General features: G+C 38.3%; 6 protein-coding genes across 10 annotated transcripts; 3 read left to right on the top strand and 3 right to left on the bottom strand.

Annotated features, from left to right (window-relative positions):
- The first annotated feature begins 10,851 nt into the window (after positions 1-10,851).
- On the top strand, positions 10,852-18,974 carry LOC139717573 (uncharacterized). Its single transcript, XM_071629080.1, has 4 exons — positions 10,852-11,407; positions 16,393-16,452; positions 17,414-17,550; positions 18,863-18,974. Exons 1-4 carry the CDS (start codon positions 10,937-10,939, stop codon positions 18,972-18,974), a joined length of 780 nt encoding a protein of 259 aa, XP_071485181.1. The 5' UTR covers positions 10,852-10,936.
- A 17,301-nt stretch (positions 18,975-36,275) lies between these two features.
- On the bottom strand, positions 36,276-42,062 carry LOC139717572 (uncharacterized). The gene is made up of 2 exons (XM_071629079.1): positions 41,448-42,062; positions 36,276-40,952 (listed from the first exon to the last, which is right to left on the bottom strand). Exons 1-2 carry the CDS (start codon positions 42,060-42,062, stop codon positions 36,276-36,278), a joined length of 5,292 nt encoding a protein of 1,763 aa, XP_071485180.1.
- A 12,482-nt stretch (positions 42,063-54,544) lies between these two features.
- Positions 54,545-61,139, top strand: LOC139717571 (uncharacterized). Its single transcript, XM_071629078.1, has 3 exons — positions 54,545-54,833; positions 55,363-58,438; positions 60,040-61,139. The coding sequence occupies exons 1-3, from the start codon at positions 54,545-54,547 to the stop codon at positions 60,125-60,127; spliced, it is 3,453 nt and encodes a 1,150-aa protein (XP_071485179.1). The 3' UTR covers positions 60,128-61,139.
- A 57,161-nt stretch (positions 61,140-118,300) lies between these two features.
- LOC139717593 (kelch-like protein 38) lies at positions 118,301-195,845 on the bottom strand. Its single transcript, XM_071629103.1, has 6 exons — positions 195,486-195,845; positions 162,506-162,572; positions 124,918-126,030; positions 123,974-124,141; positions 121,149-122,156; positions 118,301-120,509 (listed from the first exon to the last, which is right to left on the bottom strand). The coding sequence occupies exons 3-6, from the start codon at positions 125,989-125,991 to the stop codon at positions 120,180-120,182; spliced, it is 2,580 nt and encodes an 859-aa protein (XP_071485204.1). The 5' UTR covers positions 125,992-126,030; positions 162,506-162,572; positions 195,486-195,845; the 3' UTR covers positions 118,301-120,179.
- Positions 195,846-212,192: 16,347 nt separating this feature from the next.
- LOC139717570 (cerebral cavernous malformations protein 2 homolog) lies at positions 212,193-232,740 on the bottom strand. Its single transcript, XM_071629076.1, has 5 exons — positions 232,635-232,740; positions 230,572-230,623; positions 229,096-229,204; positions 228,146-228,284; positions 212,193-213,250 (listed from the first exon to the last, which is right to left on the bottom strand). Exons 1-5 carry the CDS (start codon positions 232,738-232,740, stop codon positions 212,985-212,987), a joined length of 672 nt encoding a protein of 223 aa, XP_071485177.1. The 3' UTR covers positions 212,193-212,984.
- Positions 232,741-234,216: 1,476 nt separating this feature from the next.
- LOC139717585 (D-aspartate oxidase-like) lies at positions 234,217-253,019 on the top strand. Of its 5 annotated transcripts, none has more exons than XM_071629095.1 (6): positions 234,217-235,320; positions 245,116-245,195; positions 248,490-248,585; positions 250,933-251,050; positions 251,669-251,770; positions 252,888-253,019. In XM_071629095.1, the coding sequence occupies exons 3-6, from the start codon at positions 248,569-248,571 to the stop codon at positions 253,002-253,004; spliced, it is 354 nt and encodes a 117-aa protein (XP_071485196.1). In that variant the 5' UTR covers positions 234,217-235,320; positions 245,116-245,195; positions 248,490-248,568; the 3' UTR covers positions 253,005-253,019. The 5 variants fall into 5 exon arrangements, 4 of the variants coding, with proteins under 4 accessions (XP_071485196.1, XP_071485195.1, XP_071485193.1 ...); XM_071629094.1 differs by having other exon boundaries at positions 250,812-251,050; XM_071629092.1 differs by lacking the exons at positions 234,217-235,320; positions 245,116-245,195; positions 248,490-248,585 and adding an exon at positions 242,621-242,797.
- The last annotated feature ends 13,336 nt before the right edge of the window (positions 253,020-266,355 follow it).

Below are 266,355 nucleotides of genomic sequence, written 5' to 3'. Positions count from 1 at the left end.
ACACATTACTTTAACAACTTGTATGTATTGTTGGCAGTGCTGTATGAAGTGCTTTTTGTGTGAGGCATTTGCCTAGTGCAGCCACTATTTAACAAAGTAACTTTTTTGATGCCTGTAATGATACTGCAGAAGAGGAGTTACAATTTTGCACATTTCATGTATCCTTGCTAAGCAGTTGTTCCATTCTGAAGGGATAATTGTAAAATGATTCTGAGTTTGAAATAACGGTGTTGTCTATGTGATGTTGAAGCATAATTTTCCAAAAACACAGAAATGGATGTCACAGCAGGTACTTCATTGCTATGCTACTAGATGTGTATGTATGTCTGTCTGTCTGTGTGTGTGTGTGTGAATGTGAAAGAGAGAGAAAAAGAGAAAATGGCACAACTGGAGCAATGGTGTTTGAAATGTATACTGTAAAAATCTCACATTCGTATGATACAACACATTTTTTTCATTTGTTCTTTGCTATTTATCATCACATGTATGAAAATGTTCATGGATCTGAGATATATATATAAAAAAAGAAGCTACACACATACTCAAAAATTTGCAACTTCTATGTGTAAATTGAAGTCGTAACGTGATATTTCAGAGATATCTTCCACTGTCTGACTGAGAAGTGAGCTGCGTGAATCTCAGACAAAAAAAAGAAGAAGAAAAGAAGTCAGTGGGTGTAGTACCAGGAGATAGATTCTCTCTTTGAGAACTCTGTTGTCATTTCTGATATAGAAACCTAGAAATTGAAGTATTGTACAGTTCATCAAGAGAGCAGCTTAACTTGCCTATGAAGTTTTTTGTTGTTGAATTGAAAATCCAAGATGTTTGGCACTCGTGCCGTAATCAGTTTTACTGCCCCTGACCCCTAAAATCAAGCAAAGCAAAACAATTAAGTGTTGTTGGTACCCTGCCTCCAGATATGCCAAACCTCTTGGATTGTAACTGCAAGTTAGTTGGTGTCTTGTCACATGTCTTATCTCCTTTTGATACAGTGCCAGCATGTCAAAATATTATCTGAACTTATGTACAGTTTTCCATGATTTGGTTTCAAAAAGGATGTGAAAAAGGAAAAAAAAAAATCTTGACTGCTGAGAGTATTGACTAAATCTGTGGGTCGCATATCTGCATTCCTTTCACAAGCATGTAGTAGTGATGTTGAGCATGTAATGTGGAGTCACTTAAAACTGCAAGGAAAGATTGTGTCGGTGTTAAATGTTTATTATTTAGATGTGTTACGAATTTAAATTATCAGTACATGTCAAGTGAAACAACTTTATTTTTTTTTATAGGCTTTGCCAATCCATTTAACTCGTTAACTGTAGCATAGTTCCTTGTATAGCATGTCGTTAAATTCACCAAATGCATGTTAAAAATGCAGAAAAAAATATGATTCTTAACTTTGATACCATGTAACTAGTAAGCCAAATATTTAAGTCAGTGTCTATACACAGAACATGCAGTTGAGTGATAAATGTGGTCATCTGTTCTCTGGTGCACTGTATGATGAGCTAAACAATAATAGCGTGTGTGCAATTTTTAAAGGGTATATCTTCAAATGTTGACGAGAAATGAATGTGATAGAATGATTCAAAGGTTTACTCATATACTGGGAGTTAATCCATCACACTTTACAAGTATGTTGGGGTTAATAGCTTGTTTGTGAACTGTGCAGACCACTGAATTGTCTTCTTTGTACTTAGAAGTTGGGAACATTTTCATCAAATGTAGGTTCCACTGTGAACTTCCGTAGGCCAGGGAAAAACCAGTATACATAGTTTTCTGCTTTTCATAAATGTTCTTTTGTGTAAATCGTATCCCTGGTGCACGGAAGTTCCGTTTGAATCTCAAGGGAGGGTAAAGCTTTGTGAGGAGAAACAGATAATTCCGACAACTTTCGTGACAAATAAAACACTGAACAGTTAATGATAATGCATTCTTGTTCATTTTGCCTTTAATTCAACAGTGTTAATGTGTAGTGTGGAATGGGTGAAGAAATACAGAATTTGCAATTTGACTGCTGTACCAGTATGCCAAATATGTGCTGGTGGTGTATTTTTGCAGAGGAGCTTAAAGGGTGTGTACAGTTCTGGTCGAGGTGAGGATTTAGCTTTTAACATTTTGCGAGATATTCAGAAACCACTCTATGAGATGTCAAAGAGCATGTAATTCTAAAAGGTATCAAAAGTTTATTTGATGAAAATCGGTTTTGAAATGGCTGAGATATCCAAAAACAATGTGAAACAAAGAGATCCTAATAAAGTTGTGGCATGTCGCCTTTTATTATTATCACTTTTTTGGAAATCTCAGCCATGTCAAAACCAATTTTCATCAAATAAACGTTGAATCCTTCTTAAATTACATGCTCTTTCATATTTCTTTAGAGGTTTCTCATTATCTCACTTAGAAATGTTCAAAACATGAATCCCTTGCCTCAACCAGTACTGTACAGTTCCTTTAAAGGACAAGCTCACCGTAATATACATGTGGATTGAGAAAACACAGCAGTACAGTACTAGTGGAACACATCAGTGAAAGTTTGAGCAAAATGGGACAATCTGTTCGAAAGTATAAGTTTTGAATGTTTCAGTGCCGCCATGGCTAGATGAGAAGACCACTACAGCTTGTGATGTCACGTGCATAGTACTGTATGATATAAAGAAAATATTAAAAAATTCAACATACAGTATTTTCATTTTTCTCTCATGATAAAAGTGCACTTGACTTGCCTCTTTCAGAAGGCAGGGGGAATAATATTACCCTGAACATACATTATACTAACAAGCTGAGGGAATGTGTATTTTTTTTCTAAAAAAAAACCCAACTGATTTTATGGAATTTTTGTGGTATTGTTCCAAGCATGTGACATTTTTAACTGGAATAGTCTTCTCATCCAGCCGTGACTGTGCAGAAAATATAAAAATGCATAACTTTTGAACAGATTGTCCAATTTTCCTCAAACTTTCACTGATGTGTTATGTCATGGAGCATGCTTCTACTAACCCTGCTGCATTCACTCAATCCACATGTCTATAGGTGAACTCCTTATCCTTTAACTTTATTCATCCTGCTTGGTTCTTGCTTTGAAGTGGTTAAAACTCTTGTATTTACTCTAAAAACATGGAGCAAATGCTCGTTTTTTATATTGAAGCAAATGCAAGTTTTAACTGAATCACATGGTCAGAAACCATGCCAAAGTATTGTACATATGTACATTGTTCACAGACAGTTCCAACCAGTGATCTTCTTGTGCACTACTACAGTTCGATCTCAATTATCCGGCCATGTCGGGACCGGCACTCATGCGGATAAATGAATTGGCCAAATATGGGAGACACAATGTTAATGTATATAGCTGTCGTCCAAGCTGCCGTCCCAGTGCACTGGCAGCTAGGCAGGTAGCGTACCCCGCAATGGTGGTGTAATCTATGCCAGCCTGCGCAAAATTGTAGTCCCTTCTTCACAAAAATAAAGTATATCTTTATGTGAAAATCATACATGTTTTACCTCATTAGATTTTGAGAAACCTATCATGCACATCTTATGAAATTAGTGAAATAGATCCATGAAAAGATGTTAAAGTCACTGTTTTTGCTCAGTTTTTGGATGAAAAAAGAAAGTTCTTCACTGCGTGAACGCGTCCGGATAATAGAGATTTCCGGACAAAAGGAGGCCGGATAATCGAGGTCGAACTGTACTTATATACAATGTCTGTGGATGATTAGTGTGTGTGTTCGTGTGTGTGTGTGTGTGTGTGTGTGTGTGCGCGCGCGCGCGTGTGTGTGTTTGTTTTGTGAATGCAGATCAAAGATAATTTGAGATGGACCATTGTTTATGAAGAATATGAACCTGAAGATCTGAAAATACAAGTAGGCCTATAATCATGGAGCTACAATTAACTTAATTAGCTCCATGGTATAATTGCAAGAGGTCCATAAGCTTGCATGAATGCGTACCAGGTAGCTTTTGGGTGTATAATACCATTATACAAAACAGTGAAATCACATAGAGTTTGATTGGTCCAAATGAATCTCTATGTTTGCGTGCATTTGTGTATGTGGTCAAACTCGTCAGTACCGTAACCAGTGGATGTGGTACATATTTAGGCTATACATTGTGCTAATGACAGAAATTTTGTCACAGCATGCATTCATCTGGTGCACTGATCTCCAGATCAGCTGGTGCTGCACATACATAATGTCGCCCTCAGTGTTTGTAGATAGCCAGTGATAAGTACTGTATATGAAAGCACTAGTATGACACAAAGGCTGATTTTTGTTTTCTTCCTCATCAAGGTAAGACTTAGAGTGAAAATTGAGTGTAGCCTACCAGGTGGTAATGAGGTCGACTCCCTCTGCAGTGGTTTGCAGAGTTTGGCAAGTGAAAACTTTTGTTTGTCAGTAACCTTGGATGGTGATGGTGGGGGGGGGGGGGGGGGGGGGGGGTTAGATGTGGAGAATTAAAAAAACATCTCAAAATTAACTCTACTCTCAAAGATCAAAATGAGATGGAGTAATGGGTTGAGAATAATGGGTTATAATGCTCCTCTTTTTCCCCTTGTATTAAATCAATTCTATTCCTCCCTCCCGCCCCCCCCCCCCCCCCCAGCGGCTTAATATTGCTAGTAATTTCTGTGAATTTGGGCATACCCATTAATTTCCTGTAATTGCTATTCACATAATTTTCACTCCTTTGCTTGATCTATTCATAAAGAAAATGTCTGGTTTTTTGTCTTTTGAAAAAAAAAATAAAATGTGTTAAATTGAACAAAGATTTGCGAGGATTGTAATTGTATTTGCATAGACAAGGTCAACCTACAAGAAATAGGTACAGCTGTAATTTTACATTACCACAGCCAGGTATTGGATCATGCCTTTATTATGGCAAAAATAGACATATTGCTCGTTATCATTCAGTACCAGTAACTGTGCAGATTTGGTCATTGCAGTATGCCATACATGTATATGGTACTGGTACCGGGTATATCTACTTAATTGTATGTTTGGGATGGACATTGTATTTCTTATTTCCCCTAAATGTCTGTTTGTTTGTATGTTTGTTTTGTTTTCTTTTTCAACTGTGACATACATCCAGCATGGCAGGTTAGGGTTCTAGCAGAGATGTATACTCGTAAAAATATTGATTTATCACCTTCTTTACTTACTGCTTGCGTTTGAACACATAGCCAAGGAAGTCATTTTCCCTGGTCCTCCTGTGTACACAAGCCTTCAGCGCTGCACACAAGTACTGTCCGCACGTACTGCTGGAGCTGTTTCGCCGCCAGCCCAGCTGCGTTTTGTGTGCGGGCCGCGCCGTATGATGAAGCAGGGAGGTGGTTTCTTCCACCTCCGCTCCCTGGATGAAGTGAACAAAGCGCGAGTGAAGCGTCGGAGGAAGCGCGATTCCCTGAATTTCGACGACGAATTATACAAATCTCTCCTGAAATAATCATGGATAATGCCAATAGTGCATTGCGAAGAAGAGAATTGCGACGTCAGAAACTTTTGATGTCTTCTGAGGATCGCCTTAAAAAGATTGAACGACTGAAATTATCCTGTAAGTTCACAAGTTTAGAAAACCCGGAAAAAAATAAATTTACACGTAAAAGTTAAACTGCCAAGGCAATGCAATGGCCACTTTTCTGGCCCATTTAGTGTATTTTTGTTATTGTAAACATGTATTTCATTTAAATATACCTCATTCTATCGAACCAATGCAGGATAAAGAAGTTTCATAGTAAGAAAGTGGAACTTCACGGCTGCAAATGATATCAAAATGTGCGTTTGTGCACGAAGTGCCACAGGAAAGTCAGTATATGGGACTGAGACTAGTGAGAGGACATTCCAGACTTTCACGATGAATTAGTCTAAAACGCAAATATGTAAACAGGAGAAATGTATGCGTGCATGTCACATTCATGTTGGGATCAAAGTAAAATACTGGTGCTCTATGAAATCCCATTTTCTTTGCTCAATTTTTCACACAATTTATTTAAATTATACCAGTAACTTGGTTTATAGGTGTAAAACTATTAATAATATGATTAATTTCTAACCCTGGTCAGTTTCCCCTTGTTTTTTGTTCGCGTTTTAGTACTCAGATTCATGAATAGCACCAGACTCCCGAAATATGCGAAAATAAAAACTTTGGCTATTGAAAATTTATACGGCATAGAACATAGACCTACAGTAATACAGTATTAGACAGATGAATCTGTCCAGTGGAGTTCTTATAACATTTTTTGAATTCTAGTTTTATGGCCGTCCTCTGGAGGGGATTCTGTGTCGAAGCCAGACATTTTAAGTCTCTGCGGAACATGTCCCCGACGATATAGATAAAATACAGACTAACCTTTTGGTAAAATACAGTACCGTATGTAATATACCACCACTAAAATTGAAAAAAAAGAGAGAAAGAAATAGATTTGGAATCTAAAGTTACAGGGAAACTATAATAATGTTGCATGGACCACTGATCTTTACATTGTTAATAAACGGTACTGGTACCATAGTTATAGGTAATCTCGGCCTATCAGGTAAACTCGGCCACTTGTAATCTGAGGGCGCTACGGGTAATGGATGAGTTTACCCATTAGGCAGAGTTTCCCCATAAATATGGTACCTCATTACAGACGTCTTGTATTAAAAAAAAAGAGACCACCTAAGCTAAAAAATGGAAAAGTCACAGCCACTGAATTCACCATTTGAAAACAGGTAGCGGGGATTCACTGTAGGCTATGGACATTTACATGTATGTATATGTCACTATGTTTAAAATTGCGCTTCAGATGTATATCTTAGGGTTGGGTATTAATAAAGAGGGGTATAATCGAAAAAAGTTACCCAAATTTTGACAATATCAACTAGATTTCACATTTTATGTTCTTATTATGAACCAGTATAGATATTTTCTTGCAGCCAAATGATGGATGACACACTAGAAATTGATACAAATAAGAGACACAAAAGAAATTCAGCAGGGAAGTTTTCTGTTTTTAACTTGTTGAGGATGAGTCCCGCGTGGACAAGCGTCTATGGGAAATGCGTGTTGCAGCAAAATCAAACCTTCTCCAATGGGTTAAAGACAGAAAAATTCTCTTCAAAATCCATATTGCCTTGGGAGGCTGATTTGCCCTCCTTGTAGTTAGGAGGAACCATTATTGCCTTGGGAGGCTGGTTTGCCCTCCTTGTAGTTAGGAGGAACCATTTTGTTTTCAGTGGGAGTGATAAACAAGCGCATCATGCAGTTTTTAGATGTAGATAATGTAGATGGACTAAAAACTGGTTTCTGATTGCAGTGATCTGTTCCCCCCCCCCCCCCCAAAGATCAGAGTCTCCCATTCTGTGACAATATACAATTAATTTCCAATAGATTTAATCATAGAATGATTTGTTCCATGATCATAAGACATCCAAAATATAGGAGAGGTCTATCTTCTCTTTTTTTGTTTATTTGTTATCTGATTAAAGCTCAAGATGCAGATGAAGGACCAACCGGAGACAAAGAGCAGATGAGGCAGACAAGTGAGGACACACAGGATTCATCCACTACTCCAACTGCTGAGGTTACCCCTCTGCAGCAAGGCCAGGCCCAGCCTTCCTGCCTCTCCTCGGGTAAAGACATCAGCTTTCAAGCTTATATGCCTTCATACAGAGAGAGCACCTTGCCAGAGCTGAACTGGATTATGCATATTGTCAGTTGAAATGATACTTCATACGGTTGATGTAGTATGATTGGTTTCATTGTTCTGATGTAACACATAAACTGTAAAGATTATGTTGATTTCTGTTCTTGTGACAAGATGGTGCTTTAACTTCTTGTAGCACACAATATCATAATCAAGGTATACTTTTATATTTACCTGCCAACACAAATGGGATTACAGGAAAAGTCTGATGCATTCCACCTAGACATCAGATATTATCTTTGGGCGATGTTTTATGTGGTTTTGGAAAGTTGGTGGAAAAGAGCTTTTCCTTTTGTCATACACTTTGTGTATAATGTAGTTTTATGCAATTTTGGTGTAAATGTGTCATATGTTCAGTTCGATTCAGTTTCATTTCTCCCCTCCATTGTCAATACAAAAGCTCACAAAGTGCACAAAAATAAATATGCTACAGTAAACCTCGGATAAGTCGACGTCGAGTGAGTCGAAAATCACTTAACTCGAAGCAAAATAAAAAGTCCCGATTTTTCCCTATGTATTTTCTCTAAGAAATATTTGGATAAGCCGAAGTACGAGAGTCGAATTTCGGCTGTGTCGAAGTAAAACATTCAGTCCCTTTTGTACAAAATACACGTAGTTAACATCACTTGAGCCGAAGAAGATTTGTCTTGCATTCTCATTACATTTAGAGGAGAAAAAAAAAATTGGCATGTCGCAGAACCCCCGTCCCTGGCCTGCTGCAGGTAAGCATGCACACTCACGTACCGCTCTGCATGCATGTCGAATACATACACATGTATACATGTATACACACAGCACATCGATCCATATACTTTATCCATACACACAGCACATTCATACTTTATCCATGTCAAACCATAACTCCTTGGTCAACCAATGGCTGCTTTAAAGGACAAGTTCACCTTCATAAACATAAGGATTGAGAGAATGCAGCAATATTAGTAGAACACATCAGTGAAAGTTTGAGGAAAATTGGACAATCGATGCAAAAGTTATGAATTTTTAAAATTTTTGTGTTGGAACCGCTGGATGAGGAGACTACTACAGCTTGTGAGTCATATGCGTACAACCGTATAAAGAAAATGTAAAGAAAATTCAACATATTTTCACTTTTTTTGCATAATAAAAGAGCACTTGACTTGCCTCTTTCTAAAGGCAGGGGGAATGATATTACCCCTAACATATGTCGGTAACGAGTCAAGGGAACGTGCACTTTTTTCAAAAGATGAAATTTTGTGAAATTCTCTTTGTATTTTCCTTATATTGTTGTACGCATGTGACATCTAAGTTACTCATACAATGCAGTAGTCTTCTCATCCAGTGGTTACTGCATTAAAACTTCAAAAATTCATAACTTTTGAACGGATTGTCCGATTTTCCTCAAACTTTCAATGATGTGTTCTGCTAATATTGCTACATTCTCTCAATCCTTATGTTTATGAAGGTGAACTTGTCCTTTAATATTTTAGTGACAGGCCAAGTGGGTGGAGCTTGTTTGTGCGTGCCCGGCTGGCTGTATAGTTTTGTTCAATGGAGGTGGGATGGGCCTGGGAGAGAGTTTGTCTCAGGGTAGGTTGACAGAGATGGCTACCTATGTTGCACCATAGACATAGCACATGCACATGGCCACATTAGCGCAGACATTCTCAGAACTACGTTTAGCTACTAGTATTGATACAAATTCCATGTTCAATTTTGAACAAAATAAGAACATTATCTTCAAGAACAGACAAATTTGAATGCAAACACACACACACGCGCACACACACATACACACATGCATGCAAATGTACTATAATACATGTACATAACTGTGAGTCGAAAAAAAATCGACTCTCGCGAGAGTCGAATTTCACTTAAGTCGACGCATTTTTGTCAGTCCCGAGAGCTTTGACTCATGCGAGGTTTACTGTAGTACATTATCATGTAGTAGGTACATACATGAGAAAACGTTAAAATTATTGATATGAAGCAATGTAATGTTAAATGTACACTGAAAGGGGAAACGCTGTAGTATAGACTGATCTGACCTGCCTGCAAAATCTGCCATTACTGCAGTGTCCAATGCATAGGTGCATATGAGAATACATGATATATGTGGTGCCCAAGCTCATGCCCACCGCGATATATATCATGCATTTAGCATATGTGTGCTACACCGGGACACGGCAATGAATGGCGGGTGTTTTGTCAAGTTGGATCGGTCTATAATGCTCACAGAAAATGATTGGAATGCAGGGGACCATCTTCGTGAACATAGCTTGACTAGGAAGATGACCCTATGTATAATTTTGTGTAATGTGGCAAATTGGAGTAGTTGTCAATAATCAAAGTGGTTCTCCACCTGTACCTATTGCAGGGGCGGATCCAGGAATTCTGTAAAGGGGAGGTGCCTTTACAAAATCAAAGGAGGAGCGCGTGCGCCCCCATTTTTTCTTTTTATTTCTTTTGTTTTAACAAAATATAAAGAGGGGGCACACGCCTGGTGCGCCCCCCTCTGGATCTGCCACTGCTATTGTTGTGTACAAAAAAATATTAAACAGTTAAATGTTTTATCATCAAAGACTTCCACCATTATCGCTATTCATTTTTTTTATGCCTTCGCCACGAAGCGTCGCTGGAGGCATTATGTTTTCAGGTTGTCTGTCTGTCCATCCTTCTGTTCGTCCATGCATTCATCCTTCTGTCTGTCCGTCCCTCCTTGCGTCGTGCAGTGGCAAATAATGAAATAACAAAAAACAACTATAGTCACAGCCGTTATGGTTGTATTGATGTTGCTTAAGATGGTGATAATAAAGAATCACAGTGACATGGAGAAAAAAATGATAATGCTAAAATTATAACAGTGATAGGGATATATTGCTGATAGCAAAGTAAAGTAATACATGTAGATCATGTTTTCTTTCGCTGGCAATACCCTGACAGCATACTCCTGCAGTGGTTCCTGATATAGTTCAAAGCCTTTGTAACAATTTTGACCTGCATAGTAGAGAGCATGGCACATCATTGTAATCCAAGATGAAGAAGTCATTATTTTATATCTAAATTAGGTGTAATTATGTTGGTTACAAAAGATTTCTTAAAAACTGTGATTATGTGATGTGCATAATCCTGCTTTCATAAAAATTCTGTCGCACAGAACCGTAACTCAGAGAATAAGGGAAATATTCATTCGTTTGCATCAAAGATAAGACAGAGAACAGGATTCACACTTTGCATAAACTGTTATGTTGTTGATTTGTAGGTTGTGAGATGGCAAAAGAGACTGGTGCACGGAGCAATGCAGTATCTGAGGAGTCTGCCTGTAACCAATCCTCGCCCTCTAGACCTGTTGGCAGTGTGCCCGCCTCTTGCCATTCCTGTCCAGACCAGGCTCCACATCACACCCCAGGAGTGCTACGTAGTGACTTCCAGCAACGGGCTGCTCCCGCAATAGCATCATCTCCTTTGGTGGATGGAACCAAGCACCTAGGGACAGGATATGAGGCCTCACAAGCTCAAAATGCTCACAGTTCTGAATCAGACAGGAATTGTATGACCGGTAATAGGACAAGTGCTTCAAAACATTCACCTGTTCAGACACCTGATCCTGGTACAGAGATGCAAACCCAAAGACAAGACAGGGAGCTGAAGTTGCAGCACCTCATCTCAATGAAGACTGTTGTATTCATAATACTGGCCATCATCACCAGACTCTGGATTCTGATGTATTTTGAACAGCAGGTGAGTTGAAGGTGTCCCTTGTTTGACCTTTTCGTATAGGGGGTGGGGTTCTTTCAAACAAAACAGCCCAACGGCGCCTGAATACCTGTGAACACAATGGTTGTCTGCAATGCTCGTACCCGCTTCAAACCCATTGCCCAAAGCCCCGTCCAAGAATAACTTCTCTGTAACCAGCACCAAGCTATCACACAAAAGACTGTGACATCATCACATTGGTATTCAAAGTCCCCATATTCCTTCATTTTTATACTGTGTTTTGATTTCCAATTGAAAGGCGTGATATTAATGCTCTGGTAGAGTTTAAATTAGGTATGATAATTTCTGAAGAGCTTGATGCCATAAGCTATTCACTGCCATGGAAACTGATTCAAAACAACCCAACGCAGCCTGAGTACCTGTGAATGCAGTGGTTGCCAACAATGCTTGTACCCGCTTCCAACCTATTGCTCGAAGCCCCTTGCAAGAATATCTTCTTTGGAACCAGCACTAAGCTATGGCACTAAGCTATGGCTGATGTCACAAGACTGTGACGTTGTCACATCAGTACTCTATTTAAACTGTATTCTACATCAAAGGGGTATTATCCATGAGGAACAGATATTTGAAATTGATGACATTGTCTTATTGTGAGATGTATTTTAAACCAAGCATGCAAAGAGTACAATATCATTTGCACTGATGAACGAAATGGGCCATGAAATGGAGTACAATCTGTATATAGTAATTAGTATAGAAGAATGGTTAAAGAAATCCTACAATCTAATTGATTTCAGATCAGATGAATGCTGCATGTTGATTTTCATTGACCGCATCAATTTCATGTGCACTGTAGAAATTTGATATATCATGTACAGTAAGTCAGTTTTATACATCCAGAGAATTCGTAGTATGCATTAGAAAATTTCCCTCTCTTGAAGTTGTCAATACTTGTGTTTTTCTTTTTTATATGCCCATTCTATGGCACATAATTATGATGCTTGGGTATCAGTGCTATGTATGCACATGGTAATTTTGGATAATAATAAAGGGGATAGCCAAGTGTGTTAACACACACAAGTGTTTACACACTCAGCTATTTCTCATGTGTTTATACTATGTGTACATGTATTGTAAGTTACATTTTGCACACAGTTCCAACTGATGAACTCCAAACTCTGAATCATTTGTTTTCTTGACATTTTGTGTGTACATTTACACTGTGCTCATATCTGCATTGGATAACATAAGGGATGCACAAATGACGTTGAATGGCTTCATGTTATTGAATGTATGTGTTGATATGACATTCTTGACATAGAAATTAAGCCTGGCCATCAGCTCAGGTAACTGTTACTAGAAGGAAATATGATGAGACCTTAGACCTGAAGTAGATACCCTGTTGGCCCCTTGAGCAAGTCTGCCGCAGGGTAATGAAAGAACAAAAAAATATATATATAGGTGGGGACAATGGTGATGACCTCAGTAGTTTGCTTTATGTTTATTTTTGTCAGCAAAATTTTTTATATGAAAAATGTGAGGGGAATTCCAGAGGCTTTAAATTGTTTGAGTCTCTGTATTCTGTACAAATGTACATCTATGAAGATGAAAAATATATATTTGGGGAATTTTACAATACGAATGTAATTCTGTGAATTAAGTAGTGAGAAGGGCCAGCAATTGGAAATGATTTATGGCATCGACAATGAGCAGTTATTGCTGTTACAGTAGGTAGCATACAAATTAACCAGAATAGTGCATGGTTAAGCTTGAGCAAATGTTAAACCGACTCATAGAAACAAGTACCGGTAGTCCTTTCCCTTATTTGTTTGAGTGTGTGTGTGTGTTTTTTTTTAATGAAAAGTGATTTCCAAGAAAATTTCTATTATGAAACATAGCAAAGAAAGTTTGAATGGTATGGATAAATATCATTTGTGTGCATATATATATATATATATATATATATATATATATATACTGTATATAAAGAAGTCAGCAGATGATATAGAGAAAATCATTTTAGGCTGGAGAAGTCAAACATTATGACCACAGAAAGTGTTAAAACAAACTCAAAATTATGTTGCATTGGTAATTGATATAATGTAACTCAAGCCCATGATCTTATTCTAGCCTAATTAAAGGCATTGAGAGTCAACTTTCTTGTTTTGTTTTGTTTTGTTTTTTTTTTGGTTTGTTTATCTTTTCAAACATATTCAACAATTGTACATCATAAAAACTTCCAAAAGCCATTTCAATTCTTATATATTTTATTGTTTTTGGGAATTTCTTATGTATTTCTCTGATTTTTTTCTTTATTTTTCATTTGAAATTGTCACTAACCTTTTTTCTACCCATAATTAGTATAAAATTAATTAATCAAAGTAATCGATAGTAAAAATAATCAGGTTTTTATGAGTTCATAACAGAGCAACTGTTTTCCATAGGAAATGTACACAAACTCACAAAATTGTGCCCATTTTGGGGTGACATGCAGTTTACAAAAATGGGCTAGGCCTTGTAAAAGTACATGTGTTCTTTGCAAATTTGGTCTCAAAAGTTGCACAAGACTTACACAAAGAAGGTCATGAAGCCTTGTGACAAGGCCTTCTCGCGTTACAGAAATATAGTGCGAAACGTCAAGGGGAGCTGATTACACCCACCCCCCCCCCCCCTTGGCCCTTTCACGGTTCACAAACTTTGTAGAGATTATGTCTCTTCTGTATAGTACAGAGCTGCTTGTTTGGAGGAATTTTTTTCTTTTATTCTCAAGCTGATTTTATTCAAACCAGTGTGCAGTTGACTAATATTTGTGTAGAGATTACTGGGAATACCCAAGTACTCGGTACTTGCAAGGGGATCTCTAGGTCAAGGTCAGTGATAAAATACCCACTCTAGTGCCAGAGTGAGTGCATGAAATGTTTGTGCAATGTAGGAATGACAAAAGGGTGATTTTTGTAAAAAATATACATCTTCTAAAGTGTGAAATGCTTCTGAGAGTTATGATGATCATTTTGTTTTCTTTACAGTGGACTGTATTAAAGGGGCTGTGCAGTACTGGTTGAGGTGGGGATTTATGTTTTGTACATTCCTAAGTGAGATAATGAGAAACCTCTTATGAAATATGAAAGAGCATGTCATTTTAAGAAGGATTCAACGTTTATTTGATGAAATTTGGTTTTCAAATGGCTGAGATATCCAAAAAAGTGATAATGATAAAAGTCTACAGGCCACACCTTTTATTAGGATCTCTTTGCTTCACCTTGTTTTTGGATATCTTAGCCATTTCAAAATCGATTTTCATCAAATTAACTTTTGATACCCCTTAGAATTGCAAGCTCTTTGACATCTCATAGAGTGGTTTCTGAATATCTCGCAAAACGTTAAAAGCTAAATCCTCACCTCGACCAGAACTGTACACACATGTGCATTGCTGTTTTAGTATGTGCATCCAAGATGTACCAGTAGATTCTTCCTCATGTTGGTGATTAGGACTAATGTAGAATTACTAACATGATATTTTTATCTAGAATCTATGTTGTGTAGAATAGCATCAACACTCAAGTGATCTATGTCTTGGTATCTGAAATCAGGTCAAAAAGGCTTAGAAGAACTAGTGTATTGTATTTTCATGACAGATTTCATTTTTGTCCCCGCCGAACGAGTTCGAGCAGGGGACTATGAAACGGGCTCCGTACGTGTGTGTGTCCGTCTGTCAGTCTGTCCGTCTGTCCGTCCGTCCGTCCGTCCGTCTGTGCGTCCGTGTGTGATCAAAATGTTCAAAATGCTACTCCTTCGCCATTTCTAACCCGATTTTGATTCTGTTTGCTTTATATGATAGCACTACATGGGAGCTTTGAAACTTCTATACAGAATTTCAGTTGTGACCTTTGACCTTGACCTTTGACCTATATTGTACATTTTGCTTCAAAATGCTACTCCTTCGCCATTTCTAACCCGATTTTGATTCCGTTTGCTTTATATGATGGCACTAGGTGAGGGCTTCAAAACTTCTACACAGAATTTTGACCTTTGACTTCTTTGACCTTTGACCTTGATTTTTTACCTATATTGTACATTGGCTACAAAATGCTACTCCTTCGCCATTTCTAACCCGATTTCGATTCCGTTTGCTTTATGTGATGGCACTAGGTGAGGGCTTCAAAACTTCTACACAGAATTTTGACCTTTGACTTCTTTGACCTTTGACCTTGATTTTTTACCTATATTGTACATTGGCTACAAAATGCTACTCCTTCGCCATTTCTAACCCGATTTCGATTCCGTTTGCTTTATGTGATGGCACTAGGTGAGGGCTTCAAAACTTCTACATAGAATTTTGACCTTTGACTTCTTTGACCTTTGACCTTGATCTTTTTACCTATATTGTACATTTTGCTACTAAATGCTACTTCCGGCGGGGACATATATTACGCACCGCGTAATTTCTACTATTCCTTGTTATATTCTATTTGATTACTGTAAAACAAGGAATGTTCCTGTGCATTTTAATTTTTGTGCCAGGATTTGTGAAATTAAATTCATACAGAAGTTCTTGTCTACACTATGCATCGAATTCCAGTGACAATTCACACACACAAAAATAAATAAATGAATAAATAAATCATACCACAAAAATATCTTGCTTTACGATAGAACTCTAATTTGGGATGCACTATACCGGTATTAATGTGTTTACATTGTACAAACTCACTGAAAATGTGAAAAATGGGTTGCAATCTTGAGTAAGAAGTTTACATAATGGCTGATATGATAGGGCATTACTTGATAGATATCTCGGGGTGGGGGGGGGGGTGGCTGTGTTCCATTGATGCTTGCCCCAGCCCTAGGCCCAAAGCCCCTCCACTATTAACAATGTTCTGCTGCCCCTGCAATCATGTACAATATGTACAGTATGTCTGTTTTGCTTTAAATAAGAAATTTTTTGAAAAATTTGAATGTTGGTTCACTGGTATTTCTCTTTATTCTGGCTTCATCTTTTCTTTTGACAGTCCATCATTGTGGTATTCTGCATCACAGAAGGCCTTCTTTTCTACTTTCAAATAGATCAGGTGAGACCAGCGACAATCTTTAAAGGGATGGTGTAGTTTTGGTTGAGATGGGGATTCAGGTTTCCAACAGTTTTGTGTGAGATAATGAGAAACCTCTTACAAAATATGACAGAGTGTGTGCAGTATAAGTGGGATTCAAAGTTTATTTGATGAAAATTTGGTTTGAATTGGCTAGGACATCCAAAACAAAGGGATCCTAATGCGAGGTGGGACCCACTTTTTATTAGGATCACCTTGTTTTACTTTGTTTTTGGATATCTCAGCCATTTCAAAACCCATTTGCATCAAATGAACTTTGAATTCCTCTCAGAATTGTATGATCTGTAACATTTCCTAAGTGGTTTCTCAGTACTTCACAAAAACTTAAAAGCTCAATCCTCATCTCAACCAATACTATACCATCACTTAAATCCTATATGCATGCTCTTGTTACATGAGAAATGTCTGCATGTACATGATATAATCACTCAATTGTGTCTTGGCTTTATGTTCATTGTGTTTGCAACAATTCTGTCTGGATGTAATTTTCTGCTGTCCAGTGATTGATGTATAAGTGTCTTCTTTAACTACCAGCTCTACATGTACTATGATTCACTGCATTGCTTGGATGTTGGGAAATCTTACTGGGGAATTTTGTGCTGTTCTACATATTTCACAGTGCAGTCATAGATAACAATACCTTTCTGACTTTTGTCACATAATGTGCACTCATGCTGTACATCCAAATTTTGAAATAAAGTGAACTTGAATACTTTTTGCATGCGATTTCAAGTGTACGAAATTGTAACATATTCTGTTTACCTTGGATGCAGGTTACATCATTCTTTTGAATGTCTTAGCATTTATGTCTGATCAATCTCGCACCCTAATTATCAGCAATCTACCTGATCTGTTTGGCTATCCATCCACTGTCTACTTTGTGCCTCATTCCACAGCATGCATTGATTTTCTCTCCATCCAGGCACCCCTCCAGAGTTCAGCGCAGCGCGTTCTCTCGGCAATGCTGACCCTCAAAGGCGCTTCAGCAGAATCTATCGCTCGCTTTCAGGAGTGCGTGGGATTTGTGCAAGCAGCCATCCAAGACTTTGTGACCTTTCTGTTTGTCTTTGTGCTGCTTCATGCGTTCAGAGTTTATAGATCACCTGTGGACACTTCCGGCCTCCCACCTGAAGACACAATTCCACAATCATAAAATGTGAGGGTCCATTTGCGTATAATATGGATGTCATGGTAATATGGCAGATACATCATGACAGTGACCAAATTGTTATTGTTGGGAAAAAAACATATTAATGATAGCTCTGACTGGTGGTGTGCTTGTTTTGTCTGTTCTCTTATCTATACATGTACATCTATTTATTATTTGAACTCTTGTGAATACTGTAGGGATAAAAAAGATTATGTTATAGTGTAATGAAGAAAAAAAAATGCCTTGCATGTAATTTAAATGACAGTGTGCAAAGTACAACTGTATGTATGCCCTAATTCAAGCACAAAGTTAACAAGATTACAAGAAGTATTGCCAAGACATTATACTCTTAAAACTACTTGCACATCTATACAGATATAGGGACCACAAACTAAAAATAGAACTGTTTCCTGATCAGAGAAGCATGAAAATGTTATATCAGTACTTTAATCAGTTTAATTTGGATTTGCGATGATTTTTATGCTATCGTTAAATGCCATTGTATACTATTTTCTATGTGTTGGTGATGATATACCAGACATTGTATGAGTGTCAAAAGTCAACTCATTTAATTCAAGCTCTAGGTATACACAATAAATTCTTCCCCTGATTCTATTCATTCCATTAATGTTAATGTTAACACATGTAATATAATGTAATTGTACAAATGGACTTATTGTCACATGGCCATTGTCAAATCTCAGATTCATATTTTACAGTGCCCCATGTGTCATAAACTTAAACATGTCAACATAGAAAGTATAAGTACAAGGTATACCAGAATGAAAATTATTTGTGCTAGCCGGGACATCTTCCATTTTCTTTACATCTGGACCAAAGCATTGACAGTGCTGAAAGTATGATGTGTTAAAGTGAAAACATAGTTCTGGTAAGGATTTGAGAACCTGTCTTGCACCATTTCATATTTGCTTGCAATATTTCAAGAGTCTACCAAGAAACTTACCTGGCTGACGCGATTTGCCGCGGTGGTGAGTTGTTTGGGAGTATTTTTTGTTCAAGAGTGTAGAATACACTGACTGTTATTCCAGAAGGATCCAGACTAACTCTGTCTCAGGGACAACTCAGCCCTATTTCAGACAATTTTTACACAGTTCGTGATTGCCATATTTTATACATCTAGGCACATGTTTAATTTGTATGCACGCCAAAGATGTTCTGTGATTCGTGCGTTGTATCAACTCGGCCTGTAACTGTGACCAGCTTGCAGAACGTGAAGCGCTCCCATAGTACAACACTGTACAATCCAGAGCTGGACAATTCCGCCCCGCCGTCAAAGCGAGGCCGAGTTGTCCCCGAGTTCGAGTTAGCCTGACCCTGATCGCATAAGTTCTGAGATTGCGACTCCAGCAAACCTTTTGGGCATTTTCATAGTTACCCAACAAATATCTTTCATTACAGCGTTATTCCATGCAGTCCTTTGGCATACATGTATGTGTACATTTTGGAGAGAAATTTGACAGTTCTGCAGGCGTATCAGAACTATGTTTTACCTTTAATATCACATAGATGCATTGATGCATTGATGGACGTTACTTGTCAATTATCAGATATACTCTTTCAAAAGGTCCACTTCTTACGCAAGCAAAAATCGATGACTGAGAATCAAAGTAAAACACTAGATTTTCATTGCTTGTGCACTAATAGCTAAAAAATTCTGCTTTATCCAACTTCATTCTTAGAGTTTACTGGTCAAATCGAGATTTTAGTGAAGATCTCTTACAGTGTGGTATATGGTACACACCATAGAATTACAGAGACAATGTGTTATGCAGAAACACAACAGTTGACATTCATATGCTGTGCCCCAAATGATACTGAAAGCATTTTGTTTTTTAGTTATGTTGGACTTCTAAGGCTATGACCTCCCTTTTCTATTACATCGTACGACAAAAGAAGTTTTTGAATTATCTGTCCGTCTGTCCATCAGTCTGCCTGTCTGTGCTATATAGCATTATTGCTGGATGGATTTCTCCATATATTGCTCAGGTATGCTGCATTAGGTGAAGATCTGCTGATTTGCTTTTTGGCAAAATCCTTACAAATGTATGTTCAGAGGTCACTAAACTTTGGCTAAGAATTGTGTTTTTCTCATGTAAGTGCATTTAAAAATGTCTGAAGGTAATTGGTAGAAAGGTTTGAAATGAACCAAAGAAAAAAAGAAATATGTGAAAGTAATTCTGGTCAAAGTTCAGGGCATACATGTAGGTCAATATACTACTACAAAACATTGTCATTTCCAGCCATAACTCCAGCTAGGAATGTCTATTAGTGATGTAAGTTGATGGAGAGGAGAGAAATGAATTGACAATTGTTTGCGTGAACAGAATAGTGGTGAGGGTCAAGCTCAAAGTCACCGTGCTTTGGCAAAAAATATTTCCTGCTATAGCTTTAGCTATCAATGTCCATTGGTGACATAAGTTTGTAGACAGAGCTAGAAATAGAGTGACAATCATCTGTATGAGCATTATTGTGGTAAGAGGTCAAAGGTTTTTGTGCTTCAGTGAAAGATATCATTTTCAGCCATATCTTGAGCTTGGAATGTCCAGTTGTAATATCTGGTGAGAATAGTAAAGTGAATCAATTAGAAAGTAGTTGCCTAAGATGACAGGGGTGAAAGGTCAAGGCTATAAAGGCCAGCTGATAGATTAAATTGCCATTTTCTTATCATAGATTACATTAGGTAAATCAATTATGTTATTTTGTGTAATGCATATAAAGTAAATCAGAAAATATTTCCTTTGTGGAAAGAGGGTTGAAAATTCAATCCTTGGTCAGTGGTCAAGATCAGTGAATTCATCAAAAAAATAAATGAAGGGTCACATCTACATGTGGCATGTGTCATGATTACACACGAAGCAGAGAGCATCAACAGCATACCTGTCTACCTGCTCCAGTTTTACCCCCCCCCCCTTTCTTTTTTATTCTGATTTTATATCTGAATTTCTTTTTCATACATAAATGAAATACAGTCAATTGAACAAACAAATTGAGCCCAATATAAATTGAATCTGACAATTAAAACAAATAAATTATTCAAATATTCAGCTCCCCCCCCCCCCGACACAATTCAAAATGAAAATAAACAATTTTGTGCATACATTTATGCAAACATAAGTTACAGTATATCTCTTGCCCGAAGACAAATTGAGCAATTCTTGATGTACAGAAATTCAGGAGACCATCATCATAAGCAATCGCTTGACGAGAACAATGGCCTCAAAAATGATTGTCTAAACAATGCATTGTAAGAATATAATATATAAGTCACCACTCACTGAGTGGCGTTAAGGAGAAAGGGAAGAATGAGGGGGAAAAGTGAAGCGGTGCATTGTGCAAGATGTGAGGTGTTTGCGTGGAAATGAGTTGTGATTATGTGTTATAATGTTTTCTTTCTTTCTCTTGACCAACCTAATCTGGTAAGCATTTGTTTTGAAATCGTTATATCAAATCTTAATAATGTTTAATTTTCGTTTAAATGGTTTACATTCTGTTCGTCTGAACATCAGTATAACAAAGTGAAAGAGATATCTCTCATAAGATGTGCTGCCATTTTGTGAAGTGATGTAGTTCAGTACAGGCATGCTGTAATCTGTGTAGCCTTCCCAGTTGTGCATATTACACACATTATGCATGATGTGGAATAATAAAAATCAGAATTTAACCAAAGAGTACTCATGTAGTGTAAGGATTTTGTTCACCATGTAACGCCTTTATGAAACTGTATGCTGAGAATGATACCAGTGGCCTTTCAATACAGATTGCTTAATTGTTGAAATGCACTCTGTTTACTGACAAAGGTAATTTGGTCCATGTATATATATATATACAGTGTATATATATATATATATATATATATATATATATATATATATATATATATGTGTATATATATATATATATATATATATATATATATATATATATATAATGAAAACTTTGAGCAAAGAAAATGGGGTTTCCCTCTCTTTGTTTCAATATATATATATATATATATATATATATATATATATATATATATATATATATTATATCAGGTGTGTGTGTACATATATGTATATATAACCAAGAACATCATTCTCTATGGTTTGTGCCAATACTTGTTCTTATCAGTGTAACAAACATGACAGTGAATAACTATCCGTGATCATTACACCATTATAATGAAGAATATGTCTCGACATAACATGGGAGAAGAAAAAGTATTGTTTGCTACGACTGTGAGTCCATCTCTGTTTTATGTTCTGTTATGTGATTAGGGCTAATGACTGAGCTGTTTTTGGTTTGGTGACTGAGTCGTCACAAAGAACATTTTTAGTTTTAGTTCACATCATATCAAAACACTTTAAAATTTCTGTTCTAATTCTTCCCAAGGATGTTGTTCTGAACGTGTAATTCCAACGCAGAGAATGATGTTGTCTTCGTATACTGTCACAAGGAAATTACTGCGTAAGATAGGCCCTACAGTGTACACGTACTATCCTGCAGTGATTAGGATCGAAGAGAAAACAGGGGGGCGTTTCATCAACGAGTTCGTCGGAGGTTTTCACCGACGAATTTGCTATCAGCCAATCAGACGCAAGGATTTCAGTAGCTTTTAACAGTTGTCGGTGTAAATCACCGACAAAAAGTTTCATGAAACACCCCCTGATGAAACTGGACCGTTAGCAGTGTTTCAACGACGATTATTTTCGAGCATTATTTAAAGCCAAATACACTGTATAGGATTCATGAAAGGGTAAAAACTAATGAAATCGGAAAAGAATCCCAGCAGTCGTTTTCAGACTCATTTCTGCAGAATGCTATTGGGACATCATTGCGACATCTACAATTGCAGAATCGATATCCAACGATTGTCGATGTCCTCAAAGTTCCTTTCATCTGCATCATCTCGTGAGGCACTGAATTGCGCGACTCGCAACGGAGCAACGCAGCTCCTTTTGTCAGCTCACAAAGAAAGAACCAACCAATGGGACACAGACACGTAAACAAGCATAATACAGTACAGTCACAATCGCGGTACTGCGTGCTCACTTGGTAAGTCCATGTGTAAAAGACTGCAAGGATTGTATCGACGCAGTGAGTGTGAGGCAGACGAGGGACACTATTGGCTGACGCAATCCTTTGGGGGGAAACCCGTGACGACATCGGGGATTCCCGCTCGGGGATTTCCAGGTTACTGGTAACCCTTTGTTTCAAACGCGTGCTATAGGCTTTGAGTCCAGACTGCGCGTCAGACGTAATGAACATTATTGTTTTTGTTTGTTTTATTTTGTTTTTGTTCAAGTTAGTGAATGCTTGTGCAACATCTTATGACGGTGAATTCTCCTTTAACGAGATCTGCCTTCACATCGGTGCATAAACACTGGACTCTCCAACGAAAATGATCGTTGTTTTTTTTTTATTTGATGCGTCATCCAGTGTATACTATAGATGGATATATCCTACATAATTTTGTGCTTATGTGGAAAGCACAAGGAAATAATACGACAAAATACTCGATATATAGATGATTTTTGTTGATTTCTGCATAGCATGTAATCCCTAAAGATTGTGTCGTTGACGCTATCACTGTACGTTTACATTGTTCACAATATAAAATAGTGGTCGTGATTACAGTCCTCTGAGCAAATACAGTAGTTAAATTGAGTGCTTCTCTCAGACAAGACAGATCCAGCTATATCCATGCGTAAGTGCAATGCCTTACCAAATCCGTCCCATTGCACTTTAGTAAGACTCGGGTCTGCCACGATAGTGGATGGTGTTAAATAGCCATGGTTAACCAAGTTTCTTGATATATGTGTAACAAGAGTCTTGATTTATATTCAACATCATCAACAAATTAGACTAGGAAAGATACTAGTAATGGTTATCAGTATTTCAAATGTTATGGTAGAAGTGTCAAAGCTTTCCATTTTTCAGTGATACAGCCGTCGAGGTTCCGATCTTGCAAAAGGTGTAAAATTAATGTAAGCGCAAAATGTGTTGTGCAATTCCAAACCGTGTGTAGGCCTATTGATCAGAAACCATTGACCCTAAATGAATGTAGTTATAATAAGACTGACAAAATTATAGACCTTTGATTATCGGACATAAAAAAGTAATGGGATTTCAAAGTTTGTTACAACATGGTCGCAACCTACGATATGCCCTTTAATGCAAATGGCACTGATTTCTGCGCACAACCCTGGGCACTAGGATACAACATCAATAATGCTTTTGGACGAGGAAGTAGGAACTCCCCTCGCAAAGTCATGATTTCAAGGTCATTGCATCTCAACAAAAATGATGTGAAAGACGACATTTTCAATAACTTGATCACACAGTCATATCTTATCAGAAAGGAAATCTATAAGAAAAACTAACATTATGATGAGGTGATGTGCATTATACTCCAAGTATTAAAAGTAATATTTCGTGAGAATGTTATCTAAAACTTCAAAATCCTATGTTGTTGATGTTTTTTTTTTTTAGATTTTGGTCCAATTTTGATGAAGCCTCTAATCTTTTGGTATGAAAATGATTATGATCATTCATAGAATCCTATTTCATCATGACATTGAATTGCACCAAAGTCTGTTCTATTCTGAAAATATTCATCATCCACCTTGTGTATCGCTTGCGACTACAGTGGAAGGTCCACATAGTTTATTTAGGGAAACGTCGTTGCGTAAAGGCTAGGCCTGTAATGACGTATTCCTTAATCGCTAACGTTTTATTCAATACCTGGATGACTCTTCTGTTTATCTGCGAGAGGGAGTAAATAAATGCGTCGTAATTCAGGTTCGAGCGAACAACAAAGCATGGTGTTCATAAAGGGTGGTACAGACCTATGTATTCATGCACTCACATAATTTACAGGACGACCGCGACCTGAAATTAGACACTTGTGTACAGCGACAGGGCTTTGTATAGTTCGCTCGACATGAACATGCATGGCAACTGAAATCCTCGGCTGCAAGTAGGTAACTTTAAACGACAAGAACAACAATGCGCCGTTTTAGCTCACCGCACGAAACTGCTCAATGTACTTAGTAGGGTCGGGATCAGTTATCGAGTCGAGGTTTCTCTACTGCATGCGTCTGTAAACATGTAAATTACATCCGCAGGAACAGTTCGCAGTATAGTTCACCCGCCAACAATTTGAACTGGGGTCATATACCAAAGATGCGCTCTATCATATCTTTCGTCATACTCATAGGGAGTCGAAGCAGAATTTTCGGTCAGAGCTGGCACATCATCGTTAGATCACGGCTACATTATCATGTCAAGCCTCAGTCGTCGGGAAGCTAGAAGTGGAAGTTTCTCCGAGTATCCGCATCATCCCCGGTGAGTTAGAATTCTGTACCCAATTAATAATCATGATAAGGACCTATTTGTCTAATATGTATAAGGCCTTACAATTTACGTGTTTATCTTTATGGAGACCTGTGCAGTATATTGTACTTCCAGATTGTTGTCTTTAGAATGTGGTGAGACTGTATGTCTATATACGTACGGGTCATCAATGGGACATACTGGTGCGGATAGTAACACTGACTACGCTACGTGGGATACACAACAATCACAAGGCCGCGTCGCTTGTACCATGGAGGTATATCAAGATACCTCCATGCTCGTACGAGGGATTCTAGTTTTTTTTAATATAATGATGTCATATGCGGCTCTTGAATCAGACAAGTATATCGATATTCCTTGTCCTTGAAGCTATAAGACGTACAATTTCGTACAAGGGCCTTATTGGTACACTATAAGTTACAGTGTACGTAGTACGGGGTGTGTGTTCGGCAGTGTGTGTGTGTGTGTGTGTGTGTGTTGGGGGGGGGGGCATGGAGTTTAGAGGGTCCTACTCGTCGTAGGCCCTAATTAGTTTAATCACTCTTAAAGATGAAATTACGAATACACATGTAACAGGTACAATATTGTGTAAAGACCATTCTGCAAGTAGCAAATCACACTCCTTCCCATGTGATTTTATTTCCGAGTCCATAGACTACGTTATGTAGCTGACACGATCTATCACATTCAACAGGCCAAGGTTTCAATTTTCATAAAAATAATATGTGCGTGCAACATCACATGTATATTGATCAATGTTAAAACGCATAAAATGCATGTTGTCGATCTCCCTCGTATCACACGCTCATACATCATACCGTGATTGGTGATACAGTATAATAGCTCTCTGTATTCGCTTATATAGTAGGGACTGACAGGTGGTTTATGTACTTCTCTTTTTTTTTTCTTCCGAGGGCAGTGGCATAGCCCGCCCACACACATTCATGCGTATAGCCAGCATGATCATATAGCGGGATGTAGGTATTAGTGCAGTGCCACTTTGTTGGCCTATACATTTGTTTATATACAATCCATATTCAAACTAACTTTGATATAGATGAAATGAGAATGGCCAAAGATTCATAACCGAAAATATATCACGAAACTTAAGGAAGTTTAAAGGTTTACAATTTGAAAAAACAAACAAACAAACAAACAAAACAGTGATATATAAGGCACAAAGTTAAGAGACAGATTAGAATGAGCTATATGAGGACGGTTATCATACTATCACCTCACAAACTAGTCTCCCCTCGGTTTCTACACGAATACCAAAGTATATATACATGGTACTTTTTCGGTCGAAAATTTGCATTCAACAACTATTTCTCGTAAAAGTTATAATATTTGCTACGTTATAATATGGCAACAAGAGGATACAGGAATTCGGAGAATTAAGTTTGTGTTAATAAACTCATAACACATACAGCAGCGAAGAGTTTTTTTGTGTGTGTGCTGGTCAATGGGAGGATTATGAAAGAGACACCACCTCATTCAGTACCACTGTTTGAGTGGCTACCAGAAGCAAGTGAACGTCCTTCAGTCCGTTTGTAGGCCTAAGATTTTGGGCGATAAAGATACGTCATATCAAATACACCAGCAGTATACGTGAACATACGCGTCTCGTGTGCAAATCACATTTCCCCCCTTATGGTGCATGCATGTGGGTCGTGTAATGTTTCGTCAAGTTTCGCTTTTGATTTTTGTAGAAACTATTTTAATAATGTAGTGGGAGACTTTTGATGCCACTTCTGCTAGCTTACCAAAACCGGGGCACATGCGCTCAACTATTGGACAAAATTATTAAAGTATAGAAACTGCTAACATTTCTGAAGGTTTTGTTCTGCATGTTGGCATTATAATTATTGGAGCCACTCGAGCAGGTATAACGTTTCGTCGCCGCAGATCTCTTCTGTGGGGATTTTACTGTCGACACACTGAAAAGGCGTCTAGCATTGTTCGTATCGATGTCCCAAAAGGCCTTAAAAGCACACAGACACAGTCTTTATCACCAGTGCAGTAAACATTGTGTGCTTCATGGTCACGTGATTCACACAAGCATGATTATCGCTTGACGAATACTTGTCATCATTTTGACAATACAATGTACATGAATAATAAGTCAGTGGATGCCGAAATGATAATAGAAGCATACCATAATCTATGTGAAGTTTGAGGAATAGTGAGAAATCTGTTTAAATGTTGTTGTACAGTCACAATCCACACAATATTCCATACGTTATCATCGTTTGTTTGTTTCTTTATTTGGTTGTCGTTGTTGTTGTTGTTGTTGGTTTTTTTTTTTTTTTTGGGGGGGGGGGGGGGTGGGCGTAATGAAAAAACCGCTTGACTTGCCACCTCCAGATGGAAAGGATAGACCTAATGATATGTAGTCTGTCTCTTATTCCCGGTAATAAGACGAGAAAATGTGTACATTTCAGAAATGACGTTTGATAGAAATATCTTTCTATCTACATCGTACTAAAAATGTATGTGACCTTGATCACCTACCGCAGCCATATTAATTCCCATTCCGCGATGACAGCACGTGTACTTAGCCAAAGCTTAGTATGCCCATAGCCTAATTTAGCACCCGGTTCATGTCACTTTCTAAAACGTCTGTACAGAAATATAAAACCACCATGAACTTCTCATTCGAGAGAACGGCATAGTGGTAATCTTTAATTATATGTATACACGTATCTTGTTTCATTGTCCCAAGAAGTCCGTGAAACCTATTTTCCTCGTTGCCTTCATGCAGCATTTAACAGTTTAACGTGACTTCCTTCCAGTTATCTTCGTCGAGTGTTGATTGTTTTGTATTTATAGAGACTATAATGAAGAGCTCATCTCCTTCCTGTAGCCATTGGCTATAATCACGGAAATGAGACGCCTCGTGTAGACGGAAGTGTTACAGAGCGGAGATGGTCACACATTGTATCACTCGATTTGATATCAAGATGAGGAAGTCACACTGGTTGGCATTGCATGCTGTACGTAGGCAGTGAGAAAAGTAGGTTTTACGGAATTCTTGGAGAGTGAAAGAAGATGCGAAATGATGATTACCATTGCCCGTCTGTTAATGAGATGATTATGGGGGTCTATATTTCTGCACATGACTTTTTAGGGGAATTGCGCATTGTTAGATAACATCGAGCTGGAGTCGTTTCGGCACTCTCTTCCCTCCTTTCAGACTGAAATCATCATGACTGATAATTTTGATCCGTAGCTATTTATAGACGTCCAGTATATAGGCCGAAGGGTATATGATTTGCATGATAATTATGGATAAGTCGAGGGATTATGATGCAAAATTATATTATATGATGTCAGAATTTCTTTAAGATGCTGTGAATCCCAAGATTCGCTGTATTTGAAGCATGGATATTAATGTGTACATCTGGCACTGATCAATAAAATTTATGTCTATGGAAATCATGTGAAAATTGGTAGGTATGAGAAAGTGATTCAAACGCCACGTACTGTGACGAAAAAGTGAGAAAGAGAAAACATAAGATAGATATGAAATCAATTGACAAAACAGTCAAACAATCATAGACCATGATGATTATGTGAATGTTGGCAGCTTTGATATCCTTTTATAAAGGACCTTAATATACCACATTTAAACTGTGATTAAGTTCACTACGTATTTGACATATTCAATATCTGAGGCATAGATACAACTTTCCATGACACTACACAGCTTTTATGAAATGATCATTAACAGACATATCTTGTTCTATCATGGAATAGATAAAGTTTGGTCGTGAAAAAAAAATAGCACAACCGACTTTGGCCTTAAAAATAGACTAAGTTTCCAAACTATACAGTGACAATCTGGCAACCCTGTTTGCAGTTGATGATGAAATTATCAAGCGCTGAGTAGAGATTTCTCCGATTTTCTGGATGACTAAAACACATAAAAACCAGATACACATAAAAACGATATACACGCTCACAATCTTTGGTGGCTCAATCGGCCATCAAAATAATTATGTATACTAATTTCCTAAAAGGTGGTGACCTGACAACTATTTCTTGTTGCCCGGACCAGGATTGCCACCGCATAAAGAGCTAATCGCCCTATAGGTTTCCACATCATGGAGGGATACTCTGATTCCCATCACACGCCTTCATTAATTTTGTAAAAATCACTGCAATGAATAACCAAACACCCAAAATTAAAAACTGCTGATTGATTCGTATATTCAAATATTCCCAATACAAAACAAGATATCAACGGGTGTCAAGACAAGAGTGCGTAGAACTGTTTTATGTGTCGTAAGTGATCAGCGTCCAAGCCGGAGTTCGCGAGCATTGTGCAGTCATGCGTGATCTAGTTTCGATATAAATGTTTATTTTCCAGCTTCTTCAGATCTTATGGCATTCCTGACAAGTTACCAAACAATATACCAATTGCAGTAAGCAAGTGAGACATCACTTGACGTTTGCCTTGTTAAAGAATTTGAAAGGCTTTTTCATCCACAATGAAGCACGAACGGTTGGTATTCCCCACATCAATTCAAAAACTGCGGACAAAGTCAATGCATATATTTCTGACATCATAACCACTGATTATGAATGCAAAAAGTAACATACAGTGACACGTCAACATAAGTGACATCGCAGTGCATTCTACGCCAGGAAGAACTTCCGTTCTGAAAGATTGACAGTGTACACAATGAATGATGAACACGATTTAATTTCAATTTGATACGACATGATCACACTTTACGAGCGGGTCCAAAAAACACATACGGACTTTGCTGTCTTATGACATGTGAGTCATTAGACCCTTGCACGTGGCACTATCTTGTAAACAACGCAGACTTTATGTTCTGTGGACTTGCTGAGAATCCGGTTGGAGAGAGAAATAAAGCAATTTGGGTCTCCTTTCCAGAATGTTGTCAGAGGCCGTTGAGGATAAGCAGGCAGCAGCATTGGGGCATACATCACAGGTCGCATGTCGTGTGCTTTCGGTAAAGAATTTACTTTCCATTCTTCACTTTGATTGATGCGATGTCTGGATTAGTGTAAATTGAGTGTTAGAGGAGGTGAAATACGATATATACATTAAAACGAGATGGCGACAAAGTCCTCGTCATCAACCTTTGCTACTTTATTGTTTGCTTATGCATCGTATTGAATTTGTGCATAATTTTAGACGAACGGTTATCACCGTTCAAGCAGATCTTTTGACGTGTGTAAGTTTCTGAGGTTGGACTATTATGATGGTCAGCGTCCATGAAGACATGTCGGGAACTCGATACTGGATCTCGCCTCTGTTGATCGCTTGTTAGTACGTTGTTTGTGCTTTCGAAAGCTTGTTTGGAAAGACGGTCAGTTGACATTCTTAAGGTAGAGGTCATGACCCTCTCGATGTCGGTGAGTCATCCAGATTTTTTTTTTTCCTGCGGCGCTGAACCGTGCAATGAAATCTTCTTGGTCAGCTTGGGACACTTGTAATATTCACCCAGTCCGTCTCATTGCATTGTACACGGCGCCTGCAATTAATGTACTGTACAAAACACGTGCGGTTCATCAAAATTTTCATCGCAGCGGGAATATTACTGTTTGTGCATTTTCTTTGCCAATATGGATGGTCTGTAAGAACACTTAACCAAGGGTATGTTTTAGTCATCTGTTATAACAATCATTTAGATGTGATTAAACATGTTATATATATATATATATATATATGTATATACACTCAGCAAAAAAGAAAGTAAACACTTTTTCAAGATTATATTTCTCATATGATATTTGGCTAAAAGTTAATGTATTATACACCATATTAAAGATGATTTAATTGGCTTTCAACCCGGTAGGTCAACAAAAAGGAAAACTTTACGCTTGAGTGAACACCTTTGTTTTTCTCTTGCAGGGCACAAAAGTAAAAATTGCAAAACTGAGCAAGTTGTCATTCATGCGTATAGGCGCACTTCCACATAACAATGAGAACAAACAACAAATTTCACACAAAAAGCAACATGAATTAAGTTGCAAAAATAAACTATGATCTCTATGATATCTTTAAAGCCCCAAAGATCAATGAAGGCTAAAAATAATGGAGGAAAATGAAGAATCTTCTGTCAAATCTAAACTCAAATGAAATAAGAGAAGAAGCAATAAATTAACAAAAATGGCAGAAATTTTAGTGTTTTTTTTTTCAAATTAGAAAATTGTCAATAATGTTTGGTTCTTTAATTTGTCTTATGAATTCTTTAAAGAAATAAAAGAATGAAATAAAAAAAAAAATCTGTTCATTTAACCATGTTAATGCATATTACTCCCTATATCATTTTAAGGTTGAGTTGACAGAAAATTCTTCTTTTCCCCTTTAGTGCCCCACTTTGTTTTTGTTGGAGGTAATAAAGAGATAAAGAGAACAAAAACTTATTTCTGCTATTTCATTCATGTCTCCCATTGTGTTAAACTTGTCTTTTGTTGTCATTGTTATCGTGAAGGGCATTTGCAAATGAAAGGCAGCATGTCAATTTTTGAAATTTTTACTTTTGTGCTTTGGAGGACAAAAACGAATGTGTTCACTCATGCGCAAAATTTCCTTTGGTATTAACCTACTAGCTTGATAATCAATTAAATTACCTTTAATATGGTATATAATACATTGATTCTCATCAAAATCTTCTATGAAAAATATGAACTTGAAAAAGTGTTTACTTTCTTTTTTTGCTGAGTGTGTATATATATATATATATATGTGTGTGTGTGTGTGTATGTGTGTGTGTGTGTGTGTTTGTGGAATACATTCATGAATAAGGCACGTAATTATGTTGTATTTTGATATTAAATAGTCATTTAGGTCAAGAGTCTAGAAATGAAATTCCTTGCAGGGGCGGATCAAGGAACTCCGTAAGGGGAGGCGCCTTCACAAAATTAAAGGTGGGCGCACGCGCCCCCTCTATAAACTTCTTTTGTTTTAACAAAAAATAAAGAGGGGGTGCGCGCCCGGTACGCCCTCTGGATCCGCCACTGCCTTGTCTCCCCTAGAAACCAGGATTGCTATCAGGTAAAACAAGATGGAAAGAATACGAAGTATATTTCATTCCATATCGATGGGTCCAAGAAATAAATTTAGTGAAATTTATGTACTGTACTTAAGTCAGTTGACGCCTTGAACATGGTTTGGAATTTCCCTTTGATGCGTATAATTTATGTTATCTTCTCTTTTCTTGAAATGATGTATCGTTGAATAGGTGATTTTCATGGAAAAAAATCAAAAATAATAGTCAAATTGAAAGCGAAATTGAAACTAAGCGTCTATGCCGCTAATTGTCGAGACAGAGAAATGTCGGGATGGCCGGTCTGCGGGTAGGTAAAAGTTTGTTTCCGCCTCAGCGAAGGAAAAAAGAGACGGTTTGCAGGAGACCAATTTGGTTAAGCCAGTTCGGGGTTCCAGTTTGCGCATGAGCAGAAAAAAGTCATTAGTACTGAGAGACAGGCTGGTTTTTAAATTCCCTGACATCAAGCGTCTGCGATGCGATGATTGTTTATAGTAATCCTTATTAACGGCACTCTTAAAACATCCGAGTCAGAACTGACACGGAACTGGGTCCATTGGGATCACACACCGTTCCGGGTCAAAAATGACAAGGAATGGGGTCAGATATGACCCATTCAGAGTTATAAATAGGGTCAGGGTGACTCCGTTCGGGGTCTCCATGAGCAAATTCCAAGTCATTTTTTACCCGGAACGGTGTATGACCCCAACGGACCCAGTTCCGGGTCAGTTCTGACTCGGATGTTTTAAGAGTAGGTGCCTGCCAGTATATCCACCTGCCAGCAAGCCTGGTATTTGGCAATGTTAGTAGACAAAGAAAAAAAATTGTTGATGCATTCAATACAGCACAACGAAATTGATGCTTCCCAAAGTGTTGATTGACAAACCATTCTGGTCACTTCATCTATATACGCAGTTTCATTCTTTGTTTGAATTCGAGTTCCATGAATTACTATATGTTGGGCAAGCTGATGCATTATTTCGCTTTGGATCGAGTGAAGTGCCTTACCAACCGAGAAAAATGAAAGGTCATATGTACTCATGTGCACATGAGTAACATCTCCGATCTGGCTTACTGCCATTTCGAGAATAGGAAATCCCTTATTCCCGTTTCTTGCTCACCCATCAGATCTTAGTGTAAGTGTCTTGCAAAGAAATGGTTTGGCTTCTACGAGTTAACCATCACCACAACCATCTCCTTGACACTGTATTGTATATTTTATCTTGTTCTGTTTCATGTTTTATGTATGGTCTTATCGCAGGAGTGAATCAACCTCTGTCGAAGTCCACTGGATGGCTCAAACCTGAACTGGAATCACACGGTGTACTGAAGATCTGTGTGGATTCCTGTGAAAGTTCTTGGCAGAAAGATACGAAGACTGTTTCTCTGTTGAAGTCTTGGATAAAGCGTTCTATCACCCAGGCTGTGGGACATGTTTTCGTTCCCTCAGTCGGATTTCTGTAAGAGGAGGTAGGATGCTCCGTGCTATGGGTCCTTTCCAAACTATGAAACTACCTCGACGCATTGACGATAGAGGCAGAAACATCTTCCATCCATCTCCACAACAGTGAATCTCGCCTGCGGCTCTCAGTCAGAACTGAAGGAGAGACTCGCATTCGTCGCTGAACCGTTCCCTCATTGGTTTTCCATCGTAAGTCCAACTAACTGGATATAAAAAGGTATCTGTAATGCTATTGGAATTTACTTCACGGAGAAAGTTGTTCCATGCAAACGTGGCATGCATTGACAGCTGTAGATGAGCTAGATCAAGTACATATAAACTAGTTCTCTTGACAGATTGAATGGCATGTAAATAATTTACAATAACGTCATGATAGGCTGTGTGGGTTACGTGACCAATATCATCTTGAGATATAGACATATCTTTTGCAAAAAAAAAATGCGAAATAATATTTTATATGAGGGTACTGAATCAGAGAATAACTTCCTTTGCTTTGGGTTGTACTGTGTAAAAACAAACAAACAATACCATCAGAGAAGTTAGTCACCTTGAGCAGAGTTATTGAAAAGATAATGATGTGCTATAGTGTACACGAGTGATTAAGGAGGCCATTTCCTGACAATGCGTTATCAGCGTTTATGGTGCGCACTCATTCTTATTACTTGGAAGGGACGTGTATATACGCTATAAATATTTACTCAACGAAAAAGCAAATATAGAGTGGCTTAGGCATTTGAAAATTCATTTGTAGGTATACGATACAGACTTTGAACTTCCTCGTTGACACTACACTTAAATTAGTTATACATATACATATGTTATGAGTCTTGTGAAAAAAGAAAACAGTGTAGCAGTTGAATAACCTCGGCTACCATATGCACTTTAATATCTGTAGTTGTATCCCGTGTGAATGATTTTGAGCAACAAACAAGCAGAGCAAGCAAGACAGACGTTTCCCTGCGTATAGCAATATGCGTTCTTTAAACAGTGAATGATGACTGTAGCCTCGTCTGCAGGACCTTACTACATTTGTAGATTTCTAACGTTGCAAACGCACTGTTCATATACACGCACAGTCAGAATCTGAATCATAACACTTGTCATAGACGCAGTCCTTTGCTTTCCACTGGCTATTAAGTGACTTTATTCAGTTATCCGGCTCATGCAGCTCACAACAGCATAATGTCATCTGTGTGATGTGTGTATAGCGATGTCAAGTGACTTGTAGTCAAGTGAAGTGTAGTGTAGTGAAGTGAAGTGTAGTGGTTCACTGTGACAAAATACAGAGAAAACATTTAAATATTAATTACACTTGTATCAACTTCAATCAATGATTGTTATACACCAATTTAACATATTCTCAGCGCTCAAACTTAAATGTAACTTGCGCTCAACACCAATTATTCATTATTATTACTGTTTAGGTAATATTATTACAAACCTTTTAATTACTTAATGCAACATGCACTTTAAATATATAATGTAGTCTGAATATGACATATATCTTTCAGTATTCCAAACTGCTGTCAAACTTTCATAACTTATTTGTGGCGATTGTGTAGAAGCCTATATCCATTCAGGCTGAATAAAGAACAAATTAGATACACTGTTTATATTACCACTGCCAGTGCTAGTACAACTACGATGGGCACAAGCCCCTAAGCTTCACTGGGCAGTTCTTTTGTTTGTTTCAGTACTTAACTTCCTTATTGAACTACAGCTGTGCAGGGTTCTGGATTACATCCCTCTACCAAACTATCCTGTGCACCGCACAGCTAACTACACAGACCATCACTGTTCTGGAGTGGTCTCCATGGCAACTATCTCTACTTGGGGCTGCACTGCACCCACCACTCTCTCTCTCTCTCTCTCTCTCTCTCTATCCCCCAGCCATGCTCTGGGCCCTAAAACACACACAGGCATATATACACTATATACAGTGCACAAGTGCAAGTTACTACACTTTGAATATCCATGCTCCAAACAACTTCATCTACTTTATATGTCATTGTAAGTTAGTCTTCCAAACTGTCTAAGAACACTTAGCAATACAACACCTTTCCAACATATATTATACATTGAGTAATATACCAAAGTATTCTTCTCATACTCATGGAAAGTTAATTTCAATACATTCTACCCTGTGTGGGTTGAATATATATGTCTACACATCGACATGGAGCATGAAACAAAGAGATTTACTCTCGTTCAGATACTTATTAACAACTTAATTACTCTGTTCTCAATTAATGAGGAATATATGTGTATGCACAAATCAAAGAAGGATACATATCAATTATGAATTGGACTTACCAACTGTTACGTATCCTGGTCACAAATATAACTCTCCTCACTGCTCTTAGAAGACACTGCTTGTCCTCAAAGCTTCCAAACTCACTCTGCTATAAACAAAGAGTGTGCACTGCCTTGGGGTGAAGGCATGTGCTCTATGCAAATTAGCTTGGGTGTTCTACTATGCAAATTAGGGTACTGGACAGAGCATGCATTGTTTTGGGGTTTGGGGTTGCTCTACTATTTCGGGGGTGTTAATGTCTACCTGTTGAGGGATAGTGTTGTCAATATTAAACTTCTTATGCCGCTACATACCGGCCCCCAATGACCTGACTACAGGAAGGTCATTTCTTACTTCATATAAAGGCGGCATTCCTAACAGATGTACTTAAACTTTTGACAACATTTGAACGGTTGAACATCAAACATAAACGATACTTCACTTCTTGCTAAACTATCACGTATAGCTGTGAATATCAACATTGACAATGTTATCACTCTACTGGTCATCTGCAGCTTCCAGCATACAGAGTTTGGAGATCGGTCTCCTAAGAAATACAGATCCCACTTTGATTTCCGCCTGGCGGACTAGTCCGTCTTTACCCGGGTACACCCGGGACACCTTTCCAAGCGGCCACTGGCCTCTCGGTGCGCGTTCATCTGCCACAAGGACTAGATCATTCACAGCCAAGTTTCTACGCGGAATCAACCAGTTCTGTCGTTCTTGTAACAGAGGAAGGTATTCTGCTTGCCATCTCCGCCAGAAGATCGTCGCCAGATACTGTACTTGTCTCCACCGGCGCCTTCCGTAGCAGTCTCCCTTGTCAAACTTGCCGAGTGAAAGGCTGGGGTTCTGTTTCATCAACAGCAAGTGATTGGGGGTCAGGGGTTCGTTCTCCTGTGGATCCATACTCAACTGAGTAAGGGGGCGTGAGTTTAGAATACCTTCTACTTCTACCAGCACAGTAGACAATACTTCGTCAGACACTGTCTGTTGTCCGAGCAGGCTGCCTAGAATCTTTCGAATCGATCTCACCATTCTTTCCCACACCCCACCCATGTGACTCGCGGTTGGGTTATTGAAAGACCAGTGTATTCCTTGGTCTAGGAGGTAGTTGTTCACCTTGGACTGGTTGAGGGACTGTAAGCTCTCACGTAACTCTCGTTCTGCGCCCCTGAAATTTGTCCCATTGTCGCTCACTATCTTCTCTGGCTTGCCTCTCCTAGCAATGAATCGTCGCAAGGCATTGACGAATGAATCTGTATCGAGCGAGTGAGCGACTTCAACATGAACTGCTCTGCTGGTCATGCAGGTGAACAGACAGCCATATCTCTTTACTCTACTGCGGCCTTGTTTCACCAGAATCGGCCCGAAGTAGTCGACTCCTACGTATGTGAAGGGGGGCTTGTCTGGTGTGACTCTGTGCAGTGGAAGCTCAGCCATCATCTGTTCCATTCTCGGTGCGTTCCTCCTCTTGCACTTGAAACATTTTCCTACAACCTTCCTCACTGCAACTCCTCCTCTCATCACCCAATACCTGGTTCTCAGGGAGGACCACGTCATTCCTGCTCCAGAATGTCCTACCAGATGGTGATGGTGTAAAATGAGGAGCCTCGTAACGTGATGATCATGAGGCAAGATGACAGGATGTTTCTCATCGTAGTCAAGAGGAGCATTGCCGAGCCTGCCACCGATTCGGACGATACCGTCTACCACGATTGGATTCAGCTTTTTCACAGCACAGCTTTTCAGTTCCTTGCCGTCGAGATAATCACCAAACACACCTCTTTGCATGAATTTGATGATGTCTCTCTCCGCTTCTATCAGCTCTTCTGCTGACAATGAAGACTTCATGTCGCCGTTCCCTTCACCCTTTGCCTTTGCGAGAAGCCATTTCTTGTACCGGAGAAGCCACGCCATGGCTCGCTTCAACTTATTCCATGAAGAATATCTGCTGAAGAGGTCTTGCATGTTACCTCTTACAGAAGTCGCAAACACATGAACCTCTTTCTTCACTTCCGGGTCACTTCTTGGAACCTCAAGCACATCTGGAGGTGAAGGCCAGAACTTCTCTTCCTTTGCAAGGAAATCCGGTCCGATAATCCAGCGCTGATCTTTCAGAAGCTCGGATGCTTTCAGTCCACGAGATCCATCATCTGCTGGATTTGATTTTGTGTCGACATGTCTCCATTGCTCAGAAGCAGAGGACGCATGGATTCGTGCGACTCTGTTCGCAACGAACGTCTTGAATCGTCTGCTTTCACTTCGTATGTACTGTAGGACCGCAGTAGAGTCAGTCCAAAAGACAGTCTCATCGATCTTGATTTCGAGCTCTCCCTTGATGCATTGGTCCATGGTCACTGCAAGGACAGCAGCCATCAGTTCCAATCTTGGGATTGACACCACCTTCATTGGCGCTAATCTTGACTTCCCTAGGACAAATGCACAATGTACTGCGCCTGACTTGCTTGTCAGACGTAAGTAGGACACAGCCGCGTATCCAACTTCAGACGCATCACAGAAGTGATGGAGTTGAGTGGATTCAATTTCCTGGAATCCCTCCGGCTTCAGACACCTGCTTATTTGGATCTTCGTGAGCAAAGGCAAATCATTCAGCCACTCTTGCCATCGTCTTTCTTCTTCGGGTGATATCTTTGTATCCCAAGTCAAATCTCGTCTGCATAGGTTCTGCAGGAGTACCTTAGCTGGTAGCACGAATGGGGCGAGGAAGCCCAAAGGGTCATAGAGGGAGCTTGCAACAGACAAAATCCCGCGCCTTGTTGCTGGCTTCTCCTTTACCTGGACTTCAAACTTGAAGGAGTCCGTTTCCATGTCCCACAGGATTCCAAGTGTCCGTTGAACTGGCAAATCCTCGAGATCCAGATTCAGCGCGGACTCAGCCCTCTCTGACTCGGGAATTGAAGCAAGGACGTCTCGGTCATTGCAGAGCCATTTAGTCAATCTGAAACCGCCTTGGGCTAGAAGGCATCTCAGGTCTTCCACCAGACTCATTGCATCATCTCGGCACTTCACAGACTTTAAACAGTCATCCACGTAGAAGTTGTTCAGAACTGTATCGATGACTTCTTTGTTGAACTGTCCAAGAGCATCTTCTGCAGTCTTTCTTAGTGCGAACCCCGCACAACTTGGCGAAGATGTCGCACCGAAAAGATGTACTGTCATGCGATATTCTGTAGGCTCCTTGGACAGGTCACCATCCCTCCACCACAGGAATCTCATCGCATCTCGGTCTTTGACTGGAACCTTGACTTGGTGGAACATCCCCTGCACGTCGGCAACAAAGGCAACTCTTTCCTGCCTGAATCTTATGAGTACTCCGGCCAAGTTGTTGGTTAGATCAGGTCCTTGTAGTAGCTGATCGTTGAGAGCTGTGCCACGATAGCGAGCAGCGCAATCAAAGACTACTCTCACCTTCTCCGGTTTGTGAGGGTGCACGACTGCATGGTGTGGGAGGTACCACTTCAACTCCTGCGGTTCGTTTGATTTATTTTCTCCACCGTCTGAACTCTTGGATTGGTGATCAGACTCGTCTTTCACCTCTTCTGCGTAGCCATTGGAAATGTACTCGCCTATGGTGGTTGTGTACCTTTCATGGAGTGCTTCATCTTTCTCCAGCTTCTTTTTGAGGTACTTCAATCTGACTTCTGCCAGATAGCGATTCGATGGCATCTCAGGTGGCCAGTATCGCCATGGTAGGCCGACTTCATGATGGCTACCAACCTTCCTTGCTGTATCTTCCATCATCTTCAAAGCCCGCTGGTCCTCAATTGACATGCCCGTCTTCTCTTCCTGGAGATAGCCTCCAAAATCCAGCTCCCAAAACTGTTTGAGTTGGCTGTGCAGAGGGTCTTCTTCTTGTCTTACGAAGTTGACAGTAGCTGATGAGGATCTGCTCTTGGATGACGTCGGTCCCAACAGACTCCATCCCAAAGGTGTGCGCACAGCATATGGCTCCTTAGGATTGCCCCTACGTTGGTCTAACACCCAGAAGGCTTCCGGGGTGTCTCCTCCAATCAGGAGCTGTACTTCTTCCTCATCAATGTAGGGCAGTGTGATCCCCTTCAAGTGAGGCCATCCAGCCAAGTCTGCCTTTGTAGGAATACAAGTGCGTGAGATGTTCATCTCCTTGACAGTCCAAACCTTAGGAAGATTGATGGTCTTTCCGTCCGTGATGTTGCTCACTGTCAGCCCAACTTCCAAGCCCTTCTGCTTAGATAGACTGTTACCGACAGTAGTCAATTGGAAGTCCTTTGGAGCTCCTTGTATGCCTAACCGCTTCACCAGTCTGTCGCTGCAGAGAGACACATCACTTCCTTCGTCCAATAATGCCCAAGTTTGGATTACTTGGCCACTTCCTGTAACATTTACAGGAACGACGCGGAGGCAGACCTTTTTCCTCGATGAAGAGGTACTGAGACACTGACCTCCTTCTGTCTTTGATGCTGTTGGATCACTGGTTGCAGTCGCCATGCTGGTCCCAGTTGATGATGTAGGCGCGGATGAATCATTCCGTCTTTCTTCCCTTTTTCCGCTTTGTGGAGGATGAAGAAGAGTATGATGTTTCCTGTTGCAACCAGCTTTCTCACACTGTGGTTTTGCTGAACATCCAACAGCGAAATGAGAAGGCTGAAGACAGTTATCACATAGACGTAGTTGTCTGGTAAGTTTGATGCGATCAGAAAAGGGTCTTTCCTTGAATTTCTGACATTTCTTGAGTCCATGCTGCTGGCTACAACAGGGACATTTCACTCCTTGTGGGTATGCAGTAGAAGTTTCACTCCTCATACTTGCCTGAGTGGTGAAAGTCATGCGTTGAGGTCCCTTCTTTGGCCCACTTCCTACAGCCGGCTTTGATGACTTCTTTATGTTCTGTCCGAACATGTTGCTCGCAAGCTTTGCCGACTGCTCGATGAATTCAGTCATGCTCTCGAAGCTTGGACAGACCCTGTTGTTCATCATCCTGTGTGCCTGCTTGGCCCACTCAGATTGTAGGTGCATTGGTAGGAGGTCTTGAATCTTGAGAAGATTGTCAGAACTATTCATATCGGCTGAATATCCCATCTGAGAGAGGACCATTTGACACCTGCGCATGTCCCTTGCCAAGTCCCACAGTCTCGCTCCATCGTTCGGCTTCACCTGTGATCGATTCAAAACCTGCTGTATATGGGAATGAGAAACAATGTATGGTTGGCCGAACTGCTCAGCCAAAATCTCTCTGGCCTTACGATAACCTTCCTTCGCACCCAACAGAACACAATTCTCAATGCTTTGTCTAGCTTTACCAGTACAATATTGTATCAGGTATGTTAATCTCATACGATCATCACATGTCTTGTCTGCTACGACTACATCAAAATTGTTCATGAAACTCCAATACTCTATTGGATTACCACCAAATGTCACTAGTTCTGGTTTTGGCATATTTGTTGCCAAATTAAAGGCCTGAAACATGTGAGACATGTTATTTTCAAGAGTAGCAGCATCATTTTCACATTTGACTTCTCTACTTGTGAAAACTTGGGCATGTGGGTTAAGCTCTTTCTTTACTGCTGGAGAAGATTCAAGATTTGTACTCTCTACCTGAACATTGTGATTTTGCACATTAACTTCTTGAAGAGGTTCACCTGAATGAAGTTCTTCATTTACTACCTCTTCTTCCCACAACTTTTCTTCTACCTCTGCATTTGTTAACTCATCTTCGATCTCCATCCTTGCTAACTCCTGACCTAACTTAAACTGTTCCAGTTTCACCCTTTGTGATCTTTCAAACTGCACTTTCTTGAGTTTGGCCAGTTCCCTTTTCACTTTCGCCTCCCTCCGCCTTGTAGACGATGAACTCGCGCTGCTCCTTCGAGATGACCGGCTGCTAGTCGTTGTCGCAGACCTCACAGAAGCGTTGTCGTCATGTCGAACCGATTCAGCGCCACGCCTCTCACCAGCCTCCTTCCAGTCCCTCAGTCTGCCACGAAACTCCTCTATGTTCTGTTTGCTCTGTTCGAATTTCTCTAATGCAGTTTCCGCATCGGCACCAACTAGCTTGCTATGATATTCTCTGAATCTGCCTTCATACAGCTGGAACACACTTTCAAGCTGATTGTACTTCTTCAAAACTGCATCCTTGTTATCAAACGTCGCCATAAGAACCTCGAGTTCCTTGTACATTTTAGTAAGGCTACCCATGTAACCTTGACAGGACTGTCGCAATGTTTTAACCTCATCTTGAGCTGGTTGAGAGATTTCAGATTCATGTCCGGTGCTCTCCATCGTGAAACTATCCATATAGCTTCAAGAGAGCGACTTGAGTTGGAGTTATAAATTGAGCTGAAGAGTTGTGAACTTAAAAATGTAGCCTCGTCTGCAGGACCTTACTACATTTGTAGATTTCTAACGTTGCAAACGCACTGTTCATATACACGCACAGTCAGAATCTGAATCATAACACTTGTCATAGACGCAGTCCTTTGCTTTCCACTGGCTATTAAGTGACTTTATTCAGTTATCCGGCTCATGCAGCTCACAACAGCATAATGTCATCTGTGTGATGTGTGTATAGCGATGTCAAGTGACTTGTAGTCAAGTGAAGTGTAGTGTAGTGAAGTGAAGTGTAGTGGTTCACTGTGACAAAATACAGAGAAAACATTTAAATATTAATTACACTTGTATCAACTTCAATCAATGATTGTTATACACCAATTTAACATATTCTCAGCGCTCAAACTTAAATGTAACTTGCGCTCAACACCAATTATTCATTATTATTACTGTTTAGGTAATATTATTACAAACCTTTTAATTACTTAATGCAACATGCACTTTAAATATATAATGTAGTCTGAATATGACATATATCTTTCAGTATTCCAAACTGCTGTCAAACTTTCATAACTTATTTGTGGCGATTGTGTAGAAGCCTATATCCATTCAGGCTGAATAAAGAACAAATTAGATACACTGTTTATATTACCACTGCCAGTGCTAGTACAACTACGATGGGCACAAGCCCCTAAGCTTCACTGGGCAGTTCTTTTGTTTGTTTCAGTACTTAACTTCCTTATTGAACTACAGCTGTGCAGGGTTCTGGATTACATCCCTCTACCAAACTATCCTGTGCACCGCACAGCTAACTACACAGACCATCACTGTTCTGGAGTGGTCTCCATGGCAACTATCTCTACTTGGGGCTGCACTGCACCCACCACTCTCTCTCTCTCTCTCTCTCTCTCTCTATCCCCCAGCCATGCTCTGGGCCCTAAAACACACACAGGCATATATACACTATATACAGTGCACAAGTGCAAGTTACTACACTTTGAATATCCATGCTCCAAACAACTTCATCTACTTTATATGTCATTGTAAGTTAGTCTTCCAAACTGTCTAAGAACACTTAGCAATACAACACCTTTCCAACATATATTATACATTGAGTAATATACCAAAGTATTCTTCTCATACTCATGGAAAGTTAATTTCAATACATTCTACCCTGTGTGGGTTGAATATATATGTCTACACATCGACATGGAGCATGAAACAAAGAGATTTACTCTCGTTCAGATACTTATTAACAACTTAATTACTCTGTTCTCAATTAATGAGGAATATATGTGTATGCACAAATCAAAGAAGGATACATATCAATTATGAATTGGACTTACCAACTGTTACGTATCCTGGTCACAAATATAACTCTCCTCACTGCTCTTAGAAGACACTGCTTGTCCTCAAAGCTTCCAAACTCACTCTGCTATAAACAAAGAGTGTGCACTGCCTTGGGGTGAAGGCATGTGCTCTATGCAAATTAGCTTGGGTGTTCTACTATGCAAATTAGGGTACTGGACAGAGCATGCATTGTTTTGGGGTTTGGGGTTGCTCTACTATTTCGGGGGTGTTAATGTCTACCTGTTGAGGGATAGTGTTGTCAATATTAAACTTCTTATGCCGCTACAATGACCATGTTGACCCTCGTACCAACTTGGAAGGCGTCTATCGGAGGAATCTCAAAGTACGAAAGCAATTGTCGCGTCTCCTTTTCCGCGAAATTATTAGTCCAACTTCCTGTTTGCTTCAGTTGATAACTTCAAGTGAAACATAACAAATTCCAACATGTCCAATATTTGATATATGATTATAATTATTTCTTCTTGTTCACGCGTAAGGGTGACAAAACTGAAATGGAGACACGACAAGGCGTCTTCCGAAAACGAAGGCAGTAAAATAGGCAGAAACTACACTTAGGTCTGTTGAGAACAGGAGCAATGTCCAATACACCAGTGGACCACGAAAGCCATGTCTATATTCATAGTGAGTTTAGATATTCAAACGCTGTACTGCAACAAGGACTCCCTGCTATTACTGTACCCTTGTATTTCCTTTTTGGTTGTTATTTTCGGTGCCCACCGCCACTGTGGAAACACCATGCCCCAGTTAACCCTATAAAGCCCAAGCTATTTTGACCCTTTCCAGGCCCAAGGGGGGGGGGGGCACATTGTGCCCCCTATATACCTTCTTTATTATATGATGTATGACCGTCATATTTGGCACATGGGTAGAGCAACTCATACTCTACATGACCCGACATTTGAAATTTCTCAAGGTCATCCACTGAGGGCGCTATTTACCAAAATATAAAGAAATACATAGGATATTTGCTAAAATCATGTTTTTTCTTTTTATTTCTTTATCCCCACTATATATGTTTCTATTTTATATCAATCATTTTCATATTTACCATAAAGGAAAAGCAAGTCAACCTTCACTATTTGTAATGGTTGAAATTTCTCAAGGTCAACATGTGGGGGCACCGTTCAGTACAATATAAAGAAATATATGAAACCTATGATGTATTGCTTGGAATGGGTACATATATTGGTATCACATTTCATATTTCCAAAATATTGAAATTTTGAGTTTTGCAGATTGATAATATGATAAACAAAAGATATTACAGGCAAAGCTTGTGTGAAAATAACCCAAAATAAAAGGGTAGTCTTTGAAAAATGCTGTATTTTCGATTATTTCTATTATATATATTGTTTGATGCCTATGTCTTATGAAAATAAAGGAAATAATAAGAAGAGCATTTCAGGGTAATTCAAAACCATTATAACTTCACATTTTGGTCCTTCAGCAAATTACAGCTAAGAAAATCCCCATTTCATCCATTATTATACTGTTAACTGGAATTGGAACAGAAAAATCATGCAAAATATGACGAACATGGTTGCTAGTTTATGGTTGCCATGGCAACCAGCAATATCGGACATAGCTTAATTATATATCAAAATGTTCGCAATAAGATTCTAGGAAAAGTCACTAAATTTGGTTGAAATCGAGTAAAGGGTGTGGGAGTGGCAAACGAAAAATTGTGTGGCGCTCCGACAAAATGAGTCATAAGTCGCAGGGGGAGTTTTCCCGTAATGAGCCGAAAATGAAGGGGAAGCACTGCTTGGGTCGAAATTTTTTTTATGACGGATTTTGATTCCTTGAGGTTTTATCTGTTTGTACAGAAAATTTCAGCGTGTAAAAATGAGTACAAGTGTCCCAAATCACAGTTTTTCTGAGACAATTTTTTCGGTTACATTTTTTTCGAACGCTCGCCTTTGCGTTGCGTTTCGCACCTATTGTTCTTGCCCGATCGAGACTCCGCCTCCGTTGCCAGGGTGTATGCTAATGAGGCATTGCTCTTGACCCCATTAAAGACAAAACAAAGCATGGTGCGCGCGTCGGTGTCGGCGACCAAGCGGCGAGGGCTTTAGAATTACGCAATAATAGTGAGCTGACCAAGGCTATCGATTGCATGACCAGCGAGTTTCGTTTGATACATGCACTCCATTTCATGAAGTGGTGATTGAAGTGACGCACAAATCGCGCTGAAAACTTAATTTCAATGAACGATCACGCAAAATTTATGATACTTTATCTATGAGCTAATACAATTATCACATATCGAACTTGAAACCTCTTTATGCGTGTGTGTACTCTTTCAACGGTTATTAATTGGCCTCATTAATGAATTCATTCAAATAATCATAACTTTCGTTCCCTGGTATGTGACTTGCTGTTTTAAGTTCATCTCTGGAGATATAATAAGGCCTAAGTTGTCAATTATTCTCGTTTTTATAAAGTCGACAATGCGTGTGATAATTCGCCAAATGTATGTAATGCGTACTACTATTTCCCTGGTTAATAAAACTTACTGCCCTATTTCTTATATTGGTTTGGGTCGTGACGGCATGGAGAGAAATCGGAAGACAAACATTATTAATGCCCAAATAGCTCGTGTTCCCTTTGGAGGATATTCTCACCCTTGTCATCTGTGTATTTATTAGAAGTAGGACCTATTTGAGAAAGGGACAGAAAGCTGTGTCGCAACTCAAAAGTGTGCTTCTTCGTTTTGTTTTTTTTTAATCAGAATGTTTGTAATGATAGCTGTTTGTCGTGTATTGCGTGTAGCTGACATGTGAGAGGTCAAGTCTGCAAAGAATTTGGCTAACAGCTTTGCGAAGTAGCAGCACTAATTGCCCATTGAATTTCGTATTCTGAGGAATTTCGAATGAAAGAACTCGGACGACACTGTTCACGCTTTGCATCCGAGTAAACCCCGCATCAACGAAGCCTTAAACAATGAAAGGTAAACTTCCTGCTATCAAGGCGTGGATAATCACGCAACCAGTATTCTTTCTTCGCCATTGATAGCAGAATCAGTGACGGAATGGAGCAGCAGTGTTGGAGGATCGGCATTATGTCTGCTAATTTGTAAAAAAAAAAATTCAGTCCCCTTTTGTGTTCAGAACCACAGTCAGGGACGCTAACTTCCCTATCTCCTACAAGCTATCGTTACTATCTTAAAACATGAATTTTATGAAAGGTTAAAAGTGATCGCGGAATCAGTTCTTCTGCGTGACACATGCAGGCTTTTATAATAGGATACCAAGCGTACCTGTATAGAAAGGGCGGGGATACACACTTATCGCAATCATCCGGATTTGAGAGTGATACACTCTACTACTTTTCTTCATCTTTCCCCCGACAAAGACCATGGTAGTTCAAAACAAACAAACAAACAAACAAAGAAACAAGCAGTTGCATTATATCAGAACGTACAGAATTTTTGTTTCATGTATGTATAGGTCATCTCTTGATGTATAGTAGGCATTTGTTGTCGTTTTTACAGCGTTTCCTAATAAATGCCTATAGCGAAAACCCAACACAACTTTTATCAAGGAGGGAAGGGAACTTAGATTTAAATATAACATAGTTTACAGAAATCAGACATGTAAATAAGGCAACCATATACATCCGCACGGCCGAGTGTAATCTCTTACTTTGATTATCAAACATGATCGCCTGCATTTACGTGCTTTTTTCTAATTTCTTGAACTTTGCCTCATTTTCTCTTTTTTTTAAACAATTGCTCGAAACATTTAAAAATCGTAACACAGTCTGCTGTCCCACAACATAACATTCCGTTTGATTTGCCACTTATTGTTGGTCGGGTGACGCCAAAACATGGTGGAATCTCGAGCGATGATACACGGCATTTTGTTTGTTGGTTTTCGTCTCATCGCTCAAAAGAATTTTGACTACGATTACAGAGGTATCATCTACAAGACATAACTGATGTTTTACAGAAGAGATCATCAATTCAGTAAAAATTAGTCAAGTCATGAATTTACTTTACCCATCATGTCTAATCGACCTACGACATTGTTTGGGTAACCGCGCCTTTTCATTCTCATAGTTCAAACTAATTCTTGACATAATTAAAACAAATAATTCTTTATAAAATTTCTCAAAATACTCAAAAGATGGCCTAAGTCAAAACTTTCTACAAAGATTGCATGGATACGGCAATCTTTACTAGCCTAAACAAGTTTTCTAGAGCTATCAGTTCCCCCTATGACGATGACTTCGATTGCGTTTTGAACTTGTATCGAACTTTCAAAACAGCTGTTACCTTTATAGTTCGATTAATAAACCAGTCTTTTGAATTCATAACCAACATTCGTAATCGTAACCATATACAGTAACATAATACTGCATGTCAATAAAAGTTGAAAATGTAAATGCTATAATAGTAGCGCAAAATAAATGAGTAACGATTATCTTCATACATTCTTATTCCTAAGTGATGTTGCTACGAAAATGACACATGGTTTGACGACTGCTTCAAGCAAATTAAAAAAAATGGGAATGGGATATACTTCTAATGATAGTACCAAGCCGCACAATGCATTTCACTGTATTTGGTAACGTTTGGTTACGTTTCTGTGCGCTTTACGTACGGAAAATAAAAGGCAGATTGATGCTATTAACATGCTAACACACAACGCACTCAAAATGTTTTTTTGAAATACACCGTGTACTAATGTTTTAGTATACGGTTTGAAACTTTTAATTTGCGAGTCCTTTATAAAGTTATAGCAGGGTTATTACATTATCAAGCAAAAATTAAAGTATTTAGGGATTCGGATTAGCGCAGAAGACTAACAGTGCTATATATGGCGATCGTTCGCAACAGAGACAATCCTCTTCAATAGATATACAATGTAATTTTGTTTTCATGAATTGAAAGAGAAACGGAAAGAAGTCAACTTTTTAACTTCATTTAGCTTTCTCACCAATTGAACTTGATTTGATCTGCCACGCAGGATCGCTGTGTGTTCTATTAATTCTATTAAAATATTATTTAATCGGCGTGCTTGTTTTTTTATGCAGAATGTCACAGGTAAGTTCAATTCATTGAAGTTCATAATGTTTGTACATATGGCATATTCGTTGATTTGTATTTTTATTTTTATAATATATCATGTGTCCATTATCTGATTCTGACCACGAAAATATGGCGACTGTTTAAATGCGGAGCATGTACTGGAAAACTGTAATGTCTCCTGCCAGTATAGACAAACTAATTTCTAGTCTATCCCCGCTTGATATGGAAATGAAATTAAAAAAAAAAACGAAGTTCGACTTTCAGTAGATTTCAACCGTTTTGTATAGTGCCTGATTCATGTAATGAACACAATTCTTTAGCACATAAGCAATCACACAACTATCGGGAATAGATGTGTGTCTTAATGATTGTATCTCATGGAAGAAAACTCGTCATCTTGCCTGACTTTTAGCTTTTTCCTGTTCAAGCTTGCGTGAAAGAAATAGTTGAACATCAATCGCAATCATTGAGAGAGGCACACCCTTAAAAGTAAGCACAGGAGTACTGAGACACACTACGAAATAAAAACGGGCCTTTTATCACTATTGACAACGCATGACATTGAACTGTTTTTTTTTTCTTGGGGGGGGGGGGGGTAATACAATTAATTATTCTGAAGGTTCGTTAATCACACAATGAAATATGGTTCACTATTAGCTTAGGTTCTTTAACAAGAAAATTAAATGCGGTTCCTTTCCGGTCATTCCCGGTGGTTCCTTTACCCGAAGTAATCAAGCAATCATTTTTTCTAATAAGGTTTGTGAATACAAAACGAAATGAAGAAGGCCTAAGTATTAATTCCGAATATTTGTCAGTATTATTATCTATACTCCACTTCTCAAATGCAGAAAGATTGTAACTGCAAATGTGATGTAAAAAAATTCAGCTTAAGCTACAAGTTAATGGTTTTTTATATGCTATGGTATTACAAATGTGACCGAGAATAAGAAGTATATTTATGATACAATCATTGTAAACCCAACGTGAAGCTGTCAAGCCTACATCAACCTTTGCTTCTGATACGTATAATATGTGCAACATTGGCAAGCGTGATAAGCGATAATTACTGTGCACGCAACGCCTATAAAGGAAATGTGCCTAATATGGCGGGAATTCAGAATGTTACGGCTGTATACAGCTGCGGCAGAAGAGACGCGAAAGCAGTCTTTGATGCTCTGCAACATTACGACCATGTGCGTAATTTGAGGGTTTTTAGTACACGCAAAGAACACGATCTCAAAAGACGACTATCGTTAATTAACTTCATTGACTTTTTCTACCGATGTTGTCTTTTGAACCCCCGCCTACAATAGGTTCTCAGGTTCTATTTAGGTATTGGTACTTGCATACTAAAAGCATCCTCTTTAGTTTCCATTGACAACAACATCGGGGGAGAATGGAAGCGATGAACGCCCTCGCTACAAGACGCTCTCGTAAGACGCATTGTGTGCCCGCCTACAATAGGTTCTCAGGTTTAGGTATTGGTACTTGCTAAACGCATCCTCTTTAGTTTCCATTGACAACAACATGGGAGGAGAATGGAAGCGATCAACGCCCTCGCTAAAAGACGCTTCTCGTAAGACGCATTGCGTGCCTTTTTTTCTTTTTACTGTTTCCTATTGTTTGTGAGTTAAAAACTTGCGGCAAACAACAACGCAGCCGACACACAACGTGTACCGACTCATTCATGCGGCGGCAGCGGCACGGACACAAACGCGCCGAAGTTTACATTCGGGTTGCCGTATTGGTCAGAATCGTTATTGACAGACCTGTCCTGCGATTGGTTAATTATCTTACATACCCAAGCTATCGCCTTATACGGTAGTGCGTGCGATGGAGCGTAAACGCCGTCGCTAAGCAGGACTGCTGTATTGTTTCGTCCCGTGAAAGAAACAGGTTGTGAGCTTGAACGTAGCCTGAACTTTGAGAGCGATTTTCTCCGTTATTTAGAAAATGGACTGACATCATAAACGTAGTTTATATTCGTTTTTATGATCTATAGGGATATCGAAATGAGTTGTATTACATATCAGTGTAAAGCTTAGAGTCTGTAGAATTCACATATAGGCATAACTACGATTTCATTTTTTGCGACTTTTGACTCATTCCGACGGACGCATCACAAATATGGAAGGGGGCACAATGTGCCCCCCCCCCCCCTTGGGCTTTATAGGGTTAACATACCATGTTATAGCGTGTAGCGCTAAGGTATTGATACAGATGTTGCCCCTATAATAATCCCTTTTATTTGAAGAAACGATGGGTAATGATGGAAGTGGAATAGTATCATGGTTGACCTGATGAAGATTAAGTGCCCATTATCGAGTGGAACTGAATACACAAAATTAAAGAATGTACTGGCTAGGGCTCTCTAATACTGTTCTGTACTGTATATTTTCATGTGACGTATTATTATGTGTGGTTGATATCCCGGCGAATAGTCTTTGTGCTTTGCATTTGCCAAAGACCGAAAGTAAGCGGTCAAATGTCGTGTTTATTTAAAAAAAAGAATGATAACAGCGTGGACTTTAGACTGAGTGAACATTGTTAGGAAGAAAGAGATATTGATAGTGTATATTGGTATAGCTTAAATGTCCTTTTCTGTTGTGTCAATCAGACAGAATTATAACATGACCTGAGGGGCAATTCCACGGTATGTAGGACACAGATGCCGAAAATTCAAAATGATATTTGTTTCAAACACCATACATTTTCAGACAATACTTGAGTTGAAGTTTTAAGAATCAGTATTTTTTTCAATAAAAGCGGCCATTTTGATTTTCAAAATGGCTGCCAAAATATGCCTATAACTCAATGGTGAGAAAGAGTGTATTGTCACATAATTTACCCTCTGTATATCCACTTTACTAGTACTCTAAACAACAATCTTTTATATGTATGCAGTTACCAGACATGTCTTTTACCACATGATAGAAAGAAAAAGCTGGTTGCGTTAAAGAATTTCATAAAAACTTTTAATTAGTTTGACAATGATGGATGTAACGTCAGTTACCAAAAACAAGGAATTTTTAACTTTATTCATCAAAGAAAGTGAGCTGTATGATGTAACTTAGGATTTCTAATGTATGCCCGTATGCCTTCCTTTCAATACCAGAAAATAAGGATACTTGGCATACTGGAGAGTCAAATGAACACATCAAAATGTGTAACGTCAGTTACCGAAACGTCATATACCAGTATGTAACGTCAGTTACCATGACAGTAATTATAACTTAGGCAAATTTTTTGACTTTAGGCCATTCAATACACCTGGGAAGTCAAAGGTTATCAACAAAGAGCAGCAATCCCTTTGATAGGGAATGATGTCATCACCATGGTACACTGTATGTCCATGGATACATTTTTTGTGGTTCATTTTATCTTATTTATTTATTTATATTTTTTTTTGGTGGAGGGGGCTTGAGCTTTTGATTTTCGGTTCAGCACAAGTTTAAGGTTAAATCATCTGGAAGTTTAGGTTTACCACATGCAATATATAATGCACTCAAATTACTATACAGTACATTCACAGTCCTACGGGACGATAAAGCTACCAAATTTGTAGGCCTAATCAATTATGTGGTTGCATGGTAACCACCTTTTTCTATTAAAAAGCTTGTGTACAGCTGTATACCAACAGTTTCATAATCTTTACTAATGACTACTTTTGCTAGCATTTTTCTTTTTTTTTCTGGAAGCTTAGTGAAGTTTCTACCTCAATGCAAATGCAGGAAGAGATATATTTCTTGACTTGCACTTATATGTTTGGTTTAGTTGATATGGCACATCTTGAAATGGTACATAAGCAGGCCTGACATAAGGCATGTACTTTCATTACTGTTTGAAACTAACACTGACATTTAACAATAATGTTGCTCAAAGTGAGAGGTGATTCTAGAGTAAAATAAAAAAACTGTTCATATTTGTTGATTACTTTATTTCATTCATGCAGGGACATTTGTGTAATACATGATTATTATGAACAGGAAGACTCGTTTATATTGATCTTAAAATTCTTTCATTGCAAAGTCCTATTTCTTGGTATCTGGGATGTATTTGCAAGCCTTGATATACCAGTGAAAAGGAAAAGAAAAACAATTACATTCCTTCAAGCAAGGAATAAACAAATGCCCCTTTTGACCAAAAAAGCATGCTTCTTCTTTACAGAAAAAATATTAAAAGTGTAACACTAATCATATAAATCATTATTGATAATGGAGATCATTTTGTTATTTGTGGCCCTAACAATGCCTTGAGGGAGAAGGAGTAAAATAAAGAAAAGAAGAAAGAATATATAACAGTGGATTTCACTTAAATACTTTTATTTGTATGTGTTTTTCCCCATGACCTGAAAGATATGTTGTTGTTTTTCACACACAAAAATATCTGTGTTTTGTGTAGTACTGCAGGGCATTATGGGTGGGGTACTCTAGATAGAAACTTTCCTGTTCATACAAAAACCCAAAAAAAAACCCTTTAAAACTATGTCAATATTAGATACTTGGAACTGCTGAATCTAAATGGCTCTGTGTAATCATAACTGTTGAATAAAATTTCAATCTTAAGACAAATGTCAAGAAATATCCTCTGGTGCATTTACATTATTTTTGCTCAACTGTGCTATGGCATGGGGGGGGGGGGAGCTTGCCCCCTAAGGGCCCCACCCCATTTGTGCCTTTAGATTTTGTTTTAATTTGTTGCTAAGTAAATGCCTCGGATTGTTACTGGTATACTGCAGCAGTATAATAACCTGTTAAATAAGTTAGTTCTTTGTAAACCCCATAGCAAAAGTATGTGTAACGTCAGTTACGTAACGTCAGTTACTGACATGTTTCCCTTTAAGTTTTCATTAAACACAAAGAAAATGGACTAATGTTTCATTTCATTTGGGTATTTGTAATTGGTGAACCAAGCTATGATTCCATATCAAACAAATCACTCTGAAAGGTCAGAATTATAAACTATCACAAAACTATTCCTAATCATGATTTTCCATGTGTAAACCCTATGGCAAATGTAAGCGTAACGTCAGTTACGTAACGTCAGTTACCGTCATGCCTTCATTGAAATTGGCATGGTGCTAAAAGGAAATATCTAAAGCGCACATTATTTTGCACACCTGTTCCCAAGAACCTAGGTATATTGCCATATAAAGCACATAAAGTTTAGAAGTCAGGGACATGAGATATTTCCATTTAAATCTACTCCATAATTTCCCATATCCTTTTTCCGTAACGTCAGTTACCGACACATTTTCACTTGCTATGTGATAAGAAATGCAGTTTGAGAGAAAAACTTTCCACCCATTTCTTCATTCTCATGAACTCATTCATCAATGCTAATTACAAGCCCCAGGTGCTTTCATTCACAAAACTACAACATAAACAATTTCATGAAAATCCTTACGCGTAACGTCAGTTACCGTGGAATTGCCCTGTGGTTTGGAGCGGCACGCTTAACGTGTTTCTCTAAACTACAGCCAGAGTCGATGTCGAGGACTGAAACCATGCGTGCATGTTATACTCTGAATCTCCTTTTAATCTGTATTTCGTGCTGGGTTATGATTACAAGGCTATAGACTATAGCCTTGTAATCATAACCCAGCACGAAATACAGATAAAAAGGAGATTCAGAGTATATAGTAATGATCTTGGCTTATCGGAGAAAGAATATGCTGGAATAAGAAAACGTGACGTTGCATGTATATTGCTGTATGTAAATGGGACAACAAAGAACATTATTCAATAATTGCGATCTTGCAACGAAAAAAGAGCTAGTATAATTGTATCTTCAGAAGTTTACGTTATGAACGCTGAAATTACAATACTTGTTCAATCTGTGAAAACCATATAGCAGAAATGTGTTTCGTGTTGCATAATTATCTATGTATGTGCTTTGAGTGCATGTATATTGGTTGATATCAATATCGACAAGAGAAGAGTTAGAATTTGATGATAAGTTCTTTAGGTGCTTAATGCAGGGGGATATTAATCTTTTGCGATTTCTTCTCATTGCAGCTTTGAGAAAAATCATGGGTCATCACCGGGGCGACAACGGCATCGAAATGTTCCTTGGCGATGTGTCCAAAGAACTCGGCGCCAGCTGGAAGCAAGTCGGAAGGAGGCTCGGTATTCAAGAATCCGTCTTGGAAAACATCAAGCACGACTACAAGGAAGAAGGACAGGCTGAAATGGGGTTCCAGATGTTGCTACAATGGCGACAAAAGAATGGCATGGAACACCTAGCTTCGAAGCTGGATGACGGTTTACGACAGGCTGAGCGGATCGACATCGCAGAGATATTCGTACCGCGGCTAAAAGGTGAAATTATAGTGTGCGCCACGCAATTTGCAATAGGTTGCGCTAAATTGTATGCGACGAAGGACACATTTCAAAGCATACCCTTGTGTCGATATGTAACATGACCATGCAATCACGCTGAACTTCTGTAGAATGATTGTTGACAGGCTTCAAATCTTAGAAAACAAACAAACATAGAGTGGTAAAATTCTTTCCCAATTTAATGCCTTTGCGATGACTAGTGTGTAACCCTTGGCCCAAGCTTTACCTCTGTAGGTGAGAAGCAAACAGTGTGGTTCATTCTCACACCACTGGGTAACAGGACACTAAAATGTCTTGATCAGACTGTCTTATGTCAAAATTAGATCCATTTTTTAAGTACAATATATTGACTGCATGCACCCATAAGTTGAAAGAAATTTGTGTGTGTGCACATGTGTAAAATGCATGCAGCCTTTCATATAGCTATGTATGATGTTGTTGTAAATGACATTTTGATGAAATGTTTTTAAAATATAAATATTTTATCTGCTCCATTAATACATTTCAGAAAGTCTCAACGTCGAAAGAGGTAAAGTCGGAAGACCACCAGCCGAGATTGCCAAACAAGAAGAAGCCCTCATCCGATATTTGCGTAAATACTACAAGACGAGAAGTAAAGTTCCGGTGGTTCCTTGGGTTGGAAGAAGTGGCAAGGTTGTGACTGTGGAACTAGAAACGGTCTATACTAATCTTGAACTTCTCATTGATATTGATCATCCATATCTCCCTCTACGTATTCCTCTGAAACTGGAGAAGTTGTTTGATAAGGTAAGATTAGGCGACCTAACCGAAGAAGGAGATGAGATGACAACAAAATCAGATGAGGATGGGGACATGGACAGCCAAAGCGAATTTCAAATTTGTCGGGTTGTCGCAAGGGGTCGCACAGGGAGTGGAAAAACAACGCTTCTCTTGAAGATGTCCGACGACTGGGCAAATCGGAAGCGTGGACCTCTGAAAGATGCTAAAGCAGTGTTTCTTATCCCATTGAGAAAATTCGACCACATGAGTAATCTGGGAGAAGCCATTGTCAGCCATCTTTTGCCATCGACGCTGTTCACTCCGGAGTTTGTGGAGAAATTCATTGAAGAGAACCAGAATGAAGTGGTTGTGCTTTTAGATGGCTACGATGAATTCAAAGGAAAAGGCCTGAATCAGGAAGAGTGTGGGAACATTGTGAAATTGTTGCAGAATGAATACCTTCCAGATGTTCGTGTTTTTGTCACAACGCGCCCTGGAAGAGTTGGAGACTTTCTGACTCTTGAAAATGACATATCGGACGAATATCGACATTTGGAGATAACAGGTTTTTCATCTGCAGACATCGACACCTACATCCGGAAGATCTTCGTCGGTAATCGTGGCAAAGTACTCGCTAATAGGCTCCTAAGGTACCTAGAAGAAAACCACTTGAAAACGGAACTAGCGTCGCTTCCGCTGATGTGCTGTGCATTTTGCCAACTGACAAAATTAACGGATGGACAGGATTTCAAGGATATGAACACCATCAGCACTTTGTTTGATAAGCTAATTCAGTGCCTTGTGAGATATCACCCTCGGTCGGCTGAACAAACGCAGCCAACGAGACAAAACAGGAATGAATCAACAACACAAAACCCTAACAGTAGAACTTCCGGTGCTTGCAGAGGTATAACCACCGAAGAAAGCAACAGCCTGCTTACCGAGCTGGGCAAAGTTGCACTTGAAGGGTTTTTCAGACCGTTGGATGAATCTCAGACAGAAGAACTGATCTTCAGTAGGAGGGACTTCCAAAATTGTAAACCTAGCGCAGAAGATGTCATCAGAGGAGGTTGCAAAATAGGCATCCTCTATCGTGATGCCGAAGCAGAATACAGACCGACAAAATACGAAGAGCTGGAAATCAACAATGAAGACATCGACAATTCCGCGCGAACCTTGTACTTTGTCTTGAAGATATTTCAAGAAAAACTGTCCGGGAAGTGTCTCGCTCAACTTTCCAAAGACAATGACCAAGAATTCATGCGCCATGTCAAATCTATCCAGTCGATGCAGCGAGCTACTGATCTCTGTAATGTCCTGATGTTTGCATGTGGGTCGGATATTCGAGCTGCGCGTGTCATCTTGGAACATATCGCTGAACTCCTGTTGCCGGAAGCTGACAAAATTTCTGACTTCATGAAAGGAAAGCTGCACTACACCAATTGTGGCCAGGTGCAAAAGATCATTGAGTTCTGCTTCCAGCTCAACTTTGAGAGCCAGAGTGAAGGGAAGCTTAACGATGTCCTAGGACGTATTCTCAGCGGCTGCACCCGAATCAGACTTGTCGGCATTTCGAGCTATGTCATGAAGTCTCTGGGGTATGCGTTAGAATACAGCGATGGGCTTCCCATCAAGGCACTGGAGCTCATCAGACTTCATCTCGACTCCAGTTCTGAGTTTCGAGAGTTTCTGAATACATTTTCTGGTTTGGAAGAGGAGGTGTCAAGCTCAATGAATAAGAAACTGCGAAAGAAAAAGAAACGTGGTTTGGTGGCGCTCACTCAGGAGAAGCGCATAGAAATGCTTCAAAATGGCGACTCAAAAGAAAGGTGTCCGAAGTATCTGTTACAGCGCACTGACGACGTATTCGTCACTCTGCTTCCAGTGTGGCAGAACATCAGCAAGATGCAAAAGAGTGAGTGGAACTTTCGACCAGTCATTGAGGGCTTGAGACACTGCCCCCTGGAAGAATTGATCCTGAATGGAGTCAAAGCAGAGCCAAACGACTGGATGACACTGTTTTCCACGATAGGAAGTACGTCGTTTAATTCCCTGCAAAAACTGACACTTGGAATGACAGGCATCGAGGATGAGCATCTTGCAAGTCTTGCACCGGCTATCAGATCCCAGACTAACCTGCGGTATTTGAAACTGTCAGGGAACGAGGTTGGTATCGACTTTCTAGAAGCACTTGAGGGCGACCCGCTGACAACGTTAGAGACTCTGATTTTGGACAAAACAGAAATGGACACACAGGCGCTTGAATTGCTTGGAAAGCTTCTCTCCTGCTTTCCTGCGTTACGAAAACTTGACATCCGACGCAATGAAGGCTCTACTAACCTTGCAATAAAGAGTGTACTTGATAACGTGCACCACTGTGAAAACCTAGAGTGCTTCATGATCTCTCTGTATCAGGTTACAGGAAGTGTATTCGACACTCTTCACCAGAAGGTAGTATCCATGGAAAAGCTGAAAGAATTACACCTTGTTCACACACCATATCCCGAGATGGTCCTGCGGAAAGTTGCTGGTATGCTTCCTATGCTGTCAAGACTTCAAGACCTGAGAATATCGGGCAAACCTCCTAACAAGACTGAAACGGGCAAACCTCCTAACGAGACTGAAACGGGCAAACCTCCTAACGAGACTGAAAGTCAATCAAGTCACGGGGCGACAGACGGAGGAGTCAGCACTGCCATTGCACGGAGTTTCGCGGATTCCATTGTTGCTACCACTTCGCTCACGTTCGTCAGTCTCTTGTACTACACCATGGATGCAGCAGGGTTTCTCTATCTCCTGGAGAAATGTGACATGGCAACTGAAAATGGGCTGCAAACGCTTAGGTGAGTATACATACTTCAAGAGGAGTACCCTTTTCCATATATTAAAAGAATTGATTTCTAAAGACAACATCGAGACTTCCTATTATATGATTTTCTGTTGAACATTGGTGTACATACAAATTAATAAATCATTTGCAATGCTATTTCATTTCGCAAAGTGCCATTTAATGAACTTTTCCCCAAAAATTCTGTTTCTGACATCGATGTACAGATCAAACAATTTAACGTTCAAGATGACTTTTCTGAATAATAGTTCAAAGTATATGCAGCAAATAATAGTTATAATAATAATAATAATAATAGTTGCATTTATATGGCGCTTTGTACTGGTGTTAGCAGACTGGTGCTATACATACAAAAAGACTAGAAAACACAACAACATTAGGACAATGCAAAACCGAAATTACATCACAAAAGAAGAGGGAAAAAAGTCATGTGATACAGTCATACAACAATAATAACTGACTGTGCGTGCCTCCAGAAAAAAAAAATACAAGTGATTAGACAGACGAGTTTTGAGGAGGATTTTGAATGATTCAAGTGATGAGAAATTCTGAATATATATGAAGAGGGAGTTTATTCCAAAGGGTGCGGGTAATAGAGGAGAAGGCTCGGTCACCATAACGGGTTTTTGTATACGTGAGCCATGAAGTAATTGGAGCTAGGAAGATGGGATCTGGCAAAAGAGGAGGAGCGAAGAGAGACTAGGTTTTGAAGACATGGGTGCAAGATTACGTGTGATTTTGTACATCTGAAGTACGATCTTGAAGGTAATGCGGGTGTGGACCGGTAGTCAATGGAGTGAGCGTGTATAACGTGCAAAATAAAATCTAGAATATCGATATCGGGACATACGAGATAACTAAGTACAATGTAGTAATCTTAAAGTGTAACTTGTAAAAAAAAGAAACAGTTACTCTTGTGCAATGCTACCTGTCACTGATGAGCATGTAGGCGCATAGGTTAACCCTCGAACGAACATTTATATGTTTGGTTTTTTTTTCACTCATAAACGATTTATTCTTATCAAGTTATGTCATGTTGAAATGACGTATTGAAGGTTACGTCTGCACAGCTGCTACAGTCTAATGTATCAACGCAATCCCGATATTCATAACATCATTAAAGTTAAATGCAGAAGAGGAGAAAACGTTATTCAGTCCCTCGTTTCAAGATTATTGGAGAGTTGTATGATACATGTAACTTTGCAAGATACATGTACCCTTTCAAACACATTTGTGTCCCCTCACGATTGTCGCATATATTCTATTACATTTAACACTGATTTTCAAAGTATCTACTTTACCAAAACATTAGTTGTCAGATGGACAGGTGACTTCGCATCGAATGTTGTTGTTGGGGTTTTTTTTCGTTGCATTTCCCTTTCCTTTGGTAATTTCGTAGGGAAAGTAAGTTGACGAAGTAAGACAGTGTAAGATAACGAAGAATCATTAATTCAGTGATCTGATATCGAATGTCTTTTCCGCAACCCATTTTTTTTTTTTTTATGACAGAAAGTTTTCTTTGCTGAAAGAGCCACATGGTGATCTTATTTTCTCCCTTTGCCTTGTTTATTCCTTCTCGAATGGAATGACCTCAAGATTCTCAAAGGAGTACGTTCCAAAAGATGACCACGTTAGTCTACCAGTGAGGGAGGCAGAGAAGAAATTCCTCCGGATATGGGTCTGATGTGAGAGAGTCATCAACGAGGAGGCCAGCTAACTCGGAACATTTCGACACAACAGGGTCGTCCATCTTGCTCTATAGTAAGAAGGAGAAGATGTGTCTTTTTGTTATGTACAGTAAAGACAATCTGGAAATTACATTATATCTGACGTTATTATCTAAACGTGTATATATGTGTATTTTCTGCGTATTTCATCATTGCCTACATGATACTCATTACCCTCACCGCGCTTATTTATGTTTTACCGTGATTGGTAATTAATGTATCTTTGGATTCGTTACAGGGCTCAAACCGTACTCTGTAAGCGTTTGGGAGCTCAGTTGAGAAAGCGTCAGTACGTCATGGGTTAGAGGGGGTCACATTTTGTAGTAACAGGGTCGTTCACCTGGCGCGTTTGAACTACCTACAGATGTCAGAACAAAGAGAATGAACTCTTTTCAATATGACGTACATGTATATAATAATATGTGCATGTTACGCTCATTCTTGGCATGCTAACTTTTGGTATGCTTTTGGTACTCTTTTGAAGCACATTATAGGGAAGTGGTCCACTTTTGGCTCGGTTCGGTACATCAAACTTTAGGAGCGTTCGAGTGCACCTCTGGCGCAGGTTCGGTACAGTTCGGTTCGCTTTACGAGAGCGCTCGAATGCACCCTTTGTCTTTTTGTTAGCAACATTTTTGAAATTTTCTTGAACGAATGGGATGAAATTTTCTGGGCAAGTCAGACCCTGGGTAATGAAGGACATTATTCATTCGAAGCGATATGGATCACTGTCTAGATCCAGGAATGTCTTCACAATTCAAAGTCACATCAAATATACCGTTAAGTTTTTTAATAAGACTTCATGTTTCTCGTCATTTCAGAATTGTTATTTGGTCTCTGAAGTAGACTAAAAGAAGTCGGGGAAAATATTTTGTGTGTGCGTGTGTGTTTTCTTTTATGAAGCATTATTGGAATGCCTTTATAGCGCATTTGAGCCCATTTCTTCTTGTATTCATTGTTCAGCACCAAAATTAGGTGGTAGAGCCTATCATGTCATGTTACAGAAGAATATGTTACGTTATTTACATGTACAACGTGTGTATCTGTGTGTGTGTGTGTGTGTGTGTGTGTGTGTGTATCTTTTAACATGTAACAAGGTGTAACTTCGGCAGCACTTCGGCAGCACAAACTGGAATATTTATGAAGACAGAGAAGCGTTGTGTACATCCAATTTTTTTTTTTCAAATTAGTAATTCTGCCCACAATGTTATGTCTCTGCTGACATTTCCACAGGAAAAAAAAAAGGTTTATGCAATGTTCAAGATTACGTGCAATGCATACACTTGAAATAAAGCAACGCCACTGAAGCCGGAATTTCATTTTAATGTTTCTAAATCGTTTAATACATGAGTGAAACATGACATAAAATTTTAATGACAGAAATGATAGATATAAAATTCTGAACAACTTTGCACGTGAAAATGCATAATAGGTAAAAAGTGTTACACTACATACATAGCGGTCTGAACACCATGTTTCCATGCATGTGTATTTAGTAGGAAAAATTAACTTTTGCGTTACTTTTTTAAAGAGTGTATAAATATTTTTCATATCAAAAGCTGAAATGTTTATCCCTCCGACGTTCGAACCAAACTGAGTTATTTTGTGTATACTACTTACATGGGCTATATCAGATGCCATTTTTTCCCCACTGGACAAGCCGAATGTATAATATAGGCCTACATTCTCGTTCCATTGAAATGAAACACGGAAACCACACGAGACATTCGGTTATTGGCAACAACACTCCCTGAATTTTCACGACAAAAAGTGTTTAAAAAGAATATCTGCTTGTGAGGACGGTATACAGTGTATTGACAAGAGTCCGTATTAAAACAGCCAGCAGGGACGGTTTCATTATGGGCATCTATTGGTTCTTAAACACCGTATCATAAGAATTAATGGACATCCATAAGAAACCGTCCCCGCCTCTGCTCTGGCTGTGGCATACATTAAACCCAGAATGAACATTCTTGCTTGCAGTATTTGCCTATGAATCACCTTGTAATGGTATGACCGTTGAACTAAGTGTATTACAGTATTTCCTCCACAAAGGTATTGCTAAAGCGTTGACGCGTTTACGTTTTTATCTCACGAAAATTGATCTCCGTCAACTTATCTAGCACTTGTTACCTTGTAACTCCAGATCATATAGATTGAGAGTAGAACCGCGCGCAACGTTTTGCTCGTTCATACTGTCGCTAGGCTGTACATAATGTATATGGTGGTAATGTGGTTGAACTAGAATCGATCGATGCTGTTTGTTATTATTCATTCCAGTATTACATATATGACAAAATGTTACCTTTAATTGTAGTCCCCGAACAGAGTTCGGAGGATACTATGGATTTGGCCTCGTTGCGCCGCCGCGTCCGCGTCCGCCGCAGAGATTTTCTTGTGAGCGCTCCACTGGCTGCAGTTCTTCTTAGATCATCTTCATATTTGGCATGAAGGTGTATTATGGTAAAACGAAGACGCCTATTGTTTTTGGTGATGGCGCCCTTGCTTGTTCCGTCTTTATACACGAAAAGGTAAATTTAACAGGGTCTGCTTGTGTGTGCGACGCAGGCCTTGTTTCTTGACCGATTTTTGTCAAATTTGGTATGTAGATGTATCATAGTCAAATCTATACACCTATACCTATTGATACTGCTGCCCTCACTGTTCCACCTTTTACAGGGTCAAAGGTCACCTTGATCATGTCAAAATGTGCAAAAGTGCTTATTTATGCAATAACTTGATTGTTACTCAACGGATTTTATTCAGACTTGCTAAGGAGGTGTATGGGTGGTCGTTCTATATACATGAAGTACACAACAGTTTGTGGTGACGGCGGCGGCACCCTTAGTGTTCCGACTTGGATGACATTTCACATTTTTTGTGTGCACTCTATCAGCCACATTTCTTATCAAATATTCTTCAAATTTGGCAAAAAGGTGCATTATAATGAAATGAAGATGCCTATTGTTTTTGGTGGTGGCGCCCTCGCTTGTTCCATCTCTCTACATGAAAAGGTAAATTTAAAGGGTTTTCTTGCGTGTGCGACGCTGGCCTTGTTTCTTGACCGATTTTTTTTTTTTTTTTTTTCAAATTTGGTATTAAAATGTATCATTGTCAAATTTATACACCTATACCTATTCATAATGCTGCCCTCGCTGTTCTACCTTTTACAGGGTCAAAGGTCACCCTGATCATGTCAAAATTCGCAAAGATGCTTATTTAGGCAATAACTTCATTGTTACTGGATTTTACTCAGACTTGCTGAGGAGGTGTATGGGTGGTCATTCTGCGTGAAGGACACAACAGTTTGTGGTGACGGCGCCCTCAGTGTTCCGACTTGGAGGCCATGTCACATTTTTTGTATTATGCTCTATAAGCCACGTTTCTTGTCGGATTTTACTCAAACTTGCTATGGAGGTTTGTGAGGGGTTATTCTAGGTAACAAAAGTTTCCATTGACAGCGCCCTCATTGTTCCGACTTTTAAGGATGCCATGTCACATTTCTTGTATTATGCTCTATAAGCCACATTTCATGTCGGATTTTACTCAAACTTGCTATGGAGGTTTGTGGGGGGGTTATTCTAGGTAACAAAAGTTTCCATTGACAGCGCCCTCATTGTTCCGACTTTCAAGGATGCCATGTCACATTTCTTGTATTATGCTCTATAAGCCACATTTCATGTCGGATTTTACTCAAACTTGCTATGGAGGTTTGTGGGGGGGGGGGGGGGGGTTATTCTAGGTAACAAAAGTTTCCATTGATAGCGCCCTCATTGTTCCGACTTTTAAAGATGCCATATCTTATTTCTTCTATGTGCTGTACTACATGTAAACTCATTTCTCATAGGATTTTATTCAGACTTGCTAAGGATCGGTGAAAGCAGGGAGGTGGAAGAAAACCCTTCCACCTCCCTGGTGAAAGGATGGTCATTCTACATGTACATGTAGGACACGACAGTTTGTGGTGGTAGTGCCCTCAATGCTCCAACATGGATGCCAGTCACAGTTCTTGTACATGCTCTATCAGCCACATTTCTTGTCGGATTTTATTCGAACTTGCTATTGAGGTTTATGGGGAGTTACTCTATATAGGTAACAAAAGTTTTCATTGCCAGCGCTCTCATTGTTCAACCGTTTATAGGATGACATGTCATATTCCTTGTATGTGCTATATACTAGCCTCGTTTCTCGTCGGATTTTGTTATATCCTGCTACAGTTGCCATATTATACAACATTCTGGCCTAAAAATTAATCCAGATGGGGTATGGGAGACGGGTTCAGGGGATACCATGTGCTCGAACGGGTCTCCTGTGCGAGTGCTCTAGTTATGTACAGTGTGTTGACAATCTTCCGACTGGGGTGACTTGGGAACTATTGATCATGGTTATCTAGTAAATGTGTATGTATGGTTCTGTGTATGCTTTGAGGATTTTACCTCATAAAAATGAAATCAACTACATTGTACATTGTAATTTGTATTATCAATCGTGTAATACATATGTGGCGTTGAGACTTCAAGAGTGATGAAATTGTCGTTTCTGAAATAAATTTGTTCTTTGTTGAAAGTTAATCTTATGCTCCCTGATAGTTTCTTGATTGCGTCCGTCGGTCCCCGCATTATGATAATGCCCTAATCTTATGACGAACAGAATACGCGTAGTTATTTTGGAATGGACTGAGGGACTACAACGTAACAAAGTTTGTATAGCTTATATACATCTTTTCCCCTTCCACAAATACAGTGTACTTGCAGTGTAACTTTTACGATATGATAAGCGATATCCCTCTCACTCTACTACGTACAAGTATTTGTTGACCTGCACATCCTATAATCTCTTTATCCAACAGATAGGTTCCTTTCTCTATTAATCAATACATAAGCTACACAAAATTAGATGCAATGTAGGGGTTCATCATACTTCCATATTATAAAATGGTGAATACACTGTAATTTGCGTCGTTCTGGGTATACAGTACTTTCTATGTGTTTTCCATGATATTGATCCGAGTGTCACTTGATGATAATGACACGAATTACCAAGAAACGAACTTTCTTTGCATGGAATAATGACAGATACGTGTATTACCGTTTTGCTCTCTTGAATTTGAATCATGAATTTAATTCCTTCATGATCGAAGTTTAAAAATAACGGGTGCACATCACGAGCACGACATTCACGAGTTATACAACACGCGAGTCATACAGCCTACTAGGAAAAAAAAAAACAACGTTAAGTTAACAAGACCCACGAGCTCGACCTACGGACAAAAAAAAAAAAAAAAAAAAGACCCACGAGCTTCACATAACGTCGGCGTTTTCACGAACCGACGCTATTTCGTTTTTGAGCGAAAATGCAGTTCTGAGAAAATCGCGTTTAAAGATCTCACAAGTTTTAGACAACGTTTTCAATGACTTTTCCTGTCTTGTGTGTGAAAATTTTGACAGGGTGATGAGAGTGGAAGTTGTTCTTCCTATCCATAGTGTAATTTTAGTGTGAATTCAAAAAATTTACGATATTTCTGTCTTCAAACTCACTGCGTCGGTTCGTAAATCCATCGTTTCTTGCGCGCACCATAGGTTATGTACTTAAGCGCGGGTCTCACGAACCGACGTAAGTTGTATTACGCCGGTTCGTGAGACCCGCGCTGTAGGGCCTGTACAATAGGTAACGTGCAATACGCGTGTATTTACGAACCGTCGCTATTTCATTTTCGTATGTGTTTACATACAAATACTATTAGGGCTATACCTGCTTATCAACAATAACCTTATTAATTGAAATTAATTGTCATGTAATGATTGTTGTGATGATTACAATACATTTAGTGATAATTAAGATGATAATACAAGCCAGTTTCACTTAATTGTTCTAAAAAGAGCCTGTTGTCATTGTTTTCATCTTCATTTAGTACACGCATGTATTGTTATTATAGCTGTGGTTGATCGTTCCAAAGATTTCTTTGCCCCCCCTTTTTTTGTGGATATATTATTATTTAACACTTTTGCATTTGGACATCTATCATTTGGTAATACATGTATTCGGTATACTGTGTTTCATATTTTTTTACTTTTTACTGTTTTTTTTATACTTAATTAACTTACTTTTTCATTTTTTCACATTATTTCTAATTCAAATTCAGTTCACTTCTTTCATAATAATTATGAATGTTTGTTCTAAGATGAAGGATACCGCTAAATCTTGGGAAAAAGACGTGCCAGTCAGTAATAATTACTTGTATTTACTCATCTTTCATACTCATGCATGCACTCTGTTATTTCTTTCTCTGAAATAATATATTAATTTCTTTATTTCTTATTATTCCACACATTTGTGACATTTACTTTGTCACAATTTTTATCAGTGTCATTATTGTCATTTGGCTCGCATGCGAATTCACTCATAATTCCTCATTTTCCATCTTTCTCTTTCCTGCTCAACAGATTCTATGATAGCTGCACCTGATCATATAAAAACATAAACTCATCCTGCATGCACTCTTCGAAACTGATAAACTCCTAAAAATACATGAATATCAACACTATCAGAGTTTCAAGCTTCATTTTAAATATATAATAATGGTCATGTTTTATTATGCCTTTTGCAGCAATATATTGAAGAGGTACATTATGTAATCGAAAAAACATAGGTCCTCAATAAAATATCAAATTTGAATTATTCAGAGATGAGTACTGACAATGGGAAGGATAACAATTGTGGAAGAGCTCCATAAATCAATACATATCTAATGGCAAATGGAGATGGAATCAAGATTCAAGAATATGTGTAATTCAAGTTCATTATTATATCAGTTCTTGTGTGTTCACAAAAAGAGGAACACAGTTCGAACATGCACACCAAATCTTACATCGTACATTTACATCTATAGAGTGCGGACGGAACATATACAAGAGAAAGAATAACATTCTCAAATTAATATATCAAGCATAACTACATGTACGTATATGACCACACAAAGATGTTGCTGCATATGCATGAAGCTTGAGAGTGCTGCAACACCCATATGCTCAGATAAAAACTTGATGTGTATCATACAAAAGAGAAGAGGTACTGCATGTACATGTAGTTACACTATTCACAGGACAGTAGAGAAAAAGCACGAGAGAGGGAAATGGGTGTCTAAAATAGGTCGATGTAAGGAGTGCCAAGCCAATTAAGTCTCTAATAGAAGTCATACATATATAAGGAAATAAATTAATCACAACATAAATGATCATGCTCATGTTAACCTTAATTAGCATCTAAAAATGTGTGTAGAAAGCCCATAATATCAGCCTTTCGCCCCGAAGGCTTGTTACATATGAGAAAAGAGAAATTTTGGCCGACCCCCCCCCTCCCTGTGAATCCTTAATCCACCAGTACTATAAACACATTCTGAGAATGTGTTTTAGTACATGTACTAGCAAATTCACAAGAGGGGTGGGAAAATTCAGCCAAAATTGTGTGTGGCTAAAATAATTAAAAAGAAAGGTCATCAGCAAAACTACGGGGTGGATGCAGACGAATTTTCATGTGATGACTAAAAAAAATGCAGCTAAAGGAAAAAAAAAAGACGGCGGAGAGGGGCCAAGGCTAATTTGACTCCCCTCCCCCCCCCCCCCCACCAAAAAACAAACAAACAAACAAACACCACTGTTTTACAGTACCTTTAAAGGACTCTTAAATTTTTGTTTGTTAAAAACAAACGTCTCGAAGTAAAGAATTCCATATTGTAGGCGAAATGTAGACCGATACAGTGTATAAAGTGTACATCCCAAGCTATTAAAGAAAAAAAAAAAACAGATTATGAATATCATTTAAAGTAAGAATTTCAGTGTGTTTAATCATCTTTAGTTGAGTTGCAAATGACATGTACATATTTAATAAGAGCAGTAAACTTCGAAGCGCCCCCAAGCCCTTCTATACTTCATTATTCATGTGTAAAGGTAGCGCCAGGGCACTCCGGTGGTCTAGTGGTTATGACGCTGGTCTAGTAATCCAGAGGTCGTGGGTTCGAATCCTGCTTGGGCTGCCTGTGATTTTTTTTTTTTTTTTCACAGCAGCCTACAAACTGCACACTGCAGTTGCGTGCGGTACTACGGATGGAGACAAATGAATAATCTATTATTTTAATATACGATGTTTGACATCCTTATTGCAATCACTTTCTTTAATTGTAAATTTAGAGACATAATGAATTATTATTAAAAGAAATCAAATTTCTGTATTTTGTTGTGAGTTTGCATGGGAACATACACGTATCATAATTTACAATTTTAGTTAGATAAAGAACATCTTATAACAGAACTGTCTAGTGATGGTTGAATAATTATGTCAATTTGTTATAAGTCCTATCATTTACATGGAGTGCATGTTCCCATGTTTATAAGAATCATACGTGACACATTCAAAGTGGGTTGAAGACAACAAAATAATAAAAGAATAAAGGAGAATAGAACTTAATCTGATTACAGCATCATCTAAATATTGCCAATGTGCACTTAGAAATCTATCAAGATTTATCACAAGGTTATGATTACCACACAAAACCTTCAAGATTTATTATCATGAAATACATACCAATGAACACTTAAAAAAAATCTAACATTCCATATCCACATGAAGCTTTCCTTGATATAAATGTCTCTCTGTAGTGTTATTAAAGTGTAGCAAAATTGTAATTACGACATCACAGAATGGAATGCATTGTTTTCACCTTCAATCTTAGGATCTCCTTTCATGTTTCCACTTTACAATCACATTTCATATACCGTCCTTATGTTGTCGCCCTTCATCCCAATTTCTCCCTTCTATCCTATCTGTAGATTGTCTTCTTTCCTAAGCCATTGTATTCACATTCCTTGATGATCAGCACGATGCTGTACTTTTTTCTTCTTCTCTGAAACAGTCCAGCTCTTCGCTCCTGCATGGCATCAGTCATCTGAAAGAAAAGACAGAAATTAAGAACTTTCGATTAAAATCAAACATCATGATACAAGATACAACTTTCATTTTGAGAAAAAGAAATCAGCCAACTAAACTGTAGTTGAAATTATTTTGCTCTATTTATATTAAACATAAAACAAAACGGTATACAGGATCAAAGAATGTCAAAAAAATACTGCTGTTTTTGATGCATATTCAAATTGTCTCGCCTTTTACATATTTTAATGATGCAAGATCTTATGTCTAGCACTTAGTAAGTCTCATGTAGAATTTAAATTATTATTCACATGAATAAATCTGCATGTCCTTGTAAACAAGGCATTGCTTTGAAAAAGCTGAATATTACTAATTGCATTTGGGAAAGAGTCTACGACAATCAAACTTGTTTATTATCAGAGACTTTAACATCTTAATTAGACCTAGACTCTACATTACCATTGTATTCACATCCGTTGGTGATGTACACGACCCTGTACTTTTCCTTTTCTTTTCTGAGACAGTCCAGTTCTTCGCTACTACATGGCACCAGTCATCTGAAAGAAAAGAAAGAAATTAAGAACTTTTGATTAAAATCAAACATCATGGCACAAGATACAACTTTAATTTTGAGAAGAAAAAAAAAATCAGCCAACAAAACTGAAGTTGAAATTATTTTGCTCTATTTATATTAAACATAAAACAAAATGGTAGGCCTATGCAGGATCAAAGAATGTCAAAAAATGCTGCTGTTCGTATTTGATGCATATTCAAATTGTCTCTTCATTTACACATTTTACTGATGCAAGATATTATGTTTAGCACTTGGTATGTCTCATGTAGAAATTGAATTATCATTCACATGAATATAAATCTACATGTATTTGTAAACAAGGCATTGCATTGAAATAGCTGAATATTACTACATGTACCTGCATTTGGGAAACAGTCTATGACAATCAAACATGTTTCTTATCAGAGACTGTAACATCTTAATCAGACCTAGACTCTACATTATCATTCAGCTTTTAAAGGTATTAACCATTCACCTATAAAACACTGGCATTGTCATGTGCATCATATTTCTTTGATACTGCACATATTTTCATGAAGTCTGCACAAGAATGCAAATGAAACACGTCTGCTGTTTGGTATTTAGGAAAAAAAAATCACTAACCCAGAAGTCCTTGGCCTTAGGAATAACACGTGGCGAGTTAGTAGGAATTGACGTTAAAATAGAATAAGAATAGATCTACTAAATAGGCCTTTGCCTCATGAATGTCTGGTCTAATTATAGACTAAGTGAAGTCTAGACCTTTCACTTTTAAGTTACCAGTGGTTCACAAAATGTATATTATAGATCTAGACTACATCTAGATCTAGACATCTAACAGGAACGGCGCAGTGTTTTCAAAAGTGTGGGGGCCCACTTCCGGGTTTCATGAGCTAACAAAGTGATGACACCTTATGTATTCCTTTGTATGGTGCACAAAAAGTGTGGGGGCCCGAGCCCCCACGGCCCCCACGGCTGCGCCGGCCCTGTCTAATACTATTAGATCTTGGCAACTTTTGTCTTTGTGACACGAAATTAACACGTCACGGATGATATTGCGGCGATATCCAACAGGATGACAGTACCACTATTACTGACTCAGTAAGTTGACATAGATAACTAACATCAACTTGTTAACGTACATTAGAGATGGCACCATTTATACAATAACCGGTGACACTGACACTGACAGATCTAACGACTACGTTTAGACTAACGTTAAAGAGTTAGACTCGCCATCTCAGTAAGTCGGCCAAAGACAAAGTCAATACAGGGCTAAGTCAGTGTTACTGTTATGTTAGGCCTAACAAATGTTAACGGTTACTCGGTTAGGTTAGGTTTACCAGGACTCAAGAGTCCTGGTTAAATCAGTCGAGGGACATTTCTTAGAAGTCCTTCGATTCCAAGAATAAAAAGGGTGAAAGAACAAAGGGAAAAAAGGAAAGAAGAAAGGACAAAAGATTATGTATGGATGCTGTGGAAATCGACAGCGCTACTGTATCACTATCAATCACGCGTGAATATGTAAACGCCATTTGGTTGGGCCGCATTCACAAGTTTTAGGGAAAAAAAGCCCCACCGCTGTGCTTCAAAGGTACTCCACTCGAACTAACGTTAGACATAATGTCACATATCTACACACAGTACGGTACTAGGGCTGAATTCACAAGTATACTATAACACTGCACTGTACAGGAAAGCCACCTAACCTGTAGAGTACTACTCGTAGTGTTTATGTAGTATCACGAGACCACATACTGTCATAGATGACATCTACACCAACGCTGCATACTGGCACTGGTCCGACGGTCCCTGACCAGGAAAAATTACTGTTGGACACTGACCAGTAACTTTTTCAGGAATGGACCAGTAAAAATTGGGGTAAAAATGGGTGGACTCTACCTACTATTACCACTAGTCTAGATGTAGATCTAGAGCTAGACTATAGACTCTGTGTTAATTTGACTTGGTCTTAGACTTCAGCTGATCTTAGTTTTAGTAACTGGCATTACAAGTAAAGTCTAAACTTAGACTTAATAGTTAAACTTGAAAGTTAAAGTCTAACATGTCTAACTTTATTCTTTACTCTTCCTTTGAGTTTTACTTTTAGACTTTTTACTTGTTTTTTTTTTAGTTTAGTAGGCCTACTTTGTCAATCTCATGATTTCATTTTCAACTCAAGTCAAGGCATAGCCATGAGTTGACCGAAAGATCGGTCTGTATCTGTCCGTCGGGGAATGTTCCGCGGAGACTGCGTCTGGCTTCACGGATCCCCTCCGTACGGAGGACGGCGTTAATGGCAAAATACAAAAGAGTCCTCCGGACAGACGGATCTTTCTGTCTAAGCCATGAGTGTCTTCGAGACTTTGACATCTTGCATGTCTTGCACACAGACGTTACGACTACGTCTACAGTACTCAGTAGTCTCAGAAGTAACGACATAAGTTGAAAAGAAACTAGAGAAATAATATGATTTGGGATCTAATTTGAAATTGGATGGCGTTTACAGACTAGGCTTCATAAGCATCACGCGATTGAATACATGGGACTACACTCTACCGCAATTAATGGTTATGGTAGTCCAACTGAAACTGTTATTTTGAGCATGATTTTAATAGGATTATAGCTTACCATTCACTTCACTCGTGGACAGTGGGCTGGCTTAGGTCGTCATTCATCTTTCAGATGGTTTGGTTCTCACTCTGAGATCTGGATTAGGGCCAAAACCTAATTCTAGGCCAGTAAGTTGAACAAAGCTCAAAGTAATGCAACTGCGACGGTTCGTAAAACCCGCATTGCTCTTCACCCTAGCAATTCGGGTTTCACGAACCGGCGTATCTTTACTGCGTCGGTTCGTGAAACCCCTTTTTCTCAATTTCTCGATATTTCGAGTACCGTCGTTTTTTTCTTTCTTTGATAAAATTAAGAATAATTAATTTTGTGATCTAAAATTTTGGGATTTGGTAGAGTTTTGAAAGCACTTTCATTTGGTACCAATATCTCGATTTTGAAAATTTTGACCAAAATCGAAATAGCGTCGGTTCGTGAAAACGCCGACGAAATGAGAGTAGTGATAAATTCAGATCGTTGGGTAACTTTTCCGTAGTGTCGGTATTGTTGAATTGATGGTGAATGCTCACACCTCGACTTCTAGAATGATCGAAAGAATTTAATACTGACAACAGCACAAGAAAATCGGGGATATCTACGCCGGCTGCATTTGTGATAATAATAGTTTCCTTTCACTGGTTTGATTAACCCAAATAATTGTCGTTATAATCTATTAACGAGGCTTCTGCCTTGTGTATGCCTACGTTTATTTTTTTCTTCCAATTAATCAGTTATGACACAAGCAGTGGTTGGAAAGAAACTCATCTCATCCATGTATCGAAAGTATACATTGAAAAAGGAAAACGTTTTTCTGGAAGCGTGTTTGTTTTGTACCTATTTTAATGTAAGATCCCCTGACCCTTCAATTTTCAATGCAAATGAGATGTCATTTTCAATAGCAAGTTTTTGTTGACACAGTGTCAAGGATAAAAATAATGTCCATCCTAATCATTCAATTATAAGGGTGGCTATCAAGCAAAATTACTGTATTAAAGGTTACAGCGACTTTAAAAGAATGTTCGAATGTTCCTGTTGATTTATTTTTTTGTTTATTTTTTTGTCTTTTCTCTGTCGGCAGTGGATTCATGCACAAACAGTCCGTGTATGAATGACGGCACATGCACCACCATCACCGATGACGTCATCAATGGAGTAGCGAATTACAATTGCACTTGTGCCACGGGTTACATTGATAGACACTGTGGCAGGTGTAAGTTTGTGTTGTTTCAATGTTTTGGCCGGTGTTGGGCAGACGTCTGCCCCATAGTAGTCCAGATTCTGGACGTTTTTTTATCATTACACATCCACGCGCGCTCCACAGCTTATCGCGCTATCCCCTGTAACCGCTCGATATCGATGAGGGCGCCAACAAACCTGTCCGAAAAAAACGTCCAGAATGGTTTGACAGTGCGTAGGGTCAAAAGTTCATATTAGGTATGCTGACGTAATGCCCTATCTCTCTCAAGCTCATTGCGTATGCATGAAAAGTAAGGGATCGATCACAGAAAAAGTTCTGTGGGATCGATCGATCTGCAGCCAGCTGTGTGCATTGCACCGTGAATACAGTGCGATCTGCAACACATAGATGCCTGCATTTTTGCACAACACACATTATCACAATCAAAGAGCCAACTCTTTGATCACAATGCAATGCGAAACTCAGTACTTCAGTGATCCGTACCATGCATTGTTGCACAGCTGATTCGTGCAACGTTTTTGACTGGCTGAAAGTTATGGTTGCAGTCATCTAGGACCTACTTTCACGTTGTGTTTTGGACTTTGTTGTGCCCAGATTCGATGATGACTTGAATATTATTCTTGAGATTGGAAATGGCTAGCTACAAATCGCCAGCTCGCCGATGTATGATTTGTGATGTGCCACTTCTAACGTCCAAACACTACATAAGACTGCAAAGAACTCTGTGAAGGTCGTGAGATGTGGACCTCAAGAAAAGTTGGAAGATTTGTTTGGCGATGTTATTGTTGGTAATGGGGATCAATGTGTTTTTTGTTTGTTTGTTTTTTTTTGGGGGGGGTTGTGCCAATCATGTTCATTAAAGGAAATAATTTTGTCATTAATTATTCTTCATTAATAATATTGTATGATGAAATATTCAGAAATTAAAGAAATTCTTTAATTGACATAGGAACTTGTATTATCACCCGTTTTCAATATTATCCGGCCCACTAAGTAACAATGTAATTTTGGAATGTAAGCTCAGGGCTGTGAGATGTGGGTTCTATGAACCGTACTTAGCTATGGTATACAAGATATCAAGCATATATTCAGGGGTGGAGAAGGTGAAGGGGATACATTACACAATTTGTAGTGCAAAGTTTTGAAGTACATGTAAGGAACCAGAAAATGCCTTTTTTGTTTGTTCTTTTCCCCAAATGTTAGTAGAGAGCAGTCTAAATTTAAAGAATTGCGCTAAGTTTGTAAAACTTTTATCATTTTATTACCACTTCATGTAGGGCCTACTGGGCAGTTAGACCGAAACTATTTGCTTTGATAATTTCTGTAACAGAGACAATCAGACCAATATCCCTGTTGTAAGAATACCCCGTCACTCAGTCTTTTGTCTGTTAGTCTTCATGATAATAAAGCTAAATTTAGTAAACCAAGATGAAGACGCTTAAGGGCATTTTTGCTACAGAGATATTGGTAGATTGGTCTCTGCAATTACAGAAGTGAACAGTTTTGGTTGAACTGCCCTTCTGCATATGCATATATATATATATATATATATATATATATATATATATATGTATATATATATATATATATATATATATCCAATCATATCTTCCTTTTTTTTTTGCAAGCCATACCTGTATTTGCTCAAAATAGTAGCTCCATGTATATATACATTATTAGATAAGTAGGCCTATTCATATCAAAAGACTGTATGACAGAGCAACTTGTTTGTTTCTAATTCACAAACATTTAAGGGGGATATCAGCATGAAATTATGCTTGGGAAATGTGTGGGCCATGCACACAACACACACAAACGCATACACGCATGTGCACACACACACACACACAAACGCATACACGCATGTGCACACACACACACACACACTCACATGTTAGGAATTTGATTAAACTCCCTATTACAATTCACATCCAAATTAAAACATTGTACATATACTTTGTACATACTGCTGTAATTACAATGTAGTAGACTTTTTTTCCACGTTTATGGCGGCTGATTATTGGTAAATAAGTTAAGATTTTTTTTTTCGGTGTTGAGGTGTGGTCAGGAAATACGTCAATTTATCACTGTTGTACTTTGAAATGTACAATGTACAGTGTACATGTACATTGTACATGTGCAATATAATGTTCTGTTAAATACACTGTGTAGTCTTCATCATTTCATGTCCAGTAAGAGCAGACAGCAAAGTGAAAACAAATGGACTACAAGTAGTGTAATTTGAACATATAATTTGTGCATTTTTAAATCACATTACTTCTTAAGCCTTCATTATAAGAATTTGGCCATGATGGTAAAACTGTTAACGTTGTACCAACTACCAAGGAAGTTTCAAAGCTAGCATTCCACTCCCAACTGCCAATAATGAGTTCAAAAAGTTGTCACTCTGGGAAGGATGTTCAAAATAATTCCTCAGGTGTATAAGTGCCTTTAAAGTTGGATATTCTGTGCCACCAAGTACTCATAAGGAATTTCTCCATGCTCTTGAAATTCCTTCATTATACACCGTGTACAATTTCATTTGTATATGTACATGTACAAGTACTGTAATACACAATACATTTACTGTATATTCATGATAGTTCATGATCATTGTTCAATAACAGTGCATTATTTCAAACAATATACATTGTAAACTGTTTGACTCTGAATTTTGATGTCAGAGAAATAATATGATATGTCACATTTCAGTCTGATTACCATGTGTAGTAGACTCTCATTACACATCAAAAACACAGGATTAACACAAACTGGTTACAAGTTATGACAAAGAAATCTTCCTTGTCCCACTGTAGATTTTGTTTTTTTCATTTGTTCTGTTTTACAACAATTCTTGGTAAAAAAAAATTGCTTCGAAGTTCAAAAAAAGAAAATAAATTCATTGCTACACAGTTCAAACTACAGGTACAAATGTTCATGTGCATTAACAGAACTAGTTTTATTTTAATCAAAGAACATACTGTACTTCTCATGAATGATTTTATATGTAAAGAAAGTATATGTAAACAAGTTCTTGGTAGTTGTACAACTCAAAAACATACCGTACACATGTGTACACTTGTATGTACATGTATGCATAGATGAATATGCGATGTACAATTACATGTGCAGACAAACGGCATAACAGTTCAATTTTCAAACACCCACCCAAACACCCAAAACACACAGCCCATCCCCACTTGGCATGGTCTGTATGTACATACGTACATGTAATCCACTACATCACAAAAACACAACCTTGAACTAAAATATTTCAACTTTTCCATAATCTTATCACTTGTAATTACGATATGTACCCATCAACATGTCCAATGAAATGAAAATATTCATGCCTAAAAAACAAAGTACAGTATGAAAAGTAGGTGTGTACAAATGTACATTGCATTTGCTTCTATGAATAAGAGCAAGGTACAGTAATTGTAGTGATGAAAAGAAAATTATTGTATATGTAGCGTGGAATTGCAAAAATTTAGGTGCACCAGAAACCAATGTACCAACCAACTCACCATTACAAACCACCCACAGTGGATTCTTGTTTTAAAACAATCATATGAATTCTCTAAAAAACAATTTTCAAAGCCCAAAGGTACAAGCTACATGTACACGTGTATACGTAACATTTTTCAGTTTAAAAAACAAAAAAATCTTAGCTACGATGTACAACTGTACAGCTGTACATGATTCTTCATGTTACCAGTATATCTGATAAGGCCTGAAAATTGAGTGCTTTTAAAAAGTGGATATAATCGTCTAGATCACTTGGGCATCCACACAAAACCGTACTGTGTACGCTGCTTACGTCAACACCCAGGCCAGACGCAATGCTAGCTATCAGAACTCTGATTTCACCATCTGTTGCCAACATGCTGTCAACAATTTCCTTTTGGATATCAGTTTCCGTGTTCCAGTGGTACATATAAACTTATTAACACACCTGTGGCAACCTTCTGGAAGCAGTGCCATAAAGGTCGCATACACATTACTGCACAGTTTTCTTATCATCCTTTCACAACATGCACCATGGGTCTTCAAGTCATCTGCCAGCCACTTGAACATTGTATCTAAATCTCTTGCAGCAGACTTGACAACATGTTTTATATTTTGCTTGTCCGGCAACTGATTTACCCACACATAATTGCGAAGACCAAAGTTTTCGATGATACCGCTACACACATCTCTGGTTGCAGTGGCTGTCAGGGCAACAGCGGGACTGACTGACGACTTGAGTTTCGATCGTTATTCACCCAATTTTCCATACGCTGCTCGAAATGCTTTGGTGTCTCCAGATGCGGTCCCCCTATTTGAAAAATAAGAAGAAAAAAAACAGTAAGATTTAAAAAAAAAACGTTTTCTACATTGCACATAAGTGATTTTAATAATGCCTGCAGTCTCTACGATGCATATCACATAGCCATAAGACTGCATGATTTTATTCTATAGATGAACAAGAATGAGTACATTTGCATACTGAAGCATGTTCCCATTTGAGTTTTTTCTCAATGTACATGCACATGAAGAATTAGTCTGTGGGCCACAGCGTGTGTCTCGATTGCTCCTCTGTGTAGAGGAGCAAAGCCGACAAGGCACAGGCTGTAGCCCACAGACTAAAGCTATGAAAAGGCAGTAGGCCTATGTGTAATTGCATTTGTATGCGAGAAAGTTACAGTAGTTACTGTACAAAACAATTAAACCAGTGCAGTTACGGTGTTAACAATTTATCACAATTACACAGGATTTAACTCAGTACATCTAGTAGGAACACTCACAAGATATAGTACTGTAGTAGAAGCCTGCCATGTGTTTACCCCACCCGGCCCAGAGGCCAGACATAAATGGTTTTACAATCATTATTTGTTGTTCAACTAGGGGCCTACAGTTACAGTTTGTAATTCAAGACAAGAGACACGTAATGAAAGTTTCCTTGATGAATCATTTTTAGAAACTGGATAGATCTAAACTGATTAGCTTACCGCTAGGCCGCTTGAGTCTTTGACTTTGTCACGCAGGCCAAGCAAGATCCATAGCCCTGCTGATCTGGTCCGAAATTAAAGACTTCAAAGGCATGACAACAAGAGCCACGGCTTTCGGAGAGTCTGGTCCATCATGTAGATCTAGTTTGCGAAGAATATCAACGCATAACGGTGCAGCTTGGAAGTTGGAACACCACACTATTGCCGAAACCAGTCGGCAGGGAGATAAACAAATATAAAATCAAGACCACGCACGGAGAAACGAGTACGTGTAGTAGGGACTTCTGAGTTCTGGTTCTGCTGCTGCTCCCCATACAAAACCGTCAACGAATCCAAGCTTCTCAGTAGCACATTGCATTGAATGCTCTTCTCATTATCACTGTCCGAAAAGCGACGCGGAGACGCTGATGTTGACATCCATTGATCATGTAAACAAGATTTGGAGGAAATACTTGAAATGCTGCACAGATTTTGGTCGGAAAACGCAAGACCCGGAATCAATACGAAAAGCACATTGCACAAACTGTATGCTGTACACGCGACCCGGGGGATCCGGGGGATCCCCGATCGAGAAGTAAAAGCCACCTCGAAATTGACATGTACGATAGGTCACGATTCTCTAAATGGGCGAATATTTTTTCTATATGTATTTATCAATTTGTAATTTTTAATCGTTGAATTATATTTTTTTTTTGTCGAAAAATAGATCCAAAATGTTGATAATTGTGATATTTATAATTTAATTTATAACAGTTATGGGAACGAGTAGAAGTTAGTCTTAATCTTACGCACGGTTTATGTACGTTCTAATTTCATTCTCCTCTTATGATCTCTAAGATATACTATTTGAGCAATTTTTAATAAAAAGAAAAATAATTTTGAAATGCCAGTAATATATGTTGAGATTGATACCAATATTGGCGTAAAATACGTATGTTATATTGCTAAATGCAATGTACCTGTTTGCAATAAGACTACAAGATTAGAGATCGATCGACTTTTTTCGATCCCGCAAATTGCCTGCTGGACGCGATCTCATCGACCAATCAGGATGCTCGAAATGAATGAGCGGGTGGGGGTGGGGCCAATTTTTTCCGAAATATTTCGGGGAGACTTGGCAAACCAGACTGGACTGTTTTGGAGGTCGAGATGCGTGCGTGCGTGGCAAATACATAGAGATGTATACTATGGGCAAATAATACACGAGCGTACGGTGGGGCATACGCGTGCTGTAGCGGTGTGTGCGCGCGGTAAATGATCACACAAAACAGTCCAGGCAGTGGACTAGCCCCATAGCAGCAGCTGCAGCATAGGGTTGACGATCGGGGGGGGGGGGGGGGGGGGGGGGGGGGGGAGGCGAATGACGCCCTCTAGAGTTCCCCTACTCCCAGCTTGTTTGTGATTGCACCATGCATCGACAAATAATATGTTGCATTAATTGATATCATACGGGATATTTAATACAATTTTTTGTGAATGAGCTACGACTAAGGGGACAAGGGAGAGTGTAATTTGGGACAGTACAGACGATGATTCCTTCGAAATATTTTAGTGGACGATCTCTTCAGAAAATCATCCATGCTATGCTTGTATATCATAATATAATATATTATATTATGTATAATGTAATATAACATAATATGGTATATTATAATCATGATGTATATCACAATAATTACGATAATATAACATATCATAGTGTGATATAATAAATAGCTTTTTTATGACATTTATTTCGGCTTCCCCTATTAAAGAGATAGCAATAATCTCCGAATGTATTACAATGAAAAGGAATCTCAAAAATTAGTCAGAATTCATCAAAGGGTTGTTGGTATGCACATGCGCACAACATACCAATTTCAATACTTAGGCAAATTTCGCGCATTTCGGTACATTACACTTGTAGTCTAATTATTCATGGGTACATACTTCTTCCGACGATATATCTAAGCAATTTGCAGTCTCTTCGTCGGCTTTCTAGCTTCTGTGAATCTTTTCATAACAAAGTAATCGAAAACTGAGTATGATCGAGTTTGCATTTCTTACTTTTAGCTCGATGAACAAGCTCTTTTGGCTGTTGAGGAAAATATTTCCTCGACAAGTTGTGCATACATTTTGAATATACCACAAATCTACCACCCTTTCTTCAAAGGTCAGTTTATAATTGATTCTCTACCATTCACTGTGTATGAGTGTGTGCTGCATGTTATACACATTGCTGTGATAGACTTGTGTGTTTCACACTCACACTTTTCACAATCATGATCACGTAGGGGCAATCATCATTGCACAGTATTGCACGTCCATTATGTGATTGTGTGTATGTGTGTGTGTGTGTGTGTGTTTTAAATCACGCAAACAGCAGCTGTCTTCATGATCACTGCGTTTTTTCACTGTTGCCTACATTTACGATTCACTGCCTGAATGATTCCTCTCAACGCAAAGAAAATATGTCATTATCAACATTAATGCTGTCTCATATTTTGCCTTAGATGACGAATGTTTCGACGGTCCCTGTCAAAATGGCGGCACCTGCCTTCTTCTCCCACACGAAGGATACAACTGCGTGTGCGCGGAGGGATATTTAGGAGTGAACTGCACCACAGGTATGCAAACGTTCTCGTGATTCATAAACGAGGGCTTTTCAAGTGTGTAAGTAATACCGTTTTCAAGATGTATAGGCATATAATCCATGTTGGTATTTGAGCGATGAGTTTGCAAAAACACGCTGCGCTACCTTTGGGTGCCAGCTACATTGAGCTCGGTGGCATTCAAGCCTATTGCAATGCTATCTGACAAAATCAATTCTAGCAGTGACCAAGTTATCTAGATTAATTAAGCATTATTGTAAAGTGCAACGGCTTCGAATGACGTCTTGAGTGTTGTTGTTCTATCTTTTTTTTTTTTCTTTTTTGCCTTCCCCTCCACGCTGTTGGTGTAGTGAATCCATGTACAGACGGTCCCTGCGTGAATGGTGGCACGTGCACCATCATCCCCGATGACGTCATCAACGGAACAGCCAATTACAACTGCACGTGTGCAGCGGGTTACATTGATCATAACTGTGAAAGATGTGAGTGCCTGCATTTGTTTCATCTTTTCCTTTAACTGTTGTTATCATCCTCAATTTTTCCGTCGGCATCTGACTAGGGGGATATACCGACCCTTGAACAAATTCTGTAAGCGGCCGTAATCTGTAATCATATAGTAATGCCTTTATCTCTTCAATGAAAACATAAGTGGAATTTTACTGCATTGGTGCCTCATTAGAAACTGTCTCATATAGTAACACAAACGTTTCAGTGATTCATTTAACCGTTACCAGTTACTGATTCATGTTTGTCATAGAGAAAAGGGGCAGTTTGAGTAACAACAAGCATTTTTTTTTTCTTTGATAGTAAAAAATATAAACTCCGATGTTAAATTCTGTTACAGGAGAACCCTCGTAAATCCTAGAATCTAATGCTTCCGCTATAAACCTAAATGTTATTAATTGTAATGACGGGAAAAAGAGATGCATAATTATGTCAGTGAGGGATTATCATGATCTGTTGATAAACATCTAGGATTACTGTGAATCTTAGCTGGGGAACTGTTGCCAAACGACAACGCAAAATTTTCTTGAAGGCTGAAATCTTGTTCCATTGTTGTGACCCCCCCCCCCCCCCCCCTCCTTCATCTACAGATGACGAGTGTACGGAGCATCCGTGTCAAAATGGCGGCACCTGCAATTTACTACAAGATGTTGGCTTCAATTGCACGTGCCCAACACAGTATATCGGGCATAACTGTAGTGTGGGTAAGACACACAAAGTTATAATTATGGTCTTCGTTTTCTTCTAGAAGTCCGGCTTTCTTGATCCTTTGGCGGTTGCCTCTCAGCATCACGATAAAGGTGTGAAACCATGGCATGACTCTCGAAAAGCACACCGCATTCCCTTCTCATGTTTAGCTGATGCCCATCGCCTGCGTCACTTGTTATAAGACACTAAGCAAGAGCGTCGAGAAGTTCAAGGGATTTTGAATAAAGCTGCCTTCATTGTTTTGCCTAGATAGCAAGTAAAAAACTCCTAATGTGTTGTACATCATTTGTGTCTTCAATTCCAGTTTTCTCTATTCCAATTAGGTCCTACATCTTTCCTGTAATACTTTGGCATCCGCCCATGTTTTCTGGATGAGGAATTCGTAGTCTATCCAAAATTCACTATCAAGAAAACAACACAAATTTGTTTCATTCGTGAAACGTACATGCTCCGCTCAGCGCTGTGGGGGCGCTGTTTCCCTGTTCTGCTGATTTGTTGATTTAGAATTGAAGTGGTAAAAGGCCTGCTGTTCACAGACGATTAAAAGCAGACAACTAAACTATAAACAAATCAATTTCGTTACACGGAACGTCCAACCAATGTGTTTGACCAATGAGTTGTATCTTCACGTTGTATCTTGGTGTATATTCACGTACTCCGTGTATCTCGAGCATGTCGACTGATTCGCTACTCTATGACAATCGAGAGAAATTATGATGTTCGTGAGATATTAAAGATTCGATGTTCAGCTTCTCTATGCTCAATATTCCACCACTTGCAGAGGATCCATGCTTCTTCCAGCCATGTATGAATGGAGGGACATGCAACACTCTCAGCGATGATGTGGTCAATGGAACTGCTGGATTTGACTGTACATGCCCACCAGATTTTATGGGGGAGAGGTGTAAGCGATGTGAGTTGTTTTTTTTTTTTGCAATATTAAAAGGAAAAAGCATTGAAACAAGCAAAGCCCTTATTTATAGTGTTATTGACTAGGGTTTCGTTGTTATTGTTGTCTTGGAGGGGTTGGCCTCCTTTTTGTAAAGGTCAATTTAAAGATTTCTTTTTCAATTGATTCCGTGCAAACTCACGCCAACGTTGAATCTTTAGCAAATACTTGAGAGATTTAGGACACTTTCAAGGAGAAAAGTCAAATAGTTTTGCATTATGTTCCACTGGTAATGTGGCCACACCACATCATACAGCATGACAATGTCCCATCTTAACAATATATTGGTAAATAGCATAAAGCAATACTTATTTATCTAGCGCTTAACGAGGTTACCAGATGATGTTGTACTATATAGAATTCTTAACTGTATATAATGATATATAGATATATGCAATTAAATTTGATTAAATTATCATTCTTTTCCAAACAACAAAATAGTGACAAAAAGTGCAAAGCATATTTTAAAAACATAAACTGTATTATCCATTTGTAAGAAATACATAATGCAGTAGATCGTAAAGTACATAATAGATACAACTGTATGTGCATTAAAGTAAAATAACAAAGAACAACATGACGCACACTTTGCAAGGTTGACAGAAAAGTAAGTATAACGATTGAAAAAATTGTCCACCGAAAAGAAGGGCTTGTAAAATGTTGATAACTCAAAATGTAATATGTAAACCTATATAGACGAGCTGAAGAATGAAAAAGATAAAGAATTACTTACGTATAAAGAAAGGAGAAAGTACATGCAAAATGTATTTCTCATGATTTGATATTCACTACTCTTTATGTTCCAGATGACGAATGCTTCATCGAACCTTGCAAAAATGGAGGGACTTGTGACGTTTTGCCAGTAGCAGGCTATGTCTGTACCTGCCCTCAAGATTTCCTTGGAGAAAATTGTACCATAGGTAACCCCGCGTAATGGTGTTCAATGATATGATATTATGATATGATATGATAAGAATCATGATATGCGACAAAAATCTGGCCGTTTTTTCACAGTCCGCCTGGAGTAGAACAAACAAACGATTTTTGAAGTAGATATTGTGAGTTCAAGCAAATCTTAATGGGCAAATTGTCAGTCTTAACAATGATGATGATGATAACAATAATAATAATAGTGACAATGATAATAAAAACAGAATCATAATATCATTGTATTTTTATTTATCATTCTAATGATAATTGTAATATAATAATTATTATCATTTTATTATTGTTATCATCATCATCATTATTATCAACATTATTATTATTATTATTATCATCATCATCATCATTATCACTATTATTATTACTATTATTATTAACATTATAACTATTATTATTATTATTATCATTATTATTATTATTATCATCATCATCATAATCATCATCATCATCATCATCATTATCATAAACGCTTATAGTAATGATGACTACAAATCGAAGTCTTATAAACAGACACCACACTCTCAGCTTACGTATAAAAAAACTGAAGCGTTTGCATGTTGGCTTTCACTTTCATCGGGTGGTTCATTCGTCCTTATGTTTCTTTGTCTTTTTTTTTCTGTCTAGCGAACCCGTGTTTCTCAGGCCCGTGTATGAATGGGGGAATGTGCACCATTCTCTATCATGACGTCATCAATGGGACTGCGGGTTACAACTGTACATGTCTGGAGGGATACGTTGGGAAGCACTGCCAGCGAAGTATGCTTTATAAAGTTCTGTGTTTCAAATTCGGTGTTCAGGATGTATACGTCTTTGCTTTTTGCTCTAAACTTAAAGTAGTATCCTTGTGACAACATGAATGGCATCATGCAAAGATTGTTAACATTGTTTAAATTTTCAAAGGTAGCACTTAGACGCACACGTTCACGATACTGAAGTATAACCGAGCGGCATCCTAAGCTTGTACCAGAGACAGTTTTGTTATGTCGGCCTTACACATGTTAAAAGTTGGCGTTTGTTTGTTGTTGTTTTTATTTTACACAACCAGTATAAGAAGTTATTAAACTCTACAACAATCTGAGCTTAGGTAGTTGCGTTAAAGTCCTTCTGACGACAATTATTAATTTCTAAAGATGTTGGAGGGGTGCCTATAAAATGGACTTAATCATCAGATTACCGTTCTTGTCTATCGTCAACATTGTGCTATTTCATGTGCCCTAAACTGACCACAGTAAACGAGTGCTTTTCTGGGCCCTGCCAAAATGGTGGCGATTGTTCGCTCCTTCCGGAGTCCGGCTACAACTGCACGTGCGAGAGGAAGTACGTTGGAGAACACTGTGAAATCGGTAAAAAAAAAAACATCAATACTTGCGATAGATAAGTAAAATTATGATGTTGGGAGTTGATATCATTAAGGTTCGAAGATGGAATAATGTAAATACTTGTCTTTGATTTTGAAATGTATTTTTTCAAAGAACAGTGATAGACCTTCTGGAGGCAACCAGTAACCCAAAGGCGTCATCCCGGCAAAAGTCATGCAATGGCTTGTGCCAGGATTTTCACTAAATTTCATTCTTGACAAGAAATAGAATCCCCCCCCCCCAAAAAAAAAGGAAAATCCCCTCCTAAGCATCAAATTATCTTGGTGATGGGGTTTTCAGGTAGAGATTTATGTTTCAGTTGCTAAATCATCGGCCAGAAACATGGTTTTTGAAGCACATTTTGTTTTTATATGCAAATCAAGGGGACACTAATTCCAAGGTGATTTTATTGTCTTCACGTCGTCCTGTTTACATGTTTGGATGCAACCACGTAAAATTTTGCAATTCCATAGAATTCTTACTTTGTTAATAAAGGGTGTACCACTTCCTATCATGCATGATTTGACGCTGGTCCTTGAGGTGTGCATTCGATCATGAGATGGCATTGTATAAAAGACAGAAATTACTTTGATTTTAATTGTAATTATTGAAGAAAAGTATTGCCTATGCAGTCTAGTCGTAGGTTAAATACAGAATGATCAACAGAAACTGCAACAAAATATGGATAGAACTGGTATGTAGCATTGTTGGCAAATATGGTCCAACCTCGTCTACTGTATCGATTTCTCTGATTGTAAGAAGTTAAGTTTATTTAGTTTATTCATCTAACTGTTTATTCTGACTTGTTTATGAAGTTTGTTCATTCATTCATTTGTCTATTCGTGTGTACATTTACCCACGTACACTGACGTATGTATTTGTTTATACAGTGTACATCTGCAGGTGATCCATATTTATCAGTTTATATGCTCATTTTTCCACGTTTATTTATCTATCCATTTATTTATATTTCTATTTATCTATCTATGAATTTATTTGTTTTTGTTACTCTTTTCTATAAAAGAAAAATTCTCTTTTCATCTTTCCGGCTATAATGTAAGCACAATCCGTGGCTTGTATATGCTCAGGGTTTCGTTTAATACCAGAAACAGTTTATGACATGAACATTTTTCATTTTGTTTTCATTTCTATACATTATCATCATACAGTGGATTCATGCTTCAGTAGTCCGTGTATGCATGATGGAACGTGCACCACTTTCCTCAATGACGTCACAAACGACATAGCCAATCACAACTGCACCTGTAGCCCAGGATACATCGGAGATGCATGTGAAAGATGTAAGCATTTTGTTCTCTCGGGAGCACCTCCTAAAAATAAAATTCATAAATAGATAAATAAAGATGTTTTTGACATTGTTTAAAGACAAGTTAGAGACAAAAAGACAAAATAGTTCTTGAACAGTTGATAGAGTATGTATGGTGAGATAATCTATGATGGCATCATTGTTTGAGCAAGGAGGTCCAAGAGAATGGAGTCACAACCGTCTTATTTCCTTCGCTAGATGTTCGAAGCCGCCGCTCAAAAATATTTGAAGCATGTGCCAAACAGGATCTACCACGCAGATAGGAAGGCAATTGACTCGTGTCTCAGTGCATAATCATCAGCCACTTTCAAAGAAGATATGTCTTTGTGATGGTAATTACTTTTCGCTATCCCTTCTTATAAAAGGTAGGTGGTACAGACACGAGGATGTGCGAATAGAAATTGAGCAAAAAATGCTGAAATAAAGATAAAAATTACTCGACTGGGCATACCCGGGCACTAATCTGACACATCTATCAATAAAGAATTATACTTGAAGATTATTCCATATTAGTTTCATTTGTGGAAATTAAGCGGAAAAGTGATAAAACCAGCTTTCCAGGATGGTACAGTTTTAAACATTTTCACATGATACAGCTCTGATTTACACTTTTGCACAAATTTCTGGACGCAATTGACTTTTGTTTTACATGCTTTATCATTGTGAAATTTCATTTCATTTAATGAATAAATAAGCAAAATATGGCCAACATTATGATAACGTTCAAAATGGAATGGCTCAGCAAGACGGCGGCTTGGAACATCGATCATCAAAGGCACAAGTGCACCTGTGGAATTCTTTTGTACATCAATAGAAATCTGACAACTGTTTGAATGATTACAGCCAGTTGAAACTCCAGGTATAAAACCTCTTTGGTTTGAGTATAGATATTGATACAGCAAAGGCATGTTTTAAGATTGGACTGAAAACTGTATGCACTAATTCGTATTAACTGCATCGTCATTCCATCGTAAATATAGTATCGCTAAAATTGAAAAGGTCATTATTGGAAGCTTTAACCAGGGTTGCGGGCTGTGTTTAGCCAGATGAACAAGAAGAGTTAAACACTTGTACTAATGTTTTGTGTAAGTTCTGATGTCACCGCTGTTATCTGCATTTCGTTTTTGTTTCACTTACGTCGCAGATGACGACTGTTTTGGAGCGCCCTGCAAAAACGGAGCAACTTGCACACGTCTTCCCTCTACTGGCTACGAGTGCACGTGCACACAGCAATACTATGGAGAGAATTGTACCATCGGTAGGTACTGTGCTTAACCAATGCATATATTTGTGATATCATGTGATTTCCTCTGAGCTCTTTGATTGGTTGTCTCTGGCGTTTCGTCACTTGATGGATTATTCATTAAGAAATGTGGTGTTCTGGTACTGTCACATTCAAAAGAGGTCAAGTAGCGGTGAGGGAATGACTGAAGTAAAAAATGATTGTGTATTTTCTTTTATATTCTTTGGTCATATCATTTAAAGGAGTGTTGCATTCACAACCTTTCTAGCGATGGCATTGTTTTATAAAGATACATATACGGACTGACAGACTGAAGCTTAGCATATATTACTTTTTTTTTAATTCGGAAAATTGTAGAAACATAAATGAGATGATTTTACTGAAATCCTTGGCCAATTACATACTCCCTTTTTTACTTCCCTCCTCTCATTTTCGGATCTATAACTTTGTCCATACAACAGTCCTTTCAAATACGAAATCCACATTGTGTTACCGCAGACCATTTTTTCCTCATTTATACTGTGCATCTTCATGCAAACTTTCAGACAACAGAGAATGATATCAATATCATCAAATAAGTGTAGGTCTTAACGGAAGGTATATACTGTACTAGGATTTTATTCCCTTCTTTCTCTTGGGATCAAACGCCACCAAGATGTTGACACATAAACAGCATTCTCTCTTCTCCCTTTGTTGATTGTCTCCCGTACTTACAGTGGACCCCTGCTTCTACGAGCCCTGTTCGCCCGGAGGAACGTGCCACACCCTCAAAGATGACGTCATCAATGGGACGGCGAACTTCATCTGCTCCTGTTTGCCGCAGTACATTGGGGATTATTGTCAGAGATGTGAGTTGGATTCCTTAGGTTATCCCCTCTTTGCTTCCTCAGTTCAATTTTAAAGGACAAGGCGGAGAAAAGTTAGGGAAATATTGCATTCTTTTTTTGTAATTAGTCAGAGAACGCTTCATGTCAGTGAATTAACTTGATTCAATAAGATCATGGTTCTGTCACGAGAGAAGGTGATAATTATTGTCATTCTGGATATAATCGGAATGTGGTGCAGGAATGTTAAGGTTTGTATTTGTTACGTCATGAGCTTCGGTCAAGTGTGAACTAGAACTATCACTATTATGTTAATCTATATAAACAAATGTATAAAGAAAGCATATGGATAAAGAAGACACTTTAATAAAATGATAGCAAATATACATACCGGTACGTACTAAAAATCAGAAGCCGGTATTAAACAAAGAAATATTGGTGTTTGGGCTGGCAGAACATGTTCAGTCTAGTTTTCTGTATCTTACAAGTGACTTCTTTGAACAAGTGGAAACAAACAAGCAGAACAAAATCCCAATAACGGCGTCGAAGTTAATCCACCTCGTGTTAGGAGGAGTATGACAAGGAACGTCACATTCAGTCAGTAATGCAGTTAATATTGATTTTGATGATCGTAGTAGAGCTTTGAATAAAAATCTGTATCACAAACACAATTTTCCACACACCTGTCTCTTTGTGTGCATGTATCTTTCTGTGTAGAAGAAGTATGTTATTATTGATGTTCTTTTTTTTTTATTGTTATGAATCCTATCATTATCATTATCATTATCATTATGATTATTACTTTCACTACAAGACAGCGTTGGCATCACCACATACAATCACTATTGGTATCATTATCATCACTTGTTTTATCTATCAATATTGTAATCGTTTTAACAACTATTGTTGTTTTCTTTAGTCAATGAATGTTCGATCTACCCGTGCGAGAATGACGGACTCTGCTCTCTCGATTCAGCCCGGGGATATACGTGTGACTGCCCCGAGGACTTTGTCGGGAAAAATTGCTCTGTAGGTAAGCTCGACTTTTCCCTGGTAGATCTATATCACATGGACGTCATATTACTAAGTCAGGTATGCCTAGAATCTAGGTAGGAAGTGTGTATTACCTGCACAACAGTGTAATTCATAAAATATATATTCCACGGTGTTTCCAACAGTGTTTCTTTTTGTTATCCCGTCGCTCAGTTGGTGTGAGATATAATCATATAATGTTCCTTCAACTTATACATTGTAGCTTTTGTGAATCTGTTAGGAAATCCTTAGTTTGACATGATTTCAATTTATTAGTTGTTGGCAATATGAACCACCACTACTGTTTATGTATTTGCCAGAGAAGGTCTTCTGTCATAGATTTGTGCACACACTTAGTATGATCATATGTTGGAAAGTGGAATGATAAAGAAGACATAGTATTTGTTAATATCATATATATATGTATATATATATATATATATATATATATATATATATGAAGAGTTTGTTCGCAAAAAACCGATAAGTCCATTTTTGAAGATTCTGAAGTACGGTCTCTGTCATAAAGTACAAAATAATACCTTTCAAATAACATATTTGTCCCTACATAATCTAAAAAGGTACATTTTTGAAGTTATGGTCAAAAGAAGCAAATATTTTCTTATTATTCTCTTTATTTTTCCTGACCTTTAATCACAAATATCTCCATTTGGCAAATATGGACTTATCGGTTTTTGCGAACAAACTCTTCATATATATATATATATATATATATATATATATATATAATATTATATGTGTATATATATATATATATATATACAGTGTATATATATATATATCTTCTTAGTGTGTGCGTGTACGTGTCGTTAGCTTTTGATGCCATATCTATGAGAATGATTAAACGCAAAAATCTATTTTTGTCTTCAGTCTTTATCAATACTTCTTTTTTTCTCTTTTTTGTCTTCTTTTGTTTCCTCGTCTCGTTTCTTTCCTCATCTTGTTTATTCTTTTTCTTCTTCTTCTTCTTCTTCTTCTTCTTCTACTACTACTACTAATACTACTACTTCATGCCTTCTGTCTCTTCCTTCCAGAAAACCCTTGTCTTCAGGAGGAAGTATGTGAGAACGACGGACAATGCAGAGTGGATGGAGCTAGTTACCTGTGCATTTGCCCTCCTAGACTCGGTGGCAGACACTGTGAAAATTGTATGAATTAAGTTTTCCTTGTAGGCCTAATTACCCCTCACTTCAGAGCAAACAGAAGAACACAATAAGGAGACACAGAAAAAAAAATCAAAGATCATAATTTGTTCGGACATAATAAAAGTTTGAGATCATTAATTTTTCACTTCACTTGTCGCCTTCCAACTAGAAATGAAGAGTTTGTTTGCAAAAACCGGTAAGTTCATTTTTGAAGATTTTGAAGTAGGGTCTCTATCAAAAAAGTACAAAATAATACCTTTAAAATGATATATTGCTCACCACATATAAAGGTACATTTTTGAAGTTATGTTCAAAATAAGCAAAAAATTACTTACTATTCTCTTTATTTTTCTTGACCTTTAATCGCAAATATCTCCATTTGACAAATATGGACTTATCGGTTTTTGCAAACAAACTCTTCAAATGTACACACGCGCTGAATCATTATTTGGGGCGCTCTCATTATTTGAGGGACTTTTCGATTGTGTAGATGTGGCTGCCTTTCTTGTACACAGGGAGGAATATTCACCTCCCTGTTGTACAGGAGCGGTTCCAAATTGCTGCAGTCCTAGTCTGGTTTCCAGACCCTTTAGCCCTATGCTATTGTTCGTTCCAAGAAAATGCGCCCTCTGCGGCGACGAGCCGCCCGCGAAGATTAAGTCGTCGCGCGCATTACGGGCCTCACGCTCCTTTTCCGGGCTCCCATAGAAACCTGTGTTAAATGCAGCATATTCCATAAATCATAAAAAATCACTCGAATCATAGAATTTTTTAAAATTACAGCAGATGAAGGCAAATTTTCTCTGCTTTAAAGCAAACAACATATCTTGGGATGTTTTCCAGCTCTGAAAAAAGTTAAGAGCCTCCTTACGAGACTAGTCATCCAGTCACTCTCAAAAACAATAAAAATTGCAAATCACCTCATATATCAATAAAAATTCATTAAAAGTACCAAAACCCTGATTCATTCAACTTCTTCATAGCCTGCAGAAGCTCCTGTCCTCAAGCAATGTCAAACACTACCAAAGGTGGCAATTTTTCACTTTACTGATTTTTAATGATTTTTTTTTAAATAACATTACCTCATCTTTGTACTGCCTTCCCTGTAGGCAATGCGCGAGTTGAATTAGGAGCGTGAGGCCTACATTGCCAAAAACCCACCTTAAACTGCTCCAGTTTTCGACGTTGAGGGCGTCAATATTCTGTACAGCAAAATAATCAATAGTATAAGCAGAGGGTCTAGAAGCCAGACTACTGCAGTCCAGTTTTTGTAGCAGTAAACTAGTACATGCAGTAGGCAGCAGCAGCAGCTAGTGGTAAAATGTATAAGCATCAGAAAGGAATGTCAAAATCTGTTTCTATGCCAACTTCTACCAAACGAATTGCTCTGTCATTTTCTATCATCCACTACCACTGACTACAGATGTGGGAGTCTGCGATAGCAATCCGTGTCAACGCGGCGAGTGTGAATTTGTGGAAGTTGGCAACCAAGAAGGGTGGGAATGTGATTGTCCTCCGGGGTACCAAGGGCTCCAATGCGAAAGTGAGTATAGGGCTCACACCTGTAAATATAATGTAATGTCCCTGACCGCTTCACAAAATCGTACCAAAGATACCAAAATAAATGAAGAAAAAAATAATTAGAAATCAGAAATGCAGTTTGGGGAAATAAAACTGAATACCTCCAGATATTGAGTATGAATTGCTCTACAAACTGCATTTTGGTTGGAAGATGAAAGCTTTTCTCATGAAATCTGAAGGGACTATATTTGATTGTGTGCATGTACAGAAAATAGGTGATTTTTTTTTGAGTGAAAAGAACTCGTAGTCTGGCTTGGACAGAGTTTGAGCAGAAGAACCCCCCCCCCCCCCACCCCCTTGGAAATTTGATGGATGAAAGGGTATACATGTATCTCATTTTTTAAGGTTAGTGAAGATGAAACACCTCATTTTTCACTAATATTTTACAGATTTTTTTTTATTTTGAATTTTAACACATGTCTCTATGGGGAAATATTTACCCGTGTGAACCCTATAAGCAGGGAGAGACAACCTCTAACTGCATCGTGCTTGAGACTTTCGGATAGTGAGACCTCTGTAGGCAGAATTTGGCCATCCCGTCGCTGATGGTCTTGAATGCGTGATAATTAGTATGTCAAATTAATGCTCTTATTCAAATTTAATATACACTGTTACACGATATTTACGACTGTGTGAATACATCACTTTATACATGTGTGTGTATGTGTTTGGCAGTAATTTCCGTGGGTGAAATTCCTACTTCTGAGAAAATTACATTATCCGATACCGGGATGAAACAAAAAAGAAAAATTGCTTTAAAAAGAAATTAGCTGGAAATATAATTTCGAAACAACGGCATACGCATTTTATTTTCGTTAATTTTGTAATCGATGTGGGTATTATAATGTGTGACTATGTTTTAGGGCCATTTGCATTAAAGAGTTACATTAGGGATGAAGGCGGTATCGGCGTGGGTGTAGGTGTGTGATTGAGTCAGTGTGTGTGGGTGTGGGTGTGTGTGTGTGTGTGTGTGTGTGTGTGTGTGTGTATTATGCGGTTTGGGTTTTGCAGTCAGTGGGATGGTGGGACTGGAATAAAATTTGAAGTCAACCAGTCCTGTGGAAGATAGATACAAATTGTAGAAATCATTTGGTATGATTAATCATTGAGGACAATGATAGATGAAGATTTGTTTTGGTTGGTAGTGGTAGGGCTGAATGGGCAGTTGTACAGTGCATTTTTATATGAATATTAAAATGATTAAATGGAATATGGTTTACATGACCCAACTTATATATTGAAGGGTATCATGATTGCATATGTCAATATTATCTCGTTACTTAGTATTGACTCCTTGGATTGATTACAACTGTCATTATCGACGTTGAAAAGAGAAATCATTTTCAGTATATTCATTGAAATTAATTTGTATTTTATTTCGATTGTATTTGTGTTGCTTTTTTCATGTTATACCAAGAATGGGTTATTTCATAATATGATTTGAATAAAATCAATAAAAATCAAGGAAAAATAAACAAGGTAGACCTACAGTAACGGATCCAGAGGGGGCGCACCGGGCGCGCGCCCCCTCTTTATTTTCTGTTGAAACAAAAGAAATAAAAAGGAAAATGGGGCACATAGGCCCCCCTTTAATTTCGTAAAGGCGCCTCCCCTTTACGGAATTCCTGGATCCGCCCCTGGCCTATATGTAGGCCTATATCCCTGCTGGAAAGAACACAGTGTCCTACAGTGTGTGCACAATATTGTGTTCACTTAATCGTCTACATGTACTTAAGTGAAAACGCTCGAATTCAACAGTGTGACGGATGATTTCACACTGTGATATGGTTTTTCACACGGAGTGTTCACATAATAATGTTCTGTTTCACACTGTGAATTGATGATTTATAATGTGTTCATAATGTTAAAACGCTCGAATGTAACAATGTGAAGAGATCTCGCCCTGTGTTTACATTGTGTTTGACATTGTGTTTCACCACGAGGGACACGGTGGTTGTTGTTTTGTTGTTTTTTTTTCAGCAGGGCCCTACTCAGTTATTCTTTGGTTTCAACCTGAGGAGAGCTGATACGATATTGACACGTTGAGAGTGAGAGAGAGAGAGAGAGAGAGAGAGAGAGAGAGAGTGTGTGTGTGTGTGTGTGTGTGTGTGTGTGTGTGCGTGTGTGTGTGCGTCATTGAGAGGGATTATTAATTATGAATTTCAACAAACTGTAGGGCCCAATTACATCAAGTAACTTTGTAAGTGCACGTGATAGATTAATTGAGTTGAATTGTCTCGAATCAAAAATCAAAACTTAAGAGAGGAGCTATTTGTTTAGATTCCGTTCTGTTCTTCGATGAGTGGCTGAATTCAGAGGGGAGGTGATAGAATGCATAGTCTAACCTTGTTTAATGAACTGGAAATATTTGTTAACATCACAGAGGCCACTAACCTATGCGACCTTGGCACGTGTCAGAATGGCGCCATATGCGACTTTAACGACACCGACTACTACTGCCAGTGTCCACCGGAATACGCAGGGAAAAACTGCCAGTTGGGTACGTTGAGGGTGTCATTGGTGTCCGCTCTCCGTTTGTGACGTACAGTATCAAATTTATTCAGGATTTGTGAGACCACTTACCAAGATATCATGTAAAGGATAATCAACGATAAATGTCTTAAATCCCTATTGGTTGATGACATTCTTATGCAGTGAATATCATGTGCATGCCATGTGATTTCCAGCTCACAGGTTTCCGGTTACATTTTTAAGCACTTCATTGGCCTATACATAATGAGAAAACAAATAAATATGTGAAAGGTAGAAAACACTGTACGGTTATATTGATTTGAACATGGCTCAACACCAGATACATAGAATCTGTTGCAGTCACTTCGATATCTTAGTTACCTAAAGATGAATATAAAATTATGTCAACAGCAACTGAAGTTTAGACTCTAGGCGTATCATTTTTGTGTTTTTCAATAAATTCACCATAAAGGGATACCTGTATATACATACCTAATAGATTGCCAGATGAATCTTTGTTTGTGTATTTGTTTGTTTGTTTTTTCTGTCATCATTATTAACCCTGTTATCATTTTTCAGAAACTGCATGTAAGAATAACCCGTGTGAACATGGTCAAAATGAAGGCACTTGCGCGCCCCTGGGTCTTACTGACTTCCGGTGCACCTGTAGCGTAAAATTCACAGGCGTCACGTGTCAGGAAGGTAAGAAACAGTAAGTAATTGTACTTTATAAAAAAGTCCAAAAGAAAAGACAAAAGAAAAGGCAAAACGCGGTGTGTAGATGTCAATGCATACAGTGTATATGAGAAAATGAAAATAAAAATATGAAAATGATGTATCCATTCTGTACTCATTCAACAAGATTTGGTTTCGCCCTTGAGTAAAGGTCCATGGTAGTTATTGTCGTTTCAAATAGAATCGACATGATTATAAGGACAGCACAGAATTTTTTTAAAGGAAAATAGTGTCAAAATATGAAAAATGTTAAGCAGACAAAAATCAATTATTGTCCGGCTTTCTATGCAGTAGAACGAAGTCTAAGGGTAACAGGCCATGGGCAGAGCAACTTTTTTATCTTTTTGTTTCTGTTTTGTTTTGTTTGTTCATTTTTTATTTCTTTATTTTTTTGGATAATAATGAGATGACTGCGGACTGAGGGGGTGTCAAAGGTCAACAAGAATATGTAATATATTATACACAACCCTTTTTTCCTTTTCTACAATTCCGCGAAAAATACCCCTTTCCTGGAGATTTAGAGAAATCGCATGCGGTCCCAAATCGACTGAGGAACAGCAGGTGGCTTTCTATGAACGCCTCATTTTTTTGCTCTGTTCTGTACAGAGAGCGATTGCCACAGCGTTCCGTGCCAGAATGGAGGAACTTGTGCACTGACGGCCGAGGGATTCCAGTGTACCTGTCCAGACGGGTGGACTGGGGACATGTGCCAGGAAGGTACGTCCGGAGATGAGAAATTGATTAAGGCGGCAGGGGATAAGGTTATATTGTATTACTTCTGCATTTTCTGTATGGGACATTAAACGGATGGTACAATATTGGTGGAGATGGGGATTGGGCTATAAAAGTGTTAAATCTTTTGCGAGATACCAAGAAACCACTAATGAATTAATATTAAACATACCATTCTGCGAGGAAGTTTCTTAGATAAAGTTTCTTAGATCAAAATCGGTTTTGGAATGGCTGATGCATCCAAAAACATGGTGAAACAAAGTTATCCTAATAAACCAGTAAAGGTCCCACCTTGATTTTATTAGGATTGCTCTAACTTAGATATCTCAACCGTTTCAAAAGCATATTTCATTAAAGAAACGTTGAATCCTTCTTGGAATCACATGGTCTTTCATGTTTCATGAGAGCTTTCTCATTATCTCACCAAAGAAATGTTAGGTTTCAACCAAAAATAAGCGATCCTTATAATTGAAATAACTGATAAGCAACAGCAAGAAAGAATTAACTTAAAAACCACATATTTAAATAAACTTGGATTTATGCTTCTGTTATGGAAAGGTTACAGATATCGACATAATTATGAAACAATTAAAAATGGGGATACTTGTCATCTTCAGCTTGAAGGAGAGCTGAATAAATTTTCCTAGCTGCGTTAACATGGTCATGATTGTAGGTGATCTCACAATCAAGTTTGTGCATGCATGTCATCCTAAGCATGTCGAGGGTTGTTAGCTGGTTGGAGGTGAACGTATATGACACGCTGACGAACCTCATGCAATGTTCAAATAACTGCAAAAAGAATATAATCGGGTGCACGTCAGGGAGCTATACATCTACGAGTCATACAGCCCACGATTAACTGCCCGCGAGTCATAAATTCCCTGAGTTTGTAATTCAGCTTACAAGTCATACAGCCCACTAGTTAGACACTGTAATAAGCAAATAAGGCCCGCCAGTTCGACATCAAGTACAATAGACCAACGAATTAGACACTAACCAAACAACTCCGAAGTGTCTAGCTGCATGGCCTATACATGTATTTTTTTAAAGTGCACAGCTTATGGGCCTGTTTAACGTGATGCTTACCTCATGGGCTATATGACTCAAGGTCTATCAAGATGGCCCATGGACCCTTAGTCTGGTAGGAATGGGGGGTCCCCATGCACCCCCCGAACACATTTTTTTAACTTACTTTTTTGTAACCCTTAGGGTGTCTAGTTAATGAATTTTTTTGTTCCCAAGAAAAAATCGTGTCCCATGGGGGTCATTGGCGGCCATCTTGGCAGCCATCTTGGATTTTCAGGGAAAATCATTATCTTCCATAACTTTTGAACTACACAGCATATAATTATAAATAAAGCATTTCTGCAGGGTAAACATGACACGAGGAATCGATTGCAATGGTTATTTACATGATTAAAGCAAGTCTGAAACAAGAAAAGCCTAAAAAACATGCAAATTTCGGTGTCATTTTCACCGAAAACTACCCAATTAGTTTAACTTTTGAATTACACAACATACAGGGACAAATAAAACAGTAATTCAGAGTTAATACGGCATGAGGAATCGTTTGAGAGAGTTATTTACATGATTAAAGCAAGCTACATACAAGAAAAGTCCAAACATGCGAGGAAAACCAGTGTTGTTTACTCTAGAAATATTCCCAAGTAGTCTATATACATATATACATGTACATGACAATCTCATACCTCCTAAGAGTAAACTTACCTCTTTTTCTTAACAGTCTGGTAGGAAAGGGAGGGGGGGGGTCCCGTGCACCCTCATTTTTGTATCCCTTAGGGTGTCTATTTGATTTTTTTTTGTCTCCAAGTGAAAATCGTGTCACATGGGGGTCATTGGCAGCCATCTTGGATTTGCGAGGAAAATCATTAGTTTCTATAACTTTTGACGTTTCCAACATGCAAGGAAAAATAAAACATTTTTTTAGGGTATATGTGACATGAGAAATCGATTGAGATGGTTATTTACATGATTAAATAATGCTCGATACAAGAAAAGTCCCAAATATAATAAATTCTGTATCGGTTACACTGAAAAGTACCCAAATAGTTCAACTTTTGAACTATACACAACATACAGGGACAAATAAAACATTTCTTCAGACGAAACACAGCATGAGGAATCAATTGAGATTGTCATTTACATAATGAAAGCAAATTTGACACAAGAAATGTCCCAAAACTGAAAAATTAAGTGTTGTTACTCTGGAAATGGCCCAAATATTTCATGCTACATACATGACAAATTGCATACCTCACAAAATTGACTAATAACTCTGTCTTTAGATCATTGCCCAAATAGGCCTTTTTTGTTTTGTATCAAAAACATTAAATAGAATCTGAAGAGAAAATCAATTTCAAGCATTGTCACCCCTCACTTGGTGAAATAGAATAAGAATGTAAGCACTGTGGTAATTCATATGCAAATACCCTTAAAAAGAGGTGACACATGAGAATAATGTTGATCACAACACTTAAAAGTGACTAATTGACAAAGATAAAACTTGAACTGAAATTTAACACTCTCTGTGCACGTTCAATTTCGTGTCATTTTATATTTAAAACGAGTTTGAGTTGGGATATATTCAAGGAAACAATCACTGTGTCAAAATGTCGAGCCGATTAAAAAAATTTAGATGCCAAAATGGTTTCATTTATTCTCAAGTTAAAAAAGCAGTTCATTCAAATGTATTTGTTTAAAGTTTATTGTCCGAAAACAAAAAGAGAAACATTTCATTTGACAGCCGGAAATCTAGCCTGTGAATAGGGACTGTATATCAATGTGGATTGCTGCTACTTTAATTTAGAAATATTTGCATGTGAATCGCTTTTGTGCTTACATCCTGTATGCATTCAATTCAAGTTCACATTGATTGGAATTAAGTTTCCTTTCGAATTCTGTTAAAAGTTGTCTGATATAAGACGCAATATTCAAGCTATTATCAAAAGACATAATGATATTTTGAAAGGGTTAGTCACATACCGATTAGTGATTGGCTGAACACAGTCACGTGATGGAAGTACATTCGTTATGTTAGCCCATGGGCGAACATTCTTGTAATGTTTTCCATGGGAAAACATTTCCACGTGACAAATGACAGAATTAAGGCCTAGGACCGCAGCGCACTTATAATCTCCCTCAATAGCATTTCAAACCCTTCGGGTGGAACATTGGGTATGTTCCCTCCGCCGCCAGTCATCATCTACTAGTATATATTTCAACGTTTGTGACATGTGTATATGCTTTTCATGAAGTATGGAATTAACGTATATTGAAAAAATATAAAGTAACACAATATGACTTCACTTTTCTTAAAAAGTATTCTGAATGCTCACCCTGTGTAACTGTACAAACCACAGAAGCGGTTATGCAATATATCAGGTTTTCATTTCACACTTCTTTAATTTCTATACCGGTAGTCATCATCAAAACGATCATTGTAATCAATGTCTGGGTCCTCTTCTTCATCCTCCTTCATTTCCTCAGTAACTTTCTGAAGCAAGTAAATGAGGGAAGTCGGAAAGATAGGGCCACTTGACCACACTGGCTCCATCATAACAAAGGCTACCTTCTGCCATCCTTGTCCAGAATCAAAGGAGTCATATACAGAGCACCAGAAGATTGGTTGGTCAGCTCTCTTTAAGATGGCAAGGCGATGGGTCACACATTTAATGTGTGGGATAAGGTTGTCACTGCAAGGTGTATATGAGCATGAAGAAATCCACATTGGAGTTTGTAGTCATTTGTTCGCCCTCTCCCATCATCTGCTTTGGATGATGCTGCTGTAAATAGACTTCTCCACCTCTTGTGGTCATACATTAGGCATGTGAATGCTCCAATGTCTTCTGTCACCTCTTATTGGCTCTACAGACAACCCATCTCCAAGGTTTAAGTGGGGGACAAAAAACAGTGGCACATTTCAAAGTCATGTTGTAAGATTTCTGCAGTGTTCATTATAATGTAATATTGAACAATTTACCACATTTCAGTAAAATATTACAGAGATTATAATGTCATACTACTCTCTCCTGAATGCTGTATGGTACATGGGGTGGCTTTGTAGATTCTTTAGGGGTCCGACTTCGCCCCTACTCTTGAAGGCACTTGTTACATCTTCCCTTGTAAACACATGTCGTCCAAGTATTGTGGTACAGTAGCCCGCTCCCTTTGATTCAGTATGCCAGTTCAACGACATTCACAATCTGGCAATGCTCGACAGTCCATTTATCAAGGAGGATAGTGAGGGTGACGGAGTGAGCATGGTGCAAGAAGATCCAGAAAATGTCTGTGTCTGGTGTCCTTACCACAGCTGCTTTGTACCCAAGCTTAATAGTGGAATACTCGAGGTAGAGCGCTACCCTGGTGTCCTTCTCCTGGTTAGACGGCAGCTCATGGATAGAGCTTATTGTCTCCTGGGATGAATAATTAGGTGAACAAAAAGAATGTAACAGGAATCACTTAAGCTTCAGAGAATGTGATTTCCGTTACATTCCTTTTGTTTACACAATGATATGTTCCAAGAGACAATGGCGCGATATCCATGAGTGACTGTCTAACCAGTATAAGAAGACGGACACCAGGGTCGTGCTCTACCTCAAGTGCGCTGCTAAACTTAGGTACCAGGTAACTTTGGTGAGGGATCCAGACACACATTTCCTTGATCCCCTTGGTCCTTGCTTAATCCATTCTACAATGTAGTATCTTTCTTAATAAACGGACTGTCACGTATTTCCAGGTTGTCAATGTCAATTAACTTGCATTTATATAGAATCAACGGGAGCTCATATACTGTATACCAAAATACCTGGACTACCGGGGAAGATGTAACAATTAAAGTGCCTTAATGGGTTGGGAAAAGTTGGACCCCTAAAGAATCAACAAAAGCCACCCCATATACCACATAGCATTCAGGTGAGAGTTGTTTGATTTCGTGATTTCAGAAGTATTTTACTGAAATCTAATAAGTTGCTCAGTATTATATCATAATAAACACTACTAAAATATTAGAATATGACTTTACAATATGCCAAGTCGACAGATAACATTGAAGCATTCACATGCCTAAAATGTATAGCGAGGTCCGGGAGAAGTCTATCATAATGGCGTTCGCAGCATCATGCTGAAACAGATGGTGGGAGAGGGCGAGCAACTGATGACCAAATCCAAGGTGGATTTCTCCTTGCTCCCACCTGGCAGAGGCAACCTTATTTCACACTTTCAATGTGTGAACCATGGGTACCACCTTGCCATCTTCAAGCGATCTGACTAGCCAATCTTCTGGTGCGCTACCGCTTTAATCCTGGACAAAGGTGGCATAAGACAGCCTTCGGTATCATGGATCCGGTGTGGTCAAGAAATGGCCCTATCCTTCCCACTTCCCTCATTGACTTGCTTCAGAAAGTTACTCCGTAGACGGAGGAGGATGAAGAGGAGGAGCCAGACATTGATTACAATGATCGTTTTGATGATGACTGTAAATTACCAGAAGTGTAAAACCCAAAGCTAACATATTATCGCTTACCGAATCTGTGGTTTGTATAATTGCATAGGATGAGAATTAATTATGTTAGACAAATTAAAGTCATAGAGAGAGTGTGGATTTCTGACTGTCAAGTGATTTTCATATGTTTATTTTCAGACAGGAAGGCTTTAAACAAATACGTTTGAATGAACCATTTTTAACTTAATCTTAAATAAGTTTAATGATAACAATATGACACCTAAATTAGTGAAACCGACAGAGCATTTTGGTACAGTGATTTCCTTTATGAAAATACACTTACTCAAACTCTTCAAATACAAAATTATATGAAATAGAAGATGCACTAAAAAAGTGTTCAATTACATTTTAGGTTTGAATTTTGTCGATTAGTCACTTTCACATGTGGCCAAAATTTGTATGTTGACCTCTTTCGATCTGCTTTTTTAGGGGTATCTGCATATCAATTGCCATCGTGCTTACATTTTTCATTTGATTTCAACAAGTGAGGCGTCAAAATGCTTGGAGTTGCATGTTGCATATTTTTTATAAACAAAACACCATATTTGAGCTATGATCTAAAGACAAAGTGCCAAGTCACTTTTGTGAAGTAATTTGTCATGTATGTATACGGATTTTGGGTACTCTACGGTGTAAATGACACCAAATTTTTCGTATTTTGGACTTTTTGTATCAAACTTGCTTTAATCATAAAAATAACCATCTCAATCGATTCCTCATGACACAGTTACCCTGAAGTTACAGAATTTACTGATTTTCCTCTCAAATCAAAAATGGCCGCCAATGACTCCCCCCCCCCCCCCCCCACACGATTATTACTTGGAAAAAAAAATCATCATCTAATAGACACCTTGAAGGGATACAAAAATTTAGGGTGCATGAGGATCCCCCATTCCTAGACTTTAGTGGTTAGTCAATCATATGAGGTATATAATTGTCATGTATGTATATGGACTATTGGGCAGAGCAACAACACTGGTTTTTTTATTCGCATGTTTGGATTTTTCATGTATCATAATTGTTTTAATTATGTAAATAACAATGTCAATCGATTCCTCATGCCAAATTTACCCTGGAGAAATTATTTATTTGTCCTTGTATGTTGGAAACTTATAGAAAGTTATAGAAATTAATGATTTTCCTCGCAAATCCAAGATGGCTGCCAATGACCCCCCATGTGACACGATTTTCACTTGGAGACAAAAATAATCAAATAGACACCCTAAGGGATACAAAAAGGAGGGTGCATGGGACCCCCACCCCCATTCCTACCAGACTGTTAAGAAAAAGAGGTTAGTTCACTCTTAGGAGATATGAGATTGTATTCACTTGGGAATATTTCTAGGGTAAACGACACTGGTTTTCCTCACATGTTTGGACTTTTCTTGTATGTAACTTGCTTTAATCATGTAAATAACTCTCTCAAACGATTCCTCATGCCATATTAACTCTGAATTACTGTTTTATTTGTCCCTGTATGTTGTGTAATTGAAAAGATAAACTATTTAGGTATTTTTCGGTGAAAATGACACCGAAATTTGCATATTTTTAGGATTTTCTTGTTTCAGACTTGCTTTAATCACGTAAATAACCATTGCAATCGATTCCTCGTGTCACGTTTACCCTGCAGAAATGCTTTATTTATAATTTTATGCTGTGTAGTTCAAAAGTTATGGAAGATAATGATTTTCCCTGAAAATCCAAGATGGCTGCCAAGATGGCCGCCAATGACCCCCATGGGACACGATTTTTTCTTGGGAACAAGAAAAATCATTAACTAGACACCCTAAGGGTTACAAAAAAGTAAGTTAAAAAAATGTGTTCGGGGGGTGCATGGGGACCCCCCATTCCTACCAGACTACCTTCTGCTATGTCTAGCTTGTGGACTATGTATGACTCGTGGGTGTCGAGCTCGTGGGATGACCCCTTTATATTCTGGGCGTACATTGACAATTATTAGGACCTTCAAAACTGTTTCAAATCCTGACAAAAAAATAAAGATACAATGCAGACAACCATCCTTACTATATTTTCAGTGGAGAACAAAAACAACAACAACAACAAACCAGATGAATGATTCAATAAAAAATGAGCCCATGAGCTTGTACATTTCGAAACACGTTCATGGAAACATATTACAATGGCATACCGCCCACGTTGAGAATGGTATTTTCCAAGTAGCAGACTGCTGAATAGTTTTGTCCGCACTTTTGTCTCCACTTTATCTCTGCCCCGCTGATGACAGAGCTCTTTTGCCACTTGTCGCCCTGTCGTAATGGAGGCACGTGCAGTGAGGATCCTACCTCCGGCCTCGGGTTCCGCTGCGCCTGTCGTGAGGGCACGTACGGGGCTACGTGCGACGACGGTAACGGAGAGTCGGGATCTGCTTAACGGGCAAATTAATGGGCAACGTCTTTCGACAACTTTTTTAATTCAACTTTTGTCATATGTTTACATCAGAGTCATATTACCATTATTATTACTGATATTTCATTATTATCATTATTATCATCATCATTGCTATTATCATTATTATTATAATCATTATCATTATCATTAGTATTGTTATTATTATTGTTATTATCATTATTATTACTATTATTATTATTCTTATCATTTTTTGATTGTTATTATTATTATTATAATCATTATTACTATTATAATCATTATTATTATTATTCAGTATTATCACTGTTGCATATCTTTTACTTCTGTTATTCCTCGGGGATCAACAAAAATTTCCCTTAGCTTTTTATGGGCCCCTAATAACGCTGTATTAATTTATCAGCGCCACGAGACAGCCTAAACAAGCTTTCTATGCCAGGTTGTGCAGGTTGCTAGATATGTAACGGAATCAATTTGTAATCAAGTTGTTGTTATCTTGGTTATGTGTATTATCTTGACGATTGTCGTTAGAATCATCATTTCATCACGTTCATTGTCTTAATAGTATAATCCCTCACCCCGCTCGGGAAGTGGGTTTAAACAGGCTGACATGGTTCAATATTAGAGTTGGCCTGCTGTGTGGCTATACTGTGTAGTCGACTTCTTATGATTAAGTGGGATGGGGACTGCACTTTTTCACCAGTACTTAGCGTGATTACAATACAGTAATTATTTCCATGTACACTGTAGCTACATAACAGTAAAAATGATTCGCTAATGTGCACGAAGTATCACATCAGGGACTTCCCAGTTTTGTTTTATGAATTGTTTGCAAATCAGTGTTCTATTCTGCTTTGTAGAATTATAAGTGATGATATCCAGTGCTATTACGTAAATGTCAAAATCAGAATATTTCCTTTATAAGTTGAATTGTTTCAAATTACTATTACTACATACTTATACGCAATTTGTTTTAAGGGTTAAGTGATATTTTCTTGTCTTTCCTGCAGATGAGCCTCCACAAAATACAACAGAGTTGCCTTTTTCCTTTTCACTTCTAGAAACAATTGCTCATGCCACACAGTCCTTCTCAGTTCGTACACCAAGCTTATTTTCATCGCAGACACTTTCAGACCCATCTCAGTCATTATCATCATCGTCCTTATTGTCATCCTCCTTACACTCAGAAACAGTCGCAAAATCTCCGTCACATTCAGTGCACGCCACCGCGCCATCAGCGTCATTACCTTCAGCACAATCATTATCATCATCATCACCATCATCATTATCAACAACATCATCATCATCATCACAATCATCATCATCATCAACACCATCATCATCATCAACATCATCATCATCATCAACATCATCACCACCACCATCATCATCACCATCATCATCAACATCATCATCATCAACATCACCATCACCATCACCATCATCATCATCATCAACATCATCATCATCACCATCATCATTGCCATCATCATCATCATCAACATCATCATCACCATCATCATCATCATCATCATTATCAAAGATTTCTGCTTCATCGACATCAATGACATCTCGTGCTTTACGTCCATTTCAAACAGGAGAGCCTGTTATCCAGACGTCATCGTCATTACCCGTCACGCACCCATCTACACCGTCTTCATCAACGGGGTCATCCTCTACGTCATTCTCATCATCATCGTCATCTTCATTGTCATCATCATCTTTCTCATCAACCCATCAATCACTCACTTCTCATCGCGGCACTACAGAGATGCATGCAACATCACAATCCTCTGCGTCTTTGCTCGAACCTTCGGGGGATATTTCAACTTCTTCAAGTTCATTGCTTACACCGCCTCTCACTACTCATTCATCCTCCTCGTCTTCTACTGCTTCTACCACTAGTAGTAGTAGTACCATTACAACTATCATGTCTACTTCTACCTCTTCCTCTTCCTCTTCATCATCATCATCACCAACGTCTTCATCTGTCCGTCCAAGAATTCTTTCTACGCCATCCTTGCCTTCTTGCGGGGGCACTTTATACCTAGGACGTCATGATTCGTTCACCATAAGGTCGCCGAACTACCCGCGCTCCTACCCGCCAAATCAGCGTTGCTCCTGGATTATTCTCGTCGCGCAGGGCAGCACGATTAATGCCACTTTCCGTAGCATCGATCTGCGGGGCCCGGCCGACTACGTGAAGGTCTATGACGGGCCACCTACGAATGCGCAAGGAGATGCGTCACCCATCGTGCGGGCAAGCGGCTCCACAATCCCGCCATCCTTTCAGACTTCTAGCGACTTGATGACGGTAGTGTTTGTGTCTGGGTTTGAGACGACAGAGAGGACGGGGTTCGTCCTGGCTCTGAACGACATATCAGATCACTTACCCAGTAAGTCTACATCTCTACTCTTCGCACATACAGAGTTCGTTCGCAATATTTATTTGAAAAGATAGCAGTCTAGAGTAAATCCATCATCAGATAGAGCAAGATAATAAAAATCTTTCCAGTGATACCTGATCACTTGTTACATAACAAGGCATATTCTTGAAGTTATTACTAAAAAATATCCAATGTTTGCTATCATTGTCTTTGTTTTTTTACCAGCTTTAATCGCAATTATCTCAAATTCACAAATATAGGGTTAACTTGCTTTTTTTGCATTCAAACTCTTCATATGTTCTAGGAACAGTAACTGCGTATGTCACAAGTTTACCATCATTTTGAGACATATTATGTTCTGGTGGCCATTAAATCATCTGCAGCCCCTTCCAGTGATGACGTATCAGTTGACAGAAATATAATCAACAGGGTGCACACGTGTCTGTAGCTCATTCAACCTGGTAATAGCAAATTAATGTTTATGCTAATCCTGAATTCATAGTGCATATAAAGACACGTGAAATCTGTTGGCCATATCACTTAGTTTACCATACCAAAAAAAGAAAGAAATGAAGGAAAGAAAAACACATCAAATTCTGATTATAGTAGCATACCGACTAGTTTTCTTGATCGCGCCGAAATAAGCATGGTGTTTATTCCACAATGAAAAACAAAAATGGATACATTGAGCAGTTGTTATGTAAGATTGATCCGTTCATATCACTTTAGTCTGGCATGCATTTATTTGTTGTTCCAAATATCATCGCGTACTAGCCAGGATAAAAATGATAAGGTTTTCATAAGTTATGTGATTTGATTTAATCCAAAGTAATTTGATTTGAAATGCTTATTGATAACAACGTCGGCAGAAACAAAAAGACCGAATTATTGTGACAGTTTTACATCAAATGAATAGACACAGAATACATCAAATAGGTCAAAACATCAAAGTAGACATAAATATTCATGACGGAACAAATTATGATGTTTGAATTCTTATATAAAATATGAAAAAAAAACTATCATTTGTGCATTAAAGACCGACTAATAAAGATATGTTGTCATACCTCCCCTTTCTTCCTCTCTCGTTTTGCGATAAAACTTTTTATAAGTATTTTGATATATTACTGATGCAATGCATATTGAAACAATCCAGTGGGCGCGCCGACCTCAAACTCAACCCTGAATGTACCCCTGAGCAGCTGGGTGCTGGTCCTCATCAGTCTCGTGCTGGTCGTCCTCTTCATTCTCGCCGTCGTCCTGGCGTACGTCTACTGGCGGAGGTCATGCCGTGGTTCGATTGTGGCCGATTTTCAGGCGTGGCAGCTGCTCCGGATGAGATGTGCTCCTTCCCCCGTGCCAGCCCAGCGTGAAGCCTCCGTAGACTCTCTTCCCATCGGAGAGCCGGGCGACGGGAAGGTTACTGAGGGACGAGGAAACTGGGCCTTTTTTGCAGGTTAATCACGCATTTTCATGTTATAATTTTTTTTCCCTTTGAAATTTGATTTCTACTATCACGACAATAGAAATCAGGCCTGATTTATTCAAGCTTTTTTTTGTTCCCCTTCAACCTACTGTGAAAGATACGTGTCGTTAGCAAACTTCTTATATACTCTCTGTGTTTTGCTGAGAGAGTAAATTTCATAGTGACATGCCTTTGATAAGGATGCTTTATTAATTGCATGAACCGTTTGTTCTTTACACATTGAGGGCATCGAGATATCATTTACTCATTTTACATGATGTGATGCTTTGTCTCTTTCTTTCTTTCTTCCTCTCTTCCTTTCTTTCTTTCTTTGTATCAAAGCGCTTTCTGACAAACATTGCATTGCATCACCCCTTCTTTATATCAATTCCGGGTGTTCAAGAAAAAGAAGGAAGATAGCTCAGTGTTTTGTCGTCGTAAAAGAGAGCTATTTTCCTTATAAGCAAACTGACATTCGTACTAAGTGGCTCTGTTTACAATAATTTTACCCAATTGCGATACTTTCATGGTATACTATCTTAAAGCTCCTTTGTTGTTGTCGTCGTCGTCGTCGTCGTCGTCGTCGTCATTGTTGTGTTTTGGTGTTTGATGTTTGTTTGTTTTTTTGTTTGTTTGTGTGTTTTGTTCATCTCTCTTTGTAATTTGTAAGTATTCTTCTCTTCTCCGTCAAATTGTCCCCATGATCATTATTAGCTAGGTTTCTTTTACATGATTACCACCTTGTTGGATTGGCTTTCGGTGCGGCCTAGTTTACTACACAGACCTGTTAAAGGCGTTTTATCTTTACGTATAACCGACTCAGTAGGTCCTATATCCTATAAGCGGTCGCCTTGCACCCTCGCAAACTCGTACACTTTGCCTCGCGTTTATGATTTTCATTAGACTGATTATAGGCTTGCAAGGTGTCGATCAAATGAGATACCAGTTTGTTGAATGTCTCTATAGTTGTCGACCGCGATAGAGCCAATCTACATCTACATGTAGCAAAGGCGTGCCATGATCTCTTCAAACAGTTACCCCGAGAGAGTTAACGTTGCTTTCAAACCCTTTTAAAATCGTAATCACATAGTTTTACCATATTGTCGTGTCTGTGTGATATACCTTACGGCCTGCAATGTGTAGTGGCTCTTGATTTTTTTTCTCCCATCACAAGGACACTGGTTAAGTGTTTTGAACTCTTTTATGTATCTACTCTTTCCCCTTCACACAATAGATCAGCGTGAGGTTCCTCCACCCGTTCCTCCACCCGTACCATCGTCCGTCAATTCCTGCGGCGGTGGGAAGAGAGACCGAGCTGCAGACATCGACGGGAGTCCCTGCTTGCCGACCAGCCGGAAGATCCGCCACATCCACTGGCAGCTTCCCGACTCGCCCAATCGCTCGTACAGCCTGATCCACGCCCTGGTGGCACTGGGCGAGGATGATGACGATAGTTGCCATAGCAGCGGCTTCTCTTTTGACCTATCTGAAGGCAAGGAAAGCCGGGATGGAAGCATCACCAGCGTGGCGAGCAGCGCAGCAACTGTGGAAGCCGTATACGAAGGCAGCAGGAGTCAAATTACTGACGATATAAGTAGTCAACGTGGCAGCATACATATCGAACAAAATGGCGGTGTAGCTGTCAGCTGCAACACATCCAGTGACGACGACGAGCCGGTAGCTGCTGTCAGGAACACCAGTGTGGACGGTGAGGCAGAGAAAGAAGAAAATTTGTACCATCCCGATTTCAGTCTCGACTTAATTGACGACGACGACGATGATGATGACGGTGATGATGGGGGTGATGACGAGGAGGTCGAGGCGGCTTACGACTTCCAGCCCGGCGACGAACACGACAGTGAAGACGGTGACTCGAACCAAGATCTAGATGGCTGTACTGTGCAGTTAGTGAGTCGTAAGACAACCAATACGGACTGTGAGGAAGGATTGCCTGTCAGTGCAAGCCTGCCATACCCTTCTTGAAATGTTTTAAAGATGTTATCATTCATAACGTCTTCTTTTCCTAATTCTATGCAAAGCAGAAGTACCTGAAAGTGGCAGTTTCACGATAGTAGATCATTATTCCTTTTTAGAGCAGATTTTAACAGTTTATGTAGTCATATAAGAACACAGTGATTTACCTTTAATTGTTCCTGCGTAATGAGTTCATTTTCGCGAGAATGCGCAGCTTTTTCCTTATTTTTCCTATTTTTGCAAACTTTAAACATCACAGTGACTCTTAATAATTACGTTGTCACAATTCCATTCAACGTGCACGTCAAATTCGAAGGTCTCCATAAGATGTAGACCGTCATAATTATATAACATGGATTCTATCTAGTGATTATTGGCAATTACTATACGAGCACTATAAATTTCGACCAAAAAAAAGAATAATTCTCATTCATCAGACTACGGGAGTCTCCAAATCCTGCAGTAGCTGTTGTATAGATGTTGTAACTTGCAATAGTCATAGAAATCACTTTTTTGTGATTTTTCCCCCCTGCTTTTTTAGGTGTCATTTTTACCATTCATTGTTTGAACTTCATAAGGTAGACTATAGAAGAAAAAAAACTGAACAAATATTAATTGTCTTGCCTTTGAGCTCTGTTTTGTTTTGGGTTTTTTTTTTTCAGTTGGAATTGGTGTTCGTTTACAAATGTTGGATTAATTTCAAAAACCATCCAGCTGAATGTAAATGTAATTCTTAAATTGGTGACACAACTTAACGTTATCAAAATTTCTGTCCGTCTCAAATTGGTACAGTTTGTAAATTCCTTTTTTATACTGAGTAGTATTGTGCAGGCCTGTAACTGAATTTAAAGGGATGACATGGATTTGGTTGAGATGGGAATTTAGGTTCTATTTTTTTTTTGCAAGATAATCAAAAACCACTTATGGGAAATATTTAAGAGCATACAATTCTATAAAGAGGAATATACATTATATAAGATATGATTTAAAAATCCCCACGAATTGAATGGTTAAATAAACCGGGTCTACGATGTTGCAAGTACAGGTGTACTTGCCTGAAGTGTCAACTACAAAAACGGCGTTGCTATGCATTTAAAGAGATTAAGTTTTTATACACTGCATTTATAAAGTTCGTCCTTGATATGAATAAAGCGGGGAGTTTTCTTCCTAATTCTCTTGTGGGTGTCCATATTCCTAGAATGACGTCAGGTACGCAGCAGTAACCGTATCAAAAGCTTTATTCACGAAGACACACACACACACACACACACACACACACACACAGATAAATAATAGTCATTGAGTTTTATTTCTCCACTTGTATAAAAGAGAAGTAAGCATGACGTCATTAGAGTTTGATCGCAAAATGTGATAACTCCATTCTTGTCGATTTCAGGTATTTGTGATTAAACAAATTCATGAAATTCTTCCGTCGAGATGTTTTTTATTGCAATTGATTGACAAATTGCCGTGGTTTACGTCGATGTAGGGCAATTTGTCAATCAGTTGCAATTTGTGACTAAAGCTGCTTAAATAACAAAGGAACTAAGAAAATATGGGATATTTTGATTTGAAATTCAAATATATTCTTTGCTATATAAAATGTGAGGTATCAAACATTTCACTTTGGTCTCATCGTTTGCTGGACTTACTTTAGATTGTTCAAAAATGGTGCTTAACTCGTTTGTGATCAAACTCGTACAGTGGACTCCTCGGGACCGGCAATTTTCTTCGTTATATTGGAATTTCATTATAACCAAACAAACAATAAAACTATAATAGAGTGGATAATGTTGTGGCCTGAATATCTTACTTTGTGGGAACCGGAATTTTGTTATAACAGTGTTCATTAAAATGGTAGTACAATAGGTACTAATAAATATATATATATATATATATATATATATATATATATATATATATATATATATGAAGAGTTTGTTTGCAAAAACCGATTAGTCCATTTTTGAAGATTTTGAAGTACTGTCTCTGTCATAAAGCACAAAATAATACCTTTTAAATGATATATTGGTCACTACATATTTAAGGTACATTTTTGAAGTTTAATATGGTCAAAAGAAGCAAAATTTTCCTTATTATTCTCTGTTTTTCTTGACCTTTAATCGGAAATATCTCAATTTGGCAAATATGGACTTATCGGTTTTTGTGAACAAACTCTTCATATATATATATATATATATATATATATATATATATATATATATATATGTATACACATATCTATCATATACACGTATATACACATATCTATATGTGTATGTATTCATTGTTATACACAAGATACAGGACAGAAAGAAACCTTAGTATTTGCAATGCAGTTTCATCAATTTTATTAGTAATCATACATGCATACCACACAGCACATTCCATATGTAATATCACACTCAGTAAAGCATTTTTTTAATGATTCATCACGACTCCATCATTTGTACAATCTTACAAAATATCTCATTTACAAATATTCTAGTACTTAAATCTTTGTCATTGCCTCGTCTTTTAATATTCTTGATTATCAAATTCTTAATTTATAGGAAACAATGATAGTTTGTTGATTAGAATAAATAATTGTCATGATTTTATGTCATCTTTACACAATATCATTTACTCTCACTTTGATTTAAACTGTCACATCTATCCATAACAAACCATAACGACTCCTTCAAAAATTCTTAACCCACAATAAATCTTTACATACTTTGTTCTTAAAACAACGCTTAATTCACGATGCAAAATCTGCACTAACTCATCAAAATCAAGGCATTTTGCACCACAGAGTACTTGAACAAGAAAGAAGCATGAAGTTTCATCTTTCAGCCATTTTCAACTGATATTTCAAAGCCACACAACGATGCATTACAAAAATTCAGATTCATCTCGTACAATGAAGACGGAAACAGTTTGAAACGAGTGCACCAGCGTTCTAACATCTCCTTATACACAAACAAGAATGATAAAACGCGGTACTGAAGACATGACAAATACCATACATGGGTCTCCCTGTAGATGATTGTGCAATTTCTGGGCCTAATTTCACTCAAAGATTTGCCGAGATTGTTTCCACACAAATAATTGTCTATATCACCAGTAAAAACTTCACTGCTCACAGCTGACATAGGTCTGATTATTCAGTTTTGCAGTTTAGAACAACTGCATCATAAAACAACTGCTGTTTACAAGGAAGCAGACAGGCAAATGGCAACCGACCAGCTTTAACTACGATGTATTTCTGTCCTCACTATGGCAATTGCGATTATTGTTCCCTGATTTTCAATCATGTCCTTGATGCAAAACGCAGTTGGTGCAAATGGTAATGGTGTAAGGTCGTATACAGCTACTGATTAACCCATTGAAGATAGACTGATTTTGCTATAACATGCATTTCCCATAGACACCTGCCCAAGTATTCTCGGGACTCGTCTTCACAGGCTTAATCAAGACATCTGTCATAGATGACATATATATGACATGATTATAGAGGGCAGCAAACAACTCATTAGTACTGCCTTGCTGTGCAGGAAAGCACAATGACAGGAATGTACTCTGCACCAATTATTCCCTCAGAAAGGATTACAATAACTTAACTTGATAAATGTTCATTAGGAAGTTGAGAAACATGAAAACATACCTTCTTGCCCCAAGACATAAAAATGTTACTGTTAGATGTACAATGATGCACAGATGCCAGTTAGAATGAAAAAGAGGGCCTGAAATGCATCCACATGAAGCTCCTTTTTACAAGAAAAAAGCCTGAACTGCCAGGGCCTGAATTCAGGCTTTTGCCTAAAAACTGGCATCCCTAAATGATGGCTACCTTCCATAAACTTAATACAAGTGATGTTTTTACCTGCACACTAGCTATTGACATATTCCATTATTTAACAGCTTACAATACAGTACACACAATGCACCTGCACGTTGATAATAGTTTCATATTGTCCAAGCTTTTACTAACAGTGGTATATGTAACATCATATCTACTCAGATATGACCACTTTCCCTTTGAATCCAGAGAGCAGTTTGAGGAAGCAATTAACAGAGTTTAACCATTTTGTGGTTGTTGTTCTGAAGGTCACATAAAAAACAGGATATGTGTTAATAATGTCTAAGACAAGATGGCCAAATTTTTAGGATCAAACCTCTGACTAGTAATTGAAATTATCTCAGCATTCTGTAACACTCATACATAAGTGTCTCCTTGTGTGTCTTCTCCTGCAAGATCTGTACTTTTTTTTTAAGGGTCACTGAACAGGCATGCTAACCTGGAAACATTAAACTGCACATTACTGGAATATGAGACCATTTTGAAGCAAATAATTTTCACACAATGGATATATATAATGTACTCTTAAATGAATCCCACAAAGATTAGAACGATCATCCCCCTCCATTCCCACTGATTCCCACTGATCAGTTACTAGCCATCCCCTTTAATACTTGATCGTTGCTGCGGTGACAAGACCTTGTATCTCAAATTTTGGTGAAAATGACTTTATTGGATTAATGGTTAGATAATCAGTCAAGTGATGTCCTGTCCAATCCTAACTGTCTTACCCCCAAATGAAGCCACCATTGCATGTCACAGGAAAGGCTATCCCATTTGATATACTGCTTTGGCTGTCATGTTTTTTTGCTTTCCTGAACATTTGACATTTTGTACATACAAGGTCTTGTTGTCCAAGCAACATTATGTTACTTACACCAGGCGGAATAAAGGGAGATAATGATTCCTTGATAATTCAAAATAAAATCTTGATGGTACAAATGTATCTCTCTCGGCAAATATACATTTACTAAAACTGCACCAGAGCTTTGATATCCGTTTCAGTCTCGCATGAATATTTCAGTTTAAATTCAGCATTTAGCAAAGAGACAAGAAAGAGACGATTACTTTGCGCAGAAATTTTCCTGTTTTTTTTTTTTTTAAGATTCCTCTTGAAACATCATCATCATAGTATTTGATATTTGTGGACATTACGTGCAGCTACAACTGCACACAGAGGAGAATGCAACAACTGAGAATGATAACGCCAAAGTCATGATGGCTGGTCGCAAATTTCTAATTTGTGCTCATATAAAAATCACAAAATGTCCTACATGAATTTGGGCATAATACTTGCTACAAATGCATGCATGGTGTTCCAACTATAGTGGGCAATGGGAATAAATTTTTTTTCTCTAAAACATAGATGAGAAGCCCTGAACTCAAAAAATTCAAGTTAATTTCAAACTAAATTAATCAATTCAAACTAAAGCCCATGCTCCCCCCCCCCCCCATAAAAAATAAACAAATACATGAATAAATAAATAAATAAATAAATAAATAAATACATACATAAATACATGAATAAATAAATAAATAAATAAATAAATAAATAAATAAATAAATAAATAAATAAACTAACAAAGGGTCCAAAATACTTCGATGGCAATTAACTTTTATCCATCTTTCACAACCAAGGTGATAATCTTGGAGAATGTAAGTTTTATGGCTTGTGGCACAAAGGACACTACATAAATGTCAAATTATGAGGCAGCATAGCTCTAACGTCGGAGCCATAGTCCATCACTCATCTGAAGCAAATTAACCCCTTTCCATTCAGCTCTGCCTCCTCTTTGATTAAAAAAAAGTAGAAATCTCCCTTTAATATGACATTAATCTGCTGAAGCAACACCTCTCCAGCATGCCAGTTGGTGCGTTGATCAGCAAGTAGTCAAGTGCATGATGTCCCTGCACTTCTAGCAGAATGCTGTAGTGAATATCTAACACCTTCATGCGATTTTTGCACAGTGATATATGAAACACAGCACATACACGTACTTACGCCCACATGCCTTCATCAATGACTCTGAAGACACACAGGAATTATAATATTGTAGTACAATTACCAATGCATTACATAAATGACTGACTTGAAGGTTTGTATAATGAAAAATAAACTATGCATATGGTCTCTCAAGTTTTCTCGTATTAAAAAAAAAAGTTGAAAACCAAAGAAAATCAGTACCTCAAAGTTTCTGAAGCTGGGTGGTCAAATCCAAAACTTAACAGTCACTCATACTGTCACTGAAAGATACTTTACTGTCATTGTATCTCTTGCACACAGAAAAACAAACAAACAAACAAAACAGTGCAGTCCAGGATTTTCCACTTTCACGTGTATGGCACAAGTGGGTTGTACGGGCGAGTTTCAGAATAAGAGGAGAGAAAAAATGATCAAAACAAAACGGAAGCACTTCAGTATAACAAAGGCACAAGTGCACCAAATATGTCACAGAAGATACAGGTTTACAAGCTTAGGGCGTTTTATCTCAAGAAATTCAGAAACTTTTAATGTGCAAGTCTCGCACACGTGACGTCATAAGCAGTGGAAAAGCTAGCATTATGAGCTCCTACACAGTAAAGACAAATTCTACACCTGTAGTTCGCGTGAATCACCCAGTGAGAAGGAGGGACGTGAGACTGACTACTTGTAACTCTAATCTCAAACACACACAAAAATAAATACAATAAATATATCAATTTCATATAATAAGTCATGAAGCAGCTGGAAGAAAATGTTTAGATTCTTTTGTTTTTTCTCTTTCTTTTTTTTTTTTGCCCTGATGTTGACCTTTGGTTGGACAACATTTTGCCCTGATGTTGACCTTTGGTTGGACAAATCGATTATGTGATAGTTTTACAAGCTGAATGCAGTTAACGTTTGACATGGTTTTGTCTACAGCAAGTATGATAAAAGGGTCACAAACGTGTTCATCAGCACAGCAAAAGTTTATGTGATTGTTGACATCGCAGCTGACATCAGCCCACAAGGTGGATGACAATGCATTTCATAACAGGCCACCATAGCTGGACTCAATCTAACACATGGATATGCAAACAAAGAGTTTAAGAATGGGAACATATAAGCTACAGAGATAACATATATGGTTGTTACCTCCACACCAATTTTGCACAGTGATTGTCCATAAAAGATTTGTCCTCTATTGAATCTTTGCAAACATCATATTACGGTGTCCTGTGTCCAGTGTGTTGGAAGGTAATTGTATGTAGCGAAGTACATTTGTCTGACTACACGCCATTCTACAACCTCTGGAAGCATAAAACATAAAAGAATAAGCACAAGATGTTCAAGAAACAAATTATCTCTTATTATCACAGCTTTGCTGCACAGGCAACCATTTGATATTAGATTTATTTTCATTTTCAATTTCAATAGAATCTTTAATGGCTTAATACAAGAAATTGCACTTATTAATTATTGAAAGATAACTTTAGTTTGATGACAGCACAATGCAATAAATCATTTTGACTGCAACATGTATGCTATTTTTTTTTTTGGGGGGGGGGGGGCAAAACATTATCCATGTATGTAGTCTTTCTCTACTTTTCTCACCCTAAAGCAAGGAGAAATTTTGGAAATTAAAAAATTTTAAGTATGTAGGTTTCAAGGATTTCAATCAGTATTTCACAGGAGACTGGGTGATTTGCAGGCTCATACATAAATGAATTGCGGCCATAACTTTCAATGATGGCAAATATGCTAGCGACAGTCATTCACCTTTCTGGATTGTCTGCTGTTTCCACGGAAGTTGAAATTTGCATTTTATGAATATCATCTCCTACACATAAAAAGGCTGACACTTGCTTCTTATTATCATTATCATTGGCATTACCATCATCATCAGCATCATCAAAACCAACTTATGCTGAGAAACCTGCCTATATGCTGATTGAGTTGCTACAATTTTGAGGCATGTGCAAGCTTCTTGCAATGCAATTTCTTTCAGCCAGTGACCATGACATACCACAGCACCCATCCCATTTCTCCTCCCCACCCCTGCCCCACCCCCACTGAAAAAAAGCTCACTGAATTACTGACCCTCCCTCTCCAACCCCCAACCCCCAACCCCAATCCTAAATACACTGTACACATAAATAGATTTTTCATTTATTCTGCTCGTTTGTATGGTACACTTGGTCAACGTTCACTTGCTTTTCATAAATACGCAACTACTCATATACAATACAGGCTAACACTTTCATACAACCACTCTAGACTCTGTTTTAAGTACATGTCATTTGTAAGTATCACACTTCACTCTCGATATCCTCGCACCATTGAGCACACATTGAATGGTTTCATTCACACTGACCTGTTGAAAGTACTTTTCAATTATTTCTTTTTTCTATTAGCACTTCACAAATGTACACAAAACTCTGCTGAATACCACTTGCAGTAGCATCTTATACAAATTCCTCTTTTTTTCCCCAGTAGTCTGACAAAGGTTGCATCGAATCACCCGACGTCGATTTAAGTACTGTGGGACTGAACGAAGCTGGACAGATCTAGAATTGGCTTGCTTAGCACTCTGAGTGCTAATTGTACAATGTACATTCACTAACACAGAGGCACCCATGTCTTGGTTTAGACAGTTTACGTCCATACAAAGTGCAACATTTTGGGTTAATGCATTCGTAGAGTAATGTTCCACAGAGGTGAGTACAGACACCTCTTGAGAATCAGATAATGTCATTATCCATGCCAATGTTTGTTGATCTGCAACCTTCATTTCCACTTCTGTACAGGTACATGTATATATCACAGTAAAGTCCAGGTTATTGTACACTTGTTGGCAATATATGATTTTGTTTGTGAATCAAACAGAACTTACGAGTTCTGATTTGTCCAAATTCTGTCTCCAATTTCTATCAATACATGAGGCATAAATGTCCAACTTATGGCTGAAAAGTAATTTGTTCACTGTTCACTGATGATGCTGGATCTGTAAATATGATATGTTTAGAATTACTATCAATAAATAGCTCCTGCTTATACTGCATGGTGAAGAGTTCACAGCGAGAAGAAACAGCATTTGCGTTTCTTCTTATTTTTCACATGATGTTACAAAATAGAGAAGCTGATTAGTGCATGATTGTTGTATCATAATGCAGACATTTTCCTTAACTCGGCATCATAATCCCTTCTGGTAGATCAGAATGCTGTCATGTGACTACGCATTGACCTATTTAGGGTGTATTCATTGATGATGAGTCCTTGCTACTGACTTGGGTGTCTTAAAATACTGCCTACCAGCACAGAGTCGCAATGCCCTAAAGATGAGAAAACTGCTTGAATTTTGTTCGGCTCTTGTTTAAAGATACGCTTCTCGGCACCGCATTGGTGTGCGTGAAAGCAAGACTATGAAATATTCTTTGCTAGACTTCAGGAAGCCCCATTTCCTACATTTGTGACTAACAAAATGCTATCAAAATATAGATTTTTTTTTTCTCTCCTTCAACCGAGCTGATTTGCAAATGACAATAAAACCATGCAAATCTGCATCACATTGCTAGATGAACTTACTTTGTTGTATGAGCACAAGTTGATCATATGAGCTTGTGACTATCTGCCCAATCTATTCACTAAAGCAAGAGATGATTAAGTTCAATAGATGATCTAACGGAAAGCAGCTGGCAGTTTATCACATGTCCATGTTTGCTCAGTGAACAAGTTTTGCTGAAGACACATAAAAATGACAAAGACTCGCACCCAAACTCCCATGGACTATACTGATGCAGTAAAAGCAAAGCCGTAGTACAGAGCAAATAAACAGACAAGATTGATGCTACTGCTAGGCTCGTTTGGGATTTGATCTCCACGGATTTGAATACACTATGAATTCTCCTATCGAAATACACCTACAACACTTTGAGGATGCTCCAGTACACCTATCCGGGGTGTAGTCCATGCCTCTATGCAAATGAGTATTTAAAGCTCCCAGCAAAGCCCCACCCTGGGGTATTGATGAGCTGCTCATCTGCTGTGGTTGGACGCTGTCTTGGGCACCCAGCTGAGGAGGGCCTTGGGGAGGCCAATGTACTTCTTGATGGTGACACAGCCATGGTGGGTCAGGGCCCGGGGCATGGGGCCCAGCACTGTCCACTCGTTGGTCTGCGGGTCAAACTGCTCCACGCTGTTGGTGGAGATGGTGAGGGCATCGTCCTCGTCGCCCACGGTCCACTGGCCGCCGATGACGTCAATCTTCTTGTTGGTTACCGTCATGGAGTATAGCTCCCTCGCGTGGCCCTCAGCATGCTGCATCTCGGCGATGGTATTCACTTCTCCCTTGTGGGGACTGTACACCTGTATCAGAGAAAGATGTTGTCATGGTAACACAACTTACTGAAATACATGAGCATTCGAGTGATGAATAACCCTGGAATCACTTTTTCACCAACTGCACAGTCAGATGAGACTAAGAAACGTCAATGCACACAGAGCTTGAAAGAAAAAATAACGAGTAATACATTATTTAAATTTGCTGACAACTGAGAATACAGCACACAGGAAACTTAATTCCATTTCTTTTCATAAGAAGTGGAACATTTAACACTCAAGGTCACCCTGCCATAAGTGCTGGTAAACAAATTAACTAAAGAGTTAAGGTTCACTGTAGTAGATCATATTCCTTACCAACCAGGAGAATTACTAAATTGCAGATATTACATGACTTCAGTTTAACATGACAAATAAACAGATATCCAAATGTATGCCAAGAACTTCAAACGTCACAAAAATTGATCAATTATGTCTTTGCTATTGACAGGTACTTTCAAAACGACATAAAATATATAGAGCATTCATGATACCAATTTTGATATGCTGAAGAGGTACAACTTTTGTGAAAACTATGTAATATCGACAAACTATTTGTCAATGGAAATGGAAGTGTCATATCAGACTCCAGATGCAAAAAATACAAAACCAGAAGGAAATAAGCACCTGCACTCTATACTCTGTCCTGCCTCCAACCAGGTAGATTTTACTCTTGAGGGTTGCGCCCACTCTTGGCTCACACGGGAGGGAGACGTCCTTGATCACTGTCCAGCAGCTCTTGTCTAGGTGAAAGCACTGCACCAGAATGTCATTTGTGTCCTCTGTGTGTCCACCAATCACGTAGAGACGACGGCTGTGCGCCGTGACAACGGGATCCACCACCCCGTATGCGAGGGACTCCGTCTGCTTCCACTGGTTGGTGCGGCGGTTGTAGCGCTCCACTTCGTGCAGGGGCTCGTTGCTGGAGTCCAGTCTCCCTCCAACAGCGTAGATCCTGTCGTGGAGGACACCAAGGCCATGACACAGCCGCGGAATGACGAGTCCGCTGCATTGCGACCACTCGTCAAACAGAGAATTGTACTTCCACGTCTCGCCCGTGATGAGCCTACTCGACTCGTTGCGTCCACCCACCACGTATACGTCATTGTTCATGGCGACGACGCGATACTCCGTCGTGCTGCCCGGATACGGCGCCAGAGGGTACCACTTGCGCCGCGCACTGTCATAGTAGCAAGTGTCCTTGATCCACGTCTGCTGCTTGTTGCGACCGCCAACGACAAACGTGACGTCGGCAAACGCCCTCCGCGGCTTCATGCGAGGGTCGGTGGTGTTGCGCCCCTCCCTGATGATCTGCTGCATCTCCATGGCTTCCAGAATGAGGAACTGGCATCCCTCATTGTCCCTGATCAGAGGTGCGGTCTTGATCCGCTCCCGTAGGGTGTCCGGCCCAATGTAAGGCAGTCTAATGCACATGAGCATGTCCGCGAGGTAACCAACTCTTTCGTCCTCTTTGAACCTGACCCACTTCATCAGGGCTTCAAAGGCCTCCTCCTCGGATCGCAGGTTAAGGTTGTCATCTCCAAGGTAGTCCAGGACTTCTTCTGCACTCAAGTGGAGGTACTGATCTTGCTTGATCACTTCAGGGAAGCACTTCAGGGCATATTTAGTGGCAGCCTGGAAGAACGAGCAGAAGCATAACATGAGATTTTAGAGATAAATTTTTAAACCAACTTCATTTTCATGCATTACACACCTCGATACAATTCAATCTCGGTTGGCCAGAAGGAGGGTGGACATCATGTACTGTAAATGTGAAAAGTTTTGAGCATATTATGGAACAACCAAAAAACATGAAAATAGAGGAACACAAATATTTTTGCTTGCTATAAAAGATTATTCCATATTTCGATTCCATGAAATTAAAAGTGTGCAAAATGCATCTTACTCGACCAAGCGTGAAAAACCATTCATGCAGAAACATCCACTTTTACAGTGATGCTTTGACGGTTTCATGATTAAACCAACACAATGAACACATGAACATTCTAAGCAAGTTTTAACTTTACAGCACCGAAACAAAGTAGCACCATTTGACTATAAAAAAGCAGGGTCTATGCTCAGTTGTTGAGAGCTTTAGAATTCCCTGCATATTAAAAGGTCCAAGACTAATCAGTATGGCACACTTGACTGTCAAAGATATTGCTCCGTCTAATTGACTAGCTTTCACTTTCCATGCTATAAATACTTAGTAATCATTCTCGGGTACGGCTGGAGAAGATTCATATGTCATGACCACATCCTTGTGGTGAAGTCATTGCAAATATCAAAGATGTGCTATGATGAATAAATGATGAGCAATAAATTGAGATTGGAGAGATCAATTTAAAATGCAGAGGGGAAAAACCAGATTGCAGATTGCAGATTGGCAGGATAGATACATTCTAGGAAGAATAAATCTCGGCAATTTCTTCACTCTTCTTTAGACAATGATTGCTACATGGGCATCCAATGAGTGTTACAGACACCATTACAAGCAGGGATACTAACTAGAAATGAAACTCACAAAAGAAGAAACAAAGAAACAGTACACTGCCAATTTTTAGCAAAGCAGCCAACATTCACGCATCAAAGTCAGGGAGATTAAAAAAAACTGCCAGGAAGATAGTCAAGAATTACAAGGAACTAAAAATGGGCAATAACAGCTCCAAGATCATGAAGGTCTTTTCTATTTTTCTGTAAGGAATCAAACAAATAGTTGCAGGAGCCTCCCGCTGCTTCAAAACAGCTCTGGCAATTATCAATTCAATTCTGCAAAGTGTTTCATAAAGACTGATTGTAAGATTGATCATACGACAGATGCCATTCTAAAAATTTACACTCAATCTGCAATTAAATGTGCTTTAAAATCAAGTGTATCTTTATGAAACAGACTTACGGTCAGAATTGATCTTACGCTCGATTCTCTGTGTTACACTCAATAAATCGAATGTAAGATCAATCATAGCTCTTTACGAAACAGGCCCCTGATACGGTAAACCTGTCAAATCATTAATGACCTCACAGCATTCTTCTATCATTATATCAGGCCACCATTCTCCTGTCCACTAAAAGTGGATCATGCTTCTTCACACTGCTGGCCGATCCCCCTCACCTTCTTCACTATACAGAAACATTTCAATAGAACATTGATAATTTTTGGAGGTTTTGAAATAATTATCTTCACTGTTATCATGCTCCTCTCCTCTCTCTTTCTGTCTATCTATCTACAAATGTATCTTCCTATCAATCTATTTATTTATCTACCTATCCATCTAATGCTAGCCCATAGCTACAGAAGAGCAGCAATTAATATATGCACGAATTATACCAGCAAGCACAAATATGCGATAATACACTATCTAGTACATTATGTACGTGTAGAACTAGGTGGCAACCAGGTGATGTGTAATGAGATACAATTCTGTGGGATACAATATCTGATGTCACTTCACCTTGTGCAGCTGCTCACAGCTGGGGTCCATGGAGGCAGTGCGCTGGATCTCCAGGCAGTTGGCCGGGTCCAGCATCCCGCGCAGGAAGTCGCTGCACTTCCGGATGGCCGAGGAGTGCTTCATCATGGAGGCAAGGCGTAGTGCTTCTTTGGCATTCTCTTCAAAGATCTGAGTATGGTTGATATCAAGATGAGGCACTTAATACGTGTTACAAAAACTTGATTTTAAGACAAATATGGATCTTAATTATCATTGGAAGCAAATACATAAAGTTATAAAAAATATAGACATTCAATATTCACTTAAATTCAAACTATTGTACTCCCCCTACTACCAAATCTCTCAGTAAAATCGTAAGGTCTTCTTATCACTATCAAAAGCACAAAAAGCATGTATACAATAAAAGGCATACTTTATGCAGCCTGAAAATGTGCAACTACAAAGTGTACATTAGCTACTTCTTATGTGTTGTCTTTGTTTTTTGTATCTTCTTTTGCATTTACACAAATCAGAATGAGAAAAGCAAGCAGTATTTTGTCACTCTTAATATTTTCAGCAATCATCAAGATCAAAAAAGAAGAAAAAAGGAATGATTAGAATGATTGATGCAAAACCACACGCATGAACCTTGAGTTGACACCATGTTCATCATACAAATTTCTCCATCGACTCTAAGCTTCGTTTTGATTTTGAGCATGGATTCATAAGGTCAAGATTTCAAAATTCCCTGAAGTGTTCTTGCTTGATTTTGGTTGCTCACACTTTATCCACTATTAAAACTGTCTTGGGCACTGTGGAACGAGCGTTACATGGAAACCATAACCTCTTCAATACATTTTCATCCAGTCACTGCTAATACATAACTTAAAATCTTCAAAGACTTGAGATTGACTGATTGATAATAGCAGAGATGAAACACTCCTCCTGCCCCTTGTTACACTGACCTCAAGTCGAGATGTGTAAGTGTAGTTCACAATCATCCTCAGGACGGAAGGAGTCACATCCTCAATGGTAACCTTTCCTGAATCTACAGTGTGGACCATCCGCTTCTCCATCAAATCGTCAATGGTTGCTATGACAACACGGTGACACAGAAGCTCCTCCTTCTCCACGCACAACCTGACATCGACAAACTTTCTGTCGTGCCGCTGGTCGTTGAGTCCGAGGAGGATTTCGTTGACGTGGTACGGTTGCTCAAAGGTGTACTCTGCCGCGAGTTTTGTGAGATCACTGGCTGACTCTCTCTTCCTGTTGTCCTGCCGTTCCAGGAATTCCAAGCACGCTTGCTCGGCCGAGTGCATGTGGAACTGGCGTGACGCTGCGAGCAGTTTTGTTGCATTTTCGTTACTGATTGTCAACTTGGCAGAGTAGATGTAATCCAGTAATAGGCGCACAATGAAAGGTTCCACAGCATCAATGATCAGCTCATCCTTGACAATGCGATCACCCTCCTCCGTGACTTCGTCTGCTAGGCTGTGCGCAAAGAACCGACTTGTGGCGGCTAGCACTACCTTGTGGCATCTGAATCTTACACTACCAACAAAAACAGTGAAGTCTGTGAACTTATCCTCCAGGCGAAACTGGTTGAGTTTATGGAGTACGTTAGCCGCGTAGTTTGGGTCATCGACCTCCTTCTGCTCGTAGGTCGACGACGTGATCGTCCACGTACTGCCGTCGGTTTTAAGACTGTCTGCAACGCTGAACTGGCTGCCGTAGCGGCTGAGGCGATAGAAATTGCCGGCCATGGATAGTCTCTTGGACAGGGATAAGGTGGAGCCAGGCGTTCTCCTGATGACAAATGACAGGTTGTTGATCGGTGTCATGTCCTGGAGGTGCCCGTTGGGAGCTGGAGGAACCGGAGACGAGCGGATGCAGTCGTCGCATGATGACGGCTCTTCCTTGATCTCCGTGAAGGGGGTGTGTGCTTCTACCTCCGGTATGTCAGGATACATGAAGTTTCCCGGCTCGTTGACAGGTGGCCGGGCCTTCTTACGACGACAACTCTGACAGCAACCCATTTTGGCGTTGAAGGCTTTACATGCTAGTCACTGGGAAATCCGAAGAGGAAAAAAGACACAGAAATGAAATGAAAGGAGTTAGTTTTGTGTAATTGGAATATAATGTGCATTAGCCATGGAGCGATCGAGGGAGACCCCTAATTCACCACACAAAGAATGAAGCAAAAATAATGGAACTACATGAATGTTATCGTCTGGTAGCTGGCTTGTTCACAGAAAATGCTCTCCTCTATATTGTTCTTGAAGAGAGACAATTATGCAAAACATTTATGTAGAATGGTCAATGTACATGCTGATATTTTGCATACACTTAGTTGCATGAATGGAAGTTCATCAGACATTCTTGTGAATTTCAAACTGTTATCTTCTCATTATCATACAAGTAACTACCAAAAAACCCCACAAATATTCAGAAGGTGTGACTTCTCAAAATAAAATTGTTAAAACACCGCTTGAAATGAGATCAAATCTGTCAATGCAGGGATGCCAAGTTCAAAAATTTTCATGACTCGGCATCTCGACGAGCAAATGTGCGCGCGAGCGAGGGTGTGGGAGGGGTTTTTCCCCCTGTGGCCTCCCACGTAGGGAGCTTTTTCTATCTTTAGCTCTTAATGGTGTGATCAGGTGCATACTTAAGCGACTATTTTTTACTTATTTTGAAAGACAAAAGGAAAATATACCTTCAATTGCAACTATCACTTTAATCTTTTGAGCTATGCTCATTATCATAGGCCCAAGATGTAGACTTTGCCCGATGCGTGAGAAAAATGGGTGCCATGCGCGAGATCGTGAGACGGCCCCTAAATGCTCGAGTCTCACGCAGAATGCGTGAGACTTGGTAGCTCTGTCAATGTGCTAGCCTTGGACAATGCATGCAAGGCAATTTTGTTTTGTTGCTTTTCTTTTCAATGTTTTTGCACATTGTTCTTTTTGTCGAGAGCCCATTCATGATATTCATGAAAAGAGAACCACATAAAATTCACCACATACACCACCTAATTTTAAATAACATCAGAGGAAGTCACTGCAACTGGTCTGAATAATTGTGGACATGAATCTGTACAGATGATGTGTAGAAAAGAAGATATACTTCACCTCTTAAAAACAAAAAGAAACAAGTAATTTCTGCATTCCATCACTTCAGTAGTGTCCAAATCATTGTCCCAGGTGTGTTTTTTTCTCTGTTGTTACTGTAGATCCTATTCACATTTAATAGACCATGAGTGGGCCCCTAACAATTACATGTAGGTCACCTATTTGGGTTTCAATTTTAATAATAGTCATGAAATACAGATCAACACCAACAGACAACACAGATGTCTGATACTGATAGTTCTGATACTAGTGATCCTCAGGTCTGTGTGATGTCTCACTAACATTAGTATGTTGGATAGGCATCATAGATCTACTTGCAATTTTTTTCACAAGAGTCAACGTAACTGATTAAAAAAGAAAGAAAGAAAGAAAGAAAGCGATTTTCAATCAGGGACCGGTGGGGTGGGGTGGGGGGGGGGGGGAACGGGGATCGGCAATTCACAGGTCTAGCTGCTAAAGAGTGTCACATGATGCTTTGAAAACGATACAAAGTTGTCTTTGCTCATTTTGAGGTTGAACAATCCTTGTTAGGAATTAAAGAAGTTGTAACAGGAAATTCAAACTCTCGGCAATACCTCGTCAATAAGCTTGGCTAGTAGTAGTATGAGTAAGATCCATTTATCAATAATATGATTGCAGATTACGTTACGTAGACAATACAAATTGTACCTAGACAAGTGTCTATATCTACCAAAGATGATTTATAAAATGCCTGGCGGATAATGCATGAAATTTCTATGGCTATGTACCGTAGTAGACTATGCACAAATGGATCTCACTATGAGAAAGAAACAACGACGACAAAAGTATCTGCATCTTTTCCGGACGTCATGGTGTGATAGATGGGTAAATCTGAGTGCAATCACTCGCAATCTCTCATTAATCAACAGATAACAAAACCTGGCGAGCAACGTCGTGTGATCTTCAACAGATGTGGACACAGGCAGCTGGGCGATGTGGTAGCGTGCGATACGCAGACAATTTTAACGGCATTCATTCACACAATCGCCAATACAGTCGCCGTACTTACTGCGATTAGACTCTAGTTAGCGGTATTTTTACTTTGATCAAAAGTTCATTACGGCGTTAGATTACGTCAATGATATTCAGCAGGCGGTTTTAGTAACAACGATGGAATGAAAGCAATCACCTCACGATCGAAAGGCCACCCACCAAGGGCAGAGCCAGTCCCTCTAGCATCCATTATCTATCCATAATATCGTGCAGGGACCGTGTGCGATATGAAAGCCTACGATATACGATCACAGGAAAGTACAATGTACGGTGCAGTATTTAGTGGCAATGAGCAATCGATCGCACGAGTTGGTCGTGTGGTGCGATGGTGGCTTTGCTGGGCAAAAAATGAGAGAGAAAATTGGCGACACACGAGATGCTGCATACGCCACACAAAATACTAGCGCACATAATCATGAATATGCATATCTATATCCTCGTCACTTGACACTTCCATACAACAAACATAAATATGGTTCGACAGACAGGGTACCTGTGCAAGTCTCAGGTGTTAGATATTTCCATGACAAGATCAGACGACAGATAACAGAAGTACAGTGGCTGTGTTTCGTTCACCTATATCCATACGATTCAACAGAGGTCACACACATGTCAACGAAGACGAACAGCAAACCTCGCCTGAATATTATAAAAGACAATGCGGTAAATTGGCACAACACATTCCCGATCAGCTGACAGAGGGACTCCGGCTGCGACGTAAACAAAGCTAGTTACAGCAGAGGTTACAGTAAGACGATTCTTTGATTTTCAAAGAAGAACCACGGCCCGGCAACGCCGCGGCATGTAAATAGCATCAGACTGAGCTGAAAGCAAATTGAAATTTCTAAGCGGTAATTTTCGCATGCTAAAGCCATCGGCATTCCTCCGAAATGACTTCGAAATTTATCTGATCGGCCGCACAGAAGTTGCTCGGCTCCGAACAGGCAGGGAATCGGTGATGTTATTGGATAACCACGGCTCCTCTGATGGCTTTTGCAAATGCGTCCGCGCGCTGCAGTCGTGTTGCAGAATTCGTATCATTATTCAACTTTGGATATCGACGTCAGCGCGACCGTAATGATAAATGAGCTCCGAATCGTTCTGCATCCTCTCTCGCTGACGATGGCACGGGAATCCACACGGGCACCCCCCCCCCCCCACCCCCACAGTCATTCGTTTGCGTACTACCAAATGGCAAACTGCGATGTGGCATGTTTAATCATTTTGTCTGATTACTCAACACACAAGTGTAGTATTATATAGTTAGATATTGATAGACCTCATTAATTCACCAAACAATTCGAGTCGCGAACAATGATTCTCCACCTCAAACCTCTGCACATTTGAACCATCGACTTCCCAGTACACTGTATATGAATGATGGGAATACTCTTGTGACGTGGTAAAAAAAGTGTTCAAACGAACTATGTCATAAGACAACTTTTTTTTTTTGGGGGGGGGGGGGGGGGCAACATGATATCCAGCGGCGCTGACTACTCTCACAAAGCGTAGTGCCTTATTTCCCCAATACAAGGACTGAATGCGACCAAATCTATCGGACCACAAAGAAGTGTAGGGCCTATCATAATATCATTATTAACACAGGGTTATCATTTAAAATTGACACTGATGTCTATAGGCCATCAATGGTAATGACAAAATATTAAATTACTTAAAGGGAAGTATCATCGGTATCAACAATAATAACAACAGAGGCATAACACAACTTTAAACATCATCGATATCAGTCCATGTGCACAAGGCAGAAACCCAGGCCAGCTAATGCTAAAAATACAGCAAGGTGACAAAGGCAGTATCATCCCAGACTCGGTGAAAAACAGTGGACATTTATCTGGTTGCAGATACGTTTCCTATTGGTATCCAGTTCAATCAGCTAGACGGAAGGAACCCTGCTTCCGATTATCACAAAACTCTGGCTTATCTCTCGAATTCGGGAAACCGCCATCACGGTCGATGGATAAACATTGCCGTTTCCGACCGTTTCGGTGCCAAAATTGGCGCAATGCGAGGAGTGAAAATACTATGACTAAATTGCAAAAGCATTTTCCCAATGCGCCATCGGTGGAAGAGTTTGACTTTTAAACAGCTGATGAAACATGAATGGATGCATTGAACCCCACCATTAGGCTGCGTTCACATAGAAGTATACTATTCGGGTATTTGGGGGCACGCGAATAGCTTGAATCGAACGATAGGATTTCCTCACACCGGTTTACACAAGGGGGCACTATTCGAAAGAACCGAATAGCTGCGAATAGTATAGCAAAGTGGGAATCGAGCTTGTTTGATTTTCTTGCAGCGTATACCGTCTCTCGTTTATGAAATAATGACAATTTTGGTCTGGATTTGCCCTTTAGCAAAAAATAAGCATAAAGATTATAGACTGATATTCTGATGCAGTTTAGAAATTGTTAATAAGATTTGCTGGGATGTAGGAGGAAGAAATCCTCACTGCATGGGATGGTGAGTTGACGGTGTGGGTGATAGTGTATTCGGTGCTCGAATAGCGAGTAGCGAATGGCGAATACCGAATACTTCTATGTGAACGCAGCCTTACCACCACCACTACTAACACCACCACAAGCACATCGAACTATGTGAGTCTGTGTGCGCGATTACAGTATTTCACGTTTTGAGTCACAAAACGTTACGTGGAAAGACATTCCACAAATGACTTTGAAAGATTGAAATCTCATTGGACACAAAATGAGACACTGATTGGATGTTCACGTTTCACATGTTTTCAAAAGAGTGATATTGATGATGCTAAAACTATCATGCATGTAAATAATGAGGTAAAGACCTTATTTTTTCTCAAGTCTCCCAATAACCTCTTAAGAAGCCTTCACTAATTGTTTTCTCAAGATTTCAATGAATCCATATGAAATATATGTAACATCTTTCGTATCATAATAAGGTATTATTATTGTGAAGCTGTAAAAAACCTAGCACTAAAAGATTGCATCCGTGTGTGCAGAACTCGTTCCCTATAAAACGACAGCGGCATGCAGAGCGCAATAGGGCAAACACAATACATTGAAATCACATACAAAATTGTGCGTTCTCGTGTAAATTTGTAAATACTGATCTGTGCCGGCTATCAAAAGCTTTTTCCCCCTCATTGCCCCCTGTAATACCAACAACTTCAATTTGTCCACGACAGCACGGCAAGCTACATAAAATACCTGTCTGGGCCGAAATTGCCATAATTTCTGCTCATTATGAACATCGCTCTATCATTGTCTATGTACACAGATTTGCATGTCGCGTTCCTCTCATTACACCAACCCCGCCCTATCCTTCTGAATCTGATGCTTGATAATTTACTTTCGGTCTACTTCCCCGTGAATTCACCATCATTTTTCCCCTTTCCCTCTCTTGCCCTCTTCTTTTTCCTTCTTTTTTTTTCAGCTCCGGCAAAGTAATTGCGGGCGCGCGAATATTGCCTATATACCTCTTAGCTTCCACTATGTTCACCCAAGTGCAATACAATGACAAAAGTACGACAGAGTTCAAGTGTAGAGAGAGGCTTCAGCGTGACACATTCAGCGTGTTCCGCTTTAAAGGTAAGAGTCACGTTCCCCACATAGGGCAACAGATTGTGGGCCGAAAATATCAAGCGCAATGCATTGACCGTTTTGTGGATATAACGTAGACTCAATCACTTGCAAATGACATGGACAGCTTCATCATTTACTATGGGCACTATAAGAGCAAAAGTACCAAGTAAATCAAATCGTAAAGATAGTGTCCGCTACTCTGTACGGTTGTTTGTGTCTCCAGTATATTGTTTGTTTGGGGTTTTTTCTTGCTCTTTCAATGCGTAAATATTACTGAGGACATATAAATGGCATAACAACGCCAAATCGATCATTCGTGTTCATATGGTAAACAACCTTACCTTTTTGTTTGCGTCGTTTGCCATACGGAGAAATGTCTCTCAAAAATCAATATTTCTCACCAGCTGGTGAACGGCTGGTATGTGGACGATGCAAGTGCATTGAATAGTTTCATCGTTCATTCGGAACACAGCCAAAACATTTTAACGGCCATGCAATTGACAAGTAGAAGTGGCATGTGTTTGACATAATTATATTATACCAGCACATTTGCTTTGACGGCATTGTTGTTTAATACACTGTGAGAAAGCACTATCCGTGGTTATGCAAAGGCCGGTGACTTGCTTATGAGCGATGTTATACTGGGGCATAATATCAATTTGCAGCAACAGGTGTGGAAAGTTGCCATGACGACGAGAAGTTCCGCCCAACTCTGACGTCATGCGAAAGCAAACGCGTACTGCTTGATTAAGTTATGATTCTTGAAAATTATCAAGGAGACATTGTCGCCATTACTCGCTACACGACATAACCTGTGCACGCTCACGTGTTTTCATCCATTCGATCGCCACTCTTTATCGCTATTTAAGGAGAACGCAGGGGTTTTTCACTAAAATTGAGCGATCACTATGTTCAGCAGCGTCTTTATAGGGTATACACTGTAGCTATCACTCGTTTAGACTTCCGGGGCTGTTTTAATTGCAGGGTTTAGCCGATGAACTGGGATCAATCCGGAGCTTAGTCAGCCGTCAGTACGTCCAGGGACAAATTCATCTCGCGGTCATTCGCAGGAAGCTCAATATTTAGAATTCGTCAGCACCAGCAAAGACAAAAAAGAGACAACAACAACAACAACGAAATCTTAATGGCATGCCGTTTTCGCAGGTTCAAAGACGAGCGTTGGAGTTATGTTTTCCAGGTCAACGAGCATGATAATGGGTCAATTTAAAGGAGGCCCTTTTCTTCCATTTTGGCTTGTTATATTTCGCTTGTATATTTGCTTATTATGCGCATCATGCGCCGATGCGGGCGTCCACAGTCCTGAAGTTGTTGATGACCCCAGAGGAGCGGTCATGGTGCATTTTTGGAGTTCCACGGCCAGGGAATGAGGACATGACTTGAAGAACAGTCTCATTATTTCAATATATTCCGTAACCTATTACCTCGCTATAATTTCAAAGAAAAAAAAGAGTAAAAAAGAAAATCAATAACCATACGTACAAATAACAATAAACCATCAGCATTTACTGACTAGTAGACCTACTATACCAATAAGGGCCTACTGCGTAAAGAGAAGCATATTTAATTTATCAAAAATTCATCACATGCCTTTATACCTGAAGGAGGCGTCTCTGCTTGAATTTTTATCCCCTGCCCCTCGAAAACAACAAAATCACAGTCACACACAGACACACGCGCGCACACACCCTAAAGATCCTAGAACAACTAAAATAAAAAGAGGGTGCAAAAACAAGAATATACATGCAAGGGGCGTTTCGGCATTCAACAAGACACCATAACAACCACGAACGCTTGACTGCTGACGAAGGCGACGATACATAGAGGAGATAAAGTTTTCACACAAAACCATGTGCCCCCTGCGAAGGTCAATCAATGTAGTAGCTTACAAGAAAACAAAATGCCTTCCCCTGCAGAAGAATCCATATGCGTTGCGAGTCCTTGTTTAATATCACACAATGTCCTTGACGTCTCACATTATTTTCCACTACAGGCTCTGATCCTGAATGCGCAAATTTCATGGAGTCGAGAAAGCGTAAATTCAATAATTGATGACGTCTATCATGAGCAGCGAACAACAACAATCACACAAGCGGGGAGGCACTACTCTGAACAAACATAAAGAGTGCATTATCAGCCATAGAATAAATTATCGAGTAGGCCTATAACAAACACAGGAGGTAAGTAATCTTCGCACGAGCACTTTGGTCCAAAAGAAACAAAATATTTCTATGATAAATCAGTTGTCCTTCAAATTCAATGTCACCAAGTACGAGCATCCTGCCATTATCGTTTTCGTCAAAATCCTGTCATAGCAAGATGTTGAATAATCATCAACAGTGCATGATGAACAAGTCAGCACATGAAGCCGACGCCTGGGAAACTAGACTAATAGGCGCCACTTTCGGATAAGTGATGACGGGCGCCGTACTCGTGCCAGTGCTGTAAAGAAACGTTCGGGAATTCAATCCAGACTCTCTTCAGCACTTGCAAGCGTGAAGTTCATGTCGGCTCCTTAAACTAAAAGTCGTTCGTAAATGGCGATCTCTTTTAGCGCCACGGGGCCACGGTCAAGTTGCTGTGCTGACAACAACAAAAAAAATGATGAAATGCAATATTTAAACCACTTCTTCTCTCGCGGGGCACTCAGACAGAGAGAGATTGATACAAGGTTAAACACCTTTTCGTTCATCACTAATTTCTCCGAAGTTTCCTCTCAGAAATGTCACAGCCCACCAAATCAAGCTGGCCTGAGAAGAGGCATTCTGCTCCAGGTCAACATCCATTCATCATAGTACGGTGACACAAAATCAGACACACAGAAAAACACACAAGATACATAAATTTTATACAACACCATGTATATATACATACACGCACAGCACACACACAAACACACACACACACACACACACACACACACACACACACAATTACACATGTACTCACAAACAGAGACAGACAGACAGACAGATGAACAGAAATATCTCAAAATTTGCGACACTAAAAGCTGAAGGTATAGTAGGAGCAGGGAGGAGGAACGCTACAATTCCATGATGACGACCGAAATAAATACTAGTTACCCGATCGGCTCCCGAGTCAGAAATGCTACAAGTCATGATTATACCCTTCACTATATCTCGATATAAACGGGAGCGGCAAATATTTAAACTGCATTCTTGATGTCACTACCACTGCATACAACGACAATAGTATTTCACAGCAGTGTGATGAGGCAATAATAATTATATTCTCCTCTATGTTTCTCGGCTGGGTTATACAAATCCAGCTGCAAAGGTCCCCGTCCTATTCCAATCGAACCAAAGAACGTTTGCGGTACGCCCATACAGAAAATACATTTTACTGACGGGCATTAATAATGATGATAAAAAAAGAAAGACCTAGCTGTTGTATGTACGACAGTGAACAGATGGGACGGTGACATAAGCATGTATATGAAATATAATGAAGAGTGTGATCACAAAATGAGCGCGACTTTGTAACATCTCACAGCAAGTCCATCGTCGGAGCAAAATAAATTTCGGGTCGCGCCATGTCCATCATGAACAGCTTCGTCAACGACGAAGCTTTCTATTGCATTGATACCTCACTTGTAACATAAGACGGAATATTCTTGAAATTATAATCAAGAATATCCCTATTTCCTTGTTACTTCTTTGTTAGTTTGATCGTTTTTTGGCAGCTTTAATTGCAAATATCTCGAAAGAACAGGAATGGAGTTACTTCCTTTTGCGATCAAACTCTTCATGCATAATCGAGCTGATTGAGTTGACTTGCTCAGATTTAGCAACTACGCTTGTGATCTCTCGTACATGCGACTAATAGCATTGCATAAAATATGATGGATAATTTATCCTCGGACAAAGACCGGCTAACATTGTCAGATTGTGTTCATAACATTCCTTTAAATTGATCTTAGAAGGATCAAAGAAATTGAAAGTTCATGACCCCTTCACTTCTTACGTAGAAAGATTATTTGCGTGACATCGGTTTTAACAGCAACGTCAGTTGACTTATCTGGCGTCACAAGCATATCCACGGGATTCCACAGAGTATTTCAAGAAACGGATACCAACAATTTGCAATCTAATTTCACCGTCTTTCTCTGATGTTTTATCTTCATGCGACCTTCCCGTCAACATTCCCGAATTCATAGAAACAACATGCTGCAATGAAAATGATCTTATAAAGATAAACTTCATACATACGTTGATACAGGTTGGATGGCGAAGGATGCAGCTGCGTGTTAAGTTGACTTAATCCGCTCGTGGTTCCCACCACATGAAACATGCGAATGAGAAGAGTTCCCGCGATCATGCGAACTTGACATTTCCTATAAAATGAGGGGAAAAAAAGTCCACCACGTCAATTAACGAGTTTGTTCGACGAGCCTGCGACTTCACAACCCAGAAAACCTCTCTGGTGAGATCACTCCAACTCCACGGGGATCAAGGAAACCACACTATTAAAGTTCTCCGCTCCGAAAACGGAAACTGTGGAACAGTCAATGTAATGTCACGTTCTGCGTCACAGTTTTGCAGACGGTTTCGACAGACGCTTACAAAGAGAAGGTGGACGCAACTCCTTTCTCCAGTAATTGAACAAGAAGACGGTAAAAAACAGCCGTGCACATTGCGAAATTCATTGTTCCACGCCCAAGTTTGCCTTAACCACAGGTGTCTTTAAAGGGGTGCTACTGTCAACCTGCTGTTTTGATGTGTGGGTAAACGAAACGCATTGAAAACTTTGTGAACGGTCAACAAAAGTTGCAGTCCGCCCACTATGGGTGTAGGCGTCAAGTTTTCGTCACACCAAGTTTGAACGAGGGAAGACGATTAGACACACGCAGTATGGAGGCCGACACGTCTCTAGCGACGATAGAAGCAGGTCTAAATGCGACATGCTGTTTGCCAACAAAACCACTACGTGACCTTTGCAGCACTGATATAACGATGGATGGAAAACCACGTTTGAGAAATAAGGACGCCTCAAAAAACAATTCCGAAACGATAACACGTTGTTTGCTTGTCACTTTAGTTTGTCTGTGCGTCTACCACTGAAGTCAAGTTCGCTGAAGCTACAACAGGATAAAAAGGAGGATAACTGACAAAAAGAAATTAGAAAACAAACTGTACAATTAGGCGGCCATTTTTGTTCATTTTACAAACACGAAAGGAAGGATCCGAGGTGTGGTCTCTGTCAGAACATAGCGGCAAAGAAAGCGAACATCTTCACATTGAGAAACGCGTTGGTGTTCCCGATGGGCGGTCTTTAAACGAGTACGAAATATAAACATGGCATTGGGCTTAATAAAAAGTGTTGTGACTCCCTGTGAGGGGAGGGGGGCAATTTATGAAGTAAAATTTAGTCCCACCTACATAGCTGTGAGAAGACTATCCTGGCCGCACGTAACTTCCGCTTCTGACAAGAGTCTCGACACGGATACTGCAAGATTGAGGGTCCTTGGTCTTACCCACTGAGCCACAACCAGTGACAACAGCTCCGACATAGTGTCGAAAGTGATACTGCGCAGTCATGTCATTGTACATAACACACTCAGACCGACTGTCAGTTTGAAGATGGAAAGTTCGTTTAGCCCATGCACTTCAACCAAAGGAAACGTTTCGAATGCATCTCATTACGTCGCCTTTAAAGTGACAATAAGAAGCCCACTTAAAATCTACATGACGTCGTTACCAATATACCGTTCCGGGAAATCACGACACTCAATCGGCTGTGACAATCTTTATGTGGCAATCTTTGAAGAGGTGTCATACACGGAAATTGACAGGATATTGTCAATATTGTCACTGTTCAGTGCAGACGAGTAGATGGTAGTACACTTTTACATCCGCTGCAAAAGTTCAAAACAAGGTTAGAACAGCCCGATAAACCGAACAGGCAGCCAATAACAACCCTCTATATACTAATGATTAACTTGCGAGAACTTCAAGTCGATGCTGTCACGTGACTCATCGACCTGACGAGGACGAGTGATAACGAAAATACTGGCTGCAATCCGAACACTTGTCCCTTTCTTCACCTGCTCTAATCAGGCGATTGCCGAAGCGATATTGGCTGGTTGAAAGATGAGGCAACTTGCCCCTAAAAGTAGCGAGCGATATATGCTACTCACTCCGCTGCCCCCTCCTTCTCCTTCTCCTTCCTCTCTCCTGTGTCACCTAACTCAATTTCCGAAGTGGATTTCGGCCAGAATCCGATTGCTTCCGGTCTCGGCAAAAGGCGCTCATCGGGAATTCCTCGGCTCTATGTGCTATCGGAAGTTGTTCACAAAGTGAGGTGGCATGTTTACCAACATGACATGTTACGTCCCACTTGCTTCTCGGCCTCCTTACGAGACTATGTCGATCAACCGTCACTGGCCGAATGGTGTTCAATGAAATCGTCCACACAGTATCTTCAACTATATGGAACACCAAACAAAAGTTTAAAGGTTCTTTTTTTTTTACTCTATATATACTGAGACATCTGTGAACAGTTATCACCATGCTATCAATCCCCTTTGAAAAAAAAAAGTTTACCGCAGCACCCTTGGCAATGAGAAAATTGAGTATGGAAAATCTTGTTCCTAATGGACTGAAATCTTGACGTTCATATTATGGTATTGCATATTCATCCATATAGCTTCATCTTCAATCAATATGAGAGACAATGATGGAAGCGTAGGCCCATGTAATTTTGCTGGATTTGTTGTTCGTTTGTTGTTGTTTTTTAAAGATATTGTACAATAGTGCCTGTATGAAAGAAGTAAAATTGGCGTGCAAGAAATCGAACGTGTCGCCACGTGTCGATCAGACCAAGGAGGTACTAGGCCTAGTACCTCCTTGATCAGACGGAGACTGACGGGTAACCCTGTTCAAATCGTGCACCTCTGCACATATAGCAGGCACTTGATGAATTGACAACACCAACTCCACTGAAGAGGTACAAAAGTGTAAATACGGTAGTTTCCAACACATTACTCTTGTCCGAATACGTGCACTAATAACCACGCTCCCTTTTCATCCATCTTCGCTAGACTTCAAAACATAGTACGTTATTCTTACATGTAAAAAAATAATACTAAGAAATCGTCTTCAAGGGGCTTACTGAGGGCGCTGCAAGTTTTGGGTTTCGTTTCTTCTGCCGCATATATCTTTAGTCAATAGGAGGAAATCCCATTGTCGTATTACCCACTTTACATGAACGTGTCGAAGACGCTGTCACACTTTATTACGTCGCTGATTTTACTCGTTTAATCTGAACTGGATGCCATATATAGCTAAGGAACCTGTTCGCAGTCGTCTAAGAGCCCAGTAAGAGTGGAAGACGGTATACAATTAGAACAGAGTACTTCGTAACTGTCTCAAGTTTGAGATAACCCTTTCTTGAGAGTCTATTGTGACGCAGCACAGAAGGTTCGCTGGACACAGACAGACAGTTATACCTGTTCCGCACCTCCCGAAAATGGAATGCACAAAAACGTTCCCTTTAAAAGAAAACTGTCCCTTTAACGTTGAGCCTTTTTAGATTCTTTACCTCTGGAAAGTTCTGCTTATTTCAAATAAACAAAGCGACAGGGACCGCCAAGAGTAGAAAATCTCCAAGTTATGCGAAAAAAAAAAGAATGATAAGAGGATTCGCTTTCCACATCTATTTAACTTGCTGTTTACCTTGATGCAAACAATGAGCGGTAAATGCCGCCAAAATGCGCAGGTCAATGGATACCCGTTATAAAATGCATGTTGAGGAACTGCCAGATTTCACGTTCTCTTATCAAAGGCGTAATCCAGGAAAGACATGCCTGTGTAGCAAAGAGTTGCTTAATCCACACAGTTACTTGCGTAATAATGAAACTAGAGAACTTAAAGCAGCAGATCAACTTTAGCTCGACCAAATTTCACACAATATCGCTCTGCTTGAATTGCAGTCATTAAGAAAAAAAAAAATGTAACGTGATACAGATATGGCCTATAGACTTTATGAAATAGCAGACCCTGGAACAAGATGGTCCATGACATCCCTTTCATACCTATGAAGTTCAAGGGTAGCTGGTAATGCTATATAGAGTTATATACGACCTGACATCAAAAGCATTATACACGATGGAATGTAATCATATTTTCGTAGATCCGACTGCCATTAAAAGTAATCAGTCTATTAGTTTCTACACCGCAAAGTCAAGAAAGCCATTGTTGATCCAAAAGGTGATAACAGTAGAGCAGGGGGAACAATGATCTCCACTCCTTATTGGGAGAGCACAGTCTATTCTGTAATCTATAGATTGATTTCTCGATTCACTGGTTGATATTATTTGTAGATAGTTGATTGCTCCATCGGTTGTTCGATTTTTTGATAAACCTATATAGACCAATTATGGAATGTAATCATATTTTCGTAGATCCGACTGCCATTAAAAGTAATCAGTCTATTAGTTTCTACACCGCAAAGTCAAGAAAGCCATTGTTGATCCAAAAGGTGATAACAGTAGAGCAGGGGGAACAATGATCTCCACTCCTTATTGGGAGAGCACAGTCTATTCTGTAATCTATAGATTGATTTCTCGATTCACTGGTTGATATTATTTGTAGATAGTTGATTGCTCCATCGGTTGTTCGATTTTTTGATAAACCTATATAGACCAATTCAATGGTTCGACTGATTGAAAATCTGACAGCATAATAGATTCGCTTCCTCATTCACCAAATGACACGAGGAACTGGCATGATTTGCTCGTCATTCCTCATCCATCTGTATTACTATTATTCGACTCGCGTTATACCAAGTCACCGACAATTGTGTTTACACTCACTATGTGAATATCCTTATCTCACGTCAATCAGGTTGACATCATCAGAGAACATGATTTGCTGGCAACGTGCCCATCAATGCTAATCGAAATGATACGTTTCAACCGGAAGGCGTCATTGCACTGTTAGCACTTTCACCGCTATTATCACTCTCTCCTAACATTCTGATCATTAACTTGGATGGAGGGGGGGGGGGGGGGGGGGGGGTGGTTGGGAGTATATATAAGACCAGTCGCTTCCTTTTCCGGGACATTCCGTAAGCTCAGCATTTTTTACGCGTACTAATGCCATCCCTTCAATATGGAGGGGGAACAGTTTCACTCGTCACATGTTGTGCTAGTATACATTGCGGGAATTTCGTGTCTTGGTGTTAAAGGACAAGTTCACCTTCATAAACATAAGGATTGAGAGAATGCAACAATATTAGTTGAACACATCAGTGAAAGTTTGAGGAAATTTGGACAATCGATGCAAAAGTTATGAATTTTTAAAATTTCTGTTTTGGAACCGCTGGATGAGGAGACTATTACAGCTTGTGAGTCATATGCGTACAACAGTATAAAGAAAATATAAAGAAAATTCAACATATTTTCACTTTTTTTCGCATAATAAAAGAGCACTTGACTTGCCTCTTTCTAAAGGCAGGGGGAATAATATTACCCATAACATTTGTCGGTAACGAGTCGGGGGAATGTGTACTTTTTTCATAAGATGACATTTTGTGAAATTCTCTTTATATTTTCCTTATATTGTTGTACGCATGTGACATCTAAGTTTTTCACACACTGCAGTAGTCTTCTCATCCAGCGGTTACTGCACAAAAACTTCAAAAATTCATAACTTTTGAACGGATTGTCCGATTTTCCTCAAACTTTCAATGATGTGTTCTACTAATATTGCTACATTCTCTCAATCCTTATGTTTATGAAGGTGAACTTGTCCTTTAAGAGTCGCCATTCTACAGTTCTACACGTCTATAAATAGCGCAAACGTCACAAATACTTCGTCATCGCCCAGCTGAGACCGGGGAGGCGACTGCTTGCCATCCCTCAAGTATAAGGAGAGGAAGGACAACGTTTTCTACCATGGAATACAAGTGCATGGCTATTCGATATGCTAGAAGAGATTGTCCCTGCATGTGCTTTTGTCTATTTGTTTGTTTGTTTGTTTGGTCGTTCGTTGGTTTGTTGATTTTTTTTTTCCAGTCACAGGCTCCACGGGAAATCATTCAGGGTCTTGAACATAACTTGACTGAATGTGGTGTTACGGAAACACGGGGAACACCGAAATGTAGCATCCGTTGGATAAGGAATTGCTGATACGAGTTGTGTTTATTGGCTATCTTAACATTTTCGGCATTTGCTCACGAGCAAATTCCAGTCATGGGATTCGGTATGATTGTAGGACATAAATTCCTGTGATAGCTAAATCTTTTTCCTCGTAGCTCCTGCTAACATAAATCAATTTCTTCAGCTGTCATAATCGTGAAATCTGAATGAGAACCTACATCGAATACAAAGTGCTACGCAATATATAATGATCTAATACTTTGGCAAAAAACAAACAAAAACAAACAAACAAACATGAAATGGATTTGATTTGCACAAGAGATAAGCGTAACACCATATGCTCAAGTTCACTAAGATTTTTGAGTGCATTCAAACAAACAAGAAAAACATTAATTAAACAATATCATTAAACATAAAAGTTACGGAATATAATGTTTTCCGAAAACGGTGATACAGTTCACATACACATAGCAATTGGACGTGGTGATAAGCTTAAAGGACAAGTTCACCTTCATAAACATAAGGATTGAGAGAATGTAGCAATATTAGTAGAACACATCATTGAAAGTTTGAGGAAAATCAGACAATCCGTTCAAAAGTTATGAATTTTTGAAGTTTTTGTGCAGTACCCGCTGGATGAGAAGACTACTGCAGTGTATGAATAACTTAGATGTCACATGCGTACAACAATATAAGGAAAATATAAAGAGAATTTCACAAAATTCCATCTTTTGAAAAAAGTACACATTCCCCTGACTCGTTACCGATAAATGTTATGGGTAATATTATTCCCCCTGCCTTTAGAAAGAGGCAAGTCAATTGCTCTTTTATTATGCGAAAAAGGTGAAAATATGTTGAATTTTCTTTTATATTTTCTTTATACTGTTGTACGCATATGACTCACAAGCTGTAGTAGTCTCCTTCCTCATCCAGCGGTTCCAACACAAAAATTTTAAAAATTCATAACTTTTGCATCGATTGTCCAATTTTCCTCAAACTTTCACTGATGTGTTCTACTAATATTGTTGCATTTTCTCAATCCTTATGTTTATGAAGGTGAACTTGTCCTTTAAGGATATAACTTCTGTATATTTCTCCTGTTTTCTTTTAATAAATCAGAAAGAAAAATAAATGTTGTTCGCATGAGAATAACAGGGATCTAAATGACAACAGTTATTGAAAAAGATGCTTCATACGTTAATATGACTATTGTAATTGTACATTTACGACATTTCACTGTTATCTGATTTCATTCGTTTTTACGAGGCACGATTTGAGTGGGGATGTTCTCCTTTAAATAAATTCGATCGACGGGGGACTCTTCGTGATTGCTTCGGTCAAAGGCAAAGGCATTCAGGTCCTCCCCGGGCGTTTCACCTGGGTGACCACAGAGCTACGGCGTCGTCGCATAATGAATTCCTTCCCGCTGCCAACACAGACTCTGGGCCCTTAACCAGATTTCACGCCTCACATGTAGCGCCACATTCACTGAGCTATGCAGTGCCACGCAGAATCGGTGTAATACTAGTAAGGTAATGTGTAAGACCCAAGAAGTATCGGGAATTCGCATTGCGCAATGCCACTTGTCATGATATACTGGATAAGCTGCTGTTTTTCCTTAGTCATTTCCCCTTAATTAATGATATTGCATTTAGCAATTTCCCCAATCATGCTTATGGATGCACAATCCTGTAAAACACATCTCTGTTTCTTTATTTGTTAACGCATCTATATACTTCAGCTGACACATAGAAAATATGGCTCATATTTGTCTCAATAATACAATACATATAGTAGGCGAACGAGGGCTCGACACTAACTTTGTTTTTTCCTCAGATGGTCCGTTTGGGCCACTAAAATCTTTGAATTTGAAATTTTGGTGGCCCGAAATTAAAACTGATTTAAAAATTCATTCTGAATTTTAGCTGCAGATCGGGCAAACAAAAAAAACAAAAAAGCCTTTTTGAAAATTTGGAGGCCCGATAACAATATTTAGTGGCCTCGGGCCACCGGTAATGTTGGGTCCTACTTACAGATTACTATGCACCATGAGGTCGAAGCAAGAAACGGGTTGTCAGTATATGCATTACAATCAAACCTCACTAATAAAGCTAAACGGAGAGGAAGATACTAAAATGCAACAGAGGGAAGGGAAGAAAATGTTTCCCTTTCAGAACGAAAACGAGACGGAGTTGCATGTATTCATACCTCCATATGAATATTTTTTTTTTCTCAAACGCCAAACGCATTTTTTTTTAGGTTTCCAGTCGAGAACCCGCAGCACAAAAAGGGGGGGGGGGATTTTTTGTGTTTAGCCCCGAACGGCCTCTTAGACTGATGTCACCGATGTCAAAATGTCACATAAACAGCTGAAATACAGCATTCACAGGATATACCAGGTACCTCGAAGCACTATACATCAAACGATAAAGGTTTAATACGCTGAGATCTTTGGTCTGAGAACTTACATCTCGTACAGATTCGAAAAGGGGAAAAAATTCGAGTCTGCTTGCCCTTTCCGTACACGATATCATAGATACAACCTCCACCCAAACATAATTCGAAATCAGAACACTATTCACAAAGATTATAACGACGTAAGATGTCCTTATTAGTCCTCGTGAGATTTGACTGCACGTTCTACGGACATCGAGGAACCATTCACGAAGAAATAATCACACTTTTTTTAACACATGCAGACGAAGAGGGAACATGGAAGGAGTCGAAGCTAAGCTGAAGATGCCCAGGCCTCCCCGGAGAGATTTACGAAGGGGTAATGGAAATCGACATTGAGTACCGGTGCTGAGAGGCGATGAGTGCATGGCGGGAGATATTGGTGTCGTTCCCAATCACTCCTCGATGCCGACCATAGACATTGTCGGCGTGCCGATTTCTTGAGTCACAAGTAGTATTCCATCCAACGAAAGTTGGGCAATGGGTTTAGAGGGGCGGGCGGGCGGGGGAGGAGACATAGTTACTCTATAGGACAGAACTGATGGAGCATGGAATATGAAGAAACCGTTTAAGATGAAGGAAGTACTGGTTATCACCTTCAAATGGTGCTTTATAGCTGGGATCAGGACACTTATACAAACCATGTCATTCTTATTTTTATGTGACTTTGACCACACACACACACACACACACACACACACACACACAGGAATATAACAAGTGTAAACATTTGGAATTCAGTCCAAATGACGTGAACCATCAGGAACGCATTGACCGTGTCGATACGGTCAAAAGGTCAGAAACTTAGTTTACTGCTCCTACAAAACATTTATTATAGTCCGTCTTACCTGAATGACGACGTATGATACATGCACCTGGATACTACACGTCATGAAACGACACACGTCTGTTCTCGCCGGATGGAACTCAATATTAATTTGAATTATCTCCGCTTAGAAAGAAAAAAACAAAACGAAAACAAAACATAACAACGCGAGGGTTTGTGGTAAGACAAGCCCGGGCTGGCGGTAAAACATCTATTCGTGTTCCTACTCCGAAGGGAGTTGCGGCTCCGCCAAGGGAAGCGCCTTCTTTTTCCTTTTGCCCTCGAAACAAACAAGATGTGTGCCAATCAGTAACATTAGTCACCAAGAATCCCAAACGCTCGCGATATTTCACTCCGTGTCTCGGGGAAAGATACACTTGAAATATCAACCGCCGATTCGTCGCTGTTTAAAGGGCTCCACGAACTGGACGAACGCAACATGAATCGTAAGTGTGGAGGAAAGAAAGATACATCTTTAACCTAGAGATTGGTAGATAATACCGTATCATCCTCTCTGTCTCTCCCTCTCAGTCTGCATCTGTCACTCTATCTCTCTCTCTCTCTCTGTATAATATTATATATATATATCTTTCTCTTTCTCTGTAATATATATTTATATATTCTCTCTATGTAATACATTAATGTTTATTTCCTCATACTTCATACTTGTTAATTAATGTTTATCTCCTCATACTTACCGTTCGCTTCTGATCTTCCCCTTTTAATCATTTTATTATGTCGTCCGTATTTTCGTCCCCGATTTCCCTCTCTTCCTCTCTCTCTCTTTAATACTCTGCTTCTCTCCTCTTCAATCTCTTATCTTCGCATCGTTTTCCCCTCTTAATGGTGGTTAGGAAATCTCTCAAGGTCCGGCCAGCTTATTTCCATTTGCACAGTAATAGAGCGTTCTAGATTGAACGGATTAGTTAAGTCGTTATAGGGCCATGAAGTTTAATATTCTTCGAAGAAATTCGACGGATTACGCATAAAGAGACGTCAACCTACAAGACAGTGTCGTCATGTGGTTAATATCTATTACGTCCATAGCTTGTCATGTTTAAGTATAGGCTCTTCACGTACGGCAAAAATAAAATAAAAGATGAAAAAGCAATAGGGACAGGAAGCATGTATGATGACGCTGAAATGACTGCTAAGCTTTATACACAGCAGCCCGTTTACTCCACTCACCTATCACAAGACAATTACAAGAGTGATCATATTGGAATGACACGATCTAAAAAGATACTAACAAACATGACAAAAGGTGAATGTATTTCTGTGTTGCATCTGCGCCTATTTGTGTGTGTGTGTGTGTGTGTGTGTGTGTCTGCCTGTCTGTCTGTCTGTGTCTGTGTGCATGTGCTTTCGTGTTTGTGTGAGGAGGTTTAGGGGAAAGTTGTTGACGTCTTGTGTCAAACTCGTGAACGATTTTGAAGATGTAAATGTGTATCGCGTATTGTACAAGTGTGTTTGTTCACAGTAATTTCAAATTAAATGCAGTGCTCTTAACTTGCAATCAAGATGTCCTCATCTTGATAAAGTTTGGCGTGTTTTGTGGTGTTGTTATTGTCGCACTGTTTTATTGAGTTCTCAAGGCCTCCTGGAAGTTGAGAATAGGTTGCAAACACATGAGGCCATCATGCATATATACAGGGGTGAAGTCTCCATAGAACACGTCGCATAAGTGCACGATTTCAATGAGCTAATGTGTGCAGCTAAAAGTGTGAACTCCGTGGCGCCATGGACCAGACATACTGGCGCCACGCCGCTGGCTACTGAAGATGTGAAGTTAGTCTCGCTATACCTTTTTTTTCTTTCTTTTTGTTGTTCTTCTTCTCCTCCTCTGCCTTCTTCTTATTCTTCTTCATTCTTCTTTTTTCTTTTTCTTCTCTTTCTACTTCATCTGTACCTTTTCCTTAAAAATTCTATTTCCTGCAACCATTCGTCTTTTATTTTGCATAAATATTTACGCTACTTCACAGCATGCTACGAGCTATAATAGGCAGCGCTTCTGAGCAATAGTTCAAATCCTACGACGTTGTTTTCATGTTTACAAGTCAACTGGAAATTGCACCCATAACATCACTTAACCGCATCTCCCCAGCACCCTCTGATAACACATTTAATGAGGTCTACCGACATTATTCCGCTTCCATTTGACACAGTCAGTTTTGTCGGGTACTTACCTTGTTACGGCCCCGGCGCACGGAGTTACGATCAGAAGGAACATCCTTTTGCAGTTTGGAAGACATAAAATCAATTGCAAGGATGTGTGGTTTGGATAGGACTTTCACTCATTTCTATTACAGAATTCATAAAAATACAATCAGTGAAGGATCACAAAATAATGACGAGTGAATGATATGTGGGTTTACTTGAAATGACCTCAAGTTTAAACAAACATACTTGTGCAAGTTAACTTTACGAATAGACTGACACTCTACACTTTCGGATTGGACAAGACAGAAGCGTAGAGGAGGGAAAAAAGACGAGTTTCCTTTATGAAGACTAGTCGGTTTTACGTTACTTCAGTTTATTGTAGTCATTCTCGTTTTTGTTTTGGGGTTATTTCCTCATCCATTCGGATATCTTTTTCCTCCATCAAGACTTTACATCTGACTTCGATAAAGAATTCATCTGAAGATATATTAAGACGTCTAGATTAAGCATCAGTCGCGATGACTACCCGGAACGATGTAACCGTTTGTATTTTCCGTTTACAAGATAGACGTACGAGCTAAAGATTTTTTTTTTTTATTTCTGTTTTTATTCTTAAAGAAGAGACGCCAAGATTTCTAGGAAATCTGTCTTCGCTTGTCTACATACAGGGGTCAGACACAATGTCGTGGCTTAGGCAGTTAGGTCATTTGCATACAGCATGCGGAGATTTTCCCGACACCATGTCTCCGCCATGTTTTAACACCGATATCTCATCGCGAATCCTTGCGACAAGACTGAGCCCTGGGGTTAGCAAAATTCATGAAGATGAGGTACCCATAGAGTACACTGGAAAAAGAAGTGGCAACCTAAATTCAACTTTAAAACAAAGTTGGACTAAATAACCTTAAGCAGTTTCAACATATTGCTTTTTCTTTTTATACTCTGAAATCTCCTCGATCATACATGTAGGATTGAGTAAAGTTCAGACGAAAAGGAGAGGCAAACTTGCAAAAGTCCGGATGAGGAACCGTGCAGATATTATGCATAATTACTGAAGAGGAAGGCAAGACAAATCACTTTCATAAAACATGTAAAATAACGTTTTAAAATGTACGTGGACGTCTCTGGTTTCACACACAACTTCATTCTCCCTTTAAAGAATTGGGTAATTTCTGTTTTACAACGGGCTTTTATGGGTTCCCTCCCTCACGCACACACACAAACACACACACACACACACAAACACACACATCTTCCTACATTATAGAGTATTTCATAGATATACTTTTTATTTTAAAAAAAAAGTCTTTCCCTTCGATGTGCTTACTGTGACATGAAGTATACGCGTAGAAGATTCTTATCTTACAACGTCACCACTCACAAAAGGAAAACAATTTAAAGGTCTTGAGACATTCTTACCATGATTTTGATTTGGTATCACCGTATCGTATCTCTGTTATTGTGCTTGTGTGGTGAAAGTGGGATTTACTCCTGTGGCGGGACTCACCTTTACAAGGTATGATGGAACACTTATACATCAACTACTCTTCTCCTATCCCATGAATCTGCTGCATGATTTTATAGCACGTATAGATACTAGAGTATATCCTAGAAGTGTTTTATTTATCCCAGTGATCCATTGATCTATAGCTATGAGGATGTAGTACTGTATGGGTATATACCGCAGAGCTTGAAACAATTCCTATCGTCTGTGTGCACTCCTTTAACAAAGATAACCATAGATCCTCTGTGTTCTGACTGGAAGTACTCTCTTATCTGAATATCGCTGACCTCCAGAGGTGCCTCATGTTTGCAGACGAGCGATAGCCAGCTTTCACATCGAGGCGTGCCGACATGTAAGCACAGGGGGAAAAAATAGATATACCCCGGTAATTAATGGCGAAATGTCTTATGGAGACAATTATCTGAGATGATGGTAATGACTTCTCATGGCTAATCATCTTCCAAAGCCATACTGATAATTATAAACAAAACAAAATAATCATGATGTTGATAATGATAAGCCTGCTAGTCCTCCACCCCAATCACCCCCCGCCAAAAAAAATAAATAAAATAAAACTATAGTTACAGTGTATAAGATACATCATAACCACATACATGTGTATATCATATAATACATACAATGTATTTATACATTATTACTTAAACCCTAATCACCTCCGATGCGCTGAATACAAATGAACTCAGTGTAGTCTTTCTTCCTTTTTATGTCTTTCTCTTGTCTTTGTGCATGTTCAAGTTGGCGTCTGTGGGTGGGTGTGTGTGTGTGTGTGTGTGCGCGTGCGTGTGTATAGCATGTACCTGTCTGTCTGTCCGTCTGTTCCTGAAAATAACGCGTGGTCATTCACGGTCATACAGAGGAGCGTTACATCAACGTGCCGAACTGGAGTATGAGCGAGTTCTCTCTGCACTTCTCGAAAGAAACTTCGGCATAAAGTCGGGACAACTCGGAACCTCTCAATTTCAAAGGCAGACAATAATCATTCCAAGTCACATATCAACCTCTTCCCTCTCCTGTTTTTCTTTCTGTTGCTTTCATTTAAAGGTACTGGACAGTACTGGCTGAGGTGAGGATTCAGGTTGTAACATATTTTTTTTTGTGAGATAACGAGAAACCTCTCGTGAAATATGAAAGAGCACGTAATTTCAAGAAGGATTCAACGTTTATTTGATGAAAATTGGCCTTAAAATGGCTGAGATATCCACACAAAAAAGCGATCCCAATAAAAAAAAACCTTTTATTAAGATCTTTGTTTTTCCTTGTTTTTAGACATCTCAGACATTTCAAAAAACCGATTTTCATCAAGTAAACTTTTGATTACCCTTAGAATTGTATGCACTATAACATTTCATAGAGTGATTTCTATTAAAATATCTCGCAAAACGTTTCAAGCTGAATCCTCACCTCAACCAGTACTTTACAGTCCCTTTAAGCCTGCACTTCCAAGCAGCATAAGAGATAGAGAGCGAGAAAACACTTAATATCAGCAAACAAGGCAACTGACGATCTTTTTTTTAAACATTATTTCCTCGCCTAACTACTCTGCACAAACAATTCTGTTTGCGGAAATATGTTCATCACTAAAAGCTGGCATCACGCAGGAAAGGAAACAAAAAGATATATTATACCTGTATATAGTTTCAAATGCCTAGTTCGCTGAAATTATATTTATTCGCTCTCTCTATCTATCTATCTCTACATATATATTTTTCTTTCCTTCTCATCCTCCTTCTCTTTCTTCATCATCTTCTTTCTCTTCTCATGTTTCAAAAGGTGAGGTGAAGGAAATAAGCTGGAGTCAAGCTGGCTCCGCTTCAATCCAACAAAATTTTCATGTCTTCATCTCCACAAAAACAATTTCCATCTGTAGCACATGGTATTGTGAAATGATGATAAAATCAATCAGCCAGATTACTGGTATTGCTATTGCCTAGAGTACATGTATCAAATATATAGGACCTGAAAAATACCAACAATAAGGGCAATACCTTAGGCACACAAGCATATGGCACGATTGCCTTAAGGGGCACGTGTACACTGCAAAAGCGGAAATTTAACAAATCATACAAGAAATTACAGCTACATAAAAACAAACACACAAACAATGATTACAGAACTGCAGAAATTTAACAAATTACACAAGAAATTACAGCTACATAAAAACAAACGCACAAACACAGGTTACAGAACTTATAGATTAACACACCAATACAGATCGATTGTTTAATTTTTAAAACTATTCCTCACATAATAGAGACAGAAAGTTATAAATGAGGCAATAGATGGTTGATAAACAACGGATGATAATCATGGTTGCAAATCCTGATAATTTCCTTTCTTTCAATAAATTACAAAAAAAAAATTATTTCATATTTTATGACTTTCCTCGAACTTCACAGACATGCATGTAAAAAAAAAATAATAACTTCAAGGAGGAATGTCTTTAATATTGCCATGGAAACAAACAGCCATGTCAGCTGGCCTACATGCATAATCCAGATGTGACCTCTGCCCTTTATTCTTTGAGTGCAACCAGTACAGGGAGTACCAATGTCCTTTGGGAGTTAAGTACATGCCCAGATAGTTTAGAGGAGACCAAAATAATGATAATAATAAATAAATAGAAAATACAAAAAAAAAATGTAGCGTTCCATGAAAAGGTCGCTGAAGATCTCTCAATGGATTTTATGTCTCTCGGTCAGTTAACTACATGCCTAGAGATAGTTAGAAAAGACCAAGATAATAATAATAATAATAATACTAACAATAATAATGATAATAATAATAATAATAATAAACAATGATAAAAATAATGTAGCATTCCATGGAAAGGTCATTGATGACCTCACAATGGATTTCATGTCTCTCGATCAGTTGACTGGTCACTTAATGTTGTTGAGGATGACTGAACTGCCAGTGCTGTGATGGTTAAAGGGATGGTACAGTATTGGTGGAGATGAGAATTGGGCTTTTAACTTTTTGCAAGATACCAAGAGAACACTTATGATATAGTACAGAGCATACTTCTACCATTTTAAGAGGAATTCTAAGTTTATTTGATGAAAATCAGGTTTGGAATGACTGAAACATCCAAAAATAGAAGGTAAAACAAAGCGATCGTAATAAAGTGTGGGTCCCACACTTTATTAGAATCGCTCTTTTTTGGGTATCTCAGCCATTTCAAAACCAATTTTCATCAAATAAATATTAAATTCCTCACAGATTTACATGCTCTTTCATATTTCATAAGAGGTTTCTCATTATCTCACAAAAAAAAATGTTAGAAACCTGAAATAAGGTCTCAACCAAAACTATACGATCCCTTTAAGTTCTTGTCCCAACAATGCTACCAATAGATTGATCATTTAGTGACCCTTTAATAGCACAAATGACCAACCTGACCTATTTCCTGATTACTACACAGTGCTATGACGGTTCCATTCCCATAATGCTACAAACCAATACACAAAGTGAAATGCACGAGTTTCTCTATTTTTCTCTTTCGAATCCTACCATTTATAAATGGATTGAAAATCTGTGCTGTAATTTGCTTGTACTTTTGTTGTTGTTATTGTTGTTGGTATGTTTCAAGCCACAAAGAGACTCCTGTTTGATGAGGGGTGCATATTCATGATCACTATAAAAAGCACTTGGGGCAACCTATTTCAAATACACAAACTCCTAGGTGATGAAAATCGTGAGTTTAGATTCACGTAATTACAACAACAAAAAAATAATAATAATGAAATTGGAAACCTCTCTACAAATATTAGCAAATGTACAAGTTCAAACTAATTTGTGAAAAATTAACATGCATTCGAGGTTACTAAGGGCTTGCCAAAACAATTCATGAATAATCTGTCGACACGAAATTCATCTTTACATCCCCAAGAACTAGCTCGTTAGATTACGGAGGTACAAGGCAATCTTGCCTAGTATCTCCTTGGTTGGACAAGTTTTTTTGAATGCACCTGGTACAATGTAGATGAAAAGAAATGGATCAATGCACAAAATTAACTAATAATTTCACACAAGCTTGCAAGATCCATCAAAAAGCAAAGCCATTATGACAAAGCTATTAATCAAATCAGTCATTTCTTCCTGCCAATAAAACTTCCTGTCATTTTTCATGTTTTACAAATCTCACGTCTCTCACTACACTGTGATTACAAAAGAGAAGGAATCCGTACATTCAACTGTCTCCTCCTTTCTTCATTGTCAACCTCGTCTTGGCATTCATCCTCGGTATTCTGACAAGGAAGTCCTTATTTGGAAATCTCCATTTCCCCCAGCTACTGCCAGTGGATTGCCCCGTTTGTTTACCTCTGTCTGCACTGCAGAGGGGGAACATGCTGGATCCTGGCGGCAATAGCTCGTAAGCAGGTAGACAGAAAGGAGTCCCTTTGCAATTTTAATGACGGTGCTCACGCAGGAATTCATATCACTCTGCCATAAACCAGCAATTCACACGAAAACAGATCCGGAAGAATACACTGGTTTATTTTGACAACTACAAATGCTTGGATTTGTTGCGTTGTCATCCCCCTCAGAAGATGCAGTTGAGCACACCAAAGTAATTCATTTTCATTCACTGTTTTGTAGAATATTGGCCCTGTGTATGCATCAAAGTCAGTTTTTTTCCCCCTCTCGCTCTTTTTCTTCTTCATTTCAAAACTTTCAATGATACCAGATGACTATTACAGAGTGACTGCAAATTTTAGAAATGGTATTCCACATCAATTGACAAAATGTACCTCTCTATACATACAATCCCTGCCAGATTCTAGATTCTGCATTACAAGTTTTCACAGTATTGTATTGTACGGGGTTAAAGGTGTGAGATCTACGTTCCAACCCTTAAATTCCAGTGCAACCACATATAATTCTGCTTCTTCACAAGATTGAAACACACACACACACACACACACATATACAATAAATCAATAAATTAATGTTGCATCTGGTTTCATTTCTTTCTGTTTTGGAAGTGAATACAGTACTCTCCGCTTAATTGGGTAAAAAATGCTCTGCTGGACACTACTGAATTAAACGGAGAGTACTGTATTTTAGTTTGTTCGAAAACATGCCAGAAATTTGGGATACACAGGGATTCGGCAAATAATTAAAGTCAGCATCCCCCCCCCCCCCCACACACACACACAAACACACTTCCTTCACTAAGCATTCATTCCTTCATACATTTGTATCAAAACCCGTCCAAGAACTTTCAACAAGGTTCAAGCAAGTGACATACATTTGTAGTTTCCAGGCTGCACCTCTTATCTGACGCCAGATCCCTTCCACATTGGATTAGTCGTCGCGCTCAGATTTTGAAGAAGTTTCTAATTTGCAAGACATTTACCTCAAATGCAGGTTCACTATCCTTTTAAGCAGCAAAGCGTATCATGCTCTTCTTACATGCTTCTTCCTCCAAAGTATAATTGGATAACTTTGCACAACCGCAGCTTATTCTTTTGATGAAAGTTTGTTAAAAGGTAAAGTAGAGCCCCTTTTTTCCCCTCTTTTACATGCAATAGTGCAGAAAATACATGTATAATGTATGCTGAATTTAAACTCATGAGGGACACATTCTTCATGGGAGTTAAAAGACAGCTCTTTGCGACTTCTTTGAAATTGTATTTTCTGATATTTTTTTGAAATTCTTATGACATGCTGAAGTATTCTTGAACAACCAAATCACAGATAGATCTAACAGATCTCTTGGTGAAGTGATTGTCTTCACTTGGTCCTCAATCCTCCTTTCTTATCTGAACTCATTTAACCACCCATCATCCATCTTGGTACACCCTCCGCTCCTCACATCGTATCACAATGAACCATCCAACTACCAGGATGCTGGCCACACTTGGTGATAAATCATTTTATTTGCTGCTCCCAGACTGTGCAATCAACTACCTCAAACACTCCGCAAGCAACAATCTCTCATCATCCTCAAAAAACATCTAAAAACTCACTTCTTTCATTAATGATCAAATAGTAAAGTCCATTTGAACATGTTAGTATGGAAAATGTGTTGTATAGAAGTATTATTAATTCAATATTATCATCATTATGATTATTATTGCTAATAAGCATTATATGTGACTTATATACACTGCACAAACTCGCACTAATACTGGGGAAACTAAGCTGCTTGGGGTCACTGAAATTTACTCATTATATCCGAGAATCTCATTATATCAGGGATATAAGCAAAAGAATATCATATCGGAATGGGACCTGAAAAATTACCTTGTTATATCAGGTATAAACTTGCTTTAAATGTGACCCTTTTCTTATGAGGTACCAAAATGTATTCCAGTTCATCTTGTTGCATCTGAGCCTGAGACTCTTTGCAAATATACTGTAAGTCTCATACATGTATGTAATGAAAGCGAGGTAACATACCCTTTTGTATCTTCTTATTGTGATGATGTCACATAAGACAATATTCACAGCATACTTGTAACAATGTCCCAGATTTCATGTACATCTTGATGGCACAAACTGCTATGTAACCATCTACTTTAGACAAAAGACAGAACTCGTGCAGGCTAGAAAGAGGATGACATCATTGCCAAGAGAGACATATTGCTATTGCCGATGTCAAGAACCTCTTGCCAAAGACTTCCAAGCGGCGGTGTGCCACTGAAATGCCAATTTCTCGACTGGCATTTGATATCTCCAAGTCTTAAATGCCATGAGTCAGCGCAACACTACTTTATGAGATCAAATTCACACACCTCAGTGTTTCAAATCTTGTATGTTTCATGTTGTGAAGAATAAATTGACCAAATGTTGCCATTTTTTTTGTCCTGCATAATGTCTGTAAATACTGGCCAAAGATCTTATTTTACAAGTGAGATATTCAGTCCATTCTCTGCATCAATGTGACTTCAACAAGAGTATATAAATATATATATATATATACATACACTCAGCAAAAAAAGAAAGTAAACACTTTTTCGAGATCATATCTTTTATAGAAGATTTTGATGAAAATCAATGTATTATATACCATATTAAAGGTAATTCAATTGGCTATCAAGTTGGTAGGATGATACAAAAGGAAATTTTACGCACGAGTGAACACATTCATTTTTGCCCGCCAAGACACAAAAGTAAAAATTGCAAAATTTGACAAATTGTCTTTCATTTGGTAATGCCCTTCAAGATAACAATGACAACAAAAAGCCATTTTAAAACAATGAGAGACATAAATGAAAAAGCATAAACAAGTTTTTGTTCTCTTTATCTCTTTATAACCTCAAAGAGAAACAAAATGGGAAACTAAAGGAGGAAAATCAGAATTTCTTGTCAGCTTAAATTTCAAACAACATGGGGAGTAATGGCATAAGATGATTAAATAAACATAATTTCTTTATTTTACTCTTTTTAGTAAGTAAGTCAAAGATTCATGAGATACATTTTAGAACCAAATGTCATTTACAATTCTCCTAATTTGAAAACGAATTGAATTTATACCATTTTTATTAATATTTCTTTGTCTCTTATTTCATTTGAATGTTTGCTTGACCCAAGATTCTTCATTTTTCTTCCTTATTATTTCCTTCACTGATGTTTGGGCTTCAAAGATATTATAGAGATCAAAGGTTCATTTTTGCAACTAAATTCATGTGTCTCATTGTGTTTGTTCTTATTAATATATGGATGAGCACTTGCGCATGAATGACAACTCATTCAATTTTGCAATTTTTGCTTTTGTGTCTTGGAAGAGAAAAACAAAGGTGTTCACTCATGCGTAAAGTTTGCTATTTTATTGACCTACTAGGCTGATAGCCAATTAAATAACCTTCAATATTATATACAATACATTAACTTTTAGCCAAATATTCTATGAGAAATATAAACTTGAAAAAGTGTTTACTTTCTTTTTTTGCTGAGTGTATATGTATATATATATATATATATATATATATATGCTAACCATACAGATGCTCTGCATGGCCTAATGCAGGGCTGGGTTGCTTATTCTGAAAGATCTATGATTTCAAATGCACTAGCTAGAGTAAAATCAAGAGCCAATCGACTTTACTATTGTATTCTCATTTGCTTGCTGCAGTTGAAATCGAAGACGGAAACTGTATCCTATATGTGCCACAACCATTACGTGTCTCCCTATAGTCCCTACATGGGTGACATCAAAGGTCAAATGCACTGATTTGGGATGAAAATAATACGAGCAAGGCTGATATTTTGAGAATCATAAGTAAGGAACATATTCCTTGCACTGAAGTCAGGCTGCATTTCTTGGTGCTCAAACTGTCCCTTGCAAACACTGAAGACCCAGTTGAGTGGGAACACCATCTCGCACCTCCTTGGAAGAGCTTGGCATCATGGAATGTCGAGAGAGATGATTTGTTGAGGGCTACCTCTTGGACAGCTATAAATACTACATACCCAGCACAAGGTAGTAGTGATATACTGTACAGATGACACGTATGTAATTTATGATCAGTCATGGACCTCTGTGTGCAATCACCTAGGGGTAGGCAATAGCACACAGGGAGGCAGTCTCCCACACACCCCAACTTACCACTATATCTCTTGCATGGCATGCAGGTAGAGCATGCAGTGAAGTGATTTATCATAGTTCATTGTATGTGTGATACCATGTATTCAGTTTCACCAAATGTTAAACACAATACAGTGAAAGATAACCCTCTTTAACCCCCTGTACACCTGCACACAAGCAAAGAATCAGTATGAAAAGAGCAGGGTGAATCAAACTGGTGATGAGAGGAACAAGACTGTATCTTTTTAATAAAGTTATAAACTAAATTTTAAAAAAAAAACAGTTTATCAGACCCTCTCCCTGATTTCATTAAAAAGAAACCAGTTATCAGCAGATGCTGTAGCAATATATTTCTGTATTTAAGATTATGTCTCTGCATCTATAGTTGAAATGGAATGTTCCCTTCGCATGGAAAATGGAGTTCAATTTGGTACATGGACTTGATGCAATGCAGTACTAATGTGGATGTTGAGCTGTACGGTGTACAGCTATTAACATGTTATGCAAGTAATCTTCATCACTTACAATATTGTATTTCCTATGGAAATGCTCTCATCCATTTATAACCATTAAAATTGTAACAAGGAGAACCCCATTTTCAGTGAGAAAATACAGAATCTGAAGTGGCATGGACTTGATTTAAAGTTGCTTGAATCGTGGTAATACATCATGGTGGGTAGATTCAACATCATGCTCCTATAGTTGTGCAGAGCTGATGCAAGAGATGCAGTTACAGGACACTTGGATGGTGGAGAGGAGCACCTCCATTGATAGATCCAATGTGCCAGCAGATGGTATTGTATACACACTCAAGTGAATGGCCCAGGCGGAGATGAATTAGTTGACTTTGGCTCAAGACCCCATCAGGAATTTTTTCCTCATACTCATTTCTCACACAAGATCTTAGAAGAACACAGTCTGAGTCAACTGCATTTTAACCGCATGCAAACGGTAAGGCATTACTATGAGCTTTGTGTCTGCACATATGTATAGTGTGTGTGTGTGTGTGTGTACTTTGGTATACAAGGTTGTATCAGGTATGTATAAAGGCTTACAATTGAAACCATTGTGACAAAATACATGGTATCATAGCAAAGAGCACTTTCCATTCACGATCACGGTCACTTTCAGCTGGTACACTTCACCGCCAAGACCCTCAGATTTTCCCTCTAAAACTTGCTTCCTTCACATTACAATAAGTACTTTCTTCTTCATTTTTTTTTTAACACTGGTGTTTCCCTCACTATGGTCACTTCAGATTTGGAATTTCCAACAGTGACAGATGCAATTTTACAACCCAATTCAAGCAGGCAAAAATCACCAACTGCCTTCCACGTGTACAATACATGTATTGTGGCATGGAAAGAAAGTGTCTGGTTGCCTTGAACCAAAGCTAATGAATAATGGATTGTATGCAGGCACTGTATACTATACCTTGGGGCATTGGGTATGCCCTGCCTTCCATAGCCGTCCAGGAGTGAGGGCGATATACCCTGGGCATGCTTGTTATGTACGTATGTCAAGCCAATTAGTAGGATTAGAAGCCCTGCATGCAATATACTGGGTAATGAGTGATAACCTCCCGGCTCTATATCTATACTTTTATCTAACTATCTATCTATCTCTTTATCTATCTCTTTCTCTGCATTTCTCTCTCTAATCTATCTCTAGTCCAATTATATCTTGCTTTATTATACTAATGATGCACAGGATAGAGTGTGTTAGTGAAGGTGCGGCGCGCTCGAGAGTATTGACAATGGTGCGACATGCACGAGGCGCAGGCGAGTGCATGTTTGCAACCGTTGTCAATACTCGAGAGTGAGCCGCACCTTCACTAACGCCACGAAATAATCCTGTGCATCATTAGTTTTATAAAATGGGTCGAAAACTAACAGCATTATTCACGTACCTTTGTGGGTCAATAGCAGTCAGCTACATGTAGCACTCGCTCAAAAGTCAAGATGTCCGAAGATGTTCGTCCCAAACATTTACGCACGTCGCACTCGGAAATCCCGCACACTCACCTAGGTATATTGTACGTACGTATAAGAGTATACGTACGCCACGTACTGTTATGCACAAGAAAGGCCGCCGGCCGGCTGTTGTGGCAGCCCGCGGCCCGAACTAGAAGTTGTTTACAGGATTGACAGCGCGTATAGTAGCGCGTGACGCACTTGTAACAACTGATTGAGTGCGCATTGCTAGTGTAAAACATTGTGACGTACGTCAGGCCAGGGAGGTGGAAGAGAGACTCTTCTTAGTGCTTACCTGAAGAAAATAATGCACGCACACGTGACTCATTTCAGCGCTTCCAATTGGCTACATTCTTGAACCCATTTTATAAATCTCTCTAATTCCCTCTCTTTCCAGTGGTAAGTTTTACTATATCAAGCCAAGTGTCCCAAAGAAGATCATGATCATTTCAAATTACAATAATTCATAAGTTTAGCATACTTTTTTATGTAGCAATATTTCAAACACTCACAAATGATTCCTTGTTTTCAGGCTACTACCATAGAAAAATTCAAAATCGTCACTCACAATACTTGAAAACCCCTTCTTATACCAAAATGACAACTTTATGCAGACATCTACTAACAACTTTCCCAATTTCCATTCCTTCTTTATTGCCTTAGATTATCAATGTTTCCCTGCTTGCTGTGCACTTCATGATCTTTCCTCTAATTTCTTGAAGAGAATCCCCATCACTGTACATCCATTTCACCCTGAGACTGTTATAATTTCCATAAATAAGAAGTTGTCCTTCACATTTAATCAAAATGGAAACTAAGTATTTGACTGGCTTTCAGTGATTTTGGTACACATGCCTCCCACTGGGGCAGAATACACAATGTACAGGCAAGCAGTTGTGCCATACTCAGTTTTGCTATTAGATACTGCGATTACACCTTGATGATTTACAACAGGGCGCACAGATAGATGCAGTATCTGTCGATCCCTACACAACTTTTCAAACCTACCTCCGAGCTGAATAAACATTGCTACAGTTTCAATCCACTCCATTAAAAGTGCAGATCCTTTTAGCATTGGGATGGGGGGGGGGGGGGGGGGGTGTTCCATCCATGTCGGCAGCTATCAGCGTCATGTGATCTAATTTGGAAGATTATCCAACCATCCCTCATCACCACCCAATGCATCCTGGGATTGAATGTCCGCTCCCCACAAGTCAGGATGTATTATGTATCTAGGGCACCTTTAAGAACATAGCCATTTCTCTCTTCTTCTTCTTCTTCTTCTTCTTCTTCTTTTCTTGTCTTCTTTGTATCCTCAGGCAAGATAAAAAGCTTCCATTTTTAGAGCAAGGTATTGTAAACAATCATATTTAATGTTCCGTGTACTGAGTAGTTGCAGCTAGTACTTTGCTTCTTTGTAATATTGTTTTCAGGGCTCGACATGTACACATAAAGCAGAATCACTTTGATGGCTTTCAGAATCACCATCATTGGGTCCAATACTCATGATATGAATTGTTGCAATTCCTTCAAACCTCATCCTTTCATGGAGGGTGGATTCATATACACAGTATACACTGTATATCCTTATACAGATACACACAAACAAAACACACACACACACACTTAAATACAAACACACACATTGACAAGCAGGACTACATGTACGTACGTATGTAAAGATGGCAATCTTTTATACATGTTCTTCTTCCATTTTTTGTAGGTTGTATATTAAAGTGGAAATTTCCTGAGAGTAACTTTTTGCGGTCAGCCAAGTAGGATGAAGTTCGTGTGCTTTAAATTCCGCATTTAAATCATATAAATAACAATAAAAAGATGTGTGCTTTTATTTTTGCACTACCATCATGTCAACTGGTGCAAAAATTTCCACACCAAAAAATTCCACACTCACAGCACTGAGTACCGTAATGCACGTATACATGAATCCAACGATCAGATTTCATTTTGATAGCAAACAGCAAAAAGATTGCTTAGATATGGTCCACAAGCTAACAACATCCAGAATTGCTTAGAACATGTCCAATAGCCCAGGGCTCAAGAACATTTTTTGCTCCAGAATTGATTGCAAAGCTAAGGATGAGATGGCAAACTATGCCTGATGTCAGAATGAGTCATAATGCTGCAATAATACTGCAAATTTGAAAATCATGGTGTTTAGAGAAAAAAAAAATGGCTTTCTCGGTTGGAGTGCTTCGCTGATGTCACTGGCTCAACATGAACTAACATGACAGTTGACATAATTTTATCATTTTACAGAGACGAAGTGGATTTCTAATCTTTTAACAAGTGTAAACTTTTCAAAATGAAAGGAACAGTTTTCATCTGTAATAGTCCAGCAAGTTTTGGGAGGTGTGAAGTTCCCACTTTAAATATTTATTTTGGTGGGGTTTTTTGTTACTCTTTTTACCCCCATTTTTTGTTGTTCTTTTTTACATCTAAATGGGCCACTCTGACATGCATTATTACTATAAAGAGACAGGTACATTTTTGTCTAATGTTTAAAGGTTGCTGACCGAGATTTCAGTGTGCCAACACAAATCTCCCTCGGCTCCATGTCGTCAAACCTCTCTGAGCAGTTAGAGATAATCCGACGTCTATTTCTGCTTTTTGTTAGCTGCACGTCATCAAGTGCTACACGGGATTTGGTGGGTTTTTCCCGACCCTACTGAATTTTAGGTACTGGATCCACCACCTAATCCCAGTATTCTGGATCTAAGACAGGCCCCATAAGATTGGCTAATGGTAGAAACATTAAAGGGATGGTATAGTTTTGGTTGAGATGGGGATACAGGTTTTACACCATTATGAGATAATTAGAAACTGCTTATATGAAATATGAAAGAGTATACAATTCTATTAAAGAGGATTTATAAATTTGATGAAAATTGGTTTTGAAATGACTGAGATATCAAAAAACAAAGTAAAACACAGTGGCCCTAATAAAAGGTGGAAGCAACCTTTTATCATTACCTCTTTGTTTCGGGATATCTCAGCCATTTCAAAACCCATTTTCAGCAAATAAACTTTAAATTCCTCTAAAAATTGTATGCTATTTGAAATTTCATATAAGAAGTTTCCAAATACCTTGCAAAAAGTTATAACCTGAATTCCCATCTCAATCAAAGCTATATCATCCCTTTAACGGAAGATACAGAGAAGGCGAGGGAAGAATTTTGATTAGTCGGGGTACTTACAGAAGTAGGCTGCGTGGCGATTTAGAGCTGCAGAATAAATCTCTTCATCCTCACATCTTGGGGAGATCTGAAATCAACAAACGAGAAAAACAACCATTCATCAAAAATCTCCTCCATACCGCGGTTGATTTGGAAAAGTGCATTAACCAATTTTGAGAACTCATCATCTCGCAATTGCCACACCACGGAATATTAACCCTTTACTTGTCTCATTTCCACATGCTAGTCCCTAACCCAAGCGCCGGGATAAGTAGGGCCTACATGTATATTTGGAGTTTCAAACAACTGTAACATCCACCGGTAATATTGCTGCACATATTTCCAGTGGCATTTAAAAGAGAGGTTAATCCATACTGAACAAATGTCACAAAGTTCTATGAATATCTAGCCATTCTAAAAATCACATTTTTAAAATTCTTTATTCAGACATATTGAAGTGAAAATTCTAGCACATTAAACTGTCATCCTAGTTGCCAATCATAATAATATAATCAAAATAATAAAAATCTTTGCTGTCGCATGCCTAATACAAGCAATATGACAGTGCCTGAGCGAAGGATCAGCACTCCTTTTCTGATTGTGTGTAACCCTGCCCAAGTATGCACAAATATCATTGACACAATAAATACTGTTTGCACTTTTTGGTGAGTTTGCTTTGTTGCCATGGCAACCAGACCCTGTCAATCTCATGCGCCTGCATCTAAAATTCCTTGACCCAAACCTGTCTGGAATGTTTTCAGGGTAAACACAGCTTGGCACCTTCAAATAGTACTCTGCGTGCATCTCGCACCTATCGCTGTACAGGTGTTGAAATAATTCATTTCAATACAATCTTCCACTGAAGAATACTGGCCAGTAAAATCTACATGAAAAAAAAAAATCCCATCCCATATTACTTGATTATGAGTGGACAATACTTTCTCTCTTTTTTTCCTGAAATAAATACATCAAAAACAAGAGAACCAGTGGGTCTAGAACTCACACCCTAAAAGTAATGCAAATTTACTTTCCACACAATATTGCAGACTACATTGTATGAGTACTGTAAAAGTGGATATTTTCGCGCGACTAATTTTTCGCGCTTGGCCAGGTCGGAAGAGTTTCGCGTGTTTTTAATTCCGCGGAATCAAGACATCACGCACAGGCACATATGGCAAGCAAAAATATTCGCGTGCTTTTATTTTCGCGCTAGTTTCTGGTTGCGCGAAATGCGCGAAAATTTGAACACCGCGAAAATTTCCACTTTTACAGTATTACAATGTATACATGCACCTAGGAAAAACATCACAAACTTGGGGGGACTGGGGGGGGGGGGGGGGCTCACAAATGGGAATAGCATCCATGTGTATATACACTGTATTCTATACGCACTGGTGATAATACCGGCCAAGTTTGTAGAAAATCTGACCAAACATCATCAAACTTGTTCCTGGACCCAAGGGGGCCAACCCTAGATCTGCGACAAACAAACTCAAAAGTACACTCACCAATCAGTACTTTTAATACTTTGTAGAGCATTTATAGTTTTATAGAAAGAGATTTCTTTGTATGTTTGGGTTTTTTTACAGATTCTCTGGGACTTGTAAACAAAAGTCTACTGGAAACTTGGTCATTGAACACCTTCTAACAAATACCCCATGCTCTCCTTTAATGCATACAAGAACCTCTGCCCTTCTAAGGGCTGTAGGAAATACGCCCACAAGTTGTTGATGATTTTACACTTTACCTTTGAACGATCAACAGAAGATTCCAAGATAATATTTTTCCCTTGATATTCACAATCCTTCTTACATCTCTAGCAGAGTTGACATTTGAATTGTCAAGTTCAACATTTATGTAAGGATGTAAAGCATGTACACACACACACACACACACATACACACACACACACACACACACACACAAGAATTCAACCTCTGGGTGCTGATGCATATCATCAAAATACAATGTACAAGGTTGTACATCTTGTACAAAGGAATGCTTCTTGGGTAAACATTACAACTCAGATAATGCTCTTTGAATGGAAAGCTCATTTCTTTCTTTACTTTTTCCTTGTCTGAAGGAGGCTCAGGCTCAAATACCTGTGCCCCTCCGATGGCCTGGCCCCCTGAACATGTCTGCTCAACCTGGCATAAGATGTGGATAACAGCCCACTTCGGCAGGCTCTATTCTCCTCCCAAGCACATTACGTATGTGGCACGAACTGAAATAGCAAACAAGTCCATTAACATAGAATCACAGGGTGGGCGTGAAAATCGATAGCATCCCCAGTGCACAAGCCACACAATCCCTAAAGGTGAGTACTGGGGTGTTTTTTCCTCTTCTTCTTCTCCTTCTCAGAATATAGGGCTGCATGTTCTTTTGGTCAAACATCGAAGAGACCCACTTTCCGATGCACTCCCGTGTTCCATGTTCTGCCATCGTTTCCACGGCAACTTAACCAGAATGCTCGAGGCTTACTCATGCACCATGAAAACCAGATTGGCTCTGCAAAGAGAGAGTACAAGTTGCACACGGTATAGCTCTTTTTACTGGCCTCACCACATTTGTCATTGCACACTGTATGTAGATGGCCATCCTCCACTAGAAACCATTCAGGGAATCACATTCAGAATGAACAATAGAATTTTCCTACATGAGAAAGGAAACAAAACTGATACAAACACTGCATCCTCAACTTGAAACTATAATTCCATGTCACGTCCAAGTAGGCTTTCATAAACATACAATCAAAAATACATAACAGAATGAGATTTCTCTAAAATCAATATCAGTCACAACTAAAAAGTTATGTATATGGAATTTCAAAGTTTCTCATCAGTCATGTCTTCACTAAAAAATATAGTGTATGTAAAATGAGCCTTAAAATGGCATCCTGTGTTAATCAATATTGTCACAGAAGTGGTTTGACTGAGTAAAATGATACAAGTGCCAGGTTTTATAAGCAGTACAACAATTAAGTGTCACGGCTGAATGACATGCTACATCATATCTTTATTGGACAGAATAGAAGGGGTTTCTCCAAAGTTCCTAGTTTCCCACGTTTTCATGAAATTATGATTTCTAGGAGCAACCAACGGGGAACAGTGAAGAAGCAATGGAGCTATCACCTCCCAGCTCTTTTATTAGTTAGTACATGACAAGATCATTAAAAATATATACATATATTATGATAACAGTTTAATAATTGAGCAACTACACTGTACATGCTCTTTCCCTATAAAAGTAATCATTTCAAAATTATTACGAGACTACCATAATTCAATGTGATGTGAAGGATAGAACTGGTCCTCACCAATTTCACATTTAACCAAAAAAAAAAAAAAGAATTAACTATCTAGAGTAAAAAGCTGAGTTAAGGTTAGTAGAGAATACTTGTACCTCAGAGGTAATGTCATCGCCTTTTCTTGTTCACATAGTGGTGGCTCCTAACATCTTTCTTGTACAGTGTAAACAATAATACGGGAAATTTGAAAGTCATCATAATTCAGTTTGTTTGTTGGTTATTGCTGTTTTTTTTTTCTTTTTTTTTTGGGGGGGGGGAGGGGGGTCAGCCCATTTTGATGAGACTTCTACAGTTCTGTTCTGATCTTACTCAGATTCTCAAAAGCCAAATTGATTGTGGTGTGGAGTTGCGGTTTTAAAGATAATATAAAGTTTTGGTACCTCAAAAGTTTCCCTGAGTTTCCTTGTCTTAGTTTGTGTTTCAGGTTAAAGTACCTTTCATATAACTAACACTGTGAGACTTACTCGCCCCAAAGTGCTCTCATGTCTTAGTAATCATGCAATAATGGTTTCGTACCAGAGCAGAGCGGGCTCTGAAAAATTCGAACGAGCCGTTAGTTTGACTCGACGCGGTACCGCGACAATCAATATACACGTATTGTACGAAACCATTATTGCATGATTACTAAGACATGAGAGCACTTTGGGGCGAGTAAGTCTCACAGTGTTAGTTATATGAAAGGTACTTTAACCTGAAACACAAACTAAGACAAGGAAACTCAGGGAAACTTTTGAGGTACCAAAACTTTATATTATCTTTAACTATGTGCATTCAACTGAATGCTTTCAGACAGGCCCTCTTGCCTAAAATTTATGCCTCTTTTAGTGTCCTAACCATGTCTTCCAAATGTCCCTAAAAATTCTACCTTGGACATAGTATCAATCAATGATAAATATGAATCAATAAAGGAATAAACATATATACATCTACAGAGAGAGAGAGAGAGAGAGAGAGATAAATGATAAAACATAAATAAATGAATATATCTGATATAAAGATTAAAGTAGGGATAACTAAATGAAGAAATGAAATATCAATAAATGCAAGAATGACAGCTAAAAGTAGATAAATAAATAGCTAAAACTGTAAATAAAAACAAAGAAGATAATTGAATTTAAAAAATGAAGAAGTAAGAAAATAATCAGCTACAACTTGATAAACTTCAAGATAATTCCCATGCCAGGTTCATGCAGTAAAATATAACTTGTATACAATTATATGCTGCAGTACAAATAGTGCTGGTGAGAAGGTACTGGTAGTCAGGCTTTCTCAACAAAACCCTACCACATTGTATCATTTTACACTTTTAAAATGGCAACATTACTTTCCTGTGACTATCACAAGAATGTGGGTCTCTTTGCCAATTCCTATTAACTGGCTCACTCCGCTTGCCTTCCATACATGTAACAACCACTACAGTGGATGCAAACTGTGTTCTGCATAGCAAAACTCTCTGTGAGCCCCATGGCACTGTAACTGCTGTATACTTCATCAAGATTCAGATAAATCCAGAGCTACCAAGTCTCACACATTCTGAGTGAGACTCAAGCATTTAGGGGCCGTCTCACGATCTCACGCATGGCACCCATTTTTCTCACGCATCGGGCAAAGTTTGCAATTTGGGCCCATAATAAGGAGCATTGCTCAAATGATTAAAGTGATAGTTACAACTGAAGGTATATTTTCATTTTTTCTTTCAAAATTAGTTAAAAATAGTCAGTGAAGTAACCCGATCGCACCATTAAGAGCTAAAAATTGAAAAAGCTCCCAACCGTGGGAGGCCATTGGCGGGGGGGGGAACCCCTCCCACACCCTCACTTGCGCGCACATTCGCTCGCCGAGATGCCGAGTCATGAAAATCTCACTCATAAAAAATTGTTGAACTTGGCATCCCTGTAAATCCTCACAACTTTACTATTGAATTCATGTTAGCCAGCCCACTCAGGCATGACAATTATACAATGTACTTCAGTCCTAACAGGAAGGCCACAGTGACACAGTAGGGATTAGGTATTTGGCATTAAAAGTATCCAGATATTATCCATGCCTATCCCTAAACAAAGCAACTACATGGAAGGGTTACCTACAGACAGATGAAGGGCAAATAAAACACATAACTTCATCCTCAGGACAAAATATAGATCTAATATTTATGAGGACATTTTAAATATTGCAATTGCATCAATAAACTTTATTGTCTTGATTGACCAGCAAGTCTGCTGGCTGTAACGAATGGACCAATTCACCATGTCTCCCTTCATACAAACTGTACTTTAAATGATTTAAAAGTTATCTAATGCTGTTTAAATTTGATAATTCCCCTTCAGCATACAAACAAATAAACTACATTTTGTAGGTGACTGCTCCTGGTACCTTAATACCAATTTACTTGTAAAGACAATGTTATCTTCATAGTGCATTGTGGATCCCAAGGACTGTGAGTGACAGTAGAGACTACCCACATATATATTTTGATAGCGTGCCATCTCATAAATAATGTCACATGTGGAATATCATATTACAGTCATCAATAATAAAATAACATCACAAGAGTGCCCGCACAAGTCACCAGAATGGTCTACAGGTACAATGTACTCACGTTCAAATACAGCGCCATGCTACCAGCAAAATTGTAGAGAGAAAAATATAGCATACTGTATGGTAATATGAGCCTGACGATGGCACATGTTGACAAATATGTAGTCACAATGGTTTGAAAGAGTAAAACAATACAAGTGTCAGATTTGACAAGCAGAACAACAACTAGAGATTGTAATTTGTCATCACTGACAAATTAAGGTGATCCGATCTTTTTTTAATCAATGATTCGAGGTCTGATCGCAATAGGCATGACCATACAGGTTTCATCTGTGTTTAGAGACATTGGCCGTGTGATGTTTGGATTCTCATTTAAAAAAGGGAGTCATATCTGTCATCTTTGGTACCAAATTCTGTATACACTAGATAACGAAGATTCAGCAACAAATACATAATTTAGGCATGACCATACAGGTTTCATGTGTGTTTAGGGACATTCGCCGTGTGATATTTGGAATCTCATTTACAAAAGCGAGTCAGACCTGCCATCTTTGGTACCAAATTCCGTATACACTGTAACGAAGATACAGAATGAAGTATATTTGACCATTGACCCCACTTTGCACAGCCAGGATGGCATCTAAGCAAAAAGTGGTTATTTCGTAAAATGATTCTTGTAACATGGTCTTTGCGTGTGCAAAATATGGAAGAGATAGGACATGTATTCACTAAGATACAGAATGAAACATTTATGACCTTTGACCCTAATTTACATACCCAAGATGGTGTCTGACTAAGAAGTTGTTATTTTATGAAATAATGTACGTGACATGAACTAAACATGTGCAAACTTTGAGGGTGATAGACGCTGTTTTTCTTGAGTTATTGCAAAGAAAGTTGCAGAAAGAAAGACATATCTCAATACATTGAAGATATGCTTTAATTTCAACCAAGTTTGTTAACGTGATCCCGACATCGTATGAAAAAAACGAAGGGTAAAATACGATAGCCCAAAGTCTCAGCTACAACATATTAAGATCTGGGAGCAATTCACCGAAGCATAAGTGAGCTAGTGCTCGAAAAAGATAGTCATGTCAAATTTCATTTGCAGAAAAACTGCACTCCCATAGAGATAACACGTCATAATGAAGATACAGAAAGAAGAATATATGACCTTTGACCCCACTTTGCACAGACATGATGGCATCTGAGCAAAAAGTCGTTATTTTGTGAAATGATTCTTGTAACATGGTCTTTGCGTGTGCAAAATATGGGAGAGATAGGACATGTATTCACCAAGATACAGGATGGAACATTTATGACCTTTGACCCTAATTTACATACCCAAGATGGTGTCCGATCAAGTAATTGTTATTTTATGAAATAATATACGTGACATGAACAAAACATGTGCAAAATATGGGATTAATAGCCATTGTTATTTTTCATCTATTGCACAGAAAGTAGTAGAAAGAAAGAAAAATAAAGAAAAAATTATGTTATTTTTATAGAAATTTGAAGGAGAAGCATGAAAAAATCAGAAAAAGATAAAGTTAGGAAAGGAGATTCAGACTAACTAAAGAAAAAGAAGAAAAAAGTGTTTAAAAAAATTTAAAAAAAACTGGCAGGGGTAAGCATCGAACCAGGGACCTTAGGATTACGAGTCGGATGCGCTATGCAATGACCTATTTCATGCTCCATAGGCCCTGTGTATTAAGCAAAATGACGCTGCATCGAAGCCACATGCAATTTTTCAACCAAGTTTTTCGACGTGATGCCGACGTCGTATGAAAAAATGGAGGGCACATTTACGATAGCTCAAAGTCTCAGCTACAACATACTAAAATCTGGGAAAAATTCACCGAAGCATAAGTGAGCTAGTGCTCGAAACAGAGAGTCATGTCAATTTTCACTGCCAGAAAAACTGCTCTCCCATAGAGATAACACGTAAACTGGTCAAATTTTACAAGGATACTTTCAATCCATTTTTACGAGGTGATGAGGTTATCCAATCAAAATGTTGTTATTACATTGATGAAAGAACATTTCATAAGCTACAACATACTGAAATCTGGGTGAAAATTGGCGAAATTTAAGTGAGATACGCTCGAGTGAATTTGAAATTTGATGACGTCATTTGGAAAATTTACTTTGTTTACTTTATTAAGAAATTTGATATCTTTTAATCATTTTTCCAGTATTGCCAACCCATGAAATGACATGTACAACTCATCAGCTTTAAGAATATGTCAAGAAAATGGGGGGTCACCGTCCATCCTGACGAGTAAAATCCGATTTAAAATTGGCGGATTTTGGCATAGTTGCACAGTGTATCCCCATTGACGCACGCGCGGAATTTTGAATTTGACGGGCCCGTATGACGTCATATTGAGTCGGATCGACTTGAAACTTGATAGAAATATTCCTTGACATTGTGGACATCCGATCCGTGTGAAAAAACTGAAAATTTCTATTGCGTATGAGCTGTGCGTGCGTATATGCGCGCGCGCGTACGCGTCCGTCCGATTTTTTCAATTTTTCAAAAAATGCTCCAAATGGTCTGAAACGTGTGCAAAAAAAATTTGAGCTCGATTTGAGCATACAAATATTTCAACGCGCGCGTACGCGCACGTACCAAGAGAAAATGTGAATTTTGAGAATATGAGTAGAATGCGCATAACTTGAAATATATGTGACGCAAATTTCATTGAAAAACTTCATTCCATTAATGAGATATGATTGAGAATGTGTTTTCATATAATGACGTCATAGTGACGTCACGGTCGACTGATCACTTTGATTTTAGTTCGATTGCCGTCTTTGGGACACGATACATACATGGTATAAGTTTGAATTTGATAGGCATAGTACTTTCTGAGCTAACCTCTGCACAACTTTTGGGGAGAAATAAAGAAAGAAGAAGAACTAGAGATTGTAATTTGTCATCACTGACAAATTAAGGTGATCCGATCTTTTTTTTAATCAATGATTCGAGTCCTGATACTGCAAAGTCTCAGCTACAACATATTAAAATCTGAGAGAAATTCACTGAAGCATAAGTAAGATAGTGCTCGATAAAGAGAGTCATGTCAATTTTCACATCTAAAAAATTCCCTCCCATAGAGATAACACGTCATAGCAAAGATAGAAAAAGAAGTACATATGACCTTTGACCCCACTTTGCACAGACAAGATGGCATCTGAGCAAAAAGTGGTTATTTTATGAAATGATCCCTGTAACATTGTCTTTACGTGTGCAAAATATGGGAAAGATAAGACATGTATTCACCAAGATACAGGATGAAACATCTATGACCTTTGACCCTAATTTACATACCCAAGATGGCGTCTGATCAAGTAATTGTAATTTTATGAAATAATTTTCGTGACATGAACTAAACATGTGCAAAATATGAAGTTGATAGGGGCTGTTTTTCTTGAGTTATTGCAAAGAAAGTTGCAAAAAGAAAGAAATATTTCAATACATCGAAGAAAAACTTTAATTTCAACCAAGTTTTTTCACGTAATCCCGACAACGTATGAAAAAACGAAGGGCACACTTACGATAGCCCTACATCTCAGCTACAACATATTAAAATCTTAGAGAAATTCACCGAAGCATAAGTGAGCTAGTGCTCGATAAAGATAGTCATGTCAATTTTCATTTCCATAAAAATTGCACTCCCATAGAGATTACACGTAAACTGGTCAAATTTGACAAGGTTACCTTCAATCCATTTTTTCGAGGTGATGTCGTCATCAAATCAAAATTGTTTAATTACATTTATGAAAGAGCATTTCATAAGCTACAACATATTGAAATTTGGGTGAAAATTGGCAAAGGATTAGTGAGATACGCTCGAGTGAACTTGGAATTTGATGACGTCATTTTGAAAATTTACTTTTTTTACTTTATTAAGAAATTTGATATCTTTTAATCATTTTATCAGCATAGCCAGCCCATGAAATGACATGTACAACTCATCACCTTTCAGAATATGTAAAGAAAATGGGGGGTCACCGTCCATCCTGACGAGTAAAATCCGATTTAAAATTGGCGGTTTTTTGGCATAGTTGCACTGTGTATCCCCATTGACGCACGCGCGGAATTTTGAATTTGACGGGCCCGTATGACGTCATATTGAGTCGGATCGACTTGAAACTTGGTAGAAATATTCCTTGAAATTTCGGACATCCGATCCGTGTGAAAAAATTGAAAATTTCTATTTCATATTAGCTGTGCGTGCGTATATGTGCGCGCGCGTACGCGTCCGTCCAATTTTTTCAATTTTTCAAAAAATGCTCCAAATGGTCTGAAACGTGTGCAAAAAAAATTTGAGCTGGATTTGAGCATACAAATATTTCAACGCGCGCGTACGCGCGCGTTTTGAGATAAAAATGAATTTTGAGAATATGAGTAGAATGCGCTTGACTTGAAATATATGTGACGTAAATTTCATTGAAATATTCCATTCCATTAATGAGATATGCATGAAAATGTGTTTTCATACAATGACGTCATAGTGACGTCACGGTCGACTGATCACTATGATTTTACTTGCGCTGTCGTCTTTGCGACATGATACATATATGGTATAAGTCTGACATTGAAAGGCAATGCACTTTCTGAGCTAACCTCTGCACAACTTTTGAGGAGAAATAAAGAAGAAGAAGAAGAAAAACAAAGAATCCGTACAGATACAGAAGGTGATCCGAGAGGATACTCGGATCACCTAATTACTCTGTAAGTCCTAGAATCCAGGGCACCTCTCACACCAGGTGAGTGGCATGCTACTATAATAGTACCTTTATTTGTGCACGGCTGTCAACATGCATCATACCATTACCGTAGTAAAGGATATCAGTTATGGTGCTGAGTGCAAGCATTTTACTATCAAATTTTTGGGCCAATGCATGTATCTCCAGCATTTGTATCTTTAAGCACTTTAATGGGGTGGGGGTATCCTTGAAGTCAGCACTACACGAAAAAAAATTCTGGTCAATTCATCAAAATATTAATTGAAGCAAAACAGATGTACATACACTGTATGTACAACATGAAGTCATGGTTAAAGGACAAGTCCACCTTCATACATATGGATTGCGTGAATGCAGCAATATTAGTAGAACACATCAGTGAAAGTTTGGGGAAACTTGGACAATCCATTCAAAAGTTATGAATTGTTAAAGTATATGCGTAGTCACTGCTGGATGAGAAGACTACTACAGTATATGATGTCATATGCGTACAACCATATAAAGAAAATAAAAAGAGAATTTCACAAAACTTTACTTTTTGAATAAAGTGCACATTTCTTCGACTTGTTATTGACATCTTAATGTTAAGGGTAATATCATTTCCCCTGCCTTCTGAAAGAGAGAAGTCAAGTGTTCTTTTGTTATGCGAGAAAAGTGAAAATATGTTGAATTTTCTTTATTCTTTCTTTATATCGTTGTACTGTTGTGACATCACAAGCTATAGTAGTCTTCTCATCCAGCCTTGAGTGAGCAGAAACTTCAAAAATTCATAACTTTTGAACGGATTGTCCAATATTCCTCAAACTCTCAATGATGTGCTCTACTAATATTGCTGCATTCACTCAACCCACATGTCTATGAAGGTGAACTTGTCCTTTAAGTGACAGCATGTTATTATGCATTTAAAACAGTTGTAGTCATGTCATCAATAGTATAACATTTGTTGTCACAATCTATGTTCATTGACAATGTCAATGATAAAAACTACACAGCTTGACATTAACAACATCATTGCCATTGACAAGAGAAAAACAAAAGTGAAAAGCACCAATCTCTAAGACTCCTTACAATGATTACAACATAACATCTTATCACTTACCTCTATGTTTACATCAAGCTGATTGTGCAATCAAACTTCCTCCTTTAAACTGGTCATTTGTATTTATGTATCCGCAAACAAGCCTTGCATTTCATACGATACAGCCTCTCCTGCCTTCTCGCAGCCTTTCAATATCATTACTCTGGTGGAGGTGACCACAGCCCCATGAAAAGGCTGTTCATAGATTTTCACCTTCTACTAAAAGAATGAATGCATCCACACGTGTTCTTCCGCTACAATGCACATGAGAAGAGAAAGCTTGTCGAATGAAGCGTAAAATGACAAAAGAGCAGCACACATGTCAAACATGATGTTTTCATCGACACCTTCATGTCCATGGACTGCTTGCTGGCCAACGTGTAGGGAAAAACATGTCTCATCCTATGCGAATGCCGAGTCGCCGTGGAAACCCATCATCCATCCCCCATCACACATGCACACTGTGCATCTTTTCCCCGCATCCCAGGAGTGATGACTGCAGCCTACTACGTGTACACGACACACATACAATACAGGCAAGGGTGCAGCTCCGACGTGGAGCGCACAGCCAGACAAAGCGAGGTGAAATACCTAATCACCCACAAATTCAGACCCCGGCTGACTCATGCAATTACATCACGGATGCCTTGTGAACATGGGGAGAGGGGGAAAAAGGAGAAAGATGGTGATGGGGTGGGGGTTCCTTTTTTATCTATTATCAACAGACGAACAAAAAAAAGGGGGTCTTTCAGGACCATTCATTAACAAATTGAACAACATCACGGGAGCTTAGGCGGGGTCCAAGCTCTGGGAGGGTTTATGACCCATGTACAAAGGCATGCTCCCTGCTGTTGCCATAGCGATAGGTGCATGATGAAGAGGGCATCCTCAGCACAGAAGGATGTACACTGGCCACCATTAGTGGTGAGGAATGAGGACTAAAAAAGTGCATGGCGAGTTTAATCACCAAACCAGACAGACATGATGATGAACGGATCTGCAATGCCAGTAATGGAATGCATTATGCAGGAAGTTGGATCAAATGCAAAACTGTTCTGTCCACTGCATGTGTACACGTATCTATGGTTTACAACATGTAGTCAAGTGAATCGATACACATGTGTCAAATGATTTAATTGATTATCATGTTTTCAACACCAAAACATATTGAAAACTACCATTGATTGTGCAATCAGTTAGCGCTGATTGACAGCAGTTCTATCCATGAAATTAAATTCATTGTACTCAGCTACAATGCAGTGATGTGACAAGGATACACACGTATTCATAAAACAGCATCTATGGAGTTCATTGAGTTGAGTATGGTATTTTGTAATAGGTAGAAAAGGGGTAGGGTGTGTGAAATTTATATAATCCCCAATTACACACATGCATACTTCACAGAGACATAATAATGCTCAATTTGAATATTCATGCAGCCACATCACACCTGGATGAAATCTACATACATGTACTGTACATATTTGTAAATTTCTACAATGTACATTGTATGTTATAATCAACTCACAAATGTTGCACACAATGCCCTCACCTCTTTCAGTGGACTGTGGGATACAGGTACAATGTATACAACACAAAATGAACATCACTCTTCAGCAGCACAGTAGTGGCTCTTTGTTTACATTTGCAGATTGTGGCGTGATCTGGGTGAGATGTCGACACACACGTGTGTAACGATGAATCATTCGCTTTTGTCACCACTCACGCTGAGTGCAGCGCTATCCTCTGCATTTCCCAGCCACTCTTCCAATGCCATCCATTTGTTGATCTCTCATATTAAAACATTCCCAATGCTCTCTTTCTGTGCTAGACAGATGCAGTAAAGCTCCCTTGATTTTCAGACATTTTCACTGCATGACTCTCCTCCAAACATCTGGTCATTTTATAGGATTATGGCAGTTTGTAAACCTTCATCGTCCAGCCTGTAAAAGCAGTGAAATAGAGAATAAAGTCCGTCTGTTTCACGCGAGCTTTCTGAATGATGGACAGTGCTCACCGAGATATTGGATGTGAGTGAGTCACAGTCCACATAAACCTATCAATTCTGACATGAGAACTCGCAAACGAGCGGTGAATCAGGCCTTGCATAGCTGGACCTGTGACATCATCGACAAAGTTGTAATGTAAACCGGAGTGTGGATATATGATGATCACAGCCCATGCCCCCCCCCCCCCCTTCATTGCTCATGAAAATGCACTCCTACATATGTAGTTGTATGACATCATCAATTTCAGCATTTCTTCTGTATCATCACATTACCAGTAGGCATCGTGTAGTATACTTAACCTGTTCCATACTGAATTCTGAAATACCCATTGACGTAATACACAGGCCACCAGGTCCCATACAGAACAGGTTAATTCCCCTGGTGTCTTTGAGACTCAAGGTGATACTGCATAACATTTGATTGTAAACATTATTGTCCGTGGGCACGTGTTAATCTTCAATTCCTTTAATTTGTTTGAAATTAACACTTCCAATTTTGACAGATAGCCTGTAATCATTGTCACAACCTACATGTACAAATGTATGACTGCATGTTGTCAAACTTGACATACCACACATTCAATTTGAATTCACATTAAAGGGATTGACGTGGTTTTGGTTGAGATGGGGATTCAGGTTTTAACTCTTTGCAAGATAATTAGAAACCACCTATATGTATATGAAATACTTTATGAGCATACAATTCTAAGAGGAATTCAAAGATTATTTGATGAAAATTGTATTGAAATATCTGACATATCCAAAAGCAAAGTAAATCAAAGTATTCCTAATAAAAGGTGGGTACCACCTATTATTAAGACCACTTTGATTTTGGATGTCAGCCATTTCAAACCATTTTTTTCTCAAATAGTCTTTTAATTCCTCTCTGAATTGTACGCTCTTAAATATTTCATATAAGTGGTTTCTAATAATTTCACAAAAAGTTAAAACCTGAATCCCTGTCTCAACCAAAACTATACCATCCCTATAACAACGCTGCACACTGGCACTGGTCTGACGGTCCCTGACCGGTAAAAATCACTGTCGGACCAGTAACTTTTTCAGGAATGGACCAACAAAACATGGAAAAACTGGGTATCTGCTGGTCCGACCTGACCCGTCTGTCGGACCAGTAAAAAAAAAAAATAAGTTAGTGTGCAGCACTGTTTATAACATTCGTTAGTCCTTCTCATGATTGAGCCATTGCCTTAAAGATGTTTCTGAGATCTCTGAATACTGCAAATAACAGTCTCCTTCCTTCTGGTCAATGAGACCCCCAAGTTGAATCTCAAGCAAAGTTCACCTACGGACAAAGTCATATTCAAATGACCGCCCCCGCGCCATTGCCATCTACCCCCACCCCCTCTGTCAATATCTTGTGAGATGTACAAGTCACCTGTCAGGCATTCAAGTACATCTCCAGGCCACCACGCCCCGCATCACCATCAGAACCGGTATCACTTTCCTCCTGCTCTCCCCATCTTCACTGGCTGGTTTACAAAGACCTCCAAGGGTAAACTGATCACTTTCACTCTCCTCGTAGTAAAGTACATCCCTATCACGTTTATCTCCCTCTCATGCTCAGGTCATGAGGGGTCATAGTCCACAAAGTGCTTGAAGTGACATCACTTTATTAAACACAGAGCCTTATGTGGAGATTATATGTGAATGTCCTCTCCCAACACAACAGAGGAATTTGCTCTATGAAAGCAATGGAATCTTAAAGGAGCAATCTGGGCAAGTGAAATATTGGTATCAACATTGCAATTATTAATATTTCCATTGTTAATTAGTATTATCATGAGTGAGATTCAAATCATTCATCGATTAGTAAATAACAAGTGCATGTATTTTGTAAGGATAAAACATGTTCTTGTTTAATAAACATTTTTACAAACAAGTTCTTTGCCAATCTAAAAGAGCTCTCCGTCTACTTGCAAAAGAAAGAGAGGCTTGCTCTATTAGGTCTTGATAGTCTTCATGCAAAACTCTTTTTGCTGCACAACTCCACACATCTGAGAATATGCATTGTTGGTGGTGCATCAATTACATGTACTTCATGTACAAAAGTGCTGTTTTGTTGACTGTTGATACTGTGACTGAAAAGTTGACTCAAATTTCCCTTAAATCTGAATATTCTGACTTTTACTTTTTATTTCGTTGAACAATATCTACATGTATGCCATCTGAAAGGGTGTGTACAGTTCTGGTTGAGGTGAGGATTTAGCTTTTAATAACGTTTTGTGAGATATTCAGAAACCACTCTATGAGATGTCAAAGAGCATGCAATTCTAAGGGGTATCAAAAGTTTATTTGATGAAAATCGGTTTTGAAATGGCTGAGATATCCAAAAACAAGGTAAGACAAAGAGATTCTAATAAAAGGCGTGGCCCGTCGCCTTTTATTATTATCACTTTTTTGGATATCTCAGCCATTTGAAAACCAATTTTCATCAAATAAACGTTGAATCCTTCTTAAAATTACATGCTCTTTCATATTTCATAAGAGGTTTCTCATTATCTCACTTTCTAGGAATGTTCAAAACATGAATCCCCACCGCAACCAGTACTGTACAGTCCCTTTAAGAGGGTAAAAAAAATAAAGAAAGAAAATGGCAAGCATAAGGGTCACATGACTCCAGGAATGAAGTATACAATCTACTAAAAAGAACTGTGCATGACTCAAGACTGTGGGATGCCAAACATTCAGAACTCCTCCTCCTCCTCCTCCTCCTCCTTTTTATCCATGTTCCTCCTCTTCCTCCTCCTCTTTCTGTAAACCATTGTTTACATTATACTGCTGCTGCTGAAACCTAGCTGAAATGTGATACATTCTTTGAATACATCACTGTGCAATGGCTGTACAGGAGAGTTACGAGTGTTCACAACTATTCCCGGAATGCATATATTATATACATTTCAAAGTATAAATGCAAAACAAAAACAGAAGACAGGGGAAAAATTCTAGATGAAGTCCAGGGCATTCTCAAATTTCAATGTAGGCCTACAACAGAAACAAAAAAGAAATATTCTGATTAAATGGAAAAGAGATGCATAGTTTCCTCAGTTTATTCATCCTGATTTACTGTTCCTCAGAGTGACCATATTTGAGAGTGAATACAATATTAAGACAATAATTTGGAATCTTATGTCAGCCTACGACATCAATCATTTTTCATTTAAATCAGGCAGTGCTCTATCTGTGGGCCAATAAAGAAAAATATATTTGTATATATATTTCATGACATCAGGATACATTCCCTATTTATTACTATATCACACTCATTCCAGAATGAGTTTTGACTGCCAAAAGCAAGCAGGCATGTTCAATATGTTTTATTGCTATTACGTTTTCTTTGTTGTTTTTTTCTTATGTATAATTATGAATAAACAAACAAAAAATAACAATGCAAATTTAAATACCTGTGCTAACAAGAAAAAAACAGCAACTGCAAACTGATACAATGAAATAGATAAGTGTTGTGACTAGAGTGCCTTACATAGATCTGTAATTTATGAATTATCTACAGCGTAGATGACATTATCGTTGAATTTATATACACTTGTATGTTCAACTATTGCAATATTTCTGTCTTGAAGTACAATGAACAAGCTTCAATATTCATCAAAATATCAAGTGAATATTGTACAGCATATCTTTGCAATTAGCGTGGCATTTGCGGTGTTGTGTGAACGGCGATGCCGTACAGGGGTTTGGGTAGAATTAATTTGATTACATGTTCAACGATGCATCATATCCCATTCATCATTTAAAGAGACGCTCAAATCCTCCTCTTCTCAGAAATCGGCCCTGGCTCAATCCATCTCGCTGGTTCGCATGGGGGGGGGGGGGGGTGGGTGGGGAGGGGCAGGTACAGCACAAATCTGCCTGGATTTCTACTGCAGGACATCACATCAAAAGGACATTTAACATGCTACAAAAAAAAAATGGCAGCGTCTTCATATTCAAGTCTCTCGGAAAACACTCCTAATAAATGTCCAGAATGATAAATGGATGGTAACAAAAAATAAATAATAAAAAATTGCATTTGTTAATCTCTCACAAGGATACAAAGTATTAACCCTATAAAGCCCAAGGGGGGGCACATTGTGCCCCCCCTACCAGATTTTCGTTTGCCACTCCTTCGCCCTTTATTCGATTTCAACCAAATATGGTGACTTTTCCTAAAATCTTATTACGAACATTTTGATATATAATTTAGCTATATTTGATGTTGCTGGTTGCCATGGCAACCATAAACTGACAACCATGTCAGTCAGATTTTGCATCTTTTTTCTGTTCCCATTTCATTTAACAGCATTACAGTGTATGAAATGGGTGTTTCTTGGCTGAAATTTGTTGAAGGAGCAAAATTCGAAGTAATTATGGTCCTGGAAAGTTTTTCTTATTATTTCCTTTGTTTTTATTTGACAAAGGCATAAACAATAGATATAATAGAGATAATTGAAAACAATGATATTTTCTAAAGATTGCCCTTATATTTTGAGTTATTTTGATTCCTTCACCCAAGTTATGCCTCTGATATCATTAGTTTATCATATTATCAATTTGCAAATCTCAAAATTCCAGTATTATGCAAATATGAAATGTCATAACTATACATGTACTCATCGCATACATTTCATCTCAGGTCTCATAATGTATCACTATGTTGATATGAATAGCGCCCCCATGTGGTGACCTTGAGAAATTTCAACCATAACAAATAATGAAATTCCACTTGCTTATCATTTGTGGCAAATATGAAAATGATTGGTCTATAATAAGACATATATAATGGGGATAAAGAAATTATACAGAAAAATCATGTTTTTAGCATATTTCCTATGTATTTCTTTATATTTTGGTAAATAGCGCCCTCCATGGGTGACCTTGTGAAAATTCAAATGTACGGTCATGTAGAGTATGAGTTACTCTACCCACGTGCCAAATATGACGATGATACATCAAATAATAAAAAAGTTATATAGGGGGGGCACAATGTGCCCCCCCTTGGGCCTGCGAGGGGTCAAAATAGCTTGGGCTTAATAGGGTTAAAACCATCTCAAATGGGTACCCCACAGAGAAATGAAAACATACAAATAATCCCAGGCAAGCTCATCAATTCCTTCCTGATAAAAATAACCAGCCTTGGTACAGGTCAATGTCTCTAAATGAAAACATGCGGTTGATGATTTTATGGAAAAATATGATATCCTGATATCAAATGCATGCATACATACTAAAAAAAAAAAGTAAAGACAGGCATCTTACTGGGTTGCAAATAATCATTTAAAATCTACTAAAATCAAGAAAGCAAAAAGCTCACTTTTTCCAAAGCAGATCATATCATGTAGTGTCAGCCAGAGCATCTTTCATATACTGATGCATTAATAGGTTGTTGGTTTTTATCTTTTTAAATATCCATCTGAAGAAACAAGCAAACAAACAAATGTCCATTTACTTATTCAAGGGAAGGGGTGCCAAGAAACAATCTTACTCCCTCAAAAAAAAAATGCCATCAAGGTTCTAACATATCCAGAGACATTGTACATGACCCATCGGGCAATCAGAGTCAATGGGTTTTAGAAGGATGGTACAGTATTAGTTGAGATGAAAATTGGGCTTTTAAATATTTGTGACATACCTGGTACCAAGAAACTACTTATGAATAGTACAGAGCATACCATTCTATGAGGAATTCAAAGTTTATTTGATGAAATTCGGTTTTGGAATGGCTGAGACATCCAAAAGCAAAGTATGTGGGTCCCACATTTTATTCGGATCGCTCTGTTTTGGGGTATCTCAGCCATTTCAGAACCGATTTTCATCAAATAAACTTTGAATTCCTCTTGGAATTACAGGCTCTTTCATATTCCATAAGAGGTTTCTCATTATCTCACCAAAAATGTAAGAAAACTGAAGTTACATTGTAGGTCTCAACCAGAACTATATGATCCCTTAAACCAAACTGAAATACAGTTTGATCTGAAATCAGACACCCGGCTTTTTGATGAGTATTTATAGGATCAGGGTACATTCTGTGTTGAAGAATAAAGGGAAAATTTTCTTTCTTTCTTTCTTTACAACTTTCTTTTTTTAGGTGAACTCAAAACCACTTGAGATATGAAATATCTTAGCAACTAGGATCCAGTTTTCATTAAACTGGCAACTTTTATTTAATAAAAGTTTTCAGATTTCTATAATTCACAACAAAAAAAGAAATCAGATTGTTGTGGGGTGATATCAGCTGTTATAAGTTTTGCAATTTGTTCTTGACACTTCTGATCTGGCCTTTAAAAAAAAAGAGTTCTTGCTCATAGGATTTTAACAAAGTAGAAAAAGAAAATAATAAGCAATCTGCTTTCCTCGTCAAACCACTCGCAAATTGCTCAAGACACCTGCTGTGAAGGGAGTTATCGCTGGTATTGATTGCAGCTTGCGAGGGTTCTCATTAAGGCCAGACATGCTGGGAAAACACGCGGCACTGTCTCCTTGTCGAATCAATTAAACCATTTCACCCGCACAATATCGGTACCAGCCCATCCAGGGGTAGGTAGTACAGCTACCCACTACTACTTGTAGTGGCCTTGTATTAATTGTATCATTTCATTGCGGTCTAGCAGATACAATGCAATGCACACAATAGTTGATGTGAGTGTGGGCATTTAATGTACATGTCTGTGTATCTTCAATCCTTTCTTTCAACCTCGAAATAACATTGGCTCAGATCATTACATCCTGTTGATTTTAACACTGAAGACACATCTCCAGGTCTGTATACTCCATAATGTACATTGTACAACGGTGTATACTAATATCACTTTTTTTCTCATCACTAGCCATTAGGTCATGACATCGTCATTCAACATTGATGACATTTATGTTTTAAAAGAAATGTATCATACAGCTTGTAGAAACTGAATAGATTTGAAAATAATATCTGTTTGCAACAGTCACTATACAAAGACATGTCACTCACGAGTTGAAAGAGACTCTGAGGCATTCATCATATTCATCAAGCATCAATGCTTCGAAGATGAATATGTCAATGTCATGTCAATTGACATGACTCTTCTGGATATATTTGACCCTTCAGGTTCCAGTTAAATATCAAATGGTCACCTCTAAATTTCACTGCATAACTTACATTGGTGAACATATGTTCAATTGTTTCACTAAAGTTTGCCAATTTGACAAGTTACTTTTTTGGAAGTATGTTACAGTGTATCTATCTAAAAATCCATTAAAATTCAGCAATTTTGAGGCTTCAGAAAATTCTTCAACTGAAGCCAAAAAGTTATCAAACAAACAACAAAAGACTCACACAAAAAAAAATAATTAAAAAATCTGTTCAAATACAAACAATAAACTCAGGAAAAATAATCTTGAGAAAAAAAAAGTGGCTTATGGGACGTGATAATTTGAGTTTACTTGTTCCCTACAAGATTCTGAGTGAGTTACAGTGGGCAATGGATTGATTGTCCATCATCCAAAGTTGAGTGAAGTCCCTTCTTGAATATCAGGGTAGGTTATGTGTATTACCACTAAACCTTTAACCTTTAGATGGCCACATTCTCACGGGCAAATCCCACTGGGAAATGAAAAGATTGATGATAATCCTCACTAGAGCAAGTACGCTCGATCCGTCTTCACGGCCTGCTGGTTCTATTCAGCATCCACTGCATCGTCACCATGGCAACAACATCACCACTGACATGCAAGCATACAAAACATGCTCAAGGAGCGGTGGTCAGCTTTACGCCTGGGAATGACGCAAGGACGGTCACTAATTTTAACATTCTCAGCAGTAAACAGAATCTACGTACATACAAACTTTGAGAAAGATTTGCTCAACATTTCTTCAATCCTTGGAAGAACATAAGGGCCTACAAGTTCCAGGAAAGAACTTTGAGCTTATCATAAGTTTTGCTGTGACCTTTATCATAGTCCTCCTAAAATCTTTCCACTCAGTCAAGTGTGCTCTCATAGTAAATCTAACATTTTTTTTTTTATGATAGCTATCAATCAGTCACTTCCTCTATGCATGAAAAAAAAAAAACAAGCCCACATCTTTTGAACAATGCATCAATAGTTTGTTTTCCTTCTCATTGTGAAAGATTCATTCCATAAATCAAAACTTTTCAAAACACCATCTTCTCATTTGTCTCTCCTTTCTACCTACAATGTACTTCTCATTCCAAGGGAATACATAATCATTTTGTACTATTTATCAATCTTCATAATCTAAACATAAACTGGACACAGACCTGCAGTGGTAACAATATACATCTTTCTCTTCCTCTGTACTATAAATATTTAACACACATACACACGCACTATATAGCCATTCCTATCTACACTGCATTCTTTGTACAACATTGTACCGGTACATCTTCCTACTTTGAAGTACGTAGCACAATAATCGTAATCCACTATCTAAGAAAGATAATACAAGTACAATGTACCTGTGGGGCAAAGCTGAGAGTACAAAACATAGTGCAAAGTCCTAGCATGTACAATGTAATCCCTTGAATGTACTCTGTGGCTCAAGTATAACATGAAGAATATAATAATGCAATTTGCAAGTACCAAGTGCCTAATCCTCTTTAGTTTAGATCCCTGGATCAGGAATGAGACACAATGTCCCTACCCCAGACTTTTTTCCAGTAGACACTCCACACAAGAAGGTACCAAGTATTCCATCATCCCCTACCCCCTCCTCACGGCACACCCCCACCCCCCCCCCCCCCCCCCCCCCCTTCATTGGCTGAAGTCCAATCTTGTGTACAATGTACCCCAGCTGGATAAAAGGAGAGGGCTGGTAATGTGACTGCTTTCATGTGCACCATGCCATGACTAGATTCAGCAGTATTGATTGTGGGCTTCCAGACAGGGACTACCAGTACTACTGTAAGGTAATATGTACAACGTAGGGTTGCAACAAAAAGACACAAACACCACACAGGCAAACAATGTAGTGGTACACGTTGTACATGCATCTCACATGATGGAGATGGAGCAATACTGTAGATACCTATAATGGAGTTTGTATTGATACATGTAAACCATAACTTGCTAGAAGCCTACAGGGTGTTTTGGGAAAGCAATTTGAGATATCAAATACAGTATTTGAAAATATGGCAAATATAGATAATACACTTGTAACATTATAAAATATTTTCTACTTTCCTTTGTGAAAACAAGAAAATGCTTTCAACAGTTTTCACAGTTTAAACACATTTATAAAATAACTATATTATATTATCAAGAAACTCTTTTACAGCTGTACTTCTATCAACAGTATTGCCATTGGTGTTTTAATGGAGTACATCATAGCCATTCAATGATTATTTTTACATTCTAGCATTTGTGTGTGTGTGTTTGTCTGTGTGTGTGAGTGTGTAACTGCTTTTTGTATTCGACCAGTTTATACAAATGTACATTATCAAGAATTTATAAAGAATAATCACACTTGAACATTAGTGAATTCAAGTGCAGCAAAGAATGTTCAGCAATCCCACTGTCTCAAAATACATGTATGCCTCCACCACCATCAAAACTACAATGTATTAGTGACCAATTGAGAAATGTTGTGGGTCATTACACATTCCACCACCAGATGCATAACGAGGAGAAATAGGGTAATGTAGACATGTTTCTTGTAAAAGAATTATCTGTTGCCTGATTCATTGAAACATTAAAGACACTCTTCAATTAGAATCACTTTGAGTATATATCTGCTATATAAAGTTTAAAATCACATCAAATATACTGTAATACACAGTGTACTTGAAAATTAAAAAGGTGATTTTTAAAAACAGAGTTTCTGTAAGCATCAGAGTGCACTGCTTTTAAAACCATTATAATCCAAAAGTGTCTCAACAGAATATGCCTTTGATCAAAGCAAGTCACCTTAACTTCATCTTCATCCACTTTCCTGTCCTAAAGTTTACCGCAGAAACCACATATCAACCATGAACTATGATATCAAACTATAAACATCCACATTATTGGAAAACAATGCCTCAACTTTGTGGCTTGGGGTGTGTTCATTCATCAGATACAATGTAGGTCATATCCTTCCACACACGCTTTGAATTGTATGCAAGTAATTGTTTGAAAGCAGATCACAATATCAAGTCCATGCATCAGTTTGTTCACTGTTAGACAAAGAGGCCCTGCACAATGATCTACTTTTCCCTCCCCAATTGACAGAAGGGCCAGTTTTCTTTTTTATATCATTTCTTTCCAATAACAAAGAAGCTATATTTCATTTTTTCCCCCGAGTTATTCTTGTCACATATTTGTGCAAGATTTCAAGTGTTTGTCCACTTCATGGAATTAAAGTCAAACAAAACCAAACTAAAATTAGGACAAATATTACAAGTGAAATCAACCAGATGAATAATATCTTGACACAGTCACACCTGAAGTAGTTCACCTCATGATGTGATGAACAACAGATTTGTGATTGAAGTCTTGATTCATTGGCAGTCACCATGGTTGAACAGTCCACACAGGAACGGCTTCTACTCGTAAAGTTGAGCTACAATGTACATAAATTCTGTTTCTATCACATAAACCTGAAAAATATGGGTGGTGGTGCAGTACACATCGGCATCTCCTGTAGGAGGTTTTTTTGTCTTCTCTGATCTGAAAAGCAATTCATTTCTAGTCGCTTGGTTGAACTGCTTTGTGCCACCCACGCACGTCACTCCATTCTGCTGGGGTCACCTGGGGGGCCGTCTTTGATGTATCGCGATTGTTGACAAATAAAAGGCACGTAAACACAACAGGAAAATAATAACTATACTGCAACAACATCTCTGACAATGAAGCTGGGTCGAGAGGATACATACACTGTACTGTGATAGGAACCTGAGCACTCTGAACAGCAAAGGCAATACTATCAAACTTATGAGTACTGTAAGCAGAATTAGTACCTATAGATGGTTTTTACACTTTTCTCCTGTTCTGATTTTGCAGAAGTATTTTGCATTGTGATAACTGAGGCATGCTCTTGGCAGAGTGCTTTGCAAATAAAACATTCGCCTCGTTTAACAATGCTGTTTTGGTACCTTGCTCGCATACAATCCCTTATATGCGGTACAATTTACACCGTTACGAGTATGTCAATCTACAAGGTGCAATTATTGATTTCACTGATCGATTCTGATAGATATCACAATTGTTGGCAAGTTTTGTTGATCTGTTGTATTAAAAACTGAGTTTGTTTTGATATTTTCATCACTTTATCATTATGACAATGTTGATACTGTCATCTACAAGTGTAATCTCCATTGAAACGTTGAGCAGTCTTTATCCATTATAAGACCAGCAAGGGACTGCAAGTGACAAGGGCAAAAAGAGCGTCTATAGCCTCATTGCTCTTCAGAAGGTGGTACAACAAATTTCCCATAGTGTTATCAAAATATCAACAAAAATTGGTTTGTTGGTTGGTTGGTTGGTTGGGTTTTGAAGATAATATCAACAACACAATGATACAAAATTGTAAGACTGGGTTTCGTGTCAAGTACAACATACTCCAATTTGCAATGCACTCAATTGTTACGTTGGGCCTCAAGGAATTTACATTCCATGAGTGCAGGCACAAAATGTATGTACCACTACCCGTACAGGGTCTCAGTATTTTGATGGTTCAAAAGCATCAAGCCAGGGCCGAATGAACTCCCTTCATTCCTGTGTCTGTAACATGTTAATTCATCATTCCGTGCTAGCTTTACATGCAAGAGGGCATGATAAGATCTTTCCTTCAAGCAATGTTGCGGTGACTATGCACACTATTTTCTCATCTTTCCCTACCTCTGTGCTTCAGTCGTACAATCTCCATTGAGCCATAGGTCATAACAATGTCCATATTAGGGCAGGGCAAATACACTTGGGAAATCACACACTTTTTTCGTTCTGATGGGGCAGCCAGGCAGAGAGACAACGACAAAGGGCCCCTGGGGTGGGGCGGGCCTGAGATTTGCACAAGGAATCCATGCAGGAGATGCTGTTTGCTGACAGCTCACATGAACATGAAAGACCAGGAGAATGGGAGGAAATGGAGGTCGGGAAAAAGAAATTCCGCTCGTGCAAGATGGAACAGGTTCTGTGCATTATTGGATGCAATTTAATACAACCTGGTACAAACATTCGATAATATGGCAACAGTAAATAATGCCTCCGGCACCCTTCGTGCGGAGGCATAAAAATTATTGCAGGTGAGCCATCACAATTTTACCCTAAGGAAAGTAACGTTCACACAACAGAAGTCCTCCTCCCCTCCCCCCCCCCCCCCAAAAAAAAATGAAAATTTAATGACTTTCATATAGGCCTACAGATACAAAAAAAAATCTACAAAATAGTTTAATAAATCCACAGATTCATAAACAAAGGTACAGGTAGCTCTTGTCAAAATTTCAGTCAGACAGATAAGATCTTTCTTTTCTGTTTTTCTCATGTGGCAATTTCTTTTTCATGCCTGTATAAATGGTGTAATGAGCCCTAGAAACCTGCTTTAAATGTCTAAATTGTAAATCCTTTTGTTACTATTTTGTGGGCTTTTTGGGGGGCGGGAGAGGGGGGGGGGGGGTGGGGAGGGGAGGGTTCAAACTGGGGTTTTGCCTAAAAGTAATTTACGCATTTTCCTACCGTTTCTATGATAGGTTTGAGGAAATAAACCGGAACAAATCAATCTACGGACTGCTCAAAGTCTGATGATCTGAATCAATAGCTTTCAATAACAAAATGAGAAGATTGAAGTTTGGTATTAACATGATTGAATAGGCCTACATGTTCATATTTTACTGACAGGCCACAAACTACAAACACTGTAATTTCATACATTGTACATCTATGCTGGAATGCTAGACAAGTGATAATGGTAGGGTGGGGTATGGGTAAAGAAGCCTACAGCGTGGTGGACACGTCAAAGCTCCCTCCCCCTTCCCTGCCTCCCATCCCCCATCATTATTTATGATGGCCACTTCACTCCATCCACCCTGACTGCCACAGACGTGGCCTGGGGAGTAGGGAGGGGGGGCGGGTCGTTCAGTCAGTCGTACCTCATTACCTACCCAGACATACTGACTGATTGAGGATTCCCCACCCTCCTCATCTCTCCCCCTCTATCTCTATCTCTCCGCTTTTGCTATTCACGTACTTGGTCTGATCTGTAATGAGATGGATTTCACTGTGGGTTCATTACGGCTACGCCTAAAAGATAGAAATTTACGCATATCATCAGTGGAATCTCATTATACACATAATCCAATGCACATTGTTTGAAAACACAAGAAGTGCATGCGGGGGAAAATCTTCCTGTCCCTCCATCTAAGCCATGCATTATGTACACAGTAGAGCACATAGTGCATACAATGTACACATATTCAAAAGCAGAATGGGCAATGACTCAGAAAGAGAATTTGTTTTAATACATTTCATAGACTGCAATGTACAGTACTTACTCTGTAGTTGTCCCATAACACCAGTGGTTATAGGTTTCAAATAGGCAATGGCCTATCTGTCTTTTTCGTGTTCCTAACGAATCCACAGTGCATGAATATCAAGTTCAGCTCCAACAAGGAGTAAAACTACTACATTACGCAGTGCAATCTACGTACACTGTAGTAATACATTTCATACTCATAACAAAAATGTACTTGGTTCAATCAGTTGGTTCAGTAGTTTCGATACTGACCTCACGATAGAGAAATACATGTAAGGCCAAGTAAAAAAAGAAACCAGTTTCTCGTCCTCGCGCGCATCGATTTTGGCCGCCGCGTCGATTTTTTTACTATTTACTATTTTCAAAATGGCGCTGAAAATACCAAGAAATTCATAATTCTCGTCCCAGCCCGCTCCCCGCTCGCATCGATTTTCAGTTGCCGCATCGACTTTTTTGATATTTTACTATTTTTTCGGCCGCCGAAAAAAAAATCGACAATTCACCTACCAATCGTGATGTCTCATTTCTAATTACGCCTTGCGTCCTCTACTTTATAGCTGTAGTACAGCTGTAGCTTCTGTAGTGCGTATGTAATAACGCATGCATTTCACACTGCCAGCTCGGCAAGAAGGAATGACCCACAAAGCAGTTGAACTGTAATTGGATGGGCGCGGGCGGGCGCGGCCTGGGCTGTGATGTACAGCGCACTCGGTACGTCGTGGTGTAGACAGGACGTTGAGCACCTTCTGTACATTTTTCTCGTGCTGTTGCCCGCTTCATGTGCTGCTAGATTGATTGCGCGATGTAACCACATACTAGTCATAGAGGAGACCAGCCAGCCAGCATAGCATGCGCGCGTTCTGGAGCTGGAAAAAAAATCGTGGAGTGCAGTGATGGAGAGAACCGATCTCAAGCGCACGTGTGCACAGCGAACGGCTTTAATACCAGGGCCCCGTTTTATCAAAAGATATAAATCAATTTTAATTTTCCTTACTACACAGTCTGCCATAGACTTACAGTTGAAATCGACTTCATAATCAATTCTAACTCTTCATAAAACGGGGCCCAGAGCTGCCAACCTTTGGAAGCACAAATTAGTACTCAGCAGCTCCAAAATTCATATTTTTCCACCAGAATTCGTATTTTTTCAATCTCCCTCTTTTTGCTATTTTGAATTAAACTCGTCGACTTATGAGGCCTACAGGCTCTAAACATAACGTTATGACACATGCCGAAGCATCGAGCTGGTCACCAGCACGATAAAGATGCCAAACTACGCAATGTTCAGCGTTGATTGATTGCTTTCTCGCAGTGAACGTGTACAAGTGCAAGTATGTACCTGAAAAAACTTGCTGGGATGATTATGGAAGCTTACACTATCTAGCAGGGGACGTGGAATGCTTTCATCTTCTCAAGAGAGCTTCTTTGTGAGCGGATGCGATACCGGTACTCTGTTCCGTGTTTCCAATTATCGTTTACTATGAAAACATAATCACGCGTTGTTTTCAGGCTTTTTTCATTTCATTAGATTTTAAACATCAGTCTTTTCCGAAGTATTCCAATTCCTTTTCCCCTGACTGGAATCGGAAAGTCTGCTATAACGATGATCGCAAAATGCCGCGCTGTGTGTGGAAGCGCCGATGTACAAACACGTGGCTTCACTTTCAAGTTTAAAGGAATGCGCCATGTGCTCCTGCCTATAAGAGGTTACTGCAAGTTCGATGAATCGAATGCGCCGTAGCTGAGCTGAGCTGAATGGCTTATTTACGGTAAACATGCAGTTTACGTTCGATACGAAGAAATCATTACGTCTTTCACGAGGGAAAAACACACAAAACAAACAAATAAAATACACCCACAAACGAATGTTAATAGCCAAAACTTTGAAAAGTAATAAGCATTTTTGATGAGCGTGAACTGAAATTGTCATTACACGTTGTATTTTGCTGTTTATATCACTGCTGCTTCTTGGTATCACTGTAATGATGGCCATGGAAGAAATGAAGGGAGAATGTGACTTACCTGCACAGGTACATGTTTTACTACATTTATGTAGTTTTGGTATACAATAATTCATCATCCAAATGATGAGTGATTATCAAATGTCTTTTTAGAACATGAAGAAACATCTTTAAATGTTTAATGCTATAATGCCACATCAGTATCATTTTGACATCCATCTGCAATTGTACAAGCTAGTTTCCAGTTGAATGTGCTACAATTGTACTGTGAAGAACTATACATACCAGCTGTGTGGACTCAAAAAGTCATAAACACAAATGATAAATAAAGCAGTGTTTTGAATATCATGGAATTAATTTCAGTCGTACATTTGTTGAAAGACATGTTTTATACCTGTTTCAATTAATAGCACAATACATCAGAATTGCAAGTACACTGGTATCAGAAATACCAGTATTAAGATGGTCATTTTCCCTTGACATCTGTAGTGGAAAGAAAAAGCAAATGTATTTCTGCATGCATGAAGTTTCGTTTCAAGTATGGTACATAATATATCTATTTGTTTGAAAATGCACAGAGTGCAGGCAAGACATACACTTGGGACCTGGTCTCTCATAACACAGCTACCAGAGTGATATTTCATTTCATAAATTGGATATAGAAAATAGTAAACCCCTCTCTCGTTACCTTTCTCAGAATTACCGGACGAGAAACACATATTACTTTCATTTTGACAATCCTCGAAAAAATAGTAAGATATCAAATAGTAAGGACCTCCCTCATCGCCTTGCTCAAAAGACCCGGACGAGAAACTGCTTTCTTTTTTTACTTGGCCTAACCATTGACCACTAGCAAATAACTGAAAACTTCACTCAAAAAAGAAAAAATAACACCTAAACCTTTACAATACAAAAAAAAATATATATTGCCTTATCGTGCCTTATTGCACCAAGTTGTATATCCAAATCAATTCTCAAATTCATAGTAAATTTTCTACCATTTTCTAGACAAAGCAGTATTTGTTATATTACCGTGTATGGTCTTTGAGACAAATACATTATTTCATCCTAGACCCATCCAGCGGCAGCCAGTCAAATTCTGAAACTGTATTCCTTAACTTGACATCACTGCTCACCACACGACTATTTCACACCTGGCTGCATTTAAATAGTCATGTGATTACACTATAATAAACAAATAACAAACCAGCATGCACTCATATACAGAGTACTCAAAGATACTACTACAAAGACAAAGTGTCTCCTCATCAGATCAATTCTGCCATCATTGCCGTACGGCAGAATGTTGATATCTTGTCATCAAAATATTCAGTGGGAGATATGATCAAGAGCAGAAGGCTATTGTACAAATGTACAAGGTGTCCTTTGTACACAAAAATAATTTTAGACGCACTTTTCTACCTGGCTAGTACCTAAAAATTGTACAGCACACACATTGTATCCATAGCACATGTAATACATGGTGTACAACTGTAAGTTTACATCACACATTGTTTATAATATTTTCTACACACAACATACTATGTACCTGTAGATCTTTTGGCTACACTACAAGTATGTAAGCTTTATTAATATCATTTGTGCTATGTAGTGCTGAGTGTGCTCTTGTCATGCGATCTCAAAAACATTTAGGGATAATCCCTTACACCTGAAATCAGCTGGTGTTAGCAGGTGTAGAATGCTTGGCCTACAAGTGTTTAATGTCATCTGCTGAACCACGCTCTGCTACAGTAGATTCATGTTGGTGATTTACACTTTGTACATGTACACATGCTTTCACGCATTGGCTAAAACAAGGCCCTGGAGATCAAATTTGTCAATTCAAGTTCAGTGTTGCCACAGTTGAATACGTGTGTAACTAGTAACTAGTCACCTCCATGGATGTCTCCACTCACATAAAGTTTGTACAATAAGTATAAATTGATGTACAAATATGTAGTATAAATAGCCAATTTGACACTTACAATGTAAGCAAAAGTCATCTGTGGAACATACACTTGTACACTTTGTACACAAACACTCTGGACAGACACAGACTCAATGTGCTTGCAAGCACATCAGAATGTATTCTGGAGTTTTACATGGACCACATCAAGAAATTTGAGGTATTTTGCTTTTGCACATCGCACACATACTGTGAATATTTTACTACAAGCATACAAATGTAAATGATCACAAATTCACACACATCACAACCTTTCTAGCACTCTAGGACTTTATACAATTGTATATTAGTCTCCAATACAAAATTGATCGAATCCACTATACAAGTAGATTAAAAAATTCATCAATCAATATGACGGTGTAAGAGCGTGGAATTGATCCAAAGATATATTTGTATTCAATTCAATTTTTCTTTTAGCTTTCCATAGAGTTTATGAATGAGTGTTACAATGGCATCATTTGCTATTGACTGAAATGAAAACATTCCCCATGAGAGAAAAATTCCCATCTCTAAGTTCTGCCACAGCAGAAAATAACAAATGATTCACAATCACATGATCCTGCTTCACCCAATAACTTAATATCTGACTAACATGGCTAATAATACAGTTTAAATGCCACACATTCTTATTCTTTATTATTATTCGATATTAAACTAGTGCTTCAGTGGTGCCAGATAGTCCTGCTGCACAATGAAATCATCAACTTTGATATATCATGGGACCTTGATCCCTACACTAATTAAAAGATTTAGTCTTGTGTCAGACAGCGAGAATCTCATACAGTTTTCATTTTCAATTTGCTAGAGTTTGATAATAGATCTAGTGAGTCAGAGCTCTGGTAAAATGTGATTTATAGAGAAGCTGTCGTGGCTATTAAAGCAGAAAGACCACAAAATATCAATCAGACCCTCCTGGTTTGAGTCCCCTGGCTGCAGTGGTTGTGCCCCTACCTTGGTTAGGCAAGGCACTTTGTCTTTATCCTCAATGCCTACTGTAGGACTCCTTTGAAGGGGCCTTATACAAGCCATTGGTCCCACATGGTTGCTGTGCTGTTGCTGAACAAGAAATGCTTCCTTCCTTGGGCTTTAGTGTAGTCGCAATGTAAAACAATCATTCAAGCAAATCATGGCATACTCACATCATATAGGCTCCAGAAGTTCTGTGATATTTTACTTGAAACTCATTCTCCACTTGTACGTGTAACACACACTCACTAAACATGGACCGTCTGTGGTGCCTATCATTCTCGCACACTCGTAGGCCTGTCAATAGTAGGCCTACCTACATTGGGGTCTACATTTGTACTATTTACTCAAATTAGAAATGAATAGAAATAGAATTTACATCTAATATCACGCATAGATTCCAATCACTACAAAGACTTTCAACTAATCTAGCATTATTGCCTTGTACCGAGTACTGTCTTGACCTTAAGCAACCCACCGTATGTGGTGGCATGGTATGGAGTATCTTGAATTAGAATCTTGTCTACTTAATATTTAGAAATCTACCTTGAATTTAACCTTGAAGTGCCACACCTCCATCTTCACATAGATAGGGCCTAACGTTAGATTACAAGTGTGGCAGGGTTTAGGGAGCTTTGTAATGAAACCCATTAGTAACTCAATTTTGATAATTTCTTTTTGAATGTGAGGAGTGTCTTCCAGTCAAACCAAATTGTCTAACATTACTCTAAATGATTCTCTTGCACAACCAGTCCCATACATAGCCATTTACCTTTTGAGCCTTGGCGTGGCTGGGTAGAAGACCAAGCAGTTTGCAGTCTGTAGCAATCTCCATCAATCTAACCGAAAAAGCTGCATTATTTATGTATATCATAGAATCTACCATCATCAGTCAAAGACTTATAACCAACAGAGGAGGTTTTTGTAATATGTGCGTAGACCCGCTGCACGCGAGATGCTCACCGTTCTTTGTGCGGCGACCCAACCACTCCGTACAGTAGCTACACATGTACAGGGCGTCCGGTTGATCCCGATCCCGGAGTTCTTGGGTAAGCCCCCTCAGAGATGTCTGGTTACTGTTCGTCGAGTTGGTTATCCAGATTCCCACAAATTCTTGTCCCCTTTTCGCCAGTCTTTAGGTCGAGAGAGTCCCCAAATTTGGATGCGTCAGGACATCACGTGAGTTCCCAATCGACAGAAACTATTGTGCCCTTTACTATTTTCAGTGTCGATGTATCTCTTTCTTCTTCAGAAGGGATGCAGATTTTGTTTCCCGAAAAAGGCTACTGAATTGCGCAGTTCAACTAATCCACTTGTCTGTAATGTACGGGATGATGTGCAGAACCGGACCGATATGATGTGCAACCGGATCCGGTGTGTGCTGCTGCTTATCCGGCACGGATTGGCACTGTTGGACGGGCGGGCGGCGTCTGCGCGCGATCCACGTAGGACTTTCACATAGAGATTATTAGTATACTAGTACATCTCTATGGCGCTGACGCATCAGAGATTCGGATACCAATAGATATTTTGATGCGTGTGAATGAATACTTGTAAACCACTAAACATCTCGAAACAACGGTTACCGAATCACTTTCTGTGTATTCATACTGTGTGCAAATCGAAACTTGGCAGTTGTGGCTAGAAACGAATACCAGTACGCAATAATTTTGGAAGCAGAGGACTCTCCTGGTAAAACCACCAAACAGTGGGGTAAAGAAAAAAGGGGAAAAAGGTAAACTAAAATCATCCAGCTAAAGGCAATACCGCCCTCCCCGGCAAAAGGTTGCACAGCTGCTGAAACTGGCCTGTGCGTTTTTAGGCAATTTTTGTACTAGTATTTCAAGGAAAAGATTACTAAGTGTAGCCTCTATTCTCTTTGTAAGTTCCATTCATTCAGTGCTCTGTTGGAATCATGTAGTGAAATCAAGAATTGTATACAAACCATATTGGATCATCTATGATCAATGCATTGCAAATGGTAGGCTTGACCGAAAGATCGGTCTGTATCTGTTCGTCGGGGAATGTTCCGCGGAGACTGCGTCTGGCTTCACGGATCCCCTCCGTGTCTACGGAGGACAGCGTTAATGGCAAAATATAAAAGAGTCCTCCGGACAGACGGATCTGTCTGTCTAGTGGTAGGCCTACGCCTTCCATTTACAGGTATTTTAAAATCGACTTTGGTGGAGTGTCAAAGGAGTCATTATGATGAGTTAGGCAAGAAGAAAATTAGAGGCCAAGAGGTCATCTTTACAGAGGTAAGTTGCCGACAAGAAGTAATAAAGATCGGCCAGAGGGATCTGATAAGAATTTCAGGGTTTGTGTACGCAAAGAAAAATAATATACCGCGATATACAAAAAAAAAAGCCATAGTGATAGGCTTGCAGCTCACCCAACCATGACCAGAACAAAGCACATAAAACAAAAACAAAAAACAATAAAGAGTCACTCGATCCATCAACAAAGCTTTCTTTTTCTTTTAACCCGCTCTTTTTTTTTTTAAAGCACAGGCATTGTCATGTGGCCGTTCACACGATATTACATTTTATACAACGTTACTTTGGAGACAATAGTGTCGAGATCAACATTCTGAAATCTAATCTTCTGTGCAGTCAAAATGCCAGCATGCCCGTGGGATTCTAATTCGAGCAACTTCAGTTTGATGGTCATAACAAATTTTCTCAATTTTGTCGCCTCTTCTTGTCAGTAGCATGTCTTGTCCCACACAAACATCTTATCAACAAAGGCCTGATGACACAACATTATAATTACGATCTAAACTAAATGGATGGATAACATAGATATGCAGAAACAGATTCAACATGCAGACGAACATAATTTGCGTCTCAAAATAAATGACATACGGAACATTCTGAACGAAATCCTTAAAAAAGAAATTGCTTAGGGGAAAAAAAAATTCTTTCAAAGAAAGACAATTCTCAGGCCTTCGTTATTGCGAGTCATTGGTGGCTTGTGGTTTGGTTGACTGAATTTGTTAATATGCCCTAAACTCTTTGGCCCGTACTCTGCTAAAGACTTAAACCGAGTTTAAACCAATGTCTGGTCTAAAGTGGGTCTAAAGTGAGTCTAAAAAGAAAATGGGTTTAAACCTTGGTCTACAGTAGAATACGGGGCTCTGAGTCTGGTGCAAATTCTTCCACGCAGATCTTCCTGTGTACTGTTTCCAGATGTTTGGACCTCATATATGCATCCGGGCCTGTATAGTGATTATGACAGAAGACGAAATATCCTTTTTGTCCGACCCGAGGAGGCAAGCCCACTTACAGTTTAATTAAGCTAGTACTTAGTTATTATACCTTAGTGGCAGGTGCAAGCCAACAATATCTTGAGACTCTTGAAAGTGCACGAATGAGGGTACTCAAATGGATACCCTCAGCTGGTGATCCGTCTCCTTTTTTCTTTTTTCTTTTTTGTATATACCTTATGTATATTGGGCAGACTGTTATTAGTGTAACCAAACTATTAAAAAAAATCAGAACAGAAGTGCAACTGGCAGACTTGAGGCTGATTTGAGGATGAAATTAATTCACGTTGCCACTGAAGCAGCAGTTTGGTACTCGGAACCACCACGAAGGAAGAAAAATAAAGAAAGAAAAAAATGTGATATAAAGTAACTGTCTTGTCTGACAGTGTTTGCTGTTACCGGCGGATGACAGCTAAAGGGATTGATTTTACAACTAAAAGTTCATGACCCTATACCTATTAAAAGGCTACAGTTCGTAATTCTGTTATTTCGAAGGTTCGTTACGCCGAAGGTTCGTTAATCCGAAAATAGAATAAGGTTCGCTATATATTTCGGAGGTTCGTTATTCAGTATAGGTTCATTAATCCGAAAATGAAATAAGGCTTCTTAATGCGACATAAAATAAGGTTCGTTATTCCGAGAGTTTCATAATCTCAAACTAAGTGAAAGGTTCGTTATTTCGAAAGTTAGTTAATCCGAAAACGAAATAAGGTTCATAATTCCAAATTTTCGTAAGGAGGCCTAGTCACCTTTTTTTCTTTTTCAGATGAATGAACCTTATTTTATTTTTCAATTGACGAACCTTCGGAATAACGCCGCATAATATGTTCGGATTGACGACCCTTATTTCATTTCCGCATTATACGAACATTTGCAATGGGCATGGAGAATTTGTGAGTTTCGGAAGAACTAACCTTCAGAATACCGAACGTCACCCCAAAGTGCAACATTGGCGATAAATTTTGGTCTACATGTGATATAATGATAACTGTGTTAAAATACTTCACATGCTTTGTGAACTTATAACAGATATATTTTTTATTCAAAGCGTTTTTATACAAAAAAAACAGACAGAATTGGTCAAGAATTGAAAATTGTAAATCGAAATCATGTCAGTGTTGGCCTTGGTAATGTTCACAATGAGACCGTGGATTATAAGCATATTATCTCTGTAACCATGGTAACTGAAAATGTGTAGGCCTGATTGTGCATTCTCTAGCTTGTATAAGTAAGCTTTACAGTAAATGTCTCCTCCAACGAACGGTGAGTATTATTTGCTATGGGCAAAACAAAACAACACCGACTGTCAGCTGCAAAGCAAGCCATAATTATTACTGCAGCAATTCTTGACGCAAAATACACGACATTTGCTTTGCGACAAATTTCCCGGTCTGCTATTTTCTCTAATTGGACTTATCGGGTTAGAGTTAGAGTTGTGATAGGGTTTTAGGTTTCGTAGTATGAGGGTTATGTTTGTGGTTAGAATCTAAGTTCGGCTTAGCGTGCAGATATTTCATGGGAGCAATTCATGTCGCAGGAGCTAACGTCATGGAACCCCCGGTAGATAGGGGGACCCCAGTGTTAAAGCCCAACTCTGCTGTTTGTTTCGTCAGTGTAGTCGGTGTATAGTCGGACAGTGTGGTGGGGGCGCTGTAGTGGATAAGACTCTTGGCTGTCAATTAGAGATCCCGAGTTCAAATAATGTCAAGTGCCTATGTCCTTAATTAAGTTGGACAAATTGTTGGACACGATGTTCTCACCCACCATGTCCCTGTCAACCCAGGTTTGTAAATGGGTAAATGGCAACTCTAGGGTAATAAAAATGGTGGAGCCCTCTGGAGGTCAGAGCAGGGGCAACGCTGAAGAGGCTTGATAAAGAACTGCAGCACATGAAATGCACAAACCGATATATCTATTTTTATCAACTTGAGATACTTGAATTAAAGCTGCTGAAGAACAAAGAAAATTATTGAAATGTAAGTGATAATTTAAGAAGTCTTCAGAGGTATTTCTTGTTATGTGGGTTCCATTCGAGCACACACACACACACACATACACACAAGTGAATTTGAATATTATATGTATGTATTATCTATTCATTTGTATAACAATATGTGTAAGTATACTTTAATTATCAAATGAATATATATGTATACTATATATATATATATATATATGTTGATAAGGTAGTCCACGTGTTGGCAAGATAAAAAGATAAGTAACAAAGCTGCAACAAAGTTCATGCTGTATTCACCAACGGTTTATTTCTTCACACAAATTTTCGGGCGTCTCGCCGCCCTTTCTCAAGTGTTGATACTGAGAGAACAATAACAAAATTAAGCCATAACAATATATTGCAACCGTGTTACTAAGGATGCGCGCTTTAACGCATCCATGCTAGGCATCCTAACACCCAGCGCGCATCCTGGCAACAGTACAATGTTACGTCATAATGAAATTACAATGAGTATAAAGCATACATGAAAAAACTTGGCACGACTGATACAGAAGTAATTCCTCTGAATACGCAGCTGCGGTGGTAATGTAAAAGCAGTGCATTATTTCTTTCAAAATTCAACATACACATAAATTAACTTTAATTCTAGTGTATAGATAATCTTTACATAATCTGAAATTATCATGATCAATATAAACATTCGATTTTTTTAAATCAAACTGAATCGTCACACTGATGGTTATGCAAAATATGTGCAAGCAGTTTACCATTCCTTTCAAACTTCAGCATACACATACATTAACTTCCAAATTCTGGTGAGTAGATAGTCTTTAAATAATCTGAGACTATAGCATGAATATGAAATACGTGAAAAATCATATTTTTCTTCTTTTGATTAAATAGATACGTCACAATACGTCTCGGAGTGGAAAAAAGACTGGTTCCAAGAAATGGTTAAAAGGAGCGTCAGCATTATATCACTCAAGCAATATAATGATAAGATCTATTGCAGCGGGGTAAACGGGAGAACATACAACAATAAGTGACCCTACGAGCTTGTTCACGAAGGAAGCTGAGACTCTTTGTAATAACCTGAAACACATCGATAAGAGAGAAGCGAAACAACTTGTACCAAGTAAGCCGGTAACTAGTAGATTTTACACATTACCTAAGATCCATAAACTTCCGACGATGGTAGCAAATGCCACTGACAAAAATGCTGAAGATTTGGAAACTTCCGAAATTACTGAGTTATCGAGAGAACATAAGATCATTCCGCCTGGACGGCCAATTGTTTCCAGTGTAGGTTCACTTACTGAACCGATGTCAGCTTTCATTGACAAGTATCTACAAGGGGTCTTACATAACGTCGAGAGCTATGTAAAAGATACCAATGATTTTCTTAATAGACTCGACAACATTCAGCTTCCTCCAAATTGCACTCTAGTCACTTTGGATGTCGTCAGTCTGTACACGAACATTCCTCACTCCGATGGGGTTAATGCATTGCGTAGATTTTTGACCAAACACGACCCTTCTTCTGACATGCCCATAGAAGACATTTGTCGTCTTGCCCAGTTCATCTTGAAACATAATTACTTCACATTTGATGATGAATGCTTTCTACAAACTCAAGGTACTGCCATGGGTACTAAATTTGCGCCAGCGTATGCCAGTATTTTTATGGCCGTACTCGAGGAAGAATTCCTCTCGAAAGAAACTCTAAAACCTAGCATGTTCGTCCGCTACATTGACGACATTTTTCTCATTTGGCCCCATTCTGACGAACAGCTGTCGGAGTTCCACTCCAAGCTCAACATGGTTCATCCCGACATCAAATTTACTATGGACAGCTCTAGGTCAGAAGTACACTTTCTTGATGTGACTATCCGCAAAGAAGGAGGGAAGCTGAACACGTCTGTTTACCACAAACCTACAGACAGACAGACGTATCTTAAGTACAACAGCTTCCATCCTAATCATATTAAGAGGTCAATTGTGTACAGTCAAATGCTCCGCTACAGACGAATCATTTCTGATCACAAGGAATTTCTGGATGCGTCTTTGAAGCTGGGGCAAAAATTCGTTGCAGCGGGGTACCCGTTAGACATTGTGCAAGCAGGTAGGGACCGCGCGATAGCAAAAAGACGCTCATCCTTACTACATCATGATAATCTGAAACCCAAAGACTCACACACACGCAAAGTCTTTGTAACAACATATCATCCCACATCACAACAGTTCATGAAGGAAGTGAGGAAAGAATGGCCTACTCTCAAACAAGTCCAATCGGTAGCTCCCGAGTTAACAGCACGTCCCTTACATGCACAACGACAGCCACGCAACCTGAAGAGTTTGCTTACACGATCTCGAGTCAACAGAACAATCAATCCTACTGGAAATCATAAATGTGGAAACAAACGATGTCAAATATGCGCTCACCTAATCACAGATACAGATATCACACTTGGCTCCGGCCACACCCTCCATCCGACGTCAGGGGACTGCAACAGCAAGAATGTAGTATACAGCCTTACATGCAAGCAATGTCCCCTGGCTGTCTACATCGGAGAAACAACAAATTTTAGACAACGTTTCAACAATCACAAAAGCACAATCATTAGAAGTCAAACACAACATCCAGTCGCACAACACTTCAACAAACCAAATCACACACTAACAGATCTGCAATGTTGCATTTTATACAAGGACATGGAAGCATTTGAAGAAAGACACGTGAAAGAACTAAAAACAATCATCCGCACACGAAGCTTCCAGGGACAGGGCATGAACATAGATCTATCATGGCTCACGAACTACACTTTTTACAAGTAGGTGCGCCGCTTATTGTTGTATGTTCTCCCGTTTACCCCGCTGCAATAGATCTTATCATTATATTGCTTGAGTGATATAATGCTGACGCTCCTTTTAACCATTTCTTGGAACCAGTCTTTTTTCCACTCCGAGACGTATTGTGACGTATCTATTTAATCAAAAGAAGAAAAATATGATTTTTCACGTATTTCATACTCATGCTATAGTCTCAGATTATTTAAAGACTATCTACTCACCAGAATTTGGAAGTTAATGTATGTGTATGCTGAAGTTTGAAAGGAATGGTAAACTGCTTGCACATATTTTGCATAACCATCAGTGTGACGATTCAGTTTGATTTAAAAAAATCGAATGTTTATATTGATCATGATAATTTCAGATTATGTAAAGATTATCTATACACTAGAATTAAAGTTAATTTATGTGTATGTTGAATTTTGAAAGAAATAATGCACTGCTTTTACATTACCACCGCAGCTGCGTATTCAGAGGAATTACTTCTGTATCAGTCGTGCCAAGTTTTTTCATGTATGCTTTATACTCATTGTAATTTCATTATGACGTAACATTGTACTGTTGCCAGGATGCGCGCTGGGTGTTAGGATGCCTAGCATGGATGCGTTAAAGCGCGCATCCTTAGTAACACGGTTGCAATATATTGTTATGGCTTAATTTTGTTATTGTTCTCTCAGTATCAACACTTGAGAAAGGGCGGCGAGACGCCCGAAAATTTGTGTGAAGAAATAAACCGTTGGTGAATACAGCATGAACTTTGTTGCAGCTTTGTTACTTATATATATATATATATATATATATATATATATTGCTTTCCACATATTGGCATTTACGCATTGATGGTTAAGAGAAAATAAGGTTCACGCATTTTAGCCAACTAGTTCGGCCGTAATCTGGCAGAACTCCCTAAGTCGATTTTGGTCGATTTTCAGGTTTTGAGTGTTTTGTGTGTTTTTTCTCATGCTCTTTCAAGTGGGCCAAAAAATAAGTTGTGAATCGGTACAGAAAGTTATTTTTAGAAAGTGATTTTGGCAAAATTCCTGAGGAGAGAGGGCGATTAATCTGGCAGAACTGCGTAAGTCGAGATTCGAAATGAATTTTCCGATGTTAATCAGGCAGAACTGCGTAAGTCGACTTACGACAACGCTTGGACCAAGGTGTTCCTGCATCCCGCACGGACATGGTATATCTTAACACGCGCGTGCGTGACCTTGGTAGTGACGAACGCGCTGCGCGTTCAGGCTAGCAGTGCCTGCCTGCGCCTAAACTAGCTAGCTAGACACGTCGTACGGCTACGTAGCTACGTGTATTGTACACGACGACAGTCACGCTAAAGCAATAACCCTCGTTACTCTTGGGGGAAATTGCCACTTTCTTTCCCTTCATAGACTGGCAGGCTTCAAAACAGGTCAATATGCGGTATGCCTTACTATTAAGTTTTGCTACAATCTAGTGTTTTTTAAGCCTAGAGCATTTCTAGATCTAACAAACGTTATAGTTTGCATCTTGTCTGACATCACGCTCCAGTCAATTTTAGGCCTACTTAGTACTGCTGCAGCACTTGTCCATTGTTAGTGTACGTGAAATCAATGTACTGTGCGGTAGCGTAGGTCACGCGAACAATAATATCTGTAATCCATTGACCATAGCTTTTTATTTTATTTTTCATTGTAATAAGCGGTTAGTGGGCTTGGATCTATGGGATTGATCTCGAGAAGTTTAATGAATATCTAGGATACCGTCCATAACGATGGCATTTTCGATCCAATCCTACAGACGTCAGAAATTGACCAATACTAACACTTAAATTACAGTTTACTTTTTAATACCGGTACCGTACCGGTACTCCCAGTAGAGTTGTGCAGTAGGGGCCTACTACTAGTAGCATGTTAGACTACTGGGGCCTACCGTTACTTAACTTAGGCTGAATCGCCGGTTATTCTGTCTTTACTCAGTTTTCTATTTTTCCAGATTTGATTCGGCCAGACATTCTTGAAGTCTGTAATATGAAGAATCTAGAATCTACAGGTTAAACGCTAAATTATAAACATTTAGCCCTAGAAATAGATCTGAAACTTAGATTTAGATCTGTGTTCTATTAAACAGTTATACATTACTACTAGTCTAGTACTACTACTAGACATTATAGGTTATAGACTTTATACACTTACCGTTAGTCATTATAGATAGGCAGGTTAGGCTTTACGTTGTTCTTAGATCTACTGTAACATTAGTACCTTCTAGGCCTAGATCCCCAATAAACAGTCTAGCTGTAACGCTAGATTTAGCCCCTACCTGGATATAGAGTCTAGCGTTAGATCTAGAGTCTAGACTAGAAAATCTAGAAACTAATTTTCATTGATCTACTAGTCTGTTATAATGACGCCCCAAAATAGACGTCTGGATGTTACATAGACCTAGACAATCGAGTAGACAGAGTTCGAGAGTTCTCGTACGTTTTTAATAGTAGGGTGTCTGATCGCGCACTGCTAACCCTCGACCAAAACGCGCCCCTATCTCATAACACGCAAGTCCCATAGAATGCAATGGAGCCGCGCGCCTACGCCGTTTTGACCCAGCATTTTTGAGCAAAATTTCGCCTTTATTGCCAAATCCCCAGACCATGCCATTAACGAATCCTAACAAATTTGGTATCATATGAAAGAGGAAGTTTTTCTCCATATCCTATCAGAACGGCGGTACATGAATCCGACGATAAATTGATGTAAAAATCGATAGAAGCACATCTATCCCCATATCTCAGCGTCTGCTTCGGTATTTGTATTGCCGTGAGACATACTAGTAGTTGAGGACATGCTGAATCCGATGGTGCCGCTAGTTTTTCGCTAGCTCCACGCCTAGGTGTGGGGATATCGCCTTGAAGATACCCCTTGCAATAATTTTTTGGTCACAGCGAACGTTTTAGGCGGGGCTTCGTATGCAAGAATCCATAGTAACTTCGCGCGAAGGGGCTAATGCATATGTAAATTTGATTACGCATCGCCGTCTAAAACCACATGGCCTCTACGGTTGTGTGGGGATGGATCGCGTTTGCATGCGGCGCGCGCCAGATGCTGCCAGCAGAGCTAGAGAGCTACCACTGTGTGTGTGTCACTACGTTTGTGTGTGTATGTGTTGTGTATGATGTGCATATCACGAGGCAGGAAACTGGGCTGTCGCTTGCGATAGCTCCTACAACACGCATCACATAGCATGCACTCTGTACTGTACATATCGAATACAGTCACGCTCACAAATCACGTACGTCTTGCAAAACAACCAGACTCTACTAAATTTCTGTCTACTACTATTAGTTTACTTGTGGATTGGTTATGATCTTATCGTTGTTCATTTATATTTCGAAAGTGCACTCGCAATGCTCGAGTCACTGGCACTAAGCCGAGAAATCGGTTGTAAATACAATCATGTCCGCTTAGCCAAGTGCGAACGAAGTAGGCCTTAGCTAACGTTACTGTGGTGGTAGCGGCAGCGGTGTATTACGAACACCCGATCGACAAAAAGGGCGTGGAAAAGATTTCGGAAGACTCTTATTTGGCCATTTTTGCATGTACGAATAGTGGTAATGTGGCATCAATTCCAAGCCTGTGGCTGTAGAGGTTGTAGCTTGTGCATTTCACGCGAGCTGCGTGCACCTGCTCTCGACAATCGACTGCATATTTCTTCGAACCATGCTCGCCATGCCGGCTCCCCTGGCCTACAATCGCGATGCTCTCCGCTCGGCTCCATTCCCCGAACTTTACCGGCGGGGCTGCGCCAGCTGCCTAGCTGCTGCTAGATAGCTGCGCCTGCATACATACGCGGGGTTCGTACGTGTTGTAGGGCGCTCAATACGGTACATGTGAATCGAATGTAAACTGAATAAAGAGCACGTACGTGCGCACGCAGCGCACACAGGGTCTGACAAGACATAGGGGGAGTGGCTTCTGCGCTTGTTACGCGTATTTTCTAACCGCTGTACGCTCATTATCTGATCGCTGGATTTGGGTCACATTTTCATGCGTGCTCGTAAAAAAAGGGGGTGATATTGCTGTGATTTCAAAGTTAAATTTCTCAAGATAGAAACATCATTTCGCCATGAAATTTGAAATATGTCTTAATGATGTAAGTCTCTTTCATATGAAATATTTCACAATTCGTTTCTCACAGAATTTCAAAAGTTACAAAAATGCTCCCGACACCCTATTAATAGGCCTGCGTAGATAGTAACGGTTAGAACACTACTACCCTAACGTTAGTACTGTAGCGACAATAAGGCCTACAGTAGGAGTCGACACAAACGAGAACTAGGGTCTATTTTTTTATTTTCTAATAAAACTGTAAATAAACTTTTAGTCAGGCCTAGCTCCTAGTATTCTTTAGTTTAAATAGAGTTTAGGCCTTCAGCCAAAAGGGTCTAGGCTTACTCTTACTTTGGGCATAGAGTAGGAATACTAGGATAATGATGAGATCAGTAGGCCTATCGTATGCAGATTCCTACGTACCGCTCTACTACTCTCTAGACGTCTAGTGTATCGTTAGGCCTGAAAAGACTACGGTCTAGACGGTCTACAGTGTAGTTCCTGTAGTCTTGATGAACAATATAGCTTAACATCTAGAATCTAGTCTAATATTATTCTTAATCCAAATGCAATGCTTCACGAGATCGACAATAACCCAAGCAGCAGCCAGGCTTTTGATGTAGCAGTACTTGTGCCGCTAAATAATACTGAAACATGAACACAGACTGACAACATTTGGGGAAAGCAAGTTATTTTCCTCATACAAATGAATGGATAAAATGAAATTAAATGTGAATCAATGATGATGACTTTATACAATACAAATATTTCAAAAAAAAAATTGTACTCAATCTAAAATATTCATTGTTTTGACACTGCATCCGCTGAATAGTAAGAGGGTGGATGGTAAAATACGATAGATAACCCGCAGAAAATAGACCGAGATACGTAGTTCTGGTTGATAAACCACGTGTTTATCAGCCAGAACTGCGTATCTCTAGGAGATACGCAGTTCTGGCTGATAAGCACGTGGTTGACGACGAAAAGAGATACGTAGTTCTGCCTGATGAAACACGTGCTTATCAGGCAGAACTGCGTATCTCCTAGAGATACGCAGTTCTGCCTGAAAAACCCCCCGCATGGCCAAAAACTTACGCAGTTCTGGCTGATCAACCCGGGCACGTGACCAGAGATACGCAGTTCTGCCAGATTACGATCGCAAAAATTTGGCGACGATTAATCTGGCAGAACTGCGTAAGTTTTTTAAATTGGTAATTTTTGCTACTTAAAAAGGTCAAATTGTCATTTTTTTGCTGGAAATAAATTCTTTAGACCAATTATGACCGAGAAAAGAGGACAAATGCAACTCATCGTATCTCAGTTTAGAAAGGTGTAACATTGAATCTTTAAACCCGATTTCTGGCGTAATGTGTTAAAGGAGATACGCAGTTCTGCCAGATTACGGCCGAGTTATTCTTATTGATTAAATAATAAATAGCATAAAATTAACTTGTTGGATAAAATGCATTAGCAATTTTTCTCTTGACTATCAATATATGTATATATATATATACAGCTGTATATACATATATATCATATGGAGTGCACATATTCACAGGCTGATAAAAGGGAGTTCTGATATGTTTGCTGAAATCTGACAAAAACCCTAAACAAAATAAAACAAAAATACCAAATGTACGAAACAGGAAACATTCATAAATCAACAAAAACTCGGTGTTGAGGTCATAAATTTATTTGATGTTACTCATCCAGTATTGGCAACATACAAAATATAGATACAATGCTCCCGTGTTGGATTCACACTGGACTGCTTCATATATATACAAATACATCAGATGCACGGAGAAGAAATGGGGGGGGGGGGGATCAATGGATTGGAGATCGACAAATTCACATTGTTGATCAACTGACGAAAGGTCAACTGATGAAAGGTCAGCTGACAAAAGGGCAATAGGACATTGGGGGGGGGGGATCCGAGGATCATTTCATGAAGCGCTTTGTCCGACAACTTTATCAGACAAATTTGCTTTCAGCCAATCTGACGCAAGGATTTTAGTAGCATATAACAGTTTGTCAGAAAAAAGAAATATCTGACAAAATGCTTCATGAGTCCCCTAGACTGCATTCAGTCATTTTGAAAAATGCATTGAAGCTACTGACACAGGCAAACTCCCCCATACAGAGGTCACTGACCCCAAAAGACTCATGCTCACAGTGACAATATTTCAAAATAAAATGGCCTTTTCAAATGTGTTTCTCTGTTTGACTGCCTATAACACAAAATTGCCCCTTTTATGGCAAATTTGTTATATCAGTACTCGCTATGGAGTTACATGTTGAAAGTGTCTAACTGCCCTCTATTCATCGTTGAACAAATGAGCTGATCTTATTTGATGTGATGTATTTCATACATCCTGAATCCTGAATCCTGTACATATATAGCACAATGACAAAATGAACTTTCTCTCTCAACGAGTTTGTGGACAGATATGGGAAGGTAAACACAAGAGGACCAATAGCAACAAAGTGGTCAACCACACAAATGTCACGGACATAACATTCAAATGCTGTATATTTTTTGATATATTATTGCATTCAAAAGGCCAGTAAAGATTTGCATACAATCATTTAAGTTATTAAGACAAAAGTTAGCCACACAAGCTGCTGGTATCCAGGCAGGCTGACTAATGTTGTTGGATATTACGGACATCTAGCACACTTTCTCTCTTTCTGGGTACATAACAAAGTCAGAATTTGAGGGGCTTTAATCCAGCATTTCATTCCTGTTAAATAAATGCAAAGTACTATTTTTTTTACACCATTCATTACAGAAATACAAAAAAAAAAAAATAATAATTTCTTCCTTTGCACTTCCTCATTGCTGAGCAAATAAATAAAGAGATGTTTGCATACATATTTTCACTTGGAAAAGCTAGAACTTAGTGTCTGTCACTACTGCAGCTCTCTAGGAAAAGATTACAATTACACAAACAAACAAACAAACAAAAACAAGAAAGCATTCAGAGAAATTTATGTAAAGACAACATCACATTGAATAAAAGAAACCTCAAGCACAATCTTGCTTCTGCAAACTAATCAAAAGGAAAATATAAGCGGGGGTTTAAATTTGACACAAGCAGCAAGCATACGGCATGCATTTCAACAAACTCCACCCAGCACTTTCAACCTCCTTCTGATCTTTGTCTTTTAACTCATCTATTTCAAACAGACAAACAATACAAAAGCTTTCAAGTATGATTATCTATAACTAAAGACATAAAACTCATTGAAAAAAAAAAAAAAAGGAAGAACGGAGGTGTTCAACAATGAACAGAAAGAGTATATAAATATCTGTACTTCTAGACAGAACCTCGGGGAAAAACAGGAGGCAGTCATAAATAAATACAGTATGTACAGGAAAAATACAAAATTATAATGCAGAATATACAGACAATGCTTAAGTGTGGCCAATTTTACACACATTACACTAAATTACATTACAGAAATAATGTTCAGGTTGCTCTTTGCCTGCTGTGAGTGAAATGGATCCATGATTTCACACATTTCATACCCCAGTTTCATGACCAAATGTAGCATGCAAAGCAAATATAATCAGTTAGATTGAAAGAATCAAATCATGGATGTAATTCGGGTGTTACTGTTTGCTTCACAACCAAAAAGAAAAAAAATACTAATCAAATGTTGTCAAACGTTTTCACTGCTAAGAGACTTTCAGGGTGTCAAAAATACAGATATGCATATCATCGTTGCAGATTACAAAGGCAAAAGCTTTATATCCAACTTAGTCTAGATGCAATTTGGAGTGCATAAACAGATTCTGTCAGAGTCTGACAACCATAGAACCAGTTTGAAATTCAACATTAAGTGGCATGCTATCTCTCTCTCTCTCTCTTTTCTCCAACATATAGTAATCTGTCCACTAAGACTGAAAATTGGGTAGAAAGACACTTATGTCTACTTCTAAGGGCACATTCTGTTTTCATTGTAGACATGTGTATAATTTCATGCACATCCGAGACAGACTAATAATCATGCCTGCATACTAATACCGGTAATCAAAGAGTGCACCAAAAATATTACAAATTCCCTCAATTCTCAGCTAAAGCGATTTGATGAAACCACACTGCAGAAATAACTGGATTGATTTTGTATTTTCTTTTTCATGTCTATGTGTCTGAATCTATACTTAATCAAGTACTTATTCAAACGCTTACCTATTTACTTAGTATCTATTTGCATAATTATTCATGTAGGTACCAGGTAGTGATTCTATAATTCATTAATTCTTAATTTCACATAACAAGTTTTACTCATAATGGCAAAGACATTGTTCTACAATTGTCCAATATTGGAGATTTTGTGGCTGCATTAAAGGATCTTGGGCAAAAAATTGCAGTTTCTAAAACATACCAATTTAGAATGATATGTTATGATTACCCACTGATTATCTAATTTCTTTTTGTCCACTCTATCTTGAATGTCATGATTACATGGGCACAGCTTCAAAAGGATAAAGACTTTGGAATAAGAATTAAAGGCGCACTGATGAATACTTTTTAGAGGTGATGAAATTTTCACACATGTATCGATCTTGTTTTGTATCAGACACTTCAGTTTACAAGCCTAACCCATCGCCTCTAAGCGATTGAAATCTTCCATAGAGTGAACACGAGGTTCATCCAGTTCACATATCCAAAGGGTTACATTTTTCAGTCACACTACGTCTTCCTAATCATGCACAAACATTCTTGAGATGGAGCAAATTTTGACAATTGGATAAGTCTAGAGAAGGATTTCATTACCGTATTTTAAAAGAAAACTTGCATTAGAAAAAAAATATATATAATCACTCATGTATATATAAAACAAATTGAAAAAAAAACCCTGATTTTTAAATAATTTTCTTCCTTTCTAGCAGCTGGTATTTTGTATATCATCCTCTTTACTTTAGTCTGTGGATAAATTGAAATTTACAATTTTTCACTCAAAACAACTGCTCACTATGTGATGATAAAAAAAGAACAACAACACTGCAGCAAGCCAAGATATTACTATCAGCTTTCAAGGAGAAGTACCTAGCTACAGTAAATTGATGTACAATACTAATGAATAAAAAAATTTGGATACAGTAGGGAGGTTTTCATAACTTGGCAAACAGTCCTGGCCTGGTCTTTAAACAGACTGGACTAGCATCCGAGGTTTACACCACAGAAATCTTGATGAGTTTCAAGCAAAGTTGGCCTCAACAGGCTTGGGAAGACTCTACAAGTTGAACTTTATAGACTCAACAACTTGGAGGAGGGGGAAGGGATTTCACCTGTGTAATGTAAAGTTAATATCAATCATAACAAAACATGTAAAATCTGGTACATGTATAAATAGTGAATCTTAGTGAACCTTTACATATCAACAGTGGCGGATCCAGGCGGGGGCACACTGGGTACGCACCTTTCATTTTTGTTAAAACAAAATAGATAAAAAGAAAAAATGGGGGGGGGTATGCCCCCCCCCCCCTTTAATTTTGTACAAGGCTTTACGGAATTCCTGGATTTGCCCCTGTTTAAAGTCCTATTCATTGCTACTGAAACTGAAGTCACTCCTACCTTTGACACATAAGACAGAGTGGGATTGCATGTACTACAATGTACATACTTTATGTCTATATCACATTGATTATGGCACATAACATCAATAAGCATTATTGGCATACTGTTTCTTTGAGGCAAGCACATTTCTGGCATTAATGAGTTGACACAATGAGGAGCACTTCATGTTGCTCTGAAGATGGGTAAAAGCACTGCATTACAAGGGTTTAGGAGGAAATCTTGTCCTTCTTATGAGTTGACGAGTAGTTATGATATTATTTCATAACTGATTGCTACAGAACAATGAGAATGAGATTGAAAGCAAGCAGGGAAAATAAAACCAAAAGAAAACAAATGAAAAACAAAATATGCTGCACAGTTTTGCTCTGGTCGAGGAGAAAGCTTCATGTCTGCTACTTGACGATGACACCGCTGGATTATCTGACAAAATTTGTGTGAGATTATTCCACGTCACTGTGAACCATTCAGAGTTTAGTTTGTGGTGACTATAATAGGGAGCTCTATCTTTGCAGGCTGTGTACGGAATAGTCGGAAATCTACACCACAGACTTCTCCAATCCTTGGAATGGCAACGTATGCCGCGAGTGGCGTGCGCGCACACACACACTTATCTTGAATCTCTCTTGAAATCCGTACCCCGTGATGGTCAAACAGTCACAAGGTCGATGGCCGCTGCCGGCAAGAGTTTTCGTTGGGGCTCTCAATCCCAACAGAGCTTGAGCATCACGAGTCAATGCTGGCATCCAATCTATCCACCTGCTCACACACATCCATGAGAGCGCGATCGAGATCGTCCATGTCCGAGGGGATGGACTGGCTGTACACGCCGTTGTCCACCCCGCCTATCGTGGAGGTCGACGAGGCATCGCTAGCAGTTCGCCCCGACCTGCGACCTCCGGGGTAATAATTAAAATTGTCCTGCAGGTTGTGTTTCTCAAGAAAGCGCTCAAAGTAATCAATGTCCTTCTCAGGAATGTATGGCCTCATGTCTGCAGGTAAGGAAAAAAAAACCAGAGAGAAATTAACATACATGTAAAAATAACCAAGTTCATGAAATTACAGGATGACATTGCCATATGGACAAATAAGTGCTTCTACCTATTCTCATTTTCTTTTCTTTTTTTCATTCATGCTGCATTAGGGCTACCAGTTATGCTGAAGGGATCATTTGCTTGTTCTCAATTCTCTGTGTTTGCTTAATTCTTCTTTTTTTTCATGAGACATATATTATCCGTATTTCAGGATTGGAGTTCAAGCAGAATTCACAGTGCATAACTATGTTCTCACTGTTCAGAAACATACTTGCACAGTTCAGGTGGATACTTGCAGTTTTATAAAAGAAATCCCCCTTTCTTATTCTCATTGTTTGTTTTGGAACTGCAAGATTAAAGATTCATCTGTAATACTTTTTCACTGAATAGCCACCGACTAAAATTCAAGAAAACCACCCCAAAATAAGATAAAAATGTCATTTGATATCACCATGACTGCTAAGACCAGTGTCTTTCATTTCAGATTTGTATGTGTGTGTCATACGAATAAAGATAACAACTGCAAACTCAAGAAAATGAATTAAACTTAAAAAACAAACTAATATTACTACAAAATCAAGACAGCTACTGTACATACATTTCAGCTTTATGATTTCCTAAATAGAATACAAAAACAAATGCTATCTTTATTTCTCATGAACACAATCACACCTGCAAATTTTTCTTTTGGTCATTGTGGATCATAGATGAATATAATGGGCACTATTATTAAAGTCTACACTCTCTCTCTCTCACACACACACACACACACACACACACACACACACACAAATGAACCTCTGCCAGTTTCACATTCTATGACACGCCATGCAACACTCTTTTCAACACCATTGTTTTGAAAACCTACGTAAAGTCAACAAATGTGCCTCTTATGATAACCATAGTCAGGCATAGAAAATGAAATAAACTTTAAGCAATACGCACTCTTCTCTACACTCTGAATTATCTTCTGGTCATATCGCATTTCAATGCCGTATTGCAACACTAACCGCACATCACATACTGCACTAAGACACATGAGAATAATGCTCTATGGTATCAATGTAAATACTGGATAGTACAGTGACCTTTGAACAACCAAGCAATGGCAAATTGGATATGAATATCAGCATGTTTATCGGGAGTGTAATCTAAATGCCCAAACACACAGTGTATATGTCTCTGCAATTAGCTGGGCAATTTTAGGAATTTTTTAGAAATTTCAAAAAAACAATGAAGAGTTTGGGCAGTTAATCATTAATCTTTTTTTTTTTCTTCCAAAAAAAAAATTGTGTATCTGTCCCTCAAATCCATTTTTATTGGTATTTTCACTACAGTTTCAAGGCAATGTCACAGCTGGCCAACAACTTATATGTTCCTACATGTACGTTTGATTTTATAACTGTATTCCTGTTCACATGGAGAAAATAAGTCTCTTCTTAACAGACACATATAACTAGCCTAATTGATAATAGGAATCTCTTCTTAACAGACATATGTGTAACTAGCCAAATTGATAAGTTAGAACTTCAAGAAACTGATACGTCCCATCAAAAACAAAACAATAAAAACAACATATTTGTCCTCATACAATGTCAGATTGAAATTAGAGGAAATTAAAAAAAAAAAAAAGTGAGGAACTACTGTTCCACAGTGTGAAATGCCTGGATGACTCCTCACAGCAGTTAAATTGTATTTGCATACCCCATCGGAGGGCGATTGAGTTTTAATAAACCTGAAAACTAAACTATATACGTGTAGTTCAGTTTGATATGCATCAGTAATGTACTACTGAATGCCACAGTCAAACACTGTTACACTACACTCGCTCATCTTTTTAGCTCTTTTTAATTCTGAGCACTCTGAAAAATTGGACCACAATATCACATCAGACACGCCCATACAAATTGCAAGCATATTATACACACAATCCTCCTCTGAGAAATTATCCATCTGCATGCTGTTAAAATGTCACACTCGGTATGACGCACCCATTCACATTAGTTTGTTATTTTGAATGTCCCAATGTAAAGCCAATTTTGAATGCTAGAAGAGTATCAGTGGGGGAAAGAATATTTAATGTATTTTGTGTTACTACAAAGTATCAGTTATGTTTTTGAGAAATATGAAAATAAGCTGAACTGAAACTGAAATTGAAACTGTATCCCAAGATGCTTTTGAAGGAGCTGGCTTACAGTACATTCTTATTGATCATCTTACCTACCACACAAGCAAAAATTACTCAGAAAGGAACTCAACGCTATCCTGTACAAAATAGGTCTTTTAATACAGGGACTACAGAATGCACATGTTCACAGTAAACGTTAAAGACTCGGGAGTTCTAAGCATTTACAAGACTAGGACCCATAAACAGCTACCGGGACTACAATCTCCATGACTTCACATCTGAGGAATCAATAGCTTTTTATAGTTATACAATTGGAATGCTGCGAGTATTATTCTATCGAAAATTTACTATTCTCAATTATATTTTAGTACTGTACATTATATAGTTCGGATGCTTTCTTCCCCTAGAAAACAATAAAACAAAGAGATATGGGATACAACAAGCAATAATTTTTAGAAAAACTGCTCAGCTGAGTACCAAATCAATGACTAAAAAGAATCATGGAAAAAAAGTGCAAACATAATTCCGCTGGAAAGTGTAAGAGATAAAGTAACAATGCAATACTGTAAAAGTGGATATTTTCGCGCGACTAATTTTTCGCGCTTGGCCGGGTCAGAAGAGTTTCGCGTGTTTATAATTCCGCGGAATCAAGACATCACGCACAGGAATGTATGGCAAGCAAAAATATTCGCGTGCTTTTATTTTCGCGCTAGTTTCTGGTTGCGCGAAGCGCGAAATGCACGAAAATTTCAACACCGCGAAAATTTCTACTTTTACAGTAGTCCAACCAGAAATATATAGCTTTTCTAACAATCTACAAGGATAAAGAGACAGAACAGGGCAAAAATAAAAATGAATTTACATTACATACATAAACATGAACCAACTAATGGTCATGATTGAAACTTTAATATCGTACCTAATATTTACAAATTTAGATTGATTTCACTTTCAAGATAACAATTTTGCACTTTCTCTTGGCAATTGTACTATATTCTTTCCCAGCAGATGTAAGGACACATTAATAAATCTGCAATTACTGTCATCAACATTAACTGGCACACATTAAATGCACTGCAAAACCAGCAAAACCTCCCACGACCAGATTATAAATGAGGATGAACCTCCCCCCCCCCCAAAAAAAAAAAAAAAATAGATGAAATGGAAATGAAACTTCAAAGCCTCTTTTCTCAGCAAATACTTTTCCAAGGGATGTACTTTCTTTCAATCATTTTGATGAGTGAGGAGAGTCCATTTGTATTGAGTTACACATCATTTTAAAGCTTAGAGTCTGCTCTTTTAGAATCTGCCCTTAACTAGCAGTCCATATCTGGCAACTTTTTGGTGGTTTTGAAATGCAGGGTTACAAATGGAAAACTAAAAAAAAAAAGAACAAAAAAAAAGATGGACTGGATTCAAATGAGCTAAAAATCCAGTCACATCTGATCATTTCTTAGATATGGCATGACATACTGGAATCTGTTCTTTTTTTTTTAGGAGGGGGGGGGGGGAGATGGGATAAATTGGTGAAAAGTTACCACAGCAAGTGAATAGAAACAAAACAAAAAATACTTCAGCCATGACAAGGATGTCATATTAAACAACATTTAAACTTTGATATTTTACAAGAGTGTAAGATGGGAACAATACATGTAGGAGTCAGTTTTTGAGTTATCATTTGCTATGAAATGGTGATAGATCCCAATCAAGTGATTGGGAAAGAGCTATTATGTGACCAGTCATATGTTTGGCATAATGGCTCATCACTTCATGTGTTTCTGACTGTTCCATAATTACTACCAAGTGGATGATATCTACTAATGCTCTGTGTAATGTGCATTTAGTGCATTTCTGCATGTACAAATTGTATTTGAACCATATGTGGTCTATTAAACTTTCCAGTGTATGTAAACCACGTTTTACTTATATTTAAATGATGTTCCATACCTATCTGAATGAGCTAACCCAGAGAGGCCTGCATATTGGCATGGTTGTATACAGTAGCTTTTAAACACTTGAAGGGATGGTAGAGTTTTGGTTGAGACCTAATTTTAGGTTTCTAAAATTTTTTGGTGAGATAATGAGAAACCTCTTATGAAATATGAAAGAGCATGTAATTTCATGAGGAATTCAAAATTTATTTGATGAAAATTGGTTCTGAAATGGCTGAGATATCAAAAACAGAGCGATTCTAAGAAGCGTGGGACCCACAATTTATTACGATCGCTTTGTTTTACTTTGTTTTTGGATGTTTCAGTCATTCCAAACCCGATTTTCTTGAAATAAACTTTGAATTCGTCTTAAATTGGTATGCTCTGTTCTATTTCATAAGTGTTTTCTTGATATCTCGCAAAAAGTTAAAAGCCCAATTCTCATCTCCACCAATACTGTACCATCCCTTTAAATACAACAACATCACATCAACCAAAGTATCTTACTTGAAAAAAGAAAAAGAAAAAGAAAAAAAAAGAAGACTGCACTATCAATAATCGTCATGAGATTGTTCAAACTAAATTGCTTTCCAGTTATTTTCACTATATCTCAACGTAAATCTCGTGAAATGTAAAAATTGACATTTAATGGCGTTCCATCTGCTATTGCTACTATAATCACATAGGCACATTCTGTGCAATGTGAAATTCCTATAAATGCATAAAATAAAAACATAAAACATAATGTACAATAAGTCATTTGAATGATATAACGCATGATTTTTTTTTTCTATATCAATTCTTCTTGTATCTGTTGCAATATGAACAGATTTTGATTGTTCAGAAAGTTACATAATTATGGATGTCATGCACAGCTGGGTTGTGTGGAGTACAATGCATGGAAAACTCTTGATCTGACAGGGAACTAGAAATATTTGAGTCAGTGAACGTTAGCCACAGCAGCTTCTGGATCCCCGGGTCAAAGTTCATGCGAAGAGAAGGCCGGTGTCTCTCCTCTCCCTGTGTCTCTCACTATGTACACACTACAGCTGCATACTGTAACCTGGAATGTATGAATAATTCATGAGCACCATGAATGATTCATGAGCACGCCATGAATGGATTATGACATGTTAATGAGGATGCAGGCATTCTTTTTAAAATAATAATCACGGCGAGACTGAGAAGGGATCGATGGTGCCCATGGCAGAGAGCAGCGAGCGGGTGAAGGGACCAGAGTTGCCGCTGATGGTGGAGTCGGCGTCATCGCTGAGGTTGCTGATGGAGGCACGACTACGGCTGCCGTACGGGTCCTCGATGTCGTTGTCGAGCATGTAGGTGTCGAAGAAATTTCGGTGCTGCTCGCTAATCAGACACATGCGCATTCCTGTTGGGAGGGAAGGGAGGGAGTGGGTAGGAATCGTCAAGAGCTGTGGTAGACTTGCCAGTCTAATCATTTATGCAAATTTATGCATATTTCTTCCCCACACAGCATGTGGAGGGGAAATCCCCTTGAATACTTCTGGACCTTTGCGAACATGTCTGGAGATCCACTACCTTCTCAAAACCTTTCCAGAACATATGTATGTGTATAAATTTCACAAGGCAATGGCTCAAACAACAAAGATAAAAACATAACTATGGATAGCAGGACTGAAAGCCCCATTTCAACTGGCAAATTTAAGGTCTTGATTCCAGCGGTAGGGCGGGGCAATCAACCTCTCCCCTTAATATCTCAGAGACTAAATAGTCCACTGGCTTGTAATTTTATATGGAGTTACAGAGACTTACTGGCAATGTATTCATGAAATGAAGTTCTATATTCAGCATTTGATATTGCTGATGGATCTTAATTAGAAAGCATTAATGTTTTGGGACGCTCCATATAAGTTTAAGAAAAATATGGTAAATAAACATGCACTTCAGTGATGAGGCAGGAGACAGTAATTTGCTATCATGAAGGGGAAAATATGTTCCATGGATTTTTATAAATTATTTGTCCATTTTCCACATTTCTTTTGTGTAATATCATATTTCTTAATATTTCAACTTGCAACTTTTCTCTGTTAAACAGTGTTCAAGAAAAACCCCATAACAAACTTAGATCATACACGTGGATTGAAGATTTCATATCAAAAGCTCCACCCCATTTACTTCCAACAGAATAGAAAAAGAACTTCTCAAAATGACAATATCCTGCCAGTAGACTTTATTGGAGTCACAGCAAAACTCATAATAGAGGAGTGGGTTTTGAGCTGTTAAATGAATACCAATCCAGCTGAAACAGGGTAATTTCTTTCCTTTTTCTTTTTTTTTGGGGGGGGGGAGGAGGTGGGGGAAGATCTCTCTGTATCAATTTAGATCATGCCTTGAAAGATACTTCAATAATCTTGTATGGTATAACCCTTTCAATCATAATGGAAATGGAAAAACAGTGATCTGTTTAATGCATGGATACATGGCACATGCATGCAACTAAATCAAGTATGGCAGTTGTTTGCTGGGATTTGAATGAATTGGGGGACAAAAGTGGGGATGAAACTAGCAACTCGCAAAGAGTTGAACAAAGAATACAGGCAGTCATACATGTACATGTTTACAGGCTGCACAACATTTTGTTATATCTACCGGTTGCATATATGAAATTGATGGATCTTCCCATTTACCGTTATAACACCAGAACATATTACTGGGACTAAAAGCAGTTTGATAGCTACGAGCAATGTAAGGTGCAATGTACAGTACATAGCCTTGAAAGCTTTCTAGCATTGTCTATCAAAAGCCAGCAAAAGTAAGACTTGCTGTGCGTGATTACTGGTGCAACCTGAAATGATGTATGAGTAAAAGTAAGTTGGATGATTATAATATACTATGAAGGCCTACATGTACTAGTTAGTATTATCATGCGTATGATTAAAAAAGCAGTTTGTTAATTCTGTCCGATTTTGGCACCATTTGCTTAAATGCAAGCCTCTTGAATAATACTTATCAAAGTCAAGGAGAGTAATTATGCAAAAGTCAACTCTTCTGTGTATGATTTATATGAATGTGTATAGTAATTTTTAGTATCTCTGGATTCCAAAATATGAATTGTGCAATACAAACAAAGGAACAAGTTAGGGCAGACATGATTCAAGCGACAAGCAATAAAACAAATATTGATAGTCAAAATATGTGAATCATATAGCATGGCATTGTGTGGAAAGAACATAGACTCTAAAGTGAAGAACTTGTGAAACATGGGACACACATGGAGTTTATACTTGTTGCGGTGCCTGTGCGAGTGCAGTGGGTTGTAATGCGTAAAAGCAAATGATTAAAAAAAGAAATGAATTGTAAAGTAAACTTTGAGAGTGTACAATTGGCGGCAGGCAGATTTGAAGATGCAATGAAAAACATTCATGGCAGTACTGTGACATGCAAGCAAGACGTTACATTACATATCGCTGAGTTTTCTCTTTTTTTATCACCAATCAATTTTCTCAGACTTTTTTTTGGGGGGGATGGAATACAGGAGCAAATCATCTGAATGTCTACTTTGTTAGCATGTCATGTTGTCCACTGCATGTATATGTACATGTATGTATACCACAGAAAATTAAATGGCATGGAAATCTTTACAAATTTTATGTTCCAACTGAATTTATGAAATAACATCGGAGCATTTTCTTGGTTGGGTTCTATTTTTGAGATATCAAAATTAATGTTTGGAAATCACCACTGCGAAGTTATAATTTTCATGTGATGCTCACCGAAATTGACCAACAATGAAAATTAGCCGTGCTTCTGTTTTAACAGTACCGGTGGCACCTGATTCACAAATCATATCTGCACTGCAGAATTAAACTTTATATTGAGGTCTATGAAAAAGATCACATGGTCTCCTAAGGTATTTGAAACTCCTACAGTATTTGAAAATAACATTCTTCCTACAGGCTATGGAATAGAAATTTACAAACAGCATTCTTTGGCACTAAATATCATGACAACAGCTACCTGTAAATGAGCTATGCTAGAAAAATAGTACAAGGCTGTACATGTATATCACACTGTAGCACAAGTAATATAATGGATTTTTGTTGGTTTTGTTTAATGGGCTTTACATTTTGAAGAGCAAGAGCAACTGAATACAGAATGAAGCCAATAGTCTTACTGTAGGTGGATTAAACGGAGCCATGGATCAAAGGAATTATGGATAGGCAATGAATAGACGAAAAAAACCCACCCAAAAAACAATACATTTAGTCTACTCTAAAACTTTATTAAAGGCAGGGCAAGGGAACCATGAGATACAATGTTTATACATGTATACAGTGTAAGTTTTAAAGCAGAAAGGTATGTAGTGGAAATCAGCAAATTCTAATGAAAGATATGACTTTAAAAGAAAGATGCGCATTCTACTATAAAGTTCATCCCATTTCCAAAAATATCCCGCATCAATTCTGGCAAAGTCTACCACAGCCCCACTAATAATTCCCCTTCATTCGTTGATGGGGAGAAGAGTGAGACATGAAGAAAAATTGTAAATCTCTGCCGGGACACGGTGACAAAAAACCCATCCACCTGCTAGAACTGCTAGGAATGAAAACACATTCTAAGAGAGAGAGAGAGAAATATATCAAAGAGAAATAAAATGTTCTCGTTATTAATCACAGGAAGAGAGATAACTTGGTTTTCATGGTTAGTAAAATGAAAAGAAAGAAAGACGATGAAGTACCTAGGTTTCCAGCAAGATACGGGTGAAAAAGAAAATATGAAAACGGAAAAGCTTGGACACAGGAATTCATAGAAGACAGCTCCGATTGTACTATCTGCCAATCACGATGTACTTGCCTCACAAGAAACAGCAGTTTAGAAAATATAATAAAAATGCCCTACAGCTTTCAGATGAATTTGTTCTACCCTTCGAAAATATGGAAAGTTGATTTCCAATGTACAGTTGGAAGATGAACTGTTACTCTGTGATTGAGTACCACTTGACATCAAACTATCAAACAACGACGTGAAAAGCAACCAAGTTTCCATCTGGGGGGCGTTTCATCAACGAGTTCGTCGGAGTTTTCACCGACGAATTTGCTATCAGCCAATCAGACGCAAGGATTTATACTGACAACTGTCAAAAGCTAATGAAATCCTTGGTCAGGGGGGTGTTTCATTAACGAGTTCGTCGGAGTTTTCACCGACAAATTTGCTATCAGCCAATCAGACCAAGGATTTCATTAGCTTTTAACAGTTGTCAGTGTAAATCCTTGCGTCTGATTGGCTGATAGCAAATTTGTCGGTGAAAACTCCGACGAACTCGTTGATGAAACGCCCCCCTGATTGGCTGATAGCAAATTTGTCGGTGAAAACTCCGACGAACTCGTTGATGAAACGCCCCCCTGATCCAAACTAAGCCGACATAATTCTTAATCGGTCGGCGACATGATCTCTCTGTAATATTGTCTTAGTTTGGTATCCATTGTCTTAGTTTGGTATCCATTGTCTTAGTTTGGTATCCATAGTCTTACATGTAGTTTGGTATCCATTGCATTACTTGGGTTTGTTTTATCTCTTTCTGCCTTTTATTTTTTGGTTATCTTGGCAATCAAATCTATAAAACATGTACCAATGTACCTGGTCTTCAAGGACTTTGAGTAGTCCACAATGTCATCCCACAATTTAAAGGGATGGTATAGTTTTGGTTGAGATGGGAATTCAGGTTTTAACTTTTTACGAGATGATTAGAAAACTTCTTATATGAAATTTTAAAAAGCATACATTTCCAGAGGAATTAAAAGTTTAACTGACAAAAATTGGTTCTGAAATAGCTGAGATATCCAGAAACAAAGAGGTCCTAATAAAACGTGGGTCCCACCTTTTATTAGGACCACTTTGTTTTACTTTGTTTTTTTGATATCTCAGCCATTTCAAAACCGATTTTCATCAAATAAACTTTGAATTCCTCTTAGATTCTATGCTCTCTTGTATTTCATATAAATGGTTTCTAATCATCTCGTAATAAGTTAAAACCTCAATTCCCATCTCAACCAACACTATACCATCCTTTTAAGATACCCACTAGCTAGAGAGCTGGAGGCGATTTTGAGCCCTGATTTCTTTATCAACCACATTCAAGGTGTGGTTTCAGCTCCCCTTTTTTTTATCTTAAAAAAAAAATGCAAATATGCATATCACAAGGATGACAGATTTGAAAGAGTACAGATAAAGCCAAGCTGTCAATTATGAATTACTGTGCCCGTTGCTCCGACATGTCATGGTTTATACAGAGTCCCATTTCGTCAATGTGCAGAAGAAACGTTGAACAAATCAGCAAAGATATTGAAGATAATCTACAAGAAGAGCATTCAGTTTGCTATATCATACATATATAAATGAATTGAATAATGAGAGAAAAGAAATTGTTAATTCAAATGATGCACCCCTGTCTACAATTCCAATGAAAAGGATTAAAGGCTCTGTTTGGAAAAAAAGAAAGAGAGAGAGAGAGCGCGCGCCTGAATTAGAAGAGAAACCTGCACCATTAGCGTGTTATGAAGACCAGAGATGTACACATGATGCTACGTAGAAATATAATCCAAGAAAGAGGAAAATCTTCATTAGTGAAAGAAACGAAGTTTTGACATATTAGATATAAATATTAGATATCAACACAGTATCTCTCTTTGTATCAAAACCTGTGATGGGATTGACAACTCCAAATCAGACTTGATATAAAACTGTAGATTATTTGTAAACTATTTATCCTGGAAGTATGCATTGGCTAGAATAAAAAAAAAATCAAAAAAAAAAATCACTGCAATTATTTATTGATAGTGACTGGCGCCAGAGGTGCATACACTGTCTGTCCACCTCCAAATTAAACTGTCAATCAAAACGCCTTTCATTCACACTTACACCAAGATGACAAAGTTAGTTTGTAAGATGTGTGATTATCACCCAATTATTGAATCAATTCACAATCAAGAAATTGTTGTAGATATCCCTCCTAAAAAAAGTAATACCACAATCTGCCTATTACTACACATAAACGTGTCAGAGGCATCACAATTGCACTAGTAAGAAACTCTAATTCTTCGAATAGTTGCCACTGGCAAAAATATAAACTGTATTGCACTTTACATGAAAAGATGTGTGGATATGTATATATGCCGTAACAGTGTACCTTTATGATGAATAATATCTAGCATCTGCTACAAGCCAATCACATACACACACCACATCTAACTTTGGATCTGGCTTCATGGAACACACAGAACAGTCTTGTGTGTAGAAGCGTTCATTTCAAAGTCAGACATTAGAATCTTGCGACAGAAGAAAATGAAGATACACCTGTAGAGATCTTATAAATGATCATTATAATACAGTGATTGGACTATGAAAGAGCTCAACATTCTAACTTCTACTATCAAAGCGACAGTCACTCACACGATAGATTACTGTACAGAAACACACAAAAGAAAATGTTATCATGAAAAAAAAAAAGCGACATCAGAGTACATACTTCTATGCACAAATTGGTTAGCCAAGGTTCTGACAGAGAGTAATTGGATCTACTTCCACAAGAGAGTATGAAACATTACTTTCAGACACTCAGAAGAAACTGTAGTAAATATACAGTGCAACAATTGCTGAAGACTAAAAAACAAACCAAAAAACAAAAAACAAAAAACAACAGATGTGTGTCGATGAATTGATTCATATTATAAATTTGATAATATATGCAGCACACAGTTATGATAGCATACACATACAAGAGAGATATAAGAAAATATCTAATCCTACATAGTAAATGCTCAAATGGCACTGTATAAGGAAAAGTAAAGATAATGTACATGTATTTGAATGCAGGTTGAACCATAGGCTTTTTAACAGTATACAGTGTACTTGCATATCTGAGGTGAACTACAATGTGGTACACGTATATTGTACATGTTTAATAGTAACCCTCACTATCAGAGCAATCCCAGCACTTTTTGGCCCTTCTTGTGATTTTCTTTTCTTTACAATACATCATTTTACTAGCAAGACGTCCATTTACCAGTGCTTTACTTTCATAGACAGTATCCTACACTAACTTGTATACACTATTATGATCATGAAAAGAGCAATATCTTTTATAGAATTTTACCAAAACTTTGATTCATATTCGAGAGTTCTCCCTCCCCCCTCCCTTCTTTACGATGTAAGAAAACTGTACATTCATACAAACAAACACATAGACAAACAAGTAAAGTCAGGCACACACAAACACAATGGCAAACGTATTTGCATGGAGCTGAAAAAGCCTTAATTGTCCATAGCATTGGTTTAACTGTGGAGTGGGCATGTCAATACAATATGTACACTGTAAATTGCGCCTTGTACATCATTTTCATCATAAATCTGTAGTGCTTCGCTGAATAATTTGCACTTTTCTCTCCCCATGCAACCACACAGGATGTTATCTGTGGGTTAACCTGTTGAGAATGGACTGATTTTGCTTCAGTATGAATTTCCCATAGACACCTGCCTGAGTATTCTCGAGACCCATCTTTCACGTGTTAACAGAAGAGCTCTGCTGAAATATTGCATCTGAATGCACTAATACCAATACATTGTATCAATGCTTATATATTTAGTGCAACATAAAATTTATTTACAGCCCAAATGCTGGGGTCTGGGAGGCCAATAGAGAACATGTAACACAATACACACACTTTGACACCCTAGAGGATAACTCAAATGTTTTATAATTAGCAATGACCAGACACTAGACACTACACTTTCTATGCTTCCTCATTTTTGCTCAGTTTGACATTGCAAGATAAACCTAACACTCAGCATAGCACATTGTTTGTTCACAGAATGTTAATCCTGATTTATTCACCCTAACACAAGAAGAGTGAAAATAAAGGATATTAAAAGAACACACTGAAATTAATGCATTTTCCTTCAGTGAAATATCTGAATATTTAGATTAAAACTGAACAGTAGACAGTTGTGAAAGTGTACTGCATTTTGTCAGCACAAAAGATAAGGTCATGATTGAAAGAAGCGTCACACTTTTTTTCCTACAGAGAAATGGCTGCCCGTAGTAGAAAGTGTGTTAGTATTGTGGTACTAGCCTTCTGTACTTTTGAATAGTAAGAAGTACACAGACAAAACACGCAACAGAAAATGTACACATACGCACAACATACACAGACACGCGTATGAAACACACACAGACATGTGTATACAGCATACACAGACGTTTCTACACACATAAAGCAAGAGACAAACTTTGTCCAACACAATTGATATCATTCACTAATAAACCTTTACTATCACCCCCAGAATATGACCAATGAGATATGTTCTAAAACAGCAAGCATTTAAATAATCAAGACAGAAAAAGAGCTTCACTGATCACATAACAGAAACCGAAGAAAATGACTATTGATTCTTCATGATACTTGAACTATATCGACTGCAACAATACATCTAAAAAAAAATAAAAAATTGACGTGTTGACACCTGTGATGACGAGTTGTATAAAGCGCATACAACAATTACACCTAGAGAAACCTGCGAGGGGGTTTTAGTTTCCACGAGAATGCCTTCCACTGTTAACACTTAACACTGTGCATATGTGTGTTTGTGTGCAAGCATCATAAGTGTAGTTACAAGTGTGAATCTGTGTTTACTATTTAAACACACTTAGTTGATCATTTCACTCAATTTTTGATAATGCGACGATGACAAACATGGAGCAGTGTGCTGCACCATACACACACTGTCATTCATTTCTTCTTCTTCTTTTAAAATTTATGGATGGTGTGGACACAGACTTCACGGCTCAAGCAGCATGGTTAATGGGGAACTGTGCAAGGGGACTTTACACCAGTGATTAAATTCAGAGTAGACAGTGGTTATTCACAAGAGAGTACACTTGGAGTGCTGGCAAATACAGTGGTAAATTGTGATTGCTTGACTACCTCAAGCAGGTTTCATGTTATTATTAACAGTCCAGGATGCTGTCATATTTTTGTATCCTACAATTTTGAAAAATTGCAGGATCAACTTGAAGGGTCTTGATGCAAATTTGGAAACTTAAAGCCATGAGTGACTCTGTAGTCTTCAGCTGAAGAACACATACAGTTTAATACAAAGAAGGTGAAAACACCTCATTATTTCTACCAATAGGGGAATGATCTGGACAAACTTGAATTTACATCAAATTAACTTTTTTTTCTTCAAACTTTGCTTGAAATGAAACCACTTATAGCCCATTAATCTGACTTTCAATTCAATATGTAATGTAACTTTGCACTAACTTTTGTTAGTTCTGTATATGAATCCCTATGGAATGTTTTACTGGTTGCCTATTTTATGCTATTCAAAACACTAAAGTACAACTGTCTTTTCTCAAAAATGGTATTCCGATTCCTATAAATTGAGCACTGTGAGTCATTCCCGTTGTCACAGCTGGTTCACACACATAGGGCATTTCAAGAAAGGCTGGATTATATTGTAAAAAGCATCATGTTTCTGAGAGAAAGATAATTTCTGAGAGAAAAGATAATTTGCTCTACGCAAATGGTCAGTAGAGGGCGCTACCCAGGAAATATGAGAGCTGGTCCAAAGCTGCTAGGGATCGAAGCACTTTATGCATGAAGCAGTCTTGTTTACACGGTTACCACGGCTACCACTCCATCAAAGCAATCTTTAAAGCTCTGCAGAACAAACCTCCACCACAAGTGCTATTACTCCTTAAACCCAACACCTGCTGGACAAGCTTCGACCTCTGACCTTTGACCCCTTGACACTTACCTGGGAATAGTGACTTCCTGTCGGGGCCGTAGAGCATCTGGAGGCTGGAGCAGAAGCTCTCGATGGACCCCATCTGGCGGTACTCCTTGAGGATCGCTGCGAAGCGCTGGAGCTCTTCGCCGTTCAGCTTGCTTCTCAGCTGAGGGAGGGAATAATTTTACGTAGAAACAGTTCAGATTACATATTGTATGTGTTCTGCCATCTTTTTGAAATAGAAAGTACCATAGTGTATCAGGGCAATTACCTCCCGAGGACAATTACCCCCCCCCCCCCCCCCCCCCCCCCGGCTAAATACTGGTTAGTGATAAGATTAGAGTAAAGATTAGGGTTAGGGTTAGGGTTAGGGCTAGAGTTTGGGTTAGGGTTTGGATTGGGTTTAGGATTAGAATTAGGGTTAGGGGCAGGGGAAGGGTCTGGTGTAATTATCCAGGGGATAATTGCCCAAGACCCATACCATAGATGAGTCTTAATCCTGTTCAGGGTAATCTGGTTGGCAGGCCTATTGGGGCCGATGCTGCAGTACAAAACTCTGTCACGCTCTGGCTTGAAGCTCAAAGAATCGAGTTCCATAAAATTCATACCTCTTGAATGTTTGAACTACAGACTTCACAGGTAGATAAATCCCAACATTTCTGCAGTATAAACTCCCTCATGAATACTTGAGACTCAACTTTGCATGAAGTTATAATTTCTCATGAATTTTATCCTTGCATATACACTGTATTCCATGTTTCCACAGCACCATCAAGAACTTAATAATCAGTCAAAATATGTAAAATTTCAAATGCAATAGGACCTTATCATTTCAGAATCATGGCATTATTCTTCTTGTGATGAAACTCAGTAGAACTTAAACAGGTTGATTATAAATGAAGGATAACGTTGAGGATGATGATGATGATGATGATAAAATGCCCACTGCGCCTGTCATTATCACACGAACAAGTTACCTCCTCAATGTACTCTTGTAATAAGACTTTGGCCGTCACACTGATGATTTCAGCACTGTTTGAGCTCGCTCCGACTGCACTGTAGTCACCGGCAATGGCATCGTTGTCCCTGGAATAATCATAAAACGAACAGGAAAGATCAATCATCGGCTAGCAAAATTCTCTGAGATGGAAGTGAAATTACTCATACTGTACATTCTTTTTGTTTGTTTTTGTTTGCTCTATCAGACAATAAGTCTCATTATTGTGAGGATGAGTTACAGGAAGGCTACAGAAATGGCCCCGCCCGAGGAGTTGTCTTTACGACATGATAACGATGACACAACAATACTACCAATGAGAATGCTAATGATCATATTATTAAAAATGGCAACTTGAAAAGCACTCGGAGAGCGCAGATCTCCACCAAGCAAGCAACTCACTTCCACCCATAGTACACGCACGCAATTTTATTTCCAAATATAGAAGCCTTGTGCTTACGTCATCAGCTTCTAGCTGCGCGGCACCTTGCCTGAACATAGCATGCGCTTTAGTGCGTGTATGTAAACCTCCAGTATGCATAGCTTGAACTCCTGCATGTTCATGGACCTCATATAGCAAAAGATGAAAAAATCCTTCAAAAACCCATAAAATTCCCAAAATCACTACCAAAATTTCATCATCTGTTGCATGTGTCATTGTCGACCTTTCCTGCCAGGTTCATTCAAATCTGCTCACAGCTTTTAGAGATATTTTGCAAACAGACAAACCAATGCTGATGATTACTTAACCTACTTCCTTGGCAGAGGTGACAAGGATGATAATGATAATGACAAGAAGAAGAAGAAGAGGAGGAGGAGGAAGAAGAATAGGAGTAATAACAATAGAAAGATAGATGAACAGATAAATAGATTCACATGACAACTATAAAACATTGCCCCTCATGGCAGCAGCGAGTGATAGTCATGATCTAGTTTGTATTCCTCTATCTACATCTCATCAGAGCCATCACACTTCATCCTATATCATCGTTTCCGACATCTGATGGGCATGTATCACCATACGACTGCCTGGAGAATTGCCAAGAAATGAAAGATCCAAGACAAACAGTGTTCAGACCACACCCATCCAGACCCTTAACTCACATGGAGTCAATAAAAAGAGAAAAATAACAAGACTCGGCTTCCTTAGAGACCCTTTAGGGTGGAGATATCAAGGATGTAGAAAAGCTGGCCCAGCTCTGATATATTTGAGGATTCCCATTACAAATTGCGCACAGCTTTATCACTGATATTTGTGTATAGTGCACACACAGCCTAAGAATCTCGACGATGAGCATTCGCTCTGATGCACGTATTCCCCGACTGGTGCTACATTGTATTTGCGTTTTTTTATTGTGCTCTAGAGGGACTGTGAATAAACTCAGGCCACCCACGAATCGCCACACTAGCGGGGGCTTTCATATGTGCTTGATGAATGTCATTTATGGCATCTTACCCCGGCGGTTGATACATGTCAGGCAGCGGTGGTCTTTGGTGATTTGTCGAGTCTGTTGTGAGAGAGAGAGAGAGAGAAGATATAAAAGTAAAAGTGAATTCACACTATGGTGACTCTGGTAGAATGACTTCTTCTTGAGTTAGGTTAAGCCATCGCAAAAGTTTGGGGAACACAATTTCAATTTTGAGAAAAGGGTTCATTTTAGCAAACCAAAAATGAATGAATGAATGAATGAATGAATGAATGAATGAATGAATGAATGAATGAATGAATGAATGAATGAATGAATGAATGAATGAATGAATGAATGAATGAATGAATGAATGAATGAATGAATGAATGAATGAATGAATGAATGAATGAATGAATGAATGAATGAATGAATGAATGAATGAATGAATGAATGAATGAATGAATGAATGAATGAATGAATGAATGAATGAATGAATGAACAAATAAATAAATAACTTAATAAATAAACAAATAAATAAATAAATAACTGTAGATGCAAATTACAAGTGTATGTACTTTTGATAGTGTGTGTTCACTAATCAAACAAATTCCAAACTTGTTTAAGGTCAAGCATATATTCAAGTATACAAAGATACATTTGTATATTTATGCAAAACTACATTCGTGAAAAAAAAAGATTATCTGTCACTGAATGGATTATCTGGGGATTTTTTTCTCTCCAACTGAAATACTGCTATTACATTTTCATACAAACTCTTATACAGTTAATTCTTTCTTTCAAACTACTATGAAGAAATGTAAGGATTGTTTGCTTGTTTGTTTGTTTTTTTCCAAATTATGCTTAGAATTTTGGTGAACACTGCAACAGAGTGTTTAGTCCAATATAGTGACAAAGCCTGCAAATGATTCATGGGAAATACATGTGTGCCATCTTGTTATTTGTACATCAATACAGACTAAATTTTGATTATTTACTGTATCATTATCACAGCTCAAAGCCACCTACAAGTCTGAGATTGAAATTACACAAATGTCAAACAATGACGGTTACTCCAAAAAGATTTTGTGAACAGGACCCGGCTGGCCACCATCACAGCATATCAAACCATGGGACCGGATAATGGTACAAACAGAAATACATTGTAGCATCATGACCACAGTGTGAGAGTAACTTTCCTGCAAAGGAATTTCCTATTCATTGGTAGAATTAAAGGACAAGTTCACCTTCATAAACATAAGGATTGAGAGAATGTAGCAATATTAGTAGAACACATCATTGAAAGTTTGAGGAAAATCGGACAATCCGTTCAAAAGTTATGAATTTTTGAAGTTTTAATGCAGTAACCACTGGATGAGAAGACTACTGCATTGTATGAATAACTTAGATGTCACATGCGTACAACAATATAAGGAAAATACAAAGAGAATTTCACAAAATTTCATCTTTTGAAAAAAGTACACATTCCCTTGACTCGTTACCGACATAATATGTTAGGGGTAATATCATTCCCCCTGCCTTTAGAAAGAGGCAAGTCAAGTGCTCTTTTATTATGCGAAAAAAAGTGAAAATATGTTGAATTTTCTTTACATTTTCTTTATACTGTTGTACGCATATGACTCACAAGCTGTAGTAGTCTCCTCATCCAGCGGTTCCAACACAAAAATTTTAAAAATTCATAACTTTTGCATCGATTGTCCAATTTTCCTCAAACTTTCACTGATGTGTTCTACTAATATTGCTGCATTCTCTCAGTCCTTATGTTTATGAAGGTGAACTTGTCCTTTAAGAATGCTGGAATCAGTGAAGACTCAAAGACTCTCCCAAACATAGCTCCTTGCTTTCAGTTCACGACAAAAGCTAGTATTGGACATCAAACTTATTGTACGTCCTCTCATTCCTAACTATAACTGACACACTCTCTCTTTCAATTATCGGATGCATTGTGTCAACAACATTGGGGCTGGGTTGTCCTAAAAAAAAAAATTGTTGCCCTCGTGGACCGGCCCAGCTGACAACATGGAAGCCATTAACAATGCTCCTCAGCAATTATTTGTTGTCGGAAAATAAGCATGTCAGCCACCCTTCCCACGTCCCTCGGTCGGAGCGACAGGTCTCCGCTGCGAGCACGCCTCCGGGGAGTACCCCCCTAATCTGATGTCTTCCTTCATGGGTGAGTGAATCAACCGCCGCGGCATGATGCGGCGACATCAGCGTCAAGCACTCGCTCATAATCATTGTTTGCACGCTGACTTTTCTCGTTTTGATCATCGTTGCTTTGTTTTACTCATTCTTCTTTTTTCCCCCTCTTTCCCCAATGGTATCCTGTCTTAAGAAGTGCACACCCTCATCTAGATTTAGTCACTCTTATTTGTGAAGCTTTTAGTGCACTGACTTTGTTAGCACAGAATAACAAAGGAAGAGGAAAAAAGACTCAAGAGTTAAAGAGAAATTCCATCCTGATAATACATGTACACATATATTCTTTGTATAAAAACAAACAAAAATCAGAGAAGTATCAGTAAAATTTGGCAAAGGAAAATCCAGATACATAAAGAAAATTACGACCCTTTTAACTTTACAGAGTTAGGCAAATTGGCAACTCTGTGTGACATAGTAATTGAGCAGCTCTCCATTTGGTTTGTACACAGAAATTCATCAATTTTCTCTTTTGTCCCTAGAAAATTTTTTCTTCAGACCTGCTCTTGGTACATGATAAGAGAAATATGTCTTTGCCTGTCCTCATGAATGGATAAGTATTGGCTTTGCTCAAATATTTGAGAAAAAAGAAATTATACCATGTCAAGCCCTGTATGTATGTACAGTACATATATATCTGTAATATGAATTTGAGGGTCAAAATCTCTACCGAAGATGAAACTTTGTCCCCTGATATTTCAGGTATGTACGACTTGCAGCTATTAAAACAACATCAATATTGTTCGTACACCTGGTAATGGAACACACCACGTTGATATTTTGTTCTGATATTTTCTTTAAACAACAGACTGAAAACTCTGGCAATATTTTATCTTGGAGTTTTCTTTAAAAAAAAATAATAATAATAATTGATGGACTTAAAGTAATAGTGACCGTCATCTTTGTTTCCCCCCTTCCTTCTGCAAACCTGGATCCTATCTTTCTCTCTCACTTACAAAAAATTTTCTTTTTTTTTGTGTTCATCTGTAGTAATAAAAATCATAATAAAACGAACAACTACACGCAAGGGAAAAATAGATGTTAAAAAATGTAAAATACCAAATTACTCACAGTAAAAAGCATGCTTTGGAATTACATGTATGTTCACACAGTACCCTGTCATTAATGATAACTACCATTGTTGGTGATAATTCTTTGAAGTTCTGGTCACTGTGCACCACTACATTGTAGATAAGGATGGAAGTTGTAACTCGAGTCTGAGGCTTGCAATGACCCCAGTTTCATAGATAGTGTGCATTTGAGGTGAAACTTTGATTCGTTTTCAGAATAAAAGAGAAAGTGCAGCTCCTGCTACAAACAAGACCAAAGCCAGTAAAACACTTGTTTCTGCTGTAAGAAAACACATGTTGAGTTAGAATGTGCGGAAAGCCTTGAAGGCTGCTTGTGGTGTGGACTGGTAAAGGCACTAACATGCTGTGTGGGTGATCTGGTATCATGATGGACTTTGTACAGGACATATGCATAGTGTGGATGTAGACAGACTGTACGGTTTTCCAATTGCAGACTGCTATACGTATGTGTATAGGAAAATTACCCTTGCACAAAATTTATCATGAATATTATATCAGAACAATTTTTTTTTAAATAGTTTACGAGGAAAGCGTATCATTGGTGGGGTGATGACAAGACCTTGTATAAACTGTACAGGTATCAAATGTTCAGGAGAGCAAAAATACATGGCAGCCAAAGCACAGTATCCAATGGGATAGACGTCCCTTTGACATGCCATGGTGGCCTCATTTTTGAGGTACGTACACGTGTACGTAGGACAAGAATCTTAATACCATTAATAAAAAAAAGCCATTTTCACCAAAAATCAGTGACGGTGTTAAAGTTCTTCCTGGACACTGCCTTTGAATTCTTCTACAATTACAGAGAAGATGCAGTGAACATTTTTTATTTTATTTTTTTAAATCATGTAATCCACATGACATTGCCCCAGCACGTGTAATTGTACTTTAGCCCTGGCTACAGTTGACTACAGTGCTTGTACATGTACAAATGTACGTACAAAATGCAGATGAAAGTACAGACTCATACTGTATAGGCCTATAGTTTCATGTGTGAATATTACTTTCATCCTGATATTCGACAGGTTACAAGTGTTTGTGTCTGCATATTTTTATTCAAGTTGTTTAAGTGCCATGCAAATGCCAAAGTGCCTACATTCAAAATTAACTGTATAGAGTTGGCATCCTTTCATAAATTTTTCTTTAAATTATAAGCTGCTAAACCCTTCAATTTAAATGTGTTTTGTTCTCTCTACATTCCAATCATACCCCAAGGCCCCGTAAGGTGAATTGCTTTCAATTGGTACATTTTGCTATTCGACTGTGTTTTCATGACATTGAACAATGTGTGCGGAGTTTGGCCCAGTGAGCGAGACACCCTCTTTCTATATATCAAATGTGATCTTATGTCCTGTTTTTCACTCTGCTATTGTACATTGTATCCTCTCAAACACACCCCCTCCTTGGGCTGAAGCTTAGAGCACCCTACCTGCAGCATAGCCTTGTATTCTGCTACGGCGATGACAGGGAAAGTTATCTCTTTCCGTGGTAAGTGACCTGAAGCATGTGGAGAGGTTTATCATAGTTTCTATCATCTCCAGCCTGTTTCCGACCAATCACAACGCAACAAAACAAATCAAAACAAACAAAAACAGCATAAAGTGGGAGGAAATGATACTCAGTACTTGAAACATTTGTACTTGTCGTCTTGTACTGTATTCAGTGAGTGCCTGATATTCTGGCAAACTCATATAACAGAGGTTGTGTCGCTCCCTATAAATACACCTGTTCAAAGCTGTTAAGCATTAATAAAAAATGTGCACATTCACCCCTTCACACATGCACACACTATACTATCATACATCCAGTATTTATTTGTGTAGTGTCCACACCTGTGTGTCAACCATATTAACAAAGAACGTAGGAAACAAAAAGAGAACAAGGTCCCTGTACAAGATAACACAGTGTACACATTCATATATTTTCAGAAGGCTTTACCTCTTTGTATTTTGCATCCATTTTGATATCTCGATACTTCTACCATACAATGTAGGTCATGATTTAGGCATTAAAACAATATGCTTTGTTTGCCCACTTGCCTTTTGATTGCTTTTGATTTTTGTTTTTGTTTTTGCTTTTGCCAGATTTGCAAAGAAATCAGCACACTATAGACTACTAATAGATGGAGATTACCCACTCCCTTGAGAGGCCCTTTTGTGTCACCAAAGCCTTCCTGCGGTGGCATGGTGCTACCCTGTACATAACTTCTGCCCAGTCAGGCAAGCAGATTTTCAAATTGATGCAGAACACTTGTCTAAACATGAACTTTACCCCCCCTCCCCCCACCTGTTCAAAAGTAGTCAAGCGTGTGTGTGTAACCCCCTTTCTGCGGGGGAACTACTGTGCCATTGAACAATGGAAGTATCTATTGGGTGCGAGGTATGAATAGAACATGCACTGACAGGCTGGCAGACTCTTTTGTGCTACACAAAACCAGGCACCTGACTTGGATGACTGGGGACATTGAACACAGAACACAGCTTGATCGCTGTGTACACGTTCATACGAGTTTTATAGCAAAACAAGCGCAAACGAAAATCAGAAAAGAGTAAATAATACTGTGAAAAATGCATTTTCCAACAGAAAGAGAATAGATTCTGATGGAATAAACTCTTATCTTTTTATCAAACCCATTTTTCCAGGCATTATAACACAAAGAAACATGAATTTAGGCCACGAAAGCAGGCACTGTTGGGAACCTGGTATATACCAGGTTCCTGAAAAGGGCTTTTTACACTTGTAAATTTTTGCTTAGCCCCGGACCAACGGTGGGGCTAAGGGGGGGGGGGGGGGGGGCCTTAGCCCCACCGTTGGTACGGGACTATCCTTAGCCCACTTTCTGTTTACACTCGTTTTTGCCAAAGTGCGCTAGCCCCACCGATAGTACGGTACTATCTGGCCCTGCAAAATAGCAGGGGTTAGCACCGCAATTGCGGTGCCAAGCAAGTGAGTGTAAACAGAACGAAAAAATATCCTGGGCTAAGCGACGGAGACGAAGTCCAACCCTCACTGACCAATCAGAAACGAGGTAATCAAGTGCTGCCGGTGCGTGCGTGTACGTGTACAGTACACAGCGTAATTATGAATATTCATGTGGTTAGGAAAGTCCGGGGCTAAGAAATACGAGTGTAAAAAGGTCAGTTTTCTCCTTAGCCCCGGACAAGAGATAGTACGGGACTAATTGGCGAGTGTAAAAAGCTGAAAAAAATTGGTACGGGACTAACGATAGTCCTGGGTCAGAGATAGTCCGGGGTTAAGAAACACAAGTGTAAAAAGCCCTTATCAGTTGCTCCCACGGGAACCTGGTATACCAGGTTCCTGTATGGAATGGGTTAAAAACATGCTGGAGTTACAGTACATGTGGTAAAGCAAACTTGGTTCGAGCTAGTGTTGGTGTGGCATTGCATGTCGGCTTCTTCATAATGGTGTTGGACAGTTGGTGAAATGAAATTTGAATAGTGCATTGCATCTCAGTTTTAAGGGGGAGGGGAAAAGAGTGAAAACAATAAGTGGCTTCAAAAACTGTTTGCTTCCCATATGATGCAGCAAGCATTATCTCTCATTGTTCCAAAAAACTTGCCAGACTTTGGTTTTTACTTGCCCCGGGCAGTCAGACAAGCGCTTACAGATGTAACACCTTGCTAGTGGGCTGACACACATTATTACCCCCGAGTAGGCTTGCTTACTTCTTGGAGCTGCGAGAGGGATTACAGTATCAAGTATCAAGTACGAATTTTAGGTCTACAGTCAAGTTTGGATTATGTGGCAGAATGTTGATAGAAAAGAACAGCTAGTTACAACTACATGCAAGTACAAGGGCTCATAATGGGGCAGATCACACTTTAATACTCATAGTGAAGACCTATCAAAGTCTTTATAGCCTGTACCCATCCACAGCATACACACAACATCAGACAGAATTTTAAAAATAAAAAATAAGAATAAAAAGACAGGGCTATACCACAGAATGTTGATAGAAAAAGATAAGTAGTTACAACTATGTGTTATAGTTAATAGAGCTGTAGTGTAGCCAAACTGCAATCTATGCTAACTAGAGTAGTGCATAGAATGGAGACGTACATTGTATAAAATTTTAGCTGTGGGCGTTTAGAGCAGATCTTCAAATTGACCTGAATCTTGTAGTAGAAATTACATTACTCAAAATCAAGTGCGAGCAAGAGAGGGAGAAAAATGATAGGGCCTACTCAGAGCGGGTTGATAGAGAGAGTTGCAACACTGGGGTACAAAGGTCACGTCAAATAGTTCCCCCGGTCGTCGATGTCAAGGAATTATTTCTACAGGGTTTTCACATAGGCGCTGAGGACCCAGCGGCAGTGTGAGATACCAGTTGCTTGTGACGGGAGTGTGACTTGTTGAGAAAATAACCCTGTTTTTACAACAATCATGTAAACTTAATGAAGTAGAGGAAAGAGGATTTACCGTCGAAGTCAAGGAAACGGATGCAAACAACCAGTAAGGATGAAATATTTTCAGTGGTTTTGACGCTCCTGGATGATGTTGATGGGCGAACGTCAGAATGTAAGGACGAAAATATGATGTAGTCCCACTCCTTTACATTTGTTGTTGTACCGGTACCTGGTAATTCAAAATCCTGGGCTATGGGTCTTCATTGTTGTTATGACTACTAGTTGCGTAAAACCCATGCGCGGAGCGCGTAACTCTACTTTGGGTGAGCCACGGAGCAAAATATAATAAGTGTGCGTCATAATGGGGTACGCGGTTTTCCAAGGTCTTATCGATATCAACGATCGGGGGGGGGGGGGGGGGGGGGGGGGGAGCTATTTTGAGGGATTGACCGATCAGTGCGAACTTCCGGTGTCGCAACTCTCTCTATCAACCCGCTCTGGGCCTACTAGGCCTGAGGCAGGTTCTACACATGTACGCTGTATACAATACTAGTATGCATCAACTGTTAAACATATCTGACTGTAGATGCCTTTTACTTTATCCATGTTTCATATTGTTAGAGGACTGCGAATCCTGACTGTGAACACTGACTGCTACAGTGTGTGTGTGTGTGTGTGTGTGTGTGTGTGTGTGTTTACAGTTGTATGTTTGTGTGTGTAGGTATGTACATGTATGTGTGCAGTGTGTATGGTCATTACACTACTAGTATACAGCTGTTGTTTAAAAAGAGAACATTTTCTACAGTTGTATGTACGGCTGTATACTATTTTTCCATTTGGGTCCAAAGTTACACATATTGAGCAATGAAACTGTACGTTGTATTCCAAAGGCTGTATAGGGTGCAAGAATTTGATGATTCTCCCTGGCGTCACCCCTTATAACAGAAGTACTGTTCATTAAAGGCATTATTTAGTACCATTTGCATATGAAACAAACCAAAGCAAAACAGCTTTAGTACTTCAATTAATGTTGTTGCTGTGCACACTGTGTGTCTCGCGGTGGCGAGCACAAGACCAACTGAAAATTGTCTCCTTTGAATCACCTTGTACATGTGTACACATTCATAGTGATCAACTCACTAATTACAAAAATCCTTTAATGTTTCAGAAATGCCTACTATTTTTAGCACAGCATTCAGTATCATGACAATCATTGCAAAACTGCGCGCCTCTTGTAAATATACATCGTAGATGTACATTGATACGCATACGGTGTCTTTATTTTCTATTTGATTTTTTGTTTTTGTTTTTAATAGTGCACACTCTTTATAACCTTTACAGTTCATCCACACTGTACGCCAAATTTGTATCTCTGGATATGATAGTTTTTGCATGTTTAGTGACTAGCTGCTATCATGTCATCTTCTTAAAGCATGTTGTAGTCAGTTTTGTATGATCTGTTGGTATGCATTTTCTTTACATTCCACTCCCATTCTATTGAGTACTCGGGGAAAGACTCACTGCTGCATCTGACATGTTATTATTACTTTGTTTGTTTTTTGGTGTTTTTTGCTTTTAATAGTAGTTGTTAATTTGTTTTTTGATAACCCAGTTCTTCCAGGAATCACGTATACATGGTCCCTGTAGCGCCAGCTCTTAGCTATTAAAGGGAATACACCCAGTTCTCAATTTGTAAAATTGCACAAGAGGCTACATGCATTCGTGCTCTTTCTTCAAGTTAGGTAAATTACGGTATTAAGGTACATACATGTAAACGACTTTTTCTAGTGAAAGATAACAGAGTTTCTGCTACCAATATCTGTTAATTTTCCATCCCAGAATTCGTTTGTTGTTGATGTTTCATGCAATGTAGGGTGAAAAAAAACTACATTGTTTTTTTTTGTGTGTGTGAACCCTATTTTGGTCATATACCATAGTTTGTATAGATCTGCTGTAGAATTGTTGTCCAAAAACTGTATTAAGATTGCTGGATCTGTAGCTTATCCTACATAAAAATTTGGCAGCATATTTCAGAAGGTCATGTATTTGTCTCAGAGGGACAAATGTTTCCCGTCAGCAGTTATGGAGTTTGTAAATATAATTAAAAAGTTTTTTTCAAATCCTTTTTTTTTTTCATGATGTGTGCAGTGAATGCATAGTTGCCAATTTAACTGATGACGAGATGATAAAGTGCCTGCAGCATTATTCATCCACAACTTGGTTGGTTTATCACACTTATGTTTTGTAAATGTAGCCACTGTATGGCAAACTGTGATGAGGAGAAATATCTACCACAGCAACCTCCCTCAGTGAAGCTACATTTGTATACATTGCACCTCATCCTCCCTATTGAGCTGGCTAGACACATGCAGTGATTATTTAATGTGTCGCTTTGTCCATAGTTCTGGTAGTGTACAGTGTGGAGCAGGTGCAATAGGATTCATACAGTACTTGTAGTGTGATGGCAAATCAAACGTACACTGCACAGTATGTACCATCCGTTCAAAATAGAATGTTTTCTTATTGTCGCTGGGGTGACAAGACCTCGTATCTACAAAATGTCAAATGTTCAGGAGACGGAGAGAAAAACAAAAACAAAACATGGCCGCCAAAGCTCAGCATCAAAAGGGATTGCCTTTCCTCTGACATGCCATGGTAGTTTATTTTTGGGGTATTCAGACAGCTACGTTTTGGACAGGACATCACTTTAACTGATTATCTGATCATTAATCCAAAAAGCCATTTTTCACCAAAATTTTAGATACATTGTACAAGGTCTTGTCACCCCAGCAACAATATGGTGATGTTGATATACATCGTAAACCTGAGGGATCTACATGTACACGGCGTATGTCCCCGAGGTCACATTTTCTTCGAACTTATATATTTCCCCAGGAAAATACTGTAGGTCAGGTTTGTGTGAGAAATTTCCACCTGTTGAACTGAATATGCCACCCCAGTTGTCTGCAGTGGACAGTTTAACATCATTGGAACTGTTTGTTCAGCCTACATACAATGTATAAGTATGCATGAATGTCCGTTACTTTCTACACTGTATGCAGAATACTCAGTATTAAGTGGTACCTGAAACTGCTGTACCACGTACAATTGTAGATCTGAACATTGTAGTGTTTCTTTTGAGTGCTGCTTGCAATCTCTCTGCAATATCTATGGAGACTTTTAGTTTTATAATCATACAGATGTGTAAAATTGGTTAACTCTTTATGTGCCATATACCCATAGCACAAACCCCCTGTGTGCCACATTATTCTGAGACACCATCATAGTCATACCTTGGGAAAACATTCTGTTTTTGAAGTCTACGGTATGTAACTTTCCTGTTTACCCTGGACATGTAGTGAGCAAACTTGTAGAGAAAATGCAAAGCTTTGCTTTTATAGTGTAAATTGTATGACAAATTACTTGTGTGACTATTTTTCTTTCAAATGACCAGTATAGCTACAATGTACATTATGTATATAGACACATGGCTTTGCGCTCAAAACAATGAGAAAATCTTAGACTTTACTTCCAAATCCCGGCAGGAACACCGCTTGATAGTCAATCACCACATAAAACTGAAGCTCAATGAGACAGGAATGGAATCTCGAGAAACGCTTTCATTGTACTGTGGCTGTTGGCGTTTTATCGATCGATTTGGGCGGGTTTGTGCGTTTGAGTAGAATACAGACTGTATGATAAACTTGGCACGCCGTCGACTGAATTGGACGTGCGAACATGGCACATAAAAAGTTATAAGCCAGTATTTGCTAGCACCAGCCATGTTGCCGTTTTCTTATCAGTCCATTATTAGGACAATGCCCAGTGGGCGATAGGCTGCAAGAAGGATCTTCCTTCGAGATGTATGTGGGCAAAGAATAATTAGCCCTTGGAAGTCCTGAGTTTCAGGCTCTAGTTAGTACTATTTACCATTAGCAGATAAAATAAAAACCCAACTTTAGTACTTCAAAATAGTTCTTAAATGAGAGTTAGGGACAGAATGCTGGCCAGTGTAAAAATGTTACTCACTGTAATCAATGTTTAATAGTTAAATGTACAAAATGTGAACAATTGTTATAATAGAATTGTTTTTAGAATAAACTGTCCATAGTTTACTATGGTTTGTTGAGAAATAGTGATATCTCTTTTCAAATATTTTTAAATAGGCTTATTGCATGGTCAGATTTTGTTGATAGAACTGACCTGCACATGAGTAAAGTCAATTTAAAAAAAAAAAAAAAAATCACTGCTCATTATGGTAAAGAATACCTCTGAAATAGAATTTACCAGTGCATCGACATCAATGTGATAACTTTGGCATACAACATCTTGTGGAAAGGCAGAAACTTTAAGGGCGAGTATGATACATGTTTACAATGCTTGTGTAACAACTGTTCGTTAAGATGGATGTGAAGATAGCAACATGGCTGGTCCTGACTGACAATCTACAATGTAAATGCCTGATGACCTCATTACCTGTTTTCTGTAAACTACACAATTTGTATTTGCATGTTTCTTGCCCAGTTGTCCAAACAATCCACAAATGACTTTGTAGGTGATTTTTCAACGAAAGAGGAAGTATTTTACTATATCCCAAGGTGAGTTGTTCGACTTGTTGAATGAACTCAAAAGAAACTGTCCCTCTCCTGTGTGCATGAATGTTACCATGGTGATTTTTTTTTGTCCCTTGTGTCTCTTCCTCATAGTCACAACACTCCCATGATTGAAAATTTCATGTCACATGTATAGGTAGATTTTCTTGAACTGACATCTTCACTCTGTCCACTTTACTCTATTCACCCATTGAGGACGAGTCCTGAGTATACTCTGGCAGGTGTCTATGGGAAATGCGTGTTGTAGCAAAATCAAACCATCCTCAACGGGTTAATGCAATCTTTAATTAAAAATTCACATATTAGGTGAGCATTGGTAGACCAGCCAAATCCTACAATTTTGTTTGAGATGGGGCTTCAGGTTTCAAAGGTGAATGTTCTTTAACGATGATTTTTTTTTCTTAGATTATTAGAAACCTCTTGAATGAAAAATATTCTTTTAAAATTGTATGGCATATATATGTGAAACTATACATTGCTTTCAAACATTAAAGCAGGCTTCAGATAGAGCTTGATCTGCATGATATTCTTCTAATTCCATGCTTCAGTATCACTAGTTAATAGGTGTATGTTCAGATGGTTGTAGTAGTAGTAGTAGTAGTAGTCAAACCTTCAAGGATAGCTATCTTGGAGGATAAGCTAAGGCCCCCTAACTATGACACCTGTTCACACAACGTCCTCGAGGAAAGACCCCTTGCCCCCGATAACTACACTTTTATACGTACCTACAATCTCCTATTAACAAATCCTATCTAAATGATGCTTAACTATGAGTGGGAACCCCCCTCAGTTCGTTAATAGAGTGCTAATCCTGAGATATCTCATGGACAGCTATCTTCGAGTTACATGTAACTTCAAGTTACAAGTTAGCTATCAACGAGTTCGTCTACATGGTGTTTAACTACAATCTTGTATCCTCAAATGATAGCTATCCTCGAGGTTAGAGATCACCGTCTGAACGTAACTTCTGTATTGTGAAAGTCTTTGCAGTGGAGAAGATAGGATGTCTGAGGATGTCTTTAAAACAAGTAGAAAATCAATTGCAAGAATAACCAAAAAAAAAAAAAGAAAAAGAAAAGAGAGACAAGAGATAGAAAGGAGAAAAGGATGGAAGTAAATGAGTAGGAGGGTGAAGAAAAAAAAATGAGTGAAAGAGGGAGAGATTGGAAGCTCACTTTCCTAAACCATAAATTTACAGATTTTTTCTTTGTTTGATGTGAAATGTTGAGCCATCTGCTGCATATTAAAAGAGCTGTACTATTACTAATCACAGTAATCAGTGGTGTGAAACAGTGCTCTCTTAACAATGATTAATATTGGTATAAAACCGTATGATTCTGTAACTACTGTTGTATTCAATAACATGATTCCCCCCTATACAATATGACTAGGCTAACTTGTTCATGACTTCTCAAAGGATTTGACTGAGGTTTTAGACTGGTTGGGTTTTGGTCTGATAGGAGCACAATGTGTACTACAACCTTATGTATGACATCAGAAAAAAAAAAATCAAAATCGAATCAGATTAGAAATGAATTCAGTAAAATTGCAATACTTTTGATTGGTTGCCTATGTATATCAAGGTATTGTGACTTCCACAAAAGTAAACACAGATGCAAACAAGGAATAGACACACAGCAAAACAGACAAAATTGATCATAAGGCAGTGTGTGTTCGACTTGATCTAGCCAATGACCTATTAAGCCATTAGGACCTACACAAAAACACTCTATTATCCATTTGTGTGAACACACAAGCTACATGGGCGCACCCAAACACTTAAGTACAGCCTGTACACATACAAAAATGTACATGTTTATTAGCCCAATGAGCATACGTACAATCTTTAATACATCCTCTCAAATTTTTCTTCCAGCCTCTATTACAAGTGTATGTTTGAAATGTGCAAGGGCTCTCTGACTTTACAATAGGGAACTTTAGCTACACGACGGGAAGACCTAGAGTACGTGGAAGCAATCAGCTGACAGTCCCCGCACTCGGACTCCCGTCCCCATTTCTAGGTAGTTCGCATTTCTGTGTGGACACCTACAATGTATGTAGCAATTTTGGGTGATGTATGAAACGTAAACTATCGCGTGGTGTATAACCGTTCTCATTTCACCCCAGGATCTTGGAAAGGAGATTTTTTGGATTTGAGCATGCGCAGAAGCAAATTTTCGCATGACACGCTCAACGAGTGGCCTTGTCGTGCTTGCAAAAGTTCCCCTATAAGTATACAAGGACACAGTTATCCTTTGAATACCATTTCTGTGGACTTAATAACTATTCAATTCCTTCATCAGCTTTCCAATGAATGTGGAGAATACAAGTTTATCGTCAAAATCAATCCTTCGGGTACCTCAGATTTTCACTCTTTCTTGCGGTGAGTAAACAAGTCTGTGTTGCAGAATGCATACCTATGGAATGTGGCCGCATCAATTCCACAAGATTTTTTTTTTGTTTTTTGTTTTTTTTTAGTTTATTTTTAATTATCTTTTTACTTTTTCTTTATGCATCTCACTTGAGCCAAGGGCTCAGTGGCTGTTGGAATCGATTTTTTTTTTTTGTGCGGCGTGCATCATTCAGTGTGCGTCGTGTGTAAACTTTTAGATTTTCACTGTCTTGAAAATGCCATGATATTTTTTTTTTTATCACCAAACTTGGTAGAAAGAATCTCTGAGATAGAGTGATAGGAGCTTCATTTATTCAAATGAGCACCATTTCCTTGATTTACTGCATGCATGTTGTTCCTGGTATTCATACTCTTCCATACTTGGAAGGTTTACTTGAGATACACGTGTACTTTGGCGAGCACCATACACCTGGATCTCTTGTCTTTTAAATTTAGAATGCTAACACACAAGAACAAAAGACGCTTAACCCTCAATAAACAGCAGTCTCATTGAAAAAAAAAAAAGTAAACTAGAGTATTTTAAAAAATCAAAGCATCAAAAAAACAACTCACAATTGCCTTTTGTACCGTTTCACTATGTACACTATGTGACTGTGTATTAAGACACTTTGTGCAAATATCTTGCTGCATTGCTCCATCAACAACAGCCCCCTTTTCAAATGCATCAAGGACAAAATAAGGAAAATTATTTCTGGGGTGGTATCTTCAGTAACTCATCAAATCCACGTTCAATAAATATCGCTGTGCATTGCAGGGTAATACACAAACTTGAAAAATGAAATCAGTATTAAACAAGTTAAAAAGAAATGATACTGTCAATGTCTAGAAGGAAGGAGTATTTTCTGCCATTTTGTTGTTGGTTATTTTGACTAGAGTGACATGAATCTCATCATTAAAAACTTTAATCAGAGTCAATATTACCTGGTATCTAAAACTACAAATCAGAAACTATTTTCTTGGCCACTGTATTATGTTTTGCAGCAATTGGTTTCATTCATATTAAATTATCATTTTGATAATTTATTGCCGTTTGAAAAAAAACAACAACAAACAAATCTCCTCTAAAAAGATTCAAGTGAAAATATTTACTCTTAAAGGAGTGAATACAAAAAGAGTGAATTTAGAGTGAAATTGGAGTGAATTTTGAGTGAAAATATTCATTTTCACTCAGAATATTTTCACTCATTTTGGAGTGACCTCAGGAATCACTCGAAGATTTGGGAGTGATCCCTGAGGTCACTCTAAAACGAGTGAAAGTGAACATTTTCACTCGAAACTCACTCCAGTTTTACTCTAAATTCACTCTTTTTTGTATGCACTCCTTTAAGAGTGAATATTTTCACTCAATATTTTTAGAGAGTCAGCAACAACAGGTTACAAAAATACAAATGTCTAAAGAAATACAGAAGAGAATGTAATAAAGAAGTCACAGCCATTTATCTCTTTGAACATGTGGTAGTGATTGTCAAACACACTGTAGCAACTGTTCAAACGGTGTCATCCCACTAGACCGACACCCACGAGTTCGACATTGAAAACAGGTCCATGAGTCATACAGCTCACGAGTCCTACAGCCCACGAGTTCGACACTAGGCAAATAAAGCCCATGAGACCGACACTATTAAAAGTAAAAATGGCCCATGAGTTCGACAGATACAACACGGCATTTAATGTGTTGGTCTCGTGGGCCTCGTTAGAATAGTGTCGAACTCATGGGCTGTATGACTTGTGGGCTGTATGACTCTTGGTCTGTATTACTCATGGGTGTTGGTCTCGTGACGTGCACCCGTTCAAACAAGTTCCAGCATACAGCTGGCTGTGCATGAATGTAAACTGAATTCTACAAGTACAATGTACCTATTAAAACCCCAACCCATGAAAATATGTGTTCTCTGCAATAGACCATACCATTTTAATTAATGTTCACTTTATTATTATTCACGAACAGAGTACTGACAAAGAGGGTGAAGTTTTTATCAGTATTAAAGGGACGCAGTCCTCACGAAATTTAAAAAAATATGTTGTTGTTGTTACCTCCAATGAACTACTTTCATCAAAAACAAACTTTCAAATCACCAAATAAGCTCGTACATTTTGGTTAAAAAAGTGTAACTCTGCAAATGAGCAAGTCTTGGCGGAGAGTCATACGTCATCGATGCACAACTCTTTCCAGCGGTGTTCTACTCTTCATCCCTAGTTATTTATAAATACATGTTTACTATTTATTTTTATATTAATTGTATATATAATAAGCTTGAAATATTTTGTTTGAAATAATAATACCACATATTCTCACATTTTACGAAAAAATCAGATATGATCATTTTGAACTCTTAAATTAGTTTTCTGAGGCACGGCTGTCAACTTGAGAGTAGGGCATCAATGACATTGCACCTTTTGGCAGGCTCTTACACGATTGCTGGCAGGAATTATTTTTTAAAAATCGCGTACGGAGACAATTTTTGATGTCCACGCATATAAATTGGTGAAAGGTTATATTTTTTACTCTTCTTAATTATCAGTATAGTGAAAATCTCAGGACTGCTTCCCTTTAAAGCATTAAAACAAGACAGCCTAGTGTGTCATTACATTTCTCATATTCACAGAAAAAAAAATCAAACAATGAAAACACAAATTGGAGCAGACATTGATATAATTATTAAACTAGAGATGATGTCATTTTATCACATTACAGCTGTATATCAATATCAAAGAATGTGTCATCCTTTAATTATTATGCATCATTTTTGTTCGGTTTTTATTTTAATAGTAAACACCTACAGTAGCAGTTACCAATGACTTTCAGGATTATGTTGTTTTAGTTGAAACTTTAAAGTGATCAAATAGTTTCGGTTCAGACCCGACTTCAGGTTTTCTAACATTTTTTTTTTGAGAGAGAGAGAGAGAATGAAAAACCTCTTATGAAATATAAAGGGACATAATATAATTTTAAGAGGAATTCAGCATTTCTTTGATGAAAATTGTTTTTTGAAATGCCTGAGACATCCCAAACAGAGTGAACCTCATAAAAGGTGGGACCCACCTTTTATTACAATTGCTTTGTTTTACTTTTATTTTTGGATGTTTCAGCAATTCTACAACCGATTTTTCATCAAATAACATTTGAATTCCTCATAGAATGGTATCCTTTGTACTTATTTCATTGGGTGGTTTCTTGGTATCTCGCAAAAAGTTAAAAGCCCAATCCTTATCTCCACCAATACTGGACTAATCCTTTAAGATTCTTCAACTTTCTTTGTCTAGATCACATTTCCATGGAACATCTGTACCATTGCATCCATCTCCATCCAACTCTGCTTGGAAAAGTCAAATTGAACATGGCATGGAATTGCAATTGAAGTGGGGTCTGATTCTACTACCTTGTAGCCTTGTTTTTGTACAGTGTAATTTCTGAAACAAACACAAAACATGCTACTCTCTGTACAGTGTGCACTGTATACTATGCTGTTCATGGTGGCAGCATTTCATGACCAGAATATTACATTCATCTGCAGTTGTTATAGTCGCTTGCTATAAAATACAATTTGGTTTACTTTTTTTTTATCAAGGATATAAAAAAAAAAACACATGAAATCTTCTTTGTCAGTGTGCAACATAGATTTTTTACACGTCATGCAAATAATGATACATTACACAGGTCTAGAAAGTGCTCAGTTTAATTTTGCTTTTTTTTTTTTGGTTGCTTTGTTCACTCATTCAACAGTGCTTAAATATGGAACTGCAGTACAGTATTTAAATCAATTCTGCTACATTAATCATGTATAGCACTTGCTCAATGTAAATATTTATTGGCTTCTAAATATTTACTCATCATTTTCACTATCTTCGTGCCAGTTTAAAACTCAATGTACAATTATATCAATGCGGTTTGCAGTCTATTAATGCTGTTGTACATATTCCCTTGTAGTTTAGGATTGAAACAATCTGTACAGGATCTTCTATGTTGTAGTTGTACACACTTTGCTTCTCTGATCTCTTATACTGAGGCCTGAATAGTAATCTGCACTATTTTACTATCCCTTGCATTTGTGCTTGCTTTCTGTCTGTCTGTCTGGCTGTTTGTCTCTGTCTCTCTGTCTTTCTTTCTCTTTTATAATCAAAGTGCAAATTGTACCAATATATAAATGTATTATGGGGTTTGGCGGTGTATTAAATAATTGAAAGTAATATGTTTGATTTATGTTATAATAAGGATTACTAGTACTAATAATGCGGGGATACATTGTACATGTTCAAAGTGCTCTCTTTCTCTATACATAATATATGCTACGACAATTGTTTTTTATTCATGAAGTTGATACTTGCTAAGTATTTGTGTTGTAACTGTCAGAACTGCTAATATGTACTCCTATTTTTGATCAATATTGGCATATTATTAATTTTCACCGAGCAACTTTATGTATTTATTGTCACTCATTTTCTCATCTCTGACATCTTGGTTTTATTTCTGGCAGCTGGCATTCCATACATTTCACGCATAGAGCCAACTTTTGTTTTTATTAAAGCATAATCATATTAAAATCATGAAAGGAGTCACATGCAATCTTCAAATTATCTAATTTCATCATTTTCCTCAAATGTGAGTGCAAGTGTTTGGGGAGTCTTGACCTTTTCAGAGGTCCGATCATTTTAACCTGTTCAGCTTGCCTTTCATGGAGGTACATGTCCTATCTACATTATTGTAGCATCTTGATAATGATACACCAAATTCTTCATGCCTTTAATATCACAAAACATTGTGCTGCAAGTCATACATTTATACAGTTGTGCCAGTGGTCAAATTGGGGGTACAGCCAAACAAGAATGAATTGCAGTTATTTTCCATAATAATACATACTGCTATAAAGTGTTTTCAGCACATATTGTATATATGGCAGCATTTTTATGTATTTACATGAACCTTTAAAGTTTGGCATCTGTTGCTTCAGGAATATAATACATTGCCCACCATTGCATTGCACTAATAAAGTCAAAGACACTGGAATGGAAAAAGCTGCAAATTATATTGGTCTGGCTGAACACTAATGATTTTCACATAAGTTTCACATAATTGTTAATGCGCACAAAAAGTGTTGAGAATTATTTGCATTCTGCAATTCTTGTTGAATGTTTCTCACGTACATACCTAATTGGATTTTTCATTTCTTGTATATATGATAGAGCATTTTTTATCCAGCATGCTTATACTTTGGTGCCCTAAAATTTATCCAGTGGTTAATCTACACATTTGGCAGTATCTGCTTGTATCTCGAGATAGTTTTTCAAAAATTGGTCTGGTGGCAGGTGTACGTACTAATCCTTATAAATGGTACATTCCACAAGTTGTACACAGTATTCAAAAGGTAAGAGTTTTGAGATTTTCAGAATTAGATAAACATAAAGGGTATAGACATTAATTATTTTATGCTAGCCAGCTTTGGTGAGTATGGTTCATACAAGGTGTAAGTAAGGAGTCTTCCCAAAGACTTTCAGAGAAGAGGAAAATAGTGACAAAATATTTTAATAGCATTCAATCTCTTAATTTTTATTCCGTAGTTAAAATGTTTGTAATCATTTATATTTAAGATGCACTTGCAGGATTTATACTTCAAGAGATTGAATGACAGTGCGATAACCAGTTACGCTTTATACAACCTGTCTCTCTGCTGACGCCATCTGTTGGTACAATGTTATTATCCTGTGCAAGGCAAGACGATGTGACCCTCGGTGGGACGGCCCAGGTTGACCGATGGGACACAGAAGTTGACCCGAAGGACTCCAAAGAGATTTGGGAGAGAGCTGTCGGCATCCTACCAAGTTTGAAGGTTTCACTCTCACCTGCTCTCACATTCCATATCCCGCATCAAGCTACATGTAGATTGTACAGGATTTCCCTTTTAGTTGGTGCAAAGCCCTGGCAGAGTCCACAAAAGCAGCAATGCAACCTAACGATAGAACTTTACTGAATATTATAACTGCTGAATGAATCAAATGCCAGTGATCTATACATGTATTTGATAGATAAAGATACAATATAATTTTCTCCTCTTTGGATTGATCATTAACTTGCCATGTTTCATTTTTTTCTCTTTTTTTTGCTAATAAAGCATAGTTGCTTCGAATGTGCTACCATAAAGAGATGACTGTTCTGTGAACATGTGTGCATTGGCCGTTATGCAATGCATACAATGTACATTAAACCAATTTTGGTTCAGGTGCGAGTTTCTTCACTTTGTCTCCCTCTACAAATTAAATTTGTTAAGATCGCAACTGCTGATCTGTAAATTAACACACATGTCAGAAAAAAGGAACCAGTGGGACTCGAACCTGTCATCTACTTTCATTTGACCATTTGAATATAGTTATGTTCAATAAAAAGTTTGTGTGTGTGTGTGTGTGTGTGTGTTCCTTTTTATATAGTATCTGTATTTCATCCTTACCAGGAAGCCAAGATCCTAAAACAGTGGGTTGGACTGAGACCCCAGCGCAGTAAAGGCATACGAGTTGAGGCAGAGACCATGAACTTTGGAACAACAAAAGTCAGGGTATTAAAGAATTTACCACAACCTGTAGTGTGTTACTGTGTGTGTCTCCCTTGATTTTTTTTTTCCTAGGTGTGGGATAGGAATTCATTATTTGCCGCTTCTACATTAACTTGAAATTAGATTGCATGAATGTGCTCAAATTTGTTCAGTGTTTGATGCACCGTCTATGCATGTAGTGAACTTTTAGGGAGGAAAATGTTGGCTTCACCTCCCCCTTAAAGGCATAATTTACCCTCTGCAGATGAAACGAAAACCCAGCATTAGTGCTTCAAACTAGTTCTAAAATGTGAGTCAGGGATAGAAACAACCAATGTAAAAGTTTGAACCGGTCTAATCAGTGTTAATTATTGTTAATTATACAAAATGTAAACAATAGTTGTAATAAAAATGTTTCCAGACTAAACCATCTACAGTTATGGTTTAATGAGAAAAATAGTGTTATCTCCGTATATTTTAGGCTTTTACTGCGAAAATGTTATACACTATGGTAGGATGTTTTGCGATACAACTGACCTGCACGTACAGTGTATGCATCAAAAGTGATATCTTGAACATTTTTTTAAATCACTGCTCCCAAAGCCAAAAAGGTAAACAGGACCTTTAAGAAACAAAAACAAATGTGTTTATAGTTTTAAATATCTCATTGGCACAAGCATTCCAGAGTTGGCACCAATCAGCAAACATAGGACTGTGAGTGTTAAAGAGTATGCAATTTTTTCATGAAAATTACATATTCTATCAAATTGATATGTACATATGTTAAGGGTAGCAATTATTCTCCCAGCTTTCTGAAAGCAGTTAGTCAAGTTCTCTTTCATTATGCTAAAAAAGTGAAGTTTTGTGGTATTCTCTTTATATTTTCTTTATATTGTTGTCCGCACTTGACATCATAACCTCTAGTAGTGTCCTCATCCAGCGGTTCCAACATCAAAACTTAAAAAATTCATAACTTTCGCATCGACTGTCTGGTTTTCCTCAAACCTTCACTAAATATGTTTCTAGTAATGTTGCTCTTTTCACTTAATCCACATTTCTCTTTGGGTTTTGGGTTTCCTTTAATGTCAAAATTCTGCTCTACAAATTTCTCCGAGGTCTGTTTGTCTCTGTTTTTGGGCAGGTGGTGCACAACTACGGTCATGGTGGAGCTGGGATCACCCTCCACTGGGGCTGTGCTGAGGATGCAGCAAAGCTGGTGCAGAAAGAACTCTCCACCCCACCACAAGCAAGACTGTGATCCAATAGGAGAATTAATATATTCAATCTCTCTCTATCTCTATCTCTCCATCTGTCATCCTATTGTCCCTTTCTCCCCCCCCCCCCCCCCCCCTTTCCTCCATCCTGCTCATTCCCTGGCATTTTATCATCCTTGCGCTACTTCCTTTCCTTTCTCTCTCTCTCTTTCTTCCTGTCTCTCACTTACAATCTCTCAGTATATTCCTTATCTGATAGCATATTATAATACATACTACATTTTTGTTTTGGGCATTACTTTAATAATAAACAATGTGTACACCATGTTCACATCCTGTTTTGCCCATGATGGCCTGAAATGTGACTGCCCTGTCCACCGTGAACAAAACAGGAAGGATGGACATCATAAGGCCTGATTGCTGTGAATGCCGTGTCAGATTATTAGGCTTGATTACACTATGGTCCTGGCGGCAATGGCAATCGTGCTTCAGGCCACCTGCAAACAAAGTGGGATGGATGTGAGATGGGGGGATAATGTGACGGGCTGTGATTGCTGTGGATGCCATTTCAGATTTTTAAACCGTCCAAAAAAATTTCATAGCAATTACACTGGTGATGAGAAACCTAGTAGGCTGTTTTAGTGAAATGGGATGAACGCCACAAAACATGTCAGCACATGATATGCTGTAAACAAAACTTGGCATCGGTCTGTAGTGGAACGTGATGGAAAATATGTGCAGTCTGTCCTGACCAGACGCAGTTGATGACATGTGATAGACATACTGTGGACTCCCGTTATAACGAAGTCCTCGGGACCGGTAGTATTTTTTTCCGTTATAACGAAATTTCGTTACAACCGAACAAATAAATGATAAAAAAGCACAGAGTGGATAACATTGCTGCCCAGATTTTTATTTCGTCGTAACCGGAATTTCATTCTAGCCATGTTTGTTATAACAGGAGTACACTGTATTTTGTAGATGTTCACTGGAGCGAGGCTACCATGGTAACAAAACTGGAATATAGGGACCAAAAAGCAAGGAAAAATATCCTACCTGCCCATAGTGCACAACTTTTCAGGCAAAAGGGGTTGCTGTGGCTGTTGGAAGATCATAGTGTATTAAAAGTAGTGTTATGGTGATGAGTAGCTTTACAGGTAACAAATGAATCACTGCCATTCATTACCGAGGAATAATTGTTTATAAACAATGAATATTGCAATCTTGCTCCGCACTTAACATTTTATTCTTTTTCTTGAAACTCTCTCTTTAATGTGAAGTGATAGAAATATATTTTTTTGATCGCACAAATAATTATCAGGGCTAAAATGCTATGATTAACACCGTGTTCATCAATGACAGGGCAGATATTTTGCATCATTAATGGAAGTAGTTTTAAACATAAGATGTATATGGAAAATGTGCTTCATGACTGTATTCCAAAACCAAAGTACATACCTGCCAGCTTGTCCCATTTGATATGAATGTAAGCTCTGTTCTACCTTACACTCCTATTCTTAAGAAGAACGCAACAACACATGACAGCACATGATATGCTGTAAACAAAACTTGGCATTGGTCTGTAGTGGAACGTGATGGAAAATATGTGCAGTCTCTCTTGACCAGACGGAGTTGACGACATGTGATAGACATACCGTGGACTCCTCTTACAACGAAGTCCTCGGGACCGGTAGTTTTCTTTCGTTAGATCGATATTTTCTTTATAACCCAACAAATAAACAATAAAAAGCACAGAGTGGATAACGTTGTAGCCCAAATTTTTACTTTGTTGTATAAACCAGAATTCCATTATAACCATGTTTTGTTATAACGGGAGTAAACTGAATTTTGTAGGTGTTCACTGGAGCGAGGCTACCATGGTAACAAAACTGGAATATAGGGACCAAAAAGCAAGGAAAATATCCTACCTGCCCATAGTGCACAACTTTTCAGGCAAAAGGGGTTGCTGTGGCTGCTGGAAGATCATAGTGTATTAAAAGTAGTGTTATGGTGATGAGTATCTTTACAGGTAACAAATGAATCACTGCCATTCATTACCGAGGAATAATTGTTTATAAACAATGAATTGTGAAATCTTGCTCCGCACTTTACATTTCTTCTTCTTCTTGAAACTCTCTCTTTAATAGGAAGTGATAGAAATATATTTTTGTGATTGCACAAATAGGTATCAGAGCTTAATAAATGCTATGATTATCATCTTGTTCATCAATAACAGGGCAGATATTTTGAATAATTGGTGGACACGCAAGTAATTTAAGCATTAGGAAGTTGTAGATGTATATACTGTATTGAAAATGAGCTTCAAGTATTACAAAACATAAGTACCTACCTGCCAGCTATTCCCATATGATATGAGTGTATTCAAAAGCTCTGTTCAAACTTAAACTTGTATTCTTGTTAACACCTACTACTTGTAATGAAAGGAAGATGGGTAAAAAGTCATAAAACTGCATAGTTTTTCTACTTAATTCATATCTATTGAATTTCGTAGCTGGTAGGTACAATTAAATACACTGTATAAGATTTCAATAGCAGCAGGGAAAGAAAAACAAATTGTGTGTGTTGATTTTTGTAGAAGGAACGTTGAATACACTTGTATGGCAAGAAAAAAAAAAAAAGATTAAATGAATTCACATCACTAATTACGTGCCTCTAGCACAGACTTGTATCAAAGAGAAGGTATAGAAAGTTGCCTGACATGAGAAAAAAAAGATGTGTTCCTGTTGATATCACGTTCGAGTTCATTTGTTTTACACTATGATAAAACAGACCAAAAAACTTACAAAAAAATAAAAAATAAAGGCACTGAAGGCCTACATGTTGTATCAGTGGCCCATCTCAAAAAAAAAAGAAAAAAAAGAAGAAGAATTATATCCAAAGGTTGCAAAAGATAATTTCTTTAAAAAGAAATTTATGAAAAAAAAAATCACTATTAATGATGAATGCAACATTCTTGCCTCCAGCAGTTGACTTCACCGACATGGAAGGAAAGATGATGAGAATCATTGGAATAATGAGAATATTATTACCTGTCAGCATTGATGAAATTATCCATATCTTAGAGGAAAGTACATTTCTGTCTCCATCTCTGTCTGTCTGTCTCTCCCTCTCTCTCTCAAAAAAAAAAAAAAATGAGAAGAAGAAAAAAACAACAGCAGTAGATCCAAACAAAACAATGCGCAAAATTGGTTTGGACCAAAACAGGAAGAAGAAAAAACAAAATAAAAATCATCATTCTATCTATCTTCAGTGAAATGTATTGATAGCAAAATAACATGAGGAAATAAACTTGAAGTAGTTTCAAGTTGGGAGGAAATTACATATTATTATTCTGTCAATATCATTAAGATCTACTTATACAAGTACCTATAAAATGGCTTTACAAATTTTCTCTACTTAAGTAAATGGGCAGTTAGGCAAAGTTCATTGCTTTTAACTGGCAAGTACCTTCTCATAATGTTTGTCAGAATGAATTTTGCTTTTCTTTGGCAAGTGGGTATACAGTCAAACCTGTCTATAGTGGCCACCCAAGGGAGACAAAAAAAAAGAAAAAAAGTGGCCGGTATAGACAAGTGGCTGCAATAGACGGGTTATCCAACTTTGTGTGCATTGCCTACATGTACATGTATAATTGATTGTGGTATACATCTATATTAAAGTACTTTACATGTACATGTATGTGTGTACATATGCACACATGTGTTTCATGCATTGAACAATAGTATGCCAGTTTTTATGAAATTGTTGCATATGGCATGTGTATAATCGTGAAGAAAGCTTAACATTAGTGCAGTATTATGACTGAATGAGTGATGAGTGCAGCGGTGGCGATCACTGAACGTTGCTCAGGAATGATTAGCATGGCTACAAACATGTGCTTGTACAATCATCAGTATTTGAACAGATAAGTTTTCAGTGCCTTCTTGAAAGAACCAAAGGAAGGTATGCTTTTGATTGAAAGAGGTAATGAATGCCAAAGAGCGGAAGCTGATGATGTGAAGGCTCCGTTACCATATGTTTGTGTGTTTACAGGATAGATTGGCAAAGACATTGTAATGATGGTCGAAGAGTTCATGTTGGACTGTGATGATGAATACGTTCTGTAATGTAAGAAAGAGAAAGATTATTCTGAGCTTTAAAACACATAATACATTGTAAGTACAATCTTAAATATGTACAACACATTTTTCAACTGATAACCAATGAAGTAAACGCAAAATTGGTTTAATAGAGTGTCTATATGTAGAGCGTGCACCCGCTATCAATCTAGCTGCCGTGTTCTGAATTCTTTGAACCCGGTTGACATCTTTCTTTGGAAGGCTATACAACAAAAGATTACAATTATTACATGAGACATTATTAATGAATTCACAAGAGTTTCAATAGACTTTCCGTTTTCCTTGGATTAATGATTGATGTATATGTACACACTGATTATTCAGAAAATGGCTTCACTGTGGTTACTGAATAGAATACTTCCATGTCGTCATCTCCTGAGCAGAAATCACTTGATGCTACATAAATTTTGTATTTGCTTTGTATCTTGTTCAAATTGTTACGCAAATGCAGTGAAATCCTTTATATCGAATTTCCTTTGCAATCACGAAACTGCCTGATGGAACCCAAAACTTGACCATGGTAAACGATGGTGAATTTTGAGTTTGATGTCTTGTATTTCCTGAAATAGTAGGCCCACCTGAATAGGAGACCTAAGACATAGAATTATTATATTAAATTTAAAGTATTTGTTGTGTTTTATTTTCTTTGCTTGTCTTTATTTTGGTATACCAATGTTTCTTTGGTCACGCACATTTCTTTGTTTTCCCATCTAACACACACACACAAGTGTGAAAGGATCTATAAAAATGTTATGAAGGCTTTTGAAGATGGTCTCATGTGGAAGTGATAATAGAGATTCTGTACAACGTAGAATGTGTTTAATTTTGAAACATGTGGCAACTTTCAGTTTAATACATTTTGATTTATTTGTTACTTCACTTTGTGTGTATGGTCTGGCACAGATGAGTTTGAGCTAATATTTGGACCTTTTTGTCTGAGAAGTGAAATTGCTATACAGTACATGTAATTGATTAGAGGTTTCAATCACTCTGTTTCTGCTGGGGTAGAATGTCCAGTCTTTATGAATTTTAGCAGTTTCATGAGTTGCCATTTAAAAAAAAAATGCATCTCATATTGATCTTGATTGTTTATACATGTAGTTTAGTGGCTTTTACCTTTAGTTTATGCTGCAAGCTACTTTGCTATAAACCAAAAATTGCTCTTTTCAGTATTGAATGTATAATGTAATGCAATACAAAAAAGGATGATAATAAATAAAGACTATTGTGCAGAAAAAAATGAATATCATTGAGAGTGATGCACTACTGTATGGGTGTCTATCTGGATACAATGTCACAAAATGTGTACATGTGTGAATGCATTTTATAATACAATGTATGTTCTGGGGGTGTTTCATAAAGCTGTTCTTAAAATTACGAACGACTTAAGAACGAGTGGAACACGTTCTGATGTACTATACTGTACGTATCAAAATTTCAAGAATTCAGCACAAGAACTGATCACCAGTCGTTCTTAAGTTGACTGTAACTTTAAAACAGAATTATGAAATACTTCCAGTGTCTGTGGTGCATGTGTACTGGTAATACATTGTACATGTACATTGATTGACTGCACTGCAGGGTGCCTTTAATATAGGCTAAGGCACTGTGGACCAAAATCAGGTACAGCCAATCATTTCACAGTGAAGCATATGGCAATCTTATTGAAATCTGGCTGTTTTGCTTGTTTTATCATCTTGAACTAGTCTTTTAAGTTCATTATAATCAGTACATACCCTTCCAATATTTAGACTTGGTCAGGTGATCTGTGAGGTTTGGTTGAAAAAAATGTAGATTCAAAGCAACAAAAAAAAAAATGCTTTCATAGAAATTACTACACTTGTACATGTATTGTCTATAAAACATTGCTTGGCTTGTGTGGCAGAATCCTATAGTTATCTACACTCAGCAAAAACAGAAAATACTTTTTCAAGTTCATATTTCTCATAAAAGATTTTGCTAAATATTAATCTTTTATTTACCATGTTTCAGGTAATTTAATCAGCTATCAACCTGGTAGGTCAATAAAAAGGCAAACTTTACGCATGTGAACACATTCATTTTTCTCTTCCAAAGCACAAAAGTAAAAATTGCAAAAATGGGCAAGTTGTCATTCATGCGTATGTGCTCTTCCATGTAACAATGACAACAAAAGACAATCCAAAAACAATAAAAAATGCACAAGTTTCAAAAATCATCCTATGACCTCTATAATGACTTTGTAGGCCGCAAAGATAAAGAAAGGCGAAAAAATAAATAAATAGGAAAAATTAAGAATCTTATGACAAATCCAAATTCAAATGTTATGAAAGAGGCAATATCAACAAAAATGGTAAAAATTTCAAATGTTATTTCAAATTAAGAATTTTGAAAATTATATTTCGTTCTTAAATATGTCTCATGAATCCTTAAATTCCTAAATCAAAAGAATGAAATAAAGAAAATCTGTCCTTTTATCGCCTTTGCAGCCCACCCCTTGTGTCTTTTTAAGTTAGATTGAACAGAAAACTTTTTTTTTCCCTTTATTTTCCCACTTTCATTGTGTTTGAGGATATAAAGCGTTACAAGGAGATGAAAACTTTTTTTTTCTTTTTCATTCATGTCTCTCATTGTGTTAAATTCGTCTTTTGTTATCATGATTGCTATCTTGAAGGGGGTTTGCAAATGAATGACATAATGTAAATTTTTGCAATTTTTACTTTTGTGTCATGAAAGACAAAAATCAATTTGTTCACTCATGCATGGAATTTCCCTTTGTATTAACCTACCAGGTCGATAGCCAATTAAATAATCTTTGATATGGTATATTACACAATGATTTTCATCAAAATCTTCTATGAAAAATATGTGCTGGAAAAAGTGTTTTTCCTGAGTGTATAATATTTATTTGTTTTTATATAACATGATGTTCAGGTTTCATTTTGAACAATCATGTTCCACTGTTTACTAAGTACCCTTATCATCACTAATGCATGTTTACTAAGTACCCTTATCATTACTACTGGTAAACATGACATTTTCGCGAAGTAGAACCGACGGCCTTTTTCGCGGTGTGAAATTTTCGCGAATTGCCACTGGCAACCATGCGTATGTAGTGTAGAGTTAAACTGTGTCATGTGTTTTAATTTCGCGAATCTTGGCTCTCGCGAAATGAAAATGCACGCGGGAATTTCTGGTTTTACGGTATTATCATGAGTAATATTGTTTAGGTTTGATAATAACTTGCATTATTGCTGTTTACAGGTCCATTCAACACACACACACACACGCGCGCGCGTTTTTGTTTTTGTCAATCTTCTACTTTTTTCTGTTTCATTTAACAATATTCGGATTATTTAATTGCAAAAACATAAATTCCACATCGTCAATATTATGAATTAAAAAGAAATAATTTTGTATATAAAAATGATAGAGCAAAGGCAAACACATCAATTTGAATTTTCAATTTCAATAGAACATTTATTTCCAGATCAATTCGTGTAACAACAGTAACAATTCAGTAATGACAAACTGGAGGTGACAATTCAGTAAGCACAGCTTGAAGTGAGTGCACCTTTAACATTTGAAAACGTAGTTGAATGTGATTGAAACATAGCTAAAAAGACATTAATATACATTTACAAGACGAAATACAGATACACAAGAGACTAAAGCTAAGGATGCAGGAGGAAAACAGATAAGAAGAAGGAAAAAGAGAAAGAAAAGAAAAGAGAAGAAAGAAAGAAAAAAGATACATTAAGGTGAGGTAAAGAGAACCCAAAAATATATACACTTGTAATACTAAAACAAACAAGGCAACATTGTACAATACATACATGTACACGTATAATGCATTTTAGTAAATCAAGAGAAATTTAGCAGCCCTCACTATAAACTACCTTATATGGATGAATACAACTTTTTCTTGAGTCTTATCTTTAAAAAAAAAAAAATAGAGATGGTGCATTTCTTATGTCTTTAGATAAATTGTTCCATTTCTTGGGGCCCATAAAACGAATATTACGTTGGTAAGACAAAGTTCTGGGTCTGGGCAAATGCATTAATGACGAGGAGCGTGTATTGTAATTATGCACATTCCGATTGATATCAAACAATTGAACAAAATGGTCAGGCATAAGTTTGTTGACACACTGATATACAAAAATACATTGCTGATAGGTGGTGATATTTTTCAAAGTAAGCAATTTTAGTTTTGAGTATAACGGGTCTGCTCTAGATTTCGGGTTCGCTCGATGTGTATAACTCTTACTATTTTATTTTGCTTTGAAGTCAATTTCTTTAGACTGGACTGAAAAGTACTTCCCCACACCATGTTGCAATAAGACCAATAGGGCAAAACAAGAGTGGAGTATAACATCCGTAATACATCAGTAGGTAACATGTAGCTTAGTCTGGATATAATACCAATGTTCTTTGATATTTTTTTCTCTGTTTCTGGTATATGAGGCTTCCATGTTAATTTGGAATCTAAAATAACACCAAGAAATTTTGTTTTCTCTACCCTGTGAATTTGAACATCATTCAATTCCACTTCAACAAAATCAGCGTCATATGATTTGTTACGATTACTAAAAACAATAAAATTACATTTGCGGGGGTTAACAGATAATCGATGTGCCCGAAACCATGTACACAATTTTGAAAGGTTACTATTTACTTGATCTTGCAAAGAAGGAAGATCCTTACCACTGAACAATATATTAGTGTCATCAGCAAATAATATGTACGATGAGGTATCGGAATTAGAAATATTTACAATATCATGTATGTATACTAGTAATATAAACAACAGTGGTCCTAATAAGGACCCTTGTGGAACTCCACATAATATTTTCTTTAAGTCTGATATACAACTGTTATATTTTGTACATTGATATCGATTGAAGAGGAGGTAGCTTTTAAACCAACTGTATGCTACACCTCTAAACCATAGTGCTTTAATTTAGCTAACATAATATGATTAATTGTGTCAAAGGCCTTAGACAAGTCAACAAAAACACCAATAAGAAAGGAATTTTCCTCAAACGTATCAACAATCTTATTCGCAATGTCAGGGCCATGGAAGTTGAATAATTGCTGCGAAAGCCGTACTGATAACTACCCACAATATTATTTTGATCAAGAAACTTAACAGCACGGTTGTAGACAATCCTTTCCAAAATTTTCGAAAAACAAGGAAGCACTGAAATTGGTCTGTAATTTGACAATTCACATTTGTCACCATTTTTAAACACAGGGGTTACACGAGCAATTTTCAATTTATCTGGAAAGACTCGTGATGATAAAGATAAATTGAATATATGACATAACGGTTTGCTAATTTCTTTTATTGTATGTTTGATTATACGAGGACTGAAATCATCAATTCCAGAGGCTGTATTATTCCGAAAAGAGTTGACAATGTTATACATATTTCTGCTTCAAATGTTGCATGAAAATAAATGGTATTCAAACAAGGGTTCGCTAGATAACTCATAAATGTAGAATTATTTTGTGGTATCAACTTATCAAGATTTGGGCCAACCTGAGTAAAAGATAATTTTAAAAGCATTTGCAATTTTGTGAGAGTCAGTAGTTAGTTCACCATTACATTTCATTTGCATATCAGTAACACATATACCACCTCTATTCAAGAGTGTATTTATGAAATTTCAAGTTGCTTTAATATTACTTCTATATACAACAAATTTCCTTTCAAAATATTGTTTCTTCACATTTCTTATTGTAGCATTCAGAGTATTCATAAAGCGTTTATATTTTAACTCATTAAAATTGCTTGGTTTACGCATATATTTCTTAGATAACAAATTTTTGATATTTGATAGAACGTAAAATACTGTCAGTCAACCAGGGATTAAGCTTTCTTGCACACCGACTTTTTTCCTTTCGAACAAAATGAGACAAGACACCCCCGTAAAAAAAAATAAATAACTAAACCCATGTCCAATGAACCCGCTCATATTCTCACTCACTCAAATACAGTCATGTACATTTTTGTACTTAAATCACAAAGTTACAGTGCTGATACTGCCAGGGAATCATTAGTTATGGGTATGTAGGAATGTAGAAAATAAAGTATACAACCAAAAACAAAAACCCAAACTATCATATCCTACAGACTGCCGAACAGAATAATAAGAAATAAATTCAATAAATTCAGTAAAATTACAGTTACATTCCCTAAATAACTAATTACAGTATATTTGAGTAATATTGACTGGAATTTTACCAAACTTGATTCAAGTATAAAGTATGATGGGGCAATTATTTGATTAGATTTTGGGTGAAATCGGCTGAAGGCCAAAGGTCAAGATCAAATCATCAAATTGTATCAGTTTACGCGATAACTCAAGACTGGGTAAAGCAAATTTCACCAAACTTTGTCCGAGGATGAGGTATGATAGGACAATTACTTGATTAGTTTTTAAGTGAAATCGGGCAGCGGCCAAAGGTCAAAGATCAAGGTTAAATCCTAGAATTTATCTGTTTGTGATAACTCAAAACTGGATGAAGCAACTTTCACCAAATTTGGTCCAAGGATGACGTATGATGGGGCAATTAGTTGAGTAGTTTTACAGCGAAATTGGTAAGAGGTCAAAGGTCAAGGTCAAATACTAAAAATGTTGCCATTTCCCCCATATCTATGCAATGCCTGAAGGTATTTTCTTGAAACTACTGAACTACTGCGTAAAGATTCTTCAGAGAGAGTGGCATGTCATAAGGTCAAAGGTCAAAAGGTCAAAGGTCAGGTGAAAATGCTACAATTTCACTTTTCTCGCAAATGGTTCCATGTATCTCAATGGAACTTGGTACCTACGCGCGAACTGGCTGGCAGGGATTATTTAGAGAATTTAGGGTTCATGGGTTAATGGTGAAGGGGTCAAAGGTCAAGGTCAACTCTTCAAAATTTCCTTATTTCTCTTATATACTATTTGCAATGCTTGCATTATTATTTTTAAAACTTAATGTATACATTGTATTACCTAATGGAGAATCTCTGGGAAATTTTCTGCCAGAAAGTCAAAGGGTAAGTGTCAAAGACCAGGCTAAAATGTAAAAAAAAAGAGAGAAAAACAACAACAAATACTTCATACTGTAATTACACTTTTTCTTCATACCTTGAAATTACTCAATGCATAAACTTATAAAAGGGTCGGTCAAAAGTCAAGTGAAAATCCTCAATTCCCCGCATACATGTACCTGCACTCTTAGACAATTACAGCAAACCTAGTTCAAGGAAAGTCAACATTCAAGACATTTCTGTCAAACATGTCATTTAAATATTTTGCCAGTTATGTGAAACTGTCCTCACATATTGAATTGTGAAGACATTGTACTATACACCTATTTGGAGAATCATGCATTATGGCGGAGACATACCAGTCGCCATAGCGACATTTCTAGTTAAAATTTCGTGTGGAGTGCTTTTTAAGCACTCCATGTGATGTAGAAAAATAGCGTAGTAATTATGATATACATACACACACGGACACACACACAATTTATACGTTATACAAGTAAAGCCCCAACCTCTGGATAATATACCTCGATGCAACCCCCGAAATTGAAGTTCCCTGACTTAACTGATTTATTAACGAAACAAACAAGAAAACGATACAAAGCATGCAAATTCTTTTGATAGCAGCAGCGTTACCTACCGTGAGTGTGTGTCTCTCTCTCTGTGTAAGTGTTTGCATAATAATGCATTATGTATTTGACGTTGTGTACAGACATTATTTTCAGCGAGGGTTAAAGCGCTCGATTTTGCTTTCGGTCATTTGCTTTTGTGCTGAACAAAATGGATAGAATGACGAAACAAAGATACAAGCACTCACTCACACACACACACACACACACACACACACACACATACACACAAGTGAACAAAATGTGTATATAGAGCCGGGAATGGAATTACATGGAGATGATTTTACGTTCTATAGTTGAAGAGTATAGAGTATGGACAAGCTGTTGTTTAGATGACACCTTATGCAAACGTCCAAGAAAGATTAATTACAGTGTTCTCTGCTTTCGACAGTGATTATCCAGTTGGATGGGCACTGATCGCGAGCGAAACCGAATTATGAAGAATTGTATAATGCTTTGATAGTTAAATGTTCAAGGTTTATTTAGGCCTTTACGTGTCTCATTTCTTGTAGCATTCACATATCTTAGCAGTCTCCCCGTGTATTTTTTTTTTCTGCGTCCCGGGAACCATAAATTTTGTACATTGCAACTAATTGACAAATTGCCCTGCATCGAAGTAAGCACTGGATTGATCAGTGTTTTAGTAAAAGCCATGACAAAAAATCATGGGCGTACATACATATCATGGCTACTACCAAAACACTGATCAATTCAGTGCGTCGATGCAGGGCAATTTGTCAATCAGTTGCAATTAAAGCATCTCGACGGAAAATTTCATGAATTTGAATCAAATTGTACAGATATTAATATTAATTTTTGGGGGTGGGGGTGGGGAGTGGGGATGATACGTTTGCTTCAAACATTTTCATTTGCTATCCCCGTATATGTAGGTCCTACAATATCGCGACTTTTCCCGTATATGTTTTTATTGCCACATAATTTACAGATCCTATATTATGATAAAATTATGCATGTACATATACATTCGTAGCACATCCATTTTGTTACTGTAACTGCATGCAGAAAAAAATAAATAAATACAGAAAAAAAAAAGAATTGCGATGTCAGAACTGAAACATCTTTCTTTACAAGCACTGCCTGAAACCTATAGGGAACATCCACCATGTCCACGGACACGTGAACAGCACAGAAGATCAATTGATATTAATATGTTATACAACGTTGAATTGCTATTTTGGAATGTTAAGGAATTTCATATACAGTGGTAGATTGAAAATAACGGATTAAAAACGTGCGAAGAAACGTGATAATACATTTATACTATACAATTCGATGTAACAAATACATTTTTTTTATACACTCTTCTTATCCGGTTTAAAGCGCGTACAAGTTATTACCCCCCCCCCCCCTCAAAAAAAAAGAGAAATAATTCATTAAAAAATTCAGAATAATAAATGACAGTTTGACCAAGCTTCAAGCTGTACTGGACATCACAGTCATGATGTGGGCTTACACAGGCAATGATTTGCATAGTATATCATACTGACTCCATTTTAAAGGAGACCTCCGGATGATTTTCAGACTTTTACAAAGGAACAATAAATTAGTCACATTGAGTACATAGTTTCAGAATTTATAGTGATTGCAT

The sequence above is a fragment of the Diadema antillarum genome, unplaced genomic scaffold, assembly GCF_040938485.1.
Source record: "Diadema antillarum isolate AM-2024a unplaced genomic scaffold, OU_Dant_1.0 scf00000077, whole genome shotgun sequence".
Classification (NCBI taxonomy): domain Eukaryota; kingdom Metazoa; phylum Echinodermata; class Echinoidea; order Diadematoida; family Diadematidae; genus Diadema; species Diadema antillarum.
The sequence above is the reverse complement of the archived record's forward strand: the minus strand, read 5'-3'. Positions and strand labels throughout refer to the sequence as shown.

Excerpts from the sequence above, each read along its gene's own strand:
- LOC139717573 (XM_071629080.1), top strand. The coding sequence starts at position 10,937 with ATGGCAAAAGAGACTGGTGCACGGAGCAATGCAGTATCTGAGGAGTCT. Across the intron at positions 11,408-16,392 it reads TGATGTATTTTGAACAGCAG|TCCATCATTGTGGTATTCTG; the intron begins GTGAGTTGAAGG and ends TTCTTTTGACAG. Across the intron at positions 17,551-18,862 it reads CAAGACTTTGTGACCTTTCT|CTTGCAGAACGTGAAGCGCT; the intron begins GTTTGTCTTTGT and ends AACTGTGACCAG.
- LOC139717572 (XM_071629079.1), bottom strand. The coding sequence starts at position 42,062 with ATGGAGAGCACCGGACATGAATCTGAAATCTCTCAACCAGCTCAAGAT. Across the intron at positions 40,953-41,447 it reads AAAAGTTGTGGGAAGAAGAG|GTTTTGAATCGATCACAGGT; the intron begins GTAGTAAATGAA and ends CATATACAGCAG.
- LOC139717571 (XM_071629078.1), top strand. The coding sequence starts at position 54,545 with ATGGGTCATCACCGGGGCGACAACGGCATCGAAATGTTCCTTGGCGAT. Across the intron at positions 54,834-55,362 it reads ATTCGTACCGCGGCTAAAAG|AAAGTCTCAACGTCGAAAGA; the intron begins GTGAAATTATAG and ends AATACATTTCAG. Across the intron at positions 58,439-60,039 it reads AATGGGCTGCAAACGCTTAG|ATTCTCAAAGGAGTACGTTC; the intron begins GTGAGTATACAT and ends AATGACCTCAAG.
- LOC139717593 (XM_071629103.1), bottom strand. The coding sequence starts at position 125,991 with ATGGGTTGCTGTCAGAGTTGTCGTCGTAAGAAGGCCCGGCCACCTGTC. Across the intron at positions 124,142-124,917 it reads CTTACACATCTCGACTTGAG|ATCTTTGAAGAGAATGCCAA; the intron begins GTCAGTGTAACA and ends AACCATACTCAG. Across the intron at positions 120,510-121,148 it reads GGACAGAGTATAGAGTGCAG|GTGTACAGTCCCCACAAGGG; the intron begins GTGCTTATTTCC and ends TCTCTGATACAG.
- LOC139717570 (XM_071629076.1), bottom strand. The coding sequence starts at position 232,740 with ATGCCGCGGCGGTTGATTCACTCACCCATGAAGGAAGACATCAGATTA. Across the intron at positions 230,624-232,634 it reads TGTCGCTCCGACCGAGGGAC|ACTCGACAAATCACCAAAGA; the intron begins GTGGGAAGGGTG and ends CTCTCACAACAG. Across the intron at positions 228,285-229,095 it reads TACAAGAGTACATTGAGGAG|CTGAGAAGCAAGCTGAACGG; the intron begins GTAACTTGTTCG and ends TCCCTCCCTCAG.
- LOC139717585 (XM_071629092.1), top strand. The coding sequence starts at position 242,709 with ATGTTTCTTGCCCAGTTGTCCAAACAATCCACAAATGACTTTGTAGGT. Across the intron at positions 251,051-251,668 it reads GCATCCTACCAAGTTTGAAG|GAAGCCAAGATCCTAAAACA; the intron begins GTTTCACTCTCA and ends CATCCTTACCAG. Across the intron at positions 251,771-252,887 it reads TTGGAACAACAAAAGTCAGG|GTGGTGCACAACTACGGTCA; the intron begins GTATTAAAGAAT and ends GTTTTTGGGCAG.